Source organism: Apus apus, chromosome Z, assembly GCF_020740795.1.
Source record: "Apus apus isolate bApuApu2 chromosome Z, bApuApu2.pri.cur, whole genome shotgun sequence".
Lineage (NCBI taxonomy): Eukaryota > Metazoa > Chordata > Aves > Apodiformes > Apodidae > Apus > Apus apus.
The window spans coordinates 35,137,005-35,397,441 of NC_067312.1; the positions used below are offsets into that span (position 1 = coordinate 35,137,005).

General features: G+C 36.7%; 1 protein-coding gene and 1 long non-coding RNA gene across 7 annotated transcripts in view; one reads left to right on the forward strand and one right to left on the reverse strand.

Moving 5' to 3' along the window:
• The window catches only part of LOC127395691 (uncharacterized), an 8,447-nt gene extending 758 nt beyond the window's left edge, over positions 1-7,689 (reverse strand). The window contains exons 1-4 of one of the 2 annotated variants that reach the window (XR_007891840.1): positions 7,589-7,689; positions 6,754-6,876; positions 3,995-4,243; positions 3,245-3,297 (exon numbers count right to left, since the gene is read on the reverse strand). This is a non-coding gene — a long non-coding RNA (uncharacterized LOC127395691). Of the gene's footprint in view, positions 1-3,244; positions 3,298-3,994; positions 4,244-6,753; positions 6,877-7,588 lie in introns of those variants that run through there. The other variant, XR_007891841.1, reaches the window with a different exon arrangement.
• A 31,374-nt stretch (positions 7,690-39,063) lies between these two features.
• CNTLN (centlein) lies at positions 39,064-234,544 on the forward strand. 5 transcript variants are annotated; one of them, XM_051643115.1, is made up of 25 exons: positions 39,064-39,392; positions 63,770-63,858; positions 74,457-74,541; positions 88,732-88,881; positions 89,472-89,651; positions 95,896-96,029; positions 106,393-106,555; positions 115,197-115,391; positions 132,540-132,665; positions 139,287-139,408; positions 142,260-142,385; positions 160,589-160,686; positions 165,798-165,889; positions 168,741-169,261; positions 171,819-171,993; positions 175,059-175,152; positions 175,787-176,010; positions 199,524-199,688; positions 203,758-203,855; positions 205,572-205,698; positions 207,308-207,445; positions 207,778-207,963; positions 224,411-224,596; positions 225,913-225,990; positions 233,802-234,544. In XM_051643115.1, the coding sequence occupies exons 1-25, from the start codon at positions 39,300-39,302 to the stop codon at positions 233,901-233,903; spliced, it is 3,747 nt and encodes a 1,248-aa protein (XP_051499075.1). In that variant the 5' UTR covers positions 39,064-39,299; the 3' UTR covers positions 233,904-234,544. The 5 variants fall into 5 exon arrangements, with proteins under 5 accessions (XP_051499075.1, XP_051499076.1, XP_051499078.1 ...); XM_051643116.1 differs by having other exon boundaries at positions 160,589-160,638; XM_051643118.1 differs by lacking the exon at positions 142,260-142,385.
• Positions 234,545-260,437: the final 25,893 nt, after the last annotated feature.

A 260,437-nucleotide genomic window follows, 5' to 3' on the forward strand; every position in this document is an offset into this window, starting at 1 on the left:
AGTACCATAGTGATTGTGATTTGATGATATTGTGCACAAATGCAGCAAGGAAAATATAGATAGTAGGACTAGTGGTATGGAAGGAACTTGTAACTGTATATAAACTGTATGTTAAGAAATGAAGAGGAATTATTTCTCTACTAAAGAGCACCTTTAAATTTAAAATGGCCTTCCTTTCATTGCCAGACTTTGGAATGGACCTCCAAAGAACATCTAGCTCAACCCTCCTGAATTAAGCAGGGACATCTTCAATCAGATCAGGTTGGTCAGGCCCCAGACCAGGCTGAATTTTAATATTTCCAAGGATAGGGCATCCACAGCCTCGCTGGACAACCTCTTCCGGTGTTTCACCACCCATAGCGTAAATGTCTTCCTTATATCTGGTCTGAATCTACCCTCTTTTAGTTTAAAACATATCACAACAGGCTCTAATAAAAAGTCTGTCCCCATCTTTCTTAAAAGCCCCCTTTAAATATTAAAACTCTGCAATAAGGTCTCCCCAGAGCCTTCTCTTCTCCAGGCTGGACAACCCCAGCTATCTCAGCCTTTCTTAGTAGCAGAGGGGTTCTATATCTCTGATAATTTTTGTGGCTCTGGCTCTGAACTCACTCCAACAGCTTCATGTTTTTCCTGTGCTGGGGACTCCAGAGCTGTACCCAGTACTCCAGGAGCAGTCTCACCAGGGCTGAGTAGAGAGGCAGAATCACCTTCATCAACATGCTGGCCATGCTTCTTTTGATGAAGTCTAGGATATGAGTGGCTTTCTGAGTTGCAAGAGCACATTGCCAGTTCATGTCCATCTTTTCATTCACCAGTGTCCCCAGAATCTTCTCTGCAGGGGCACTCTCCAGCAGTCTGACTTGATATTTGGGGTTGCCCTGACCTTGCACTTGGCCTTGAAGAACCTCATGAGGTTCATATGAGCCCGCTTCTTGACCTTTTCCATGTACCTCTGAATGGCATCCCACCCCTTAGGTGTGTCAACCACACCACTCTTATTGATGTAGTGTACAAACTTGCTGAGGGTACACCAGCTTAGTTTGACCAGTAAGTCTTGTCTCAGCCATGCTAATTCTTGCCTTCCTTTCCTGATTTCTTATACCTGGGGATCGAGAGCTCTTGCACTCTAGGGAAGGTATCCTTAAAGGTTTGCCAGATCTGTTCTCTTGTCCCTGAGAGTGGTTTCCCAAGGAGTCCTATTGACAAGCTCCTTGAACAATTGAAGTTTGCTTTCCTAAAATTCAAGGCCCTAAGCTTACTCTTTGCCTGACCCATATCCTTCAGAACAGTGAACTCCACCAGTGCATGATCACTGCAGCCCAGGCTGCCTCCAGTCTTGACATCAGTTAGCTCACTTGGGTTGGTCCCCTCTGGTAGAGCTGTCTATTACTTTGCTTAAGACATTATCCTCAATGTACTCCAGGAGTCTCCTAGATGGCCTACATCTTGCCATCCTACTTTTCCAGCAGGTGTTGAGGTGGTTTAAGTCCTCCAGCAGGATGAGAGTCTGTGAATGTGATGCTTCTTGCAGCTGGAGTAAGAAGTCTTCATCAACAGGCTCCCCTTGATTGGAAAGTTTGTACTAAACACCAACCACAAGGTTCTCTTTGTTGCCTACATCTCGTAATTCTTACCTGTGAGCGTCCAACCTGCTCATGGTTATTCTTCAGAGACAGCTTTTCTCACTCTATCCCTTTCTCCCCCTCCTTCCTCACATGTCCCTTTTCCACAGCCTATAGCCATTGGTAGCTGCTCCTCAGTCATGGGATTTGTCCCACCACGTTCCAATAATGGCAACTAAGTCACAGCAGCACTGCAGCTTCCGAGTCCTGCTGTTAATTGCCCATGCTGTGTGCATTGGTGTAGAGGCAGTTCAGTTGGGCTGTTGGCTGTGTCACCTGAGAGGAGCACTCCTTAATGCCCTTGATGTATTTCACTGAGGTTTCACTTCTGGTGGCTACTATCTCAGGAGCCCCTGGCTTACCTCTGAGACTGAAAACTTCAGGTGCTCTCCAGTGTAGCCAACATGTCTCAGAGGAAAAGGGAGGACACCCTCGCTAGCACCCTGTCCCTCTAACCTCCCATAGGTTGTCATACACAAGCCTAATACTATCCTCCCCTGCTCCAAGTCTACTATAAAACTGTCACTAGGTCTTAATCAAAGACCCTCTTTCCCCTATAAGACAGGTGAATCCCATCTGACACCAGCAGGCCTAGTGCCTTGCAGAGCATCCCATTATCAAAAATCCCATGATTGTGGTGGGAACACCAGCCACGGAGCCAAATTCTTCTTTGATGAAGAATAACTAAGTGCCACATGCCATCTTCTGAGAAAGCAGCACTGGTCCCATAAATAAGTACGGGACTGTAAAGGCTCCTGTTGCCTCTGTACCACAAATAGGACAGTTTCTGAGCTAGAATGTTTGTATTGTACAGAAAATAAAGACTAATGAATTAACATGTACTTCTTTCTCATTTTTGCCTGAATAATTCTTACCAAACAGAGCAGCAAGCAATGCATATTTGTAAAATAAATTAATTAAAAGCTGGAGCAAATGAGACTATCAGCTTTTATCATATTTTGCTACATAGTATTGTTCTAGCATTAAAAATATTAAGACAAAAATTAAGGCTTATAATTAGACTCAGAGGCTTAGATTATTAAGCCATGTTTCCATGTCTAACATAATATTTTTCGTTTCAGCATAACATTTTTTTCTGAGTTTTCAGGGTGTAAAAACTGATTAAATTTGTAAAATAGAAAATCTGAGACTCAGCTTCATTGTAATAGTATAAAATTCTTTACTTCTACTTATAGCTTCTTTTTAATACTAATGATTATGCCTATGAGTCCTGAAAATTTAGTGTCACTTGATGGGGTGCAGAATATGGATCGTGACAGTATCCTCATACCAAGATGTTTCCAGCCAAAAAAACCCAACAAACCAAAACAAAAAAGAAGTAAAATATCTCCACTGTTGTCAGAACTGATACAGCTACATACAGCTAAGTGTGTCAGAAAATAGAACTTGACAGTATTTTTATTGTTCTTAACTTTTTTTTAGCAGAATGGTACTTCCTGTTATCTCAGAATGGATTTTTTTTTTTCTTTTTTTTAACAAAACTATCCTAGTTATGAGAATAAGACTGAGAAAAATCACACTGGATGCTAAAAAAAAAAAAACGCTGGTAAATTTGTCAACAAAATTGTGCATTGGTGACTTAGTATTCAACAGGAAACTGACCTTTGTTTTGCAGTCATGCCTTTATCATCTAAATGGCATCTTGAATTGGGTGCTGGAGAGTGCAGAAGTGGAAAGAGGAAAGAAAGAACAGGTCAGAAAATTACTGTAATGGGTTAACTGGAAAATAGAATGAGATGAGAAGTCCTCCATCCTGCTTTTTCGTCCCATTCACAATTTTGTGTTAACTGAAAGAAAGATTGCATTGGCAATATCCTGCTGAAGAGCACATTTCTTTTTAACACCCTGACTATTATCAGCCATTAACCTGGAATGCAGTTTGCATCGTGACATGGATATTGTAGCATAGTGAATTTGGACTGCAAAGGAAAAGTTATCCTGTTTTCATAATTTGGGAGACAATGCTATAATTTTGCAGACAATGCTATTTTAATAAGGGTTATTGAAACCACTTTCATGCAGCAGTTTTGAAAACCTACACCTGCCAAAACAAAAATCTGTCAGGCGGTAAGAGTTGTGCATTTTAAAGGGCTGCAATATTTTTCTTGCTATCAGAGTTCGTGCTATTTGCAAGGGATACAAAAATGCGAAGACAAACTGCATAGAAATACCAAGTTCCTTTTTTGCAGAGGCCCTTCTAATCTATAAGGTACTATGTCCTGTGCCCTTTTGCTTTTATCTATTCCTGCTCATTCCAGCTCCAAGATTTATTAAACCCCTTTTATGCATGTGTCTTAGACAGCTGTCTTTCTTTTAATCTGTAGACTTTCCCCTTCTCTGCTGTTGTCTACCTTCCATACAAACTCAGGAAACAGCTCCTTTGCATCTCTGAGTAATGTCTTCTTGCAAGATCTGCATACGTCTGTCCAATCCTCTTTCTCTTCAGCTTGTTTTCTGTCTGGCTTCTGTAATATTGTTTTCTTTTCATCTTCTTCATAGTGGGTTTCATTTTGACCACATATTTTTTTTTCTGGCTTATGTAGGGAGAAGCAGCTGACAGCATATGACAGATACCCAGCATTTAGCTTTGGTTCGTGGCTCTAGAAATACAAAAGAAGGAATGTTGCTTGTCCCAAGACTTGAATATACTCTTTATTGAGATACTTCTCAGTTCTGAAGAGTTAGCTAGTTAATTAGGCAAGTCTAGCTTCAGTCTTTAAGAAGTCTCCGCTGAGCATATGCTGATTGTGGCTGCTTCTGAAAGCAACTGCTTGCAAAAAAAATGACAGATTCCTTCTCTAAACCTACATGACTAGAGCTCCTCAGCAGACAGGTTATAAACTTTACTAGGGGAAAGGAAGGGCAGACAGACAGTACTTTCTATTGTTTTTCTCAGAAACTGCGTCTTCCCAAAAAATAATTTGGACCCTAATATAATCTTGAATGGTTAAATCAATTACAGAAGTCTTGTAGCAGGGATTATAGGACAAATTTATGTACCAGATAAAACTGTATTAAAAAGCAACCAAACTGAAAACAAAAGAAAACCAAAACCCAAGCAAACAAACCAGAACACCCCAAAACTAGTTTAACTGTAGTGAATGCAGTCTGCTATAAGCACAGTGAAAAGCCACTCCAAGCACAGAGCATCTGCGCCCTTTTGGAAGTACAAAGCCCTCGATACACTTCAAGAAAGGACAAGGAGCTGGAAGTAGTTAGCAAAGTGATCTAGAAAAGTTATTAACACAGAGTAGCATTTATTTCCATTAGAGTCCCAACAAAATGCCATGGATTTGCTTTCTAAGAATCCCTCTACAGCATTTAAATTACTCTGGCTTGAAATCTCTCTCTTTTACTTGGAAAATAGAATAAAGATTCATTCATATCAGCTAAATGATGGTAGACGTTTTGTATGTATTTAACAGGGGCAAACTACAAATCATATTTTAAATAAACGTGGAGAATAAATCAATGTGCAGGCAGGGACAGATGCTCCTTGGGCTTTGGGAGGCAGCAGGACAGGGACTAGCAGCCAGGGCCTGTCACACCAACCCCAGCCAGGAGCAGGGCAGACAAGGAGGGAGCAGGCAGAGGCAGCTACATTCCCAGGCATCAGACACCTGATGGGGACTGGTATCGCAGGGCCAGGTTGGGACAGTTAATTAAATTAAAAAAAAAAAAAAAATCTGGTAAGAAAATACTTAAGTATTTAAGATCAAGCACTTTGGCTAAGTGCATTGCTGAATTAGGGCATGGAGTAAGAAACATAGATCAAGTAATGTCCATCACCAGGTGCTGAGCCAGTGTAGTAAATGTAATGTCCTCAAATAGATACGTGCCTATGCCTTAAGTTCTGTTTTCAAAGTTCAGAATCCAATTTTTAACTGATGCATTACAATGACATTTATTCATTTTCTGTATCTGTGATGAAAATATCTGATTTACGTGTTACGGCAAAGAGCAAATATGCAATATATTTAAAGCCATGAGGAAGAAATAAACTATATGCCAGCTACATGACAAGAAAAGTAATACTGGGTTTTAGAACTGAGCTATATGCACATTAATGAAATACTGGCATCAGGACAGTAATATGATGTTGTATCAATGCTTGACATGGAATTAGAAATTTTACTTGTAGTACCTGATTGCCCTTTATGCCTTGGCATGCCCATCTAGAGTGTTACTACAGAGAGTCATCCATTGGTGAAGAAAAATTATTTAATAGAGTTTATTACGTAGTAAATAAAAACGTGGAGTTCTTGAAATGCTTTGTTCTGAGATAAATGCCAAATACAGATGTCAAAGGTGGGAGAACTTACTGCATTGGTAGCACTGTGCATAGAATAATTAGGAATTATATTTTAGAAATTGCCTAGATTAATACGTTTGATTTACTTCCTTTTCAGTGATACATGATACACAAGTAGAAAGCATGTCAGACAGATACATGAAAAATCATTCATAGAATCATAGAATCATTAAGGTTGGAAGGGACCTTAAAGATCATCAAGTTCCAACCGCCCTGCCGTGAGCAGGGAACCCTACCATTAGACCAGGTTGCACAAAACCTTGTCCAACCTTGCCTTAAAAACCTCCAGGGATGGGGCATCAACAGCCTTCCATCAACAAACTCCCATTTTGGGAGTTACATTGAGTATGGCATGCACAGATTTCCATGGAATGTTATCTTAGCCTTCAGTTGTGTTAATTTACTTGCAGGACAATACATTACCTTTAAAATTTCAACAATTTCTTCCTATTAAAGTATGGTGCTAGTGAGAGTTGTTAGTACTGAAGTCTACTACCTCCCTGCCATTTCATGGTCAAAATATGATGGAGAAAACAAAATTCTGTACAATAATTTCAAGCTCTGTAATATTTTGAACTGAGAGAGGAAGCAGTGAAATTTATAGCATCTAACTTCAGAGAAAAAAAGTGAAACCGTTCACCATCCTTCATGGTTAAATAAGAAAACTCCAAGATATCCTTGATACAGATTATATTATCTTTCAAAGACACTTCAAGTTAAGAAATAATAGTGTTCAAATCTCTGCTCCTACTACCTCTAGCAGCTCTGAATATTGCTTTTAGTCACAATTTAACCAACCTGTTTTCATTTCCTGGTCCAAGCAAACACAGCGCAGTGTTTACAGCTTACATTTTTTAAAGATTTTTTTGTATGCATCATTGTTCTTTCTTCTCAGGTTGTGGAAGTCCATGCTGAGTATTGCTGCAAGGAAAATACAATATATGAAATAAGTCAGCAAATATATAAACAGATCTTCACGCAAAAGTAAAAATACTTTCAGTGAAAAATACTGATTCTAGTTAAATACCTCCATGAATACTGTAAAATAGTAAACTTTTGCTTGAATCATCCAAGAAACTACATTCCTTTTATTTGCCTTATCATAGCACATTCTGATTAATTTATGCAATCTTCAGTCATCCCATATTTTCAGCTACTGACACCAGATTTTTTTACCTTCCATTTCCATTATCAAGGCATTCTCAGCATGGAATGTAGCCATGTTCCAATGAAAGGTGTCACCTAAGCAGAACTTGGCTTCAGTGATACCTTTTACGTGGACTGTATGTTTGTTAGCATGTAAAAGAACAAGTTTATTAAACTGTACTCATTGTTACTGCAAATCATTATAAAGTCACAGATTTACAGGGGGTGCGGGCAAGGGCAGGGGCAGGGGCAGGGGCAGGGGCAGGGGTAGGAATAGAATAGAATAGAGTAGAGTAGAGTAGAATAGAATAGAATAGAATAGAATAGAATAGAATAGAATAGAATAGAATAGAATAGAATAATAGCATGGTTCAGCTGGAAGGAACCTACCATGATCATCTAGTCCAACTACATGACCAAAAGTTAAAATATATTATTAAAGACATTGCCTTTAAGGTCTTCTAAATACTAAGAAAAATTTACCAACCTTTTCTAGGAAGTCTGTTCCAGTCTTTGACTACCATCTCGGTAAAGAATTTTTTTTCTAATTTCTAGTATGAGCCTCCCCTGACAAAGCTTTGAGCCATTCCCAAGCATCCTGTGACTGGAAACCATGGAGAAGAGATTAGCACTTCCTTCTCCAAAAGGGCAGGTGAATGTTATTGAACATCAATTACTCCTGTCTTACATTCAATAATGTCAGAAAAGCCAAGGGGTAATGATATTTGCAGAACTTTGTTCTGCTATGATTGTCCCTTGCAGTAGAAAAGAAGCACATTTTCACTAAAATTACCAGAAAGAACTGGATATTGAAGATGGCTGCAGCAGTATATGTTGAGGGCTGCCCAGCTGGAAACTTATTTTGCTGGGGAGGACCTGGAGGTCCTGGTGGACACCAGCTTGAGCATTAGCCAGCAGTATGTGCTTACAACAAAGAAGGCAAGTGGTCTCCTAGGTGGATCAGGAGTGTTGCCAGCAGGTTGAAGAAGTGCTTCTATTCAGCACTGGTCATACCTGGAGTGTCCAGCTCTGGGCTTCCTGTGCAAGAGAGACATAGATATATATCATACAGAGATGATAGGACTGGAGCACTTCTATGAAGAGAGGTTGAGAGAACTTGGTCTGCTCAATCTGCAAAAAATAAGGATCAGAGGTGATCTTGTCAATGTATTTAAATACCTGAAGAGAGGATGCAAAGAGGACAGAACCAGGCTCTTTCGTGTGGTGCCCAGCAACAAGGTAAGAGGCACAATGGACCCAAGCTGAAACACAGGACATCCCCTCTTAACATCAGGAAACAGTTTTCCACTGTAAGAGTGACTGAGCACTGGCACAGGTGGCCCAGGTGGGTTCTGGAGTTTCCACCCTTTAAGATACTCAGAAGCCATTTAGACATGGGCAACAAGCTCTAGGTGGTCCTGCTTAGGCAGGAGGGTTGGACGAGATCACCTCCAGAAGTCCGTTCCAACTCAGCCAGTCTGAGATTCTGTGACTGCTGTGGTATCAGCTGATTTACCTGCCATTTGGCCATGCTTTAGGTTGTCATCATGTGTTACACACTGATCGGATTTTACAGACAGGAGAGGACTAAATTCAGGTACTTCTTTGTATGTATACATTCTTGATAGCATAATTGATGCATATGAGATATAAAAGAATAAAAGTTTAAAATGTGACAGAGCACTGAAGCAATCATTAATTTAATCTAATAACTAAAATACTGGGCAATCCTTAAACAGTGCAAGAATTCCACTCTGGATTCCAATTATGATCAAAATTAGGAAGGAATATTTTTAATGGAGGGAGACAACAGTAGGAAACCAATATTATTTTATGCAATGAAATAGATTCCTCTTTTATAGTAAACATTAGAAATTTATGCAATTTGAGACATGTAATTTCCTCCCCTTAGAAGGCAGGAGGAAGTACTTTATATGAGGTTAATTTGGCTGGGCTGTGGCATCTAGCACATTCCCTTCTTGGAGCCCTCTCATTTATAAGAACACAAGATACGACGTCCAGCAACAGTGGCTGGTTCCTCAGATCCTATAATCTGTAACAACAGGTAGTGCTGAGCTGCAGAAACACTGAACAAATCCTGTCGTACACTAAACAGCTGATAGTCTACAACTCCCACTGGATGCCAATTCATTTGTGAAATACAGAACTTCTAAGGTGACTAGCCCAGATCCGCATAAAATTTAATTGCCCTAGGGTTAGAAGGCAACACTGTAAAGGTTTTTATTGGTCATAAATTTACTTAGATTTTAATAAAACTCAGCCACAGCATTTGGCTCTATGACCTCATGCAACGGTGAATTTTACCACTATCATGCCGTATGACCTGATGTTTTCCTCTTTCATTTGCTATAATTTTGCAGTTACTAATTTCAAAGCAGTTATTAAATTGTTCTTAAAGACAAACATAAAATTAGAACTGTCATACTGGAACTGATTCAATGTGCTGTATCCAGCACCTGGAAAAGACTATTTTCTTCATTAGTTTATTTCTTCATTAAAAAAGGGTGTTTTATTCAGTCCTTTTTATTAAATCACCTTTACCCATGAAAACCTTTGCATTGTCTTTATTTCTGTGAAACACCAGTCACTTTCAAGTCTTAGCCAAATTCCTAGTTTCACCAACTTTGTGCAGCAGTAAGTCCCACACTAATTATTTGCCATATAAATAAATCTTATTTTAATTTACTTTGAATTAGCCAGGTTTAACATTTTTTATTTCCCACCATTGTTTTCAGATACTTAATGGGAAAATGCAAATTTAGTTTTTCCACACCATTGTTTGTTTATATACTTTTATAAAAGTATCTGTGTATACCACAGTTCAAGGGGGACAGAGATACGCTGGAAAGAGTCCAACAGAGGGCTACAAAGATTATTACGGGACTGGAACATCTGTCATACAAAGAAAGGCTGAGAGTCATGGGGCTGTTTAATCTTGAGAAAAGAAGACTGAGAGGGGATCTTATCAATGTCTATAAATATCTGAAGGGTAGATGTCAAGAATGGGCCAGTCTCTTTTCAGTGGTGCCTTGTGATAGGACGAGGGGAAATGGCACCAAGTTACAACACAGGAAATTGCACCACAACATGAGGAACAACTTCTTAACTGTGATGGTGACAGAGCACTGGAACAGGCTCCCCAGAGAGGCTGTGGAGTCTCCTTCTCTGGAGACTTTCAAGACCTGTCTGGATGTGCTCCTGTGTGATCTGCCCTAGGTGTTCCGGCTGCAGCAGGGAGGTTGGACTTGATGATCTCCAGAGGTCCCTTCCAACTCCTGAGATTCTGTTATTCCTGTGGAGCTTTTTGGCTCTACCATGCTGCATTTTGTAAGCAGGACTTTGCATTTCTGACTGTGTTCTGTGAATACAAAGACTAGAAAAGTGGTATTGGGCACATCTGTAAATGAAGAAAAAGTAGGCCAGCAATGTACTGGTGTACAACCACTGATCTCGCTCAGTCACATCGTAATAAAAATTATGTAACAGTTCAATTTTTTTTCCATTACTCCTCCACGTCTGAAATTAATTACAATCAGAATTATAATTATTATACTTCAGATTTCATGAGAAGAAAAATAAAGATATATTTTGTAAAGATATATTTACAGGCTGGAAATTGATTTTTTAAATGCCTGTTTGGCTTATTTCTACCAGTATGTTGTTGAAACAAAAGGTAGGCCAGTCTTCTTCATTACCATGCCACAGGTTGAAAAGAAATACAATGTGAATTCCTGACATGAATGCAGGAGGTCTCCACACTTCACTGCTTTGAGTGGTGAGTTGAATTAAGTAAGAGCTCCTGCCTGAGTCACACCATGATCTTCTGACTTAATGACAATTGTACTGTCCCCCTTAGGCTCTGTTGAACTTTCTTCCTCCGTTTACAGTTCTTCAATTTCACTTGGTAATGTCACTGCATTTTTGTGGCAAGTTTTGGGATGTGGCCACTGGAAATTGAACTCTTATGAGCTCTGACTAAAGGAGCAGGAAAGGGAAGGTCCACTTAGGCTTTGGATGTGTTGCAGAATAAGCACTCCATTTCAAGATGGGAGGTGAAGTTGGCTGGAGAAACACCAATCTGTTCTGAGGAGTTCCTTTGCCTTGATACAGCAATTATGGCTGATTCAGTGCCTTAAGCAGCCAGCTGCTCTCAGGAAGCAGGAATCAGCTGATTAAAGTCTCCTTGTTCCTTTAACCCTGCCTGCAGCTGCTGCCTGAAGCCTCTGTTAGCAACTGTCTGTGCTGAATTGTACAGAGTAACTGACAGCACAATTTGCAGTTAGAAGCCTGGTTCAACTGCAAATTAAAGGGCACCACGTCCTGCAGATCTTGCAGTTTTCTGCGCCCAGCGCATCCTACAGTTATTTCTAGTGTGGTGGAGCTGTTGCACTGAATATATATATAAGGCAAAGAACGACTTACCTGGACACTCCTTAAGAATCTTGTGTGCACCTGACTGTGAGTGTGTCTGCACAAGCAGCAGGGTTTGGCAGTCAAGGAGAGTGAGACAGGGAATTGGGAACAGGCAGGCAGGACTTTCAGCAGAGTTGAACTTGAGTGCACTCCATTACTATATTTTGTTAAGCTTACAAATATCTCCTGAGAAGTGTGAAAGTTACTGTGCTCCCCAGCAACCCTGGCTTACTACTAAAATCTGCACTGCCTGGGGACAAAATGTGTACAGTGTATATCTAAGTGTGCAGAACTTCTGACTACAACAGTATGGGTTGTACACACAATGTGGGTTTGTGACACATATCCATCCACACAGTATGGCTTGGGCACTAGGTGCTCTACACCAGAATCACAGTCTTCAGCTGAGTCCCCAGCTACGACAGACACTCCCTCTGCTATCTACTCAACAAGTGTTTCCAGTTAATGTGCTAGAAAGTACTGTAAGTGGGGTTTTCTCATCACTGAATGGTATGTTTTATATTAATTGATACCATTTTATTACTTTTTTGTCCTGGAAGAATTCAGAGGGAAGTATGAACAACTACCTCTCCCAGGGTGTACCTACTCACTGTTCTGTTGCAGTTGGGACCTATTGAAGTGAGTGCGCAACACCTCTTGGTGCAAAACTCTCTTTGCCAACAGGTCACCCTTTGAGAGCATTCACTGCCTTTTCCAGTCCCCTTGAGCCAGCTTTGGAATCTTATCTTTCCTAGGTGTGCTGCACACTCACTTCTGTAAAGGTCTGCTACTAAAAAGGCATGTACTGTACACAGAAGAGGATGCACTTTCTTTTATTTGTTTCTTGGTAGCTTTGCAGGAATCTTGTTTTTATGCTCAGATTTTTATAAACATTTCCATTGGGTTTTAGTCCATTTTAAAGGCAGATTGTAAAATATGTACCTTCTTGGTTCATATATCCAGACAAACACATAAATAGATAACAATTTAAGTCTGACATACCATCCTGACTGAAAGGTTGGAACGGGAGGTAGTAATTAGATGTCTCAGCTGGGGAAGTTGCTTTTAAGAAATGGCTTCCTACGTAAAGGATATGGTACATGCAATGATTAGACAAATAAAGACCAACAGCAATCCTGTTATAAGTGGAAGATTCAGAAAGAGAATCTGATGGATACTCTTAAAAGCCATCAGATAAGGAAAACTATCTCAATGTGGTTTTGTATCTGCATTCCTTGCTGCCGAAAAATGAAGCAGCATTTATAAACTGGTATGTCAGAATATATATGGCATGCTGCAATAATTTTATTGTAAAATAAAGTGTGTACTACATTCTGAAAAAAAAACAAACAACCAACATAGGCTATATCTCTTCATGTCTGCATTTTAAAAAACTAGCAATTAATAAATATATTTGGCTAGCCATAGTTATGTTATAAATTAAAGGATCAGAGAAAAGAGAAAGGGAAAAAATTGGTGTTGAGCTGTTTTTTTCCATCTTATTAAAAAAATATAACAAAACCCAATATAGGTACTTTTATTTATTTATTTATTTGCAGATGGAGCTTTCATTTGTATTTCTCTGTAGAGCTCATTTTTTACTAAGTGCATTTAAAACAGGAAATAAGAAATGAATGTACATTTCTTTTATTATACTACTTACAGTTGAAGGCTATACTTTTTTAATTGCTCATCAATGCTTTCCTTCTTGTATAATTATTCTGATACAATCTGTGCCTATCTATGATTTTCCATGTTTAACAGCTGACTTGCTGATTACTGTAATTAAATATTTTGCCCAAAGTTTGACTCTGGTACCATTAAAGTAGGAGACATTTTGGTGCATACAGGATAAATGAAACCTTGCTGTCTTTGGAAACAGAGTTATCCTAATTAGGAGAATGGTACAAAAAGCATTTGCAGGAAAGCACAGAAGTGCTTTTCAAAGTCTGGAGGTCTTTTACTTGCTGATGGCAGCATAGCTCCAATGGTCTTACTACAACAGTCAGAGTGGTTAAAAGACACTGAAGACAGTGCAGTGATAGTACAGCAAACTGAATTTTAATATCCCTCACCTTCTTGCCAGCCTCAGGGGAGTAAGAAACTCAAAATTCCTCCTTCTGTTGCTGGCTAGCCAGGGTCTGGAGTCATGCTCCTTGTAAGGAGGAAATCATCTCTTCCAGGGATCCTTGAAGAGTTATGCTTTTATTCTAAAAAAAAAAAAAAAAAAAAAAAAAAAAAAAAAAAAAAAAAAAGAGAGAGAGAAAGAGAGAGAGAGACAGAATAAACCTAGCATTTTAAGATTTTAAGAGCCAGGAAAATCTCAAGCTTTCATTCACAATGACCACTCCATATCATTAAGATTCTGCAACTGTAAATAGTTCTGTTCTGCCAGGCATTTTCAGGTAAATCTAAAATGTTAATAGAACACATGTGAGATGTAAAACACCACAACTAGTAATGAGGTCATAGTTTGAAGTTCTTGTTCAGTATTTATTCAGTGAAAATTTGATCTTTGAAAAAAACTTCAGAATTTGCCTCATAGCATTTTTATATTTAGGTGATAAAGCAAGATACTCTATTTCGTATATGCTTATTTACAATATTGGTTACAACACATAAATGCAGTAGCTTACACTTAACAGTGTATTTTATGTGGAAAATCCTGCAATGAAACCTGTCCTTTTTTCTGATAAAATGAAGATAAGTGTTCACACTTAGATGAATATTAAGTCACCCTTCAGTGCTTATCTGTGTGCTGCATTTGTGAATAGGAATAGGTCACTGTCTTCAAAGTTACTGTTCATGCATGAAAAATTCAACATATGCATGTGTTTACATGGGATCTTGACATTAAATAAGCATCAAGAATGTATTGTGCTTTTATTTCTATGTCAATGTCTTATGGATAGAGCTCAAGCATGTTTCTGTTCCAGTATGAAGCATTCTCTACTTCCCTCTTATCCTGTAATAGTTCTGTGATTATGTCAAAGGCAGCTGGTAATAGAGTAAATCTTTTAGTTTTCATGAAAACTATAATCACTTACAAGGAAGTGGAATACACTACAATGTAAAAATGTTAAAAGTCAAAACAAGCTAAATATTTTATTTCAAAAATCCCCTACTGCACAATACAAGTGGCAGCTTCTGAATTTCTTCTTAGTTCAAAACTTCCATGACCTTCAACCAAATTGGTCATTTAGGAGGTCGGAAAGTATGTCCCACTGAATACAGGTGAATTTCACTAAAGAACTGTGTGACATGTCAAATTCATAACTCTGTATATAGCTAAAGTTTTCTAAGTGCTTGAGGTTATGCTTTTAGACTCTGTGCACCTGCAGCTTGAGATGGCAAAAACACAGGCATTGAAAACAAAAGGCTGAAAAATAATTTATTGGATTGGTCTACAGCCTGACTTTTTGCCTATAAGCATCATTATATGCTGCAACACCATGTAGCATCACCTGGCTGGAGAGTCTAGGCAGATGATTTTGTTAGTATAAGAAATAATTCCAGTATTATAAGAAACTTAGATAGGTACATCTTTTAAAATGTTAAGACTATAGATACAAATTAAACATCACCTTCTTCAGCCCTAACTTTACATGGTAGCTGATCGGCCTTAACTTTATTGTAATCCCTTATCCACCTGTGCTTTTTAATGCATTGGATCATTACTTAGCAGAGACCTAGTGCTGCTTTCCCTTCCAATACATCCAGCTTCCGTGGACTTCAGAGAGAAGTGAAGGGTGAGAGCTTTTCTAATAATGGAAGTTGTAAATATTACTCATAACAATCTTTTACTGTTCATTCATTTCTGTGGGACACATTAACACACACAAGGCTGTGGTTCAGAATGAAAGAAGAAAATAAAGTGTTTGAGGGCAAATACTGCTGGGCAAATACTGCCTGGTAAACACTGGGCCAAATTCTGCTTTTGGTGTAATCATAGAACTGCTTTTAATTTACATGGGAGTATTGGAGATGGGAATTTGTCCCACTGAGATTACTTGGAAGGCTGATGTAATAGTCCATCGAGATTAGTAAAGATAGCAGAATTTGGCCAACAGGGAAAAAATCCTCAGGATTTATAGTCCAACTCAGAAAAGTAAGAATACATAGAATGCGTAATTACACTAGAAAAAGGATGATAAACATCTTATAATTTCTGCTTTTCTGTACTTTATACATAAAAAGCAATAAAAATCCTATGTTAGATGCAAAGTAAAATAAATGTCACTAAAAGATTAGTTTGTCCTAAAACAACATCCCACTGCTCCAAATACTGTGGCATTTATGACTATGGTGAGGGTGTATCTAGTCCCTATTTAGATTTTCCCGCAGCTCTCAGAACTAAATGTGTTCCATGAAAAGCTGAACGATGGAATATTAGTTGCAACATAATTTTCCAGTTCTACATAAAAGCCATATCATGGTGTGTATTTCACAACTGCTGAAAAGCAGTAAAATTAACTGATGAATGGTCATATCCATCTGGGCCCAATCCTGGAAAGTGTTAAGCCTCCTGAATTTCTGCATTTGAGGCCAGTGGGAGTCTGGGGTTTGCTGAGCAGTTTTTGATCAAAATAAGAAGAGGAGAAGGTCTTTCACCACCTGTCAAACTAGGGCAAACAGCCAATAATATCAAACTGATCCTACCATTGTTAAGTCCGAGACACATCAGTATGAAACATGGTGCCAGTGGAAATTTGCTGTGCATTAGATTATTCGTGTCCATTTCTCTAACACTAGCTTTGAAGGTCTCTAGTATCAACAGCAAAACAGAGTTTGAAAAAGACTTGTTTTCTGCCTTCCAGTGAAAAGGAATAATCTATGTGAACTGCTGCTACAATGGTAAAAAAATGTCTGGAAGTCTTTTATTTGTGAAATATCTACGCTATCTTCTCAAAAGAAATGAGGATTTTCTTAATCTTTACATCAGTTCTTATTTTAGAGCCAAAAAAATTGTCTGCTTGGGGAAGATAACAAATCTGACACTTTTCATCTGTCTAAAAGACTGAAATTTTCCCTTTTCTTTTGGTGTGCTCAAGGAACAATGTCACAGCTGAACATGTTTTATGAGGACTATAACTTATTTACAGAGGACTGTGGGGCTGTAACTTCTTTACTTCAACTGGAATCTTCCACTGGACTGACACATTAGTCACATCTCAAAGCCAACTAGATTCCTAATCTGAGAGATTTTTCTCAAGTAATCTCCTGACTCAAACAGTGAATTGTACCATCTGAATGGCTTGATGCAAAAGTACCATTGGTCCTCTCATCCCATGTTAAGAACATTGTCTCGATTTGGTATAGAGTAAAAAGAAGTAAGTGTTTGATTGGCTTTCAGCCTGGCTTCTTCCTTGGAAACTTTACTTACTTGAGTGCCAAGCTACTTTTGAACATTATTTTTAATGGAAGATTAAGAAAGAAGTGGCTAAAATCTTATTTTATTGCTCTGATATTTCAGTATAAATTGCAGAAACTGCAGGGCATTCTAATTTTTTTTCCAAAGTATCATACAATTTAAAAATAAATCTATTTAATGCAGAAAATGTTCTCCTGAAGTCTTAGCCTACTTCCACAAAATTTAGTCTCCTGAATAATATTTGCTGTCTGTAAAGATACTAATCTAAAAAAGGATTACTGCTGTCTCTAAAGCTTGTGGAATCAGACCCTAAAGCTCCACTAAAAAATTTACCATTAGTATTCTTATAATTTGCTTACATCTGGGTCAGGGCAATCCCAAGCACAAATACAGGGTGGGTGGAGAATGGATCAAGAACAGCCTGAAGGAGAAAGACTTGGGGGTGATGGTGGATGAGGAGCTCAACATGGGCTGGCAATGTGTGCTTGCAGCCCAGAAAGCCAACCCTGTCCTGGGCTGAATCAAAAGAAGTGTGGCCAGTAGGTCAAGGGATGGGATTCTCCCCCTTTACTCAGCTCTCCTAAGACCCCATCTGGAGTACTGTGTCCAGTTCTGGAGCCCCCAACATAATAAGAACATGGAGCTCTTGGAGCGAGTCCAGAGGAAGGCCATGAAAATGATCAGAAGGACATGGAGCACCTCTCCTGCGAAGACAGGCTGAAAGAATTGGGGTTGTTCCGTCTGGAGAAGAGAAGACTCCGGGTGAGACCTCATAGTGGCCCTGCAGTGCCTGAAGGGGGCCTACAGGAAAGCTGGGGGGAGACTTTTTACAAGAGCTTGTAGTGAGAGGATGAGGAGTAATGGTGCTAAAGTGGAAGAGGGGGGATTGAGGTTAGACATCAGGAAGAAATTATTTAGTGTGAGGGTGATGAGGAACTGGAACAGGTTGCCCAGGGAAGTTGTGGAAGCCCCCTCCCTGGAAGTCATCAAGGTCAGGTTGGATGGAGCTCTGAGAAACCTCATCTAGTGGGAGGTGTCCCTGCCCATTCAGGGGGTTTGGATCTAGGTGATCTTTAATGTTGCTTCCAACCCAAACCATTCTATAATTCTATGAGGATTCTATGATGATTCTATGATGAAAACATTTTGTTACAGTGCCATCCAGGTTTATGCTGTATAGCAGGTCCTTCTGCTCCCTCTATCCATTCAGGGTTTGAGACTTCAATAACAAGAACAAAAATGCAAAACTAGACAGAAACTCAATTACTCTTCTGTGATCCACACTCTGTATCTCTGGAACGGCTGTACCATACAAACCATGAATTTAAGAAAGTCAACCGATGCATACTAGAATAATTGTAGGCAGCATAACCTGATTCTGCAGAGACGCAGTGAGAAACTAGTAAAATAAAAACTCATCAAAAGGGAACCTAGTATAAACGCAAAGGGAAACACTCAGTTAGCCAGGTAACTATAAGGCATTACATATCCAAACAGGAATACTCATGATGGTTTGCTCATTCAGTGACTCCCAAAGTGAACATTTCAATATTGGCTTGAAGCCTTCTTTATTTTGTAGCTTGTAACAACATTTTTAAAGAACTCATGGGAACTTTCTCCAAATATGTAATTTCTTTCTAGGAAAAAAGGGAAAAGGCATCTGCTACAAATACTACCACTATTTAAAATGTTACCTGTCTAGACCAACTATTATGTTCTTTTACTTATTTATACAGCTTAAATCTTTCTGTGACTATTCTTGAACTAGACCTATATGTACTGGGACCCTCTCACATGGAAAATAGCAAATTCATGGTAGAGGAAGAAAAGTAGAAATCTCAAGCTAAGATTACCTCTTATTCTTCTGTCTTTAAATTAGGTTTTCAGAAGTTGTTACTGTGCAGAAGCATTTCATACATATTTTAGAGTTACTAATGTAGCACATCTACCTTTACTATCAGTGCGCTTGAATTAGTACAACTGCAATGTAACTGCTCTGTTAGTTTTCATTGTCACTGTCATCTAAAATCTGAGTTGACACTTCAAATGTGAACATTAACAGCTGCATTATTCAAAACCTTTAAGAAAGTTGGGATAATCTTATCTCAGAAAGTACTTTAATAATATATTAGCTGTGGAGAGATCTCAGCAGCAGGATTCCACTTGTCTTGGTGATGATCCTGATATGCAGGAGGTTGAGAAAAACCTTTATTAAATGATCACTTTTCCAGTCTGGTGCAACTTAACTACCAAAGAAACAAACAAACAACAGCAATTGAAGCAAAAATACTATATAGTATTCACTTACTTGCTATATACCTCTTCATTCTTTAAAAAACAGGGGTTTTAACCACAACAAATATTGCTATATATTTAGCAACAGCCAACAACAGGAACAGAGTCAAACAAATTATTGCTGGCGATTAGCATTTCAATCCATTATGATGCAGACAAGAAAAACATTTGATGTCAGAATTCTTGTAAAACCACAATCTAGTTGTAGTCTGCTGCACCTTAAATGACAATGAACAGTTTATTCTGGAGGTCATCTCTAAGCACATGGAAGAGAAGAAGGTTATCAGGAGCAGCCAGCATGGATTCACCAAGGGAAAATCATGTCTGACTAATCTCATAGCCTTCTGTGATGATGTGACAGAATGGATAGATGCAGAGACAGCAGTGGATGTTGTTTTCCTTAACTTCAGTAAGACTTTTGACACAGTCTCCCATAATATCCTTGTGGATAAGCTCAGGAAGTATGAGTTAGAAGAGCAGACAGTGAGATGGATTGAGAGCTGGCCAAACAACAGAGCCCAGAGGGTTGTGATCAATGGTGCAGAGTCCATTTGGGGACCTGTGACTAGTTGTGTTCCCTAGGGGTCAGTAGTGGCCAATCTTATTCAATAACTTAATCAATTACTTGGATGAGTATCCTCAGCAAGTTTGATGATGATATGAAACTTGGAGGATTGGCTTAGACACCTGAAGGCTGTGCAGCCATTCAGTGAGAACTAGACTGGAGAGCTGGGCAAAGAGGAACCTAAAGATATTCAACAAGAATAAATGTAGAGTCCTGCACCTGGGGAGAAAAAAAACACCATGCACCAATATGGATTAGGGGTGGACCTGCTAGAAAGCAGCGCCATGAAGAAGGACCTTGGGGTCCTGGTGGACAATGAGTTATCTATGGGGCAGCAATGTGCCCTTGTGGCCTAGAGAGCCAATAGTATCTTGGGATGTATCAAGAACAGTGTGGCCATCAGGTCAAGGGAGGTTCTCCTGCCCCTCTACTCTGCCCTAGACCACATCGGGAGTCTTGTGTCCATTTCTTGGCTCCATAGTTCAAGAAGGATGGAGATATACTGGAAAGCGCCCAATGGAGAGCTACAAGGATGATTAAGGGACTGGAACAGCTCTGCGGCTGTTTAGTCTGGACAAGACTGAGAGGGGATCTTATCAATGTCTACAAATATCTGAAGGGTGGATGTCAAGAATGGGCCAGTCTCTTTTCATTGGTTCCCTGTGATAGGACGAGGGGAAATGGCACCAAGTTACAACACAGGAAATTGCACCACAACATGAGGAACAACTTCTTAACTGTGATGGTGACAGAGCACTGGAACAGGCTCCCCAGAGAGGCTGTGGAGTCTCCTTCTCTGGAGACTTTCAAGACCTGTCTGGATGTGCTCCTGTGTGATCCGCCCTAGGTGTTCCGGCTGCAGCAGGGGGGTTGGATTCAATCTTCAGACATCCCCTCCAACCTCTATGATTCTATGGTCTTCCTGTCTGCTCATCAAATAGATGATGTAATTTCAAATATTTCTACTGCGAACTATCAACTTGAGAGGGAGCAATGAGGACAGGAACAACATCCCTGCACGATAGGACCTCCCTTCTGACAGCAGAAGCTCATGGTCTCTAAAATAAGAGGTCATTCAACCTCCACAAGCTCATTGCCAGGCCTCTCTAGATCAGAGGCTGCTTGTCCTACTGACTGGTGCCAAATTATGTGTGATGTTTTTTCTGATATATTAAACTGTCTTCTAGGGACTGAGCTGAGACCACTAAACTGATTTCATGTAGGAGTTCAGGTTTAAGTAATTTTTAAGCAGCATTAATGTGTTTCATATATTTTCTGTCCTGGGGAAAAAAAAAAAAAAAAGCGCCCTTGAGAGACCAAAGCAGAATAGTTTCCATAACATAAGGTAATTGTATATATGATAGATGAAGTATCTGCCTATGACTAGCCATCAATTACAGAATTTATCCCATTCAGTTGGGATAAACCACTAATAAACCGCTTAAGTGTTATAAGGTATGCTTCCTACCAACATGAGTTATGTGTCTATCTGCAGCCAAATGTATGTGTACGATTGCTTTGAATATTAAATACAAAAACTATGTTTAAATAATGTGAAGGGTCTGATTTAAAGCAACAAAAGCCAATAAATTCGAAGTTTATGCTGGCACTCTATTCTTAACTCACACAAATTGTTTCAAACAGGTATAATGGCATGAATTATATCTCTTTTACATTTATGGTTCTACTTTCACGTTTGAATTTTCTGAGTTTTGTCTGCCTAAATCTCTCCATGAGTGTCTTTAAATAGACTTCTAAAATGTGATTTATTAGTTTTGTTTTTATTTTTTAAGGCAAATGTGTATCTTGCAGAAATTTAAGAAATTCAGTTTTTGTCTTGAGGACAGAATGTTTTCCTTGGAACTGTTTTATTTTCTCTGTTTAATACACAATGAGAATGTTTAATAATATTTAATTATGACTTATTAACTTTGTATTATTTACTCAAGAGACTGTATCAGGTCCCACAGACCTTTTCTCATCTCATGGGTTACCATAGATCTGGCCAGATATTTAGTATTCTCCTTAAAAAAACAATTGTTATAAGCCATTTATAGGGTCCTAGCAATATGGATAATAGCAAAAGGAAGGTCTACACTATTCATGTTTCAAATGTTGAGTTGACTTCTATGTGCTTTGCTGTTTCTATAATTTTATTTGGCATCACATAAATGTGATTACCACTTCAAGATCCCAAATAAATTCTACCCAAGCATGGTTTCACCAGAGGATTCCATGTAAGTATAATTGGAAAAAAAGCTGTCAGAAAACACAAAGGAAGTGTGTGATTTTTCTTTTGGTATCAATGCTGCTAATCAAGAAGTACCTGTAAGTCTTCAGTGAGAGGTGAGAATGAAGCAAGTTGGCATTCAACAGTGTGATGTCTCAATACAGCAAATAAATGCAAATATCAACATAAGGGCACATACAGCACAGTCTCAAAATGCTATCTTAGTTGTGAGTTTCTCCAGAGAGGAACAGGAGTAATAGCTAAGTTGGGAGCACAGAATGTATCTATTTATTAAATAAGAGAGTGTTCTGTAGTATAGGAATCTCAGACTTGGAAAATGAAAAATCCTAAATAGTAGGTTTCAAAATTAATATCAGTGTTTTGGGAAAGTCACTTATCACATCTGTTTCTAAATTTCCCAGTGCTCTTCTGCTAGCTTAACCTCTAATGAGTTTGCTCTGTGTGCATTTATTGAGTTCATTTAATTGTACTATTATTGAGCTAGAGCTGCAAAACTGTTATACAAAAGAAACTCCTTAAAATTGCTGTTTCACGTGAATGTTTAGAAAAAAATTAGTATTTGCCTTCAGTTTAGTATTACATCAAATATGACTTTAATTATGGACATTGTTCTTCACTTTAAGATGAGAAATTACAAAAATGCTAGTAAATGTGGAAATGGCCCAACACACTTTTTCATACTGGTATTCAAAACCTTTTTTTATGTTGTTCTGAAGTCTTCACTTCTGAGATATGTTTAACTATGTGATTTTACACTCTGAGTCATGTTTTACGTATTATGAATAATTATGAAGGTACATGTTTATCTACACCTGGCTCATTAATAACTCTCAAGATTCTTGTAATACTAGAATTCTTCATTAAGGGTCAGACTTAGTATGCATGATGTCAAAGAAGTTGCAGCCTAGTCAGAGATCACATTACACCTGCTTGTGCCTTTTCCACTCGGAAGTGTGGAAGTGTACCAAGGTATCTACATGGCTAATGCAATTTCATAATTATGTACTACAATATTTGTAGATATCAAGCATGAGCATATGCACATAGATAAGAAAAGCAATAGGTTCCATTTGTCAGCTTTGTTTAGTTGGTTATAAGCCTTTCATACACAGTCATACATAATTCTACACAGTTTAGAACAAGAAAGGTCTGATGTATGTGCGTATGACTACATGTGCATCCCTGCAGACAGAACCAGACAAGCACAGAAGAATACCTAATACAGAAGTGAACAGATACGGAATGCAAAAAGTATCTAAACAACAAACACTTCAGTTTCATATATCAGGCAGGTAAATGATGGTGGTAATTGTGATCTTAGGTAATTTCTGTCTCAAGGATTTATTAATTTCCTTATTAACCTTTAAATAAAACCAAAAAGAAAGGTGATCTGGTTTTGGTCTTTAATGCCACATTCTTCAGAATGGCATAAGGCAGGATAAACTATTTGCTTGCTGCAGCTGATTGTCAATGGAGATTTATGTGTGGTTTCAGAAAACACTGATCAGAAGAAGAGGAAAAATGGAAAAATGAGTCTTTTTCCTCTGTTTTTTGATACAGAAAACAGCATTTTAGTGCTTGCTTTTCTCTACTTTTAAAAGACATTTTAAATCTTGCGAGGGTCTTTGAAATCTATAGGTTTCAGTTGAACAGTCAAAGAAATTATTACATCATTAGAACAGCAAGTTGAGAAGTAACTGCCTTTTCAGTCTGTGAATAATCAAAAGTTAAAAAAAAAAAAGAACCAAGTTCTATATTCAGGTTTCGGAAGCAGAAACTGAGTCAGAGACTTCTAGGACTTGTTCTAGAAACTGAGTTCTTATATGGTGTAAAGCTGAGCAGATATGGTTGTGTGAGATTTTTGCTAGAGTGCAGATAGGATTGTGTGGCTGATCATGTAAACTGAAAGAAGGATTAAACACCACATTGTTGTGCAGTGAACTGCACAAGAAAAAATCTGTTTTCGTTTCTGAAGGTGATGGAACTGGATGCAGTTGGCACTGCACATTCATAAGACCAGATATGAAATTGACAAATGAACTGTTATTGATGTCTGGGAACACTGGCCTGTTACTCTTTCCATATGGAAACTGGTATTTTATCCTTTCCTAAGCTCTCCTTGGATACTTCAGTCTTGTTTTTAATCAAGTGCTCCTTTAGCTCTGCTATTATTAATGTGCGGCTTTTACTAAGCAATATTTGGCTCTTTCCGTCTCCTTTTACTCATTTGATACACAGCGATAGAAAGGAGTCATAGATTCAATTCCCATGACTAGGCCAATACACAGTAGGAACTTAAAATAGCATCCAATTAATTAAACAACAAAAAAAACCCAACAAACACTAAAGCAGAATTTACCTAAATAACAAAATTCCTGTATTAGAGTGAGATGCTGTCACAACCACCCCTGTGCTGTTTGCTTAAATACTAGAAAAGTAGCTTTAAAATTCTCCTGAGGAAAGCAGATTCTGCTAGTTAACTGTGAATAGAAAGGTAGCCAGAAGTAGTCCACTTAATTACATTCTTCTAATAATCTGGATTCTAAAGAAGGAAAACTGTTCTTTGCCATATACTGTTGTTAAACTAAAGCTGAACTGGAGCAACTGAAATGCCAGCAGTATCTTTCAGATGCCAGTGGGACCATGGAATCATAGAATCACAGAACATTTTGGGTTGGAAGGAACCTTAAAGATCAATATTCTTGTGTCCTACTTTTCTCTTGGAAGAAGGGGTAACCATTTAATCTATAGTTGTATAGATTGTAAAAGAAAACAGCAAAAGAAGATCCAATACAAAATCTAGTAAACAAAGGGAGGCTTTCCATTCCCTTCATGGGTTGTAGATAATGGCACAAGTGACTTGCTTACATTTTGTGATACAGGCATGGACTAGTACCACTTTTAGCAGCAAGAGAATCTGTAGAAAAAAACCAAAATCAATTCTACTGTGAGAAGAATCTCTGTACCATTCTAACACAAGTATCCAAGATATTAGATGAATAGGTATTGTGTTTGAATATTTATCTGCTTTATTAAATAGATTTTAAATTATTTGTAGTTATATCTAGAAGTTTCTTGCTGCACAGATGTAGTAGACACGAGTTATTTTCTCTCATATCGTAATAATATATAGTTGAAGAAATTAGAAGCTATAATTTATTTGTTTCCTTTCATTCTTTAGTGTATTAACCTATTTGGATAATTTATATAATTTTCTCAAAAAAAGTGTATTATTATAAATGCTGTCATCTTCATGACCAATAATAAAATATGGATGTACAAAAGCAGACATTAAAACTAGAGAAAAATAACAAGAAAAATTCCTTCCTGACCTCACTCTTTCACAGATTTCACCAGTGATATTATAATGGCTACAAAAACACTTGAGCTAGAAAGTAATTTGGACACAGAAGAAGGAATGGTAAGATCAGTGTTACTTTTCTTTCTGAGAATAATTAAATTGATTCTCTCAAGAAGTTTGGGACTTTTCAGGACTAGGACCTTTTATATCACAGATATTTAAAACTTTAGGAAAAAAATAGCACAACCCTCTATAATGTTGAGGGTTTAGCAGTTTATATAATTGTGCTCAAGTGTAAATACTTACATAAAATATAAGGCTGAGGAAAAATCCAACCTTTGATTGGAGCATCATTTGATTTTGAGAGTGCCTGTCATTTGAACATTACTCATACTCCCCATTATGTTATGACTCATTATATACTCTAGTCAAAAGAAAATAAACAATATTGAACAAGTTCCTGGAAAAAAAAATCAAACCAAAACAAACAACAAACCAGGAGCTGAAACAAAAAGCAAATAAAGTTTTTCTTGTCTTTAATAGTATACTGCAATCTTTGACTCTTGAATGTGTATGTGTTTGTTATTTACCATAACACATTTCTTCCCACCCATCAATTTTAAAGGAGGTTCTACTGCTACTACTACAGATACTGATACTACTACAGTAGTATTAATACTACTTCTATAGTTTACATAAATGCTCCTTCAAATTTGTAAGTTAAATTCTGCATTATATCCCAATTTATTTAGCCTTAAATTGCTGTTTCAGCCTTAAATTTCAGTATATGTGGTGTATTGCAGGGGAGAGCTACTCAACAAAACTGAATGCTTTGTCAGCTTACAGGTAAATATAGCTCTGTCCTGTTAGATTATTTTAATTATCTGTACTCAATTATTTATAGATGCTATCAGCTATTGCTAAATACAGCTTGTTTTAGGGACAGCATAATAATTAACAAAATGTAAAACAGTATAATTGCAAGAACTATAATGTTATTATTAGACCCTAGTGTTCTTTTAAGAGGCTTATTATTCTGGCTGCTGATCCTTTCTGGAAATCTGGATATTTATGTAATCCACTAATAATGAAAAAGAGTCTACTAATAGCTGAAAGCCCATTGTGATCTTTGAATATATTGGCAAAGAATGAGTCAGCTTTGGTGGTGACCGTTTTATAGATATTTATGAAACAGCAATCAAAGTTTTAATTAATCTTTAGTTGTTTAATAGTATGTTGTTTTCAGGTTTTCCACTTGGGATGTCCAGTACTCCTTTGTCTCTCTTGCTTTTTTGTAGTGCTTGAGAAATTGTAAATAATCATATTAAATAACAGGAGATCTTATATCTGCTAAGTTACTAGGTTTATCTTTATTCTCACTATTGGATGGCTGTCTTTCAGCAGTGTCACCGTTTGACTCAGGTTCAACAACAATGCTCTCGATCCCCTCCCCCTCCCACCCAGGTTCGGAAGAAGAGAGAGAAAAAGAGAGAGACTTTGCTGGATAGAAGACTAAACTACACAGCTTTAATTAAACCCTAATGATAAAATAAAATATATACAATTATATACAAATGTGTTCAGGTATGTGCAAAAGCCTCTCATTTCCCCCCACCCCCAGCAAGTCCCACAGCATCTCCTGAGCTGCAAACAGTCCCGAAAAGTCCCAGAGCTGCTGCTGGAGAAAGCAGAGAGTGATGAGGGTCAGGAGAGCTCGAGCCTGGGGGTCAATGGTGATGGATGGATGGAGTTCTCCCCAGAAGCTGGCCATGGAGGGAAGAGAAGGAAAGAAGCAGCAGGAAGGAAGTTGTCTTCTGTGATCTCTGACCTTCCTCTGAGCTTACATAGATATATGGAATGCAATATCTCTGGCCAGTTTTGCTGTCTGTCTAACTCAGCCTCCTATGGGGGGGTCATAGATCTCCCCGTAGTGTCTGAGCCAGCAGAGCAAAGGTGTGACCTTGTAGTCCTAGCAGTTAGAAAAACTTTCCAGAGTTATCATTCCACTAACTGGAACACTTTGCTGCTATTTAAAAGAGATCTTACTGAAGGGGAAAAAAAAATAATCAGTAAAAATGAAATTGGCTTCATCCTGGCTCAAACTGGGACAAGTTGTCATATATAAAGTCCATTTTCTTCAGAGAAAATATATGGTGGTGTTTCTGTGAAAATTTTAGATGTCTTGATGATTCAGTGGTAATTATATTGAGTGGAATTTATTAATTTTTGTATTTTTAGTTGAATAGGAAGAAAAATCCCATTACATTAGAGACTGCAAGACAACTTACCAGTTTGTACTATGCTGTGCTGCCTGTTAGTGCTGTATAGAGAGCTTGAAATACCAGTTTGAAGGAAGTCCTGAGATCCCCTCTGTGGCTTTGATGCTTGATATTTCATATTTACTGCAGAATTAATATTCAGGTCATACAAGCATGTTTAGACCAATTTTACAGTGCAGGTAATGTCTGCTGTACTTGTGGTGCAATGTAGCATGGATGGGTTTGTGTTTGACAAACCAGGTTTGCTGTGCACATACCATGCTTTAAGAACAGCTGCTATACTGAGGTCCCTTAATATGGTCTTGCTGTAATGCCTTAAAAACCTGGACAGCAGTAATATCACCTAAGCCCTAAAGACAGCACAAGACCTTTGTAGTACCAAAGAAACTCACAGTATACTAGGAGATATAAAGGAAAAAAAGTTGTAAATATAGTAACAGATTTATGTAATACAAAGCACTGGCATTGCCACATTGAACAGTACCATATATGATACAGATCCATGTTATTTCACAGACTTTTTTGTTGAAAGCAGTGACACTTTTTCTTACCAATAAATTAAAGGACCAAGCACACAAGTGACTTTTCTTCCCACACTCACAGAGGGGAGCCACTTTGGAGTATACTCTGAATATATAAGATTAGTCAAGATGGCAAGAAATAAAGCTTTCTCTAAAACAAACTTAACAAAAAACAACAACCAAAAAAAACAAAGGACAATTTGTAATTCACCTGTTTTGATCTTTCTCCTGTTATTTGTTCATCAGGCTGACTGACATCACACTGGCAGTTGCTGGATCCTTTTTGTAAATCTTTTATTTTGTGTGAGGAGTGCCCAAAAGGTTTAATTTTATTCTTAGTGAATAATGACAGCCAAAGTTACAGAATATGTGTATTATAATCTAGCATTTGTGTTGGGACTTTGCACAAGCCTTTAGCTTAGGCTCCTAACCAGTATGAATTGGCTTCAAAATGCATTCAGTTATGCTCTTCTGCCATCTGGATTTAAAGAAAATTCAATTCTTAAAACTGTATCAGCATCACAGTCATCTATTAGCCAGGTCATTATAATTGCAATATCATGGATAAAAGCCAATTAGAAAAGCTGGCCATGATGGTAACAGTAATGGTGACAGTTTCACTGTCTTTTTGGTAAAGTGTTCTACTGGGCATTTTGTTCAAAGTGGATGGTACTTCTCTTTGTTCCCCTTCTTCCTAAAAGACATCATCTACTTTCCTATTGCAGAGGGTGTTCACCTCTGTGTTTTCTGTCCAGGTGTCTGTCTGTGAAACCTAAGGAGAGATTCCTCGGAGGGAATGTGACATCATATCTCCTCCTTATGAGTGCTGAAGAAGAGGCACAGGGCAAGAAGCAGTAGGTATGGATGGTCCTATTGCCAGCAAACAGGTCATACTGGTGAGTATGGGTGGGAGGATGCTACTGCATGAGATGGCCTTGGCTCCTCTATACTAGTTATGTGCCATTTAGTGAAATAAAATGTATGAGAAATACAGTGTATGAAAGGCTTTACACAGATAGGATATGCTGTCTAAAGACTCAAAAAATTATATGTACAGTCTAGACTATGATTGTGTCAGATTATGACTAAAAGGATGTATGGAAATAACTGGCCTGAAAAAGAACAGTCAACATTTCGGTCCTTCTAGTTTTGACTTATATTTAAACTCCATTCAAGAGATCATCAGGGAACAAAAATTCTGAGGAAGACTATAGAGTTGCAGAGACATGTGATCACTCATCAAACTGAACAGAAGAAAACCATAGGTGTACTGTGGGTAGCAAAGTATTTTAGTTCATCCAAAGTAAGGACCAGGCAATAAATAGATGGTAGGATGGCAGGCAAGCCCACACAGTGACTGCCAAACAAAGCTGAATGTGTGCAGACATTGACAAACTTCATGGAAGACAGTATGAAGAATAAAGAAAATGGAGATTACAGTAATCTACAGTGTAGAAGAACTGGATAGATCACAGAAGACTGCCAGCATGTCCAAGAATTTGCCAATACTGCTGAATAAGAAGACATAGAAGGCCAACTCCTGGAAAAGGATAGCCTGTTAAGCAACATAAACACAGGGCTAAGTGAGAATAGGGACCTATTCAAGAAGAAGACACAGGGACATATTACCTGCACACCATCAAGATGGACAAATGATAAAAATGTAGTAATAAGGTAGAGTCAGGATTAGAAACAGCATGTTTCTAGTGTGTAGAACTGTATACATTCTTCAGGAAAGAAAAGTAAAAATCAAGGAGATGAGGATAGTAAAAGAATATGCTTGAACGTGCCATAATGAAGGAAATAAAGGTAGTACTTAAATGAATATAATTATTTAAAAATCTGCATCTGAATAAAGGATGCTATTTTACCTTCCATTATGCATTTCTAACTTTCTTCTTTTACCCTGAATGCTGACAAGGATGGGTAGGTCCAGAATTTCCATTTGTTAAGTGAGTCAAATGCTGCATATTTGCCTGCACCTTTGTGTGAAATTAACAGTAAAATACATTGTTTTTTATTACTTTGGTTAACAGACAATAACAGAAATAAGTAACAGTGCTTCTGTAAGCAGCATTCCATTGTATATAATCCTATATAAGTATATAATCTGTGCAAAGGGAATTTTTACCCGAATAGACTCTAAAACAGTATTTGTACAGAAGTATTACTCAGTAGGAAAAGAAATCCATTAAAGTGATGCAAAGAAAAAGCAAATAATATTGCCCCAGTAACTGGACCAGATAGGATGCCAGTTATTGATTTAGTCTGCGATACCAGAATACTAACTCTTCTGCTGTATCCAGGCACTGTTTATCTTTTGGAACTCTCTTGGTGATTTATTTTTTATGTTTAAAAAATAAGAATCCTGTTTAAGGGCAGAGACCTATCTTCACATAGCCATGTTTTGCTTACCTACTGAGAGAAATTACTGGCTTTTGCTGAAATTTCCTTGCATAAGTATTGTCTTTTTAATTTTTTTTATTTTTTTTTTTTCCACTGGTGTCTTCCAGGCATTGAAGCATTGGTATTTTGTGCCTCTCCAGTGTGACTTGATGACTTGCCCAATCATAAGCCTTCTAAGTTCTACTATTTCAGGCATTGTTTCTTATATGTATTTACTATCTTGTAAAATATTTCCAAATAGAAAGGTCAAGCCTGTCATTGCACAATGGTGGGAGAGGGAGAAAGGACAGTGACAGAATGTTTGCTTGCTGACGTCAGTCAGGGGAGTACAACTGTGACCTTGGTCCCATAAACAACATTTCATCTATAACATAAATCAATATAATAGTTATTTCCCCTACAGTGAATGTTGTAAGAATAATAAAATAGTATTTTTGTGAAGCATGAGTTCAGAACCACTCCTTAATAAATACTGAGCAATTGGGCAAGTACTTGTAGCAGTCTGAATTACCCTCATGTGTTAGGTTACATTTCCTCTGTCACTCTGATACCAGGAGGTTTCAGAATGAAGTGGGTCTTCTTGTCTTGGCAGACTTATGACTTGTTAGCACCAATGAAAATGTTCACAGTGGTGTCTGAGCAGAATATAGCTGAGGCATTAGCACCAAGCTTCCCACACTTGCCTTAAAAAATTAAGGTATTTCACAGGAATGCTGCAATGTACTGCAAAGTACAAGATGATAATTCTCTTAGCAGTATATGTGATAGATTCTTCAAATATGCCAGATGAGCATTCCCCATTTATAGCAGACAAGAACAGAATTATGCACATAGATGACAGGAATTCCTAGAGTCCAAATTATATTCTTGAGTATTCCTGGAGTATATAACACCTATTATCATCTAGCCCATAAAGTTACAACATTTTAAGAAGTTACTGTCTTCTGTTGATTGCTCTGCTCCTCATCTAAAAGCTTCTAGGAAAGATTTCTCCATCTGTAGGGTGTTAGAGATATCTAAGATTTTATTTTTAAGTGCTGCTGGATTATTCAGAAGTTGTTTGTCAAAGCACTAACACTTCAATTAACTTTGTTTATTGGTACTGTGGTTTCTCAGGAATGATAACTTAGTGAACGTGAAAGACTGAACACCATGAAGGATTTTCTAGATCATTAAATACCACCAGAAAGCACATGCAAAAGATCAGAGCAACACAGGGATCAGATAATTCTGAGCATACTTCTAAAACAGAATACATGATGAGGAGCCATGTGGTCAGAATGAAGACAGATAACAACCTGACACTCACTGAGAACACAAAGCCTTACCTGAGAACAATGAAAAAGCAGCGTTATCTTGCAAGATGAGACTACCCATATTCTTATTTTTTGTAGCTACACTGCATTCCCTGAGTAAAGTGAAGGCAAATCAACACATGATCTAATATTATTGTTGTCTCAGCAATATAGTTCCTTTATATTTTTCACAGCCTCAATACATCATGTTGTATGAGTAAGAGTTCAAACAACTAAAGCAGTGAAAATTATTAGTATCTAATTTTTACTATTGTTTCTAGTTTTCATTGGCATATTTCTACCATTGTTTGGTAGTGAAACTAAATTAGGGTTTTGTTTTGTTCTGGTTTTGTTTGTTGGTTTACTTTTTTGTTTGTTTGGTTTGGTTTTGGGTTTTTCATTGTTGTTGTTTGTCTGCTTTTCCTGTTGTTTTCAACAGCTATCTAGTGTTATCTATACTAAGTATTCAAAAACCACAGGTCAGAATGGAAGTAAAATAATTATTTCTAATAGCTATTTTATATTTTCATCTTTTGAGTTCTTAGATCACATTCAGTTCATATTTCTATACTGCTGTGAGGGACAGAAGTACTAAAAGCAGCAGAAGAAACAACCTAGAAATTCTCATGTAATCAAAATACTCCAGAAGGGATTTTAAGGACGATAACAATAATAGGGAGCTTGCAATAAAATTGTGAGAGCTTGCAATAATTAAATCCCATTTTCTGGAGGAATAAAAAAAAAAAAATAAAAAAGAGGAATGTAATTATTCCTAGCAAGACATTCTAATAGAATGTTATTTATTTCCTTTTGCACAAGAATTAAAAAGAAACTATAGAAGGAATTACCTTTCTGTGTTTTTTTTTGTCAATATGAAACTGAAGATGTCCTGACAACTGGCTGCCCACAAGTGAGTAAGTATGAAAAGTTCTGTTTTGACCCCTGACTGTCTGACTTCAGAACTTAGTTAACATTTATATGCTTAAATCAACTCTTATCTTGTGCACTTTACAAGGCTACAACTGCTGAGGAATTTTAACAGAAACAGTCAAACACATTTATTGAAATTCAGTATAAGAAAAATATTCATTTCTGTGAGAATATATTTTGTTTCTGAATTTATTCCGGATAATTTTACTTGCAGTCTGAATTATATTTATAGTACTTCTGTTTATTGGAAAATATAGATGCTTATGTAGTTTCATTCTTAAATATTTTCTGTCTCTAAAGGAAGGAATTCTGTTGAGTAAAAAGTGTGTCTAAAATTTTAAATCAACAGACACAGAGTATCACTTTGTTACTCTAAGCTCGACCACAGTAGGAAAGGAAAGTTCAAAGTTACAACTTTGCATCACTGCCAAAATACACAGCACTGTCTCATTGAACTGAGTCAGTTGAGTCCCACTGTGATTATGGAGTACAGGCTGCAAGAAGAGTTCATGTTGGGCTGACTCTGCAGTACCACCCTAGAATGCAATGTGCAGTATCTGTTTTGTATTCTCTTGGGCTGGGAATTTATAGCAAACACTGCTTTGGGGAACAGTGTTAGCAGCTGAAATACTGCAGCCCCAAGTGGCCTCCCAGTAACTCCTAGCTACTGCCACAGTGCACACAGATAACAAATACAGAATCTTGCTTGTTCATCTGGAGTAGCTTTGGAATTGTCAATATAAGTAATTGTAAATAATTGTAAGTTAAATCTGGTGGCCAACTTAGACAAGCACAAAGACATTTAGCTTAGAATTTCAAGTAAAAAAAAAAAATAATAAAAAAAATCAGCAAGATAATAGAGGCAAAATGGTTATTATACCAAAATGTCAAAAGGTCTTTATCTCAGATTGGGAACAAGGATTTTTCTTCTTAAAACCTAGTGCCTGTAAAATAATACATAACAGTAATATAAGCACATAGATAAAACTAGAAAGGATGGTTTAGTTGCTGCATTTTTTTTTTTTTTTACTGAACTACCAGTCCTTATATTTTGTTCCAATTTGCTTGCTTTCCTAAGGTTTGGTTTTCTGTTTGGTTGGTTGGTTTGGTTTTTGCTTTGGTTTTGTGTTTTTCTTGTTGTTTACATGTTTGGTTTTTTGTTTTGTTTTTGGTGTTTTTTCTTTTGTATTATTATTTTTCATAAGACAATATGAATTGTTAAACCAAGACCTCGAAATCATATGCCTTAGCTCTCTTCGGAGCAAAACCACTGCTGGATTCTGATTTATGTCCTACTTCATAATTATAGCTTTATCAAGGCTACTGCTGCGCAATCTGCTGTGACTGAACCTGACTACACCTTGACCCCTCCACCATGTAAAAAGATGTAAGCTATACTTAAATGAGTTTTGATGCTTGCCTGAGATGCTAACATAAAAACTTCTGTTCAAAATTATCTTATTATTCCTGAATGAGACAAGCTTAAAAGTTAACTTTTTTTTTAAATTAAACTCAATTTTTAAATTTAATTAATCCCAGTACTTATTATTTTAATCTGTTCACAGTCAGAAAATAATGTTACAGTGCATTACTCACCAGTGTGCAACACTAAAACAGACAAACTGCTGCGAAACTGATTTCTCATATTCAAAATGGGTATGTTGTGAAGGTGCTTCCATATGTTTGTGGCTCTTCTGCTGTACACATGTGCATGAATGCAGTAGGCTGGTAATAGTGAGGGTGTGTTGGTGTATGTTCTCAGCTGCCAACCCTAAGGCTAGGGGGAGTCTCATCTGTGTCCTCTGCATAATCTACAAAGTTTGGGTGGTCGTGGATAGTGTTGCTCCTCCCAGCAACCTCTCCTTGGGCTAAGAAGGGTATCATATCTTATTCATTGAGCCTGGGTGGCCACATAGTCTTCACACCCTCTTTTCAGAGTGATGGAACTCAGCTCTTCCTTTTCCATGCAACCTTTCCAGAACTAGGTGACTCTCCCAGTTAGTCTATGACAGGCTACACACCACATGCAAGGTCAATGGGTTTGATTTCACTAAGAAAAAAAATTAACAACAAAACAACCAAATCCCAAGGCTGAGCTAAATACATCTCCTCATCTCACTGCAACACAAACTCAATCTCCTTCTGCCAGGACAGACAAACTTTGGAATCTGCTTCCTCCTCTTAATTACCTCCAGCTGTTTGTTCCTCCCTCTAGGCTTCATGCTGCTGGCAGGTGCTACAGGGTGGAGCAATCTTCATCCCTGTGTCCAGGACACTGTAACTATCTCCTTCCTCAGTGCTTTCCTCTGCTTATGTGCCCTAATTTATATTAATGCTCTGTGTTTTTTCATTGCCTAGAAGGGTGCAGTGCCACCATCTGTGACCTTATTTAAAAGACTACAAAAAAACAAAGTCTTCCTGGTTGCAAAGGTCAGTGGAAGAGTGACTCCAAAGGCAATGCTAAGGAGTTCTCTGGCAATAGGATGTAGGCAGTCCTAGGGGATGTAACTGTTTTATCTCTTTGATATTTATATACCCAGCCTATACACAAGGCATAGAGTGTGGTACAGAAGTATGCAGTAAACCAAAGCAAACTTCCCCAGGAGGCCATATCCTGGTCATTTTGAATAGATGTTAGGAAGATATTTAGTTCTAGCTCTTGCCTAGCCTTTTCAGGTGCAGATCAGACCTCTGCTACTTTCTTTTGTGCTCATGAGGTGAAACTTACACTTTCTTTTCACGGAGTGAAAAGTGAGCCATTTCAGCAGCGGAACTCCAGGTCCCTGTGTCAGTGAATCTAGGTTCCCATGGTGACCTTTTCCAGCTCTGATTTTGTTACTGTGCAGATTCAGTTGAATACATTATAATGGTAGAAATTAGGTCCAAAGTAGTTTTTGTTATTAGATGCAGCTGGAAAAAAATTGTAGTTTTGGTACAATACTTTTTAAAATTAATTTCCTCCATCTAAATGGTCTGCCTGTTCTCTTAGTTATGACAGGTGGTCTAATACCAGATACTACTTCTCCTTTCAAACCTTGCCACTTTTATATCCCCAAACTATTCTTGCTATAATTATGTTATTATTTACAGCTGTCACAAAAGCCCTGAATGCATAGATAAGGTGGCTTATAGTCAGGAAAAAAACCAAAAAAACAAAAACCAAACCAAAGCAAAACAAAATCCCCATAATAAAACCTCCAGAAACTTTGGAAATGAGTATGGTTCTAATTCATTGTTTAACAAGACCTAACATATTTCTAGGGTTATAAGATGTTTTGAATAAAAATACAAATTACTAAAATATTGAGAATATTGCCAAAAAGTGCTAGAAGTAATGTCAGCAATTTTGTTGTAGCTGAAAAAAATCTTCCAGAAAGTATCTGTTTGATGATGCAGTTATCCTACCAAACTGCTAGTGATGAGTGAGAAGAGTAATAATAAAAATCCTAGGAGATATACAAATTCATTAGAAGAAAATGTTAACACTTCTAATTCAAATCAGAATAAAATATTATCTTGTTTAAAAGAAAATGGGAATGCTCGATTATGTACTTACATTTCTTGACTTTCAATAATGCAGTAGTGGTTGTTGCCACAATGGCTGGAATAGAGTTTTATTTCACATTTAGAAAAGAAGAGGAAATAAGAGAAATAGGGGGGAAAAAATGTGATCAGGAGCAACTGTAACATATTTCTAATATGGATATGTTTCAAAGAAAGACGTGGAATTTCCCAGCTGCAAAAAAAATCCCAAACAAGCAAACTTAGGGAGCATTTTTATCTGTGCAGCTTTCACAGACACTAGATTTCAATTGTGTAATATATTTCCCATAGACATCTTAGAAGTGGAAAAGCCACAAAAAATTTCCATGCTTAACCAATTCTTGTGCATTAGAAAAATTACTTGTGTTGACCCAATATAAACTCAATGGTATTTCATCTGAAAAAAGTTAAATCCAAAAGTAAGTATTTAGGCTTGGAAGAATTCTGCCTAACAGTCTTATATATTAGCTGTAAATGCAGGTGCTCCAAAATCAAAGATTTGGGAGAAAGATGATATACAAAATTCTCAAAGACAAGGCAAGGTCTCCCAGTGTATCAGTACTTTCCAACTGCATGTTTTAGATTTTCTAGAATACTCTAAGAATGATCACTAATGCTGTTTAGGTTAGTAACTAGAAGCTTTATATAGAGAACCAACTTATGAAATGGCAGGACAAAACTTGCAGATGATTAAACTGTATCCAAAGTATTGCATCCATAAAATAAATATCTAATTATAGGAAAGTGTTGTGTGTTTATTGTGGTAACATTTTGTGTCTACATTAATAGAAAGTGCACACATTTATTTTTAAAGTTGAAGAGTTATAGGGATTGTGGCCTTTTGTTTTGTGTTGTGTCAAGCTGTGAACCTAGCCCCTGCAATAACTGAATCTTTTCAGCTAAACTTTGAATGACCTTATACTTGGAAAATGTTTTTAAATCCTGGTTAGTCATTATAGTTGTTTAGCAGATAATCCAACTGTATTGATTTTTTTAAGTATAGTTAGCTTCTTGTTGCCCACACTGAATAAGAAACAAATGGTCAAGGGGGCAATGCTAAAAATACTAGAAAAAAGGTGAAAAGTGAAAAAGATGTTTATTAAAAGGCAGAAAATAATTCAAAAAACCCTCAAAACAGAGAAAAATGTAGAAATGTAAACGTTAGAATTATGTTAGGATGGTCATTATGTTTAAATGAACATGTAATAACACACAAATATAAAAAATTTAAAGTGTAAGATAACTAATATTGGATGATATTCTATAGAAGGGGAGATAAACAAGAATAAAAATTATAAAGGATGTTCTAAGGAGAGTCATGGTATTGATCAGGCAATTGTTGAATTTCCTTACATCTTCATGCAGTTGGACAGAGAATACTGGGATGTGGTCTCTCACTTTTAATTTTACATTTGTACAGATAATAATTGCAGTCATAATAAAAATACTTTTATATGAAGTTACATAAAAAAGGTTCTTTGGAGTTGAGTAGCATAGTCAACTCTTATCTTCTGTGAAGGGTCTGTACAACTCAACATGTTGCAGGAAGCAACTTTCACAGGCAAAGCCATCGCCAAGGAGGCTGGAATCTTTCTCTCAGGGCCAGAGGTGGAAGGACTGCACATTTTAATTGTACAATCATAGAATGTGGGGGAAGGGACCTTTAAAGGCCATTTAGTCTGGCTCCCTGCCCTGCAGTACGCAGGGACCTTTCAAACTCATCAAGGCTGACCTTGAATGTCTCCAGGGATGGGCCTCCACTACTTCACTGGGCAACTCCTTCCAGTGCTTCACCACCCTCATTGTAAACAACTTATTCCTAATGTCCAATCTAAATCTACCCTGCTCTAGTTTAAGACCATTGCCACTTGTCCTATTGCTACACACCCTTGTAACCAGTCCCTCCCCAGCTTTCCTGTAGCCCCTTCATGTACCGGTAGCCCCTTCATGTACTGGAAGGCCACTATAGGGTCTCCCTGCAGCCTTCTCCTCTGCAGGCTGAACAGCCCCAACTCTCTCAGCCTGTGTTCATAGCAGAGGTGATCCAGCCCTCTGATAATTTGTGTAGCCCTTCTCTGGACTCACGCCACTAGGTTCATGTCCCTCTTGTATTGAGGACTCCTGAGCTGGACACAGTACTCCAGGTAGGGTCTCACCAGGGCAGAGTAGAGGGGCAGAAACCACCTCTCTCGATCTGCTGGCCACGCTTCTTTTGATGCAGCCCAGGATGTGATTGGCCCTCTGGTTGGCAAGTGCCAATTGTTTGTTCATGTCCAACTTTTCACCCCCCAGTACCCCTAAGCTCCTTTCCACAGGGCTGGAGCCTCTGCAGCCCACGGAAGAGCCAGGAATACCTGCACTGTTCACACGCAAGTATCTAATATCACGACAGAGATATGATACAAGGCCAGGCGATCCTACAGCTAAGGCACTGCAGAAGAAATCTGCCGGATTTCCAGCCTTTTGCAAAATTCTGTGCTCAGCACCTTGGCTAGGCAGCAGCTGACCCTGTATCTCGAGGCTCAAAGCCCACGCCGGGCAGCCGCTCGACCAGCCTGTCCCGCCAAGCTGCTGCTCGCTGCCTTCGAGGCGCACCCCGGCCCGCCCGCCGCGCCACCAGCGCGGGCCCGCAGCGGCCGTTGGGGCTAACGGCCCCGCCGCGCGCGGCGCCCCGGGCACGGCGCATGCGCGGCCCCGCCGCCCGGGCGGGCAAATTCAAACCTGCTCCGCGTCCCTCCGCGCGGCCGGGCGGCAGTTGCGCTGACGTCATTGCACGGCGTCCTTCTTCCCTGCGGTTTCCGGCGCTCGCCTGCGCGGCAAGTGCCGCGGAGAAGGGAAGGGGGGAAAGTTTTCATCCGTGCGGTTCGCGGCTCCCTTTCTCTCCCCTTCCCCTCCGCGGCGGGGGGGCAGGGTCTGCGCGCACCCACCCTTCCCGCCGGGCGCTGACCCTCTGCTCTCCTCGTCGTCTCTGCAGAGCGGGCCCGAGGCTCCGGCCGCGGCGCCGGCGATGGCTGCGGGGCGTGCGGAGGCGGCGGCACCGCGGCTGGCAGAGCTGGAGGAGGAGCTGCGGAGTTTGGCGGAGGAGCTGAGCCGCTGCCAGGTACCCGACAGCAGGGCCGTCCCCTCCGGGAGCGGCGCCGAGGGGCAGCCCGGAACGGCGCGGCTGGGGTCGGGCGAGCCTCTCCTGCCGCGTCCCCGCTCTAGCGGACCCGGAGGGCAAGCGGCGGAGCAGGGCCCCGGGTGCCCGGCTCCTGTGGGGCAGGATGGCCGTGTAGACTCTGCGGCGGGTCCCCGAGCGGGGCGGATTCTGCTCAGCTCCGGCAGGCTTCCCGCGGCGCCGAGGGGCTTGCGGCCCCACCTGTTGGGCGACGGCGACGGGTCCCCGAGCCCGGCATGGCGGCCCCGCAGCCGCTCTGCGTGCGGGGCTCGGGAGTGCCGGCAGCAGGGTGCAGCTCCGCCAGGGAGTGAAACCGGCCCCGGGCTCTTTGTCTCGCAAGCAAGCATTTGGCCTGAGAGTTTTTTTCTTTCTGTGTTGGGTTTGTGTTGTTTTTCTTGTGTGTGTGTTTTATTATTGTTATTATTAACCTTTAAAATTTATTCTCCCCAAAAAAACCCCACTGTTTATTTGCTTGGTGTGTAATGGCAAGAGTACTGAGGTGCTGCGTTGTGCAACTCCTGGAAAAATGAACGAATGGAGGGGTTTTGGAGAAATCTGGGTCTTGAAGGAACCTTTAGAGATCATTTTATCTCGCAGCAGAATTAAGTACACTCAAGCCATCCTTGGAGGGAGTGCTTTGTCAATCAAATAGAGTTTTACTTTCAAAAGTTCTCCCAGACTATCTCCCTGTGACCTCCTTTCACAGGGAGACTTCCAATTGGTCATTCATCACTTATGTTTAGATACATTCCGTGCAAAGAGCAAAACATTGGTAATATGAGGTCTATAATGGAAATCTATGCCAACTCTGCCAAACAAGTGGATTATCCCTAAAAGGATATGGCAGAGAGGAAAGTGTCATCTAATGCTGTGGTTGCTTTCTCACTTGCTTCCTGGTAGCTAAAACAGTATTTTCTTGTGAGGCGCGGTCTGGTTAAGTCCATGGAAATGTGGGCTGATGCACAGACATCATATCTGTGAACAGAAAATACAGTCCCTGTTAGTTAATAGCAGTTTGTTGTTTCAAGCAGCAACTGGCATTGGATTTGTGGTTGTGGTTAGAATCTGAAGTTGCAAAAACTTGTTGCATAGGAGAAGTATAGGGAGAGGGAGCTGTCAATAAATACCCTGTTTAGAAATATTCCCAAAACATTCACTGTACAGTATCTTAAATGTCTTATGGGAGAAGTTCAGAGGACTCTTTATAATGATAATGTAGTTAGCTTTCTCTTCTTGGTACACAGATGTGCAGTATCAAGGAAAATTCGGTGGAGGTGGAAGGAAGGCCTTGTGCTCTGCTCATTTGCCAGGTTGAACATAAATTATATATTACTGAAACCTAGTAGCATAAAATATTTTTGAAGACAATTATAAATAATAGAAACTTTGAAGTAAACAGTACAAATCTGAATTTCTAATCACTTCGATAATGTAACTTGATGTACACAAATTGTAGTTAAGTATCTGATTTCCCTTTAGATTCATTCAATTACATGTGCATTTCTGTTTGTTCCTTGATGAACCCATTCGAATCAGTTTGAAATCAGCAACCAGAAAATATTTCTAAATGTATGCCTTTTAAATCCCATGTGTATTATCTTGACATTTTTGTTTCTCTGTATCAGATCAAATGGTTTTCTTGGAGAGAAGCAGGTGAAAAAGAACATGAAAGTAGTTTCTCTATTTGAAAACAGAACCCAGTCATTGTTCTGCAGTAATCTCTCCATCTCTAGGTAGAATTCAATACATACCATCCCTCTCAAAATGGGATTAATGTCTTCAGGTTTTATTTCATGTTATAAATAAAAAGGAAGGTAAAGGAGTAATCAATAAGTAGAGATTCTTCTTTGAAAGCACTGCAATATAGACATCTATATGCTTTACCATTTTACTAATCCATCAAAAGATGGAGAGAGAAATGTTTAAGCATGTCTGTTATATAGACAAAGGGGAAAACAGATTTTAATAAAGAGATTATAACCTAGTCCATGCAGCTTTTCCAAAATAGCTTTTTTTTTTTTCTAATTTCTTCACAGTTGAAATACAAAGTTTTACTGGCTAACTGATTCCTTTAGTAGAATTATACTTCATCTGCTGTGGTCTCCTTAGTTTAATTTGAATGCAAGATGTTCTTTGGTTCTTGTATTAAGTCATCACCTAACATTTGTAGGTCTTGTTAATCAGGATTGTGGAACTTAAGTTGGAACGGACTTCTTGAGAGCATCTATTCTACCCTACATGAGAACTGGTTGCCCTGGAAGATGTCCACTCAGGTGCTGAGTATTTCCATGGCTGGAGACTCTTCAGCCCCTCAGAGCAACATGTTCCAGTGCTTCAGCTTCTACTAAGATTTTCCTTGTGTTATGTTCTGTTGGATAGGGTTGTCTCTTTTGGTGACTACCTTAGCAGGTATTTTGGATAAAAATGTTATGTAAATGTCTTTAAAAAAGACATTAGTGAGAGAGTCTTAGCTTTTAATCTAGCAACTGGATAAAATTACTTAAGTTGTTTTTTTCTTTTTCTTCTGACTATTTCATTCACAGAAACAAAATATATTTCCAAAAGAGATTTCTCAACTGAAATCTAGTTTAATAGTTCAACAGTACCAGAACTAAAGGACTAGCTTTGAATATTTGTTTAGGTATTCATGTTTTGGATATTTTTTCCAAAGGAAAAAAAAGAAATCAAAGTATTAAGGCTGAAAGTTTTAATTTGTACTGAGGAACACTAAACACGGTTATAGAACAAGAGTTGCATACATCAAACAGTTATCTAGCACCGCAATAAAATATGACAAGTTTATTTTGTCCTTCTCCACACCTTCTTGGACTATTTTATTCACTGTCATATAAATTGCACTTCTAAAACAAAGTCTCTCCACTGGAAGCTGGAGACTAAATGTATGGAAACTGTATCTGGCTAATGAAGCTCCTGAATCTTAATGGAAGTATTGTTCATGTTAGCTTTGCTCTAACCACAGGTATTCCAGGCATCTACTTTTGGCTGATTTCTCTTTTCTGCAACATGATTCCGGAGTAGCTGACCCCTTTTCTTATCTGGGATGGTGGCCTTTATGTTCAAATTTAGGTTCTTTTTCTTCATGATTCTGTTGTCTTTTAAGTAACAATTCTCACCAAGTGCCTACAGAGCCAAATACGGTATCTTGAAGATTTCCTTTTTTTCTCCCTTTCCATTATTTTCTAAAGTCAAGATTCTGGTAATAAGTCTTGACCTTGTCAGCTCAGGTTTTCAGTATTTGGTATTTTCTTTAATACTCCTAAAAACATTGTGGGGACTTGTGTCATACTATGCAAGATCTGGGAGGAGGGCCTTGTTAAAAGCACAATGATTTTTTTGCAGTCACTCTGTGAAAACTCATGTGGTCATGGAACTCTGTGTTGGAATTTGAAAAAATAAAAAAGCCACATTAAGAAAATAGTCCAAAGCACCCAAATTGTCTGCCAAGGACTCTTGTATAAAGCTAAGAAAGTAAGAAATGAAACCATGTTTGCTTTTGCATTATGCTGTTTTGGGAAAATTATTGTTTTTTCTGCAGTAGAGCATTTTATAGTTATTTTGATAATCACTTAATAAATGACTCTCAGTCTTTTAGCTGCTGAACTACAGACACTTTCATACCCTTTATTTTTTAACTAAAAAGATAGGAAAATCTATTTAAAATACCCTGTGGTGGGAAACTGTAAAAAATAGTTGCTTTGAACAAGACAGGGTGATTTCAGACTGGATTTTCCACATCTGGTTGAGTGTCTTATGTTTCTGAAAATACAGAGTAGTTGGAAGAAGCAAAGACTTGGGTTATTTTTGCTGTTTACAAAAGAACTTTGGTTTGATTGAGCTCTGCCCAGGGGGGAGGAAGAACATGTTGAAAGCTTAAGGGTAAGAATTAAGGGACATGCAAACGTGGGAGAAACTTTTGTGGGTGTGTCCTGGTTTGAGCCAGGATGAAGCCAATTTTCCTTTTACTGATATTTTTTTTTTTTTTTTTTTTTCCCCTTCAGTAAGATTTATTTTAACTAGTCACAGAGCCTTCCAACTAAGGCTGATAATGATGGAATGTTTTTCTAACTGCTGGGTCTTCAAGGTCACATCTTTATTCTGCCGGCTCAGGCACTACAGGGAGATCTGTGACCCGCCCATAGGAGGCTGAGTTAGACAGACAGCAAAACTGGCCAGAAATACTCCATTCCATGTATCTATGTAAGCTCAGAGGAAGGTCAGAGATCACAGAAGACAATTTCCTTCCTGCTGCTTCTTTCCTTCTCTTCCCTCCATGGCCAGTGTCCGGGGAGGACTCTGTCCATCCATCACCATCGACCCCCAGACTCGAGCTCTCCTGACCCTCATCACTCTGCTCTCTCTCCAGCAGCAGCTCTGGGATTTTTTGGGACTGTTCCAGCTGAGGGGAGTGCTGTGGGAGTTGCTGGGGATAGGGGGAGGCAAGAGGCTTTTGCACATACCTGAACATATTCATATATAATTGTATATTTTTATCATCAGTGTTTAATTAAAGCTGTGTAGTTTAGTTTTCAATCCAGCAAAGTCTCTTTTTTCCCCTCTTCTGCCGTACCTGGGTGGGAGGGGGAGGGGATCGAGAGCATTGTTGTCAAACCTGAGTCAAATGGTGACAAGGTGTCTATTGTAGACCACCAAACCACGAAGATGTTGATGAAGCCTTCTGTGGACAGCTGGGAGTAGCCTCTATATCACTTGCCTTACTGACTTAGTAACTTCCTGATGTAGGTGGTGGAAGAGCCAAGAGCACTACTAGGCCTTGTATTAACAAATAATAAAGGTCTTGTGGACGACATTAAGGCTGGGGGCAGCCTTGGTGACACTGATCATGACATGGCAGAGTTTAGTTTTTTAAAAGGAAGAAGCAGGGCAATAAGTAGGATTACAGCCCTGGACTTCAGGAGGGCTAACTTTCTCCTCTTCAAAGATCTACTTGCTGTAATCCCATGGGCTAAGAATCTAGAAGGTAGAGGGGGCCAAGAGAACTGGTTAGTATTCAAATATCACTTTGTTCAAGCTCAAGATAGTAAAAAATTGAGTAGAGGAGTAAGGAGACCTGCATGGATGAGCAAGGAGCTGCTGAAAGTGTCATGTGGAAGAAGTAAGTTCACACTATGTGAAAAAAGGAACTTGTCACTTGGGAGAACTACAGGAATGTTGTCAGAGGCTATAGGAAGGCAACATGGAGGATTAGAGCTCTCTTAGAAGTAAAAGAGAACAAGAAAGGCTTCTTCAAATACAATAGTGGTAAAAGGAAGACTTGGGAAAATGTGGGCCTACTGCTGAATGATATGGGAGCCCTGGTAACAGGATGCAGAGAAGGCAGAGTTACTGAATTCTTTCTTTGCTTCAGTCTTCACTTGTCCTTCAGGAATCCCAGACCCTGGAAGTAAGAGAGAAAGCCTGGAGGAAAGATGACTCTTCACTGGTCAATGAGGATTAGGTTAGAGATTATTTGGGCAAACTGAACCTACACAAGTCCATGGGCTGGGTGGGATGCACCCACGAAAGCTGACAGAACTGGCTGATGCTGTTGCTCTACCACTCTCCATCATTTTAAAAAGATCATGGCAAACAGGAGAGGTTCCTGAGGACTAGAAGAAAGCCAGTGTCACTTCAGTCTTCAAAAAGGGCAGGAAGAAAGATCCAGGAAACTACAGACCAGTCAGTTTTACCTCCATCCCTAGAAAAATGACGGAGCAGCTCATTCTGGAGGTCATCTCTAAGCACATGGAAGAAGAGAAGGTTTTCAGAAGTAGCCAGCATGGATTCACCAAGGGGAAATCATGTTCGACTAATCTGATAGCCTTCTATGGTGGTGTGACTGAACAGATAGATGCAGGGAGACCAGTGGATGTAGTGTAACTTTTGACACAGTCTCCCATAACATCCTTGTAAGCAAGCTCAGAATAAGCTGGATAAAAGAATGGATAGTGATATGGACCAAGAACTGTCTGAACAGCAGAGCTCAGGGGGTTGTGATTGAAAGTTAAAGAGTCCAGCTGGAACTAGTGGAATTCCCCAGGGACCAGTGCTGGGTCCAGTCCTGTTCAACATTTTCATCAGGTACCTGTATGAGGGTACAGAGTATGTCCGCAGGAAGTTTGCTGATATGAAACTGGAAGGTTTGGCTGATAAACCTGATGTCTGTGCAGCTATTCAGTGAGACCTGGACAGACTGTAGAGCTGGGCAAAGAGAAACCTAATGAGGTTCAACAAGAATAAGTGTAGAGTCCTGCACCTGGGGGGGAATAGCACCATGCACCAGTATAGAAAGCAGCTCTGTGGAGAAGGACCTTGGGGTCCTTGTGAACAACAAGTTATCCATGGGACAGCAATGTGGCCAAGAAGGCCAGTGGTATCCTGGGGTGCATTAAGAAGAGTGTGTCCAGCAGGTCAAGGGAGGTCATCCTCCCCCTCTACTCTGCCCCAGTAAGACCACATCTGGAGTCTTGTTTCTGGTTTTGGGCTCCCCAGTTCAAGAAGGATGAGACAGTCCAATGGCAGGCTGTGAGAGTGATTAAGGGACTGGAACATCTGTCTTAAGAGGAAGGGCTGGGAGACCTGAGTCTGTATAGTCTGCAGAAGTCTGAGAGGGGATGTTACTAATGTCTATAAATACCTGAAGGGTGGATCACAGAACTATTCAGGTTGGAAAAGACCCTTGGGGTCATCCCTACTCTACAGAGTTCTCCCCTAAACCATATCCACCAACACCACATCCAAATGACCCTTAAATACATCCAGGGATGGTGACTCAACCGCCTCTCTGGGCAGCCTATTCCAGTGTCTAACCAATCTTTCTGTGATTTTTTTTTTTCCTAATGTCCAGTCTAAACCTCCCCTGTTGCAGCTTGAAGCTATTCCCTCTTGTTCTGTTGCTAATTACCTGTGAGAAGAGACCAGCACCAACCTCTCTACAATGTCCTTTCAGCTAATTGTAGAGAGTGATGAGGTCTCCCCTCAGCCTCCTCTTTCTCAAACTAAACATTCCCAGCTCCTTCAAGCATTCTTCATAAGATTTATTCTGTAGGCCCTTCACCAGCTTCATTGCCCTCCTCCGTACTTGCTCCAGCACCTCGATATCTCTCTTGAATTGAGGAGGCCCAAACTGGACACAATACTTCAGGTGTGGCCTCACCAGTGCTGAGTACAGGGGGACAATCACCTCTCCTCTTCTGCTGGTCACACTATTTCTAATACAAGCCAGAATGCTATTGGCTTTCTTGGCCAGAAAATTCTCTGTTGGTGAAAAAGTTAGGAACTGATCAGTAATCTGTCTGTAAGTGTTCTGCTGCAGCGCATTTGCTGGAATTCCCACAGTTTCTGTCAAAATATGATTAATAGAATAGGCAAAGAAAGATCTTCCTTTTGTTTCTGTTACTTGTTGCTTCTCTTCATTATCAGGGATTGGAGAAATTTCTGTAAGAATAGACTATGCTTACCTGTTAGTATTTTGGAGTAGAAGAGGAACAAGGAATGGGGGTTGTTACATTGTGGAAAGTGGAGTGGCAGGGGTTGCTACTGGCTTTGTTTCATGTCTTACATTTCCTGCTTACTGTGAAAAGCTGTGCATAGACCTGTTCTTTATGTCTTATTTTATCTTGTGTTTGCAGAAAAGAACATAACTTTGTGGATCGCTGGACTCTTGTTTTGATCACATCATGGATCAGAGGGGGATGTAATGTGTTCCATTTGGTACCATGAGCATTGATAACCAACAGCTTACTCTAAGAGACTCTTAATATGAAAATATTTCATTAACTAGAAAAACTTACTTTCTTCCATTCTGGAACAATTTGGTATCTAGGATGCACATTGAAAATCTAACGTAGCAATGATAAGAGTGATTTATAAGTAGTTTTAAACTCTCCTGTTTTATTTATAAGTGAATATGAAAAATATATTAAATAACAAAGCAAAATGCTCTACTGTTTTGTTACACAAGAATAGTTATTTGAGATGCATTTTGATTTTACATATTACAAATATTTAAAAATCAATAACTGAGAAATGAAATTAATGTTACATGTAGAAAGCCATAATTCTTCTTTAGCCATGTGTTTTTATGTTTACTTGGTTCTTTTTCTTCTGACTTTGTGACCAAAAATTTATGTTTGTGAGCTACCAGTATGTAAATTAGCATTTCTTTGGGATGGGTTGTTGATACCCGTACTGTTCTTTCAAAATGGAGCAATGTGTTTAATGCTCCCATTCATTAAATACTAATTTCTTTTATTAGTGATTAAGCCAAGACCACATACTTATTGGCATCAAGGGATGCCAGCTGTTTAGTGCTTTGGGTGTTTTTTTTATTTTATACTCTTATATTTTTCCATAAGGAGTCTAAATCACATGAGTCTGATTAGTACAGGTGTTGTTAATAAAGGCCTTACTCTTCATGTGTTACAGATAGAAGTAGTGCTGTTGAATAGCTAAGTTTGTTTATTTTCTTCTGATTTTTTTTACTTTTGACAAATTTTTAGCTAATCAGAATACATTTTTGCATCCCTTGTCTTTTCTTCTGAAAAGTAAATACTTGTTTGGAATATTTGAGTGAAACTGAACATGAACTGAAAGTGAGATATATATTTAAAAAAAAAAATTCTGCACTTAATAAATTAGTTAATTATATTACATTATGTCTTTGTGTAATTACTTCAAATTGCCCTTAGTATTTTAGTGGGAATCTAGAATTTGGTGTAGAGATCATGGAGTCACAGAACAGTTTCAACTGAAAGGGTTCTTTAAAGATCATCTAGTCAAAGCCAAACACTAAGGGCAGGGATGTCTTTCACTTGCTCAAAGCCCAGTCCAATCTGCCTTTGAACCCTTCCAGTGATGGGACATCTACAAACCTTTCAGTGCCACACCACTCTTGTAATAAAAATGTCTTCCCTATGTCCAATCTACATCTACCCTCTTTTTCAATTTAAACTTGCCCTTTCTCCTGTCATTATGGACCTTGTTAAAAAGTCTCTGCATTTATGTATTGAAAGGCTTCAGTCAGGTCCCTTCTCCAGGTTGAAAACCCCACCTCTCAGCCATTCTTCATAGGAGAGGTGATACATCCCCTCTGATCATTTTTGTGGCACTGCTATGGACCTGTGCTGGCAGGGTCTTGTCTTCCTTGGACTGGGGTCTCCAGACACAGATGCGGTATTTCAGGTAGGATCTCAGAAGAGAAAAGAGGGAGAATCATCTGTCTTTACTTGCTGGCCATGTTTCTTTCTATGCAGTCCAGGATATTATTAGCTTTCTGGGCTGCCAACTGCACACATGCTGCCAGCTCCTATCCACTTTTTTGTCAACCACTATATCCATGTCCCCTTCAGGACTCCTGTCAATCAATTAATCCCACAGTCTGTATTGATACTGGGGTTTACCCTGACCCAGGTGCAGGACCTTGCACTTGGCCTTGCTGAACTTTTACATGAGCCCACTCCTCAAGCCTGTTCATTTTTCTCTGAAAGGTATTCCTTCCCAATGGTGTGGAAACTGCACCACTCATCTTGGTGTCATCTGCAAACTTGCTGGGGGTGAATTCCCTCAATCCCACAGTCTATGTTGTTTATGAAAGCAATAAGCAGTATTGGTCCCACTGTGGACCCTGGAGGGACAGGCACCACTCCTTACTGGTTTTAGTTTGGATATTGAACCATTAACTAACTCTCTGAAGAGGACCATCCAGCCAGTTCCTTATCTATCCATCAAACCCGTATCACCAATGAAGTGGCAAGAATGTTGTGTATCAAGGCTTTACAGAATTCTGTGTAAATTACTGTAACTCTTCACTTGTCCACTGATGTGTGGACTTAATTGTGTATGTCCATTACATTAGTCAGTCATGATTTGCCCTTGGTGAAGCCATTATCTCTGTATCTAATTACCTTGTCTTCCATATGCCTTGGCATAGCTTTGAGAAGGATTTCCTCCATGATTTTACTGGGCACCATAATGTTGACGAGTGGTCAGTACTTCCCAGGGTTCTCCTTTTTACCTCTTTTTAAAAAAAATGATGTGGTACTCCCTTTTCTTCAGTCACTGGGTACTAACTGCTGCGAGAAGGTATAAGAGAAAAAGTGCCTTTTATGGGAGTGATGAAACATTTCTGTTTCTCAAGAATCATAGAATGGCTAGGGTAGGAAGTCACCTTAAAGACTATCTAGATCCAACTCCCTTGCATTGGCACATACGTCTCCTACTAGATCAGGTTGTTTGTAGAGCCCCATCTGACCTGCTCTTGAACGCTTCCAGGGATGGGGCTTCCACAGCTTCCCTGGGCAGCCTGTTCAAGTGTCTCGCCACCTTCATCATGAAGAATTTCCTCCTAATGTCTAAACTTAATCTACCCTCTCCCAGTTTTAATTCATTATCCCTTGTCGTCTCACTACAAGCCCTTGTAAAAAGTCCCTCTCCATCTCTCTTATGTGCCCACTTCAGGTACTGAAAGGCTGCTATAAGGATCCATCTCTTCTCTAGGCTGAACAATCCCAGCTGTCTCAGCCTGTCTTCATAAGAGATATGCTTCAGCCCTGTGATCATGCAGAGAAATAGGCTCTTGCTGCTAATTTCTTCAGTTGTACTGAGAATGCCTTTAGACTATCCTGTCTGTATTTACCACGTAGTTACAGATTGAGCCTGGAAGAAAATGGCTGTAGCAGGTCTGCTTTTCTTGTCAAACTATATTTTGGTTCAGGAGGAGACCTGCTATTCTTAGACAATTACTTCAGATAATCTTATTCTTTGTTGTTATTGTGTGCTGTTTCCACTACTTAAGGTACTGTTTAGGTCGTGATTTAGGAGATATGCAAACACTCTCCTATTTGTATGCAATTTTGCAGTATTTGAAAGGTTCTGCAAAGTTGTTTCTGGCAGAGGTGATGTGATGGACCCAAAGTCTACTTGATTAGTCATAGTAATTCAGAGTGATTATACCCAAATATATGTGTAATGTTATATTGTCTGTAAAACAGATCTACTTATGCATTCTGTATTTTCAAATGTATTGAAAATCACAGTTTTGTTATATTAGTTCAGACCATTATATTTTAATAAAAACTAACTCTGCGACCTATTGTGTTTTAGCTTATCCTGTGCTCTGAAGTACGTGATTGAAGTCTTAAAATTTCTCTCAGAATTGTAGCACTTCCAGAAAGCAGTTATGTGATTTGGAAAATTCACATCCTATTCATTCTGTGCGTCTTCCAGCCAAATTACTTCAATGACTATGGTTAATTTTAATTGAATTGGTGTAGATATTTATAGTGTGAAATAAAAACTCACAGGTGAGTTATCCTATCCTTGATCTGGAAAGGGATTAAAGCAAAGCCTTTCCTCTGGAATGGAGCCTTTTGCTGTCTCCTATCCACTCCTTTTTGAAAACAATTCTTAAATCAACCAAGTGTTAGGTTTTCAACGCTGACTACTCAAAAAAAGTAATTTTCAGTGTAAATGCTGCACCAGTGAATGAAGGCACGTAGAGCATCTTGACCATGTGTTCACTTTTTGTAAAAAAAAGCAAAGGAAGTTACTTACTCTTAGCTGTTTAGTGAGGATGACATTGTGTGTTATGTCCCACAAGGAGGGCATGGCTAGAGTTCCCCTGAGGCGGGGTTAACCCAGGGAGATTCAGACTGGACCCCCTTACTTTCTGAACTTCTCATAGAGGAGCCTAGGTGTGGCTGGATCCAATCCTTTCTTAATCTCTTAACAATCCATTCTGCGAGATTAACCTCTGGAATTCTCTGCGCAGTACTCTTAAGAGTAAGGCTATTACCCAGGAGGCTTATGCAAAACATAGTTTACCTAAAATTGAGTAAGATTATAAAGCTTGTCAAAAAAGACACAACCATATCACTCTCAAATCAACAGGTTACAAATAGCATAACTTAGCAAAATTGTACTCTCAAAGCAACAAGTTACAACTGGAAAAACTTACTAAAATTAGAAATTATGTTACCCTTATGTACTGAGAATGAGGTTAGAAACAGAGAGAGAGAAGAGGAAAGAAGGATAGGAAAGATACCGCCACTCTTTGATCCAGCGATGATCTTGACGTGACACTGTAGTCCTGGAATGACAGATCCGCCTCTTCTGGATAAGGCTTGACCTACTTTGTGCAGACTCAGTATTGGGTTTGAGAATGTTCTGGAAATTAGTTGGTGGGGCAGGGGGGTCCAGGTGTTCACTTCCCTCACATTCCCCCAAAGTCCAGGTTGACTGAGCAATGAATGATCTTTATTTTCACAGATGCACTCTGTTCTTAATAGGAGAGTGATCTTTTACAAGATGTCAGTCTGCCTCTGTGGGCCTCCTCTTGCCAACCACTCTTCCTTATCAGATCAGGACAGTGTCTCATCAGGTTGGCTACCAAAGGAGGGACTCCCCTTGCAAGGACAGTGTCCAGCTTATCAGGGTGGTTACTGAACTAGGGGCTCTTCTTGCAAGAATGGGATCCAGGTGGCTTATTGAATGAGAACCCCACCAGAGCACAATGTCCAGTTTGTCAAGGCAGCTGTTTTGAGATAATTACTCATTTCAGGACTCTACAATGTGTCATATGTCAATATCTTAAGAGTCCAGCGCAGAGCCACAAAGATGATTAAGGGAGTGGAACATCTCCCTTATGAGGAAAGGCTGAGGGAGCTGGGTCTCTTTAGTTTGGAGAAAAGGAGACTGAGGGGTGACCTCATCAATGTTTACAAATACGTAAAGGGTGAGTGTCAAGAAGGTGGAGTTAAGCTTTTTTCAGTGATGACCAGTGATAGGACAAGGAGTAATGGATACAAATTGGAGCATAGGAGGTTTAAGGTGAATATCAGAAAAATTTTTTTTACTATGAGAGTGACAGAGCACTGGAACAGGCTGCCCAGAGAGGTTGTGGAGTCTCCTTCTCTGGAGACATTCAAGACCCGCCTGGATGCCTTCCTGTGTGATGTACTCTAGGTGACCCTGCTCTCGCGGGGGGTTGGACTAGATGATCATTCGAGGTCCCTTCCAACCCCTATGATTCTATGATTCTATGATTCTATGATCTATCTGCTAACTTCTCTACCCTTTAATGCATATTTATTTCTGGCCTGTGATGCTACTGATCTTACTTTTGTGGTATTGATTTACTGACCATGTCATGACAGGCCAGGAAATACCTTGTATTTCGTGTCTATTGATGTCACAATGAGTCATTTATATTAATTAAGAATATGTAATAAAATTATTCAGTTAAGTGTATTGCTGTCTTTTGGTCACACTGATAGACTAATCTGAGAGTCTATTTATGAAATTGTGTAATGACACTGTCTTTTAGTATAAGTCATGTTTAGTACTTTTGCTTAGACCACTATTATTGCATCAACATTGTAATAAGGTAACATTATTTTTGTGATTTGCTTTCAACTGACTTCTGAGTAAGGATGCAGTCTTTTGGAGGAGTGTGTGTGTGTATTTCCATACACATTATTTTTTTATATTCAACATATATTTGCAAGCAGAGCAGTATAATATTTTTTTTTCCAGTTTGAGACTTAAAGGTATCTTTGTTTCCAAAACTACCAATAGAGACAGGATAACAGAAAATTCTTTAAATAGAAAATTATGGCTGGAAGATACATTAAATTTCTAGTAGCATAAAATTACATGATGGTTGTTTACCCCTTATAAAGTCACATGAAGAAACTGAGGAAGAAGGGAGGAAGATATACTTGTTTGCTGATGGTATCTATTTTACAGCTAGCAATCTGTTGGGGTCACATACAGCCTTCTTAAAAATCTCTACCTGGGAGTTTTATGTAATAGTGTGTACTGTATATGAGTGACTTGTGAACTTGAAAATCACCTCAGGTTATCTTCAGAGCCTGGTGTGTACAAGGTTCTAAGTTTTCTTGTGAAGAACTGATTGGTCTTATCTTCTAGTGACTTTTCAGGTTGTTGAAAAGTGCAGTTCCTCAAATACAGGTTCTGTAAAGTGTAAGCATATTCTGTATTGTGACCACTCAGCAGGGCCATGTGGGCTATACAGGGAATACCTTTTGTTTAAGAATATAATATGTGGCTGGAAATCACAAAGAACACTGGCACAGCAGGATCAAGAGAGTCTGCACTGGCAGCAGAAAACAGTGTGATTTTTAAAGTCTTGTGAGACATGAGGAAACAAGCCTATCCCTTACAAGTGAAGTGTAATATGGCAGCTGATTTTCTTGCAGGTGTTTCAGTGCTTTTTTCATGCTTTTATTTATTTTTCCTCCATTCCTTATAGTATTTTGCATTTCCATACTAGTTCTTCAAGCCTGCCAGTCAGGCGTATTTCACTTTTTATTGAAATATTCACTTCCTAATACAGAAAATTTTCAGTACCTGATTATTATAGAGTTCTTACTTAAAGAGTTACAGTAAACCAATAGCTCCCTCTGTCCTCCCAGCTGTTTCATTTTCCCTTCTGGGAGTATCTACTGATGAAAAAACAGAAATGAGAGATTGTCCTGTGCTTTTCTAGCAATTATTGGGTGGGGTAGGAGCAGGGAAAAGGTTAGTTGGCTTTTTTTGTTGGCTTTTTTTCTGTTCTGGGAGTATTCTCTTCCAGATTTCAGAAGTTGTTTTCTCCATAATTAGTAAATAATTTGTCATGCTTAAAAAATTCCAGGTGTTACACAGACACTACTAATGGTTAACATGCTTCGAAACACATACAGTGAAACATAAACTGTAAGTATCTGCGACTCTTGATATGTAAATTTACACTATGTAAATTGATATGTAAAAATACACTAAAGGAGGAGGTTTTTCAGTCTGTCCTTGTTCTCAACACAATGCATGAGACACATGTAAACAAAAATTAAACCTGCATGTAAATGTAATACCAGACCTGTAATGAATGTATAGTTCTTGTGAGCAATGAAAAAAAGAAGTTAAATACTGTTTATGCTTTTGGCACTCCTCATTGCTAATTTAAATGTTTTCCTGTAGCAATTCAGTATCAGTACTTTAAAAGAGTGCCAGCTAATTGTCCTTGATAAAACACTGTAAAAATACTCAAAACATTCTATGTTTAGGTAACTTCTAAGGTTCCATTAGACAAATAACTATGCAGAATTGAACACTTTTACATACTTCTGTTATCAAATGTCCAGAGCAGTATTTATGCTTGGATTTTTCTTCCTCTTCCAAAAGGAAAGTGAATTGTTCTAATTTAAATAACAATATTTGTCTTTTCTTAATCATAAGCCAGAGGGGTTCCTTGTTTTGTGACTTAGACTAATGTTTAATAAATTAATTACTTCACTCGCCATGCAAATTCTTTTGCTGTAGATAGTTCACATCATACAGTTTTTTTCAGTGGCTTATCTTAGGTTTCTTTCTGCTTCTGAGCTTGATGCTGTTAAAATTCAGTAAGAAAAATCCAGCTTTCTTTGCAAGGAGCACATTCAAGGCCTAAGGCACTCTTCATTTCTGAATGTCTTTCAGTAAGATGATGAACTACAATTACTTTCACTGTAGGCTGAGGGAAAAATCTCACTTTTCAGAGGATATGCAGCATGCTTTCTTAATTCTCTAGTTCTGGCATGCAGACGATTACAGGATGAGCGTCTGACAGTAGATGTGTTGTGAATAATCCTAGTTTTAATGAGTAATTTTCACTAACTTTCAAATTACATCAATATTCTGCCTTGTGTATATAAGTTCTCAGCTGTTAAAGGTACACTCTCTCTGGCCTCTTGAGCTGTTAATATACACTTGAGTAGACTGAGCGTTCGTTGGGTATGTTGAAGATTGATACATCCCAGGCCTTGACAGCTGTAGTGTTTTTTGTGCCAACTTCAGACAGTCTAAGCAGCCCTTTTTTGGAAGAAATGGTTTGGTTCCCAAGACCATTCAGTCCATTAATTGTGCCAAGAGCTTAAAAAGGCTGTTTAAACTTCATCCTAAAACTGTAATAATTTCTGGCTAATATTCATTCTGTTATGCAAAAAACTTAATTACTTATAGATTTAAATGAAACAGTTTTAGCAATTAAAATCTTTGGCATGCTAAAGAGAAGAAAGTCACATTTTATTGTAACTTACCATTCACTGACTAATGTTATATTAATGTTTTATTGTCATAATGAGAAAAGTAAAATCTTTCTTTCTATAATAAAGTTCACAGATTTTTAACTGCAGATTATGTGGGGTTTTTTTAAATAGTAACAAGTATTTGAAGATGGATTTCTGATTGTTTGTTGATTCGTTAATTTAGATTAGAATATCTGTTCATATAATTATAGCATTGCTTTATAATTCTATGTGTGCTCATTCATTGGCTGCAGTAATAACCAGTTAAATGCCAGTTCCTGCCATCATAAAAGACAAACAGCGTTTATCAAAATGGTATTATTTTTCAGTTCTGGGAATTTCAGTGACTTTTCACTTGTTTCCAGATTACTTGGGAAAGGTTTTATTTGTTTGTGGTTTTTTATTTATTTTCAAATTTTCTTTTTCAATGGACACTACTTAGCCCATTCTGTTTAGCTGTTTCTTTGAAGTTTATTTAGTTCTGTTCACATTCAATATTCCTTACCACACAAGTTTTTTTATTTGTAAGTTAGGATGGCTTTTTCATTCCTACTTGATCTTCTGTTCTTTCAGCACTGACAGAAATGTTGCAAAACTCAGTTGTGTATACTTACAACTTGGAGCTGATTTTATTCTTGAACAACTTTGAAAGTAGTGGTTGTGAAATAGCTAGAGGTGCTTTGCAGTTAATCTGAACTCCTTTTCAATTAAAAGATAATTTGTACCTTAGTGTCTGTGTTCTCATTAGGAAGACAACATTTATTGAAACTTCGTATTTTATATGCTATCAAAAGGTCAATTTCTGGGAGGTTTGGCAAAGTTTAGGTAGAAACTCGATTGTCAGAGACTCAATACATGCTGGATATTCAGCAAAAATCACAGAAGGGATGTGAACATTTCCTTCTTGTTACATTGTACATCCATAGATTTTGTACGTATTTGTTAATTATGAACAAGTCAGTATATGTTTATGTAGTTTTCCCTTTTTGTCATTTTGTGTAATGGAGGAGTGCTGTGCTTAGAAGTATGTGTCTGAAAGTTACGCACTGCTCTGTCTTCTTGTGCTGCCTTATGCTGTTCCCCAGCTGGAACCTGGAGGAACCTGCAGGGTAGGACAAAATGCAGCTGCTGCTGCTTGTAGTGAGTCAGGATTCTTGATGGTGCTTGAAGTCATTCAGAAGCCCAAGTGTCTCAGCTCTGTTAATAATAAATAAGCAGAAAGCCCAATATGTACTTTTGTAGTCTTGTGTACAGGACAGTAAAAGGGAAAGCTGAGGAAGTTCAATGGTAAACAAATAAAAATCTTTAAACACGCAAAAAACCCCGAACTAAACAAAACTCATGAGCTCATAAATCAGCATCAGAAACTTTGTTTCCTTGCCTCAAGATTTTTGAGTGTTTGCAGGTGGAATACTGTTGGCACTTTGTTATATCTGGACTTCTCTGTGCTGTAATGACTTCATGGCCCTTAGAGTAATTTATCAGTGATTTTAAGTAGTCTAGTGTAAAAAAACCACAGTGGATTGTGTACTGAAAATATAAAACAATGTTCAAGCACATTACCAGTTTAATTCTGCTTTCCATATTGCTGATTAGGTGAGAGATTTTAATTAAAATTATTTTAAAATTAGAGGTAAACATAGTTTATTATATATAGTGGTTTATTCTTCTGTTATGGTTTAAACTAGGGACTTCAACCATCCTGGTATCTGTTGGACAGACAACTCTGCAAAGCACGAACAATCCAGGAGGTTCCTAGAGTGTATGGATGACAACTTCCTTTTTCAAGTAATTGAGGAACCAAGAAGGAGAGGTGCGAGAGGTGCTGGACCTTGTTCTCACAACAAGGAAGAGCTGGTGAGGGATGCTAAGCTCAAAGGCAGCCTTGGTTGTAGTGTGCATGAAATTGTGGAGTTTAAGATACTTAGAGCAGCAAGGAGGATTCACAGTGGTGACTGGTGTTCCCAAGGGTCAGCACTGGGACTGGTGCTGTGTAACATCTTTTTTGGAGACAAGGACAATGGGATTGAGTGTATCCTCAGCAAGTTTGCTATCATACCTAGCTGTGTGGAGTAGTTGACACCTTCGAGGGAAGGGATGCCATCCAGAGGGACCTTGACGGGCTGGAGAGGGGGAACAATGCCAACCTCATGAAGTTCAACAAGGTCAGGAGCAAGATCCTGCACCTGGGTTGGCACAACCCCAGGCACAAATACAGGCTGGGAGGAGAACAGATTGTGAGCAGTGCCAAGGAAAAGGACTCGGGAGACGGTAGTGGATGAGAAGCTCAACATGAGCTGCCAGTGTGCGCCGGAGCCTAGAGGGCCAATTGTGACCTGGGCTGCATCAGAAGAAGTGTGGCCAGCAGAGGCAGGAAGGTGATTCTGCCCCTCTATTCTGCTCTGGTGAGACCCCACCTGGAGTACTGTGTCCATCTCTGGAGTCCTCAGCACAGGAAGGACATGAAGCTGTTGGAGAGGGTCCAGAGAAAGGCCATGAAGATGATCTGAGGGCTGGAGCACCTCTTCTCTGAAGACAGGCTGAGGGAGTTAGGGCTGTTCAGCCTGGAGAAGAGAAGGCTCCAGGGAGATCTTGTAGTGGCCTTCTAGTACCTGAAGGGAGCCTACAGAAAAGCTGAGGAGGGACTTTTCACCAGAGTGTAGTGACAGGACAAGGGGTAATGGTTTTAAGCTGGAAGAGGATGGGTTTAGTTTAGACATCAGGAAGAAAGTCTTCACCATGATGGTAGTTAGGCTCTGGAATAGGTTGCCCAGGGATGTTGTGGGTGCCCTCTCGCTGGAGGTGTTTAAGGCCAGGTTGGATGAGGCTTTGTGCAGCCTGGTCTAGTGGGAGGTGTCCCTGGAACTTGGTGATCTTTAAGGTCCCTTCCAACTTAACCATTCTGTGATTTTATAATTATTTTCATGTACTTAAAGGCATGTCGTTGAGTGTAAGGGCTACTGACTTACTGTCCTTCTAAATAATTGGGATCACACATTTCTATAATTTATTGAATTTTTGTTTGGCTTTGTGTTTTTTCTTTGCTGGTATACCAGAATAAATGCAAAATATTTTTAGATGTTAGAAATAGTTAGAATCTGTGTTCTGTATAGATCCTGATGCTTTTGGAAGCCTGAAGCAGTTTTTTCAAATCTGAAAAATATTTTCAATTCTGGTTTTTTTGCCTGAGAAGAAGAAGTAGATCCTGACTGGTTCCCAGTGAACACACATTGTTTCTTTTTAGGTGGCATGGTAAGGTATTTCCAGAAAATGGTGGCTTTTTTGAGGATGTGTGAAAAACAGTTGACACTTTTTATAATCTTTCAGACTAGGTACATAGAAATCCAAGATACTGAGCGGAATAAGGTGACAGCACAGAAGGAGAGGCTTGTTTGTTTTTTTTTTTATTTGTTCCTTTGCTTCCTTTGTATTTTAAAAATGAGGTGCGTAGCCATCTTTTTGGACTGACCTGAGTAACCTAATTAACGTGATGCTTGCTGTTTGTCTTTTAACTTAATTCCTAGCTGAAAGGGAACTTTATTTTCTCAGTTCTACTGAATAAAGACTTGGATACTGATGTGAAATAATTAGAGTTCTTTATATGATGTATGTCTTAGTTTTGGTGTTGCCTTTCTTCAAAAAATCAATGTTCACCCCAGGACACCATAATCAAGTTAGCCTACTATCTGTTTTCTTGCTCCCGATAGTTTTAAAGAGAGTCCATCAACTGCTAACCCAATTAGGTTAGAGGAAGATTATGTTCCTTTCGAGAGATTTTAAAGAACTGTTTGTGCCCCATTTCTTTCTACACAGAGTTAATTTTTGGTTTTGTTTGGAAATACCAGAAATCAAGTCTCCCTGTCAACCCTGTGCCAGTTGTATAGATCCCACAAAGGCAGTTACCTGAAATTTCTCTGGTTTTATGAAAGACAAACTCCTTCTGCCGTAGTCCAGTTTGCATAAGATGGTAATAGTCTGAAATTGTAAGGTGTTTGTAGCCAGAGCCTTTGTTTTATTTACTTTCTAAAATAATCTGAAAGCTAGTCAGATTTGTTAGTGGTGTGCACTCTTAAAGCAGGCGTGTGAGTTTTGCTGGGTTTACAGTAATACCTGAATAAGGCATCAAATCTCCATAAAGTTTTCTTCTTTGCTTGGTTGAAGAAGTTGATGGCTTTCAAAGATTTAAAGAAATGTAGACTAGAAATTACTGCAGTTGGAAGTGGAAGATATTTTTTAAACCAGCAACTGTAAAACCCCTGACTTCTCACTTGCTCAGCATTTTTCTGTTTTCTCCAAAGTTCAGCATTGTCTTAGTTTTCTATGCAATTTTAAAGTTCAAAATATGTGCATTTCTGAATGTGAAAAGTGCCATCAGAACTTAAGAAAAATAATTTTTAATTTTATCCTCTTAAATCATAGAGAAAATAAGTACAACTATCTCTCCTATTTCTTCTATAAATTTTGTTAAATCCATAATTCAATGTATTTGGCTGTTTTGGTATTAATCTTGGTAGTATAAATTAGACTCAGTTCAGTGATAAATCTTGATAAAAGTATCCTAGCTTTAGAGAAACACAGAATCATAGAATCCCCAAGGCTGGAAAAGACCTTTAATCTCATCAAGTCCAGCTTATGACCTAACATCACCACATCGGCCAGACCATGGCACTAAGTGCCACATCCAGCCTTTTCTTGAACACATCCAGGAACGGTGCCTCCACCACTTCCCTGGGAAGTCCATTCCCATGTCTAATCACCCTCTCCGTAAGGAACTACTTCCTAATATCCAACCTAAACCTCCCCTAGAGCAGCTTGAGGCCATGCCATCTTGTCTTGTTGCTAGTTGCCTGGAAAAAGAGCACAGCCCCCACCTGACTACAACCTCCCTTCAGGTAGTTGAAGAGAGTCATAAGGTCCCCCCTGAGTCTCTTCTTCTCCAGGCTAAATAACCCCAGCTCCCTGAGCCTAACCCTGTAAGACTTCCCCTCTAGTCCCTTCACCAGCCTCGTTGCTCTCCTCTGGGCCTGCTCCAGCACCTCAATATCCTTCTTGAAGTGAGGGGCCCAGAACTGCACACAGTATTGAGGTGAGGCCTCAGCAGTGCTGAGTACAGAGGGAGAATTACATCCCTACTCCTGCTGGCCACGCTATTCCTGATACAAGCCAGGACGCCATTGGCCTTCCGGGCCACCTGGGCACACTGCTGGCTCATGTTCAAGGGTTGTCAACCAGCACTCCCAGGTCCCTCTGCTGGGCTGCTCTCCAGCCACTCTTGCCCCAGCCTGTAGAGCTGCCTGGGGTTATTGTGGCCAAAGTGCTGGACCCTGCACTTGCTCTTGTTGAATTTCATGCCATTGGTCTTGGTCATTTGACCCAGCCTGTCCAGGTCCTCCTGCAGCTTCTTCCTACCCTCTGGCAGATCGACACTTCCCCCCACCTTGGTGTCATCTGTGAATTTACTAAGGGTGGACTCAATCCTCACTCACATCCAGGCCATCAATAAAATATTGAATAGGCCTGGGCCCAGTACTGATCTCTGGGGGACACTGCTGGTCACCAGATGCCAACTGGATGCAGCACCCTCCACCCTCTTTGGGCCTGGTCATCCAACCAGTTTTTAACCCAGCGAAGGGTGCACCTGTCCAAGCTGTGGATTGCTGGCTTCTCCAGGAGGATGCTGTGGGAGACTGTGTCAGAGGCCTTGCTGAAGTCAAGGTAGACCACATCCACAGCCTTCCCCTCATTTACTGGTTGGGTCACCCAGTCATAAAAGGAGATGACATTAGTCAGGCAGGACCTTCCTTTCCTAAACCCGTGTTGGCTGGACCTGATCTCCTGGTTGTCTTCTACTTGCTGCTTGATGGCACTCAGGATGGTCTGTTCCATAACCTTGCCAGGGACTGGGGTCAGGCTGACAGGCCTATAGTTCCCCAGGTTCTCCTTGTGGCCCTTCCTGTGAATGGGTGTCACACTGGCCAACCTCCAGTCGTCTGGGACCTCCCCAGGCAGCCAGGACTGGTCATAAATGATTGAGAGCAACATACCGAGTTCTTCTGCCAGCTCCCTCAGCACCCTAGGATGAATACCATCCAGACCCATGGACTTGTTGGGATCTAAGTGGCGCAGCAGGTCCATAACTACTTCTTGGATTTCAGGAGGGGGATTGTGCTCCCCATCCCTGTCTACCAACTCAGGAGCCCAGTTGTCCTGAGGTTAGCTACTCTGTTGTTAAAGACTGAGGCAAAGAAGGTGTTAAGTACCTCAGCCTTTTCCTTGTCCTCCGTTACTAAGTTCCCCCCCATCCAATAAGAAATGAAGATTTTCCCTGATCCTCCTTTTGTTATTAATGTATTTATTAAAGCATTTTTTATTATCCTTTACAGAGATGGCTATTTTAAGCTCTAGTTGAGCTTTTGCATCTCTAATTCTCTTTCTACATGACCTTTCAATATCCTTGAAAACTTCCTGATTCACCTGCCCCTTTTTCCAAAGTTGATACAGTCTTTTTTTTAATTTCTGAGCTCTTGTAATAGTTCCCTGCACAACCAGGCTAGTCTTCCCCACCAGCTCCTATTTTGGCCCATAGGGACAGCCTGTCCCTGCACCTTCATAATTTCATTCTTAAAGTAAGCCCAGCCTTCCTGGGCTCCTTTGGTTTTGAGGGCTGCTTCCCAAGGGATTCTCCAAACCAGTGTCCTGAAAAAACTAAAGTCAGCCCTCCAGAAGTTGAAGGTAGAGGTTTTGCTGATAACCCTTCTAACTTTACCACATATTGAAAATTCTATCATAAAATTTTATCTTTTTATTTCATATTGAAGATTGTTGTCTTGTTCCAAAGTAAGAGAAACATTAAGTTGGAGTGATTGTCATGTGCTGGAACTGATACTGCTTGTAAAGGTAAAGCCTGCTTTGTAGAAGGCAAAACTGACCAGGAGTAAATGAGAAGATAGCGAAAATAGAAAAAGCAATTTCTGCTCACGAGATTTACTCTAATCATACAGTCTTTATTGACTCTTGTGAGACCTGTAGAACTTGTATTTCTGTTCAAGTGTTTTGTGTTTTAGATGACCGTTGTCTTTAGCTTTTTTAAGTCATGGGCTCACATTACTCTGACCAAAGATGCAATCTGTTCTTATTCATGACAAGTGAGAAGACAGGAAAAAAAATTACATGGAAAACCTATGAAGAAATGAAACAGTGGAGGTGAAGACAGGAACTCGGGTCTTCTGTTTCTTTTAATAACGAGGACTAAGATGGAGTTGTGAGATTAAATACTGTGTTGTCTGTTTAACCTATTTTAGTGAGGTTCTGATTAACTAATGGTAACTGTCATAATATAGTAGCTTATGTTCCAGAAGCTTGGGATAAGAGGGAGCAGGGAAATTGATAGCTTTAATAATGTTAATTTTCCTTTTAGATCATGTGTTGTCCTCATGCAAATTCTCTTTAACATTCAAAAAACTAGTAAAAGCTACACTAAACTGTACTCCCTGTTGAATAGACTTAGCTTAGAATATTATTAATTTCTAATTTTATGTTAGGCTGTTTTTAGCAGCTTTGGTCTTAGTCCTGTTCATGGTTAATGTATATACCATACTCTACAATAAGCTTATTGTACCTTGTTTAATCTTTTGCTTATTTTTTCCCCTCTACTATTTTAATATAATTAATACATTTCAGTTTTAGTTTCTAGCATAACTATGTCAGTAATGGTGCTTCCAGTAATGAAATGATATTGGAATAAAAAATGCTTTTATATAATGCAGGATAGCTGGATTTATGTTAGAAGACTGATTTGCTGTCTATTTGGAAATACAATCTAAGGGCTGCAAGTGGTAAAACTTAATGTTGAATCATGTATTCCAGGCTCCCTGTTTATTAGTAGAAATTGTGTCCTGCTGCTAGAAGTATGAGTAATTGATATAGCAAAAGACAGCCTTGCTTAAATAATATTGATTTCTGCTTCTTTATGCCACATTGCATACTCTTTTATTGTTGATTTTAAGTCTTTGTCTTCCTTCAAAATTCTATATGGTTAAAATTGTTATTCAAGAGACCTGTTTGCTTTGGTTTTTTTGTTCACAAGACAGTGAAAACTTTTAGGGAATTCTCACTAGAGTAGAGGTTTTCTTATAATTGTCTTTTGAATATGCAGTGTAAGTTTTTGGTCTATAAAAGGCATAGCATGTGTTTAATGTATTTTTGTTTGTTTTGTTTTTTTTTTCCCATGTTTCTAAGGCTGATAAAGAATTTGTGTGGTCTCTGTGGAAACATCTCCAAGTGTCAAGTCCAGATCTTACTCAAGCTGTGAGCTTGGTTGTGGAAAGGTGAGTTTAAGGAATTCGGTGTGATAAGAAAACAAAAGACAAACAACCACCCCCTACTGATACCATATTCTTTATCTTTTTAATTGAGAACTATGTAGGAATTTAAAAATGTGTTATGAAAGTTCCAAAAATGTTGTCCCCGATGATGATGTCAAATAAGTTCTGTCTCTGACTGGTAGTTTTCTTGCAGAGACTAGTAGCTTTTTAGGACAGTGTACTACTTTCAGATTGCTTATGTGTTGTGATTTGGGAACTAATTTTAACATATGAGGAAGACTTAGGAACAGATTTACAGCATCCCTCATTTATGTCAAGATGCATGTTCTTACTGACTTGTTTTGTATAAGAATTTGTCATGAGAATGAAAGTGGTGTTATCGATCTTCCTTCTTCAAACATAAAAATGTAAGAACTGTTTAAAAAGTATAAATATAGTATTTCATGTATGTAAACTTACATTACATGTAAGCACAAGTATATTATAAGTGTTAAAACATTGTTTTGCCTTAACCACATTCCATAGATAACTGAACAACATAGAAAATTTTAGCTATTTTACATGAAGCTTAATAACGTAGAAACAGACGTCTTCATGCTAATTAACATTTTTTATTTGAGTTGTGTATGAAAAATAATCAGGATATTAGGACATTGAAGCATAGAGATGTTTGAAAGCATGCATTTAAATAATACAATTAATTATTTGGAGTTCCTGTATTGTATGCCTGTATAAGATACAGTCTGTTGTCTTTGTTTATCCACCTTTATTTCTAGGAGTATTTTTATGCTTGGTAGCTGTCTCTTCCATTATATTATTTTATACTTTACTGACAACAGAAATTGATAATTGTGTGTGCATTATCGTCATTGTTACAGTGAACATGAGGCTCTTAGATACCACCTTTATGTCCACAAGCATGATAATGAGCTGAATTATTTTACAATAGTAGGAAATGTTTGTATAACCCTTTTATTGTAGTATTCAGCCTATCAGAAGACTTGCTAGAGAAACCCCGTGTATAAAAATAGTCCATTATATATGATTTAAAAGTATATTCCATGTATGTGCTTTGTGGTTTCCGTAGAGGCTCATAATAGGTACTCTTATGTGAAAATGTGACGACATATTTCTATTAAGGTGCTTATCTAGGTTTTTTTATGTCCTCTCTTCTTTCAGAAGACCATTAAAGAACATCTCTCATGAACTCAAGGTTATACATCTGTAAGATACCTTTCCCATGCTTCTCAGATTATTGAATTAAGAAAGAAGAAATTGCTTCCACAGCATCTTTTTAGGTGTTATTACCCCAGAGGATACTGAAATAGGTTTGGATAAAACCCATTCAGTATATAGGAGTTTTGTTAATCACAACTTTGAACTTTGTGGTTGCCTTGATTTGACAGATGGAGCAATAGTGTGTATTTTTCTCTTTAATTGATGTAGTTTCATCTCTTTTGCTTGAGTATGGTTTAATTACTGCTTTGGAAATAATTTCTAGTCCAGCTTTACCTGTGAATCTTCTGTACAACCAAATTACAGCCCCATATATACTCTCCTAACTTTTCCAGCAATAACTTTCCATACTTTCCTAAGTGGCTTCTGTTTCATAACTATACCTCTTCACACTCTCATCATTTCAGAAAAGTTTTTGTCTTCTTCTCTGCCTTATAGCAGTATATATATATTTTTTTTTTATATTTTTTTTTTTTTTTAATATTGGTACTGTGCCAGTTTATATCAGTTCCAATAATCAATTAGATTTCCAGAGAATCTGCTACCTAGCACTGCTGTTGTCCAGCAAATTACAGCACAAGCGATTTTCTGGTGTTGGTAATCTAGGAAAAATACGTAAATTAAAAGGGTAAAAAGATGGTGTTACCAAGTAATGGTTATAAGCAAAATGACTCCTAAAGCATGTCACCCAGCAGATCTGTGGTGCTTCTAGCCTGTTTTTTGTGTATTTTACATGGATGTATCAAATAAGAGCTAGAAATTTGAAATTCCCACTGAAATCTAATAAAAAACAGCTGAGTCATCTTAAAAACTTTTTTCCCTTCTCTTGTTTTAGGAAGAACAATGACCCAGACATATCCAAGTTGGTAACATTTTCCATCTTGCTCTGGCTTACTAGAAAAGTTTGAGATACAAATATAATTAAATGGATTTAAGCCTTTTGTTGTTTCTGCTTGTGACATGGATACCAGCAGTGTTTCCATAGCTTAATTTTTCCATGAGTTCTTTGTATCAAAAATTCCATAACCGAAAAACTGCTGGTGCCCACCAACGGAAGCAGGCAAAATCTAAGGAAGCATGGTTATGTGTATCCTAGATCATACATATAATAACCCAAAAATATATTTTCCGGTGGATTTCAGTCTTTAAATAGATGAAAGCAATAGCCAGAGTTTCTGCAGGCAATTAAAATGACAGGAATAAAAGAGTCAAGTGTGAAAGGCCAAAATGTTCACTTACAACATTGTACGCCACAAATTGTGTGATAAAGAAAAAAGAAAAAAAAAAATACAGTAGGATAAATTTAATGAGCAGTACTAGCCACAGTCAGGTAATTGATATTTGTAGCATTAACTTAATTTTGTAGCACTGGACAATTCCTTTTAGTATCTTTTTCTCAAATATACCAGGAAAATAGAAAAGGACTAATTTGGGGGACTTAGGAGGGAGTTTATATTAGGCTTCCTTCATTTGTCTGCTATTTTGAAGTGCTTTCATCATCCCAAAATAGAAGTTATCCTGCCTTAAAATTGTAAAAATGTAATTGGTACCTTTTTATGGGTGTGCTATTGATTCCTGTAATACACCAATGATATTTTACTTTTCAGCAGTCTTTGCAGTTCTTGCTGGATAACTGTAACTATATTCCCATTTTAATATTCAGATATAAACAAAAAATTATCTTTACTGTGCAAATGAGAAATGCCTTTGGGATATGTAGAAGTCTCCAGGTATTTTCAAACAAGCCATTGTAAAAGTAGTACTCATGTTAGTATACTTTCCAGCTACTTTAAATACTATTGATCTCAATATTGTGTAAAGATGCTATTTCTAGTTCACTGCCTTTTAAAACAATCTTTTTTTTTTTTTGATGAGTTGAAAAAAAATGTGCTAGAAAGTACCTTTCACAGGTAAATGCATGTGTCAACTCAGATAGAATTGGATTTCAGATGTGAATATGAAAGGTTTAGAAACATTTTTGTAAACTTTGGGAGCTCTCCTGTAAGACTTTTATATTATATGAAAGCCTGACAGGTCAACTGACTGTACTTTTGCTCTAGGGCATCTAGCTGACTTCTTTCCTGTCTTCTGAAAGGGAGATGTATCAGGATCCATTAATGATCAAACTGTGACAGTGACACAAGACTTGGTAGATGTAAATGTGGACTGTATCTTGCTAGATAATAGCCTTGGAGATAGTTACATTTAGCAAACTTGCCTTACATAAATGTTTTTCTCCACCTAAATCGCAAAGTGTGCTGTGTCTTGCAGCTCTTAAAAAAGTGCAAGAATGGATGGTACTGTTCAGTATTTTCATCAACGACCTGGATGAGGGAACAGAGTGTGCCCTCAGCAAGTTTGCTGATGACACTGAACTGGGAGGAGTGGCTCACACACCAGAAGTCTGTGCTGCCATTCAGCAAGACCTGGACAGGCTGGAGAGTTGGGTGGAGAGAAACTTAATGAAATTCAACAAGGGCAAGTGTAAAGTCTTGCATCTGGGGAAGAACAACCCCGTGGACCAGTACAGGTTGGGGGCTGACCTGCTGGAGAGCAGTGTAGGAGAAAGGGACCTGGGGGTCCTGGTGGACAGGAGGATGACCGTGAGCCAGCAGTGTGCCCTTGTAGCCAAGAAGGCCAATGACATTCTGGGCTGTATTAGAAAGGGTGTGGCTAGTAGGTCAAGGGAGGTTCTCCTCCCCCTCTCTTCTGCCTTGGTGAGGCCACATCTGGAATATTGTGTCCAGTTCTGGGCCTCTCAGTTCCAGAAGGACAAGGAACTGCTTGAAAGAGTCCAGCTCAGAGCCACAAAGATGATTAAGGGAGTGGAACATCTCCCTTATGAGGAAAGGCTGAGGGAATTGGGTCTCTTTAGCTTGGAGGAGACTGAGGGGCAACCTCATTAATGTTTACAAATATGTTAAGGGTGAGGTCAGGAGGATGGAGCCAGGGTTTTTTTCAGTGATGTCCAGTGATAGGACAAGGGACAATGGGTGCAAACTGGAACATAGGAGGTTCCGTATAAACCTCAGAAAAAACTTTTTTACTGTGAGAGTGACAGAGCACTGGAACAGGCTGCCCAGAGAGGTTGTGGAGTCTCCTTCTCTGGAGACACTCAAAACCTGCCTGGATGCATTTCTGTATGATGTGCTCTGGGTGATGCTGCTCTGGCAGGGGGTTTGGGCTAGATGATCTTTTGAGGTCCCTTCCAACACCTAAGATTCTGTGAGTCTGTGATTTCAAGCCATTCTGAGAAACCACAGCAACCTGAATGTTAGTGATTAACAGAATTTTGTTATAGTTTTTCCTGGGGAGTTGCATCTTTGTAAATGTGTACAAATGGACAAAAACATGGGTGAAGAGCAAGTAAACAGATGTTACCAAAGCATTTAAAAAAAAATTATTACAGGAACTTAGACTGCTTTGCTGCATCTTATGAATATCAAATTATGGAAGAAACATAAACAGGTTCACAGATTCCTCACTGACCAATCATATGCAGATGTATTAAAAATGAAAAATTCTTTTAATGTAAAAGCATAAGTGAATGTGCTGTATGAATGAGCAATACAGATTCCCAATGTTAATTAAAAAATAATTTTCAAAAACTATCTGCCATCTTTTGAAGAGGATGATAAATAACTTGCAGAAGCTTTCTTAATTCACTTACCATCTTACTCATATGCAAATTAACAGGAAATAGAATGACATATGAACGAAGAAGTAAACAAGATATAACACATATTAAAGGCTATTACTGTTTTGTCACTGAGTTTAAAATAAAGTTGACTCGCTAGTTTTTATCACTCAATAAAGTGGATAGAATAATAGAATATGAGTACAACCTTTCTATCTAAGGTCAAAAAATTGTGATTTTCTGCAGTTGATGAAAGTTTAATATCCTGTTTCATTAAAAATTCTCAGAACATTGAACATAAGTCAACATTCCATGGAGAAGAAGGTATTATGCAGCTTGCATGTGTGCATATCTGCATATCGGAGCACAAAATATTGACATGATAATTGCAGTCAAGCCTGATTGAACAGTAGCCTCTGGGAATTCAGCTGGTGTTGTACCAACTGGATGGCTGCTCAGGACACAGTTTGAAATGCAAGGTGCAAGTTAGCACTTTATTCGGCACAGGCAGGCATCATTTAAAAATCCTTGGGGGAAACCCTGGTGATGTGCAGATGTTAAAGCAGTCTGTTCTAAGTCCTGATATTTTGAACACTGTAAAAGACGTGTGTATTTTAGATTAAAAATGTTTGTAAAATTATTAGAGAAAAATGTCATTATTCTTTACTATTCTAGTGTAAAAATATATTTAGTATTTAATGTACCTTACTTAAAATAAGAGGCCTTAATAAATCATCTAATGGATTAAATCAATCAAGTTAGAGCTGCAAGAATTTTTTATTTTTTTTTCTGTAATGATGCTTTTCCATTTTGATATGTATCATGGAACACAGAACTGACTCCATAAATAATTTACTATGGAAATAATTTAATTTGACCTTTTTTTTAAGACGAGCTTACATTATCTTATTAAGTAACAAAAACAGATGTATACAATTTCGCTATAGGAAATTGCTGGTTTAGAAAAATGCAAAATGTGTGATATTAATTTAATTTTTTTGCTGTCTAAATTTTTAAAATCTACTATTTGTAAATATTAAAAGAAAAAATACAATATGCACCAATTAGAGTTTGTGAATTATAATGATCTTTATAATCCAAGGTGAGAATAAACTATTAAATTAAAACTATTTAGCTTTTTTAAATCTCTTGATACATACACAGAAACACAGTAAGGTTTCTAGTTGGAAGGGCGAAGGCACAGGCTCTGTTTCTGCTAACCCAACTGTGCAAGTGCAGGGATGTAAATTACAGTATTGCTGCCATATTTACAGTAACATTGACAGTCTGTGCTCTACAACTTCACTTTTCACATGCGTGATTCATTATATATTTAATACCAACATTGAAAGTATGCACTTGTGTAAGTCTGTCTGTAAAAGAGTTGGAAGCTGGAAGACCAGAAGATATGATAGTCAAATTAAATACAGCATCACACAAATTGGTATTTTATAGCTTTTCTAGTTCTGTAGCCCTTAGGATTAGAAGAAAAATCTTAAAAATAACAGTATTTCTTGAAGCAATTTGGGTTTAGTTATATAGGTATGCTGTTAAAATATAGCCTTTGTTCGTTTATCACATAGCCCAAAGTTTGCAATGTAACCTTATTACCTTTCAAGGCCAAATTTGTTAGATGTATTTGGTGTTTTTAAAAATCCTGCTATTTGTAAAACTGAAGTGCTTTTCCATAAAACCCGTAAACAGCAAATTCAATTTGTTAGTTAAAATTATTTTCATTTAATCTATGTGAAAATGACATAAAAATATGCAACTTGGAATTACTTTTTTTTGACAAATGGTTGATTGCTTGACTGATTAAGTCCTATAGGATATAAGCTGCCTCTTTTTCCCAAGCTGCTTTTGCTGAATATTTTAGCAAGCATGATGTTTTATGTTTTATGCACTCAAAAACTTCTAGCTTTGAAAATTTTAAGGTTTTTCTAGTGCATTTTTTTTTCTGCACCTCACTTGATTTTTCTCATAGTCTAATATTTCTTTTTTGACAAGCCATTATAAATGTGCCGAACTTGAAAGTTACTATCCTATTCTGTTGTGTAAAGTATAGCATAACACAGGAAAATAATAAACCAGGAAAAATGTTAAGTACACTTTCTCAGTTTCTTTTTTTTTTTTTTTTAGGAAACTGTATCTTGATAATCTTTGTAGCTAAATACATCTGTGTTAAACATTTAAAATAGGTGGTACTCATGGGAAAACTGACTGGAGCTTAAAACTTGTACAAATAGACAGCCTCTCTTCACTCCATTTTTCATCCTAAAGAAGTCTGCAAATATTCTTAGCTTACATCATTATTGCTCATCAGTGGTTCTAATTAGCTAAACAGGATTTTGTCTCAGTCATTGATCATCATCAGCTTCTTGACAGTGCCTGTATTTTTTCTCCCCATATTCCAGTGGTTGTCTTTTAATATAGTGTAAATACATAATGGCTCAATTAATAAAGTAAAATATTTTTATTAATATTTACCCTTCTAATAAAGAGGAGCTGATTGCTGCAGTTCATATAAAAACTCATTTCAAAGCTCAACAACAGGTTCAAATATGAGACATAAGTTCCAGTCAGTCGTACAGCATTGAGTGTCTGTAGGAAACTATCCAATAATGTGCACTGGAAGCTGTCTTCTGCCATCAGGAGAAGCTGCTGATAAAGTTCCATACGAGGCCCCCGTTTAGGCTTCAGGCTTCAAACACCATCCATCGTGTGCTTAAATTCTGAGATTTTTGTACTTTTGCTATGGCTGGTAACCTCTGAAACTATTTTTACAGGCATTACTACAGCCTGTGCTATCTGTACATTCTGAAAGAAAATCTCAAAAAGCCAAAAATATTGAATTTACTTTAGACTTTTCCCACTTGTTATGGTGATGATAGATCGGTATTTATAAACTTCATTCATTGACAGCTCTCTGACCAAGTATCAGATATTCAGGGAAAAATGCTGCATTTAACTAGAAATGCACTTTGAACCCTCGCATGTGCTTGTGTTACAGGCACGTTTTTTGCTTTTAAAAAAGATCTGGTTTTTTATCCCTAATCCCAGATTTTACTCTTCAAACCTCTGTTGTGCAACCTTGATTTCAGGGCTGCGCAGGGTCAGAGGTCTCCATAAATTCTTGACAACAATAATACACCAGAATTAGCTGTGAATACTGTTTTCAGTTCTTCAGAGCATTTTATTCTAGTGCTTATTTCTTGGCTGATTTATTTGCTTTCTTTCCATTCTCTGTTTAAAAAAATAAAACAAAACACCAACCCCTATCTGTACAGTTCTTTTGAGGCTTGCTTTGGGAAATCTACCTGACCTATCAGGTTTTTGGATTTATTAATCCATTAGAAAACAAGTTTAATAAATTTTCTGATGATGATTGCATAGCTGAGTTAAAAGGCTAGTTAATTATCCAGTATTTCTGCTTAACTAGGCCTCATTTTAAAAACAGCTGAGTTTGTGAGAGGAGTTAATGATTAGAGAATCTGGGAAAACAATGGCATGCATGTGGATGTGTACTTGTAGATACAGATGAGTGGTGAAAGTAGTGGTTTAATTTCAGTAGAAATAGAAGCAGCTGAATTAAACTTGAAAGGAAAATAAGTCACTGCAAACAAGGAATAGATGGGACATGTAAGTCATGGGTTAAAGTCAGGACACTTCTGAGAGACAGAAGCAATGCTATTCAGTGGTTCGTGGGACTTGTAGTATATGATTCTTTCTATGTCTATGTGTTACTACTCTAAGTACTTTGTATTAAAGAGGTGCTTTGCTTTTTGTCTTTTGAAGCTCATAAAATTTTGAATGAAGCAGTTACACAACTGTCTAATCTTAATTTTTTTAGTTGTCTAGCATAATGAAGACCTGAGGAAACTTGGAGTGCCATAATACTTACAGTTTAGACATAGATTTATATAGGTCCATTGGTTTCTCAAATAGATTATGGAGTAAGGAGCATATGGGGAACATATACCTTTTTCCCAAAATATTTGGAATTGCACGTATTGTCTTTGAAGATGAGTAATCATTGATTGTCATTTAGTACTCTACAGCAAAGTAATTAAGTATGAAGAAGCATTGGTATTCTTATACTGGAGCAATTTTTGGTTCATTTAAGTTGTGGAATAATGTACAATACCAATCATGAACAGTATGCCTGTTTCAGGAACACTCACAAACTTCTGTCATAAATATTATCCAAATAATCTATCACAGACATTTTTTCCTTACTAACTCCTAGTTTTTAAAGTTGCCTAATATATTTTAGTACAAAGTTTTATAAACTTATCAAAAAGTCTTTTACCATTTTTAAAAACATGACTGACAATTTGATTTATATAAACTAGGTATACTTTATAAGCAAGGTGGGTTGGTTTCGTTACCTGTTATTAACCTTGCTTTACATTCCATACCAGATTTACTTAATTATTAATTTATCAAGATCATACTGGATGACTGTGACTAACAGTCACACAGCTTTGTTTTAAAAACCCAGTATAGGATGACCTGTGGGGCCTGTAGTTTAGCCTTCAAAATCACTAATAACAGTAGAACACACAGTACTATATAATAGCAGAGAAAAATAATTGTCCATAAATCACTGTCTGCTTTGATCACTGTTACAGAGTGCTTCAGCAGATTAATCCTTTTGTGCACAGGTAGATATTCTCATCCACTTTTGATCAGATTTAGATACTTACAGATACCAGTCTTCCAGTCCCTTTCATCTCTTAAACATTCCCATTTTGGAAGTGCATTAGTTGCGCAAGTAGAATTCTCTAGTTTCTGGGTGTGACTTATACCTAGCCATGATGGAAGCTTAACTGTATTGTGAGAGCAGGCGTAATCTGAAGGAGTTTCTGGTCCTCTGTTACCTGTGTTGCTGGTGATGCTTGAAGTATTTGGCTGTTTGTAGGGAATATATGTTTCTCAGACCTTTTGTCACAGATAAGTGATAGGAACTCTGTCTTGTGCTAAGGAATCTGTGTCTCTCCTTACTATAACAAATAACATTTTCTTTCTTCCTAAAGCAGAAGCCAGGAAGATCATCAACACTTAAAGCTCAGTCAAGATATAGGATAGCAATGGGCTGAGGTGGTTTGCTGAACAAAGCATTAATGATTCATTAACTGCCTTTCTGTTAATTGTTGCAGAGATTATTGCAGCCCTGCACTTATTAACCACCTAGAGATGTTCTGCTCATCCGCATTACCCAAGCTTCTGAGCTGTCTTTAAGGTTTTTTTTTCCTGGCAAAAGTTCTAGGTTCTATCCATGTGAAAGACAGGGAAATAGTTATCCATGATGTTCAAAAGTGTTTCAGACACAGAAATGCACTGTAGTTAAGAGAAAGACTCCACAAACCCAAGTGGCTTAGTGGCTCTACATTGCCAAGAAGAGTAAAAAGGGTTTTGCTCAATCTATGGACAAGTACACTTTCTATATTTGGGAAAGAATGAAACAGATAATTTCAACTGCTTAAAAATGTATTTTAAGACCTCTTGGTTCGGTTTCCTTTTGAACAAAGTTGTGTTAGCTGTTTACAGATGTAATTTGCTGTCACTTACCATATGCTCCCTGATTAATTCTGCAAGGCCTGTCAGCTTCATATAATTTAATTTTCTGTGCTTTAAAATGACATTCATTATTAGGACATGAAAAATTCAAATGATTAACTGCAATTTATTACTAATAAAGTGTCTATTTTTTTTTGTTTGTTCCCAGAGAAAAGCAGAAAGCTGAAGTCAAGGACAGAAGGGTTTTAGAGATTTTGCAAGCCAAAGACAGCAAAATAGAAACTCTAGAACAGGTTTGTATTATGTTTAAAGAGAGCAGTTTAGAAAACTTCCATCATAGACATCAAATTTGTATTTTCTAAGGTGTGAAAATTCTTTGCTGTTGTGTCTTAAGGTGAAAGTTTCAGGAGATGATAACCTTTCCGATAAAGCAGCATTTAAGCTCTAAGTTGTTCAAACAGTTAGCCTTTCACCTGAAAAGTTCATATGATTTTGGTGAAACTTTTTCAGAAAACTTTTGTCAAGTCAATGCCTCATTTTGCCTAATGTACTAACCTAAACTTTGATTTTGAACTAGAAGAGTTTTGACTATATTTATGTTTGTAATGTACCCATGGTTTGGAAAGATGTGCAATCCTGATGAGTGTGAAAATGAAACATCTTTAGAGTAATGAGAGCTAAGCATGTATCCTAAAAGCAATACAGCTATGTGTTCTAGTGTTACTAACCTATGACATATTTATTAACTCTTAGCATAAGCTCTAAAACAATACAGACAAATCCAAAATGTCATACATGAGCCTTATATCATGTGTGTTTTCTATTGGACTGTTCACTCAAAGCTACTGTTTATCAGTAAAAAAAAAAATTAAACTAAAACGATGGATTGAACCAAGCCAAGGAACTATGAGTGCATTTTCTCAGAATCAAAATAATTATTTGAAAAGTAATCAAAGCTTTTGAACCCTTCATAATAATTGAAATACAATACTTATTAAATCCAACATTAAAAATTACTAAGTAAACACAAGAGAACAATCGTAGAATCATAGAATGGTGTGGATTGGAAGGGACCTTAAAGATCATCTGGGTCCAATCCCCCTCCATGGGCAGGGACATCTCTCACTGGACCAGGTTGCTCCAAGCCCCATCCAAGCTGACATTGAAAACTTCCAGGGAGGGGGCACCCACAACTTCCCTGGGCAACCTGTACCCCTGTCTCACCATCCTCACAGTCCAGAATTTCTTCCAAATAACCAATCTAAATCTACCCTCTTTCAGCCTGCAAGTGTTTCATCCTATTGCTACATGCCGTTGTAAAAAGTTCCTCCCTAGCTTTCCTGTAGGCCCCCTTCAGGTATTAGAAGGTGCTCTAAGGTCTCTTGGGAGCCTTCTCTTCTTCAGGCTGAACAACCCCATCTTTCTAAGCCTCTCTCCATAGGAGATGTGCTCCAGCCCTCTTGTCACCTTTGTGGCCCTCCTCTGGACTCACTTCAACAGCTCCATGTCCTTTGTATGTTGAAGGCCCCAGAGCAGAACAATAAACATTGCATTTTCCTTTTCTGTGTAAATCTCAAATTAACACCTTCTCAAGACTATGAGGAGAACAGAATGTGCTTTTCCATATTATTAAGAATGTTAATAAGAAAAAAGTAATAAGCAGATGAAGTGTGGAGGGAGAGAAAAAGAATTAGAATGATGTCACAGATAATAAAGGTGATAGTAAAATCACAAACAAAGGGTGAAGTGAGCTTTCAGATGTCTGAATCCTGCAGTTCCTGGGAAGAAAAGGCTGACTGATACATAGTTTTTCACAGAATCACAGAATGGTTGAGGAATTTATATACCTTTATGAGATTCCACAAGCCTTTTCTTGTCCTGAAGTCCTTGAAGAATTCCAGCTCTCTCAGCCTCTCCTCATAGTAGAGATTGCTCCATCATCTAAAAAGATGTTCATGCCCTTTCACTAGACTCCTTCCAGTAGCTCCATTTCTTTCTTGGAGCCCAGAACTTGACACAGGACTCCAGGTATGGTCTCTAGTGCTGACTAGAGAAGAAGAATCAGTTCTGGTGATCTGCTGGCAATACTTCACCTATTGCAGCCCAGGATGCCATTTACCATCTTTGTCTCAGTGGTACAGTTTTTCCTTCCTGAGTGCAGGACTTTTCATTTCTTGTCATTGAATTTAATGGGGTTACTTTCAGCCGATTTCTGCAGTGTGTCCAGCTGCTGTATAGCAGCATGGCCCTCTGGTGTATCAGCCACTCCTTCCATTTTTCTGCCAACAGTAGCCTACCTGAGGTTGCATTCTGCCCCATCATGCAGATCATAAGCAAATTTTCTCACACTCCTGATGGCCTTTATTGGTCTTGCCTGAATTGATGTAAGTTGTGTAGGCAGTGGTGTCAACTCAGGTTTAAAGAATGTACCAGCTTCTGATTTGTTCAAAATAAACTTAGTACTCCTGCTGCCTGACAAGAAACACCACTGAAATGAGGTTACCAATCCTTTTATTTTGTGTTACAGCAGTGGCTGCTGTTTCTCTGTGTTGTCATGTCCTCATGTAGGTGTGATTTGTAATGTGTTTAGTGCATGCATGCACATAACTTTATAAACTACCGCTGCATGATTGTTCCTGCATTTCTACCCTATCTTTAGCTGAAAGAGATATATGAGGAGGACAGAAGCTGCTTTTTTGGTGATCGTTATAACTTCAATACATGTTGTAATACAACCTTTTCAAAAAGCTTCCCATAAGAATATTGTTGACTTGAGATGCTCGTTGGTGGGTGTGTGAAGGGCATCAGATGGTGCCAACATCCAGTACTGTATGTAAAAGCTGTATGCAAAGGTGTTGTCATTCTGACCTTCTTCCCTCATCAGTTGGCTGGGATGCTGCAGGACCGAAGCAAGAGGAGGGATAATTTTATGCATTTTTTGAGTGGTTTTGGTGATTTGGTAATCAAAGACTGAAGCTGGCATACAAAACAATGTAATAAGAAGCATTTGCATTCATTTTGTTTTTTTCTGGATTTGTTCTTTCTTTGTTAATCTAAGAAGAAAAATATATTATTTGTGTAATGATCATGCAAATAAGTTGCTTATGAAGCTGTGAGTTTTGACAGTAAAAGCAATGAATGTTCTTTTCTGTAAAGTGTGGACAGCAAGACTTCAAGGCTTTCTATATTGCAGTCTAACCATCTGTTACATCTAAGGACAGATGATTATCCATTCCTCTCTTCTATTTTTCCCTTTTCCTTCATGCATCATACAGATATATCAGTTGCAAAAATATAATTTGTCATAAGGTACTTATTTTCTAGGAATTTCTGAGTGGTCACCAAACAGCCAATTGCATGAATCCATGCTGACTATGTGAAAAAGGCAAATAAATTATGTCTGTTATCATTTGACATGTACGTAAGCTGATATTGCTGCCAGTAACAATGACAAAACCCCAGGAGAACACAGGATAATATTTTATTTCGTCTCTTGTGTTCTGTTGAGACTTTGTCTTGACATGCTTAAAATCACTTTTAAAATTACTGTCAATAAGAAAGCATATCTTCCACACCCTATGTGAGATGCAGGTACTTATTTACTCCTGAGAGCTAAATTAGCTTTATTTGCTATGAGATATCTTAACTGTTTGAAGGGTTTCTATTTTATTAGATATTACTGAAAATTAGCTAAATAAGTAATTTAGAAACTTATGACTGAGAAATGATGTGGACTCTAATCTCTTTTGTATAACCTGAATGGGGGGGGAGGGAAAGTGCTTACATTTTCTTGAGAGTGGGATCTGTGGCTTTAAGGGTAAAAATCAATGTAAATCACAGGTTTTCAAAAGTTCTGATATCTTTGAAACAGAGTACATACTTTGAACTTCTGTGTACTTTGGTATAACTTCAGCCTGTTGTGCACCTTTCCTAAATTACAATGGTGTAATCTTCAGTTTTAGACAAATGTATAACACTTTTTTTCCTTCTTCCCATGAGTACAAAGATATTGTATTGGCGTTTTCCATTGTCTTTTTTTTTCCTTTTTATTAATACTTTTAATTGTTGGTTTTGGGTTTTTTTTAATTGGTTGATTTGTGGCTTTTGATTCTATGATTCTATGATTTTGGTCCTGATAGTCACAGCTCTGCCTCATCTAGCATACATGTAGTTATTCTAAATACTGTTTGGTAAAAATCTTGCTCCTTTGAGGATGATGGCTAGATTGCTATACTGGTCTTATTGCTGTCATTTTTGATCTACACATTGGTTTTAAACTCTATTTTTAACTAGTGTTGTATCTTTGCTATATATACATAATTTCACTGTGTGTTTCAAGGAAAATAATTTCTAACTGCTGCCTTTAAGTGGATAACCCACTATCCTGGAATTCTAAATATTCTTATTCTGAAGACCAATTGCTGCAGATATCTTTTTATCTTCCTCCCTTTTCTTTGGTAACATTTCTCACTTGGTGTATTTAATTTATAATATTTATGTATGACTGAAATGTATAACTGGTGTTTGGGGTTTTTTTATTATAAAATAAGGTGAGTTGTTTTGAAGAATGCTTTTTTTTTTTTTAATTTAAACAACTAGTTTAAAGGATCATATGGAAAGAGGAAACTCAGTGTTCTACCATTCATGCAACAGATAAATTAAAATATCATCACCTGTTGTCCTTAGAAGATGAATTTTAAAAACATGTAAAAGCAGCAGAAAACCTTTTCTGTCTTCTGTAACATTGTTAATTAATTGGGTTTCAATTTTGATCGGGAGGAACTAAAGCTAATCTTTTTGTCCTAGACCTTGTAACGTTTCAAAACCTTACCAACTGATTATACTCCAGAGGGGTTAAAATAGTACTAGCTTCCCTAATTATCTGGACTTGAAAGTCTTCAGCTTGCTGTTCAAATCTATATTAAAGCTCCTTTAATGGGTTCAATTGAAAGAATCATAATTCTACCTTCAAGCATTAATTAACACTAATAATTTTTTGGTAATTTTTGTACCTTCTCCTGATTGTATTATTCTTTCCAATAAAATGCTCTTATTAAATTAAGACAAATGTATACACACATTATTGCCATCTAACCACTTTATTTCCAGTAGTGTATTACCTTGATTATTCGTGTGTAATGAGGGACATGAGGATAATTTCGGTAATAGGGAGTTTGGATGAAAGTGTCAGTAGTGATGAGATTATGCGAAGTTTAGAAATTCTTTGCAAAAAAATTTATCCAGTGAATGAGATTTATAGATACTGTAAATGAAGAATATCTGAGGACACTTGACACTTTCTTTTCTTTAAAAGTTCATTTTACTCAAGTTGTATGTTGGAAAAGGAATCAGTCTTCAGTGCTGAAACTTGTCTGTTTTATGTAGTCCCTTTGAACTGCATCAATTGAATTATTGTATGTCTTTGTGTCTTTCACTTTGCCATCTTCTAGTTAGTTTTCTCTGTTAAGGAGCTGGTCTGAGTGAGAAAAATGGGGAGAAAAAGATACTTATTAAAGTAGTTGAAAGTTTCTAATTCTGGCTTATTGATAGAAAGCTATCTGAAGTAGGTGGTATGATGACTATGGTTAATACCTGGGGGATTGTTCATCTGAAGAAATTGATAAGCTGTAAATTACAGTGTACATTTACAGCTCATTAGTACTTTTTTGTGAATTCCCAGTAGGAATGCTTTCTCTACAAGTTCAAAACGTATTTCTGTGAGGTAGCTTATTCCATTTGGAGGAAGGAGTTTTCCTACTTAATCTGCAAAAAAGTGTGTTTGTACAGGTGTTCTGTAAATCGATGCTTCATCTTTTCATTAATTTGCATGTGTAGCCAAGCCTAAAGTTGGCTAAAACTTCTGGATCTTTGTTACTCAGCCATTGTCTTCTCAACAGTGTTTCTACTAAGATAGCCTGAAACGATAGCTGGACTTTGGTTAGACATGAAAAAGTACAGTGAGTAATATATGATGTTTATTGTCATCTGCCCATTCCACTAGTTTGAAATACTCTGTTCTTTTGTTACCAGAGCTCAATATTCAAGCTGAAAGAAGAAGGAGGTAATTTTTATGATCTCGTTCATTTTCTGGAGAGATGAGATTTAGTTTGGGAAATTTCTTGTTAAATCCAGTTAAAAATAGTTATTATGTAGCCAGTCAGAGCTACAATAAGATGACCTTTTTTTGTGGAATGGTTTCTAAATCCATTGGAAACTTTATATTGTAGAAGAGATCAATTTAACTGTGTTCAGTATATTACCTGGTTGCTGTAGTAACACAATTTTTTAAAAATTGTGAGTTTATAGTTTTCAGAGGGTGATGCTGTATTTTTTTTCCCCCTTCAAGGGCATTGTTGATGAGGACCCTCTATATATCATGTTTTCTTGCTTGAATGCAGGCAGATTTCCTCAAGTTCAAGAAAATGTTTTTTCCTTGAGGACCAGGTAGCAGGAAGAAGCATGTAGTGTCCTTTGAGATTAGATTCTGCCCTTAAGAATCTGCTGCCCACCTTTAGGAAGGAGCTTGTCGTAAAAGTTGATTGTAGCAACAGCTGTTCTTTATTTACTACACCTGATCTAGCAGCACTGATGTATGTGAGTGTAATGAAATATTGGTGTGTCAGGAGTAGATGCTAGTAGGTGTCATGTCCTGCAGATCTCACATAGTCATGCACACTTCCAGAGACAGAGCCTAACTCACTCTGACAACCTTGTATAGGCTTTACTGAGGAGTAAAGTATGGAAAAAAAACAACTGGTTCCATCAAGATCATGCTCTTCAAAGCTCATTTTAGCAGGTTGTTGGTTTTGGTTTGGAACTAGTAGAGAATAGAGGGCATGAAGATACTTTGGATTTTCTGCTGCCTGACCTAGAGGTCTGGGCTGCTTCTTTCCAGAGTTTCAAAACATAGCTCTTAAGAAGAGAGGAATGAGTAGTGAAATTATCAATGTATTGGACAGTGCAGCTTTACAGTGCTGTGTTTCAGGTCCTACAGAAAATCCAGTCTGTCCTGGTGCAGAGAATCATTAGATGAAAGAGGAAGGGTCATTTATTTATAGCAGCTAATGGTGATGTTAGAGCTGCAGCATGATTGTCAAATTATATTGTCAGTGTTCACTGTAGTTTTCCTGAGAGTTGTCATATTCACATTAGTGGAAAATGAGCAGTCAGTCTTTAAATCTAGCCAATGCATTAGTGCAATACGTGCTGTACTGGGAGAGTTGCTTAGTTTATTATGAAACTACAGCTTTTCTTTTTTTGGCAAAGTTGTCTACTTTCCAAATTAGAAGTGCTTTTTTTGTGCAAATCTGACTCTGTTGCCACCTTGCAGGGTAAGAAGCTCCTATATTCCTTGTTTCAGAGAGGGCAAAACTATTGCATATGTGCCTGAAGCGGTATTTGGCTCCCTTGTCAATGCAAAAGTGCAGCGACTGGCAACACTTGCTTACTCTGCACCTGTGCAGCAGAAGTGATTAGCAGAAGCGATACAAAGGACTGTAGAATTGAAAAGAATAGTAGAGCTTCCTTTTTAGTGGATTAGAAAAGACATGTGCAGAAGTGTAGTTGTAAGGAGCAGCTTGACTGGAATGAAATGGTGTATGCACATCAGAAAAAAAGCTTTGTCAGGGCTGTGACCTATGTAACAGATTGCTGGCTGGAGATGGTTCCTTGATGCTAGTGAAAGTGAGATGCTCAAATTGCAAGACTAGCTGATACACAGCATCAAGTCACAGTTTATTTCCACCACGTGTTTGAATACTAAGAAATTCCATCAAGTGGTTTGATTAAGATAGCAAACTTTGTTGAAGACAGCAAGTTAATCACATCAGACCAGTCTAAAAAGGGTAATAAGGAACATGGTATTTAAAACAGATTTCATTGTTTGACCTTTCCTTAGTCTATGGGTTGGGTGAGAATGCAAGGAACAACACAATGTTTTAAAGAGTATTTTTCCTTGTATACATCTCTAAGTTATTATGTTTTATTTCCTAATCTATTATTGGTAGAGATAGGGGTTCAAAATTTTTCACTCATTTTGGGAATGGATTTGCAGATGGCAGCTTGCATCTTCATATTTCTTTTTCTCAGAAACAATTCTTTAAACAATTTAATCTCAGACAGTCCTGGAAAGTGTGAGATGGGAAAAGGAAAAACAAACAAACTTGTGGTAGTATGAAAATCTAGTGAGCTTCCCCACTTCAACTCCCCCGTCTTTGTGGTTGTTTTGGTGGGTTTTTTTCTTATTTATTTTATATAAAATTGTTCTAGTGTAATGGCAGGTATGAAAAATAGGAACTAATAACCTGATGAGCACTCATAACACTAATGCGTGAGCTACATTTTAATCCATTATATGTCAGTTGCTATTTTTCCTTGTTTTTTCAGCCTTCGTTAGGAATCAAGATTGAAATTGAATAGCTGAAATGTAAAATCAGGGACCCTTTGGAAGGATGCTGTAGAATTAGATAGCATGGCTGGCATTTTACTTTTGGACCAGTATGGATTTAAAAATAACTTGTGTTTTATATTGTATCTAGCTAGTGTTATTTACTATGAAAGGACACCTACAGACTGCAAAATGTAGCAGATGACTTGTATAACGTATGGTTACCTTTTCATGAATTATTGACTTAGAACTTCTGTTCATCCTACATCTGAAAATAATTAAAGAATCTAATGAGATGAAAAAGAACAGACTTCTTTATTGTTTTGGTTTGGTTTTGTGTCTGGTTTTGTGTTTTTCTTTATTTGGGAGGACTATATGGGAATATGACTGGGATGAGTGCTAAAGTTTAGAACCACTGGGATTAATAAAGCTGAAAAGACTTACAGTGAAGTTTAAGAAAGCTGAATCAAAGAAACCTATGAAATGTTACTGACACATTTTTTTGTGGTGTGTAATTATTGTTCAATTCCTGTTAGAAAAAAATTAAAGTTGGGAGGGAGGACGGGAAGTTAGGCATGTGGTAAGTTACCCTCAACTACTTGGTGGAGAAAAAGAGATTATGAAAGGGAGAGAAGTATGTAAATGTTGAAGTAGAAATGTTAAGGAAAAGTAGTATAAAAGAAAGAATAGTATTTCCACATATAATTGGTAATAAAATTTCATTATTAAATTAATTTTCTTTCTGCTTAAGATGTCAGGATTTCATTAAAAGTCACTGCTTGGTGGAAAAAAACCTCAGTGTTTCATCAATTCCAGTTATTTTGTTTTTTGGTCAATTTTTATTATTTTATGTGGTATATTGCAATCATACTACTGCACGGTGAAAGCTTTTGATAAATAATGTAATAAGGAAAGCACAGAATGTAATGTCCACTTGTTATCCTGATCCTTTTGGTAGTGGAAATCAAACGCATGTCCTTTTGTTGCAGTCCTACATGGGCACCTTTAATATTGCTGTGCAGAGACTTCACTTTTTTTGTGAAGTGCTTCAGGAGCCAATGTTAGAAACAAGGTATGTTGCTGTATTTCAGTATCGTCAGCAGCAGCAATGAAGGATATACGTGTCAGCTTTGCATTTCTGCTCAAATTATTTTTAGGGATATTTTGATAAACTATCAGTACATATTTGAGTTAACTTTTTACATGAAATAAAACCCACTCGTACCTGTGTTTTCTGAACTTGTATATAGGCAGATGTGTAATACTGATTCAGTAATGCAGTCTGATCAAATTTCAAATGGCAGAACTATAAGTGGTTGGTTGGTTTTTTTTTTTACCATCCCCTCCCTAAAAATGTGAAAATCCGGGGAGCACTTTATGGAGTAATAGCATTTACAGCTGTTGTTTCAGACTCCTTTCTGCATGTTTTTAATGTAGTGGATAAAAGAAAAGAAGTCACTGAAGACTGGAAGTTTAGTGATGATATCTGCAACATCAGACAGTCCATAACTTCTTGTACTTGTATCCTAACGTTCTTTTAGGAAACAGACTCCCAATATCAAAGAGTTAGGATTTTGTTGTCACTTTCATGTCTCCATATACTGGTATGCTATCTAAATTCACGTTGGATAAAAATGAAATTTAATTTAAAAACTTTTTACATATCTATTCACATGAAATATTGACAGTTAATTATAATATCCAGTTGCCATGAAAGGACTCTGAGGTGTTCAGAGCTAAGACCAAAAAAAGACTGTATTCTCCCTTTAAGTTCAGTTCTGTAGTTTGCGTAGCTCATTTTCTTGGTTTGACTTAGCGTATGATTTTTTGTTCTCTGCAGATTGATATGAAGGTGTTTAAAAATGGTGTAGTTTTTGCCTGCTTGTATTCTCTGCTGTAAGATTTCAGCCTTTACTCTCTTCCTCCTATTATACAAGGTAATTCATAGGCTGAGGAAGCAAAGTGCAAAAATGTCTGGACAGGCAAAGGCAGATGATAATTTACTGAATTGTCTGTATCTCAGGAATTCTTCTTTATGACCCTTGTTCTGGCCCAGTCATGGCTCCCAAGTAATGCTCTTAGGCTGTTTCCCTTCCTTATAAGTATGTGGTATGAGCAGATGTGAGAGTAAAAGTTCAACTTATTTAGAGGAGGAGATAAGAACATACAAAGTGGTACCCAAGAAGAGTGCTTTGAAACATAACAGGATTTTTTCCATTCAGGTATAACTTACCTAAATAATGTTTCATTATGAATGCAGTAGACAACCTTCTGACTACTCAGGTCAGTTTGCTGCTTAGTGATTGACATGGTGTGTTTTATTTTGATTGATTTAAAGTAGTAAGTGGGTCAGTTATGGGGATAAGTCGTTAGTGTGCAAGTCTGATTCAGGATCATCTCCCTGATTATCCTGCAAAGTATGAAAAGTAAGTAGCTTATTTGAGTTTAAAATTTTATCTCAGCAATATGGAACAAACATTTGAAACAGATACTTCCATTTTTGTGCCTTCATGTCTCCATTCATCCTACCAATTGCTGGAGAACACCTCATTCTAAACCAGACCCACAGATCTTTAATTTCACTTCACAAATGCACATATGCTTACAAATTCGTGCACAGTATATAGTGAAACTAAGTAGTAACATGATGTAGCTTGTGTACTCAAAAATTAGATGCCTTAAGGAGCTGGAGCTGCATTTTGAGATTTTCTGCAAGCTTGTATTTGTGAATTTTTTAACTCTTGTTAGAGCCAGTAGACTCTTCCAGATAGGTAGATTTTCGAAGAGTGTTCTTCAACTATAAGCCTTGTCTTAATAAATGTTACACAAGCAGCAATGAGCTGAAAGGAAGACTCAAGGGAGCTGCTTACTCGCATTCTATGAGGACATGCGGAATGGGAGGCAGACAAAAAAAAAATAACCAATGCTGTCCATGGTAATGTGGATTCATACCTTTTTAAACATGCAATTAAATAATTTCTGCTAGCAACAATTCATTTCTGTAGAATCATAGAATCATAGAATCCTAGGGGTTGGAAGGGACCTCGAAAGATCATCTAGTCCAAATCTCCTGCCAGAGCAGGGTCACCTAGAGCACATCACACAGGAATGCGTCCAGGCGGGGTAACTGTAATAATATTTCTGAAAAGCAAATATTTTGCTTTTTGAATAACGAAAATTTAGCCTGGCCTTTGGTAGGTTCAAAACGTGAAAGAATGGAGTCCTTAGTTAAGAGGTTTCTTAGTTTCATTATCCCTTCCTTAACGTCTTCTGATAACAAACTAGGCTGAGGTGTTTTATGAACTGGCTTATGTCTCTGACAAAAAAATCATATAAATTTCTGAATCAGAAGTTTATTTTAGTTTTTCTTTGGAGTAAATGGAAGAATGATTATGACTGTATGGTGTCTGTGCTGCAAAATGAGTCTCTGTAGGGAAGTTAGTTATATTATAAAAAACAAACAAATACTCTGTAGGTTGAGGATTAAATTACCATTTAAACACTGTCTTAAATGCAAGCTAGTTCTTCATTTTCTGTCTGCTTTGTTGGTTGGAATTAATGACATCTGAGGCAAAAATCCAAGATATAATAATATGAGGTCTTTGTATTTTCTTTGACTTTTCTCTCTATTTTAGTTCTCATTTGTCCATTCTCTTCAGTTCACTCTGACTTTCTATTCCATGATTTTAAAGATCACTGCTAGAAAGTACAGAATTTCATGTAGTCTTTGAATTCTACTGTTGTTGCTATTGAGTATGATATACAACACCAATAATTTTTTTTTTTGTGGATAAAGGGAAATTTTTCTATGGGAAAAAAATATCCTTCATGCCTCTTTACACTATTTACTAAATATCACCTGTTTATGGTTGTTTATTTTCAATATTTGCTATGCAGGTTACCTGGATTGCATTACCTTTCTTATATTCTGAACTGATTGCAGGGTTTGTTCTTGCCTGGATGTATTTTCTGCTATGTAGAATGGTTTGGTTTTGGGGTTTGTTTTCTTTTTTTCCGGTAAGAAATGTTACCATTTGTAACAGTGTCTGGATAGAAGTAGTGGTCAGAAGAAGCTGTTCACAAAGTTTATAAACTGAATTCTGTTCACAAAATGCAAAAACTGTTCATAAATTTACCAAATATGGAGGAGCAATGTATAAAAAGGATTTGAAGATGGTGGTAGGAGAAGAAATAGAACAATAAAAATATTTGTAAGGAAGGTGGGAATGCAATGTGTAGAAAAAGCAAAGATGTCAATAGAAAAGAGGCAGACAGAGTAATTTGGAAAATGTTATAGCAAAGGACTCTGTTAAAAAGTAAGAAATAAAATGAACAAGGAATGAAAGATAAAATCCACACAAAGAAATGAAATAATGCATTTTTTTAATGACTAGTACATTTGCTAAATACATAGATTAATTTCAGGGCGCATCTTAAAATACATTTTTCACATACTTTACTGTCATACTCACTTGCTGGTGGTTTAAATAATAATTAATAAACTGTCAATAATAATAAATATTATCAATAAATTCTATATTATGCATAATGAAAATATTAATAGATTATTACAAATTAGTAAATTATACCTGCCAATCTTTGTCCTAATAATAAAATTTGTGAAATTAATGGGTTTTTTTGTGATTTATTTCTAGTAATTCTGAAACAAATAGTTTAATGGCTATTAGAGTAGTTGTCAAATGTTACAACACAGTGCAGCAGAAAGGACAGAGGTTTACTTTGTGCTCAGTAACTGCAGAGTAGGGAGAAGAGCATGCATATCTTGATGAGAAGCTGGTACTCAAACTGCTACTCAGACCCTCAAAATTGCCCCATCATTGTGTGGTTATTGCTTTGTGAACAGTTTCCTTGAGCAATGTGGGTGCTCAGGATGCTGGCAAAGTGACACTGTTCAGCACGCAAAGGAAACCCGCTTACCATGCACAGCTGGCTCTGTGTGTGGGACTGCTACCTATAATTCCTGTGGTGGTTCTTGTGAGAGAGTTAATTTGAGTTCAGTGGTGACATAGTTACGTACTTTTGCCCTAGATTTAAAGGGAGGTTTAGGTTTAGGTTTAAAATCAATGGTTGTTGAATATTACTTCAAATGTCTTCTTTTACATGTTTTTTCTCAACACATTTTCACTGTTTCATCTGTCTTGCGTGTGAAACAAATTTAGCAATCTGGTGGTTGAAAACCCTTATGTATGTTATCAGGAGTATTGTAGAATAATCTGAAGTTATATTCTTTTGTTAATAATTTTTTTTGTTCCTGAACATCTTTCATTTAGCATGTATAGTAAAGGCAAAGCAGTTGCTTTTTTGTCTGAAGATAAAAATATCATGTATTTCATAATGCAGGTACAGCATTACTGCTAGAAAGTTTTAGACGCATGATTTAGGAAAGGACAAAACTACATGGAACTAAAGCAGATTCCTGAAGAAAAATGCAGGATATGCATTTAAGAGTGAGAATGTTTTAAAACCAACATTATAAGAATAAAACACAAGTTACTAGTACATAATTTTTTTTTTTCTTTGAGATAGTGATATTTTGCCATATGTGTGTACATTAAACCGTTTTAAGTTGAAAAGTGTTGTAGTCTTTTCCTTGAGCTACAAGTTCAGCTAACTAATTTTTTTTACTACTATTTTGTATCATAATCTTTTCAGTTTCATAATTTAATAGTTCTTTAATAGTTCATTAATATCTTAATGAATTCTGGAGAATTTTGAACATTACCATATTGCTTGATTTTTGGTATGCTAATTGTGAAAGTTGGACAGTATTCTAATGTATTAATCCTTAAACACAAATATAACTTGTGTCTTTGTCTAAGCTTGACCGAATAATTTCCATTCAGTTCTGCATTTATGGGCTCTTTTGTTTAGTAGCAGCAAGGTGTTCAATTCCTTGTTTACTTTGTCATGTATTCATGCAGTTTTGAATTAAAATACTAATGAAATTGAAATAATGCTATAAAATTGTGTACATATTAATAGGTCTAGAATGCACTAGTCTCATATCCAGTACAGGCATGTTCTTTTACAATTGCTATTTTTCTGTAACAGATTTTTTTTTTTTTAATTTAAATAGAGGCTCACAGGACAGCAGCAGGAACTAAACAAGTTAACACAGAGAAAAAATGCTGTGGATGAGGAAAATGCCTGTTTGAAGAATGTGAATTCTTTCTTACTGAATTGTAACTTGAACCAGAAATTTAAAGATAAAAGGCAAGAACTTAAGGTATATTGACTTGTACATAGTTTCATAAGACTGCAGCTTTGAAGTAGTTCTTTAAGCAGTGTCAGCCTTTGTGGCATAGAAAGTGACAAGCTTGGAGAAAAAAATTGCCTTAGGCCTTGCTGTACCTTACTGTTTTCTCACATACCAACCCTGAATAAGATGCTTTAAAGCCAAGAATCCAAGCTTTATAACTTTCAGATAAATAGTTAATGATGGAAATAAGAGCAAAGAAAGTAGGAGTGTGAAGATGTGGCTTCTTGTAATTAGATTCTGATGGGACTGACATTATTAATTGATAAAGCTGAGGTCTGGGAGGATATGTCTGTGTGGGTCTCAAAAATAGCTGGGGACAGCATCAAAGGCAGCTTGATCAATTAATGGGCTCTTTGCAAATGTGTACTCATCAAAGCTGTCATCCAGCTAAAAAATATGACCCTTCCACCTGCATGAAAGAGGCCAATAAAAGTACACAGGTGACCTTGGCCATCAAATATAGAAGAAGCTGCTGTGAGGGTAAAACTGCACAGTTTATATTTGCTGATTAGTTCTCACTTTTTTTGTTTATCGGCCCTTGTGGTACTGTTCTACAGGACACTGAGGAGTGTGCACAAAAGAAGGAAGAGGAAAACAGACTGGTTATAAAAAGCCTGGAGGAGGAAAATAAGAGATTAAGTACATGCTGTGCTGACCTGCTAAATGACCTGGAGAAACTGAGGAAGCAGGAGGCACAATGGAAAACAGAAAAATCTGGCTATGATACCAGAATAAAGGTATGGGGTGGAATGGACTCCAGAATCTTATTTCAGAATTAACCTCTCTAGATATTTGCACTACAAGTTATTTTCTTTAAATAATAAGTTATATATTCAAATCTACCAGTGGGGACTTGAATTCATTTACATTCCTTCACTTAAGACCCACAGCTTTTTAAAAATTGATGTTGCAAAGCAGGAATCTGACTTCAAATAGTAATCTTTGAATATAATAATTAAAAATAAGATATACTGTATTTTAAGACAGAAAATATACATGTGAAATAATGAAAGCTTAAAATATTATCATGCACAATTTTCATCTCAATGTGTAATTTATTTGCCTGTAATTTGGCTGCAGTAGATGTGAAATTTCTTGTTTTGGAGAAACACTTTAAAACTTTAAAATTAACTGCAGTTTCAAATAAATTATGTCCTAGCCTCTAGAGGGCTCCACTCGGTAAGAGGCCTTATTATTGCATGCAATATATTAAGAAATTGTTTTAACTGTTTATTATGAAATGAAAAAGGAAATAATTGAATACATGGTAAAGAATATTGTAACTTTTATTTAAATACTATTTTGTCTTGTTTTCTGGTGAAAACTGGCAAGTAATTTTTAAACTCTTATAAGAAATCAGCCACAAACACTATCAAAGTGTTTCATGGCTACTTATGTATGTGTCTAGTTAGTGGGTTCTTTTTATTTACATGGCTAATGAACATTTGGAACACTGTGCTCTTTTATACTAATAAAGTGCATAACCTTCTCCTATATTCAATGTAGCAACTATCTAATCAACATCTTGCCTAGAAACATCATTTTTCCTCCACTAGCAATTCAAGGGTTTTCATGACACTTCTGATTGTTGTACTGAAGGAAACTCTTTGTAAAGAGTTCCATTCAGATCTGTTAACACCGTAAGTAAAGTTCTTGCAAATTGAGCCCTTTGAAGTGGTTATGATTAAAGGATTATAGGATTCTTAGGACATGAAATGGTTTGTTGATATATGGGGGAGAAAATCTAGTGTGTACTAAATCAATAAAAAAATTTTCAGGTTTTCAAATGTAGTGCTTATAACATCGAATAAATTTATGAAGGTCATTGTTACCCACACCCCCAGTGGTCCTCCCTGATACTCAAGAAAGCAAGTAGATGTATCCTAAGACCAACTTGGCTAACAGAATTAATCACCAAACTCCAGTGTAGGGTGGCCTGGGTGGAAGGCAGTATTCAGAAAGTGGAAAAAGTTTAAGTTACCAAGGAGCTCAGAAACATTGTGTGGGCACTCAAAGGTGGTGGTAACCAACCTGCAGTTGAGATTTGCAAGTGATGACAGGTATAAGAAGAATTTCTTGCACTACTTACAGTAGTAAATGGCTGAACAAGGAAAAGAGAGGCCTGGTGGTCAAACGGAAGGCTGAATTAGTGACAGCAGTTAGTAGATACAGCCGAGGCTCTGAATGTTGTCTTTGCCTAAATTTTCTCCAACAAGGTTGCCTGAAGTATTTGTGCCTGGAGACAGTTAAAGGAGAAGTGCCAAGAGTGGTTGACTTTGGGGATACTTGAAAGAACTTGACTAGTACACATTCATTGGAGCAGTTGAATTGCATCCAAGGGTGCTGAGAGAGTTACCTGATGTCACTGTTAGCCTGTTGCCTGTCATCTTTCAAAAGCAGCAGAGATCAAGGGAGATCTCTGATGAAAAGGATTATATAAGAAAAAAGGTTGGTTGGTCGCACTTCAGTCCCTGGGAATAACATAAAGAAAGTTTGGAGGTAATTTTCATAATTGGGAAAGTGACTAGAAACAAGATTGTTCTTGAGCAATCTAGTGGTCTTTTGTGACAGAATGACTGTGTCTTGCAGACAAGAAGATAACTTAGATGCAATTGACCGTAACTTTAGCAATATTTTTTATACTGTCTTGCTGTATTATTGTACCCAAGTTAGGATGTTACAGCTGGACAGCAAAATGTTCAAAAGAACTATTTAGATGTTCGGGTTCAGAGAGCTGTGATTAATGATTTGTACTCTTGACTGTAGGCTGGTATTAAATGATGTGCTGCAGTATCTATCCTGGACCTCTCTTCTTTAAAAGCTTGTGAGCTGGAAGAGGGGACAGTGGGCATGCTTGTCAGGTTTGCAGCTGACATCAGACTGGGGGGAAGTGGATTTGCATGAGGACTCTGCTGCCATCCAGCCTTGACAAAAATGGACCAGCAGGAGCCTTAACCAGGACAAGTTATGAGTCTTGTACTGGCAGACACCTGTGACCATACAGGGGCTCAGGATCAGTGCTGCGGGACAGCCTTGGGCACTGGTGGGCAGCAAGCTGCACTGAGGCCAGCCCTGTGCACCTAGAAAGCAATGAGGGCCAGCAGCACCTAGAGAGGTCTCGGCCCCAATAACCAGGGGAGAAATTTACCTCCTCTGCTCAGTAGTCTAGATACTGCACCATTTTTGCGTGCAATACTAGACAGACATCAGTAAACTGGCTGAAGGTGAGGCAGTGGGGCTGATGACCTCTCCTTGCAAAGAAAAGCTGTGGGACAGGCTGATCAAGCCAGTATAAAAGATGTCTCTGGGGCTGGGGCCATTCAACAGCATCTCCAACACCAACAGATGGGAATGGAAATGACACAGCCAGGCTCTTCACAGCTTTGTGTGGCAGAAGAGTGAGAGGCAGCAGCACAAGCTGAAATGGGAAAAACTGAGGCTGGAAAGAAGGGTAAGTGTTTTTCTCAGGAGGACAGCTCAGGAGTGGAGCTGGGACCCATACGGATTCATTGGACCCTCTCTATCCTTTGAAGATTTCAGTCCCTGACTTCATAAAACCATGAAGAGTCTTTTCAGACTCCATGGCCAAACCTACTTTAGACAGGAGTTGTGATAGGAGACCACCCCAGAGGACCCTGCCAGCCTGCGTGTGTCCATGGGTCTGATACTCCAGCTTCTTGCCTTTTTTGTTTTATTTTTATTTCTTTTTTTCTTTTCTTTTCCCTCCTGTGATATTAGACAAGTGCCTATTCATCTTTGCTAACAGACAGCATTGTTTATCTTACAAAAAACTATTGCAAATATTGAGAAACATGTTTAAAATGCTGTCTGCAAGAGTGAAATCTTGTGTTTGATCTCTAGGAAGTAGTACTATGCTGTCTTATAATTTCTAATCAATATTTTGTGAAATAATAATTTGTAAAACCACACAAAGTTATTTTTGTAGTTCATCAATGTTTTTACATATAGTTTTCCTGTAAATATTTTCTTGAAAGTTTGTGTCAGTTTGAATTAGTTCCTTGCTCTGTTCCTGACATTCCGTTTCTATCACTTGATATTTGAGCATCTCTTGGATGCCAGATTGGCTCGTAACAGGCTGCTTGTAAAAAATAGAGAAAATAATTTCCTTAGTCACAGAGGCAAAATACATTTTCATACTACACAATATTGAGCTGCAGATGATGTTCTGTTATATACATCCCAATATAACATGTCCCTGAAATGCTTTTAATGTATGAGAAAATTAAATAATAATGATATTTGTAAAAATGTTTATAGATAAAAATAATCTGAGTTCAGAAGTGATATCCCCTTCTGAAAGTCAGTCCTACCTCTCAGACTTGAGTTTTGGAGTCAAACCAGCATCTCTTTTTGTGCATGTTTTTCAGTAATAAACACTATATATAACAATATTGGAAGTGATGCTGTATGCAGACAATATTCAAGTTATTCTGCATTTATGGAAGGATGAAATGAACCCTTATCAATGTGAGCAACCTAAAAAATTGCTTTTAAAATGTGTATTAGATGATACAAATGCTAGATCTAAATAACAGATTATTTTGGAAAAGTGGCCCTCTGTTCAGAGACTGAGCTAAGTGTTCCTAGCCCATTTTTTTCCCAGTCTTTAAACCAGTCTGTGGTTTCAGTCTGTGCTGAAAAGCATCACTCATCATTTTCAAAGACTGGTTATTTCCAGACCTGCTATAAGCTGAATTGGGCTATAAAATTAAACCTGTTCAATTTGAGAGAAAAAGAATCTATGGCTAGTTTGTCCATTTAAATAATATTTCTTTAAAGATTTGTCATGTTAGCCAAAATCTGAGCGAGAAAGATGAACAGGAGGAGACATGATAACATGGCTAAAGGGGTGGCAATTGTGTTTTTTTGTCTTTCCTGTATATACATTCATATAAATAGTGTACAGTGTACAAAAAACTAACATAGGGTTTTGCTGTCTTCTTCAAAGTACTTCTTGAGGATTTCTCTTCTGTGCTTCCCAGAGCTTATATCAGCTCCCTGTAACTGCACAAGTGGAAAAGCTGTCAATCAGCCAACTTACGCATGAATGTGTCTCCATAAGACATTAAATAAGAATTAATTAGGCATTTGAGTTATTTTGTTGTTCTTTCCGTAGACATTACTTAAGTTATTGTTTAATAATGGTAAGAATGTATATTTTCCCAAACTCAGACAGTCGCAAAAGGCTTTGCATCTCAATAATGGCATGTATGTCAAATTGGCAGATTTTAATTGTAGATGAAATCAAGTAGATGCATTTGTTAAAATAAAAATCTGAAGGCATGAATGTCACAAATGGGGTAAAGTACTGAAAGAAAGTTTCCCTATTTTTAGTTTTGTTGTAAAACTTCTAAAGTTGTATTTATGACAACATAATTTGTTAACTATTTTTTTAAACCTCTACCGTGAAGAACCTCTGCAAGTCTATAGTGCAGTGTAAAATACAGGCAAGTAGAATTTATTCACAGAAAATGTGAGCTATTATATCTATTTTTTTTACATACATGATAACTTTTAGCATCTGCGGAAAAAACCCCTCAAAACATTAAGGAAAAACCCTAAGATTATTTGTCTTCCTGTCCTATCATGCTGAAATATTTTGTTATCTGAGAAAAAATAAGTTTTGCTGCCTAGCTTTTGAGATAGAATGATGACTTACTAGTCAGGTACACCAGGCAAGGAGTCTGAGATTTATAATGAAACAAGTAGTTTTCCTTCGTCATTCACTCATGAATTTTGCTATTTCCTCACATTAATGTTACTGTTACTAACAGGACATGATAGCTCTTGTCCAAATTAAAAGAGTTTTATTGTAGTACACGATAGGTCCAAATACATATATGATATTTTAATGCTGTTTTAAAGAGAAACACTTACTTGTTTTTCAGTTGTAAAATGTCTTGATAACCTTCAGTATTTGAGGAAATAATTTCTCTTTGCTGAAAGAGAAAAATGTGTATTTCTTTATTTCTTTAGCCAAATCTGTATGTAAATGGAAGATAATGTAATTAACTGTTAGCAGGAGACTAGAGATGCTATTGTACTAGAAGATATTTATTTTAAATTATTGATAAATACTGGAGTATTTTCTTTACTAAGAACAAGTGGTGGCATCCCCAAGTAGTATAATACCAAAGCAGATCTAAGGCTTCTGAAATTCTGCTCTAGGTATTGGTCCAATATTTCTCTTTCAATTTTTGCTTCAAAACACTCTGGAAGAATAGTTGTGTAATGCTTCCTAAGGACTGAAACACTCTCTTCCAAACTGCTAGACCTGCAGAGAACACTAGTAAGGTCACTATATAGATATTAAATCTTGCTTAAATAACTTGTCTTGCTGCTATATTGCCCAGTTAGACTTTCACACTTTGCTGACTAATGTCTACAGTAAGGGTTAGTGTAATAGACAAACTGTTTCTTCTTTACATTGTTGTCAACAAGCATTTTCCACAAGTTTGCCTGCACTCTATTTCTTTGTCTGAGCAAATTATTCTTGCACTGAATTAGAAGCACAAAATTTATGAAGCAGTATCAAAGATTCATCTGTGTTCATGGTTCTTAGTTTATGCTTGCAAAATCATTCAATTTTTTAGAGAACTTAATTAGGAGGAGATTTTTTTCCAGTGCGATCTCTACATAGCAAACAAGGTTTAATCAATTTGGTAGTGCACTATGTCATTACAAAGATTTGATTTAAGATTCTCCTTCACATGCAGTAAATGACTGAAGGAAAACTTCCTTCTGGAAAGAATGAGTGGCCATCTAAAAATGTGAATATACTTTTTTTTCCCCCGGTGTTTCACGTTTTTTGTACACATACCTGTATATATTTATTTAGACCAGTGTAAATACACACGTGTGTATGTGCATATCCATGTGTGTATATACATAGCACACATAGTAGACTTTAACTCTTTTTTATGCATTATCTTTAATACTTTTCAAATGCTTTCTTTGCAGCATTTGCAAACTGATTTGGCAGAGGCAAGAGAACAAATGAAGGAGTTGAGCTGTGTATGCAATAACTTGTCATCACAGGTAGCTGTAAAACAGGAAGAACTCTCCCAAAGGGATTGTGTTGTGATCAGAGCTAAGTAAGTAATTAATTATTTAATTACTTTTAAGTCTGAAACTTCTCAAAAAAATTGTTGTTCTACTTACAAAGCAGTATCTTTCATTAGTTATTTTTTTTTCCAACAGAATATTTTCATACCATTCGGTTCCACAAGATGTTAAGCTTTTCGAATTTATGTAAATGCTCTGTATTTTGACTCCTAGGGTATTATTACCAGTTTTTGTATAGGAGAGAACTTTAAAATTTACACTTCTGTAGTTAGCATGGGTCAGAGAACTACCAGTCTCCACTGAAGTAACAAAATGCCAATATTATTAGTCACATAAACATTTAGTTGGAGAGGCTAAATTGCCTAAACATGGAAGAGTTCTAAGCCTAACTTGAATTTTTTAATTAGAATGAAATCTAATGGGTCAGCAGAAGTCTACATAGGCTTTTGCTAAAGGTTTAATGTGGAGTAATTTAAGCTTTGTCTTTGTCACACACCATTTCTTTATACTGACTCTGTGAGATGAATGCTGCATTTTTTCACTCATGGAAAATAAATGAAGGATGGAATAAATATGATTTTTCGTGCCTGTGACCTAAATTGTCATCCTAGCATTTGTTGTTATCTTTACAGGAAAAATGACGTTTTTGTTGTTATCTTTACAGGAAAAATGACGTTTTTGTTGTTTTCATATTTAACAGTTGAACAGTTTTCAAAAGTCAATAAAAATAGGTATGTTTAATGGGAAATTGTATTGAAAGAAGCAAACAAAAGAATTTTTTTAATTAATCAATGGTAATAGGCTTTAATATATCCTGTATTTATACTTGGAAATATATTTCTGAGCAAAGAAGGCATTTTTAAATCAATTAATCAAGGTTTGCAAGGTTACAGCTTGTTAGCTGCATGTTAGGGTATTGCAGATGCAGTTAGCCAAGTCATGGAATTTAATATTTCTGAAAATGTATTCTTTGCTACTTGCTGCAAAACAGCGTCCTGGAATTTCTCACTGAAATATTACTTAAATATATAATTAAAATAAGTACCTTTTTGAACATAAGGTCTGAACTTGAGGTAAGTAAGTCTGGCAACATCTTTTCCTGTTTCTTTTTATGTACAGTCAGCTTCAGAATTTTTTTGAAAAGAGTTTGGCAAACTGATTATAAATGGGTTTTTTGTGCCTAAATGTTTTCCTTCCTAGAGACTTGACTGGAATTGCGATCAGTGATGGTGTTTTCTGTGTCAGTAGTATGTGAGTTATACTTGATATGCTGTATATGGATATATATGTGATCCCTGGAATTTTAATTCAATGTTTGCTAGTCTTTCTTAGTGAACTGCCTTTGCTACAATTTTCTGGTTGACTGTTATGAAAAAAGAGGCTTATATTAAATGGCTTAAATTATGCAAAATTCACAATTTCAAGCACCAGGTTTGGTAGTTAGCAGTACAAACAAGCACTTCAAATATTCTGTATTTTTTTTCCTAATACACACTACTGAAGTTTCTACTTATCTTCCCAAGATGTCGGTACATAGGCAAAACCATTTTGCTGTTGGCTGTTAATGAAAAATTCAAAATAATAAAAGTCTGTGTAGACAAAAGCCAAAATCTAACTTAAGTCAAAGAAAGCAACAACTCCTGAGTTAAAGGAAAAAAATCTGAGGAGAAAATATTATTTTCCTGTTCTCAGGCCAAGATCTTAGAACTATCTTGGCTTAATGATTGATCCATTTGTTTTTTCCTTTTTTTTAACTGATTATTTTATTTTATTTTTAGGTATAGTTGTTTTGACTTAGCCTTATGAGCTTTTATTCAGTGCTGGCAGAAAATTCTTCTACAAGCCATGTGGAAAATGCCCTATCTCCCTTACTATTTCCAGTTTCCCATCATCAATTTCAGACTTTTGGAGCTGGAAAAGACAGTCTGATTTGCAAACCTCTGTTCTCCCCACTGCTCTGTCTCTCTCTCCATGTCTCCTCCTGCCTACCTTCCTCACACTCCCCTTTTTTGAAAACACACCAGGAGTACAGTTGTAATTATTACAAGCAAGTCCTGGAGGAAGACAGAAGAAAACTGGCTTCCTTCATTTTGAGTCCTCTTTCATATGCAGCATAGAGAGATCCAGAAAAATACTCTTTCAGTTGAAGCGTTGATAATATAGTTTGAAATTCTTACAGTAGATGCTAAAATTGATTGGAAAAGAAAGTCTCCAAGGGTCTGTGTGCAAACTGGCCTGGCACTCTGTTTCCTGTGCAATCACAACATCTAGCTCTGTGCTACTCATCTGTTGGTTTGTTAGCAAGGGGTTTTTTCAGCTTAAAAGTAAGTATGTCTGTAGAGACTAAGATAAGAGCTTTTTTTTAAGGGGCAGCCTTTTTCAGCAAATTACCAGGGATCAAAATCCTGAAGTACTCCAGTCCTACCCTGGTCCTACGGAATAGCAGGTTTTTTGAAAATCCCACCTTCTCTCAGCAGAAGTCTATCACATACTTCTGAGGTGTGGAAGAAAACTTTGCTAAGACCAGTGAACAGACAGTCTTTACAGGATCCATCCTGCACAGTGGATGTCTTCAAGAAGCCAACACCTTTCTTTGCTGGCTTTGCTTTTGCAAAGCAGTCTTGATATCACTGGGTTTAATTTCAAATTCCTGAACTAGCTGTGAAATGCATTTCTCTGTTATTTCTCTGTGTGCCCTTTCTGCCAAGAAGGAATCCTAGGTTGCATAAAGAAGAGTGTGGCCAGTAGGTTGAGGGAGGCGATTCTCCCCCTCTTCTCTGTCCTAGTGAGGCCACAGCTGGAATACTGCATCCAGTTCTTTGCTCCACAGCTCAAGAGAGACAGGAAACTACTGGAGAGAGTCCAGAGGAGGGTGACAAAGATGACAGGGGGATTGGAGAAGCTTTCTTAGGAGGAAGGGCTGAAGGGGCTGAGACTCCTTAGCCTGGAGATGAGAAGGCTGAGGGGATACCTTTTCAATGTATATAAGTATGTAAAGGGTGGGTGCAAGGAAGATGGAGACAGGCTCTTCTCAGTAGTTCACGGTGTCAGAACGAGGGGCAATGAGCACAAGTTGGAACATAGAAAGTTCCATTTAAATATGAGGGAAAACTTCTTTACAGTGAGGGTGACAGAGCACTGGAACAGGCTGCCCAGAGAGGCTGTGGAGTCTCCATCTCTGGAGGTATTCAAAACCCACCTGGATGCAGTCCCATGTAAAGTGCTTTAGGTTATCCTACTTCAGTGGGAGAGTTGGAGTAGATGATCTCTAGAGGTCCCTTCCAACTCCAGCAATTCTGTGATTCTGTTATATTTTCCATCTTTGTATTCAGTACAGATTTTCTGGATCTATTTAGAGTCCCTGGTAGCCTTTCAGTTTTTGTTGTCAGGAAGAATGTTTGTTAGATCTTGCCCAACACTATTCACAGGGACAGGAAAACTAATGAGATGGCATTGGCGCAGTTAAACTTCCCACCAAGATGCCTATGCTTGTCTTATTTGGAACTCCAGTGAGAGCAAGTTTCTGCCTGGGTAACGCCAAGCCTGTATTTAGAAAGAAGTTCTTTCTTTCTTGAGGGTGGTGGTGCATGTTGCCCAGAGAAGTTGTGGATGTCCCCTCCCTGGATGTGTTCAAGGCCAGATAAGATGGGGCTGGGAGCAACTTGGTCTAGTGGGAGCTGTCCATGCCCATGTAGAAGGGTTGGAACTACATGATCTTTAAGGTCCATTTCAACCCAGACCATTCTATGATTCTGTGATCTTGCTCTTTGTTTCTGAAGATCAACTCCAATGCATTTGTGCTTTTTTTGTTTTAAAATTATGCTAAATACCAGGATTTAGAATTTTGTGTTTACTGATGAGCAGTCTGTGTCTTACTCTGAACATGAAACTGAGACTTGAGCTTTGCTGTCACAGGTATCCAGGAAATTCTAAGCTGTTTGCTGATACAGTAAGCTCTATCCTAATATGAATTAGAATGACTCATCTCTTTGTTCTTACTGGGTGTGTGCTGGGACTTTATTCCTTTTATTAGTCTCTAGTCCAAATCTATCCGTGATCAGTATATAACTACTTCTTTTGTAACAATACTCTTTTCATTGTTGTTGTTGCCCATGCTGGTTTTTTACCTCTGTGCTGTAAATTATGAGGCAGTTGGTTTTCTACTCAGCCCGGATTTGGCTGCTCTGGGATTTTCAGGTTACTCTTTGCTGTGTGATGTAAACCATTTAATAGTAACTATGCCATTCCCCTGAGAAACCCTAATTCATAGTGCCTGTCAATGTGTTGTATTTCTAAACTACAGGTAATGGAATCTACAGATTTCCTGATTTACCCCAAACCCTCTAATATTCCCTTGGTAGCAAGGGTAGCTGAGGTATGCTGGAATTCCAGCATATTCACCAGAACTGTGGTAGTGAAACACAGCCAACAACATCATCTGAAGTTGTGGGTGTGATGAACATTAATTCTGTTTGCAGCACAGGTAGCTTCTGTATAGCTTCTGGAGTGACACTAGTTACTTACTTCACTTAGATCTCTGGGAATCCAGAGTTTACTCTTAAACTGTTGGTATATGCAGCATGTAAAGGTTTTATTTCATGTTAACCTCTAAGGACAGGAGGGAGCTTTAGTTCATGCTCTTATCAGATGTGAGCACCACATGAATCCTAAATATTGTTTTGGCAAGACAAGGTAGCAAATGTTGGAGCTTGCTGCAGTCTAGTTTGTAGTAGTGTCTTCATGTACTGTCAACCTTGCAATGTTTAAAGGAAAATTTGCTAAGGTTATTTTAATCTTACTTAATAAGATTCCTTTTTAGTAAGAAAAACCTGACTGTTTTTCATAGCAGGCTCTTCCTTGTGACTTGATGAGGGTAGCTCACTTTCTGTACATTTCTTGGTTTCCCATTGTATTGGTCTTGATGTCTTAGATTAGAGACAGAGATGTGGGGTTTTTTTGCTCTCAGTAGTGTTTAGTGACTCCTATGTTAACTGGACTTAAATACTCTCAGTGTGTCCTGGTGTGTTTGTTTGTGGGGAGGGTTGAGGTAGTGGGGAAAAAAAAGAACCTAGTAGATGTTTCATTTTTGGTGCTTATCCAAGAGAACGTTGTATTTTTAGTCAGAGTTGATGATGGTGACTTTCTTCTTCAATTTGTGTTAGTGTTTGTTTAGAGTGTACTATATCAAAACATTTTATCAAAATGTCCTTATATTTGTATGCAGATATCCTACTTGTATGCATATATTTACACATCTAGATATAATTTATATATTTTACATGTAGATGCGTATTTTCTACATGCCTGTGTACCTATAGACAGGGATATACATGTGTATATGCAGGTGTATAGATACACACATTTATTTAAAATGCCTCTCATTACGTTTGTTACATCCAATTTGCAATTTTTAAAATCTTACCTCTGTTACATGCTTGCTTGCGATTATCATTTTACTTAGGACTTGACATCCTTATCTTGCTACAGTGATACGAAGTTGTTTCTTTTGTAGAGTGCTTAGTAATTTGCTGATTGAGTAAGCATTAATAAGTAAGCATTTGAGTAAGCATATTAATAGATATTTTGATCAGAAATTAATTTTTATCTTGTAACTGTTTTTCTGATTATCGTGGGAATGATTTTGTATACTCTCTTTGAGCACAGTGCAGGCAAATTAGTAACAGGATCACACAGAGTCGCAGAGTGATAGAGACTGACAGACACCTCTTGAGATTGTCTACTCCTGCTGCTTTAGTGGGTCCAACTCTCTGCTCTACCAGGCTACCCAGGATGGTGTGTACTCGAGTTTGAGTATGTACAAGAATGAAGACTGCAACCCATCTGAGTTGCTAATGCCAGTGTTTGCCCACTTTTACAGGGTAAAAAACATTTTTCTTGTATTTAACTATAATTTCACCTGGTTTTATTAATGCCTATTGCCACTTTTCTTGTGACTGGGCACCACTGAGAAGAGTCTGGCTACACCCTCTTTATAGACTCAAGTCAAGTATTTATACATGTTGATGATATCTCCCTGAGCGTTCCCTTTTCCAGGCTTACCCAGCCTCTCTGTGCATGGCAGATGCTCCAGTCCTTTCATCATCTTTGTGGTCTTTCACTGGACTTACTCTAGTATGTCCGTGTCTCTCTTGTACTGAGGAGGCCAAATGGGGGGCACAGCACTGAGATGTGTCTTACCATTCTGAAGAGGGGAATGATCACCTCCTTGCCTCTGCTAGCAGTGCTTTTCTTAGTGCAGCTCAGCTTGTCATTGGCCTTTGCCACAAGGGCACGTTACTAGCTCATGGTAAATCTAGTGTCCACCAGGATTCCCATGGTGTTTTCTGACAAGCTGCTTTCCCAGCTAGTCAGCACCCATCCTGTGCTAGTATATCGGATTATTGCTCCCCAGGGGCAGTAATTTGCACTTCCAATTGTTTAACTTCATGAGGTTCCTGCCCGCTCATTTGTCCAGCCTGTCAAGGTCCCTCTGAATAGCAGCACAAATATCTGGCAAAACAAATATTGCTCCTAGTTTTGTGTCGTTAACAAACTTACTATGATTTACTCTGTCCCATTGTCCAGGTAATTAATAAAGATGTTAAAAATGATTGGCCCCAGTGTTAGCCCTTAGGATGCTCTTCTGGTGCCTGGTCTTCAAGTATATTTTGTGCAGCTGATCACAACTCTTTAGGCCCAGTAGTTCAGCCAGGTTCAAGTCCACCACTTACTGCTTACCTAGTCTACAACTCATCAATGCATATATTAGCATTTTATGGGAGGCACTGTCAAAAGCCTTACTACAGTCAAGATAAAAAAAATCCCTCATCCACTGAGATAGTTATTTCATCAGAGAAGGCTGTCAGGTTAATTAAGCATAATTTACCCTTTGTAAATTCATGATGGCTATTTCCAATGATCATCATGTCCTTTATGTGGTCCATCACCTTCTGACAGATTGAGCTGAGGCTGACTGCTCTTGTTTCCCAGATCCTTCTTCTTGAACATAGGAGTGACATGTTTTCTTCCAGTTCTTAGGAACCTCCCTTGATAACCATAACCTTTCAAGGATTGTTAGCCTTTCTCAGCACTCATAGGTGCATCACATCAAGTCCCAGGCATGTGTGTATGCCCGGTTTGTTTAACGGCTCCCTGATCTGATGCTCCTCCACTGAGACTATGAGTCACAGGGACCTGTGATTTCTGGAGGCAAGTGTGGCTTTTAAAGACAAAGCTGAAGAAAGCATTGAGTACTTTGGCCTTTTTTATGTCCTTCACTCCTAGTGGCCCTGCACTTTCCAGCAGTGAGCCCACTTTATCCCTTGTCTTGATTTTGCTGCTGATGTACTTACAGATGCCTCTTTTTGCCCTTTATGTCTCTCACCAAATTCAACTCTACACAGATTTTGGCTTTCATAATCCTATCCCTATTTGCTTGGATAATGTCTCTAAATTTCTTGTGGTCTCCTACACTTGCTTCTACATCTTGTATCCTTACTTTTACACTTGAGTTTAGTCAGTAAATGTCCATTTTCATCCATGCAAGCCTCCTGCTACCTTTGTTTGACTTCTTGCTCATTGTAATGGACCATTGTTCATCTTGGGAGGTTGATCCTTGAAAATTAACCAGCTCTCAATGACCCTTCTCTCCAGGCTGGTATTATACTGGTTTCTTCCAAGTAGTTCACTGAAAATGCCCAGGTTTGCTGTCCTGAAATCCAGGATTGTGATCCTGCTTTTTGTCTTTCTTCTTCCTCTTAGGATCCTGAATTTCCATCATATCAAGGTTGCTGCAGACAAGGCTGCAACTGACCTTTACATCCCTGGCTGGTTCTTGCTTGTTTGTAAGTATGAGGTTCAACAATGTGTCTCCCCTCATCAGCCTGTCAATTGCCTGTGGCAAGAAGTTCCTCAAAGCACTCCGTAAACCTCCTGGATTGCTTGTGCCCTGCGATGTTCTCCCTCCAGCATATGCTGGAGTGATTAAAGTCCTCCATGAGGACAAGGGCCTGCAAACATGAAAGTTCTTCCAATTTTCTGAAGAGGCCTTCATTCTTATTACTGGTCAGAAAGGACCAGCAGGCAGCCACCAGGTATTCCACATTGATCTGCCCACAGGAGACCCACACACTCTCAGCTGGCTCATTGCCCATCCCAAAGCAAAGCTCCATCCATTTACACTACTCTCTTGCATGAAGAGCAGCTTCTTGAAATCCCAGCCTGTCCTTCCTAAAGAGCCTGTGTCCATGCATGGCAGGACTCCAGTCTTGTGAGTGATCCCATCTTGTCTCTGATCCCAATGAGCCCTGCAATATCAAAAAGATCTCTGATTCCTCCTGTCATCCTGCATGGGGACATCCTGTGTGCATCTGATCAGCAGCTGCAGATGGGCACCTGGTTTTCCCTATTTCCCAGGAAGATTCTTAAGGGCCTCCTACACACTGATGTCCTGTCAGTACTCCATTTTTCATTTGCCTGTGCATGAGTTGGTCCTCCCTGAGCCTTGTATTGTTCAGTGTAAGGTCTCTCCTGTCCACACCAACCAGTGCCGTTTGCTTACCGGTCCAGGCCACATCTCCCTCATTTTTACTTGCTCAACATCTCTGTCCCCTACCATTCCTAGTTTAAAGCTTCCCTCACCAAGATGGCCTGTCTGATATCAAAGGTGCTTTATTCTGGGAATTTATTTGTATTGACCTATTGGTGCTGAATAATTCCTGGTAAGACTGAGCATCATTTTGTCCTTCCTGTGTAAAATTAAATAAAATAAGGTTCCCCTTGTGGATTTGCAACATAAAAATAGTACCTCATTCACTGAAATGGATAAAAGTAGCTGCAATGTACAACTTAAAAATAAAGGGTTTCAGAAAGTGCTAATATATCCCTGTGTCCTCATCTCTACTGCTGTGCTTGTAAGCAGAATTAAATTATTATATATGAAGTACATACTGCAGTTTTACTCTGATTTTGTCACAGAAAGAGTCCTTAATGCATCTCTACAGTTGTTAATTTTGAGGAGCTACTTTACATTTCATTGAGAACAGCAGGACTTAAATACTCTTAAGTGAGCATGTCCTTAAGTGTTCTGTGTTGCCCTGTTAATAGGCTTTTTTAAAACTGTACTTTCTTAACAACATTAACTTGTCTGACTTTGCTATTGTGGCACATGTAATTTCATTTTTATATAATGATTAAAATATTTTACCTTTAGTGAATAATTCACATATATAATAGTGGCACAAGTCTTAAGGAATGTTTTTTGGATAGTTCTCTTAACATGTTTTCTTTGTCATTCTGTGGTTTCTCAGGAAAAAAAAAAAAAGAAATCTGGTATTGCTGCTTACTTTTTGTATCCTCATCCTTGAACATCTCTAGCAGTATTACAAAAATTAAATAATAGCTCTTGCTGTTAATCCAAATTGTAAGCACTGAGAAGTTATGTACGTGTTGAAGGTCACAAAGAAAATTCTTTGTGAAAGTAAGGGAGTAAATTAGTTGGAGTAATAAACTTGTATCTCAGTATCCAGATGAAACGCTAGTGTGAAATGTGCATGTGAACTAAACAGGGAATAAATGCGAAAATATATAAAAAGGGATTAATGGAGTCATCTGAACTTTTAACAAGTGTTACAGCAAATATTCCAAGTTTTTAATAAATGTTGGTAAGAGTTACTGATCTTAGTTTCCACCCTGATTTATAAGCTCTACCAGCAATACAGTAAAATTCTCAAGCAGACTGATTATACTAGGGCTATGCTATGATTGCATCACAACACAATTCCTATTACTGTGTTTGTATTTTTATTGTTAAATTATATAATACACACTAAAGTGTGTGTGCTTGGCTTATGGTTGTTGCAGTATGCTGTACCTGCAGTCAAAAAGTAATTTATCAGCAGAAATACTTTTTATGTGTAGGGAGCAGATGCACTTCAGAGAAGAGACTTGTATTAAACATACTTTGCAAATTAAGAAAAAAGGTTTGTTTTGTTTTGTTTTTTTCTGATGGTTGTAGTTAAAGAAAAGTGAACTTATTTTATGGGCCGCATGTTTTAAATACTTAATGTTTCAACACTTTCTATTAAAGAGTTAACTGAATATTGATTACAAAGTGTTGATACAGTAGTGAAAATCTATTTATTTTAAAGCAGTTAGAGCATCAGAGGGAAACTGATAGGCATTCCATTTTGAAATTAACTGTTTTGTAGATATATCACAAAGTATGTGATAAATATTTTATGTGTAACTTCTAATGTTTATAATGCAATTGACAGAAAAATAAATGAAAATAAAAAGCTCGTTATCTACAATAAAACTATTTTAATGCAATTCTTTAATGGAGGTCAGTGTTGTTATTTTTCCTAATTTCTCTTTATTGCTTGTTTTGCACAGGAAGGAGTTACAGGAACTGCAGAATCTTTACAAGCAAAACATTGAACATACAGCAGGGCAGGCTGAGCTGATAAAGCAGCTTCAGGCTCTCAATAGTGATACACAAAAAGTACTGGAAGACCAAGAAGATACTCACACAGCTGAAACATCCTCATACCAAAAAGTATGTAATTCTGCTTTATGATCATAGAGCTCATATTAATATCCATCTTTACAGCATCAGTGAACAAATTATCAAAGCACTATGTACTGTTGCATCCTTTAGATCTCTGGATCTTTATTGTTAGCAAAATATGGCTGGCAGAGTAACACGGTTTATTGAACTAATTACATGCTAGCATATATAGCCTCTAGCTTACAATGAATGGATGAGCCTTAAAAATTAAGGTTTAGTTACATCTGAGGAAAAACAGGAGTGAATTGCCAAGCAAAAAAATTTCGTTATGTAATTTTGTGTTACTTACATCTTTCTTCTTCTTCCTTACCTAGAGCTTTCAATTATTAAATTCTCCAATTTGTTTTTGCTAATGTAGAAGTTCCTTTAACTTGTAAATAATGTATTTATGTGAATTTCAAACAATTTTACTGGTTTAAGAAGCAAAAACCTGCTCTAGCAAAATCAACTGGAAAAATTGTTGCCATAATAACTTTTTAAATGGATAATTCAGAACAATTTAACTATCTTTACAGTTACAGAACAAATTTTTTGTTTTTATGAATACCAGAAAGAATGCTAACTCTGAAGAGTTATGTGGACTACCCAGAGCTTCTCATTTTGAGTGTAAAAAATTATATGGATGTATTTTTCAGTCTGTAAGAAATAGAGAAGATACATTTCCTTCATTTTTAGAAACACTGAAACTTTCACGTACCTTCTGCCAATCTTAGAACTCAAATTATGTACTGTGCTTTTAAAAAAGAGTTGTTTGCCCTATCCTTGTACTCGGGGTACACATTTTGTGATGAAATTGTGAAGCTGGGCCTAAGTCAAGCCAGAATCAGTACTGGGTTTCTAAAGATGTGTTTGATTAACATTTTATAGCACACAGTGCCCAACAAAATTTTATGTACTTAACTCTGCTCAAGTTTATAATTGTCTGCGGTGATAATAGTCGTTAAGTCTTTTATTCGCGACAATAGTAGCCCAGCCAAGCTAGAGGTGGACTTCCATCAAATTTTTTCAGAACATGTACATGACAGAGAGAGTTCACTTATCTAAGGCAAGACAGAGTAAATTATAGATTTTAAAAAAATGCAGAATTTAAGTATGAGGAGCCGCCATTTCGTTCACATTTCATTCTACAGTCAATGCTTCTGCAAATGTTAAATGGATCCTTTCAGTTAGTCAACAGTAAATGACACAAGTGAAAATAATATGAGCTCTCTTTAGCAGTGTTTAAAAAACCATATTCCTCCAGACTAGTTCTACAACGTATGAAAGAAAATAGAACCAAGTTTTCTTGAGACTGTTTTAAAGCATGACGAAACTTATAAAGATTGCTTTACCTTGCATAATAGTGATTTTTTCCAGTATTCAGTTTTGGAGTTTAACCTGTTCTATGAAAAATAACTTTGCTATTATAAGCTATTTACATATTTTGGAAAATTGATGGGTATACTTATAGCGGAAATCCACTTATAAACTGGTCCAGGGTTAAAAATTCAGAATTGCTTCAGAAAGCTGGTTTGCAGTTCTTGGTCTGTCTCAGCAGGACCTAAGACTTCTGCTTAGCTGATCATAAGACAAGAAGAATAGTGTGGTTTTGAAGAGAAGCCCATTTTCTGGTACGTGCTGAATACATCAACTCTCAGATGACCCTAAAATTTGCTGGTTTGGAGGTCTTCAATTAAATATTTTTCCAACATGGAGAAGTGAGATTTGCCACTTAAACCAGCAAAAGCCAACTCAAGTATTCTGACAAATTAATCTGTGGAACCGATAAGCTGTCTTTTTTTGTAACATATAAAAATATCAAATACATGGAAAAAACCCAGTTTTTTGTTTTTATAAAAATACTTTTTAAAAAGTCTATATATCAAAAAACAGTTTAAAAAAAAGTAAAAAGGTGTGTTTTGGTTTTTTTTAAATTAAGTTCCCAAAGTCAGAGTGGAAAACATTTAATAATGTTTGTGGCAAACTGAGTTGAGAGACCTTCAGAGGTGAAAAGGAATTCCTTTATCATTACAATTCTCGTCTGTAGTTCTGGTTAGAAGAACTGTTTTAAATACCCAAGTGTAATTGCTTGAAAGTAACATGCGTTTTCCAAATCACAAAATACACAATCCTTCTGAAGTATTGGGAGGCCTTTAGAAAACACAGAATCTGTAAAAATAATACAAATGCCTTTTTTTCCCTTGAATGAGAAGGGCAAACTGTTGCAGACAAATATGTGTTCTGTTTGTCTTCCATGTATTATTAATATCCAGGCTGCAACATCTAGATAAGAATGTGTCAGGTATTCCATAGATGTATTCAAAAAGGAATATTGTCCTAGTGCTCCAAATGGCATTTTGCCTATCAGCATGTACATCCTATGATATATTGTCCCTTACAGTAAGATCAGTGACCTCTCTGTTAGTGGTCAGATAGGCAGTATATGCTATATGCCTGAGTATAGCTCAAGCAATATGATTGGCTCACATATTCAAAGTTCATCTTAACAGCCTCCTATTTAGGAATAACAGCTCTTTGTGCTGATGTTAATTTGTAGTATGAAACAGCAGACTAAATAAAAACCACCACCGACAAAACACATTTCTGATAAACCAGAGCAAAGTGATGAACTTGCAATATATTATATTTAAATCCATTGAGGACCACAAATTCTCTTCCAAGCATAGCTGTAATGGACGGAATACACACATGGAGATCTGTAATCTCTTTTATCAAGGTGCATTGGCTTGACATAGTAATACCTTTTTCCTTTTTTTTTTTTTTTGGTCCAAGTACTGTGTTCTACAATAGCTTCTTTACATTACAGCATTTATGTAAGCAAATTGATATATTTCATATTGCAGCTGTAGTTCTCTTTCCCAAGGATAGGGAATATTTTTCTAAAATGTATAGCAGCTGTATTAGTGGTCACAAATGCTCTGGGGACTTCATCCTGTGCTGGATTTAATGAGACTCAATAGATTTGTCATTACCAACAATTTTAAGGTGGAAAGACTTCAATCAGTACTAGGCATAATAAGACAAGAAGAGATTCTGAACTCCTTAGCCCACCTTATTGCAGTTTTCTGAAATTTACAATTTAGGACCTTTGTTTTTATAATGTAGTACTTTCCCTTGATCTGATGTGGTCTTTAGTTTCCTTGTTAATTGTACTGATTAAAAATCTCTTGGTGGAAAGCCCTTTTAGTGAAGGAGAAATGCAGTTATTTGTCATTAAATAGGAAACTGCAGTTCATGTCCTGGAACTTAGCTCTCAAATGCAGAATACAGTGGATAGTGGTACAGTCCATGCATGTGCTGAAGAAAGGCATTGTTCAGTAGTTGGATTTTTGGCATAACTGAAGAACACAGTTTGATTTTTCAATTATGAGGCTTTCCAGAAGTCTGCATCAAGTGCATCAGACAGTAGAAAAAAAATAGGATAGTGTCAGATAATTTTTTGGTTCATTTTGTGCCTGCAGTTGCCTTTGGTAGTGCTTTACATGGTGTCCATGTGTGGAGATAGTTTGCTTTCCTTCCAGCCTGAGAAATAGTAATTAGAATGTAAAGTTATTAGTTTTGTCATGCTAAGCTTAAATTTTGCCACTTACAGACTGCAGCAACTTGGAAGTTTAATTAAAAATCATGTAAATGTGTTTATTTTTATGTAAGCAGCATTAAATTCACAAAATAAAAATTATAATATTATATATATATTATATATATATAAAATAATAGAATAAATATAACGTATAGATACGTCAATGCAGGTTCTCCCTCAAACTGGCATGAGAAACTAATTTCTTTCACATGTGATAAGAGCTGAGATAAAGTAACTGTCCAGTGAAATGCTGAAGCCCACGTCAGTAATAAGTGAATCATCATTTTTGCCCGTGAAAAACTCAGATCTTTAACAATGTCTCACACTTTACGTCAGGGTTTGATGCCTATTTCTGTTGTTGGTAAGTGTGTCAGTTAGGTTACGCTATTTATTTCTTATATGCTAAACACCATTCATCACATACTAGCTAGTAGACTTTAGCATCAGATGTGTCCATGGGTTAAAGCTGAAAAATGAGGAATCAGTCAGGAAACGGGTAATACCAGATTCATTGAAGACTCATCATATTGGATTTTTGCAGTAACAGCACCAGTCAACAAGACTGGAATGTCCTTTGTTTTTATGCTCTCTTCTGTTATTTTTGAGAAGGCGTATTGCTGAAGTTAGCCATTTTACATCGTTTCTAAACAACCATGGTATTTGCAATTATATAGTACCATAAAGGTGAGGAAAGCACATTGTCTCTTTTAGCTTATATTAATGACACCTCCCCACATGTTGTCTGATGTTCCTTACATCCATTCTGTATTTTATTTTTTTTCTTATCCTCTCACTTGTGTGTGGCATTTTTCTCCTGCATCATAGGCAAGCTTCATGGTCTCTCGTCTTAGAAAATCACTCTACCTCTACTTTTCTGCTTTAAATGTAAAAACCATGAATGTACTGTATGTGTCTAGAATGCCTCTTCAGTTTCACCCTAGAGCTTCTCAAACTGAATTCTGCCCTTGTTCTTTTCAAATTCTTGTAAAACAGGATGGTCTTGTAACATGGATTTCTGTGATAGTGCTGTAAGAGTTTCCATTTTAGATTTATTGTGTCTTAATTTAGACTAAATTTTTTTTTTCCATTTGTGTCATTACTATGTATTCTATGTTATTATAAGTTCAGGTTAATTTGCTCAGGTGTCTGTCATACACTGATTTTTAGGGTGTGAACATTCAGATAAAGCATTTAATGCAGCAGAATGTTTCTTTTACATCTAGTTTATATAGTTGGCCACTGTTAAATTTTAAGGGATGGCTCTGAGTGTTAGTTCCTCACAAGGACATACTTCTGAAATAAAACGCTTGGATGTCCCCACTTTTCTGTGCTTTAGATGATATCATAGAACAGTGTGTGGGAGCATTTTGAATTATGCCTTTTGGACTATGGAACTGGAAATTATTTTGGAACTGGAAAATATGTCCCACATGTTGACATTCAGTACACAGGAGAAGTTTAAACCTAGTTTAAAATAGATGCTACACACTTGTATAGTGTTAGTGTTTGTTATTTATGTAATCTGTTTCACTCTGCAGTTTTTTTCTGTTTGCGCTATCACTCTTGTTAACATACAATACAATAGAAATCATGGGGTAATTATTTAGTTTACTAGGTTTTTGTTGGAATTCTTCAGCTTTCCTAGGTCTGACATAGCTTGTTTTTGCCATCACTTATATTTAATGTATGTCAGTACTTCATGCGACCATTATCTGTCTGTTTAGTATTTTTTTATCTTTTGAGCAGTTACAGAGTCCTATCTTTTGGTTCTCCCAGACTTCTTAGCTTTGGCCTGGCATTTTTTGGATGACTTTAAGCACATGTATTTTTCTGATGAAGTTTACTGTTTTAAGTAACTCTTGAAAGATCTAGCAAAAGTTATTTTCTGGTAAAATCAGTTAAAGCAATACAGGAAATTGTTCGGGTAGCTGAGAAATATGGCATACTTTCTTTTTTTGTAATTCAGCTAAGTTACTCTTCCTTCCTGACTGATAAATAATGCTCTTGTGTCATATAGAATAAATTTATTACAGTGTACTGATTTCAGATACCTTTAATCTTTTTTTATTTGTTTTTAAGTACCTTCACTTGTAACAGTGTTTGTTGCCTTTCAGAGAAAGGACAGCTCTAGGGCATTAGAAAGAGTTTCTCAAGATACAATCAGTGCAGCAGTTTGTGCCGAGCAAAGTCTTGTGTCTCTGGAAGTTGCCTTTTTTTATAATAATAACATTTCATAAATATATATAAAGAATTATTTTAGATCTTTTCCTTTTTATTTCTCTCTTTTATGCATTTTTATACATCTTTTCCTGGGGATCAAACAATCTTCTGGGTAAATCTCATGTCTTACTGACATTTATGTAAGATACAAGATACAACCACTCACTTATGTACAGTCAAGATTTCACTCATTCCTCTGAAGCTTGCTACTTCTGAGATAAATAATTTACAATAGTTTTGTCTTTCTGTTGGGTTTCCTACACAATGTTCCATCTTCAGTCCTCTGATCTCCATTTTCTTTCTTATTTCTTTACACCTGACTTTATGTATCTTTATTAATGGTAGACTTTTTTCACTGTGTTGTGCAATTCTGTATGTGCTGAAATGTGCTTACTGCAGTGTGATTAAATGTGGTGACTCTTCTAAAACAGGATCAGAAATTAGCAGAAAACCCCCAAATAACCCAATACAAACATTAAACATGTATTTAATCCGCAGAACAGTGCCTGGCTGTAAAAGAAAACACAGGGACCCAAATGGAAATTTGGAAGCTGTTCTATTATCTGTGGACAGTAGATAAAATTGTTTCTTTTCATACAGATAATTTTCTTGAAATTTCCTGATGTTAAATACCTTAAAAAAAGAATCTTGAGTCCTATAAACTAGTACCTTGGTGATGTTCAGAAATCTACATAAACCTCAGTGTAAAAAGTTGAATGTTGTGTGTTTTTTTTGCACATAAGCTTTTAGCTAGTTTTATGCTTGAAATATATGGGTTTAGTTATTGATGTTTTCAAAGCAGGAAAGGTTGGAAATGTTTATGCAAGAAAAAGGCATGCTATTTGTCTTGTCCTGACAAATGCTGACTACCAAAAATACCTATTAGCTACATTAGGGAATGTGTCTGCCAGCTAGAAAAAAACCATCATATTTTTGATGTTCTCCATTCATCTTACTAGAATGTTGCCTTTCAGATACTGTAATTATGACCACTTAAGTGCTGCTAGTCATAATGTCATACCAGTATGATCTAGCTAATGAGCTTATAGAGTTATAGCTGGAAGTGTGTCTTGATGTTCTATTCATTTGGAACAATATCTAAAATGCTGGTTTTGATAAATGAACTTTTTTTTCACTTTTTTTTTTTTTCTGTCAGATACTTACTGATTTCCATAAGAATTTGACTAATCTTGAACTTGCATTTCTAGAGATGATGTAAGCTTTCTTATATATTTAAGAAAGATTCAGAAAGACACAGAAATTTCAATGTGAAAGTTATTTTTTACGGGTTAGAGTAATTGGAAATATTAATCTGTCTGGATTTTGAATTAATTTTCCCTGAAAGACATGATCTCTGATCTGCTTTGGAAATAGTAGAGAAGTAATTTACTTTGTCCTAAGTGAATTCTAAGAGCCCATTGGAGTAGAAAATTATACGGGAAAAAAAAAAAAAAAGAGGAAGATACTTTTTTTCCAAATTTCTCACAAGGTGTTAGGTAGACCCTTTCCAAACCTAATAGTTGTGATTATTTTTCAAAAGCTTTAACTTCTAAGTGATGTAAGCAGATGAAAGGGAGAAAGAAATATATGCTTTAAGTGAAGTTGAGCGAAGAGTAAAATGAAGAGCAAAACAAAGTTTTAAAAATAAAGTGACTTGTGTGAGTTCCTTGTGCTTATATTAATAGATCTGGATATTCTGATTTTAGTTTTAAATTAGTTTATTTGGATTTTCCAAAGAAAACTATTAGCTGCAGAAGTGCATGCCTTCTAGAGAGTCTTTTATGGTAGAATAAATAGAAGTTTGCCATATTGTTTATTTTGAGAAAAAAAAGATAATGAAATGAATGAAGTGCTGAGTACTGCACATTTAGGTAGTAGAGCTGTAAAGTCCTGTATTCCCTTCAGAATCTATAATGTTGTTTATTCAGCTAGAAGTTTAATTTTCATACTGGTTTCTATATTTCTTTTAATAAAATCCTGATCTTGTTTAAAACACTTTTCAGGTGTTTGTATAGTAAAAGAAGGGTAAAAGTGGAGGGATGGGGTGGCTGTTTGTTTCTCATATTGCAAAACAAGTTATTTTTGTCAGATGGATTTTGCTGTAGTTATTACTTAGGTGTATTTCTCAAAAATCTTTGTGTGTATGGAATCTCTTCTAAAGTGATTGCGGAATATATACAATATTCTGGTTTCAGCAAGAACAGTTGCACAACAGACATGCATAAGAACTTACAGTATAATCTCTGGGTTTTATGGTTCATGTAAAAAAAAAATTCCACTAAATAATTATTTAAACAACCATTTTAAACTTTGTACCAATTGCAGTAGACATTAGTGGATTCACTGTATTGCTAGCCAAAGTATATTAAAAATGTTAGTTTTAAAAGACAAAAATACTCTTATAAAAGACAAGGATGGTATTTGGTATTCTTGCTTCTTCAGTTTTATTCCCAGGACAGATGTTTTAGTTTTTTGCCTATCCTTAATAAGGGAAAATTTCTTCTATTGTATTTTCTGTATTTGATATAAACTGTTCAAGAAGTAAAATTAATCCTTATTTTTAGGTGTCCATTTCTATTATTAAATACCACAAAGAAGCAACTGAAACTGATTATATTCTAATGTAATTTTTATTTTTCTAGAAAATCTTCTTTCCAACTTAAAGTTTCAGTGATTGTTGCAATCTCTGTTTTCGAAAGTATAGAGTGAGACAGGAGGCAGGAGGACAAGAGGTGTGAAAAAAATGTCAAATTGTAAAAAAAAGAGGGTGATGATAATCTGCATTGAAGTTATTTTTAATCCTGTTATGTCTCTGCTTCCTTCTCATAGCTTTATAATGAATTGACTTTGTGTTTTGAAACTCTCAAAACAAGTGAAATTCAGCTGCAGAAGACCTGTTCCTCTCTTCAGGATCAGTTACTTGAAAAAGATCAAAAGATTTCTCAGTTAGAAAAGCAACTTCAGGAGGCTCATGGTGCTCTATATGGAGTACATGATGTTTCTTCTCCAAAATGTGAAGTACAGGTGAGAATAATAGAAGCTTTTTCTTCTTTTAAATTAAGCTTTTGTACTGGACAGTTTTAAATGAAGTTGCAGGAGTTAGATGAAGAAAAAATGTGTAGTAGTATATTCTGCTGCAGTAGTATAACTATTTCTGCTATAGCTAATAGAAGTAACGATTAATGGTGTCAGTACTCAGCAAGACTTTTATTTATAATCCACAGCAAAAACATGAAAAATAAAAATAAAGCCAAAGGAATTAATTTATTGAAACAAATTCCTAGAAAAAAAAGTGAAATTTCTTCATTTACTCTGTGAAAATGAAATGTATCAGTGCTGATTTGTTTCATTGTTCCTTATTTTGAACTTCTCTTGCTGTTGAAATTAAATTATAGTCAGGTAAAAATGAGTTTTATATTACTAGCTTTATTAGCAAGAACATCCCAAGTTTTTTTCATTAAGGGTAAAATATTCTTGAAAAATTCTATTTTAGAAGCTAGTGACAATCTACAGTTGGAGATTCAAATTTATAATTTATTTCCTTTGAATGTTTTAAATGTATAGCATCCAGTGTGCATGAATTGTTACTCTCTCTTCTGTTCATTTATTCTGTCTCCTTCTAGTGGTGTCTAAATCTGAAGTATATTAACCAGTATGCTCCGTGTAAATTAGGGTCCAAATGTGAAGCAGTCCTAAACTACTCAATTGTGAATAGGGATTCAAGTAATTATTTTCCTGCGGCATTCTATTGGCTCTCCGCTATACTGTCTCGGCCTTGTAGGCTCTGTGGTGCTCTTCCTGTTCCCAGTGTATTTGAAGGAGTGTATTTGTCATGATTATTCAGAGAATTTACTGGTTTAGTAGTGAATGTAGGTTCAGCCTGACCTTTTGCAGAAATATGTCAGTTCAACCATTTGTATGATCTATCACGAGCTCAGTCAGATATTTACCAATGCTAGTGGAGAAGACATAGTAGGAAACAAAACCAGAGAATTTATTTTAATAAATGCGTTACAGTAAGCTAAATGCAGTGCATGAACCTTTATTTTTTAGTACATTAATCTTAAATCAGGCTGTGATAGGACAGATGATTAGTGTTACTGAAGCAGTCTCATACGGAAGGAAATTATTATAGGTAGCATCCATAGTTGCTAGTTTGGTAGGAGAACTGAGATATTCAACAGTATGTGCTTATGTGCTTAACATGCTTAATATTTTCTCTTCACTAAAATTCTTCCATTCTTCTCTAGCAAATATTTTTTGTTGACATGCAGCCTTGCTCTGGTTGAAAGGTCAAAAGTATGCCTTTTGGGAATGTATCATAATACTTATTGTTGGCTTCCTTTTAATGACAGCCAAACTTTCCATTACCAATCTTGCATAAATGTTACAAAGGTAATGATTATTCTGTGATTACACAGATGAGGTTTCTGCAAGGGAAGAAACTGATTACCTGTCATTATTTCTGTGACCTGTGAAGTAGCCAAAGTTCTGGTCATTTGTGAAGTTCTGAAGTTTAACACAGTTAAGAGAACCTCCTAACTCACTTTACAATCTCTTGACTGCAACATAAGTAGAACAGGATGAATTTGAAATAAAAGCTTAAGTAACAGGACACCAAAGCAAAGTAGACATAGGAAAGTAGACATCTGCTAGTTTTCCTGTTACAGTTTTTAAAAATTATCCTGCTTAAAAGAATTGGTTTAAATCACAGTTGTGTTTCTGCTGTAAAGTCCTGGTTTCTTGAGCATGTTTAGATTCGTGCCTTGATGAAAGTTCATCCTGTGGTATGTGCTATAACAGTCTGTTAAAGGCACTAATATATCTTCTTCACACTTTCACTATCCAGGAAGATTATGCATCTGTGTTGTGTATGTTAGCACATATTGTTTCCAGAATTTGAACTTTTCTTGCTGTTGAAATTAAATTATAGTCAGGTAAAAATGAGTTTTATATTATTGGCTTTAGTAGCAAGAACATCCCAAGTTTTTTTCATTAAGGGTAAAATATTCTTTTTTTTCTTTTCTTTTTTTTTTTTTTAAGGTGGTAACCTTACCTAGTTAGTGTGGCACTTTTTGGGGCAAACTTTTGGTTGATTTTATTTTGATGATTCTGATAATGTATGTGATGAATTTGAACTTGTTTTACAGTAAATTGCTCTTTACATCTTAGTATGTGTTCATTTAGCAGTTCTTACATAGCTTTTCTCTGACAGAGAGATTAGGCATCTTTGAATTTTTAAGTCTTTTTGGTTAGATCTGTACTCATGCTACACAGTAAAAGAGAACAGAAAAATAGAATTTTGAATAGTTTTCAAAACAGAAGCCTGTGGGCTTTGATTAATTTAATCTCATGTAACTTCTGTTTTGATTCTGTTTCATTATTGGTATTAATTTTTAGCTCTGAAATGTATGCCATACATCTAATAATACGGTTAATATGGCATAACTATTATTCAAGTGAATATAAGTATTTAAATTTTTACTGAACTGAAGCAGTCATTTCTGTCTTGACTCCTACTTTACACACATGTGCAGACATCAAGAATGGCACTCGATAAAGGACAGTAATTAACAGATATTTAAATGTTATTATTTGTAACTAGCTTCTAGCTAATGAAAGGTACATGCATTCTACCTAATAGAAGATTCACTTAAATTTTTATAGTACTATCTATTTCTCATATTGATGCTTTTAAAAGCAGTGAGAATAGAAAATACCATTAAAAAAATGAAAGTAGAATGGTATGCAGGTATGATTTAAGCTTATTGGGAAAAAAAAAACCTGTTTCATAACTAAAAATTTGACTTTAAAAAGATGTACATGATAAATACATAAATAAAATATTTGAAGAGGAACTGCATCATTTTTTGCCATGCAAAAATTCTTCCAGTCTCATTATGTGAGTCTGACTTACTGGTTGGGTTGTCTAACATCAATACTTCACTGATTTCAATTTAGTAGGCTTATACAGTACAGTCTTTAAAATACTGATTTTGATTGAAATATGAAACATAAAAAATAGCTTGAAGAGGGTAACTCTCTTTTATTTTAGTGATTCTAGATTTTATCCAGTATACTTAGTATTGCAATTTGAATATTTAATGTCTACTTTTGAAGCTTAATTTTCTATTTCTTGTAAATGATGGCAGCATAAGCGGCAGAGATCCTGTTCAAATCGTGGTGTTGTAAATTTTACTTTATAGACTAGATCTTTTCAGTTACTGAAATTGATTCCTAACAAAATGGATTTTATATTACATTTATTTAGGCTTTACTGTCAGAAAACTTATCTGATTAATTTATCTGCATTAAAAAAATTTTGGTCTTACACCCTTTGTGGTGTGGGTCAAAGCTTGCCACAAATATCTTGCTGGTTTTCGAAATATTCAGTTTATTAACAAAACATTGACATTTACCACAAAGATCTTGAAATACATTTTTTAAACAGCAATTAACAAGTACTATAATAAACAGTATTTCTATAGAAGAATTTAACATGGAATCATAGTGAACATAGAGAACTATGTAATACTGCAGCCCATCGTTTGAGGAAAACAACGAACTTTTTTTCACTGTTTGCTTGAAGACTTGGCCTTTGAAGAAAGTAAAGTGGAACTGAAATGGACCAATTTAGGCAACAGAACTTACTGAGTAAATAATTAGTCTTCAATAGTGGAAAGATATCAGCAACATTTTTCAAGTGGTTGTATTCCCTTAAGCTGCAAAATGTCTGTTACTCGAAGATTATTACGCTTATAATACACACAGCCAGGACAGATTGTAGCTTGTAAAGTGAAATTTGCTCCATATTTAAGTAAGTTTGTAATAGAAAATAACTGATATTTTCTGGTGTTTGCGATACCTAGATAATTATAATTTAAACACAAGAGTCAGATACGATCTTCAGTATTACTAATGCCATTGCTGCTATTGGGATCAAAGTGTTCTAGCATTTGATCACCCTAAAATGCAGTTTCAATTACAGTTGGGTGTGTTTTAGTATGGCAGTTTGAGACTCCACTTGCAATGTTGCAACTGAACAAGGATGCAGGCATTTTTTGTCTTTAAAAAAAGGAATAGTGTTTTTTTGCAGCTTTTGAAATTCTCTTTAAAAGAAGAAAAGAAATGCAGTGTACTTTAGGAAGGCAGTTCAGAACTTCTGAAAACTAATTATGTCCTGTTCTCGAGTGTTAAAGGACAGAAAGGAAAATCTGGATCCAGTTTTGACAAATAGTTTAATTTTCATTTAGTTTAGTTTGGCATTCCGCTTATCTATTCTTAGTGTACAGCAATCTGAAAGGACCAAGATACTGAAAATGTGGGGTTTATAATGGGAAGAGCAACTCAACTTTAACTACTCTATAGCGGCAGTATTCATGCTGCTGTAATAAAACTTAAGAACGTTTAGTGATTTTTTTTTTTTCCCCTACAATTATTCAAAATTACATTACCCTTACTGAAAACTGAATGGCTTTTAGTGGATTAATTAAACTGTAGCTGGTTTGCCATCTGGGTGCTGCTTTTTTAGCTGCTTTCTCACAGAAAGATTTTTCACCAAATAAAGAATATTTTTTTGTTAGAAGACAGCAGCCAGACAGTAATTTCTAAAGTAGAAATGATATATGTGCTATTAATTGTTATTGGGTTAAATTTTGGGTTATGCAGAGGAAACCACTTGGAAATTTGTCTTCAATTTTCGATGTATTTTCATTCATCTCTGCCCCCCTATTCCACATTACAAAATGCACAGGCTCTTAAAAATAAAATCTGTTTATAAATGTACGAGAAAATAATTATATTTTACAGCAAGATCACCCATGACATTATGTTGGAGTCCAGGGTATAGGCTAGATGCAGAAAAGAAAAAAAAATGGGAAAGGGGGAATTAACTAAATCTGATTTTTATGGCTCAAGTGGTTTCATTAAATTAGAGTGCTGTGTGCTACTGTTCATTAATGAACTTGTGCCATATGCTTTAACTGTTCTGGTCAATAGCTGATAAAAAAAGGCTTGTGTTTAAAAAAAAATGGATAAAAATATCTTTGTGATGGGCTTTTATCAAAGGACTTACTTTGAATTCAGTAACTACTACTGAGGCAATATGGCTCGCAATTTGCGACCCAAAGGTAGTCATACATTATTGGAATACAGCCTACTGCGCTTCACATTACACAGATGTGAAGGCCTGATTATAGCTGCTTCATAATTAACAGTGATCCGATTTGTTTTGTGGCATAAATGGTGCATGTGTAGAACATTAGCCATGGCACTCTCATTCAAATTCAACTCAAGGGCTCAGCGGCAGGCGGGTCACGAGCTTCAGGGAGTAGAAGCACAAGCTCCTCCATATGTTCTTGCTGCATCTTACTATGGCTATGAGTGCAAGATAAGTTCCCCAAAGAACCTAATCGTGTTCTGTAATTACAGCACAGCTTTCTGCTGGCTAGAAATGAGGGAGAAGCTAAAACACTCCCTCATCAGATAATTTGTAAATTACTTTACATGGCGGATGCCTAACTCAGTTGGTTTTCAACTGCTGAAATTATAAATAATTGTAACAGATGTGGCAATATGGCTGGCCTCCAATAAATGAGGCCCTTGATAATTTGGCCGACCCTTTGACAGGCCAATTTAATAAAATGTGAACAAAATCTTCGTGCTAATAATTTATCATCCCTTTTCCCAATAGAATAAATTTAATTACCCTAGCAGTTAACAAGGTCACACCCAGATGCCAAACTCGGCTACAGTTTTGATAATGCAATCAGGAATTGAGAGGTGATGACAGCGTTGTTGTTTTTTTCATTACCTGGCTTCACATAAACACAGGTGGCATAGCTTTCTTGTCAGTTTTTAATAATTACAGGCTATTATGAAATGCATAGTTAGCAGATTGAAAACCACACTTTAGTGAATTTGTTTGAGTATGATTGAGGTTCTAATGTACAGAGATGATAATGCATAACAAGCACAGTCCCTTGTTTACACTATTAGTGCACAGGCTTGATTTTCACTTATGATAATAGTGTAATAGTTCAGCAGACAACAAAGTTGCTTTTTTTGGTGCAGTCTCAGACACAGGTTTATGTTTTTTGCTTTCTACTACTAAGTCTGTAACTCAAAAATGTGCTTTTTAAAACTTACCTAGTAGCTTCCAGTATGTCAAGATATAACTTTAAATCCTGGAAGAAATAACTGTCTACATTTTGACGTAGTTAATCAAGTAAAACCTTTCAGTAGCTAATTAGTAACCTTTTTAAAAACTAAAATGAAGACAATGTCATAAGAATTCCTAAATAGAAAAAGAAAAATCCATTATATTTAACAGAAACTTCTAAGCCACAGTTGTAAAGTATTGCTGCCAGGAGTGTAAAGATATAAAATATTTAACCAGCAATTACTCAGGCTTCAGTAAGGTTCTATTCTTTTTCTAATGTCTGTTAATGGTAATGCATTAGAGCAAATACTACTGATGTTTTCAACTTGCATGGATCTTTGCTTGCTGCTGCTCTGAACCAGAATTAAGAAAAAAACACCCAGGTTTATTGTATACTTGTAAAAAATTTCAACTCCCAACAGATGCATGGAGAGATGAGTGGTTGGTTTGGAAAAAAAAAAAAAAAGGCTTAATGAAAGCTAGTCTTGACGTGAGACTTTGTAATGATTCTTCTAAACATTTTTCCAGACTACCAGTTTTTTTCTTATAATATAATTACATTTTTTATGTATTACATACTTTGAGCATTATTTCATAGCGGGAGGTCTAATTCCCCAGATGAATAAAATACATTTTATTTATTAATTCATACCTGGTTTTGGGAATCCTTCTAATGTGGTGACTGTGTGGCCTTGATAAAGGGATTGCATCCTTTATTCCTCTCCCTGTTTTCTCTATTGGATGATCAGGGTACTTTTTGTCATATGATCCAAGTCATTTGGATTTTGGAGTATGCCAAGCATAAATGCTGTTAGGGTGAGTGGTGGAAACCTTTTCATTGGCTTTTAGCCATTTTCAGAAACTCATGGGCATTTGAGATCAAGGTCCAGGCTGGGTAAGTGGTTCTTCAACAGTTTGTTATTGGTGCCTAGAAGTATGTGCAGTATGTGCAATAGTTATCTGGCTTTGATGACAGGGAATCAAAGCGGTAAAAAAAAGGAGCTTGCAAAGGATGTTCAGGTGAGCATTGCCTCTGACCTAACTACACAACTAGCTGACTGAGTAGCAGAATAAGAGGAGACTTGGGAAGTTATTCTTATTTCTGACATATAAACTCCTTCTGGATGTCTCCTGCATCATGGTTTGTGTGGCATATGACACCATATTCCTGGAGTTGGACTGGAGAATTTTGGGTCATAGACCAATTGGTTGCTGTAGGTAAAAAATGCTGTTTCTGAACTTAAAGTACTCTGGCAAAGGTGTGCACACCTCCTCTAGTCTGAGCTGGAAGTGTAAACTCTGATGAGTTGCTGAGAGAAAAGATATTTTAGCCTTTACTAAGCCGCTGGGTATCTGTTGGCCAGTTTGTGGTTTGAGCAAGAGTGAGCTTACATCTGGTTGCAGAAAGACTGCAGGCTTTTTTTATATCCTCCTAGTCGATGGTTTTGGTACTCTGTTAGCACAGCTTTGTGCTGAGCAAGTTGAGGGTGAGCAGGAGTACAAATAATGCTGAGTTAATAGCTCTGAAGCTCTCAGGTATCCATCCCCTTGACACTTGCTCTCTTTTGCTGGTTCAGAAAAGTCATGCAGAATAGAATTATGGTGTAGCATAGCTTTATTTTCTCCATACTGTTTAGTACTGTTTGTGATTTCTGACAATATCGGCCTCGAAGAGGTGGCATTGGATTCCCCTCCCTAAATAGACTGTGGGTGGCTCCCCTAGTCGTACAGCTTTGTGTTGAATACTTATGCTTAATCTTGATTAATGCTTCAAGAAAATAGGAACTATGTTTGACTTTGAACAGACATATAAACCTAGGAGTGAGAGAAGTGCTTGGTAAAAATAAATACTTTCTTGATTGTATTTGTTGTTAAAACATCAGTAACGCTGTGACATATATTTGGAATATATGTTTTGCACATTAAATTGAGTTTCAGTCTGAAAAAACTGTATCTGTTATGATAAAATAGCATATTATATAAACAGATTTTGCTAAGTGAAAGAAGAAACAATTATTCTGCTATGATAGACTTTGTAGGTATGTTGCATCTAATCTAAGATGCTTAAATCTGAGGCAAACTGTTCATTTGCTGCACTCAACATGTAGAAGGTAGACTGTGAAGAGGCTCAATGTTTTGTGTACACTGAAACAATAATCTTGTGGGAATTTTAGGTTTAGGATTCAGAACTGATTTAGGAGGTGAGCCTCTATGGAACTCTTGGTTGAAGTGAGCCTGCTATTTCCATTTGTAAGATCAAAGATCTACAATGATAATTATGGAACAGAGGCTGTGGAAGAATCTGGTGCTGCCTCTTACTATGTAACTTGTTTTTATTTTTCTAGATTGCACATTTCTGATCTTTGCTATGAAACTGGACTACATTCTTCATAGAAGGCTTGAATGTTGAATGTTTTCTGCAGTCATGAAACAAAATATTGTGCTGTTTATCTAATAATAATAGGATTTTTTAAGTTAGAACTCCATTACAGTCCAAATTATTTTCCACTTTGGCCTTACTATTGTAATATTTCACTTAGTTCTTAGATACAAGGAAGAGTTCAGATACAAAGTTAGACAGTGAAAAGCCAGGAAAGAGACATTTCTTTCCGAGGATCTGATGAAATTGCCCTTTTTTTTTCATTAATAAATCTTAGAACTCTGAGTTGTTCATAGCATGATGTTTTATACAGAAGGAATTGAGGTTCCCATAGCAGCCTTTTCACTAAATAATTTAGGTTTTGGTGATTTTTTTCCTCTTAACCAAGGACACCTGGAACATAAAAGTGTGGTAATATGAAGTTAAATAGACAGGAATATGAAAAGAAAGACCAGAGACATTTCATGCAGCTTTCTGTCTTTCAAAAACCTCTTTCCATGTCTTAAAAATTATTGTTCAAAAATTCTCTTCATATTTTAGTAAACAATGTCTTCTAGGCTAGAAAAGGTAGAATAATAGTTATCAAATAAGGAAAGAGATTTAAAATTTAACAGCTCACTAGGGTGTTTACTTGCTTAATTTTTATCAACTTTGGACCATCTCATTTCTTGATTGGTGTGAAGTTGGACAGGTGTTGTTTTGCAGGTTTATTTTTTCCACTGCCTTTCCTGATTTTTCTCAGTGTACCTGATTTGTTTTACTTGGGGCAGACCAGTAACTGAGCTAGGAGGAACAAGTTATAATTGTACCAAATTCTTTTTTTCTCTGTTGAAATAAGTGTTTGTCTTAAGAATACGTTCAACAGCTGCCAGCAAGTCAGTTTGTCAGAAGTTTACTAATTAGGGAAAGTATGTGTAAAATTAAACTTCTAATCAGTCTTGAGGAAGTTGTCTTCTGCATCAAGCTTTGTTGATTGAAAACTTCACTGTTTTGTAACTGCTTGTCATTGCTGTCAGAGCACCACTGGCAACAGGGGTTTTATCAGTTTGCCCTAATCAGGGCAATACAGGGTCAGCTGGGTCAGCTTAAGCCACTTGCATTGACTTTTTAAACTAACCTGCCCTTTTATTTATGCAGTTGATTAGGGAGGGGGTTTGCACCATCCCTTTTTTCAATGATAGTGTTGGGATGCTAACCTTCAGCTGCCTGGACATGTTTGCCATCTGGGAATTATCTTTGCTGGCACAGCTGTTGCAAGGCGAATGTCTGTCTCCAGCATTAAAGCACTGTGGAGGAGGTTTGAGCTAAAGCATTTCACCTTGTGATTAACATAGGCTGCCACAATAGGTGTATTGCTTTTACTTATGCTAAGCTAACGCATTTTGTCTTGTGGTTCTAATGCAGTGAAGTGTGATCACAGAAGGCTAATGAAAACTCAGCTGACAAGCAGTAATTTATCAAGCCATGGTAACTTGACCATTCTTGATCATGTATACACACGAGTCTGCTATTTGACATCAGGCATATGACTTAAAGGTAGCTGGTACCAATGAAGATGTGTCTTGGTCTGAACAGGTTTTGTAACAGGGCCAAGGTGAGCGGTTTGCGGCAGTATTTTATTGTGCCAAGGAATTGCTGTGAAGGAATTGATAACTGGGAAGGGCCCTGGAGTTCAGTGGCTTCATGAAATAGCTTAACTGCCTTGTGTAACACTGTGATCTAGAATTACTGTCTATTTTTTTGGTAAGCTTTCAATTTGACTACAACATTTCTACATCAGAGTTTGTGGATATAGTGGGTACATGTTGTAGAAGTATATTATAGAGGTATTTTTCAGGGGCAGTTTTTAACTAAGAGTATTTTCAATGGCAGAATATGTAGTAAAGTTTTGTGGTTTGTTTTGGTTTTTTTCTCACGTTTGATAGGCGAGTGATACTTATCAACTTGAAATTTCACCACGAACAAGTCAGGTGATAAAATATTTTGTTAAGTCATTTTTACAGTGTCTGAGATAAAAAGTACCATAGTAGAATAGGTTGCTGCAGAAAAAAAATGTCTGTATAAAAGCACCACTGTTAAAACTGCAAACTTGGATTTGGAAATTGTGGTGGTATGAAAATATTTAGTTAACACCTTGAGGTCTGTTTTTGAGTATGGATTCATGAGTCATTTACAAAAGCAGAATTACTTACTGCTCCCACATTGCTGTAATATTTGGAATGTATTTTTCTAGACAGCTTTATCTAAATTATTTGTTATGCTTATAATTTTTGTTATTAATGTAATATAACTGTACTGTCATTCTCTAGGTATTTCAACAGCCTTCTGTAAGTGAGTTAGAGTGTCTTATTGCAATGCAAAAATCAGAAATCGAGCTTTTACAGGAAAAATTGAAAAACACAAGTCTTAACTTAGCACAGCATAATTTGTATGCTACAAATACTCTGGAAAGCAACAAGAAAAGGACCGAAGGAAAGCATGAGGTAGGATAGTGTTACTGTCTCATGCATTTGTGTCTAAGTCAGGATGGTAAAGACAAACATTTTTGCTAAACATTTTTTCCACATAATAATTTTAATATCTGTTGATGCTGCTTATAATTCTGGAAGCTTGTTTGGATGGTTCTTGTGTTATCTGCCAAAGACTTGTTTAAATAGCTGTTGGGAGTAGAAGATTTTACCTTATTAAATATAAAAAATATTTATTAAATAATAAATATATATTAAATTCATTAAATGAAATATTTGAAGGATAAATTCTTTGTAGGTTTTTTGAAATTAATATTTATTACGTATTCTGTGGTATGAACCAGAATGACTATCTTTCCCTGGAAGGAAAATGAGAAAACTAGAAATGGTTATTATTATAATTTTATAAGTGAAAAATATTTTTTTCAAATTCTTTATTTTTAAAGTATGATATTATATTTATTTATATGAAGATTGACAGAAATGTCCTTTAGAAGTTTATGCTTTCAACTTTTTATTACTTTCTGTAGTGCTGCACTGCCTTTTTCATTATGACTTGCTGTTAAATTTGGGCACTAGGTAACCAACAGCTACAAACTGTAGCTAATGAAATAGATCCATATATAAACCTACTACTTGAACTGATTTATTAAATAAGTGGAAGTGATGGTATTTTTCCCTGTGTTCAGACTTTTCCTCATCTGTTTTGGTTTTTTTTCCTTGTGATTGTACGGAGTGTGGAAAACTTGGTAGAGATTTCTGTATCAAGGAAGCATTCCTTGTGGGTAAGTCCACTCCACAGGTATTCCTTCTCAGAAACCAGAGTGTATGGAGAGGAGTCCATGCTGAAATAGTTTCTTCTGATAGGAATTGTGACCTATGAAGAACCCATGGAGTAGTTCTCAAGGAGAGAGCAAGGGCAAAGTGTGAGGAGGAGAGAAAGGGAGAGAGGAGCTGTTTCTGGCTGACTGTAACCCCCCCATTCCCTATCCCAGTGCACTGCTCAGTAGGAGGTAGAAGAGTCAAGAGTGAAGGAGTGGAGTTGAGCCTGGGAAGTAGGGTGAGGGAAAAGGTGTTGGTTTAATATTTTCTTGATTTTTTTACTAGCCAAATCTATTTTAATTGACAATAATTTCAATTAACTTTCACTGGGTGAAGTCTGCCCATGACAGTGAATGGTAAGCAATCTTCATTTCTTTGTCTCAACCCATGAGCTTTTTCATCCTATTTTCTCCCCCTGTCCTGCTGAGGAAGGACAGTAAGTGAGCAGCTGGAGGAGTGTTCAACCCTTTGCCAAGGTTAACCCACCACAATGTAATTTCTTGTTTCCTCCAAATAATGTAAAAGAGAGTACTGTGTTTGTGATGAACTGATCACTGTGTCAGGAATAAAGTAATTACACTACCTTGAGTAAAATAATACATCAAAACAAATAAATACAAACTTTTAAAACCCATTTTAAACAGTCTTTTACTGTTTTGGTACGTAGATCCTGGTCATGCTCATTTAATACTCAGAGTTGTTTGATATGTGCATTTTTTCACATGTGAATGCAGTATCTGTTCAAACTTTTGGGAACTGAACTGACAGGCTACAAATCCTTTGTATTTAGGTAAGACAGTAAGGCAAATTATAGAACCATTCTGGCTTTAGGATCACAAAACATATGGCTAGAGTAGAAAAGGTAGTGCTACTCTCTTTACTGATTTCCTGTTGCAATGAAGTATCTTCCATTACCTCATTGTTCAGTCTTTTATGACAAAAGTATTAATGACAGAAATTATTAGCATTAGGAATAATATGTTGGATATACAGTTCTTGTTTTTTACACTGGTGGTCCTTTTGGCATTACAAAGACTCTCTTGTGTTAACCCTTCATACTCTCCTCCTCTTCCTCCCTCCCCCCCCCACCTTACATGCATTCCCAGGATACAAAGAACAAATAAGCATTGAATAGGAGGTTCAGGGAGGACCTTGTCACTCTCTACAACTACCTGAAGGGAAGTTGTAGTCAGATGGGGGTCACACTCTTCTCCCAGGCAACTAGTGACAGGACAAGAGGGCATGGCCTGAAGCTTTTCCAGGGCAGGTTTAGGTTGGATATTGGGAAGCACTTCCTTGTGGAGAGGATGATTAGACATTGGAATGGACTTCCCAGGGATGTCACCATCCCTAGAGGTGTCTAAGGAAAGGCTGGAAGTGGCACTATTAGTGCCATGGTCTAGCTAAAATGGTGTTAGGTCATAGGCTGGACTTGATGATCTTAGGGGTCTTTTCCAACCTCAATAATTCTGTGACTCTGTGAATGACACCACTTTAAATTCTTTCTGCTCTCAAAAGCCAAAGATTTTGAAATAAGAAATAATTGTAAAGATGTTAAAAAGAGGGGCCTGGGACAAAACCGGCCACAAACAGAAATTTGCCACTAGTATGATAAGATGGGATGTGTGGCCACATGACAGTATGCTTGACCTGTTTGGTTCTGCAGAATGCAAAGATCTAAGTACTTCTATAGGCTAGTGTTTTTTGTGAATTGCTGAAATTCAAATCCCTTGCCTCCAGCCATGCAGAAATAGAAAAAACTTTACTGTGATACACAGTATATGGTGGTTTAAAACTTTATTAAATGTGCACTTGTGTAATTTTTTCTTGATTTTAAGTGTGTTCTTAAGAGGCAACTGTAACCCTCATAGTCCAGTCTTTGTGCAAAGTGAGTATGGATAGAAACAGCTGAGTCCTATTTTTTTTATGAAGACTTAGGAATCAGTTGCTTGATCTTCCTAGAGCTCTTTTTAGAGCTTAAACTTTGTAGCTTTGTGAACTGTGTGTGATTTCTCTTACATAATTAAACTGCCGTTTGTTGTCTGCTGGCTGGTTCAGTAAAACAGCCTCAGCTTTCCCACTGTATGATGCATGGGAGTTATAATTGCTTCTTATTTATATACATCCTATAGCATTCTTCATCCTATAGTTTATATTGTCAAGATAGTAAAAGGCATGAGTAAACTTGCAGTACTGGTGAAGTTCATGTTGGAACATAGTGAATCAAGAATTTGCCATTTTTCATCTTCAAAAAATCCTACCTGTATCTGGTTCAGCTTCAGAAAAGTTTGTTTCTTCAGCTGATAAAAAACATGAAGATTTCTACCCACTGTCTTCGCTGCTGAATCCTGGCAGACATTGATTTGATCTCTGTGTGCAGGAAAGTTCTCCAAGCCATTTCAGTATGAGTTCTGGCTTCCCTTGTTTATGTTTTTATTGATTTGTTTTGGGATTCCAGCCAACACAAAATCTGTTGTATTCAAGAACTGTTGAATTCAAAACATACTTAATTCCAGCTTCACCCCTTAGAGCCTTTTATGGTGTGTATGGATAACAGAGGGTTGTTTAGAAGGAAGCATCTTTTCTGCTCGCTGTACCTCTGTTAAAAGTTAATGTGTGTCACATATAGATGTTTCTTTACAATAAATCTTTCAAAAAGTTTAATATCTATTAATATTACAAAATCTGATTATTTCTGTCTTTTTGCTATTTTGCTTAGTCTTTTATGTTTTAGGATCATTTGATAAAATATCTACTATTGTTACCCTTTACTGATTGGATTAACATTCTTTGTTCATAAAACTGGACTTCTCTTACTCCTAAATATTTAGGAAATGCTTAAAACACTGCAATTTTTTTATACATATAATACATTTAATAAATTTTAATACATTTCATACATCTATGTCTAAATTTACTGTACAAATCAAGGATTGGATTAAGAATTAAATGCTTAAACCTGGTAGCTGCAGCAGCAGCAAAGTTTGCAGTTTTGAGAAGGTTATTACAGATGTCATCTTCCAAACTGAGTTTTGAAGCAGACCTAGACAATGAAAACTACAGTATATTTTTGTATTGGTAGGAAAATTAAAGTACTTGCCTTCTTAGCAAAGACTGCCATTGAACTACTTATGTGCTGCTGTAAAGCCTACAACCAGCTCTAGTCTCATCACTAAACAGGTGAAAACATACTCTAACAATAGAATTCCTCTTAATCCAACATCACAAACTATTTTATAATTATTCCTCTTACAGGGAATTATTTCCATGAATAGTTAGTTTTTCTTTATTTTTTCCATACATTAGTCCTTTGTTAAAGATTCACTGTGCTATCCCAGATAGCTACATATAAAGTCTGTGTGCTCATTGTATCTGATCGCCTTTGATTAAAACAGCAAGACTATGATTTTTATTTTTTTTTAATTTTTATTTTTTCTCTGTTCCTCTGTAGAGTCTCTTTACCTAGTTATTTTTAGTAGTCTGGTGCTGTTTGGTCCTCTGCTCTTCCTTTGGTGTCCTTCTTTTAGACCATTAATGCAGTGCTTTGACCTTTTATTTGTGATTTCAGATAAATTATTTTTTTTCCCAGTCTGCTGTAAACAGTGGTTAACTATGAAACATTTCTTGAAATATAATGCATTCTGGATTTTTAGGAAAATTTAGTATGGGTGTGCAACAATTAGGAAGTCTGGAAGATAAGAATTTTATATAAGATCTTGGTTTCATTCAAGAAATCTGGACCTTTGAAACTTTGAAATCTGGACCTTTGAAAGTTTTTGCTATGTTATCTTGGGACGTTCTGCTTCAGACACCTGAAAGGGATCAGTTTGGTTTTGTGCAATGTTAAAATATTTTCTTATTGATATCAGCAACTATTAACCGCAGTAAACTTTTTTGATACCTCTACTAAAGTTACTAGGAAAAAAAAAAGAAAATCAGTAACCTGACTATTTAAGAGAGATTTCCTCTTAGTAAAATGTTACACTGGCAATATAAAATCTTAAATAGGAAATATTGCTTTAAATGTTCCTTGAAACTGTCTCCTAATTTCTTCTGCTATATAAAGGAACTGACGTGAATATACAAAAGATGTCCATTTGACATTCAGATTTTAAATGTACAATAATTCTTTCTAGACATCAGCTTTGATTTATGGTTGGGGGTTTTTTCCAACCTCATTCAAGCACATTTCAGAAGCAAAACAAACCCAAAACCAAATGACAAAAGCACCTTGGCAATATTTTAATTCTTGATTATATATAGTACTATTATTTTCTGGTATTTAATGGTATTTTTTTCTCCTTTTTGGAAACCCGTATGACTTAAGGTGGAACTGTGGTATACAGTGTCTTGTAAACATTTAATGCTGAAAGCTAATGGTCAAAGAAAAAGAATAGCAGTTGCTAATTAAGATTTCTTTTAATATTAAATCAATGTAATGGAATAGTAAAAGTGTTGAAATATATAGTATGCAGGAAGACTTTAACCTGAATTCCTTTTTTTTGTAGATCGGTTATTTTATAGTAAAAATGGCAGCATGTGTCCAGAATAATGATAATCTTAAGACTTTGTTTGACTTTATGTGTTTAAGTAATAGCATTTTACTTTATCAGTGTTAAGAGTGTGTTAGTATAACCCTGTCCTTAACCAAAGTTATTCAGAAAATCAGAAGTTCTAATGTGATGAGGTCTGTCTTGCTTTGCGATAAGGACATATGACTTAGAATGAACAAGAAAGCCGCCCAGTTTAAGTGTTACTTTTGCATATTCTTTCTCCAGATTGCTATATGAAGCTGTACATAATATAAACACATATTCTTGTCTCTAGTTAGTCACATTATAGTTAATGACCATATGGTCATTATGGTATAAGATCTACTGTCTGTTGTATTTATATTCCTCAAGCATATTGTTCCTTCAACTTCACAGTGTGTTAAACTATTTCAAAGGGAAAAAAATCCTTTCCCTCTTGTTTCTGGTTGTCCTATCAAGTGTAACCTTGGACCCTTATAGAGCAATTAGACCAGCCTCTATCCCCTCCTTTGTAATGAGGTTTCTTGCATTTCTGAGTCTATAACCCTTTAGTCTTCCCTAATGGGACATCATTATTCTGAAAGAAACAATGTAAATGTAAATGAATATTCTCATTAACGAGTCACAGAGAAACCTTTAGTGGTAGCGCTGTGGTAATTCTGCTTGTTATTTCTCTGGTATTCCATGCAGATTTTTTTTTTTTTTTATAATTCATTATTAGTATTCAAAATTACTTCTTCTTTAATTCTGCATGTCTTTCATAATCCGGTGTTCCAACTAGTTCAACCATGTCCTTGTTTTATTCTCCAGGAACCACCTGTGAAACGTTCAAGGTCTCTGTCCCCGAAGAGCTCTTTTAGAGAGTCAGAGGAGCTAAAGAGGCTTAAAATAGCTGAAAGGAAGATTGAAAACTTAGAGAAGACACTACAGCTAAAGGTGAATATTAAAAAACAAAACAAAACAAACCCCAACAAAACACAAAAAAACCCCACCCCTCTAGCTATAAGCTTGCATAGATGAAGATATACCAAAATAAACAGACATTTTAAAAATGCAAAATGCGCATATCTTTATGGACTGTAAGTGTGTTAGCATAAGAGAGCACTCTCCATTAGTTTGCTTTTTTCCTTTACTACAAGGAATCTTGTCTTGGTACTCCTGCAGTGCTGTAGAAGGCTAATTGGAACTGTCGTCAATAATACGTGCTTGTTAAATAAATTCTCAAAATTCGTGTCTGAGTGTATTCTGAGAAATTCATGTACTGTTACAGGAATAAAGTGAAGGTGAAAATACAAAGAATCTCTTTTTTTAATTTATTTTTTTTGCATGGTGAAGCCTGTATCTTAAAATGCTGAAGTCAGTTACTTGAATCAGAATTACCTCTTGTACTCTTAGAATTATTAATCAGAAGCTGTTGGTCTAACAAATTCTGTAAAAAAAAAACAACACAACAACAAAAACCAACCACAGCCAAATAACACCCCCTCCCCACCCTCAGTAGAAAAGCTTAATAGAGTATGCATTACAATTTCCTATTTTCCCCCATTTTATAGATTTTTGTTGGTTTGGTTTTTTACTTCAAAAATAGTACCTTTTGAATGGCCTGTTGGTTTAAAATTGCCCCTAAGAATGCAAATCCCCAGATACTAAGTAATGTTTTCTTAATTTTTTAATAATTTATACTCTTCACCTTTCCCCCTTTCTTCATTGTGTAAGTTTGTTCAGTTACAGTGTTTGAAAGATACTTCAAGTATATGTGGTATACAGCAGATCTGGCTATGTTGAACATGGTGTGATAAAAGTGAAAAAAATTGGGGAGTCCTATAAACCATAGTCTGGAGCTCCTACCTCCTGCTAAAAAGCACTCATATGTGATAAGTCAATTTTAGAAAAAATGCGAGTGGGAATTATATTTTAACAAAAATGGAAAAAGTTCATCACCCTGTATACTTTAGAGAGTTTAATGTAGTGTCTTAACATATGTAGATGTACAGGAAAGATGATTTAGACTTCAAATTCAGTTTTACAAGCCATCTTAGTCCTTGTTGCTGAAACTCAAAAGTTTGATTTTTTTGTTTGTTTTTTTTTGTCAGTATTCAGAAATCTAAGGTATGTCCTACCATCTCTACCCAAGGACTGGTCCTTTGGCAGGCCTTCATTTTGTTACTCTTAGTTGGCCTGCCAAGCACTGATGCTACAGATTATTCTGGCACTGTGGACTACAGCTGCACTGCTCTTACCAGCAAAGCTCACACATGAGTGTGTATGGTTACTGTCTTAAATGATAGTGTCCCCCATGTTTCTTTGTTTTCTTCTGGCAAGAGCAGTGAAAAGAAAAATTCTCTTTGTAATTTCTTCGGTTTAATATTAAGCATAATTTAGGAATCTGTGCAGCTTTATTATGTTGGAAGTGTGGGATCTCTATGACAGCTCTTAATCCGTGAGGTCTTTAAGGACTAAGTCTTATACCTCTCCCTGAAACTGAATATATGAGCTTCTTGCATTTTCTCTTGAAAATATACTTGGCTTCTTTTGCAAATGCTTTAATTGTTTTAAAAGAAGCTGTAGAGGCACAGGTCAACATATTAAAAGCTGTTGTGGCACTACGTTCAGGATTCAGTGAGGCTATTGCCAGTGTGATGGTGAACCCAGCTGTCATTAATATCAGAATAATTCTACTGCTATTGTATGATTTCTTGTTATATGCATCCTCTCAGGCATTGCTTCCAACAAAGAATAAGGTGTGTGATCAACATTTTCAAACTGGCACTTGCACCATTGCCTCCTCAAGCTAGCTGTTGACTAAATGATTACTTGAAATGTGCTTGCTCTATCAGTGAACATACTGATGTTGTCTATCCTGAAGATGAAATTGTGACTTCGTCCATCAGTCCTTCTGAAAAATTAGTAACAACTTGAAAAAAAAAAAAAAAAAAAAAGATGAACAGCTGTATTTATGTTTTTTCCAGGAACAAGAATACTTGATGCCCCAGTCAATATTACAAAGAACCAGAAAAGTGCAAGGTCCCCTTCATAGGATTTTCCAGTTCTTCTCAGCTGACTAATTTCTGACCAACGAAAGCTGGCTCTTACTGTCTTTATTGTTAATAGAGTAATAGTGTACATTCACAGTGTCCATTATTTTGGCTCAGAACCAGCTCAGTTTCTGCACTAACACAGCATGCTTGATTGCACTCTTGTTTAGAGAAGGGAATAGCAAAGTAAATAAGAAAATGTAATGGATTTTGAACAATGACTTAGAAAGGTCTGAAGTATAAATACACCCATCTACTATTGGAAATGAGTAGTTTTGTTGCTGAGTTAGATAAATGATATATAATAAGAATATGTTCTCTTCTCTCTTATTAAGTTGCTAGTACTGCGATTCCTGGCGTAGCCTAGAGGAGATATTCCTGGCTTTAGCTGGGCAGTGGATTCAAGCTTGAGCACAGGAAGTTCCACCTCAACATGAGGAAGAACTTCTTTACTGTGAGGGTTATGAAGAGCTGGAACAGGCTCCCCAGTGAGGTTGTGGAGTCTCCTTCTCTGGAGACTTTCAAGACCTGTCTGGATGCCTTTTTGAGTGATCTGCCCTAGTTGGTTTTTTGTGTGTGTTGTGGCTTTTTTGTTTGTTTGTTTGTTGTGTTGGGTTTTTTTAATTATTCTTTTGGTCCTGCTTTGGCACAGGGGGGTTGGACTCAATGATGATCAGAGGTCCTTTCCAACCCTTAATATTACATCTATCTATCTATCTATCTCTCTATCTATCTATCTATCTATCTATCTATCTATCTATCTATCTATTTATTTATTTTAGTTCTAGTATTTGGAAAGAATAAGAGCTACGTCAATCAGTCTTTAGGGTCACCTTAACACTTGTTTATGTGAAAGAGGGCACACTAATATTTACTTTAGATTTCATATATAGTCCTGTTCCAAGTATGGTGTTCAGATGCCAAAAATATATTAATATTGTGGCTTTTCAACATAACTACTTGTAGAAAAAAGTATTTTTGTAATGTCAGGTTCCTCACTTCTTGTCAGTATAAGACTAATCAAAAAATTGAATCAGTATGTTTTTAAATTCCATTTTAGTTAAATATTTGCTGTATCAGAACTTGTTACAGGTCAATTTTAAGAAAATTTTGAAGTACTGATTAGAATATTCTGGCTTGCCTGAACTGCCTGCAAATAACAGCATGCCTTTTTTCCTAGGAGGCTGGGTTCTTCCTCCTGCAGATTGGACTTTATCTTTTGGTCTTTAATTATTGCATGGGAAGTACTATAGCATCTCAGTGGAGAGCTGGAGGATATCCTGGAAATCCAGCACTGCTAGAGGGAGCTCAGTATAGGGGCCATTCTTCTTCAATGTCTTTATCAATTGTCTGGATGGAGGGGATCGAGTGCACCCTCAGTAAGTTTACAGACAACACCAAATTGGGTGGGAGTGTTGATCTGCTTGAGGGTAGGAAGGCTCTGCAGAAGGTCCATAGATCCTTACTCAATACAGATTTCTAAAATATTTTTGTTCACGGTATTAAGTAGCAACTAGACGGAACAGAATCAAATGCCTTAGAGAAGATATTAAAGCTGCTGAATTTTGTTTGTTTGTTTGTTTTTTCTAAATGACAAAATAAATAATTTCTATAAAGTTTAAATATGAGATTTACTTCTGTGTTTACAGTGAATTCTAGGAATATGCTCAGTTACTTCCTAGGAATATAAATTACTTCAATAGTAAATCAAAAGTTGATTACATGAGGTTTTATTACAATAACTGAGTGTTTCAAATTTTACTCAAGTCTTTATAAATCAAATTTATAAATTGGTTATAGTCGGACTTGGTGATCTTAGAGATCTTTTCCAACTGTGACAATTCTGTGATCCTGTGAAACCTGGAGAGGCTGGATCAATGGGCCGAGGTTAATTGTCTGACATTCAACAAGGCCAAATGTCAGGTCTCAACAACCCCATTCAATGGTACAGGCTTGGGGAAGAGTGGCTGGAAAGCTGCCCAGATGAAAAGGACCCTTGGGTATTGGTTGACAGCTGGCTGAATGTCAAGCAGCAGTGTGCTCAGGTGACCAAGAAGGCCAACAGTATCCTGGCTTGTATCAGCAATAGTGTGGCCAGCGATTGTTCCTCTGTACTCTGCACTGGTGAGACTTCACCTCGAGTACTCTGTTCAGTTCTGGGCCCCTCACTACAAGAAGGACATAGAGGTGCTGGAGCAGGTCCGTAGAAGGACAGCAAAGATGGTAAAGGGTCTGGAGAACATGTCTTATGAGGAGCATCTGATGGAACTGGTGATGTTTAGCCTGGAGAAAAGGAAGCTGAGGGGAGAACTTATCCTCTATAGCCACCTGAAAGCTGATTGTAATGAGGTGGGTGTCAGTCTCTTCTCCCAAGAAGCAAGTGATAGGATGAGAGAAAAGTTGTGCCATGGGAGGTTTACATTAAATATTAGGAAAAATTTCGTCATTGAAAAGGGCTGTCAGGCACTGGAACAGGCTGTCCAGGGAAGTGGTACAGTCACCATGCCTTGAGGTATTTAAAAGATTTGTAGATGTGGTGCTCAGGGACATGGTTTAGTGGTGGACTTGGCAGTGCTGGGTTAAAGGCTGGACTTGATACTGAAAATCTTTTCTAACCTTAAAGATTCTGTGATACTATGGTTGTTCTGTGCTATTTCTGTCAATATATAGAAAACTGTAAAAGACAGTATATTTATAAAAAATTATAATGTAATTCAATCGGAAAGAGATGAAACTAACTGAGATTATGAAATTTACATTGTAAATTTGAGGTTCTGAAGTGTTTAATCATTGAATTGAAATGAATTATTAGTACATTTAATTGTGTAATTTCTGTTTCTGTGAGAGCAGAGCAACCGGTAAGGGAAGGGAATAATTGGAATTTAATGGGTAATGGGTCAGGTAACCAATAATAGAAGTGTAGATTCATAAATAGGAAAGGCCAAATTCTACACTTGATTGCATCTCTGAGAGGGCATTTAGTAAACTTCTGAGGATTTATGCTGAATATACTATTTTCCAGTACCTTATCAGACTTGATAATTTTTCACTAGCATTATCAAACAATCTAAGAACAAGGATTTCATTAACATCTCTTAAAAGCCCAGCATCTAATTGGATAGTGTATTGGTATTGTAGTGTCAAGTAAAGCTTGGCAATAATCTCTGTGTCCCTTGTCATAGAACTGTCCTGCTACTTGTGTTTAAATGAGCCACTTAAAACCAGTCAAATGTATTCTAAGTAATTCCAAATTTATAAATGTATCTAGTTTAGAGTTTGTTTCAGAAAAAAAAAAATCACTACTTTGAGAAAGGATTCAACAGTAAAATCACTTCAGTACCTGCTTCTATACCTAAATCTGCTTTTTCTTTTACATGAGTCACTTCAAGAAAACTTTTGGAATTCTATGTCTAGTGGCATTGAAAATGTTAGCTGCTATTTTTTCAGCTTTGTGTATGCATCACAAAAGTTGAACTATGTTTTAGAAGCCAGGCTCAGCCCGTGTACTTAATAGTTAGCACTACTGTAGAAACCCTTCCCATGTTTTTATTGCTTGCAGCTTTGGCTATTGGTATATCTTATTTATTGACTGATGCTGAAAAGCCCTCCTTACATATGAGGAATAAATGCTTGGAAATAAAGTATTGTGATTTCCTTAGATATTAAGGAACATGTTCTGTAGTTACCCTACAAGCAGAGCTCCCATTGAACTGGAAATGAAGCACTGAGAGCAAATTTGACTGCAGGATAATGTCTGGTGAATTCTTTATTGCTGTGTGCTGAAATTTGACTTGCTTTATACTGTGGAATGTCCTCTTAATGCTAATTTTTCAGAGAAGTGTTTTTTTGTGTGGTTTTTTTTCTTCTTTTTTTTTTTTTAACTTTCATGATGTTATCCCGTGGTATAAATCTTACTTTTCATTCTCTAAGAAGTACATTTTTTCATATGATTTTGTTATATAAAAAGCTATTGCAGATTTTTTTTTTATTTCTTGTTTGTTACCTAGGTAGAGGACACAGTCTTGGTATTGCAGGCTTATATAAATTCACATAAATAAATGAGTACATGAGGAAATCCTGCAGCCATTTCAATTTAGGTGTTTTGATGTGGACTTCAGTGGGGCCAGTGTTTTCCTTGAAAACACATAGATTAGATTTCTATGGGAAAAAAAGAAAGAGAAAAGGAGTTCAGAGGTAAAGGCAGTGCCAGTAATCCTTTTCAGTGTGTATATTTCTAGGTGTATTAGGTCAATGCATTCACAGGTTGAAAACAGACGTTTTAGTAGTGAATTCTGAAAAACTTCTGAGAAGCATGAAATAATATTTACGTAAATTTTGCCAAATTAGCAGTATTTGCCAGAGTAGCCCTAAGGAAAAATTTTCCCTCAGGGATTGTGTTCTTTCTATTTAGTTTTCTGAGGCTTTTAATAGTTACTTACAAAGAACATTTGTTTCACGTGATCTGTGTGAAAGTCTCTTACATTTTGCCCAACTCTCATTTTATTTTTCTGGTGGTATACAGACTCGAGAAACTGATGAACTAAGAGCAGCCCATGAAAAACGCAAAGAGAGGCTGCAGATGTTACAGACCAACTACAGAGCACTAAAAGAGCAATTAAAGCAGTGGGAAGAGTGTGATAGCAGGTAAGTTACATAGCTCATTAAAAACATTTCCGTTAAACAAGAAGTCTGCGAAGAAGTATTATATAGGTATTCAAAAGAGAATTTGATTTGGAGGAAGGAGCTACTATGTGGTGATCAAGACTATCCTTTGTTAAAGCAGCATTCATGGCATACCCCTTATGTAAGAAAAATTACATTTGCAAGCCAGAATAAAAGGTATTGAGCTAAGACCTGGACTTACTTTATTTAGGATCTCATTGTGACTGAGTCTGTCCAGTACTAGGGGGGCTGCTTATTTTTGCTTGCCTAATTCCCCAGTCAATTAATGTGTTGGCTGTGTATGTTGTTAATTTTCTATAATAGAACAATTGTTCCTTGTATTTCCAATAGTTTTAAAAAATTATTGTATTCCTTATACAAAGCAGAAATAACAACCTGTTTAACATATAGCAGTTGAAGCATTAACTGAAGCTAATACCTTTCTTAACAGGGGAGCAAAAAATACGTGCGTGAAAGGCAGGGTGCTTTCATCTGCTAAATAATTATAAAGTCAATTATTTCTGATCATTCTACAAAAATATTGCAGTAATACATCTTTATTAATGGAAAGAAGACTCAAAATTTGCACCAAATTTAAAATGCTGATATTGACTGCATAATATATTTTTCTTCCTATAATATTCTATGTGTAATTTTCCCTTAAATTGTATACAGAACAGTGAACATTTTCTGCAGATTTTTTTTTTTTTTTTAATTCCGTAGCAGAGAGTTAGGATTTTTGGTAAAGAGACATATTTGGAGGTATGAAGACATGTCTTATTACTTCAATTGTGAGATGCCGCTGAGGTAGTTTTTCAAGCTTTGCTTCAATAAAGTAGTTTGAGTAGGTTCTTAAGTCCTGGTGGCTTTAGCAGGACGTAAGTGTGCACCTACCATTTAGTAAATACGTACGTGTTTTAATAAAAATAGTTCTTTTTTTTTAATTAGAGCAATGCTACCAAATCTTGATATAAACTTTGTATCTCTCTCTAACTGAAAACTGAGTCACAGAAATTGCTGAAAAACTGATAGCCGTTCAGAGTGTCCAGGGTGAAATAAAGGGTTCTACTGTGAATGATAAACTGTCCCTCATATATAAACAATGCCTTGGTCTATCTGAGTAGATTTGCATTGCTTTGTAATACTATGGCATTTCCTTAATAGTTGTTTGTCTTAAACAAAAAACGCATGGGTGAAAATAGTGTTAAAGAACATATTTACTACAGGCATTGTTAGTACAGAAAGATTTTTTTAAAATATCAAAGTGTAAATAATGAATCTATTTATTTAAATTATAATGAAAATGTTTTCTGTATTTAGGAATAGCATGGATGATTTTATCTTGTAGGTTACTGTTTTAAATTTGGTGCAAGCTGGAAATTACTGAAACATACTGAATGATAGTTACTTTATGCAATGATATAATTTAATTCTGTGTCTAAAGCAAAGTCGGCATTCATAGTCTACTGAGACACCAGGCTGAAAAGATAAATACAAAAAGTCAGTGTAGATAAAGACAGTAAAATCTAACTTGATATGCAGTGAAACACTCAAGTGTTCTAGTTCTGATAGTCAAAAAAAAAAAAAAAAAAAAAAAGGAAGAAAAGGGGAAAAGAGACAAAAGCAACTTCTGTTTCTGTTTAAAATAAATGAAACTTCCTTGTGTCCTGTCAGGAATGGATTTGGGAAAAGTAGATCTTGGGTAAGGTGTAATACTAAAGCTTTCTTTGTTCATATCTTGGTTTTTTTTCCTGTAATTAAGATGAGCTGAAAATGGCAGGTTTTTGATAATTTTTGTCATCAGAACAGAATTATAAGAAACCATCACACTAGAAGGGAGTTTTTTTTTTTCCTTTTTCATAGGCTTAAACAAAGGAGAGAAGCCAAGACACAAATAACAGTCTGTAAATTGTTATGTATTACACTGTTATTTTGTTATCTCAAAAAGCTTTATATCATGGGTGCAATGTAAATTATGCCGTAAGAACTCAGTATCAGGTACTTAGGTGGCACTTCTAATCCTCTGTAGGTGATGAAGGGCCCCATTCTTTCTGATTGTTCATAGATTAGAATCTGTGATGACTTGATGAGACCTAATTCCTCTGTCAGTGTACATACAACTTCCACTGACATACATGACTGCAAAGACGATGGGGGCCTTATCAGGTTAGCACATTCTTTGAGAGTTTATTTCTATGCCCAGCAGGAATTTAAATTGCAGAGATATTTTAATTAATTTTAAATGTATTTCTAAAAACAATGTTCATATCTTATATCACTAAAATACATAAAATATTTTAATTACAGAAAAACTGTGGAATATTTTAATTTTCTGTGCTTCTAAATTCAGTATGCTTTTTCCTCATGCATCATCTTAGCATTCAATAGCTTTTTCTCTCATGAAACAGTATATCAACACTTTAATTTAGGATGGACATTAGTGCAACTTCCAGATCGGTTTTCAGGGGCATTAGGGCAGCTGTTGGCTCTCCCTTTTTTTTTTTTTAAGAGATTGTGTGACCATTTCACAGGCTGTTTTCTCATACAAGTATTGTAAGGAATTTTGAAAGAATGAATGCATGTTACAATGCCACGTGTCACTTGAGAGCCATGGTGCCATACTAGCACAATTTCTGTCTAAAACTACATCACTGAACTTATCTGTAATAGCACATGTAAGATTTTATGCCTCACAAAATGTATACATCATACAAGATTTACATTCAGTAGCTACCCCAGTTTAAACTTTTTCTGAAAGCAAAGGTGCTTTTATTCTTTTGGTCCTAAAATGTAAATATTTGACAGCAAACAACCTCTTTTTACTCATGAACAGGATTGAAAGTGGTAAAAACAGATACCAGCATGCTGACCCCTGTCAGCTTTGTGAGGATGATTGTGGTGCTGGGTGGAATGAACTGGCTTTTTTCAAAAGGGAGCACAAAAAGCTGTTGATCGAAAAGTAAGTTTGTTTTTTAAATCGTGTTTATATAAAGACACATTCTTCTATTTTTTTAATATTTTTTTTTCTGCAGGTAGTGCTTTGTAGGCCACATAAGGCGAATTCTTTGCATAATTCCAAGATAAAACCATCCTTCACCAAAAGCAGAAAAGGAAAACATCAGCTCTTTTTTTCCCCTTTTTTTCCCCCTCTCTTAAATCAGTGACAAGTTACAAGTTTGCTAGCACTAACAGAAACTGTATTCCATGATCTAGGGATTGTGTTAATTAATGTGGCTCTCATCTGTTGGAGGTGTCGCTCTTCATTAGCCTGTATTTTACACACTGCCGTGCTTCATTTTTGGAATGAGGTGGTGAGGGGATAACCTAGCCAGCCATCCTTGTTTGATCTCAGTGATACATACACAATGCAGAATGCCTCAGCTCTCTTGGTTCCCTGCCCTGTCCTGCTAATCCCAGCTGAGCTCATTATGGTGTAGCCTTGCTGCTACTCCTGGAGCCAGAGCTGTCCAAGCTAATTACTGGTAGCAGCAGAGCTGCCTGTTAAGGGTCTGGTGTGGATCTGCTAACATGGTCCTTGGTAGTGACCTGCAAAAAGCACGAGGGATTTGTTCTCTTTCTTGCTGTGCACAGCCTGTCCTTTGGGTTTAGTGCTGATCCCTTCACACAGCTCTTTTAGCTGTAGTAAGTGTAAAACTTGGTGAAGGAAACTCTTACTTTAGAAAACACACAGTTTGCTACTTTGATCTCATAATTCATAGGCTATTATACTCAGCCAGGAAAAGTAAGAAAATGTCCTTTTATACTAGACAGAAGGAAGTTAGTATAATTAGCCCTTTGCTGGTATTTAACACTTGCTGTTATTCAAGTTGATTTTTTTTTTTTATTTAAGAATCAAGACATCATAGAAACTTTTATTCAGACTTCGTTTTTGTCAGCATTAAAGAAAATGTTTTCCCCGTGGGTCACAACATAAACTGATTTTGTGGAGATACCATGAAGGCTGCTATCACAGGATTTCAACAGCTGCAAATTGTTTTGTAGTATGTAAATCCCTGTGTTACCTATAAGCTGCTTTAGCATATTACATACAGTATTGCCAGTAGCTGTGTTGCATGGGATATTCTTATATCCACCAGTTAAAATTGTGTGCCTGTGCTTGTCACTTCATTGTCACATCTTTATTTGCTGTTTTGAAACTATCATAACAAATTACCACATCTACTTCGTTGTTTTGGTTTGGTTTGGTTTTTATGTAGTAAGGAGCACTTTCTTGCCATACATGTAATTGCAGTTGTAATTCTCCTTCCATCACTAATCCACCCATGCACCACAGGCAACAGTAACTCAGGAGTAGTTATGTATGCCTCTGCTTTTCACCCAAAGCCGTGAAAAAGATTGCGTATGTATTGTGCACCTCCTGAATGCTGTTGGACTTGGACTGTTTCTCTAGGTCTCCTGTGCAGTCACATTTATGGGGAACACTTCTATGCATAGTAAATTGCAAATCAGTGACCCTGACTAGCTTGTGATAAAGTGACATGAGCAAAGAGTTGAGCATTTCAAAATAGATAATTTTTAAGTCAAAATGGGTTCTTAAAATTCTTCATAGTACTTAGTAAGAAGCTAATGCAATGTTGTGATCATTAAGGTGAAGGGTTTAGGTGCTTTTAACTCCTTATGGGAAACATAGCTTATTAGCTGAATTAAGGAAAGACTGAATACATAACGCCTGTCCTTTTTATCTGTTTTCAGCATCTGCCTGTAATAACGATTGTCTTTCATTTGTTGAAGCAAGTCAGTATTTCAAGATCTGAGCTAAGTTTCTGAAGAAAGTCAATATTAGTACACTTTTTATGTCTGTTGATAGGAATTCTTTATATTGCATGCTTACTTTCTTAAGGTCTGTGGATAAAGACATGGCCTACAGAGTTGTATCAGTTACTCATATGTGTGATTTTACAAGCACTGTAAGTAAATCAGGTTAGCCCTGAGGTCACGTTTAATGTGATAGACTGGATCGGTTGTTTGCTTAATTTAGCTTGATTTAGAACTTGTATAAGTCAAATCCAGTGCAGCATTGCTTAAAGAAGAGTGTCTGTGTAAGGATTTTATATTGGTTTAAGTCTATTTTAACTTTAAATATTTATAATTTCTTTTAGTAACGAGGCCAGAGAGGAAACATTAGGAAAACAGAAGTATTTGTTGTTTGTTTATTTGTTTTACCTACAAGGAAGATTTTTCCTTCCCTCCTCCCTTCCTTTCCTCTCTTCCTCTCTTCTTTCCAGTGGTAGAACAGTGACATAGTCTTTAATATTGCTCTGAAAATATATAGGTAATAAATAGAGTATGGCATAAAACCAAGGAAAGATAAATTATTTTTAAACTTGGCTATTAAGTGCTAAGTGTTGTCTTACTTTATATAGAATTGTATTAATAGACAGATCCTTCCACATTATGCAGATTCATCTTTGTACCTGTATTGTTTGGATTTTGCTGAAATTCTGGGTAAATTAGTATGCAGCATGTCCAATTGAACTGCTACTGAATTGCAATCTAGCTAATTTAAACTACTTTGTCAATTTAATATTAAATTCGTGTTTGCCAAAGTATAGGGTTAACTCGTCCCTTTGGCCATTATGTGCAGGCTTTGTAAAGGTATAGTTTAGAGGGATTGTACATAAACTATTGTGGAAGCTTTACAGTTTTACTTCTTTAATTCTGGATTACTTTGTAGGAGAACTTTGATACCAGCAATTGATACCAGCAGCACCGAGTTATTTGAAGTAGTACATTCTTAAACATAATGACTTACATCATAATATCTTTTCTCACAGCTAACTGGAAATCGGTTGTCCTTATGATGTGTTTATATGCAGCTAGTGACAAGAAAGAAAACTTTATAAAGTGAAAGAGATAGCCACCTCATTCATAGAACCTCTGGTAGTCATTCTTCCCTTTGAGTGCTTGAGTAGCTGTGCATGTCCTCCATGTAGGAAATATGCTCAGGATATTTGAAACATGTAGAATCACTGCCAGCTTGGTAGCAAACTAGGTGTTTAATAGAGGTTTCTTATTAGCTTTATCATTTTTAGAAAAACAGGGCCTCATGATTTCTGCTTTCCTTATTCTTCATAGAATCAAAGCAACAGTTCTGTGCCCCATGTAGTGGTATCTCTCCAGCCAGTTCCCAGGAATCTAACTTGGGACCAGACACAGCATGTCGTGCTTCTTTCCTTTTCTAGCTATCTGAATGCGTATGGTAGAGGAAAGCTAAATTTACTCATCTGGAATAATGGCAGTAAGAAACACAAACCTAGGCTTTATTACTTTTATTAGTTGTTCTGCTTCTTATGTCTGTTTTTTTTGTTTGATTTTGTTTTTTTATTTGGTTTTCATAGAGAACCTGCTGAAAAAATTTGGTTTTGATCACCTTGGCAATCTCTTCGGCTAAACAGGAAATATGTGGTCATCAGAGACTTTTAGTTTGTAAACCTCCATTGTTGTGTGCAACATCCAGATACCACAGCAGTTTCTGTCTTTGTTACACTAAAAAATCTATGTCATGTACCAAATTAGTTTGGAAAAAAAGTGCATTCACGCTACATCAGTGTTAAGAAGTGTCACCTACAGAGCATAGCCCTTCTCACATAGGCTCTGTCTCTGTAAAGTAATAATTTTGTTCTTCAGTTTTAGGAGTGCTGGGAAATAGCAGTCTTCTTACTGCAAAATACTTAAGGGCTCAGCACTCTTGTTTACTTTGTACTAAAATTAGTAATTTTATACTACAAAGCCAAATATAGTTAAACTAATGATATATATGTATTTCTCTAGATTTGAGGTGGATGAAAAGATTGCTAAATCTAAATTACCACCTTTCATTCTACTGAAAACTATTAGAAGCTAGATTCTGCAGATGGTCACAGGGGGTTCTGACAACAGCGTATGATCACTGCCTGGACTCATCATTGCTCAGTGGAAATGACACTTAGGCTCCAGTGTGAGAACTTGAAACTGCATTTTTTGGCTGAAAGTACTACAAAGAATTTAAAATGTAAGAAAACAGCATCATTATTGATACTACAGGATGCCATTTTTAAAAGATGCTTTTAAAGGACCGAATTCAGAACTATAAAGGCCACATGAAGTCATTTAGGGGCTTTTGCATAATTAACTTACATGGCTTGTTTTGTGAAGAGAATGATTTCCTCTTTTTTAGCAAGCTGCCAGTTACATTTTCACAAGGCACCGTGTCAGCTACTTGAAACAAATATGTTATTGTTTTCAAATGAGTGTAATCTGTCAGGGCTGATGAGACTAATTATCTTTAATTGTTAAGCTTGTCTCTTGAACTTTTCTTACCTGTGTGCACCAGATCTTGTAATTTCCTGCATCGTAGCTAACAGAGAAATCTGGTTGCTTACTGTGTTTATGGAAATCAGATGTGTTGATGTTTTTGCTTTTTCTTCCTTATTATGGAAATAAGCAGAAACAGAGGGATAATATTTGCTCATTATTAAACAGGAGAGGTGAACAAGTCACCAGCAATGCTGAAAGGTCAGAGGTCCTCAAGACCTTCTTCACTGCTGTCTTTACCAGTGCTGTTGGGTCCCAGGTCACAGAAACAGAAGTCCAGGTTGACGCAGACACCAACCTGCTGTCAGTGAAGGAAGAGCTGGTGTGTCAACTATTACAGGAGCTTGACCCATACAAATCGATGGGCCCAGATGCCATCCACCCTAGACTGTTGAGAAAGCTTCTGATGTCGTTTCAAAGCCACACTCCATAATCTTTGAGAAGTCATGGAGATTGGGAGATGTCCTTGAAGAGTGGAGGACGGCTAATGTCACCCCCATCTATAAGAAGGGTTCAAAGGAGGACCCAGGTAATTACAGATCCATTAGCCCAGTCCCTGGGAAAGTCATGGAGCAAATCCTCCTGGGGACAGTCACAAGTCAATTGAAGCACGTGATTGGGAAAAGCCAACATGGATTTATCAGGGGCAAATTGTGCTTGACAAACCTGATCACCTTCTACAACAGTGACCTGCTTGGTTGATGCAGGGCGAGCGGTGGACATCATCTACCTGGACTTCTTTAAGGCTTTTGATATGGTCCTCCACAGCCTCCTCCTGGAAAAACTGACTTGTTATGGCCTTGAGAAGTGGTCTGTGTGGTGGGTGGGGAACTGGCTGACAGGCTGTACTCAGAGGGTGATAGTAAGTAGTTTCTCCTCAAACTGGCAACCAGTCACAAGTGGGGTCCCCCAGGGATGATATTGGGCCCAATGCTGTTTAGCATCTTCATAAGTGACCTGGATGTTGGGATCAAGAGAACCCTGATGAAGTTTGCTGATGACACCAAGATGAGTAGAAAGGTTGACGCTCCAGAAGAGAGAGCTGCCCTCCAGGATGACCTGGACAGACTGGAGGAGTGGGCTAACAGAAACCTTACGAAGTTCAGTGGAGAGAAGTGTTAAGGTCTTGCACCTGGGAACACACAACCCAGGCGTGCAGTTCACACTGGGATCCACATGGCTGGAGATCAGCCCTGTGGAAAGGGACTTGGGGGTCTTGGTGGATAACAGGCTGAACATGAGTGAGCAGTGTGCTGCAGGGGCAAAGAAGACCAGCAGGATGCTGGACTGCATCAACAAGGGCATCACCAGCAGAGATAAAGAAGTCATCATCCCGCTCTACTCAGTGCTTGTCAGTCCACACCTGGAGTATTGCATGCAGTTCTGGTCCCAGCTCTACAAAAAGGATGCAGACATGCTGGAGAAGGTCCAGAGAAGGGCCACAAGGATGATCAGAGGACTGGAGGGCCTGCCATATGAGGAGAGGCTGAAAAAACTGGGTTTGTTCAGCTTTGAGAAGAGAAGGCTTCGGGGACAATTCATTACCGTGTTCCAGTACTTAAAGGGTGGCTATCAAGCAGGTGGAGGATCCATTTTTACATGGAGTCACCTGAAAAAGACAAGGGGTAATGGGCACAAGTTGCTTCTGGGGATGATTCTGATTGGACACAAGAGGTAAATTTTTCGCCATGAGGACAGTAAACATTGGAATAGTCTCCCAAGGGTAGTGCTAGATTCCCCCACATTGGACAGTTTTCAGTCTCAGCTTGACATGGTGCTGAGCCATCTCACATGAGCTACAGTAGCACCTGGAAGGGTTGGACCAGATGATCCCTGAGGTCCTTTCCAACCTGCATTCTATGATTCTGTGATATTTAATCAGGCTTTTGTTGTCTGCAAGTATTTGTACAAAATCCAAGCAGTATTATCCAATCTCTATAAGCAGCCTGTAGTATTTTAGTGCTTTCTCACAGGATGAGACTGTCATAATGAAAACAGGCAGTTGTACCATTAAACATTCTTCCATAATATATAAGCAGGCAAAGGAAGAAGGAAAAAGTTGTGTTAATGATAACATTTTGGAATTGACATGCACAAAAGTAGCAGAGGGGTGTTGGAGAAAGGTAGAGACTTTAAGTTAGCTTCTGATTGTATCACTTGCTTGAAGGTGTTGCCTGCCTTGCTGTTGAGTCACAGTGATTTCTGTAGGTTATCTGAGTGTTACAGAAATGAAATATTTTAGTGTTGATAAGCACCTGTCTGCAAGTGCCATCTTTTTCTTATGTCTATTGCCTAGACAAAAATTTTTCAGCATTTAGATGGGAATGTCTGATTTATCAGCCCAGAGACATATATGTATATATAAAAAATATAAATATAAATATCATAAATATAATATAAATATAAAGACTGTGCCTTGTAAAACTGTGCTGACTGTTCATACGAAGAAGCCCGTGAACCTACAATCTGTGACACCAGGGCACACCAAAGCTAGTAACATAAGCTGTCAGGGTGCTGTATTAAGACAGTAATGAGTGAGTAATGAATATAGGTTTCTCTCCCAACAGCTTCTGTGAAGTTCCTGGGAATTAGCAAAGGGAAGCACTGCTTAGTGCTTTCTGGCAAGAGTGGAATTTAGCATGCAATGCTAATTTCCCATTTTCCTTACATGTACTGATTTTGGAAGGGAAAATAACACATTTTCAAATTTAGGTATATCTCCTCTTTGCTAATACCATATGGAACTTCAGAAACTGAATTTTGAAAATCAGACACATTAGGTTTATTCAAAGACTGCAAATAATATTTTACAATTTAAGTATTAAGCAATGTTTCTGTATTCTTGTGCTGTCTCTTAAACTCTTCCCTAAAATGTACAGTTCTGCAATTCCAAAGACTCCGGTGTGGATCTACGTGAACCTTGTCTGTGATCCAAGATTATCTTTGTGATGAACTACTTGTTTCTCTTTAGCTGCATAAGGCAGAATATGCATATACATACACAAGTTGAATCTGTCTTGATGGCTTTAGGTACTTTTTCTAATTTATAAAGAATTCAGAATGCTTTGGTGTAAGAGGTATTGTTCTATTTACTTTTTTCAAGCACAATCACATGAGAATAGACATGGAATCTTCAAATTTTTCCTAAAACTCAAGTATTTTTGTGTAAGAAATTGATTTGCATCTTTACTTTGCATTACTGGAAACCAGCTCTATACTAAAACCAATAAACAGTAATAGAGACTTTGGTGTTTGGGGCATCTGAAGTTTTTATTAAGGTTAAAAGCAGTGATGTGACAATGAAACTCTCTTGATATTCAAGGAGTACTTACCGTATGTGCTTCTCTGATTTATGTTGATTACGCTGGTACCCTAGTCATGGCCCTTCAGGTTGAATCCTTTCTGAACTAAATACAGGTAAACACTGTTTATGAGGTGTTCTGACAGTCTTGTTATAAAGGAATTAAAAAATTACAATTAAATAATAACTGAATTAAAACAATATAATATTAATATTTTAAATACATATTTTGGTCAATCAACTAGGTTTTATGGTAATTCTTCAGTAATGGTAAATTATTCAGATGGTAAATCTTCAGTAATTACTGAAAATTACTAAATGGTGTATGAAATTTTTAGTAAGGATTTCTTCCATCCTTTTGCAAGCTAAAAGTTATGGTGTATGTTGAAACTATTTTAGTCACTAGTCACTAGAGAATCTTTGGGTTTTGAGTGAGTATTAATTTAAAATATATCTCAAAAGTCATTCTTGACAACTATGACACTTCACTTTTTTGTTATGTGAAACAGACATTGGATTTGTGGGGGGAGAGTTGCTTTTATCCTTTTTTACTGCTGAATGTGGGTTGTAAATCAGAGAGACTTTACTTAGCACCAACAGATATCGCTTCCTTCAATTTTCATCCATCCTATAAGTGACTGAATTGGGAAACAAGAAAGGTAAAGACATATTTCTAGGCAGTGAATGGACAAAGTGAGATAGATAACTCAGTGAGTCTGTGTAGTCAAATATTCCATTTCCTAGGTTAATTAAGACTACAGTTTTCTTTGTGTGAACCGTAAGTTTACAATTTTCTTCCTGTAAAGGATTTCCCATAAATCATACTGAATACTTTGAATGTTTACAAAATGTAAGTAATGCTAGTACTTTTTGTTTTACTCTTCTTTTCGCAGCATTATCCCCAGACATATGTAATGGTTTTTGCTCTCTCATACAGTCTAGATCAAACAACTGCTCCCAGGTTTGCTCTCACCTCCCAGGGCTGTCAGTTGACACATAAATATACAGACCCATTAAAAGAGCATGTTTTGCCCTTACTCCAGGCAAAGGTTCTTGTAATGCTGTAGGAAAAAAGCGAAGAAATCCTATCAGGGTAGTATTTCATACATAAAAGTTGGAAAAAAATTCTGCTTAACTTGGTTCTCATGACTTCTAAACAATTTTTGAGTTGTAGAAAATTAAACTCAGAATTTGCATTGTGACATATCAGAGTCCTCATCCTCATTTTCGGCAGCCTCTTAATATTTTTTCTGTATGAACTTTTTACAAGAGTATCTGTAGTATGCATGTACATTCTACTTTGGTTTTACAGAGTAGTTTTTACCCTTTTGAGGAGTCATGAACAGAAAGTAGAATTCAGTTTTGCTTACCTAGAAGAACTTCCTATGTTGATCTGCTGCCTTTCTTCTTAAGCTCCTTTCTTTTCTGTGGGGAAGAAAACAGCTGCTTTTGCTGTCCTATTTTTCTTGCTAAGATTATTAGGCTGTTTGGCTCAGGCTTCGGATAAGAAGAAGCTCCCTGGCATTACTTTGACCCACTGTCTTTAAAACTTATTTTTTTTTATTACTGTAATAAGCAACACTAGTGTTTCTTTTTGAGGACCCTGATAAAAAGCATGGAAGCCTCGCTTAGCAGTCTTTTTCTGATTTTCTTCTTAATTTGACTTTCCAGTCTTTAACAGTCTTCCATGACTTTGGAGGAAAACATTTGAAAAGGCAATAGGTAACCTCTTGGACTCAGAGGAAGGTTTCCCTGACTGCAGCAGCGCCTGAACTAGCCCTCTGATATCTGTCCACACCAGCAACAGTATGCATTAAGAGATTGTGGTTGCTTCTGCTGATTTCTCCAAAGAGTCATCCTGCTGCAGTCTTACAACATGTAATCCTTGGGAAGGAGTCAGTTTCCTCAGTGGGTTATTCCTTCTTATGTATTCAGCTCTATTAGAAATGAGCTTCTCTGCTTGGTTTTATTTTGCAGATAAAATTCCCTGGGACAAGTGGAAAAAAAAGTCTTATTGTTTGTTTGGATGTTTATTTTAGAGTGCCATGAGTCTGCTCTCTTAATTCGTTTTATCTGTATGCAGAGGAGTGTAGGAGTCTCCTGCTAGCCCCTACCTGTGAATGCTGAAAGCTGCTGATGAGCAATGACTGACTTACGGGATGTGTATTACTCAGGAGACAGCTGTTCGCTACAGGACTAACTAGAGTCTTCTGACAGTGGGTTAACATAGGATTGGCAACTCTTGAGAGAAAGAAAGGAACCCTTTAAACTGATAAGTGCAGAGAGAAAGTTTGTGCTATAGTTCAGGCTATCTTGCTAATTTACCTTTTCTTTAAGGCATTGAGACTCAAGTGCGCATGTGTATATTTACCATAGACTTGAAGCTGTGTGAGAGGTCCTGATGGTATCTTTAGAACTGCTGACAGTTAAAAATGATGAGTACTAGGAAATTTTGTTCTAACAAAAGGTATATTTTGCAGAAGCCCTGCTTATATGCAGATGGTACAAGCATTTCACTTATTCTAGTAGCTTGATAAGTAAGCAACTGTTACAGAGAATTTCTTGCTGATGTCTCGCTATAATCTAAAAGAAATGAGAATTCCTTTGGCAAAACTGATTCTACAGCACTGTTTTTATTATACTCTTATTCCTATATTCTAAATGGGTGAGTATTACAGAAATAACAAAAAATGGAGGAGTTATCAAAAGTATTATAATGCCATAAAAAAGAATATACAGAATATTCTAGGATACTGGAAAGAGCAGATACTATACTTGTGGGTCAGCGTCAGTATCTTTAAAAATGTATGCAATACCAGCATAAATTATTAGCTTAATAGATTTGATCTCTCTGGATTTCTTACCATTCACGTTTTAATATTACCCAGTGAGACTGTGGCAATCATGGCTTGAGTACAGAAATGAAGCATTGGTACATAAAACAGGGTGCTGCATGTTTTTCTGCCCCACTTGGTGCCATTTGTACAACCAAGATTTACTGTCACAAAGTTATTGCTAGTTATTGAGGTTGTTCTCAGGATGTGAAAACAAAGATTTTATTCCTGCTAACTTAGGATGCTGATTTCTGTTAACAAGAGGGCTTGATGGCTTCTCTTTGCCCAGGAAGGTGTTAGAGATTGTTCTTTGACAATGTAATCTAGAACATTGAAGACTGCTACTGGCCTGGACTGTTTCTTTACAACAGAGTAAACTTAAAAAGGATTTTGGAGTAGGTTATCTTTTCAAATGTTTTTTTGCCTTTTCAACTTCTTTTGAAACCAGATAACAAAATGCTTCTTGTTGAGAAAAAGTTACTGAAGAAACAGAGTAAAATTCTACCAGAGGTTCTTAAAAGCAGCATAACCTTGCTATGCAGAAGGCTGAAAGCCATGAGGCAGTTTCAGATCTGCCTAAAGGTAAAAGCAGTACACCAATTTGTAGGCTTTGTATGGCTTTAATGCACTTTTCCTCCCTCTGATGGGCTATCACTTGAATGTAAATGTTGTATTTGAAAATAAAACATTTGAATGTAAATAAGAGCCAGGTGCATTTTCTACAAAAAGTCATAAATTCTAAATTTTCTCAGTCCACTACTTTTATTACTCTTTCACACCCATTGCAAAACTAGTCTTTTTTCCTTCCCTCTTCAATAAATGTTCCTGAGCAGAAAAGTGTGTGTGGGAGCTGAATACATATTTTAAGTAAGCTTTTCAGTTCATCTAATAATTATAGAGTTAGATTATTTCTTCTTTAAATTAAAAAGAACAGTTACATAGTCACTCATAGTTATGTACCCTTTATTATCAGCAAATTTGGTAGGGCTGTTGCTGTAAATTTTCAGGGTACCTTTCTGAGTTATGCAGTCTTTTTTTGGACTCTGGAAACCTTGACTATAAACTAACTGAAAAGACTTTCACAGTGCCATCAGAAAAGAATTGTTTGCCATGTTTTGAAAACATCTGATACCTTTTCAGCTTAAAAACCACAAACCAAAGTCATTGAAATGAACATGTGTGAAGAATGCATCTAGATACAGGCCTAGTGACAACTGCAATTTCAACATTGCAAGCTTTTGGAAGTGCCTTACAATGTTAGCATTACCATTGCCGATATGAGTTTAGACTTTGAGTTTAATGAAACTTAATAAAGTTTAACTAAGTGGTTACTTATTCTCTTTCCATCTGGATTGCTGGTAGGTATTCTGAGTAATGAATCTCTTTTGCCCAATGTTATTCATGTTTATAGTTGTAAGATGGTTTATGCAATTTTTCAGAGACAATTATGAGCAGGTTTTTTGTTACTTTTAAAACACCTTGAAATATAGTTAGGTTTTATTTTTTAGATCAATTTATTAATGGTTAAGAGCTGATATATAGAATTCTGAAGTTTCAGCATCCTGCAAGGTTTCACCTGCTTCACATATCAATATAAAAGATTGTGTAAGCTGTCAGAATACTTCAAAGTATTTCAGAAACATTTGCACAAAGGTCATGTCTAGTATCTCTCTATTGTTTTAAATGATATCCTAGGAACTTTTAAAAAGTTTGAATAGTAGTAGAATAAATACACAGTATGAACATGACAGACTGTAAAATGCAGTAGTAGCCTTTGACTTTGTCAAGAGAAAGGTGTGAAGATGTGAATTTATCATGAGCTGGAAGTGATCAATTTATACTCACACTCCTCATTCCTCTTGACCTCCATATTTCTATTGCATTCAAATCCCATCATTATTCATTCTTGAATTATGGTTCAAAGGTCTATCTTTTCTCTGAGTCTATAGAGCAGACTCTTTTTTCCAAATAAAAGGTTTTGTTTTCCTGAATTTATCAGAAAGTTTATTTTAGATCAGATACAAACAATTTAAAATATGCTGTTATTTCTTCTTTTGGTTTAAGTCAAGCTTATAGTTGTAGGTGATTGTAAAATGTGAAATTTGTGGAGCAGTTCTAAAAAAAATTGCTGGAAGCACAGTTAAATGGCGATTAATGTAAGACGTCTACAATATACATCTTACTCGAAATTGACTAGTTTTGCAACGTGTTCAACTCCCAGTGTTTCTAGTATCAAAAGATGGATGAGGCAAGTACTAATGTTCAAAGATTGCTTTTCAGTATCCATGCCTCAAGACTACAGTCAACTAGAAGCACTTCACACTGAAACTACCTCTCCACTGTAGAAATATCTTCAAAGATTCCATCTCTCAGCTTCACTTTGTGTCTTGGATCTTTTCAGATGACATAAGGACGTTACCATTTGCTCAGCATTTGCTAAATCAAGCACAAGTTTTTAAGTGCACAAAGAAACCCCCTTTCAGTTAAGATCAAAACCTGGTGCATTTTTTCTTTCCATTATTTGATGTGTTAATTGAAACTGAACAATGCAAAAACCCATGCAGTAAATCCAGTGAGCATATGCTTAATATAATTGCAGCAGATATTTGCTTAATCTGCTAAAACAGTGTTGGAAGGTTCTATTCAGTGTCTGAACTTTGACACTGCTATTCTGACTCTGTAGTTCCAGTAGGTTAGTATTCTGTATTACTACACACAGAGCTTATTTTTGATTCTTTGCATTGAAGGAATGCAGATGCAATCCTTCTTTCACCCTCAGTAAGTGAGGGAAGCATTTTCTGTCACTAGAATTCGTGCAAATGGGTCACAGATCTCTCCAAGTGCCTAACCTGCTTTGTAAAAAAAGTTAACATGGATTATTTAAAAGATTGGTGGGGCAGGTGTAGTCTGTTAAAGCAGTTCCCCTTTTGGGTTTCAGAGATTAGAAAAAAAGAAAGAAAACAAGAAACTCATGAGGAGTTTCTCATGAGGAGAGGCGAGGTGAGGTGAGAGGAGTTGGTTGAGGAGGCTACACCTAAATACATATATATTTATACACTCAGGAAGCAAGTAGCATTCTCCCCAGTGGAAGCTCTCTTGCTCAACCTGCTGTTGAAAGCAGTTGCAGTTCAGCAAGCTTGCTTAGGATCTTGTTTCTCCTTTTCAATCCAGATCTCAACTATTTGGCAATAAGGAGGTGAGAAACCATCTCAACTGCTGTCACAATCTGGTATTCGGATACGTGGCAATTTTTTACGGTCTTGCCAGGACAAAACAAAGATAACACAACATCAGGTGCACAAAGAGGCAGCGGGGCTGGCGTGCGGTCTTCCGAGAGATGGGGCAGAACCCCCTTGCTTTCCAACACTCCTCACCACAGTCGGAGGCTGGTGCGGCTGGATTCTGCCTCCCCTCTCCTGGGATAAGCTGCACGGCAGCTGCACCCTTTGTTGTCCTGCAGGACCTGAGAAGAAGTTTAAAGGTGATCCCAAATAGTGAAACTAAGACGCAAACGAGGTCAGATGTCACGCACACAACAAACTTTTATTAGAGTAACACAGCAAAGTCCCTAGAGCAGATAGGACAGGGAGGAAAACAGAGACCGAAAAGAAAGGAGAAAGCAGAGATACAGAGGACAGCAAGAGAGAGCATAGTTACCATCACAGTCCAGCGATGTCGTCGGTGGGGAAGTGGTTCCTGGTGGTGAAGTGCTTCAAATGCCCCACAGAGTCTCAGATTTTTATACAGTTCTTGCTCACTGCACCCCCACTTTTCTCCCTGAATAAGGGAGAAAATCCTTCTATCTTCTCCATGCTCGTCAGAGATAGCAGGGGGCAGGTATGATGCCAGGGGCTATGTAGGCTTTGTTTGGCTAATTGATGAGATCAGCCGTTACAAAAGAGGAGGTTGAGACAACTGGCACCACAGCATTAGTGGAGTTTTGGTCCTAGGAAGTGGCTTGAGATGGGCACTCTTTGTCTTGTCCTGCTAAGTCGGTGGTTTTCATATCAAGGCCTGGTTATCACTGGATATTCTGCTCCCAGCGCCAGCTGTAGAACTCCTTTGTCTCTGATCTCAGCATGTCCCACACTAAACTCCCCAGTTCTCAGGTACTTGTCACAGGAGGGGAAGCAAAACGGTTGGATGGGTTGCTGAGACATCTCTTTAGTCCATCAGCAAATGTTGTTTAACTCTCAGATGCCACAAGACAGACAACAGATATCCTGAGTGCCAAAGTCCATCACTTATCTCTTGGATTGTTCAAGACAAGCACTATACATCCTGAATGCCACAACTACCTTGCCAAATTCAAGGTAGGCACCATTGCCTGCTCTCCCTTTATTCTTACATCTTGTCATATCCTTAGAGGCAGTCAGGTTGGGAAAGCAAAATTTTTTATTGGTAAATCCATTCTAGCTGTTTGCAGTCACATTCATTAGGTGGCTGGACAGTATTTCCAGGATGATTTGCTCTCTAACTTTACTAGGAAAAGAGGCAAGGCCTATATTTCGTCATGTTTTATCCTTTGTAAAGATGCGTTAATGTGATGTTTGCCTCTAGTTTTGTTTTTGGGGTTTTTCGGGTGTTTTTTTTTGGTGTTTGTTTTTCTTCTTACATTTAAATAGTAGCAGAAAAGAATGGACCAAATACCTTGGCCTGGGGATATTCACTTTTCAGAAAGGGCACCACACAAAAATGAAGCAACTAGTCAAAAAACTGAGTGCTAGAATAAGCAGTACAAAAAGCCTGTGAACAATTGGAGACTGTTAAGAAAGGTGCTGTAGCTAAAACACAGATGAAATATGTGCTACAATTTAACTGAAAAAAAATCCAGAACCAACCCCCACCCCAAAATAGTCTTAAAACGTAACCTGTAAAGACTCAGTGGGAAAGTTTTTGTTGGACCTTGCCAAGAAAAGATAAGCATTTAAAACTTAAGCTTGTATTGGTGAGAACGTGTAGGCCAATGGCAGGATGAATGCAAGTGGAAAGTTGAGAAGGATAAAAAAGGCTCTTGAAGAGTGGTTTCCAAAGATGCTTAAGCTGCAGTAGGAAAACTTTGCTTAAATAAAGTGAAAAAGAAGCCAGTTAGAAAATTTTAGGTTTGCGTGATAGTAACAGTGTAAAAGGACACAGTGAGTTTGCAGAGCCATAAAAGAATAGCTCAGTGAATCATTACCTTGGTCTTCCCTGCTGAAGATGCTAAGAAGATGCCAAAAACCCATGTATTCTTTGTAGCAGATCGATCAAAGGTGTTAGATCTGTTTGAAGTAATTATGAGGTCAAGTAGATGAGTTATTTTTTAATATCTTGATGCTAACTAGTATTTTCACACCCTAAGGAGTGTGAAGAAACCAAAGTATGAAATTACAGAACTGTTACCTAAAATTGTAAGTAGCCACTGTGCTGGTTGACTGGCAGGATGCCACTGTAACTTCTGTCTACAAAATAGGCACAAGACAAAGCAGCAGACTAGTGGACCTGACTGCTTTCATACTCAGAAACATGGCAGTCTGTCTTTAGAAAAAAGAGGTGAAAAAAACCCCAACAAACCCAAAATGGAGAGAGAGGGGGATCACTGCCACAGATCAACCAGGTGGGGAAGCACCAGTGTGTAAATTCCTTGTAAAAGGGAAGTGCTGCTTCATTAACCTACTGCAATTGCAACTGGTGTGAATAAAATCTGATTTGTATTTTCCAGCTGCCTTTGACAAGACTTCACATGAAAAGTTATAAAGAGCTTCTATTCCTGCAGGATTGGAGGAGAAGTCCTTTTAGCAGCAGAGAAGCAGTTAAAGTAGAGGAAACACAAGATAGTGCTTACATGCCACTTTCGGGATGGAAAATTGGAATCAGGCTGCAGAAACTGTTAAGGTTGTGCTCTTTCCTGAGTAGCATCTGCTTTTACCTGTTCTGGAGACAGAGCACTGGTGATGGATGGACCCAGTGCTGGTCTAACCCAGTTGGGCATTTCTAGCATTTATGCAAGCCAGTCATTGACTTTTATGGGTTGGATTTTGTATTACACATGGTAATTTTATGTCTAGGCTTACCTGAAATATTTCTGGTTCAGGTAGATCTTATCTTTAGTTGGGGAGTGTTTCACAGACAAATTAATTTATTTGGAAGTGCTTCAAATATTCAGACTACAAACTTAGCCCTTCGCTTATTTAGTATCAGTTACTTACTTCTGCATGTCTTTCATTACCTGAAAAAAATCGTTATGTAAAAGTTATCTCTTTTAAAAAATCATGTGCAATTATGTTTAGAAGATAGATGTTCAAGCAGGAAGGATTCTAAAATATCCTTAATTCCCTCTCTTGTGTTCACATAACATTGAATACAGTCTTCAGTTATGTAAATGTAGAACATTGTTTCAAGGAAGTGATTTGTCATTCAGTGCAAAAAGTGAACATGCTATGAGGAGTTAAGACACTGTGGAGGCCACTATGCTGTGTTGTATAGAAATTTATGATGACTGAGGCATGGAGAATGAAACAAGAGAAACGAAAGCGAACCTGTGAAGGCAGCTGAATGATCCTGAAAATAGCTAGAATCTTGGATGTCATACAAAGCAAGTTACTTTAACTTCTCATGTTTCTCATTTGCTTTGTACTTCATGTGAGACTGCAGGATGTAATCGCAATATTTAGAGTTACAGCTGAGTCAGACACCCCTTAAACATATACTGTTTAAAATACTCTGTATTCTGAAAGAACATTTTTTTTTTAATCCTTGCCTTAAGTCAGCACATATTTTAGCTCAATTTTCCTTGTTCCTTATCTCAGATTTTGTAAAGCATAAATTTCATGTAAAACGGTTAGATGCTGCAGTAGATCAGAAAAGGCTGTGAGGTAATCAGCAATTTAACCCTCAGGAAAGACCTAGCATCATGTGTATTTGTATTAGGATATGAGGTTATATGTTAAATATAATCTGCAAATTAAATGACTGCCATATGTTCCATGTGCTGTAGGATCCCAGGCTAAAATAGGTGGGGATCTTATTGCTGAAATAGTTTACAACTATATAATTATTTTTTTTTTTCAGAAAACATTGGTACAGATGAACCATTTGAATTAATTTCTTTCATTCTAGCATTCCTCAGTTTGTTTTTGAAACTTTAGCATTAGTATCCTGACAACTTTTTTGATATGTAATTTTAATACAATGAAGAACAGTAATTCAGGTCTTTTGTTGTACAGACCTTTGCTGGTTGTTACTAAGAATAAACTATAGTAGTAATATACTACTAGATCAGGGATGGAAAAGGGGGGAGAGATTTTGTGAATAAGTTTCTCAAATAGTTGGTGGAAAAAGAGGAATGGTGAGATATATCTGCACAAGGTTAGCTGGCGGTTTCCTGTGATACTTATTCCCCTCCTAACACGATTCCACCTCCTAATGGTCTCCTTTACATCTCAGACATTTTCTTGCCTAAAAAGGACTGGCTAAAACTTCTTAGTGTGTTACAAATGTCATTATACCTGAATTTTGTAAATTGCAACTTATAAATTTTAGTCAGCTGTTGTACAAGTGGCTTTTTATGTTTGAAGTATGCTAGGTGTCATCAAATGAGGACTTATTTCTGGGTGGTGACAGCTTTTTCCCCAGTAATATATTTATACCATTTTGGTTTAATTTTTTAAGTCGTTTTAGTGGTGTCTGTATGATTGTTCTGTGGTTCTTACTTTTAAATTTCCTCTTTTATAGGCTGAATCTTGAAGAAGAGTTGGATCAGATGAAAGTACACCAATCTGTGGGTACGTTCACAATACAGGAGTTTAACTGTTTACAAAATAAAGGGGAAGGTATAGTATTTTATATGTATATATGTAGTCTGCTATAAATATAATTTTTAAGGTTATTTTCTCTCCAGAGTTTATTTTTTCTTCAATGTGTATTTTTTAAGCATAACGCCATAGATATTTTTATTGCAAAGGGTTTAGATAGAGTCAAAAGATTATAAAATTATTTGGGTTGGAAGGGATCTCAAAGATGATCTAGCTGCAACCCCTCTTCCATGGGCAGAGACACCTCCCACTGTACTCAAAGTCCTCTCCAACCTGGCCTTGAAACATTCCCAGGGAACTGGCATCCACAGCTTCCCTTGGCAACCTGTTCCAGTGTCTCATCACCCTCATAGTGAAGAATTTCTTCTTAATGTGTAACCAAAATCTACCCTCTTCTGGTTTAAAGCCATTAAAGTTCTCCACATGCCTATCAATGAAAATTTTTGTATATAGATATACACTAAAATATGTTTGGAACTTATGTACATATACTACATATAAAATTAGTTAATTATTTTTATGTTTAGTATGTGGAAAATCTAAAACATGTATATATGTTTGTGAAGCTTTCTCCAGGGTATAAATAGTTTTTGCAGAATTGAAAACTGTGGTGCAGAAATTACACGTGCATTCAGACTTCTTTTCCAATACTAGACACATCAAGCATGTAATTTTGAAAGGAAATAAAAACAATAGAGCTCTTGTAAGAATTGATCATGAATAAATTCTCATAAATCTTTGCAATCTTTACAGTATTTGATGGTTCTGTGAAGATGGGTCTTTGTGATTTGGATAGATAATATATTACCATTGTTTCTCTGTCACTGCTCTGATTCTTTGTATTATTTGCTGTTCCTGAATGGCCTGGTACAAGTATTTGAGAGCAGATAGTTACAATTCAGCTGGGTTTCATATTTGTGGTGAATTCTTTATGCATAGTATTGTGCAAGGAAGGAAGTAGAAAACTTGGACTCTGCATGTTCTTAGCAATAAATGCACAACATTCTTTATCTCAGTTCTCTGCTGTTGTCTCTTTTCTTTTTTTGAGATAATGGTGGCCACTTGAATGAAAAAATAAAGGTTTTTTCCCTTTATTTTAAATTTTAATACCTATAAAACTGAGTAGAAATATTCAGATGCTGAGTTAGTGTTTTGTTTTGGTCCATGTGTTCTTACGTTTTACTTTCACAGGCCCCGACAGAGCTGAAGGGAGCTAGTGAAAGTTTCAAATACTGACTATAAAGATCACTTTTTTGCTTTTGCCGGTTTTGTCAACCTTTACACAGAGAGAAGTGGAAAGGCAACCAGCAGGGAGAAGGAGTTGAGGACCTGCTGAGCAATAACCATGTGTTTCCAAAAAACAGTCAGATCCTTGAAACTACAGTTCTTGACATGTTTAGTGCTTTAACAATAAGTCTTTTATTCCTTCTTTTTTTAAAAATTATATTTTCAGATTAAAACATACCCTCTTTTGAAATTGTGTGGCTGGATACACACTTCTTGTTTGGTTATTGGTATGATGATTAATTATTTTTGTCTTGGGACTAAGAGAAAGGTATCAGTGAAGTACATTAGGCAAATTTTATTTTCCTTTTCCAGCATTATTTATAGATATCATTTCAATTAATAGGCAATTTTTGTAAAATCAAGTCCAAAGAACAGCACTTGTTAGCACGTAAGACTGAAATTACTCCAACCATTTCCAAACTTCTACCAATTGAAGTATAAAAAAATAGCTGCAAACCTAGTAATAAAAAGTAATTTCCATGTTATTCCTCTTGAAAATCCTAGGTATTGCAGTGAGGTGGACACTTTATAAATCAATTGACATTTTCTAGAAGACTACACCATAATGACAGAAACTGGATGTCCATCTTTGAGCATAAATGAGTGTATCTGAGCAGTTCTAGCTCATGCACTAAGAAAATGCATACACCCTCTGTCCTAAAATAGGGATTAAATTCCTTCATTTTCCCCAATTAAAGTACAACCTCAGGTGTACTATCTGTAATTTGCTGAGAGTCCAGACTTGATATAGTTTAAATACATTTTGTTCACTTTTAGTAAGTATGCTTACTTTACTAAAGGAAACCTGATTTGAATTTACTCAGCTTATTAATGATGTTGGAATTCACTTTCACCTTAGCAGGTACCTGTTTAAATCAGGCATTCTAATATCAAGGGATAAATTCAGAAAAAAGTGGTTGAGCTTCCCTGTATTAAAAAAGATAGCCGCTATCCTCTTGCTTGAATAGGCATCAATTGTGTTTGTTGCTCTTCTGTATTGTTTTTCAAACCCTGCTGGTCAAAGATGAAGGAGGTTGGGGAAAAGGAAACTCTGCTCCTGCCATGCCCAATTTCTTTCTATTCTGACTCAGTTTTCCAAGTGCTTCTTTCATCATTGCCAGTTATTTTCCAGCAGTTATTAAATCCAAATTCAATATTAATGCCATTTCTGTCATTATTTGTGTGTCAGTGTTAAGAATGTGTTGGCAGGTACTCATGCCTTTTCCTCCAAATGCAGGAAAGTGGATCTATCTGATACTATTCAGAAAAACAGCAAGTGCCTTGTTAAAAGAATGTAAATTGATGGCTCTCTGTTTATTCAAGGAGGCAGTTTGAAGGCTTCTTTTGTTATGAGACTTCTGAATTACTGTGTTCCCAGCGCATGTGTGACAATGACATTCCCTTCTGGTCTTCAAAATGTTTTTTCTCACCAGCTATTTCAGACTTAGCACATCTTTGGGAGCACTGCTTTCAGGAACACAGTGGCTTTCTGCACCACGGCATCCCCTGTCTGTTAAGAGGATTTCTTCACCTGGTGCATACTAGAGGCAAAAATCTCATTTTTTGATGGTTCATGTAGGAACTCTGTGAGTGACTAATACACAGCTCTGATCTTTTTGAAACTGGTAGCTTTTTCTCTGTTTCAGAAGGCTTTCTGCAAATACTATCAGTGAGCTGTAGTATCATAGTTCAAGTACCATTATGGCAGCAGTGTTGAAGTAACTTATTATCAGGTTTGGTGACTATTAATTAGGAATTAAGTGTTACATTCTAAAGCTGGCAGTTAACTGTGTTTTCTCAGTGGGACATAAGTATACTTCTGTAACACCACAGTAATTTGATGACTGAAGATAGTGGGGTTTATGACTTGTGGGTCTATTCCTTGAGGGACAGTTTGGAAGTTTTTAAGTAGAGTATGATGGGTAGAGTGTATGTCTTGCGGTATCGGCTGATATGATGAATCTTTCTGCTATCATAGACAGTCAGACATTTATAGGCAATGCTGTTTCATTGCCTCCCTAACCAGTTCCTGTGAACAATTGCATAGCAATTAGAAGGGAGGATGGGAGAAAGGGGCTGAATAGGCCATTTGTTTTCTGCTCAATAGAAAGTGTTATGCATCAATGACCTCTGGCTTTTCTTTATTTTTTTTTTGCGTGTGACTTCTGTTATAATACTGAACATGTGTGTTTTCTGTCTATCTTGCAGAAGTATTCTTTATTCTCAGCATATAGTATGTTTATTTATAGATAGAGTTTTAAATTGTATTTTAATACATCCGCATAATAAGTGTAATACCTTGTGTGCTTTGATCACTTTCTTTGACTATGAGAAATAATTTTTCTTTTCAGTGGAGTACAGTAAATGCTGATATAAAAGCTACAGCAGACATTCAAATGAGTGAATATTTAGAAAAAGATGAAAAGCATGTTCATATTATCTTTGTGTGTTACTTAAACAATGTTGTAAATGTATGCAGTATCACTGTGCTGGGGGACTGTAGTCTGAAATAACATGGGAACTAACATATTAATATCAAGGTAAAGGTACATATTCCCCAGACGCATAGTTTTACCTTTTTCAGCTTTTATTATCTTTAGAATAGTGTTCCATTTATTTCATGAATACAGAAGTATTAATTGGCCATGACATGTTCCAAAGACAAAAGAAAGGTCTAATTCACTCTAACAAACTTGTTAGTCACTGTTTACATCAAGAGGATTGTGAATCTACAGAGAGTAACACTGTTTTCTTCTACACTTGCTTTGTTTATAAATCAAAAGTTTTTAAGTGACCTGCAATGTCTGCTAGTAGTTTGAAATGATACTTCTAAAGCAGACCTCCACCATGTAGCACAGATAATACATAATCCCTTAAGATTAAGTCTTTAAATTAATTTGTGGGGAAGAAGAGCAAGAAAAGAAATGTTAATATTGTGTTTCAACAGTGTTGGAGTTTTTTGTTCTTTAACGTAATATTTCGTGTTCTAAGAAAAAATCATTCTGAAATGTGTAATTGTTCATTTGTGTCAGCAGTGGGCAATCTGTGAATGTTAAGCTTTAGGTTCAGATCTAAACACAATATATTTTACCTCTGATTTGCCATATGTATTAGTACTTCAAAACTTTTTCTTAGCATTCTTCTCTATGAATAGATCTAATTTTTACTTATTTGTTTTGGCGAGATTTATACTACCTAAAGTGCAGAGCTGTTTCTGAGAGTGACGTTTAGTCATGTTCACTCTCGTTAGTGGCATCAATTTCTAATTGTTATGAATTCACAGGATTACAATGGAAAAATTTGTCTGATTTATCTGGTGAAGTACATGATCTTTCACTTAACAAAAAAAAAGGGGTTTAAAGTTTTCATCTGTCCTAACTCTGTTACTGTCTGCTTTGTTCATCAATCACTCTGATCCTCCTAGCAGGGGACAAGACCTAGAGAACAAAACTGGTAGTGACTGTGTAGATAAAAAGGCAATGAATTCTGCTTTTAAGGCATAGAGGGAATAGTCTATAAAAGAATAAAAATCGGAATGAAAGTACAGTGTCTTTAACCTGCAGATCTATTGTACCTTTGAAAAGCTTGTACTCTGAAAAAAAATACTGTGATGGTACTAAGATTCATAATTCTGTGACAGAACACTTTGAAAGAGGTCACTCTTTAGAAACTGACCAAAAGACTTGTCAAAAAAATACACCACATTATAAATAATTGCAGTAGTAAAGAATGCATTTCCTTAAATTGTCTAGGTATTGTTTTAGTGAAGTACTAGGTGTCTCAATGTATTTATAAATATTTATTTATTTTGTGATAGAGATGTATTATTTATTTTCTGATAGAGCCACCTTTTAAGCTTAGTGAAGATGATGGGCTGAAGAACAGTACTCCAAAGAAGAATACAAAAGAGATTTCCCATCAGAGATTACGGAAGGTATGATACCAACCCCAGAAAACAGATTTAAATTTTAGTGTACGATTAGTATATATATAAGTCAGTACTCATGAACTTAGGCCATTATTTCCCTTTTCTAATTTAAAATTCAGGATTTTCAAAATTGTGTGAGAAATGAATTTTAGTGAAGTAGCTGTGAATGTGTCGTGAGATAAACATGGTTAATGTCAGAGAAAATTAAAAATATGTTTGGAGGTAGCATGCTGAAAAGTAATGAATTATCTGGAGGTAACATGTGCTTAGTGTTTTACCACTTTTAAGTTCAGAAACCTTTAATTTGCTGAGTATTTAACTTTACATGATGTCAGGTGTTAATCTCCATAGAGCTCTTGCTACAGAATAAAATTGATACGTAATAGTGATAAATCCACATTTTGTTGTATTTGAATTATAGCACAACATTGCATATGCAAATATTTTTTTTTATATATGTGAGTTTATCACTCTTTTCACAAGATAGTACCATATACATTTAGTGTTCTTTGGTTTATCAAATATAAGGAGTATTTAATATTTACTGCTCAACATTGTACATCTTACCTCATACAATAACAAGATGTTCTTAACTAGTTGCTATTTGTATTGATATTTGTAATATACACAAGTAGTTTAGTATGTTAACAGGTGTTCACTTAAGAGAGCTCACTTGTATTTTACCATATGTTTTGTTTGCTGCAAAGAAAAGACATCCTTCAAACAGTATAATGCCTTTTTGTCATTTTGCAAAACAATATTTGTTTAATTACTTCTGAATGTTTAAAAGCATGCTTAAATTAAATAAACACAAATCTATACGTTTAAATGTCAGTTTGAGTATGTCTATTTTTTATCTGTGAATTAACTTGTAGGAAGTATGGTAATTTACAGCAGATGATGTGATTGCATATACTTGTAACACTTGCCATATGGTCAGGCAATGAAGGCTGTCATCTCGTTATTACTGAATGACAAACATCATGTTAAAATAATAACACACAGAATAGGAAGTGCTCACATTCATTTATCTTAAGGTAGAGTGAGTAATTGAAATAATATGGATGCTACCATCTGAAATGTCATACAGTTTATGCTAGTTTATCATCTCTATTTCAGAACTGTAATTTTGTTTGCCAGGTACTACGTAATTTTTATCCCTATGGATGTACAGAGTTATGATGGTACCTTAGGGATAGGTGTAGAAGCTATTCATTGTTTCTTTCCTTCTGGCTGTAATACATTACCTTTAAGTCCATTGAGTGCAATAGGCTGCTTTGAAGAACTAAGAAAATAATAACACAATCTCAGTTTAGGAAGGTAGTTGAAGAAAGATACAGGTCTGACTCCTTACCATTGGGGAGGAAAGTACAAATTATTATTTAATTATAAATCTTGGTTTCAATAAAGCATTTGGAAAAATCCCGTTTATATGTAGTTTCACCCAGTAATGGTATGTAGCCATAAGGCAAGCTCTCTTCATTGTGGGAGTGGTGTGAATTTCTCTAAGGGAAGGTATCAATAGATAGGCAGGAGTATTGGATGTTTGCTGCTAAACTCACACATTACATACCAAATTCACAAATATATGTTGGGTTTGAACAGCTCTTGCCCTAATTCACTCTGTACATTAAGTACTCTTGTTTATCTGAATCAAATCTGTAGTACACACTCTGTAAACAATTCCATAGATGTTAAAAGAATTTAAATGCATTGGCAAAATTTCCTTGCAAAAACATACAGCATTTCTTGAAGAGTATTATAGTTCCAGTATTGTCAATGTCAAAGCAAGTTTTGGCATTTCATATTGCTACAAAGTGATGGAATTAGCCACTATTTTGTAAGGTGAATAGCTGAAGCTGGCCAAGTGCATTCTACCACAGTTCCTTGAAAAAACATTCTTTTCTACCCATGTCCAGAAAAATGTAGATCACCTAGCCCTTCCCCTAGTGAATCATGGAGATGGAGCTTATACAAAATGAATTGAAAATATTTCTTCAAAATGACTAAGTGGTTACTGAGCACAAAACTCACTCTGATGCTCTTTGCAAACTTCTGGGCAATTGTCACAGACTAGATGTTCATTTTAGTATTTGATAAAATTAAAATTGTCCCTAATTTCTGGAAATTGTGGGGCTTGTTTGGAACTTTAGGCAAATATTCCAGTAAAACACTGGGAATTAGTTTATTGTTAATGGCCTTGAATATGTGTAAACCTCAAAAGACCTTACAGACAAAGCGTGTGCATCCTGTATGGTTAGAATATGGTCCTTCAAACTATATATAAGAAGCTTATAAAGTGGCTTCATGGGAATAGGGTAGATTTTCCCTTTCTGTGAATAGAAAATACATTTTAGCTTTCATATTCTTTAGGTGCTGACCTTCTGATATCTCTTGCTGTTATTTTTTTAGGGGTTTTTTTGACCATTACATTAATAATGTGAGTATTTACTATAGTTGACAGAACTTGTTGATTTAAATAGCTAGTGCAAAATTGTGTGTATTTCAAAATAGTTTTTCTCCTGAAAATGTTGTTTTAAATTCAATTAGTATGAATAACCAAATCAGTAATGAGCTCAAGATGTATCAGGAAGGTTCATTAGCATACTTAAACTTCTGTGTCACTTTGCCTGGAATTTTAACTTCTTTTACCATCTGCCCTTGGTTCAACAGCTGTATTATTGCAGCTAAAATGTTTTCAGCTGCATTTCATTAGAATTATTTTTAAATTAGGGCTATAGATTGCTTTTGTCCTTGTACTTAATGTAATATTTCTGTCATATAATAAATACATCTGAAAGCAAGGTTTTTTCTACTGGACAGGCTGAAATATGAATGTTAAAATTTACTTTCTTAGGTACAACAAATAGAAAGAAGATTCAAAGCTATTGAAGGGGAATTAAAGAAAGAGAAAGAAGTAAATCAAGACTTACTGAAGGAGAAAAATTATTTGGAAGCATCTTTAAAAGTGAAAAAGGAAGATGCAGACACAAGAGAAAGAGAGCTGGAAATGCTACATAAGAGGATTTGTGAAATAAAAAAAGACAAAGTGCAACTTCAGTTAGTGATTGATGAGCAGAGAAAAGAAGCTGCCTCTTTGAAGAGGCAAGTGGTGGAAGCTAACTGGTTGAGAAATGAAAATGAAGATTTGCTGAGTCAAGTGCAGGAGCTGAAGTGTTTGTTGGATGAAGCCAAAGCAGTGGCAACCTCTGGGCAATGTAATTGCAAGATAACAGACACCAAGGTTAAATTAAAAACAGCCAAGAAAAAGAGCTCTTTGGGACATCATGGAGCTTTTCTCAAACAGTCCATCAAGGTTATGAGTAATGTATGTGAGAACTTCAGTAAGGACGGCTGGGAGGATGTGAGTGAAAGCAGGTACTGCTCTCATTAACTTAGCTCTGTAGAGGGGACAATGTGCATATGTAAAGCACTATGAAATGGAGATTGAATTTCAACTACTGTTGATTTGGTATTCAAAAAAAATACTGTCAGATCCTTTGAAATATCTTGGGAGGTCTTGTTCTGAGCTTATTGACTGAAATTTGCATGCAAAATTAGCCACAACTGCATGAGTATTTGAATAGGTGCCAGGAAACCCAAAAGAAGGCAATGCTTGATTTCTTCCAGTGATGCTATTTTCATGCAGTCATGAGGCTTGAAATTGACAGTTTGGCAGGTTGATTTAATTTGCTGGCCCTTTGCATATTCACCACTGACAGCTAAGGATTCCCAGGCAAGCCTACTAAGTCAGTTTAGTTATCTTGTGACATGCCGACCCGGGAGGAGAAACATTTTTTCCCCTTAATTTAGTTAGATAAATTTTGAATGACCCATTTCAGCTTGCTAGCAGATGTCTACAAGCTGTTTAACATCCTTTAAATTAAGAACCATCCACACTAATTATTTCATGTACGTTTTATGCACAGTCATTGTACTAACTTTAATTGAATGATGGTTAAAATCAGTTTTTTAAAGGTAATAGTTACTGTGTAGAGTCCCTGTCATGAGTAACAAGGCTTTCAGAAAATTGCACTGGCAAGCTTCATAAAAGTTTAGAATTTTTGCTTCTGTTTCTTTTTGTCCACACATACTTGAGGAGGCAGCAGTTAGCCACTGGGTATATGAGTATCACACCTTGTCTTTCAACACTTTGTCTTAAGAGACATGCAAAGTAATTTCTCAAGCCTGTGCTTACCCAAGATATAAAGAAAGTCCCAAAAGAGTAAAGAAAATGGAATTGTCTCTGTAGTCTTCATGTTGGCTTAATATGTCATACAGAGCAAATCAACAGTGGCAGAGGGATCCCTTTTACTTCTCCCCATGCAAAATACGATGCTCCTAAACATTGTCTTGAGGGAGAAAATTAAGAACCATGTAATTTGTTAGGTGTTATCAATAATATAAAACTTGTCTTGTTTTCTGTTTGATTTAATATTGCAGGCCTGATTTTACAGAAAACATACATGTTTTTCTGTTGTGATTAGTGAGCTTTTTATTTACTATGTTTTGCTTTTTATGAACAAAAATGAGGAAATTATTGCAATTTGAGCTTGAAATTAAGTGGGAAGTAATAGTATGGCTTTAGTTGTCATGGCTATCTATAAATACTACTTTTGATAATAGTTCAAGTTAGGGATTTTTGCCATAGAATAGTGAACATTTTTAAAGTTGACATTTCAAGGTGTCATTCTCATCAAATTAGGAAAGTGTCTTAAATTAGTTCTCTCTTCTGCTTATTAGTAAGTAGTGTTCTTTATCACTACTAGCTGTATCTGAGTTTCTAGCTTCAAGCTTTCCATTTTCTAAGTTCTGTTTTCATTTCCTTGAAAGCATTCAGGTGAGGGAAATGTGTACATAGTTAGAAATATCTCTGTGCTACTGCAACACCTTCAAACTGTTACATTGATTTCTGTTCTTATCAGCCAATAAGATGTACAAGTGTATCAGGACAGGTTTTGGAAAGTATAAACATGTTTCTGTATGAAATTTTCTCTTCAATTTGAGGCCTTTTCTCTGGTTAAGTAACCTCAATCACCAAACCATTGATTTTTATGATTGTGCAACTTAATTTGAACTCAGTTGTATCTTTTAAAGTGTCTTGGTTTAAAAAGTAACAAATAAAATTTAACTGGTGTCAAGGGATTCCTTCACAAATCCGTTTGCACAAATGATGGTGAATAGTCTCTGATGGCATAGAAAATTATATATCCAAGACTTCATGTTTTAAGATAGACTTCACTGAATATCAGAACACAAATTATAACCTGGGGCAAGACAGTGAAACACTGGAAATTAAGAGCACATTGAATGCAAGTTTAAGGAAAACTTTGAAGTAGAATAAAAGTTTCAGATCTAGTTTCTCTTCATGGCAGGCAATTTCAGTAAAAGGACTACCAAGCTTACAGAATTTAAAAGTACTCTGAGGGGGTAGTAGGCAGAGATTTTACTGAAGTGTGATTTCTGAATTTTTCTCAGTCAACACTACAAATAAAGTACAATTGAAACAAAATGTTATTGTATGAAGTATTTTGCAGTTGTTTTGTTATGAGATGTGAAAAAGAAGGAAAGTAGAAATGGAGTGTATCTTTTCGAGCCATTCACAGACTATGAGTACTATAAGCAGTTTTTTACATATATAACTTTTGTAGACTGTAACAAAAGCTGTCCTTTAAGAAGCAGTTAAAGTCTCAGACTTGCGTGCATTCTAGAGTAAGAGTCCACGTGAAAGAGTAGAATTTGATAAGACAATTGCAGAAATTTCTTCTAGATCATATTTTTAAATATCTGTTGAGTAAGTCAACTTAGTGCTGTTTGGATTTTATAAAAAATTGTCTTCTTTTTTCCATGTGTTACTTTCTATGTGCTCAAGCATAGGCAGTTTAGAACTTTAAATGTTTAGCTTTGTTTTGTTTTCCTGAATGTTCTGTTTTAGTGACTCTGAAATACCAGCTTCTGAAAGTCTGGAAACCCTGATTATGAAGACAGGGCAAAACACTGGTCCAGTGCAAGAGAGGAGTAAACAACAGAGAAAAAAGCAAATACAAGATAGTCAAAAGCCCTGCAATGTTGTTTGTTTAGAAGACAAAAAACCTCAGTACAATAAGAAGGTAAATAATAGAACTTATTTTGGTCTACTTTACAGGGTGTTGAAATTTAATACTTAGTATTATCACTGCTCTTCCTCTCTTAATTAATTTTCCTTTTGTTGTAAACTGAAAAGAAATTTGCTTCCAGATTCAGTGGATAGTTTCCTTATCATTAAGAATATTTTCAGAACAATTATTCTTGAAAAATATTTGGAGGGGGTGTAAGGAGTGAAAAAGCTGATAAAAAAATGTAAAGCTTCTGTGAGTTAGTCCTGCTGTCTCACAGTCCTGACAAAGAATGCTGCAAACATCCCATTAAACTCCTCAATCAGAAAAGCCATACAGAACTCAAGTGACCTAACCCATACCAAGAAAACAGGAACATCTGCTCTTCCCTTCTCTTAAAATGGTGTGCTGACTAATCAAGCATGAACATTTCTCAGGTTTGTGTGCACAGAGTTATTTCCATCTTGGAAAGAAGCTTTTGGCTCTACCTCTGTCCAGGAGATTCTATCTAGAGAAAAGTGTGCAGTTAGCTTCATCTTAGCCCATTTACATTCATTGTCTGAGATCTGAACCTCTTGTCTCCTTCCTAACATCTATATGCTATTTTCTCACATAAGAGGGCCAGCCAGTCTCTCAAGACTCCATATAGTCTATAACAGATTACTCATTTTTGGACTTTTGAACAATGTCTAGTACTTTTTCCCTCCTGTGTTTGCCCAAATAAATCACTTCACTTCATGGAATTTAAAGCACAAGCAGTTATTGTTCTTTCTTAGTTCAAGAAACAGAATTCTAAAACAGTGAACTTGCTGCTGTTAGAAATTCTGTTATATATGGTGCTATAATAACGAGTTTGAAAACAGATTATATTTGCTTAGTCTCCAAAATTTTAAATACTAACTCTTTGGTCCTGTTGTATAATCTTGATTTTGTGTTTCCATCAAAAAAATCTATTTTCCTGGCAGAAAAGCTGAAAAAAAAAGGAAATTCTTCTACAACCACCTGTTGTTATAGAATACACAGTTCTAGCAGGTGCATATGATACATGTGAAAATCTGACAGGGTGTGCTACTCCTGCTATCTCCTGCTGCTCCTAAGTGAGGATACACGAGGCAGGGAATCCAGGGCTCTGGTCTCTCTTGCTTGATTGTGTAGACACAGCCAGTTTTACCTCGTGTTTTCCTATGTTGCATTTGGTCTCTGTTCCTACTGGAAAAGACAAAACATGGGTATATTCTGATACATGTTTGTAACAGATTAGTGGACTTGGAGCATACAGAGGAAGCATCCCAAGAGCCCTGAACAAGTAAATATGCTTCAGCAGAAGTCCACTGTTGCAGGAAAAGCACCTGAAAACATGGTTTGCGAGTACGGAGGAGAGCATTACAAAAACGTTTAGTATTGGCAATTGGGAACACTAATTCTAACTAAAACTTAAATTCCTCCTGGGGATTTAAAGGCACTCCAGCTGGGTCCTGGTATTCTCGTGCAAAGGGAGGCTAGAGAATGCTTGCAAGTCCTGAGCTATGCCTGGCCTTGGAGATGAAATAATCGAGGACACAAGGACTTTCCATTTTGCCCCATGTGGTATAAATATACCCTGTGCAGTGTCAAGAGAATTACTGGCACTCTCATATAATTAGAGTGGGGATCTCCCTCTTTTCACTGCAGGCATAGATTGTTTGCTCACCACCAGCTGAGAGCTCAGTTCTCTGTAAAATACAATCACCATTTCATGCTAGCATCAGATTACATTTCTTAAGTGTTTGTGGGATTCTCTGATCATACTGATACAGACTGAGTATTGGTTTCCATTGCTGCCCTTGAGACATAAAATAATTAAAAGACTGCCATTTACTTTTCCTTTCCTTTCCTTTCCTTTCCTTTCCTTTCCTTTCCTTTCCTTTCCTTTCCTTTCCTTTCCTTTCCTTTCCTTTCCTTTCCTTTCCTTTCCTTTCCTTTCCTTTCCTTTCCTTTCCTTTCCTTTCCTTTCCTTTCCTTTCCTTTCCTTTCCTTTCCTTTCCTTTCCTTTCCTTTCCTTTCCTTTCCTTTCCTTTCCTTTCCTTTCCTTTCCTTTCCTTTCCTTTCCTTTTCTTTATTGGTGTGTTGTGTTGTTTTGTTTTTTTCCAGGATGGGCAGTTTCCCTGTCCTTCAGATTGTGTGACGGTTGTACAAATCTAGAATTCATGGCTAAGCTATCCTACAATGTCAATATTTTTTTCCGTGCAGTTAATAGATAATCCCTTGCTCTTTATACTCTTCTAAATTTGATGAACAGCTATTTTCATTATAAATATTTAAAAAAATATATTGCATGAAATTACAAACTCAAGACTTTAAAAATTGGATAAATGTTGCAGAATTCCAGAGCAAATGTTTCAAAATACGTTGAGCCATTTAAGAGCCAGGGAAAGAGTATTTTGATTTTGGAACAAGCCACGTTCTGACCATTTTCTCTTTACACATTGCAAGCATTCTTCTTCAGCCTCTGCTTCTGTCATTGAGTGTTTGATAGATTCTGGAAACAGCTGATTTTTCAGATCAGATATTTAAAAGACATGCAGCTGACTTTTGTTAAACTCTGTACAAACAACGAGATTGTGTTTGCATATCCATATATATTCGTGCCTCTTCCAGTTACAGCATGGAGTCTAATCTGATCTTCCTCCTTTTGAATTAATAAGACCGCTATTTCTTTTTTTTTTTTTTCACTTAGATCTCTTGAAAAATTTGATATTTTAAGCTTTCAAGTAATGCACACCATCTTTTTTCCCAAGTAAATTAATATCTTATTTTAAAAAGTGTAGGCATTAAATTTTTCCCATGCATTCTTAGGAAAGGGTTACAATTGAGCTATAAAAATTCTTTATTTCTTCTACATTTGACAGGAAAGGCAGAAATCTGTATTCTTCACTGGCTGATATTCTAAGACTGATTTTCAAATTTAAATTCATTAGAAATTTGTGTATTATTTGAAGTAATTTTTGTTGTTTCAATTAAAACTGGAAAACTTCAAAGTATTGTGGTTGGTGTGCCCTAATGAAGAGTGGCTAGCTTTGTGCTTCTTTTTTTTCATTTAGGGCCATTCACAGAATAAGGACCTGGCTAAGTTACATTCAAAGAGGAAGAAGATTTGCTGTCTCATAAAATCTTACCCATCTTTTCTAAGCCAAGGTAGGAACATTATATATTTTTTGCAACTTCATACGTAAGATTGACAGAGCTTTCCTGCCTGATATTCCAAAACTTCTATATTGAACAAACCCACTTATTTCCTACTGCAGGATTTACTTGTTTAAATTTGTGTGAGTGTATTTTCGAAGGTTTAGCTCTTTATTTTAAAGTGAAAAATTAATACAAAAAAGACTGTAAAAGAGCATCTTTTCATGCTCTTATTTTTACTAAGTCCCATTCACTGAACCTTCTGAGTAAAATAAGGCTTTTACTACATTTTCTTATTGTTTGCCCCTTGTAGCCAGCACAGCCAGTGAAACAAAATCAGCCGTATTTTGGCTTAGACCTTAAAAAAAATAATGATCTGTCAACACAATACTGAAACCTTCCTTTCTGGTGGTATCAATCAAAAGCTTCAGCAACATTTAACCTCAAAGTCCATGTTAAGTTCACAGTGTTGACACTTAAAAAAAGAAAAACAGAGCACTTAAAGGTTAACAGAATTAATTGAACAGTTTGCTTACTGAATAGTATTTTAGAGGCTAGAACAGTGTTTTGAGGGGCCAAAGAAGAATCAGAAATCATCTTATTTGTGATGAACTGTCAGTTTAGTAACATGCCATTTTATGTTTAGTGAACAGAACAAAAAGGAGAAATACTGTTGTCCAGAAACCGGGCTGCTCTGTTACTCTACTGCAAGAAAGAATTAAGTCATTGCAGCAGCAGATAACTGTTTTACAGAATGAAAAAAAGACAGCAGTCTCTTCTTTGAAAGGATTTAAAGAAATCAATGAAACACTAACAACTCAGCTACATTTGGCTGATCAGAGACTTCAGACTAGTAAACGGACCATAGAGGTAAAGTACATTTCATTATAGTGTCTTACAGTGTCCAGCTTAATTCCATTGTAATTGTGCAAAATTTTGATAATGTTTATTTTTGTCTTTCAATTTGGTATGATTAAAATGATGAAATGTTACATATTAGTGTGCTTTAAATGAGATAATGAGTCAGTTGTTCTGTACAAATGATACCAAGACCTGATTTACTATTATATAAATGAAATCAATCCATCTAAAAAATAAGTGGTGTTTATGCTGACATTTTTCCTGCATTCAAATTAATGGAGTAAGTTTCTCGTTTAGCCTGTGGTTTGAGAACTTTCCTGAGAATCTGGTCAATTCACATGAGCTAGCATTTATTCCTTTTATGAAGAGCAGACACTTTGGAGAAAGCAACTGTCTCTAATATGCCCCAAGAGTGGAGTGCTCAATGCAATCAGTTTTCTTTCAAAGGGAGCTTAGACCAGTTCCATATCTAATTAATCCCATCTTTCTCTGTCAAGGTAGAAGCTAGAGAACTAGATTTATCAAAACAGAGACTAGTTAACTGTTTGGTTAACAACCCCCAAAGATGCTAACTTTCTTCTCACTTCAGTCTTCATTCCTACTTAATCCTTTCACATACTATTACTCCTTTCTGGTTTTCCCCATTCTCATTTATGTATATGTATTTTGTGTTAATCTGTATGCAGCTCCTCAGCTGGAATTCGTTTCTATTCATACTGTAGTGATTGGCCTGCCTTTTATAGAGCTGAATCAACAAACACTTTTGCAGTAATTGCCTCCTGTTGGTCACACACACATCCTGCTTCCAGAATTATAGTGTTACAACAGATGGACTTGCTGGAAGGAGGCAGACATTAAAAAAGAAATCAAATCCCCTCCCCCTCAAACTTCTCTGCATTTCTGTCTTTGCACAGAAGGCAGAAGCAGTATCAGGAGCAGCACTTTTCACTTTCTTAGGGCTGGGGAACTGCTAATTTCTAGAGGAGGGAAAACCTAATTTCTGTTACTCATTTTGCATAACTATATATATGTGTAATAAATTTTTCAGAAAGAGTTTCCAAGGTCATTGGAACCAATGGAGATCTGCCTATCTAGCAAACAGTATCATTATGTAAAGTTTCATGGACAGTATAAACATCACCGAGAGCTGCATGTGTAATTTAGGTAAAATAGTCTGTTTGCTCAGACATCTTCACGTTTTGCTTTCCTAGAAGACTACACGTTAGGTGTCCATAGGAGTACAATGTGAGAAATATATAAAAAAAAGGCCATTAACAGGAAACGGGTTAAAAAAATAAAAAAATAGAAAAAAAATGTGTCAAGATAAGTGCTGCTATGTAGAAGACTGACTAAAAGTGAAAAAGCATGATCTTAAAACTAAACCAGTTTTCTTTCACTCTTCTTTTTCTGGAAAGTGTTTTTTAAAAAATTGTCACTGTTCTATTTAAAGGGTCATGCATTCTAAGCAAAAATAAATAAATGGTGTTGCAGGTATTCAAGGAAAAATCTTTATTAGGCATGCACATTTTTTTTCCTCCTCAGCAACCAATTCAAATTCCCTTTCTTACAACTAATTACTCTTCAGGTGCCATAGTAGTGCTACCATGTGGGAAATTTAAAGTAGAGACTTGGGCTACTTGCCAAGTGAAAATTAAGGAGGTAAAGAACCTACACAGTCACTGCAGGGTACACATATGTTTTAGAGAACCATGATTCAGACAGATCAAATGGTTGTAAAGCACACATTTGTGTGCGTTTTTTGTGGGGTTTTTGTAAGAAATACTATCTAGAAGCAAAGTTTTAAGATATTGCAAGGGAAATAATATTTTTTTAGTCTGTTTTTCAATGGCAAAAATACAGTCATGTTTTCTTAATGCTTCTGTTGCTTTAGATTTTAGAATTTTTTTTTCACAGGTAGAAGGCAAAAAACAAGCAAACAAATCATAAAAAGCTAAAAGACTGAGACAATCTCTGTTTTTTGGGGAGACTTTTAAACACTTCAAGAATGTAAAAAATTACTGATACTCAAGACTAAGCTTCCATATGTAATCATGAAGTTCTGAGTAATCTTATATTACCAGTGAACTTGTGATGCTGGGCTAAACTAAGCATAGCATTCAAGCAACTGTAAACATTCACGTTATGGCTTGGACAGCATGTCCTGTTGCCTGAATTAAGAGAAGAAATTCATTAGCAGACAAGGGCAGAGGTTTGTGCAGTCAGTCTTTCATTATAATCCCCAAGGAATCTAGTGCTAGAAGATCAACTCTAGGTTTAAGATTTAAATGTTCCAGATGTTCACTTTGAGACAGATTTTACAGTTCATACAACCTGAAGAATGACATCTGTTGATCTTCAGAATGTACATATGTGTATGCTGTTGTGTATTTTTCTTAATGATCGACCCAGACATCTATGTATGTTTCTGTCCCTCTGTAGGAGTTCAGAATGCTACATTCAAGTTCTTTTGTTTGTTGATTTGGTTTTTGGTGGTTTGGGGTTTTTTTTTTTGTTTGGGTGGGGGTTTTTTTGTTTGTTTGTTTTGTTGGTTGGTTGGGTTTTGTGTGTTTGTTTTGTTTTGTTTGTGGGGGTTTTTTTGTTTGTCTTTTTCTTTTTTTTTTCTTTGGCTTTATCAAGTCTTCATCATAATGTAGATCTCTTTCTTTATTTTGTTTCTGCAAAAGCAATTCTTTGCATATTTATGCAAAAAATTACTGTAAAGTGCACATGTGAGAATCAAAGCTTGTGTTCTCCAGGGATTCTCATCAACACTGAGTCAAGACTGTACAGAAGTACAGTTGTTATGTTTTGCTATCAGTGTATAGAAATCACACCTGAAGCTGATACTTATTTTAGAAGTGAAAGGATTTAGCATTTTTTAGTTTCTTAGAAAAATGTCTGTAAGGAGTTGTTGGAAAAATCACGTGAAGGTTTATTTCCCCTTTCTACTTATCTCTATCACTAAGTGACTGCTTACTAGAAGAGTGTATTTATTTCACTAATAGGCACAGCAGGTGTTACTCTTGTGTCAAAAGTTCAGACAAAGTATATCTAATAAGATATTAAAATCATAGGCAGGTTTAGGATCTTTTGCATTCCTTCTCCAGTGTTTCTCAGGTGCTGTTACAGGAAAAGCTGCATTAATTAATGGAAAGCCATAGGCATTTGCAAAGTGCCTGTGAAAGTCCACTTCAGATGGAAACCTGAATCTCAGAGTATAGGAACAAGTTAACCAGTCAAATCCTGACAGATCCTCTGGGGAGGGTAACATGAAGGTTTAAGTAAAGTTTTTTTTCGGAAGAATTCCTGCAGGTGTGTAACTACATTTTTGCTGAATTGGGAAGAAAAGCATTAGCTGTAACTTATTCTATGATTATTTTTTTTTCTGATAGCATTCTGAAGAGCTCTCCAAACTTTATTTCAGCCATTTGATTTTCAATTTTTATTGAATTTTAGAGGAACTTTTTCCCCCTAAGGTCATACTGAGCTTTTAGAATGCAATATGCATGCCAAAAGTTTGTTTAGCTAGTGGATTACCTCAAGCATAGAATGGTATGAGCATGAAAAGTGGAAGAGTAAAGGGCTAGAAAAAGCTCTTAATTCTTTAAAGTTCGTTTGTGGCTTTCTCTACATATTCTTTTGACTTTTTTGCTGCCCGATCTATGAGAGAACAGCTCAGAATTCAGAACTACATCTGCAGATTCAGAACCACAGCTTCTCTCTTCTTATGGTACCTAAATATGAGTAAGCCAGCCAATTTTGTATTACTCTATTTCACTGAAACAAAGAAGAAACTGATAATTTAGATGCATTGTAAGTCATTGACTTAACCATTATTTAGAAAAATATATCGATTTGATTCTGGTTTTCATTAAGGGATTTTGCACACTTTAAAGATTTATTGTTATTTACATTACAAATTTTTTGTGTCTGTGCCTTCCTTATAGTAAATTTTAGGCATAAGCTTGAAATTACAGACTGAATGCTCTTTGTAATTACTCAGAAGTAAGCTAAAACTGCTTTTGGAACTTCCTTTTATTCATTACAGCAAATGTGTAATTGTTTTTGGGAACTTTCTGCATAAATATTGTCCAGTTAGAAATTTTCACAAACACATCCAATTGCTTTCTTCCAATACACTTTTATATGTGTCCTGGATTTATCTTTTTGACACCTCTTTCATGGCAATGCTCCACAGCATTTGTGATTTTTTTAAAATCAAGTTCATAAGAAAACTTCTGCGTTGTGTCATCTTCTCTAAATTAAATGTAGTTTTTTCCTGTGGTTGCGTGAAAAGTTATTTTTGCTTACGTACTTCAGATAATATGCATCATAGCTACAGAATATCTATATGAAAAAAATTTATAAAAGGTTAAGAATAATTAAAATTTTGAAGACTTTAAGTTAATTATAAATGGTAATTTTTATAGGTAAACTATGTAAGAGATTACTACTATATCAGCAGTATATGCGAGAATTCTGACTTTCTTACATAAAGTAGTAGTAAAAAAAAAAAAAAGAAAATAAAAGCAGAGTTGCTGTAATGACCTCATAATATAATAGATAACAATCTCATAAGGATTTGTTTCCTCTTGTTCAACAATATCCCTTTCCATTCTTACAGGGCACACTTAAGTCTGGAACATCTTACTTGTGTCCATCTTAAAAAAAAAAAAAAAAAAAAAAAAAGCTAAAAATATCCTATTTGCCACCTTCGCCAAACTCTGAAAAATCATTTCTGGATACATTACCCTTTGGTGCAGAGTGTAATGGAACAACCAGAGGATTCTGTGAGGCTATTTAGGATACATCTTTTCCCAAAAGTGCCAGGATAAATGTGATTTCTGTTCTTATTGGTCAATAAGACATACCAATGTGTCAGGACAGGGGATTTTTCCTCCCCCTTCTTCTGAAGCGTACAGATTATCATTTCCTAATTGCTTGGAATAGGAATATCTTGGTCAGTTGGCAGGAACTGTAATCTTTGGGGACAAAATTAAAAAAAAATAATTAATGACAGTTTCTCAAAAATCTTTAAAAATCAAAGCAGCAAATTTTCTATTCTACTTTTTCTTCAAATGCCTCAGTAATGAAAAAGTAAGTAGGGATAAAAGTATGATAAAGCAGGATATACTTCCTGACCTTTGCATAGTTTGCAAATACAATCTAGAACAGCAGAGTTTTACCTAATAATTGAACTAATCCACATTCCCAGGTAAGACTGAAGTCTTCTCAGAATTTGGTTAGGTGTAAATTCTATGGATTATTTTTTTTCTTCTGAGGTCACAATGCTATCATTTTGTGTGTGTGTCTTGAAGAGCCCTTTTTGTAGGCACAGTAGATAATTAAAAATTCAAAACCCAGCCCCAATCAATGTATTCTTGAGAGATAACCCATCTTCCTGTATTCACCACAGTGTTCCAGACCTGAACAATGACATTATCTGTAGGTGATGAAAAATTGTCTACGATGTATTTAAAACATAAATTTTATGGAGTCAAGTTCAATTTCCAGGCCCTACCTGAAATTTTTGAAGGTTTTGAATTGACAATATTGAGAAGAAAGAATTCTGATATATTGTAATTTTATAAAAGTTTTGCCAAGCTTAATAAATTGAAAATCAGGCTGTGATGTCACACAGTGACTGGAAACAAGCAGGCAATGCTCTGTGACTGTGAGACTAGCATTCGCCTCTTTCCAGTCCTAGTCCAAAATTCTGCCTGTGATGAAACATGATCAGATGGCTAAATATATTTGTTCAAATTTTTTATTACTAAATGGGGAAATCTCTATCTAATTTTTCCTCTGGTAAACTATTGATTCAGCATTGCTGCTGATAGAAAACTACTCAAATTTTTATTTTCTACTCTGTCAGAGAAGTTGGCTTGGGAATAAAATGAAAAATTGACAAGTGGTAAATGAGAAGTAGCTTCCTTTTTAAAATGTTTCTACTCCAACTTTTTTTTTCTTGATTATTTAATTTATTTTTTTTAGTTTGCTGAATCGAAAATTTAGGGCACCCTGAAGTCAGTTCCATTAACAGAACTACACTGTAAAATATATTTACTGTAAAACTGTGCTGTCATTACAAAACAAAAATAAAGCAAAATACTATTTATGTTTATCTCTGAAGAACAATTGCAATAGACCTGTTAAATTATTGATGAACAAGAGCTGAAGTTCATTGCATGTAGGAAATGAATCTCATTCATAAATTAAAGAGGGTAGTTGGCATGAAGTGGAACTATGAGAGTTGTATTACATTGCTGTCAAAATGAAATAACTCATTAGGTAAGTTATAGAAAAATATTTCTGGAGACCCAAAGTTCATAGAATATACTTGCAATCAGTACAATTTATATTGCTGCAAAAATCATAAAAATTACACTTTTCTATTCAAAGAAGAAACCTGTGTCAAGAAGGCTTAGCATGTTCCTGTAATGTTACAAACAGAGATAGTACTCATACCTATAAGCATATATAATATATTTGTATCTATAGTAGAATACAGCAATAGAATATACTTGTATGTATATTATAGTAAGCACTGGAAGATATCATTCTGTAATTTCTACTTTATGGATTTCATGTGATATGTAGCTAGTTTTTCTTCACCTCCCCAGTGAGTTGATAAATTTTCCTTGTGCATTGAATCTTGTCTTATTATTCGACCAAAAATATAACTCAATTTACGGGGCTATTCCCCACAATTTCCTAAATAAGATACTGTTTGAGACCTGAAAAAGCTCAACAAATACTATTGTAATAGGATTTCCTTCTGTGCTTATAGGAATGTCTTGACTTTATTCGGTGTGATCTGCTCATTTAATTAAAGCTAAGCATATAGCTAGACTGGATTCTTGAGCCTTCTCAATTATGTACAGTTCTGTTAATAATATAGGATTTTGTCAGATAATATTTATTGACAATCAAATCCCACCCAAAATAATTGAGAATGATTAGTCATATGTAGATGAGAGATTACATTTCTGCTCTGAGAGTCTGATTTTCTTATAGATTGTCTTTGAAAACCAGTTTAGGTGGCAACTGGATCAGTATGCTTATGCTTTTTTGCTGGAGTGGTCTATCCATCAGTTATTCATTATTAGTAAATACCTGTATTAACCATGAAAGTGATTTACTGACCTCTTTATGCATGTGCTTATTTCCACTGAATTCAATGAAAGTGCAAGACCTCCTGGATATGGTGGTAAAAAGAAGTTTTATATCTCTAGTCTTGAATACAGACCTCTCTACAGTGAGGGGTTCTGTGTTTTGAACTTTCAAGAGAAGGAATTACAATAGGGCATGTAGTTGCTTTTTTTTTTTTTTGCTTTTTTTTTTTTTTTTCAATATTGTATGATTTAGGATTCTAATGGACTGTGCAATAACACTCTGGTGTACCATTCCATGTAGGTACTACTAAAATGTAAAGAACAGATGCCTTGGATTTCTATCAGCCATATATCCTACCTTGGAAATTTGAATTCTCCCCGTGTTTGCAATTGTCTGTTTCACAATTATTTTTTTACCTAAGAGTCTCTCTTTACTCTCTCTCCTGGCCTAAGTAAAGATTTTCCTGAATATGTTCTTGTGAAGAGTTTTCAAGAGTCATGGTAAATGGGGGAAATACTTTTTAGTTCTTTTTTATCGTGAACGTTAAGTCGGTTGATTCTTCTGCACTCTACTAATGCATCCTTTTACCTTACCTCCCTTTCCTTTGTTCTTATCCCAATCTGCTAAATAAATTTCCTTCGTTATGGAGTTAGGGAACATAAGATTGGTGAAGCAGTGTGATTAATATGGTTAGCAAAGCAGATGCATTTAATAGGTGGAGAGGTAAGTGATAGCTTAGTTCCTTATTTGAGGAGTTTAATTTCCTAAGAAGTTGAAGTAACATGTTCATGGAAGTGCAAAAATGGTTCAGTGAACTGAAAGAATCTAGAAGTCTTATAAGTACATCCACTTATTTTTGTTATGCTTCCCTATGCAACACAGATTACTCATATTAAAATATACATAGGAGATTAAATTCCAAAAGTTGTCTTCACCATTATTTGTTTTACATAGTATTTGGATTGGATCTGAATACTGATACATGGAACATGGTGTGGACTCAATGTCTCATTTCATGTCTTAAGGTTAAATTTGTGCATGCAAGTATCACTTAATCATTTTCACTACCTCAGAGTCTCACGTACCATGAAATTAATTTTTCAGTTGATCCCTCACATGAATGATAACATTATTTTTTTTTCCCCGAGATAATGGTTTACACTTTAGACTTCTATTCTATTTGGATATACTATGAAATATATGACAGTCTTTTTGCTGTTTGTTTTAGAAGTAAAATATTTCAATCATTTTTTAAAAATTAGTGGCAATGTAAAAAATCCAAGGCTCTGCAAGAGGGTATCTTCAGTCATTGACAGGTATTCTAAGCTTTCAATCATTCACTGGAGGCTGATTGAAAAGTATAGATCATTATGACTTCACAGTGTTTGTAATGAGGAAATCATTACATCATAATGAAAACCAATACATTACTCAGGTTCATGTTGAGAGAGGCTGAATGCCTGTCTCCTGGGAACCAGAGACTCTGAAGAAAAATGAGAGTCCTAGTAGGCAATGAGCTGAGTGTGAACTCCCATTGCTGTTGTGGAAAGCAGCAATGAATGTATAAACAGCAGGCTATATAATAGGAGGAGAATGTTTCCTTCACTTGGCCTGATTCCACTGCTCCTAGAATACTCTGTATAGCTCTAATACCCAGAATCCAAGAAAGAGACCAGTGGAAGTAAAAAGCATTTGAAAAAGAATTACGAGAAGGATTTCAAAAGACACTATTCCAGAGAACAACTTGAGGTTTTCAGAGAGAATGTGAAAAGGTAACTGAAGTTTAAATACCTAAGAAAATTAAATTGGCTTGTAGAGTCTTCAGTCTAGCAAAGAAAGATTGAAAAAAAATTCAAGGACATAGAACTGAAGCAAGATAGAATCATACCAGATATGAGGTCTGTAATTCCCATGTGTCTAAACTGAACGGTTGCCTATTGGAGTCAGAGAACTGCAATGATATTGGATAATTAATCTAAAAAAGAAGAATTGGAGAGAAATCAACTGCTTTTGTTTAGCAGCAGACAGAGTCTTTCCAAAGGGTATTAAAAAAATTCTGAAAAAGATGGGATGTGTTTAGGGATGTGAGCTGAATTAATGAAAAATATATACAGGAAGACATGAACTGATGGAGGAAATGCATGCACTTTGTAGAGCACAACTGAGCAACAGAATTTCTGTGATGAAACCCAGAATGCATTTGGGAGCGCTGTGGAGAAGAGTTGTGAACTTGGTTGTTAAATTTAAGTCAGACCAATATTTTATAAGGATCTAACTGAAGCTGAGGAGGATTGTTATAATGATGTTCAAACATCAGGTTATAAACATAAGTTCTGAGTCAGAAGAAGAAGCCATCACTGCTCAAGAAATACAAATATAGAAGAGTCATGACTTAGGGAAAATGGGTAATGAAACATGAACATTCCACACTGTGCAACAGAAACACTAACAGAGAATTAGTATTTTGCAGAAGGAATGCAAAGAGAAAAAAAAAAGCTTTTGTGGTGTGATTTACAGCAAATTTAGGAGTACATTAGTGTGGCTCAGCCCTTTAGAGTTGTGGATTGGAGAGCTGAGAGAAGACCAAAGCTCTTCAGTGTAGGTAGTGCATAGCTTGGTAAGGAAAATTCAGAAAATAAAAAGATAAAAACTTAAAAATATTTATTTACTGTTCTTCGTCTGCCTCTAGGGTTGAGTGTAAAGAAAAAGGGGTTTTAATGAGGTAATAGTGAAATATTTAAAGGAAAAAGCTTTTCATTTTAATTGGAGGCATAGAGCCAGATAACTTTTTTTTTATAGTCAAAATCTTGATAAAGGACTCGAGTTGAGATGTTTTATTAAAGGCTTGCCTTCCAAAGAATAAAAATACTTGTGTTTCAAAGAACAATTGCAATAGAAACTTTAACAGAAAAAAAATCCAAATAATTGACCATGAGAAACAAATCAGAGGAAGGCATTCTGATAGATAGTGATTTCAACTGAAAGTCTACAGGTGCTGCATGTACTGAAATATACACATTTTACAAGCTCTGTCACTAATAAATAAGTATAATAATGAGGAAAAGTAAGCAGGAGGAGACAAATTTCCCGTTTCCTTATGAAAAGACTATACTGAGGCCTGAAAATACAGGCTTAAATATAAAGGTAGTAGATGGTGATTTGCAGTCTCAAGACCTCTACTTTGAGTAGTTACTGACACTGAAGAAATTGTTCTGATGTATGTTTTTAATGAACATAATTTTGGTAAGAAGGCATTATCTGTGACATTTTATTGCAGCCCACTGCCAAACATATTATTGTGTACAGTTCAAAAGATACTTGCATTTTATAGTAAATTCCTCAAAAGATTATGAGTATTGGAGTATCCTGACTGTCTTTATTTTTCTGAAAACAGTAATAAAATTTATTCTTACTTTCCATAAAAAGGAGTTTCAAAGTTCTTTATATACACAAATACATACCTTCTAATTTATGTGTACTCCCTGTGTATCTCTAGACTTTTCTTTACACTGGCAGCTTTTGTAGCAGACATCTTGTGTAGAGTATTCAGTTTATATAAGTCAGATCCTCAAGGGCCATGCCTTTTGCCAGATGAAGCACTTTTGATTTTGAGACTGATGAAACACAGTGCTATTATTGATCTGTGCATGACACAGCCTGTCTCTCTGCTGGCAGTGTGTAGCAACATTTATCCAGGAATTTGTGAAATGTCACTCGGATCATGTTCATAAGGTAAACTGTGCAAAAATCAGGATCCAAGCTGAGAATCCATGAGGAATTGGATGTAAGTCTCTTACTCCTTCATCCTATCTTCTAGGTCAGCCAAGTGGTTTTTGTTAAAAAAATGTCTCTGTTTTGTATTAGGATTTGGAGAAAGTAAGATTTTCACTAGAAACACCCTGTACAATATAGTCATCATGTTTTACTCAGGTTTTAGGTCACTTGGGAGAAAAAATAACTCAGTAAAAGCGTTCTAAACATTGCTTAAATTTTCTAAAGAATTTAGGCTTTCTTACATCACTTTGCTTTTAGAGATGTGTGGGAACACATTATTATCATTAAGATCTCAGTAAGAAGAAGTTGTCAGCAAGGGTGTGTGACTGTTTCTAGACACCAAACTGCCAAAATACCAGCATTTACATGTTTGTTTCTTCATAAATTATACTTGAAAAAGGCTGCATGTTTTTGTTAGTATCAAAAACATGTCATGTGAAAAAAAACAGAACAAAACAAAAAGAAACCAAGTTAACAATAAAAAAGCAAACTTACATATACTACATACCTCTTTGTAAGAGTGAAATGTGGCTTTTCCAGACCTTTTTCATAAATCAGTGTTTCAGCAAAAGTCTCACTGTTATCTGCAAGTGGGTGTTGCACTTTCTCATTATAAACCTATGTATTAAAGTGTAAAAAAGATGCAAAGAGCCACAATTTTAAATTCTCTGTTTCTAATACAGTTATACAAGTAACAATTTAACAGTTAGCCATGAAGAAAAAAAAACTGTGATATTTGCCAACATTTTTCAATTTAAAACATTAAATTCTTTAGAAAAGTGTCTAGATAATTTTATTTAAAAATCAGTTACTAGTTAAGGCAAGAAGAAACCGGTATTATTGAAGTTAAAGCTTTGAGTTTAGCCAGCTTGTTGTTTTTTGGTTTGGATTGGTTTGGTTTGGTTTTGCTTTTGTTTTTGTTTTCTTGTTTTGTTTTGTTTTGGTTTTGTTTTGTTTTGTTTTTGTTTTTCCCAAATACAACAAGGATTTTATTTTATTTCTGTAAGGTAGTTTCTGCAGTTTGAATTCCACAAGATAAAATACCGATTGAAAGGAAATATTATAGAATCGTAGAACCATAAGCTTGGCTTGGAAGGGACCTTAAAAATCATCCAGTTCCAACCTCCCTGCCATGAGCAGCATCACTTCTGAGTAGACCAAGTTGCTCCCAGCCCCATCTTATCTGGCCTTGAACACATCCAGGGAGGGGACATCCACAACTTCTCTGGGCAACATGCACCACCACCCTCAAGAAAGAAAGAACTTCTTTCTAAATACAGGCTTGGCGTTACCCAGGCAGAAACTTGCTCTCACTGGAGTTCCAAATAAGACAAACATAGGCATCTTGGTGGGAAGTTTAACTGCGCCAATACCATCTCATTAGTTTTCCTGTCCCTGTGAATAGTGTTGGGCAAGATCTAACAAACATTCTTCCTGACAACAAAAACTGAAAGGCTACCAGGGACTCTAAATAGATCCAGAAAATCTGTACTGAATACAAAGATGGAAAATATAACAGAATCACAGAATTGCTGGAGTTGGAAGGGACCTCTAGAGATCATCTACTCCAACTCTCCCACTGAAGTAGGATAACCTAAAGCACTTTACATGGGACTGCATCCAGGTGGGTTTTGAATATCTCCAGAGATGGAGACTCCACAGCCTCTCTGGGCAGCCTGTTCCAGTGCTCTGTCACCCTCACTGTAAAGAAGTTTTCCCTCATATTTAAATGGAACTTTCTATGTTCCAACTTGTGCTCATTGCCCCTCGTTCTGACACCGTGAACTACTGAGAAGAGCCTGTCTCCATCTTCCTTGCACCCACCCTTTACATACTTATATACATTGAAAAGGTATCCCCTCAGCCTTCTCATCTCCAGGCTAAGGAGTCTCAGCCCCTTCAGCCCTTCCTCCTAAGAAAGCTTCTCCAATCCCCCTGTCATCTTTGTCGCCCTCCTCTGGACTCTCTCCAGTAGTTTCCTGTCTCTCTTGAGCTGTGGAGCAAAGAACTGGATGCAGTATTCCAGCTGTGGCCTCACTAGGACAGAGAAGAGGGGGAGAATCGCCTCCCTCAACCTACTGGCCACACTCTTCTTTATGCAACCTAGGATTCCTTCTTGGCAGAAAGGGCACACAGAGAAATAACAGAGAAATGCATTTCACAGCTAGTTCAGGAATTTGAAATTAAACCCAGTGATATCAAGACTGCTTTGCAAAAGCAAAGCCAGCAAAGAAAGGTGTTGGCTTCTTGAAGACATCCACTGTGCAGGATGGATCCTGTAAAGACTGTCTGTTCACTGGTCTTAGCAAAGTTTTCTTCCACACCTCAGAAGTATGTGATAGACTTCTGCTGAGAGAAGGTGGGATTTTCAAAAAACCTGCTATTCTGTAGGACCAGGGTAGGACTGGAGTACTTCAGGATTTTGATCCCTGGTAATTTGCTGAAAAAGGCTGCCCCTTAAAAAAAAGCTCTTATCTTAGTCTCTACAGACATACTTACTTTTAAGCTGAAAAAACCCCTTGCTAACAAACCAACAGATGAGTAGCACAGAGCTAGATGTTGTGATTGCACAGGAAACAGAGTGCCAGGCCAGTTTGCACACAGACCCTTGGAGACTTTCTTTTCCAATCAATTTTAGCATCTACTGTAAGAATTTCAAACTATATTATCAACGCTTCAACTGAAAGAGTATTTTTCTGGATCTCTCTATGCTGCATATGAAAGAGGACTCAAAATGAAGGAAGCCAGTTTTCTTCTGTCTTCCTCCAGGACTTGCTTGTAATAATTACAACTGTACTCCTGGTGTGTTTTCAAAAAAGGGGAGTGTGAGGAAGGTAGGCAGGAGGAGACATGGAGAGAGAGACAGAGCAGTGGGGAGAACAGAGGTTTGCAAATCAGACTGTCTTTTCCAGCTCCAAAAGTCTGAAATTGATGATGGGAAACTGGAAATAGTAAGGGAGATAGGGCATTTTCCACATGGCTTGTAGAAGAATTTTCTGCCAGCATTGAACAAAAACTGAGTATTCAGTGTGATACTTTTGTAAGGCTAAGTTAAAACAAGTGTATCTAAAAATAAAATAAAATAATCAGTTAAGAAAAAAGGAAAAACAAAATGCTTCAATCATTAAGCCAAGACAGTTCTAACATCTTGGCTAGGAAGATGAGAACATGTCAATGTGAATGATGACTGAGATGTACCTAGTCACAACTTTAAAAATGTTTTTCCCACTTTTACATTAAAAAATAGTAAGCCAAGAGGTGAAAATTTGTTATTGGTTGTGAAAATGCATCTGTATACATGATTCATGTATTTTATGTGTTATCCCTTCCTTTATAAGATTTACATATATGAGATGGAAACTCATGAGTTGTGGAAAAAGCCAAAATTGCAGTTGGTTTTGGGTTGGTTTTTTTGTGGGTTTTTTTGGCTTGTGGGTATGTGTGTTTATTTTGTGCAGGTCCACAGTCTGGACAAATAATCAGTATCTATTTCTCAGGAACATGAATGTATTTCATAGCATGAAGGCCACCTGCTTCTCAAATCTATGCTCTTCATAGTAGAACTGTTGCCAGCTTGTCAGACATTATTTCTTACAGAGAATTTCACAAAGGACATTTATTTTGCTACTTAGCAGTGTCAAGGCACTCCATGAAATATTGCATCATGTGTACCACCACACATAAAATAAACATACTGAAAGAAAGGAACAAAAATTCTAGGAAGTTTTGAACATGTTAACAAGGAGAAAAGATTGAAGGAGTGCAATTAATGAAATCTATAAAATAACAGATCAATAGTAAAGACTTTAATAGTAAGAGTGTAATAGCCACATTCCAATGTGAAAAAGATTATTTTAAAGGGCTAGTGGTCAGTTTTTACTTCCATCTCCTTTAAGGAGGTTAGTACTAATTTTTCAAGAAAGATGATTTAGATATAAGCCAGATTTTTTCTCTGCAGGCATTGAAGAACTGCAGAAGGCTGTCAGGAGAATATTTTCTGCACTTAAACCAGGATTTTCAGGACTAATCTACTTATACTCTTTTGCACACATGCTAAATTTAATGTATTATTGACATCATCACCAGTCTTTCTCTTATAGCAATTATTTTGTCCTCATTCGCTAAGAAGCATATTTGGTCCTATAGTTCTTTTGAAGTCCTCCAGATTTCAGAAGGGGGATCTTATGCTTCACCAGTTCAGCACTGTTAGGTCTTCTGCAAAGCACCTCTTTCCTGTTTTTGACCATATTTTTTTACCTATCCCACACTGAGATTTCTTTGTCTAGTTTATTGCACAAAGGGAATTGGCAGGGGGTTTTTTGTTACAGATTCAAAGGTGGTCCTGTGGTCTTTAGGCTATTATGTACACCAAACAGAAATGTGTGACTTGGTTTTATACTATTATCTCCATGAAGCAAGCAGAAGAAAATGAGGTAGATACTAAGATGCAGCAGCTACAGATCTGCTTCAGGTGGGGATGTCGAATTGCAGGGATTAGGAACAACTACAATGTTGTCCTCAATGTGTTCCTGTATGTGAAAATAATTAATTGCCCAAATGAGTCATAATATTTATGATAATAATAATGATAAAGGGAAAGTGTATTTCATTTTATGCTTTAGGCTGGAAACATGACTTTTCTTGTGATAGTCTCTTCAGCTATTTAGTACGTAATATAAGGAGTACTTTACCCTAAACTGTTCATTTATGCCTGTAATTTTAGCAAGGGTTCCAATGATAACATAAATTACAAATTAAAAATAAGACTGTGGGGGTTCATTTACAAGAATCCAGGGATGAATTACCAGTTTAATTGATATGCAATACATTGTAGTGGTAATTTTTAAATGTAATTGATGATTTTGAAAAATATCCCTGTCTTTGCATCCTCTGCACAATATCTGTCATCAGCTTCCTCATACCTTTCAGAAGAGGCTAGTAATATGCCCTTATTTTATTATATAGAAATATTAATAATGCATTAATATTTATACAGTATCACCTTTATGTGACTAGAAAAAATCCAGGGTTTTTGTCTTTTTTTTTCTACTTGGATGTGACAACATTGAACTTTTCCAGTAATTAAATATGTTAATACAGTTTACCTTTAAACTTCTTCACAGCTGTCTAAATGAAAAGAAAAAATTAAAATGGCCTTCTAAAGACATTTTTTTTGCTTTCATTGATATCTGAAGTAGTTACAAATTGGAAGTTTAAACAATTGTATAAAATTAAATACAGAGCTGTCTTTGTAAATTTTGTTCCTTCAATATTGCAACCCACTTCTGAAAACACCTCTGATGTACCTTTTTTTTTTTTTGTATTTTTAATTTATAAGTACTTATATTACTTCCACAAACCTTTATATCTTTTAGACATGCATTCTGTACATTGACAGAACATGTTCTTTAAGAGTTCAAAAGTTGAGATTTAAGCAAACAAAAACAATATATAAAGAGGAGGCCAGAATGTGGGAGGCGGAACATTTTTCCTTACAACCACAGAATGCCTACCCATTTATATTTGAGATGCAGAAGTATTTCAATAGAAAACAGTTCTCTTTAAAACAGATGGAACTGAGGAGATATTCGATTAGTATTTCACTATTCTTTCAGCTGTTGTTTTTTTTTTTCTTGTTTGCTTATGTATTAATTTAAAAATAAGTTTAATTTTTAAATATCTGAAGCTGTATGTGTTGGAAATAAGCTAGAAAATCAAAAGAAGGTTTAAAAACAGTCTTTAAAATAGCATTTTCATTTTGGTTTCTCTCTATTTTATGTGTGCTATACGGAAAACAGATGGAAGCATTATTAATGTTTTCCCCCAATGAGTTTTAGTGCAGCGTATTTGTATGTGTTATCTGAAACATATGAATACTTAGTACTGCTGCTGTTAAATTTGTAATGAGTTGTAGGGATTGTGAAATTCCCTGACTGGCTCTCATGCAAGTAGTTCATTTGCAGTGCTTAGATGTGTTAAGATTAAGCAGGGGGAATATGGCAAGCACTATCCCTGACCCTAGATGAAAAATTCAAATTTCTAGCTTTATGAGTTTGCCCCAACCCTCATGTTTGGTGAAAATCAGATAAATACTGTGTAACCCTGCAAAAAATATTGTAGTAAAACCTTTAAAAGATTGCATGGATTCCATGTCTTATATTGAAAATTCTCTGGTAAGTGCAAAGACCTGGAAATCTTGGGGCAAATTTTATGTATCAGATGGAAATCTTTGCTTGTATATAGCAATACTTAATGTACACAGGCATGTTAGGTGTTATAATACCCAAGTCAATTTATATTTTTTAAATAGCAATGATGGATACATGGAAGGATTTGGTTTGGACTTCAGCAACATCTTCACAACTTGGTTGATATAACATTCAGATATTTTCAGTCTGTACAATGTGCTATGAAGTGTCTCTAGTTATAATTTTCAATTTAACAGTAGTAAAATGTATTTTAATGTACTGTGTCTTGTCTGTGTATATATTAATATTAAAATAGTTAAACTAATTATGTAAGATATAGTGCGATATATTCTAAGCATATTTTTATTTTTAAGAAATATAAAGTTTTTAAGTTCTGTAATTTTTATCCCAAAATGTTAAGGATTTATAGGCATCTATATATTGTGGCAGTTTGCATCTCCACATTGGAAATTCAGTTCCTACAAAAAAAAAAAAAAATTAAGCAAATAGCTATTGACAAATAATTTATGATAATTAAACTACTTACATGTTATATACTTAGTAAATAGTCCTTATATTGCTTTGAGATTTGCAAGGACAGATGAAGTGGTGCATCTGCTTTAGCACAAAAGCAAAACAATGTTCTTAGTAAGTACAGCAGTTAGGCATGGGACGCAGCAATCTCTTCTCATACAGAGACATGAAAGTGATAGAAAATGCAAGCTAAAATAGAATCATTACAGGTCAAACGCTTATCTTTGAACTGATGTTAACATTATGCAGATGGCATGTTTCAGAAGCATTTTCATAATACAAAAAAAGTTGTTACCTGTATTATTACAACATTTTTTCTCAGTTTCCAGAATTTCTTTGAAAATATTTTATTTCACAATGTCCAATTCTGTACTAGGACTTGTCTGTTGTTTATAACAGCAGATGATTTCTTAGAGAATTGGGCCCAGAACATATTGCTCCCATTCATTTATACATGAGCGTTTGTGTGTTTCTCTAGAACACATATTTGCCTTCTGGTCTTAATCTATGTGGTATTGTCATTCTTTACAAAAAGAAAAAGACAAAACAGAACAAAATGTAAAGTGGATGTATTTGCTCTAGTTTTATTGATTTTTATTTTTTTATTATTATTATTGCAGAAGATGCTGTAGCCTGATTAAATGTTATGATACTAGACTTGTAAGTTCTAGAATGAATTTGGCTCTAAATTATCTATAAAATAATTGAAATAAAATTTAAAATAGAATGTTTGTTTATGAAGTCATATACAGTAAATAGCCCTTTATAAGCTATAATTACTTGCGTCAGTACTAGTGCATGATTAAGAGGACATTCACGGACTTTGATGAGTCTTTATTTGTTAGTGATTACAACTGTTTTCCCAGTAATAGCTAAACAATTTGTGTGAAAGGGCGATTCTATAGATAACAGTATAAATATTGCTTTTATAAAGCTGATGAACTTCAACTATGTTACAGTGACATTATCAATAGGGTGACTATATTTTATCTTTAATAAAATACTTGAATTGAGAAATATACCTCTTATCTGCATGCTGAGATCTGTATTTCTCTGCTGGGAGCTAATTTAAACACTTCACGAGAGACTGACATTTTCAGTGCTTTAAACATCCTTAAAAGCTGCTTTGTTCATTGCAAACCATATTTAGTATGACCTCATAATAATGTAGCACACCTCAAGTGTCATGCCTGTCTTTACTATGCACATTGGAGCTATGTTCATCTATACTAGACAACTGCACTTCAAGGAAAGATTTATTTTTTTTCTTGGGAGGCAATTAGCAGTAATTAGGAAGATTCACTTAAGCAAGATGTCAACATGAGATTGTTTTTAAAAAGTTGAATGTCAGTGTCTTTAGAAGAAGTGTTGTGGTGGTGTTTTTTTTTTTCCTGACACACAGGAATGGCATGTGAAACATGAAATATTAATTTAACTTTTCTGTTTATCATTCATGCACAATATTATTTTGTCATTCAGATACTACACTGACAGAGTGCAAAGGGTGTTAAAATAGTGCTGCTAGAATAAAAAGAGGATTAATCTACCATTGGCCAATTAGCCAAAGGGTACTTAATGGTCTCTAAAGGCTACTGAAGTCTAACAACTAGCTAAAGCACTGGCAAAAAAAGTCCTCTATATTACCTTCATTTACTTGACATTTTGTGAAACAGTGAGCTGCTGATAGCTGCATTTGACTGAAAAAAATATATAACTCAGTGATACGGTAGATTTTACTAAAATTTCAGAAGAATATATGTCAAATAACTTCTACATTTTAGAACTTGTTCTTTCTTTTGGGAGTCTTTGTTTCAATTTAGGGACAGAATAGTAAGTCACCAAAGACTTCTGTTTCATGTTTTATCTTCATGTCTGGAATATTAAGTAATCAACCACTTACAAGACTAGCATTAAAGAACTTTCACTGAGGATTTGGAATTACTTGCTTTTCTCTATATGATTGCATGAAGTGTGTAGTACAGGTGGCTTCTTAGTCTGGTTTATCTTTTTGAATTTTCAGATAGCTGCATAGCATCTGTATTAATTTTGGCTTTTTTTCTGTAACCATGAGGCAGAAGTAGGCTTTGATTCAATAGAACAAAAGAGGGTCAAGATTAGTGGGTTTGACTCAATAAATTTTGCCTTGAATGTTGTAAATAGGTTTATCATTATGTTACAATAACATTTGATAGTTTGCAAAACCAGAAATACCTAACTCTGTGCCTACAAATATGTTTTGAAAAGTTCTTCCATGGTTTATATGTCCAACAAGTACTGCTTATCTTATATTTCTCTTGATCAAATGAGAAAATAATATTCTATTTAAAGCTTTCTGACAAGCACTGTTAGATTTTAAAATAGAACTTGGTATAGGAGCTATGCATATAGAAAATTTATTTTATTACCTACTCTTAGAGAAAAGAAAAAGGAATATGTTGATTTCAGGTTTCTTTCAGATACCTGCAATTTGAAACATTTTTCTCTGCTAGGATTTTAGGAAGTGAATCTTCCTGGCAAATATGACTTTTACACCTCCAAGGATATTTACATTAGCTGTAGTATTATTGCAAAATAAGTAGTAAAATAAGATTATTTCATTGCTTAAAAAGGGTTTCAAAATATATAATTTACATCCTGTTTTATGCTTTTGCCTGGAAATAGATTTTTTTATAGTATGTTATGCAAATATATATGTATGAAAACATGTACCACAGTGGCAATGCAATATTAGCCACCACCAAAAGAAATGCCATTTTCATTCATGCCAGTTGTAGTAGGAGGGTGACTCTGCTGTAAACTGAGCTAGAAGCTCATCATACGGTGGTTGCGGTGCCAAGGAGTATTAGGTCATTCTGGGATCTTCCTGCATTAATCCATCAGGCCTTCATCATAGATATGGTGTTGTGCAGAGGGCTTACGGTAAAAAGACTTACTGAGTCACTGTAAGTTTTATATTGACTACACTGAAACTGAGATTTCATCACTTATCCATTTGTGTACAGCGGAACAGAGTGTCACGAGTACACCAGAAGCAAGGAGATTAAGATAGATGGATGTTAAAATATTGAATCTATAAACATCTGTTAAGCCAAAACACTCTGGAGGAGGTGCAGCAGACAAAGACCGCTACATTGTGGAGGAACAGCGGTAGCCTGCCTTTACCAACATCTGGTCTAGCTGGTGTTTAAGATTCTACCTTTCATCCTGGTGACCTCTTTCCCTGAAGGAAATCCTTTTTACTCTGTCACTCAGGATTTGCGTGCATGGTAGCACACACACACAAAAAACCTGTGCCTAAAAAAGAGAAAAGAACAAAAGACTTGACCTAAAACAGCAAATGCTCAGGGACAACAGGGTAATGAACTTGCTTCTTAAATAAGTAAATGCAAAGAGTATTTTTTCTGCATTAGTATTTTGCTGGGGCATGGGGGCTGTTTTTCCTACATAGAATTATATAGAATTTCTAACACCTTTTCAGTGTATTGCAAACAGAAGAGTAATGCAATAGAATTATCAACCCTCTAACACAATTTACATTGTCTCCAGAGCTGTTAAGAAACAACCCCATCAATATCTTTGATTGGAATTGCATGGCTGTCTTTGTTTGCTTTTGCAACTTGCAAGGGTGTCTGTCTTATGCATCATATACTACTTTCACTTCACCCCTGTAGTTCTGGTGCTGTTTCCAAATTTATGTAAATTCATATTTTAAGTAATTTTTTTCTACTTCCTCACTTAAGTAAATTCTGTAACCAACATGGCACTGTCTTTTTTGATACCTGTCCTATAAGAGCCCTTTCATTTTCAATATATTTGCGTTCATTGTGAGGAGTGTGGCTACTGCAATCATGGCATTTTAGACTAGATGCATTTTGGCAGCAGCTATAGCCTAAGATGCTTCTGAGAGTCATGAGCTATCTTGGGCAGATATTGGGGCATTTCTAATTTTAAGAGATATTGATCTAGATATGATTATTTTTTTGCTTTTCTTTTTATGAATAATTTATTATGGAGACACTGAATCATGAAATTCTGCATGTGGAAATACAGGCTGTACTGGACAAATTAACCTAATCCTTCTATCTTTCTATACTATATCTTTCTGTACTACTACTGTTTTTGCTTATTAAAGTGATTTTGTCTTTTACTCAGACTGTATTAATAGTGAGAATAATATATCAGATTAAGGAATGGCCAATTAGAAAAGACATTAACACTATTTCTTGTTCAATTATGACAGCAGTCACAGAAGAGAATGGAAAGACTAACCCGTTTACTAAGAACAGGACTTACCTCACATATATATGTAAACTGCCTGTTGGCTTTAATAAATGCACCTAAGTGTGAAATTCAATTTTGAGTTTTAACTCTAAATACAGGATGCATTTACTTGTACCCATATTTTTTAAGTTAATGCAAAATCTACAAGCAGTCTTGTGTTATTCCTAATGGGAATAACCATGACCCTAATTAGTTTTATTTGGATATAAATGCCATATTCCGATGGTTAGTATGGAAATGTATGTGTATCTAAACACACGTATATAAAAAGTTTTTTCTAATAATATGAAATAGTATGAAATATATTTTTTCTAGTTAAATAATAAAATGCTTAGAAATAGAACACTAGCTTTCTCACACCTATTTTTTTTTTGTGTGTGTGTACTAGCACATAATAGGGCACACATTTAGCCATTCCAAGCTGTAGTTTCTTACCAGGATTCTTCACAAAAGGAGGGGTTTTTGCCCTTTGAGATATTTCAATACCGTTTTTTTATAATTTTTCCTTATATAAAACTACTGTATTACAATCTTCTTTGCAATAGATAGTGCTGTAGTTACTCTCTTAAGGTGGCTTTTGGCTGACTACAGATTTGCAAAAGTTAACAACTATCATGAAGTTCCCCTTTTCATAGAACAACATTTAATATTACTTGAATTTTAAAAAATAATAATTTAAAAGATTACCTCTATAAGGGCTACTGTTAAATATATTGCTACAAATAATAAGTCTTGTCAGTTGTCAGTCAAGTGCAACGAGACTAAGAGTTTGTTTGCATGTTATTTATTTGAACTAAATCTCTAACAAGCCTTGTCTGCTAATTGGACTTAGCATTTATGTTGCTAAATGAGAAGCGTTTTGGCTGCAGTATAGGGTGGTAAGACCTACCCAGTGGAATAAACAACTAACATCTGTTATCCTGTCCTGCTCCAGCTTGGCTTTTACCACTGAAGTATCTCAGCCCTAGAGTCAAGGTTATGGAATATGTGGTTCTCTGGCTATGGTGTATATGTGTGAAAGGGAAGAAATAATGCAACACAAGAAGAGACCAGCCAACCAGAAGATATTTAATGCAGCTGGTCCACTTTGCTTTAACCTCTACAAGCCCTGCAAATATCAAAACAAAAGCCAAGAGAAGGATGTGTGTTTTATAGCAGTTGTCAACACAATAATTCAAGAGAGCTTACAGTGGTCACCATTAAAATTTTACATTTAACCATCTTTAATACGCATTGTTGTCCGAGACACCTTGGTATTTCTTCATGCTTTTTGTAGAAATCATTGCTGAATCCCAGAGAGGCTCTAAATAAACAGTTTTCAACAGTAACTACTGTTACAGTTTTCTAGCATATTTTTTGCCTGACATGGTAAAAATAGCAGTTTGTACAAACAAAATTAGATTAGCCATTTAAAAACTGGCTTGTTTTTAATGTTACTTGACTTGTCTTTTCTTCTGTATTTGATCTTTGCATGGACTAGAGAATTCAACCAACAACTATGCAATATAATTGCAGATACTATATACTGTTTAGTTCCTCTTGGATTCTGCACCGGAGAACCCTCTCATATGATTAAGCAGACATATTTTTAGGATGCAGTTGTGACTGTTTCTTCTGTTTATAAAACAGGTGTTGACCTCCAACCTGGCCAAGTGGCAACAGGAGAAGGAAGATTTGCAAGAAAAATTGAAGTTGAGAGAACATATGTCTAAAACTGCTAGCAAGAATGAAGCCACACCACCTCCTTCAAAGAACATTGATTTAGAGATGAAACAGATGCAGTGCAAACTAAAGGTGACAGAACAGATTATGTAGTGCTGAGAATAATTTGTATGAACAGTATTTCATAACTAGGTCAAACAGATACATGTGTACTAAAATATACATATCATTTGTATATCTTAGCCAATGATTACCAGCTTAGGTGTTAGATAACATTTGATGTTAAATAGAAATGTAGTCTAAAGCAGGAGAATTAAAATTTACAATTAAAGCATTTTTTTGCAGATCAAATAGGCTAGACAGGGAGGCTTGCTGGGTTTTCACACAAGGATCAAATGCATGTTTTTTGGGAATAGCTATGGAATTACTTCAATGAGAATTGTGTTGATTCCTTCCTTCCTTTAAGAAGGAGGTAAGCCGTAGTTCTCTGTGAAAGGGGAATAAAGAATTTGAGCTGATGGGGCACCTAATATAGTGCAATAGTGTTATGTTATCTGTGTGTCACTACTACTCTTGTCTTCAAAGAGACATTATTCTTTTTGCATTTGTATTTTTGTACAATAGCTGGAAGAAAAATACAAATGCACTGATTATTTCATTTTTCTGTTTCCAGTGATTCTGTTTTATGTGGATGATGTAGATGCTGCACTGTGCTGATCTGAGAGCTTAATCAGCAGGTGACCTCAATGGAACATATTAATTCTTCCTCTCTTCTCACTGGAGGAAATATATGTTCAATAGAATGTCTTGAAGTTGGGGTTTTTTTCCATAATTTTGTATTTAATATTTAAGAAGAGGTCAAAATGGTACAGCTTCTTGCTGCAAAAAAAAGCAGCACACTAGCAAGCCAGCTGCCAAAGGATCAACTAGAAGAAAAGGCCATATTACGTGAGCAAATAGCTGGCTCTGGCTCTGAGTATTGCGTTAGCTGTGCTAGTGCATGAGATGTGAGTAGTGCTCAAAACTCTTAGTTCTTGAGGGTAATCATGGTATTACAGATCTTGGCTATAGCACACTGGATGCGTAACATCTACCTTCAGGGATTGGTAAAGGTAGGTCCTATTGATAAAGAGATGAGGACAGCAGGGAGTAGCCAGCCATGAAAAGAAACATAGTTTGATCTACTGTAATTATGAGAAAGAGATCTTGAAACCATATGCTACAACTTCTTGAGTGCTGATTTTAGATTTGGGTTTGACTAATCTTGCCTGGTCCTGCATTTCGGCCACAACAACCCTAGGCAACACTACAGGCTTGGGGAAGTGTGGCTGGAAAGCTGTCTGACAGAGAAGGACCCCGGGGTTCTCATTGATAGGCAGCTGAATATGAGCCAGCAGTGTGCCCAGGTGGCCAAGAAAGCCAATGGCATCCTGGCTTGTATTAGAAATAGTGTGACCAGCAGAAGCAGAGAGGTGATTGTCCCCCTGTACTCAGCACTGGTGAGACCACACCTGGAGTATTGTGTCCAGTTTTGGGCACCTCAATTCAAGAGAGATATCGAGGTGCTGGAGCAAGTACGGAGGAGGGCAACGAAGCTGGTGAAGGGCCTAGAAAATAGATCTTATGAAGAATGCTTGAAGGAGCTGGGAATATTTAGTTTGAGAAAGAGGAGGCTGAAGGGAGACCTCATCAGTCTCTGCAACTACCTGAAAGGTCATTGTAGAGAGGTTGGTGCTGGTCTCTTCTCACAGGTAATTAGTGACAGAACAAGAGGGAATGGCTTTGAGCTGCAACAGGAGAGGTTTAGACTGGACATTAGGAAAACTTTTTTCACAGAAAGAGTGGTCAGACACTGGAATAGGCTGCCCAGGGAGGTGGTTGAGTCACCATCCCTGGATGTGTTTAAGGGTCATTTGGATGTGGTGTTGGTGGATATGGTTTAGGGGAGAACTCTGTAGAGTAGGGATGATGGTTGGACTCGGTGATCCCAAGGGTCTTTTCCAACCTGAATGGTTCTATGATTCTATGATTCTGTTCCTGGTGAGTGGTAATTTCTGTTGATTATGGTTGTTTCTTTTTTATTATTGTCCTAATTATCCAGAAACCTAGTAGTCAGTTGCTATATGAAAGTAAGAAAAAAAACATACTGGTTTTTTGTGGGTTTGTTGGGGTTTTTTTAAGCATAAGATATTATAATATTAAAACTCATGGTAGAAGCCTGCTTTATTTGTCTGCGATGTGTGAACTGCAAAATATATTGCTGAAAATTCAAAGTTTTTTTGTTTCTGCAGCAGAGGAAACATTTAATAAGCCTATATAAATCTGATGTAAAAAATTCTAACTTTCCTTTCAATTCCTTTTTAAAGTTATCTTACAATTTTAATGTAAAAATAAACCATGTATGCAAAACTACATTTAGAATAAACATAGTCTGAGATCCCAAATCTAGATTAGTTGCATAAATTAACTGGATGCTGAATTGGATTAGAGTTTTCAGTAAAAGGGCCTCAAAAGCTACTTAAATCAGGTTACTAAAATTCTTAGCCTTATTTTGACCTAAAAAATTATAAAAAAATGGAATCCTGCAAGTAATTTTTAGCAGAAGACATTGGCAAAAAATGACAATTATTGTTCCAAGCTATTGAGCATACTTGAAAAGGAGTTACAAAGTTATTCTCCTAAATGTCTGAGTGCAGAAGCAGCAAAAACTTCCCTAATAGTTTAAAATCTCAAAGTACCTGTTTTTGTTGGTTAGTTTTTTCTCAGAGCTATCTTTTCAGTATTTGTTTATGTTGTATGTAATGACTGCTTGTATATTGCCAATAGGAGAAAATGTGTTATGTGTGGGTGGTGAGTTTGGAAGAAAAATGCCATAAACATGTGTCTGTGCCTCTGAGCATGTGCAGAGGCCCGTGTAAGTATTCAAGTTTGTATCTTGTGTGCAAACCACGTAACTGGGTGCTGTGCTTTACCCTAATGAATCTGAAGCTGAACAGGTCTCAAGAAGCTCAGGAATATTCTGCTAGCATACATCATTTTAACAATTTTGTGGTTATACCTCACATTATAATAATAGTAAATAGACTAGACAAGTTATTAAGAACAATATTTTACATCTAACTATGCACACAAGAATATATACTCCCCTTGAGGTGCACAGAGATACGTACAATACTCCCATTAATGTTAATAGGTGTTACAAGTCTGCACAGAGCAGAGAAATTCTCCTGAAGTATCTTTGTTTACAGCGTCTCTTATCTGTTTGCTTATTGTTTATACATAATGAGTAAAAGGCTTTAGTACAGTGGCTGAACCTGCATGCATATATGTACTTATATATATTGTGCATAGGCTTAACATGTAGGTATCTTGTAGCAAAGGCTTCTGGAGTTCTGAAATCTCTGTGTGCATTATATTTGAGCTGCCATTTTTAGAAACAGTATTGACTTCAGGTTGCAAAGACAGCTACTTAATTAATATTTTTTTTTTTTCTATGGAGTGATTAATTTGCACTGTATTTAAATCCTAGATCAATTATCTGTGTTTGCATGGAGGAACTGAGGCTTTTTTAAACTTCCTACTATATACAATGAGGAAAGGCCAACACCTGTCTAATTCTTTACTGAAATTACACATGCCTGAAAGTTAGGATAATACCCTTTTGTTACTGAGACGTAGGATTTGTGTTGGTATGACCAAATGGAAATGTCTTTGAGTTTCAAGGGACACAAGAACAACTGCTCTCAGATTGTCTTATACTTCTAAATGCACAAGATGAAAAGGATTATTGGAAATTGTTGCTCTATAGATGTGGACCCCTTCTGCTATAGAACTATATAATTCAAGGAGGTAGTTCAAAGAAAGATCCCGTTTTATTTCTCCTCTTCTCTGTTACCTTTTGAGCTGACCATGCTATGCAAGAGAAAATGTGGTCCTGCTAGGTACACTGGGCTTGCAGCTGTCCTGGGGAACATCTGTTAATATAATATTAGAACAGTGGAAAAGTACTGATTTTCACTGTGTTGTCCAAAGAATGAACTTTTTTTTAACTGTTGCTAAAAAGTAAGAATGCTTCTTTTGTACCAATTAATTTCTATGGACTTTCATACAATACATGGAAGTTTACACAGCTCATTATTTCTAGGAGATTTATTACTGACTGTGATAGTCTGCTTTATTCTTTCAATATTTTTCAAAATAGAATTCGAGTAATGAAATCACTAAACAGTCGACCACCATTAAGTCACTAAAAAACGAAGTCCAGGAAAAAGAAGAACGGATTCGGCAACTACAAGCGAAGTATGTTCTCTCTTCTATCCGTTGTGTTTGGTGCCACCCAGTGGCAGCTGTGTCATTGTTACAACATTAACCGTTCTTGAACAGATTTTTAAGTTAACGTTTTCTTTTTGTTGCAATCTTGCAGACTGTTACAGGGGTTTTTTTTAGAAACCGGAGCAATACATGGTAAAATTGCTTGTTCAAGTTAATGAGTGATTAGCTAGCTACAGTGTCTGTATCTCAATAAGAATACCTTAAGACAAAACTCAAGCTCTAGGGTAGACTATTTTATCCTTGATGTAAGTCTAAGTCAATTCCTCAGCACTGCTAAACACAGTCTTTCAAATACAGTAATTCTTTGCCTAGGGGCTAAGACACATGTCAAGGTTCAGATGCTTAAACAAGATTAAATATCCAGTCTTACATTCATAAAAAGTTCAAAAGGACAGTTGTATTTGTTTCTCTTCGAATTCATTAAAGTTTACTGCTCATTTTGAAATTCACATCTATTATCGTAAGGTATGTAGTGAGATTTTTATTCTACCTGCTTGATCTGACATAAAACTGTTCTTCAATTATATTACTATCTGAACATGAGTTAATAGTGTACCTGTGAATTTCCTGCCTGTTCTAGAGTTTAGCTCCTCTAACATTTCAGGTTTTTTTATTTGTAGAAAAAAATGCATTTTCCTTACCTGAAATGAGTTAATTTCAAAATTCAGAAAAATTAACATTGTTAAATTGTATACATTGTGTGTTTTCTGTTTCAAACTGAAACTTAATTCTTCTTCCATAAGACTTAAATTTAAAATAGTTACTGCTTGTCATTCTGCCTTTATAAATTCGGTGTTGTATTTTCATAAATTATAAGATATAATCACCAAAATATCATTATTAATAAATGTGCAATAGATGGAAAAAATGCACCGATAAGATGTACTGTTTTCCTGTTTTATAAATATGATGTTGATATGGCATCAATGTTTTATCCCTGAACATATTACCATAATTATTTTTGTTTTCTTTAATAAAACAATCCTAAAGTCTGAATATATTCAGCTATTGCTTATGTTTCTGTATGAAAAATTAATTTGTATCATAATGGTGGAGGCATTGTATAAGGCAAAAATTGAATAGTGATTACATTGTAGTACATGAGTTTCTTTTTTTTTTTTGAGGTTTCTAAACAGTGTTGATGTTATTTCTAGGATTTGCCATTTTTAAGAATTATTATCTTATCTGACATACTAGAGGGATAGAGATTTTTCATGTATTTCTATGTATTTCTCAGTTGGATGAAAGGAGACTTGCCCCTTTCACTTTCTTTTGAAAATAACTTTGTACAAAATAGTGTTTCATTGATATGATGTCTTCAGACATCAAAGAAATATAATTAATTAAATTTTCTGTGCTCAACAGATTTTTTGCCTTTTTTTGACAATAGTTTAAGAAGATTCAGATTTAAGATCAGACAAGTTAGAGCATAAACTGCAGCAAAAAGCAAATCACAAATAAATTGCGTATTTAGAAATAGGTATTTTTAATAAGAGAATTGAAACTGGTTTTTATGGTTGAGAACAGGGTAAATTGCAATAGTTGCATTTTATTTAAAAAATATTCTAAAGCTATAGGAACAATATTTTGCCTGCTGCATTTATGATTTTTAGTTGTTTAAAGTAGTTGCATAGTAACAGTATCTTCTAACAGTGACATGCAGTGTGACTTCTTCCCTTCCAGAATTTCTCAGTTGGAGAGGGACCTTAATATGAAAAGACATTTAATAGAAGACTTAAGGACTCGTCTAAAAGCAAATCAAGAAAATGAGAAAACCTCTAATGAAACATTAGAAAGTCTTGAGAGAAAGGTACTTCCTTCTTGCTATTGCTAATTTTAGGAAAAAACTGGTGGATTTACTGAAGCTATTTCAACACGCTATACGTACTAAATCAATATATTGCTTTAAGCAAATAATATACAGTTAATTTAAGGGTGCAGTTTCCTTCACTGTAATTTGTTTGAGATCAGTATGTGGTGATAGCTTGGATGGATTCAGCATAATTTGAAGTATGTTCATAAGAGGCATAATTAAATTATTCAGAACACTAGGTTGCAGTTTCCCACACAAGGATATGCTGTAAGTAGTGAGATTTAGTTTTATGCACTCTGATTTCATAAAATACAGTAGACCTGAAACAGGAGCGATTTTACATGACATATGCTAATGAAGTCCATGCACCTCTCCTGGCTATAGTAATTAAATGCTTTAATATGTTAATCTGTTTTCTACTGCAATGTTATGAGTCATTCAGTTCTTAGCTTAATGTAATTCTGTCTGTGTAGGTAGAGCTTAATTTCTACTGCAAATCATTTTCTCCTGCAACATTCTAGGATGGTTTCACTGAAGCTAGGACAACTTGCATATTTTCTGACATCTTTCTATATTGTCCAATCAATGTATTGATTTTGCTTTGGCCTTTAGTACCAGAAAAAGGTTATGACATCTGATTGTTTCTGAGCTTATGCAGTGTATGACCTCAAAATAGAAATAAAAAATTTTTGGTTTTGTTTTCTAGAGTATAAGTGCATGCTGAATAACGCAAGCACTATCTCTGCTTTAGTCATATAGCAGTTTCAGCTCAAGAGAAAGCTACTGTCTTACCCTTCATGTCAAAAATAGGTGTTAGTAAGAAGCAGCAGACAGAGAGTGAGACCATAAGTGAGGGACCTGAAGTATGAATTGAGAGAAATACCTGGTTTTGCTTTTAGACAAAAGATTGAGAACTGAATGATACATGTTGATGCTGTTTGACTATTTTAAGGGCTGTGTTTGTCAGATTCTGAGTAATCAAATTCCATACATTAAGATGATTATTCCATGTGGAAAATCAACTTGATAAATTTTACATTATCTTCAGTAGAAGATCAAAGAAATTCTCTGTTACTTGATATTGTCAGGGAAACTTTGTGGTTAATACTGTCAAGAGAGCTGAATGATTTTCTAGGAGCATAGGTCTTTCATTTTACTCAAAATCAGTGTTTGCATTGTATGGCAAAATTATAGTAATTATCAAAAAGTCTTTACAGACTATTAACTAGTAGACAGTAATTTTCTTAGCTGAGTTTGAACTGATGTTTTTACCTCTGATAGAAGAAATGAGTGGAAGTTGTAGTTTGCTGCTTCTTGCGTGCACTTTAAAGTAAAATATATTTGTAAGCAAACAGCTATGCAAATTAGGAGCTTTTTTTTATATTAACACAGGTCAAAACTTTCAGTAACAAGATTGTATGCAAACTCCTCTGGATCAGCAGTAGAAATTTAATAAAGTTTGGTATCAGAAAAAGGTACTTCAATCAAATTATTTATATAATGGTGGTATGTTTATGCAATATATGTAAGCTTAGTTTTTATTTTATTATTATTTTGAAGTTTCGTATCTTAATAGTCAGTTGCTCTTGGTCTTTCATTATTCCAGGTAAAGGCACTGGCTGAAGACTGTTTGAACAAAAAAACTTCCATTTACTCACTGAAACAAAGACTTGATGTAGTTACAAGAGAGAAGTCTCAGTATGAGGAGATGTATCACAAGGCTAAAGATGAGCTGGAGAAAAAGGTATATTAGAATTGTGATGGCTCCACTGTGGAACTTTATTATACTGACTTTCAATTTAAAAGTTGCAACCTCATCAGCTTACGGGTTTTTTTAACACAGAAAGAGAAAAAAAGAAAAAAAGTAGTAATGTGTTTCTCTCATTTAATTCAGTCACATAACTGTAATTTAGATGCTGAGACATGGACGCCATGACTTGTTTTTTGTGTGTTGCAAATAGAATGTTATGTGATGATGACCATTGTGTGGGATGTTGGTTTGTTTGTTTGTGTTTTACCATACCTGCCTATCAGCTTTTATCATATCACTGCTCTTTCTCTGTACATGAATTTCAGGATCTCAAGCTTACCAATCTAGAGAGCAAAATGATTGAGACTGAATGTGCCATGACTGAACTTGAGACTACTGCTTCTCAACAACTACATGGCTTGGCTAAACAGAGTGGACAGGCTTTGGAAACTGTGCAGAAGAAGCTGCTGCTCACCAATGACAAAGTAGAAGAGTTCATGACATTTGTCAAGGTTTGAGTTTTGATTATTTTTATTTTATTTTTTTAAGCATTCAGCTAAATAAAGGTATTCTTAAGTGAAAGGAAAATGTAAAAGATTAAATGAGGGTAATCCTTGCTGCACTGCCAGTTCTGGAGCAACTCCCTACACTGGCCTAGTCTCAGCTCTGAACTGGTCTAAACAGGGAGAAAGAGGCAATGGCTTTAGATCTCTTTCCTAGCCTTCCGAAGACATCCCTAATTTTTATTGGCCATCTTTTTATATACAGGCGACAGTGTACTTGTTCCCTAGAAAAAGTGCTTAGTTATATAGCAAATTACTCTGCAGATAAATAATTCCCAAAACATTTAAGAAGGTAACTCATACCAGTTGATCAGTGTGGACGTCCTCATTTTCCACATGCATGTGCTCTTCATTGCAGAAATATCAAATAGAGAAGCCTCTATAATGCAAAATTGAAAGCTGTTTCAAAAACAGTATGTAGAATATTCTCTTCTTATTTTGTTTAAATACTTAGCAATCTGTTAGAGTGCATCATGCAAGAAGACTATGCCTGTGGTCTTACACAGATCTCTTCCTCATACCTATTCAGTATGAAGATCGACAGCACAGACTATGTTTTGTAACTTAATATTTGAAATACTGTTTGTTTTTCTGAATTATCTACTATGTATCTAAGAATTATAATGCCTATTAAGTATATATGTGTCTTGAGTTTAGCATATATCTGCTATGCACCTACAAGGTTGTATCTTGTTTACCTGTGAAACAGATGCACTTCTCTACCCTTGGATTTCTTTTTGAGCAAGTATGATAGCATCTGAATTAAAGAACAGTGGTATTTTGATGCACTGTTGAATGAAGGCATATATAGTTATCTCATCATTAATAACATTCCACTGTAGATTGACATTTAGTAACTCAAATACTTGCACATCTTACCTTCTTTGTGTCATCATCTGTTAACCAGTCACTCTACTTGGCAGCTTTTGGACCTCTGGCATTGGCCTGATTCCATCCCATGTTCAGTTCAGTTGCAAAATTCACATCAACTTCATTATGAAAAAACACTGAACAATGTTGAATGTGCTTAAAAATCCTAAGTTCAAAGAACTTATAAGCTGAAGTATGTATGGTGAAAATTATTATTGACTTCAATGAAAAAAAATATGTCTGATCTTTAAAAAATGAGTTATTTTCTGTTAGACTTGTTTTGTTTATCTTGGAAAAGTAGTATAAAACTGGTCACTGTGCCCTGTGATTCAGAACTATCTTGTCTACTTGTCTATTTCTGAATAAACTGTTGTTTTTCTTGGGGAGGAAATGTGCTTTCTTCTAATACAGAATGTTTCTTCTAAGAGGAAGAAATGAGTGTTCTTTCTACAGCTGCATGCTTATTTTTGGCTAAGTAAGGGAAAATCTGAATTAATCTAGTGTATTACCTATTTTATTTTTTTTCTTAAATACTCCTACATCACTGATGGCAGAGTAACTGAATTCAGTCTCCATTCAGGCTGCTATGAGTTTCGGAATTACTTTGTTGAATAAGCTGCACTGACAATTATAGACAAGGGAGATAAACGAACCTTTGTCTTATCAATACTTTACATAGTTCCATAATGAAAAGTTTGTTCTGAAAAGCAGCTGTAACAAGGAAAGTCACCTATTAGCAGCTATTATGATACCTTCTTCTTTGTTGAATAAGATAACTGCTTCTCTGTTAGATTCCATGAATATACATTAGCATATACATGGTCATACTGTTATGTGAAAAGAAGATTAATATGTAGTTTCTCTATTATTATTATTATTATTAATAATTAATAATTAATAATTATTATTAATAGTAATAATAATGAGCTAATAGAGCTAAATGCGTAGTTTCTCCCCTGGATAAAACAATATGCATGCATATTTCAATTAACATTTTTGCTGACTACTATTCCTCTGCAAAAAAGATTTTTGGAAAATAAACATGCTGTCTTTAAGTCAAATATTAATGAACAGGGAATTACTCACTAGACTGCTTTAGTTAGGTGCTAAATATTTATGGAAAAAAATTCTTTGGAATCAGATTTTATTCACAGTATATCACTGTAAAAATATAGTTAAAAATCCTTGGCATTTCAATGGAATTTTGTAGTACATCAAGTAAATCCTGTTAAAATACCTCTTTTGTAGCTGATGCTGTAACCAGCATGGGAGGAGGGGGCACAATAAGAGGGGGCACAAATAAGCACACTCCTCCTTGCACCACCTCTTTCTTTGAAGTCTGGTCTGTCTCATCTCCACTCTCCGCATACAGGAAGCTATCAGTTTTCCCCTGACCTTGGTTCTCATTCAAGTTTTAGTAAAGCAAATAAGTTTTTCTGTATAGAGATCAAGTTTAATCAAGTTTAAACTGTCTCTTGCTTAACCCGTTCAACATATTCTTATCTTTTTCTGCTATTCTGATCCCTTCACAAACCTTAAGTTTTTCCTGAGTGCAAGTGTAATGCTGCCCACATTAATCAACTGAATTCAGTTACTTTTCTTAGCTGTTGCATGTCTCTCATGACATTATGTGGTTATTTTTTTAACATACAACAATTAAATCATTTTAATATTGCTAAATAATAGCTACAGCTAATAATAGGACAACAGAGAAATTTCAGAGAAGAGAGTGGCTCTTTCTGTTTATAGCAGACACTGTTAGTTGCCTTTAGATTCATTGATAACTCAGAACCACAGGATCTTCAATTTCGGACCAACACACTAAGTTACAAAACCCGGGCAAGAGGTTTCTGGTAGAAGTCTGATATACACCACTGGGTCAAATTAGAGGGTATGATGAGTTACTAGTGAAGCACATTTTTGTAATATACAATAAAGCATTGCATTGCTAGTGGAAGCCCAGTTTGGGACAGTTACACAAGTAACTAAAATTGCTAGATACTAAAATCTAGTAATAGTTTCTAAAAATAGTGGAAGAAATAATCACAAGCAAAAGTTGCTCGATCCAACATGTCATAAGTCATTAATGGACTTATTTTTGCTGGAATGTGGTATAGGGATCAGGTGTTATGTCCTAAATTACATTTGGTGGGAACCAACAGGGCATGGGCAACCAAAATAGGTTGATTCAAAGCAACTCATGTCTCCAAAGCTGTTATGAGGAAGATATAGGCTACTATAAAATATTAATAGAAATTGTGCACTTTAGCAGTTTATTAAGTAACCCAAAAAAATGTAGTTCCATAATTTGGGGGTATCTTCTTATAAATATCTATTGAAATTCGATAGGAAAGAGAATACAATATTTTGAAGTAAAAGGCAATATAAAGAAAATGGAAAATGGATTACAGAAAATAACCTGAAAATATGAGCAGCAATAGAGTATGGAAAAGAGGATAAAGATACCAAGATGAAATCTGTGGGTCACAAGGCCAAGAACAGCAGTAAAGGAACAAGATTTAGAAATTTACTAGTAATAAGATACCTATTATGGAGCAGATACAACATATTATTAGATAAAACAACTCTGTAACTCTATAAAAAGAGAAGTGTCATATGAATATCTCTGTTTTGTATCTCAAAGTAAGCAGGCTGATGTTACATGAAGATTATGAAACATCCCTACTCTATGAGAAACTAATGGAGGATTTTAAACAAAGGTTGGTTAAGGAATTTTTATCTTGCTGGTCCTCATTTTAAATAAGTATTCAAAGCAAGTGTATATATACTATAACACTGCCATGAGTCTAAAAAAATTGAGTTGATATTCAGAAAAGACAATCAGGTCAGGTATTTTTAGGTCAGTGATTCTGAACTCATTTCTGGCTAAAATAATAAAAATCTGATACAAAATTAAATTATTAAAATAATAAAGCATAGGAGTGTATTTAAACTTTCTAGAATGGCTTTATGGAAAATAAGTTGCATTGAGCAAATCTGATACATTTTCTGGAATGCAGTACAAGTCAGTTGATAAAGGTTACTATTAATTTTCATTTACTGTTTTTTAAGATGTTTGAACAGTTTTATGTTCAGCTTAAAAAATGTAGGCTGTGCAGTATCATTAATATGTTCCATGGATTAAAGATGCGCTATGCAGTTGATCTGAAAAGCCGTTCATGAAATTTAGGTGCTTCTAGATTTCTGTAAAGATCAGAGCTAAACTTATTTTTAAACATTTTCACAGAATTAGATATTAAATCCTGATAAAATTAGTCAATGGCATTTATGAAGACTAACAAATGGTAGTGAAAGTACGGTTGTAACTATAAGCTAAGCTGTGTCAAACAAAACATTTTTGTTACAGAAGAGCAAAAACTATCTGTAAGAGAGACTGTGGCTCTGAGAGTGTTTTAGATGCATTCTATAAAGCTACATGTTTTCATTGCATTCAGCTTCCATCAGCACCATAAACTGAGCCATGCATCCAATTTCTACAGTGTTCCATTGTTCAGTATTTTCTATGACAGCTATTGCACTATCATGTCCTCAGGTGGATCTTGCCAGTATGTGCAGCATAACAACTAGAGCAAAATGGCTTTTGTTGTGTTTATGGTAACTGTGATAACACACACAGAAAACACCCATTGGATAAGGTTTAAAAACGCTATATATAAAAACTGCTTGACTGGTTGTCTGTTGAAGATAGGATACAGCATACTAGTTTGCTGTCAAACTGTCCAAAGGCCTGCCTAATTTTGCAGGAATTCTGTGTTCCTGCATAACTGTATTTTATTTCTTTTTTCAGCTTACCTAGACTTTGACTCTATGTTGCTGTTATGGAGCCTTGGAAGCTCAAAACTCAGTAGTTTTGTCTGTCCCTTTCAACTTGCAGATCACCAAAACTCATTTTTATAAATTAATCTGTAGTAACAACATATGAGAACTTTTCTGACCTTGAGGAAGACGTTTTTAAGTTTTGATAAGGCACCTATATTCAACTGTGGCTTCAATAAGTAAGTGATGGCAGCTGAATTCTTCAAAGTCATCTCAGTGCATTTCTCACTTCCATAATGCCTCTGTGATTTGGGACTTGTGTACCCTCCACAGAGAATGCCCACTGAAGTGTAGTTCACATCTGGTGTGTTCTGGCATTTTTCTTGATAGGTCTCCAGTATAACCATCTGATAGAACTGACTGCCAAAATCAAGACCCGTGGCAGTTTACTTGGCAAGCTTAGTGGATTTACCTGGGGATCTAACATTGACTCTCTTAAGACATCTGCCTTCTTTCTGCTTCTCAGAGCAGGGCTTAAGATAGGTGCATTTTATTCTTCCTCAGTTGTTTGATATACAGCTACGTGCAGCCACACATGTCAGAGGCTTTATTCTTCCTCTGCTTGTCTGAGTGATGTTCTGCCAGTCATTTGACATTCAGTCAACTTACCTTATACCCAAGCCTGTCTTACCTCTTTGCAATTCACCTGGAATCCTCACATCACATGGCATATTTTCTTACTGCTATCTTGGACTGTAGTTTAATATGCAATTTAAGATAACTTAACACTTCTGTTAAAAATTCCACTTCTGAGTGACCCTCACTTCTGCCCCTATGAAAGTTCCTCCTTCCTCCACTTGTGAAATGTCATAATAAACAGTATATGGGTCAGGCGTGAGCTAGCTCATGAAAATGCAGTTAACCTTTTGAAAACCCAGAGCATCAGCTTTTGTGTACCACAGAGGGTAGAGCAGGGACAGGTTTACTTGTTTGCAGGCTAGAGATACTGGGACTGCCTTCTAATGGCAGTGCTAATTGAAAATGTCACATGAAACTTCTTCCTTTAAAAAAAAAAAAATCTAATTAACTAACTAATTTAAATAACTTTGTGTTAAAAATTCCTGTAATTTGGCTAGTTCTTGTTGTTTACCATAATTGTCTTTTTCTCTGGAACTGTTCTGTGTTGGGTAAGATAGAGCATTGCCAGAAAACATATTCTGCTCAGAATGGCCATATGCAGATCATGTCCTGTTTGCTTTTTATCTAAAAAAAAAATCATTTGTAGTTGAGTTGAAAGGCTCACATATTTGGGAAATATTCTGTTGATTTTTATCAGCTCCTTTCCAACAGGTGAGCAACACAAGTACGCTGCTACTTGCCTGTACCTCCAGCTACAAAGTTACTTCTTTGGATAGAAGTAAATCCTCGCATGGGGCTCTCAGAACTCCCCAGTTATGGTGACAGAATAAGAAATGTTCACCATAGGTGAATGTATTCTCAAATCGTGTTGATTCAGTTTTCTTGGCAGTACTACTGCTCCAGCTTCTTCCAGAGCCAGGGTGTGCAGAACATGTTTTTTATATGGGTAACCAGATCAGATGCAAGATGCCATTTGAATGATTACTTGTTTCTTCATCTAAAAATGCTAAACATAATAGGTAATTGTAAAATTTTATAGCTGAAAAAAATGGACTAACTTTTTATTGAAATAGAACTGTAGTTTGCTGCACAGGTGAAAATTGTTTTTTCTTGAAAAGTTTGCACAATTTTTTATCAACCATGCCAATTTGGAACTGTTTTATCAAACAGTTTCCTTCAGGGGGTCATTGGCACATTTTGCAAATGACAGCATATAGTATCATTTACATAAATCAGTACTCTCAGTTTTGATTTGAAGGTGGACACCTTAACATGACTTCAGGTTGCTAGCAAATGATCTCCATAGGGAACACTTAGAAGTCAAAAGATAAGTGTATTTCATTTGTTACAGTCCAAACTGTCAACACTTTACCTAGAAAAGTATACCCAGAGTGATTATTTTCTATAGTGTGGAGTAGATGATGAGTATGCCAATCTGTGTTCAGTCAGAATCAGTGTAATGTTTGGTTACAGGGTTGTATTCCAGTCTGATGAGAATCAGTATGCTGCAGAATACACCTCTTTAAGAGAAGGTGTTCTATAAGCAAAGCAAAAGTTATGTAACTGAAAAAAAAATCTTACTATTAAAAATATCAGGACTTTATTACTTCTTTTTCACTATGTGTCCTGCTTTAGGAAAAAATGAGAAACACAGCTTTTATTATGAAATACCAACCTTTCTTGGTTCTGAGAAGAAAATGATGATAAATTAAGCTGATCTCCATCAGGATTACTCTGCATCTGGGATTTAGGCAAATTGAATCAGAGGCCTGAATAGTGACAGTGAATATCTATTAGACTGTAAACATAATAATAGTCCCTCTGAATTTTAATGAATGAAGTGAATGGCTGAACTCTTAGATTTTACAGAAGGCATATGGTTAGTGATGCATATAGTGTGTCAGCACCAGCATATAATGTAGATGTCTTAATGGATAAAATCTTGATTACTAAAAACAAAGAATAAATAGAGAAATTCTGAAAAGCTTTTGCGTACTTTTTCTTTGTTTTTTAGGCTTAGAAGGATAGCACTTCACTTTAGTGTTTTACTATGGTAGGTACAGATTATAAGAGATGCAAAATATGTTGGGGTGGTTTTTTTTATATCCCTCTCTATATTAATGTCTGTCAGGTTTCTGTAGCTGCACATACATGTTTCATACGAAGTTTAGATGTGTGTCTGATTTACACAGGTGACTTTGCTGATATTAGCTCTGCTTTAATTTTTCTTAAAAGTGCCTGGGAACCATTCTAATAAACTGTGACTCTCTAACAGTAGCTACTATGTGAAACGAGCTGAAGAGGTAACTTTTTTCACCAACGCAGAAATAACTTCCTTGTCTTCCTAAGGAAAAAAAAAAAATCTTAAGTTTTTCAGAGAATGAAACTGCAGCAGGCTCAGCTGGGAGCTGCTTGTAGTCTCTGCAGTCCAGTCACTGAAAGGTCACAGATACACCTGTGATTCCTTTAAATGGGTCGGAGAAACTGCTTTCTAAAACTGACACTCAACCCTGTGCGTAATCTGGAAATAGTTAGAAAGATGCCTAGTTTAAAGATAATGGCCAGTTTGGTCTAAAAGACAGAAACTATGCTGACTGGCGAAAGAGGTAACTGGAAGACTTGAGGGAAGATCTCATGAGTACAAAATACATGGTAAAAGCTCTAGGTTTTAAATTATTGGAAAACTTTTATGCAAAATGATGGGAAATGTAGCAAAACTTGGAAAGGAGAAGAAGAGTCTCCAGCAATGATTTATTTAAGAGTTTGTATAGAATTAATTGTTCAATGTATGTTGATCTGATTACTAACAAGGCAAGCTGAAGCGGAGAGAACAGAAAGCACCTATGTACAGAGCCTTGTGAAGTCTATGCAGTAATAAACAAGATGAGAGTTGAGAGAATTCTGCAACAGACATGCCAAAAAAGCTAGAGAGGGATGGAAGATCCTTAAGAGGGTGAAAACATATATAAAAAAAATAAGTGACAGTATTTTTATAAAACACAGTTGATAAGATCTATGGATTTATTTTTTTTAAGAGTGTAAGGAATGTCAGAGCTGACCTCTTAAATTAGTTTTAAAACATGTTTGTTTCAGCAGTGCAGTGGTCTTACACAGAGCATCTGGTGCAGAGTTTTTATGCTTTTTGTGTGTTTCTGCAGAAAGATAGCATAAGCTCAGATACAGAACTGTGCATCAGGAAATCTTGGTGCTCTTCACATTGTGGTCACTGACCTGCTATGTGACCTTTGGAGTGTTGCTTCACCTCAGTATTCCTTGGTCTGCCCTGAATATTCTTTGTTTGCCATGTCCAGTAGAACTGAACTGACTTTGTCTGCCCTAACTATTCACATAATAAACTCTCTAAGATCCCAGGCATCTCTTGCTACACATGTATAAAGCTGTATAATCTTTATCAGTGTCTTTTTTTTTTTCTCTGTGTAAATAACTGTAATATATATGATGTCTTAAAGGAATTATGCTACTTTTGCTAGCACCTGTGTAAATCAGAGGTAATTCTGTTGAAACCAAAGAATTTACAGCAGAGAAAAAATTAATGTAAATGAGGTAGGACTTAAATGCTGAAGTAAATAGGACTTTAAATTATTATTATTGCCCATTTCACATAAATATAATTTTAGAAACCAATATAGTTTGACAGAAATATTCTGCCTGTCATCCCACGCTGATTATACATATTTCAACTCACTCTCTGCTAAAAAGAAAACTATTTTTCTTCCATTATATGTCACAAAACATGGTACTTGTGTTGAAAATTTAGCAATAGTGCAATGAAAACTAGGCAGTGTTTGCTGACACTTTAAAAAAAAGCATCACTCTGAAAACATTTGGGTCTACAATTTCTTTACAGTTAAAGCTTAATGTGCAGGAGAGATTAGAGAACTGTAAAGCTGTAATATCATATATGACCAAATGTCCCTCACAGCAGTAAGTATCTGCGCTATATTCTTAGTTAGGTGCCCAGCTGATGCCCTAGGAGGGGCTTCATTCTGCCTAAAGTCATGTTACAATGACTGTTATGAAAAGAAACAGATTTTTAAGACAAGATTTCAGGGAAAGTATGTTAGATATACAGTTATTGAGAGAGGATTAGAAAAGCAAAAGAGAAAAAGCTAACCAGTAATACAAAATCCCCTGATTTTGAATCACACAGGGAATTTTAAAACATGTAAGTATAATCTTAAGTATATATTGTCTACTTCTCTACAGAAATATAAGCTACATTGTAATTGGTCAGAATAAGTCTGCTGCTGTATCTTTGTTTAAATATGGTTTGTTTTGAAAACAATCTAAAATTAAAAACTGGTCATTACTTAAGTCACTTTTTTATTAGCTTGTAATAAATTGAAAAATCTTTTAGGACACAGTACAGTGTATTCAATATCCTTTTCTTATAAATGTCAAATATAGGTTGAATTATTTTTAATATTCTTCCCTATGGTTTTCTGCACCTGGAGCTGGTTAAGAAAATGCAGTCAAAAGAGCATTCTCAATTTTGTACTTGAAAATAAATTGTTATAAAGAAATAATTTGTTTGCAATGGCTTTGAATCAAGGAATAGTATTTTGGTAGACGGTGTGGGGTGAGATAGGTAGCAAAGGTTCTTTGGAGAAATACAGTATATAAACAGTTGCTAGCCAAGTGAGGCTTTGTCCCCTCTGTTCTCCTATGGCAAGCAGAAATAACACAATTCAAGCTGTCATTTTAGTACAAGTTAAAGTCTTGCCTGTGATAGGAAACTGATTATCAAATTTTATGCAACATAGTTGCTTATTTCTGTCACTGTACCTTAATATTCTTCTTCCCTGTTGCTTTTTAACTGATTTTTGGATCTGCTTTTCTAAATGCCAGGAAGCTGACTTTCCTGTTCAAACACTGAAATCCTGAGGCCCTTTTATACTGTGTGACTCAAGGGAAAGCAGCAGAGGGTTTTGCTTTAGTAGTTGTAAAACAGTACTGTGCAAATCTGTCTACACTTTCCCAGAAGTTCCTACTATAGTTTAGGTTTGGGATATTACTGAACTCACCTTTTCTAGTTCACAGTCTGTCACCCATAGCTCAGAGCAATGAACAAGGCAGGGTTGGGCTAGGATGATGGACTACAAACTGAAGATAGCTTTTGCCACAGAGGTAGAAGAGGCTGGTTTTTAAATCACTTTGAGGTATTTAAAATTACTTCAAGTAATTTTTCAGGTCTTGTCTGTTGTATCCTTATTTATGCTCATGTGTTTTCAGATTTGCTTGTATTAATGGATGTGAAAAATAAAGTTGTAGATGCAACTGCAGTATTGCATTATTTTGTATATACTCCAATTTTTCAATCTTTATGCAAAATGGAATTCATCAAAGGTCTTCAAGTGAGGCATTTCTTCCAGGTACTGCGTGCTTTCATCTTCCAGTCATCTCTGTGAAGTTGTGAGCACTTCTCAGTGCCAGTCAACATAAGATTTGGTTTTTTCATTTATATATGTATATATATATATATATCAATCTGATACCTAGAAAGGTAGATACTGGGTATATTTCTCCCTTTCAGTTCTTTATTGCATTAGCTTTTGAAACTTCAGAGCTCTGGTAGCTTTTATGTAGTATTGTCACTCTGATATTCCCTTGAGTGTATCTTTTTGGGGTGTTTTTTTTTGAGTTTTAATGCATTCTATAGCTTGTTTGTTTACTTAATTCTTGATTTAAAAGATAATAACCACCAAATTAATATAATTTTAAATTAATTTAATTTTCTTACTTCCAAATATGTAGAAATAAAGAGCTGAGCCACCTAGCTTGTACACCTATGTTCCTAAATTGTAGGATTAGCACAGAAACATTGGCTGAAGACAGGTAAATAAAACCAAGACACCACATTATAAATGTGTGACACTGGTGAAAGGTAAGTTGCTACCACTTTAATATCTGGTACTTTCAGGGCATCTGCTGGAGTCTGAAATCACATGTGATCTCTGGGGATCATAAGGATTAAGTTAACCTCCTGAGTCTGACTTACTCCCATGGGTCAGAATGCTGCATGTTCTAGCCCTTGGCCAGACAAATCTTACGCAGTGGTCCATCTTGTCTTTTTTTCTTGTCTGCACTCTTGTCCCTTTTCCAGCTGAAAAAAAGTTATGCCTAGAAGGTGTATTTTTTCAAGTGAAGGGGCTGGTTGAGGTAATTTAAATTATGTAAATGTATATGTATAAAAAATGAAATTACTCTAAAAGACTTTTTACTTTCTCTGAAATGCATCAATCATGCTGTGACATTATTATTGAAAGTAATTTGTAAGTTGTTTTTAGAGAGGCAATAAGGACTAAGTAACTACTTGACTTGAAGAAATGTGAACGCTTGTTTCAGTTGCTGAAACAGTGCTTGATGTCATTTCTTTGTGTCACTTTGTCCATTCTGGTTTTGGGTTGTTGATTGTGAGCTATTTGGTGTGGTAATCCTTTCTCAACACTGGTTTTGTTACAAATCTAAAACATTGCATCATAGGAACTACTGGTAGACAGTTAACTCCATCGCAGCCGGACCCAGCACAACATTATTACTATTGTACAAAGCACAGGAAAGCTTAACATTTTCCATAATTAGCATGAGCCATGGCTTCTGTCATGAGATCTGCAACAGACTTTGGTATTTTGGGGGACCATTGAGTTTTATTATACTAAAAACAATAGCAAAAAAATATGTAAGTTAATATGATAATTCCAATAATAATTGTAGGCATTGAGGTGGTCATATTACTTGGGGCCATTGATCAATTTGTGTCAATTTCAGAATCAACTAGTGTCAGAGATTTTAGGGATGTAAAAATCTTATTAAGTGTGTTCTCAGGTTCTGTGTATCACCACAGCTTTGAGCATTTAAATAAATGTGCCCTTTTAAATGAAAGAAGACCATAATCTTTATACATCTCAAAACTGGGAAAAGAAAAAGTGCTAAGAAGTGTTGAGAGTAAAATCAAAACCTGTTATCTTAGGAATTAATATTTTAGGTTGTGAAAAAAAAGTAAAAAGGCTTGTGAGGGAGATTATCTTAGAAATATATGTAACTCAGTAGATATATACTATATAAACTTATGGAGTTGGTAGATAATGAAACAATTACTGCTGATTTTTAAAAGCTGGGTACTTTAATCTCATATTGTTAAAATTTTAAGCTTCGTTTTTTTGTTGTTTTTTTTTTTTTCCTAGTCAGGCCAATAGCGATCGCAGTGGTCCAACAAGATGTGTTGTAGATTTATTTTCACAAATTAGTCAGTGATTCCTATTCTAGTTGATTGGTAACATTTAAGTATGTCCCATAGGAATAACTCTGATGGTAACATCTAAGTTGGGAAAATGGCTTTACTTACAAAATACCCCCTAGATTTGACACCAAAGGAAAAAACAAAAACAGAGAACAGATCAAATCCTAGTATTACGAGTGCTAATAAAGACATTTTTACCTTCCATCAATATAGTACAGAAGTCGTATTCTGCATTGATGCTGTTAGAGACGGTTTGTGTCACCTATGTATGCTTATAGATTTTTTTCAAAAGCAATTCTGTAATACACAGTGGGAAATGTTTTAGTTTAAAATCCTATGCTTAGCTCCAGAATGTGTTGGATCAGTTTCTTAATCAAAGAATGGTATTACACTGGCTTCAGTAGATTCACTGATAAACCCAATGTTAGTCAACTCAAAGGGTTTCGTAATTTTCATTTTGGAAACAGTTCTTCCCAGCTCAGTTAAAGACCTGTATGGCTTTGACTTTGAACATTTCAGTAGTAAAGCAGAAACTGACATGTAAATGAAATTGCTAATAAGTAAACAATTTAGCATGTGAATGCATCTGTATATGACATATGAGAATATATTAACTGAAAAAACAGCCTAAAATCATATGGAAGCTATATCCTTAAGGCATTTACCAAGTGAAAAATGCATGTCAAAACTTTATCATTGCAACTTCATAATGTGAAGAAGGCAGGTTCAAAAATAGCTGGTCTCTGAGTATCTGGTTTGAAAGTCCATAAAGTACCTTTATTTCTCTTATATGAGGACTATTTAACATATGCTTTAGCCTATTAGAACTGATCAGAAAAAAAAAAGAATTGAAGTTCAAGTCCTCTGTGAGTACAATCTACTAAGATTATATGTAATGTGTATGCTTGCATATCAAAATCTATTAATTGTAATGTCCTCTTACCTTGATTTTTGTTTTAATTGCTGCTGTGATTCTTCAGGGTCTTTCTGGTGCCTTCCTTTCTGGAATACTTAAAATACAAGGCAAGCACAGTGGACTTGTAGTTTCTGGGTTCTACTGTTGCTATTGCTGTCAGCGTGCTCATTCATCATGAACCTCTTTTGGAGTTTGGATACAGCAATAACATTTATGTAATAATATAATGAGACCTGTCTGGCAATGTCTGAGATGTTCAAGTGAATGTTGTTTATTAGCATATATTAGTGCTTTGCTTTTTATAATTATTTATAGTCTTTCCATGTGGCTTTGCAGTTACTTTTCTTGGTATTTTAGTCCTTTAATTTCCCTTTCTTCTGTACACCAGTATACAAATGTGTATCTTCTAGCTTGATCTCCTTACTTGTAAATTTGGGAAGCTGATTCAATCTGACTGAAGAAATACAGTTGACCTTATTTGTCCGTTGTCAAATACATCTCCTATATGTTGACATAGCCATTTTACTGCAGGACCAGTTAAAATGCTACAGAAACCTGTTGTGATTTATCTGTAATTTGTCTGTGATTTTCTACTTGAGGCTCTCTGCTGTCTTATTCTGTTTCCTTCTAAGAACTTGGTCAAAGTTGCTGTAGCTCCCTGCCTATGACATTTTGAGTTTGTTCAGTCCTCACAGCTCTGTACTTGCAGACAGGTCAATGTACAAGGTATTTTGTTGGAAATACTGTGGATGGAAGGGCCTACACTTGAATCAGAAAATGAAACAAATTTGATTGTACTTCCTGTCCCAAAATTTGTAATAGGATGATTTTGATTTTAATAATTAAACTTTAGGTAATAAATAAAAATGTTGAGAAGTGGTAGAAGAAGAACCAAATCTTGGAATCAGATTAAGCTGCTGCAATCTCTTTGAAATATATCAGCAAATGCTCTCTAACAACTGTATTTTGAATACACTAGAGGATTTAAAGTACTTTACCCCAAATGCCAATAAACAGGCTTAATAATTCTGCAGTTGGTTTCTATGAGCTGAAGACATTCTGCAGGAGAATTTTCACGAGTTAATCAGCTACTAGTGAGAGATAGCTTAATAAGATGAGTCCAACATGTGAGGATCGAAATAAAACTTTATTCTCTCATTTTAAACTCAGCCCAGGTGTCTCTTGACAATCACAGTTCTGTTTGAGTCATGGAAGTTAAATATGCTAGGAGGATCTTCTGACAATGAGTTACTGCTCTTGTCTCTCACCCAACAATTTTTAAATAAAATGGTCTTGCTCTGCTTTGACAATTTTTTTTTTGTCATGTTGTATAAATATTGAAACAAAATAACTTCAGTTATACAACTCTTGTTTCTTACTAATGTTTATCATTATTTCATGGAACCAGGAAACTTTAGGATTCGGAGAGGTAGGAACTTGAACCATCAATTCTTTGTAGTGCAGTTTGGTTCATGTTCAGCTGTGGAAGGTGCTAGTCAAGTTGGGTGCTTGTGTGGTGTTGGGGAACAAAAACCAAAATAGGTTTATATTCCACTCAGCTTTCATTCAGGTCAACAAAGTCTTTTCCGCAGGAGGTTTCATACCATTCCTTTTATTCTAGTGTTAAATAAATGAAGGAGAGTGGCCTCACACTGGCTGGGCTTCCTCTTTCCCAATAACCAGAAGTACAATTTTTTGTCTAGTCATCTCACTAATTTTTAACTTTTTCTAGATTTTTATATCAGCTTTACTAAATCCTGTTAATCCCATTTTTCCACTGCAGGTAATAGTTCTCCTTTCCCATCATTTAAACCCTTTGAACTTTTTTTTTTAATAACGTTCTTCTGTTTTTCTTCTTTTAGCTACAAGCACCTTTCTGGTTTAGCAGCATATAGCATGTTTCATAAATTATGACAGAAAAATTTGTCCCCTATTATTGTCTTCATTAGTCACTTGTAATAATTGCAATTATAATAAAGGCAGTTTAATTCTGCAGCATTAGCAGAATCAGACATCCTATCAAGCTCTAGTTCTTGCTTAAAGCCAACTAACAGTTTTCAGCAGCAGAAATGGGATCTAAATTTGAGGCTTCTTTTGTCATCCCTGCTTCAGACCTCATCAAAGCCAGAGTTAAAGAATCATAGAATCACAGAAGAATGCCAGCAATGGTTCTGGTCTGGCACCTGATCTTCTTCCCACTGACTGAGCTGGTATCTGTTTAAAACACCCATAGCCTGTGAAGAGCATCCTTGCAGAGACAGCCTGGCTGCCTGTACAGACCAGCTGCATAGAGAGTACAGCCCTTCAATATGCCAGCCTTCAATAATTTTACACTGGGCTTGTGTGCTCCAAGGCTGTACTGCTTATCAACAATGGATAACCAGTACTGAGATTATTTCAATTGTAGAAAATTTGTCAGGAAGAATTTGTCAGGGCAGTTTTTGAATTACTTTGTCTTGGTGGGAAACAGAATTTACAATTTTGAATTAGAGGTATACTGGTGTTTCTTCATGCAGTGAGGTATGACTGAGCTTTAAAAAGATCTCAGACTACAGTAAAGCCTGACACTTCTGTTGTTATTTCAAGAACATTTCTGGTAGATTGAATCAGGGAAGGATTTTTAATTGATTTTGCAGAAGCTGCTTTGTCTACCATTGATGGCATTATAAATGTATATTTATTTTGCTAAAGATGTTTTTAAAAAAATGTATCTTATGTTGAAGAATATCTTCTGATTTAATGTACTAATTCTTTTTTTTTTTTTCCTAAATACCATGTTATTTAACATTACAGCATCTATCCTATTGAGGCAAAGTCACAGAACGAAGATAATTCCCATCTAAAGGACCTTAGTCAAAATTACACTGTTTTTTCCATAGTATTTTCACTGTAAGAAAAATTGCAATGGAGCATTTCCTGCTTGAATCTTCCAGGCTCTAACCAGAGAGTTGCAGCAGAGCGTACAAGAGCTGAGAACAAAAATCAAACAGGCAAAAAAGATGGGAAAAGCAAGAGCATGCAAAAAGAGTCTTTCCCAAGAGTCTGTTCAGTTGGCAGCATCTATCCTTAACGTTTCAACAGCTGATGTTGAGGAGATATTAGAAGCAGAAGATGATGAGGTAAGTTATTTTAAGGACTCCTCAGTAAAAAGCGGCTAGATCAGAAGATGCTGTGTATTTCCATTCTTGAGGTTTTTAGATAAAGGCTGGAATTTCATCGCTCAACTTTACACACATAGAGAACAGAACAATTGGATTTAACTAAAAAGGTCAGGTTAGAGACTCATAGCGTGGCAAGACTTCGAGCATGGATAAATAAAATATAAATGTACTGTTTTGAGCAAGCAGGTAAAGAGACATAATTGTAAAATCCTTAGTAGTTTCCTTTTTCATAAGAGTATTTGGCAGTGTTACACATTTTAAATAGACTTCTGCATTAATGAAATAAAAATCAGAATGTGTCTTGCTGTGCCAGATTGATTCCACTGATGCTTCCTTTCTTGAATTGTAATACCTGTTCAAGGTATTTCTAGTAGATCGATGGTTTCTAGGGGTATCCATTGTCTTTTTTTGGTTGATTCTATTATACATTTTGCTAGGAAGTATTTTATAGTGTTTCATCAAATCAGCCTCTATTAAATAGATAAAGTAATAAGATTTCTTACCCAGATTTATTCAGGCCTGATCAGTAATACCTGTACACTTATTTTAACAAGAATGTCTAGGAGTTGACGACTACTGAGCTGTAACAGTACTCTGGTGATAACTTAGGTTTAGCCTCATTGGAGCTTTATATGACAGAAACCACAAAAGAGAGTTTTCACATTGGTTACATAAAGGTGCATGCTACGTGTATGTTCTGACATGGATTACATTCATGAGTATGAATAAAATCCTGTCTACTAACATTTATACACCCCTGTAAAGTGATTAACTTTTGACAAAATTGTTCCCTACCTCATTCTCAAAGTAATTTCTACATCCTATCTTTTGTCATCATCCCTGTTGTGAATGTATGTGTAAAGCACACAAGCATACTTAACTATAAATAGAAAACAAATTTAAAATATGGGTGATGAGTTTACACCACACAGATTTTAGATACATAATCTGTTTATCACTCTGGAGACTCCAGAACCTTTACATTGAACTTATAAAATTTGCACATAGATTACTCATACACTCATATATTTATGTAAAAATAACAATCTGTGCACTTTTCTAGGGACATGCACAAGAATAGGTTCATAAATTTAACAGAGCCTTCATACTTGGTGGATATGCTTCAGATAACTAGTTTTCCAAGCATTGTTTCCACTTCCACATGCTGATTATTTAATGCATATCCAGTTACTAATTGCCTTTTTTTTTTTTTCATTGTATTCAGTTCAGGTGGTGTCAAAATACTGTGTCTCTGTTATGTTTTCTGTTTTTAGGAAACAACAAAGACAAAAATGGAATTTGAAAAAGATAAAGAATGGCTGCAGTATATACAGAAACTTCTTGAAGCACAGGTGCTAAATTTGTGTCTTCCTTTAATGAATTATAACTTTCTATTCTGAGTAGCTAAGTGTTTTTAGGTTGCAATTGATCTGTTGCATTTGTAATTACGTTGCCATTGATGGCCCAACACTCTGTGGTGATGAGGCAATGTAAAATCCTTGTTTTGTAGCATTTCCTTTTTATTTCTTTAAAAATAAAAGTCTCTGTATAAAAATGAAGAGATATAAGCCAAGGATTTGTGATAGCTCACTTAACAGCTGAAACTGATACCAGTGAAAGAATGCTAGAGAAAACCAGCACAGATCTTGGCAAATGTGTTAATTAAATTACTGAAGCAGTGTGTAACGCTTGCTAGAGTGAAAAGCATCCATTCTCTCATGCCTCTTAGGAAAAAGAGATTTTTTTATTATGTGCCTTTAAAGTTAGTAGTTGATATGGACACCTGAGGAGTTCATGGGTTTCAGTGACCTTTTACTGTGGACCTGTTTCCAGTCAATTCATGTTTTCCTCATAGCCAGACAGCTGTTTATTATCGTGTCTTCTCGCATTCTCTACAATATTTTCTACTGAGACCTCGAGCAGCTTGTTAGTGGGAAGTAAATATTGATTTGGCATCCTGTCAATGCAGAAAGAATGAAAAAATTTCCACCAGAGGCCCCTCAAACATTTTCCTATCGACATTTTCTGGGCAGAGAGGAAAGCTGCATAGACGATGACAAGGCTGAGACTAGCAGAAATCCCTGAGGGGTCCATTGAGACTGCCGCTGTGACCTGTGTGATACTTTTTCTTCTCTTTCAAGTCTTTTTTTTAATACACACAGAGTCTGCTGGGATGCTCCCCTTTTGTAAGTGATCAAGGGCAGTTTATTGGCAGGTGAGAGCCCTGGTTTTCCAGCCATAGTCAGCTTTTGTTTGGACATCACTGACAGCACACACTGACTCTTGAAACTTTTCCATTATATTTTGGTTATCTCCTTTATTCATATGAAGGGTAGCTAATGTCTGAAAAGAAATAAAATTTGATTTATAAATCCAGTGTTCCTAATGCATATTCACTAGCATGGATCCATTAGTGGAGTAGTTAATTTCAGTTAAGAATGTGAAGGATGGAAAATATTTTGAAGCCACTTGAAGAGAACACTCACATTCAGATTTATATATTTTATCATTAATAGCTTTTGTGTCTAGATTATGTCCTATGACCAGATTTTTAAGAAATTACAGATTTTCCTTCTTTCAGTATCAAAACTTACTACCATTAGAACTGCTTAATTGCTGTGGTAGAAGAGATGGAAATACTAGTTTGCTTTTACTGGCTTTGTAAGAAATACTGAAATTTTAATTTACCTTGTAGTGTTACATGGAACTCAGCAGTAAAAGCACAAACATTTCTATTTCACTAAGTTGCCTTCATTTCAATAATTTTTTTTTTTTTAATTATAAATGTCGAGGTTCTCTCCATATTGTGGACTGCAAAATAGGAATCAGATTCATGGACTATGCAAAAAATTCTTCTATTTTTGTTATCATTTTTTGGTAAATCGTTAAAAAATCCAAAGCAGCATTTTATCTCTTACCTTCATCTGGTATAGACAGACAGCAATAACCAGAGCTTGGAGAGTGAGGATGTCATTGACTATGTAACGAACTGTGTAAGGATTGCAAATGTTGGCTAAGCATAGAGAAGCTGATTGCTCTTAGCTGAATAAGTTTGTGCACAAGTTAAAAGTGGTTTTCAGTGATTTTTGCTCCATCTTGTGGAGTTCCTCAGCAGGAGCTTTGAGGGCAAAAGTAATTCTTGGCAAGCTGACCATCTTTAGGATTGCGACACTATTACTGTTTTTTGGGAACAGCCAGCTCTGCTTTTCATTTCTGTCCATGGTAAGTCATATGGGTGGAACTTGCTGAGATTTCTTGGTTTCTTTTTGGGAGAAGCTCATGGAAGAGCTCTGTGCCCTTTAAAATGCTTAGCTCGGTTGTGGTTTCCTTTAGTAGGCATTGGTAATACTTCTGCTGAGAGAACTAAAGCTCATGGTGGAATTCAAGCTTTCTGCCAGGACTTTGCTCATAACAGACTTAGTGCTACAGGTTGGCAAACTGTGCACCCGTTTGCATCTTGAACAAAGATGCAGGCTTGCCCTTTTCTGCTATCCTAAGAAAACGTTAAGTTGAAAATTGCATCAGATCACTTAATATTGCAGTTTGATATAGTGTCTTTTGGTGCCATTAAGCCAGGACTTTGGAACATAATTGCCCAGCAGTATTGATTTAATTGCCTAGGTTTATTTGTGGACTCCTAATTATTGACTGGAGGTAAATTTAATGGAGAAACCTTTATGAACACTGGGAAACTGCTGCTGTTGCTGTTATACATAATGAACTGCATCATATCCCTCTAGATCATTCTTCAAGCTAATTTTATTCCTCTGTGACAATACAATAACATTTAAAATGTCATAGACATTTTATTTTATTACTGACATACGCCATTTTACTGCTGCATTAGAATTTGGGGAGGGGGTCCTGAGCGAAGCACTAGTTGCTTTTTACTGTCATTTTATAGATTTCCCTAAAGTATAAGGATAAAGGATACCACACCTCTGTTTTACACTACATCTGTACCTCTATTTTCTGTACTCTTATGACTTGACTTTCTGACTCTTATGACTTCTGTCAGCTTTACAAGAACGCTAATATTTCAGTGATACATATTTTTACATTCTTGAGGCTCACAGAACACAGAGTTTATGTCCTTATTTTATCAATTACTAGAGGAACACATGCAGAAACTACGCCACTGCTAGGAAGCTTGCAATTTGATAGGCATCTACCTCTGCACCAGGATGTTATTATTTAAATAAGAATCATATAATGAAAAAGTACAAACATGTTCTGAATTCTGAAGTGCTGGAGAAAATCACTTATTGTCTGAACTTACACCTTGAATGGCTAATAAGTGTTTTTTTCTGTTGCTTTTTTTGTATTTGTACGTTAACATCCAATTACTAGAGTGTTGTCACTAAAGTATGAAAATAAAACAACTTAGTAATGGACATTAGAATAAAAGGTGAAAGGTTCTCTTCCCTGTGAAGAACCTGTATGTGAAGAGGCTGCACAGGAACACATACAGATACCTGGTACCTGCACAGAGGTATCTGAGCCATGCACAGAGACATCAGGCTGATTATTCATTAATGATTGGGCATGGGAGAGAGAAGCTAGGTGAGGTATTACATTATAGATCACTGAGTTTTTAGCAGTTAATGGTATTTGGGACAGGAGGGAACAAACATTGTTATCTCAATGTATGTGTCTTTACAGCTTCCATGGCAAGGTGAGGCTTCTACCTACTTTCTCCCTCACATCTGGGTTTTTTTTATTTTAACTTGGTACAGTGTAGGACCACTCCTTTTATAATCATACAAACAACCAATCTTCTCTAGCTTTTTCCCATCATAGGAAACTTATATAGCTTAATCAAGAGGATTACTTCTTTTCACATAGTGTAGGTAAGATTTCCTGTAGCACCCAAGTCTTTCATTAATTGTGACGGATTGTAAGGCACAGCATCTCAGAACAGCCTGTTAATAATTTTGTATTTGAGTACAGCATGTTAGCCCAATCCAGTTTACTGCCTGAAGTCTCCAAGAACTATTCTTTAATAAAAGACAAATCATCTGCCTAATTCTTCGAAGCATTAAACCAAGTGACAGCATTGATTTAGCAGGTCTCTTACGAGATAATAGAGCAGCACTTGCCTTCTGTCCCTCCTTATGTAACTCCTTGGACTATTACATCTCATGTTAACAAAGCTGTCTAATAAAATCTTTCCTCTCATAACATTAAGAATCTACAAATCATATTCCAGTGGTGAAAACTTTCAGAAAAACTCCCCCCCCAATCTGTTCTGTGTGCACTCTCTAGGTATGTCTGTAATCCAACTCCAAAACAGGGTTTGGAACAGTATAATCACTCTTCATTTGTAGGGATTTTCCCCAATCCCTTCTTAGGATTTGCACTGGCTTCTAAATATAGATTTCCTCTGGTATCACCTGGGAATGTACACTAACAGCTGTGGTTATTTCCTTGCAAATTTCTTGGGTTGGAACTCGTCTGCCTTGCTTTCATTAGTCTCTCTCCAGCCTGTATCTGTCTTCTCTTTGAACACATCTCTGCTCATTGTCCTTTGCTCACATGCACACATATGTGTTAATGCATGCACAAAAACACCTGCACAAACTCACTACTGTCACAATCACCAGATGTTTCAAGTACCTGCACCTTAAAAAGCAGCACCTGTGCAGTCTGAACCATACCCTTAACCATTAACACTGATATCAGACCAGCAGAAAGTAACCATGATTTTCTCGTAATTTTGAGAATAAGAGCTAAATCCTGTGCATTGGCAGTACTTTATGGTATAAATCTGTGGTTTATGTCATGCACACAAACAAAAAACACATTCTGTCACCTGTCCTGGACTTCAAACAAGAGAGACTTGCTTGATTACTCAGGATAGGAATACAGACAGGCACATGTGTATTTATAAAATAATGTATACAGCGTTCATAAAGCAGAATGAAGAAAGAATAGTGAGGTGAAGCAATTTTCTAATAATTTTAAAAAAACTTTTATTTTATACTGAAGTTAGGAGGGTTTGCTCATTATAATCTGAGCATCTAGTTTTATTTCAGGTTATTCTCTGTGGTTCACTCAATTCAATTTGAGGCAGCTCTGCAGTGTGTTTGCATAGTGTTGTTGGTTAAATGCATTATATCTTTTAAACAGAGATTTAAAATAGATGTAACCACTAATTTATGTATTCCAGAAACTAAATACTTTTACGTTAACACATTTTAGACTTCATGAAGCAGAGGCCACTGTAATCTGTCACACTGTTCTCTGTGAATGGAGACATTATGTCTCATTAGAATAATAACATTGCCTTCCATTTAATAAGAGTCTTTTCACTGGCAGTTTGGTATATTTCTGTGCACTGTGAGACTCAGTTGTGTCATGTGAGGTTGATAACTAGTTACTAGGTTTTTTTTTTACAGAAGGGATGTCCAGAAGAGGTATACCTAGGGTCAGAATAAATAGGTGAGAGAAAGAAATAATTGTCATAATCTTTAGGATTGCATTTCCTTACAGTTATCTGTGCAACAAGATATCTCTCTCCTAAGTTGTGTAAGAAATATGCTATTTCATTCATACAGCTTTCTGTTATCAAAGAATAAATCCTGCTAAAGATAACTAACTAAATAAAAATCTTTAAATCCACATGTAATACGCACTCTCTGATTTTCTGAGTTTACACAAATCAATTAAATAGTATTTCTCTTAAAGCCTCGCTATCATTGTTAATGCTTAGTGTTTAGATAAATTGGTTGTGGCACACATAACTGTAAAACATTTGAAGGCAATATCATTCTGTATTAAAATATGTAATTATCAGTGGTATAAACAAGCTTTCACTCCTTAGGTGTGCGCTTAGCACTCACTAAAGTCCCAAAGCCTTCCCCAAGCATATGGCAGGTTTGAAAGCTGGGATTAATACTTTGGAGTAGAGACATCTTCAACAGTTGTGAAGTTCTGGGGAGAAATGTAGAGGGAAGCCTCCCAGGATAGTTACAGAGCCATCATTAAAAGTAAATCTGACAGGCTTCTATTAAAGATGAAGACTGCAGAGATCAACCAGTGCTGGATGTCTGTAAGGAAAGAAAACCAGATAAAAACACACAGCACTTTCTCTGAAATCAACAAATGTTGAAAGAATGGCATAACATTCAACTTTCAAATGATCTTGATTTAAATGAATGATTTAAATGGAAAGAGTCCTTGAAAGATCACTTTGCTATGACAGGAAAGCTACAGAGAGTAGTGAGCAGCAAGTAAAATGTAGCTAGAATGATACGAGCCAGAGACATCAATAAGAAACCATTTGTCTCAGGCACAACATTAAGGAGGTGAAATGTATCAGGAATGAATGTAGTCAAGCTAGGCAAGAAGAATTAGATTATTTGAGGTAATGGTATAGAGTTCTCATAAAAAAAAATGTATTTAGAAAAGGAGAGGATTAGAGTGAAAAGGTTGCTGGGGTCAGTTTTTATAAAGCTCAGTTGCAAGTGTCACAGAGCTTCAGATAAGATTATGTCTTATAATACTCTTAAAAGATTTGTGGCCAGTGACTTGTATCCCTCTATTCCCCAAAAAGTCATCATAATAGTGTACAGCAGAAATTGACAGGTGCAAATGACTACTGGAAAATTCTTACCATAAGCAGAAGTTATTTACGGCAGATGGAGACACGTCTGGCCAGCAAGTACCAGCTCTTTAATACCCCCTTTCCTGTAGAAAAGGGAAATAATGCATATTATTGTCCTTTTTCTGTAACTGCAAAGTATCTGTAGACCAATATGTAGGATTGCCATTATAGTCACTTCATGACAGGTGCTTTCTATTAACAAGATTTTTCTTGCACTGTTTTAGAATAATAGGTTTTTTACTTGTTAGTAATGATAGGTGTTAGTATATAGATTAATATCTTTTTATCAGTTCAGACATTACACCAGTGTTTGTATTTTATGTTCTTGTATATTTGGGCTTGTTTACTTTATAGTTTTTGTTTCATATATCTAGGAAACAGACAATATTATCAGGTATTAGTACCATACAATTTTCTCTTGAAGTTGGAATAGAGAAGTAGAAAAATGTAATCAGACTGGTGATACTTGTTTGTGGAACTAGAGAGTGGTTCCAGATACAAAAGTATTGCCTTGAACTACAGTTGTGAAAAGCAGAGGAAGCTGGTGATTGGCCTGCTGAACCAACTGCTACATTTTACATAATTTATTTCTGGTGACATTAATAAGGTAAAATTATATCTTTCTGATAGCAATACCAACTGTTACTGTTGGTCTGGGACTGACCCCTTTGTAACCTCTGGCCTCACCAGGAGTTCCAGAAAGCTCATAGAGCTCTGTGAAGCTGACAGAGACTTTCCAAGGGTTACCAAAACCTGTTCTGCTCCCCTCTGGAGTCGCACCCACCACTCTCTGGGTGGAGCTGCAATAACTGGTGTTTTGTACCACCTCCAAAAGTACTTTCCAGCATACAGTACACTGATGCACTAAGACTGCAAAATGCTTTAAGCTTTAAAGCAATGACACTGAAAAATACACCAAATCACTTTCTTTGAAGCCATTTATTGTGCAAATACATCTTTTATATTGGAGGAAGTTTTAACTATTTTCTGTAAATATGTAAACACAATTTTTTGGTATTGTGTTTTAGAGGAGCAGATATTACTCAATGTGACTGGAGCTTTTGGCGTTTGGGGTTTTGTTTTGCTTTGGGTTTTTTTTATTTGCAAGTTTTCATGTGTGATTCTAAGGCAGTTGCCACAGCAATGAGAGCTGTACTGTTAGTTCTGTCTCACCCTCCAGAGAATAGTGAACATACACCACCATTTCTGCATGCCCTAGAGATTACTGTAACCTTTTATTGATCAGCTGATTGAAGATAAATAACAGAGATGCTGGTACTGCACTTTACATCATTAACATGGTCAGTAAAGCATGAATTGTTCAATAAAGTGTTTATATTTTTTTTCATTTTAGTCTGTTCTTTTATCATTTTTATGATAGAGAGCAAATTTTCAGACACTAACCAGGCAGGTGAACTTTAAAGATTGGATTTGTGCATGCATGATAGTTCTGACAACTAAATGAAATATGTAATAGCTTAGAGATATTAATAAATGCTCTTCACATGAAGAAAATGAAGTTTAGTGATAATTTTTCTTACTGTGTTTCTTTTTCAGTTTCCTTTTGCAGCCTACTTAATGGATGCCATACAGGAAAAATTCAATGAGAATAAGAAACTGGTAGAAGAGTACAGTTCTCTCACAAAACACACTGCATGATATTGCTAAGACATATCTTCACAAAGTATTGCTAAAATGATGTGTATTGTTTCCTCATGTCTTTCCTCTTCACATGAAGAACTGTCAGTGTGCATGTTCAATACATAAGTAGAAACTGTGAACTAATTAGTTGTTGAAAAAAAAGAAATTAATTACATTCCTATTTAGAAAGCAGTGTGGAGTTTGATTTCTGAAGACAAAAATCACTGCAAACTAATGCAAAGTTAAAACTTATTTTCCTTTAAATGCATTAGCAATGAACACCAGTGCAGGCTTTGTAGGAGAGAAAGTTTTTGATATGACCAGTATGCATCTGTACAATTTGGAAAGTACAAAAAGCAGCTAACTAACTCCTGGTTATACTGGTCAGAATAGGATTTTAAAAAAGAACTGGGAATACCATGGGGATTTTCAAGACCTAATTTATTTTAGCTTCTTACGATATATGCTACATAATGTTATGTGCTTTCTTTATGTTGGAAAAAATGAGTGATTGTAGGGAAAAAGTATTAAATGTAGAGTAATATGTGTAAGAAAAGCTGTACTTTCTTTTGAGTTGGAATGTATTGTATACAATATATCTAATTGTATTTCAAAAGCTCAATACAATAAAGGTATTTCCAGTGTGGGGTTATTTTTCACTAGTAGTCCCAGTTCTTTCTCAGCTAACACCAAGTTGCAAGCCCTCGTTTTCCTTGGGAAAATGGTTTAGAGTTTTAATCTGCTCTTTCCACCAAGATTTCTCTGGCAGTTCTAACAAATAATTGCTGCTTCTTTACATCTTTGATCTTAAAAGTTTGTATTCCTTTGGACCAACCCAGCTGAAAAAACGAAAGACCCAGGTTTCTATATTCATGTAATGAATGTAAATGGTAATAACATTTAGCTCTTCATATGGCTTTTCATCTTTAGATACCAAGTTCTTTTGCAACAGATAGAATTATCATTATTCATATTGGTTGGGGGAATCAGAAGCGAGATCTATTTGGCCTAAGATCACCAAACAGAAATACAGAAACAGAAAAGTTTTCTGCGTAGCAATCCAGTGCATTTCCTAGAATGTCACCATGCTTCTAATTTATGGAGTTCACTCTTTGATGTCTCTAAGAAAAGGATGAGGAAGGGAAGACATGACTAAACTTCTGCACAGTTACACCTGATGACAACAGGAGTTCAAAGGAATTTTTAATGTAATTGCTGAAAATCATGGAAACCTATTCCACCTGGACCTGTAAATTAAGATGTAGAACTAGTCCCACATAAAAAAAAAAAAAAGTAATGCATCTTTACGAATGTTTGACAATTACCTTCTTCCAAAACAGGAAAGAAGGGGTATCACAGGAAATTAGCAGGTGACATATTCAAAGCAAGGAGAAGGAAGCCACTCCCTGGCGAAGGGAGCCATGAAACTATTTGCCTCAGGGTCTTACTGAAGGTAAAAGTTTACATGGGCTCCAATGCCAATAAAAATTATCAAAGATAAATCCATCAAAATACGTGCAGATCATGTTTGCATTTTTCTCAGTAATTTCAGCAAAATGTATTTGAAAATCATTTCAATGTAATGTCTTTTGCTGGGCAATGGGAAGAACTTAATGAGGCCAAAGCTCCATGAAGATTAGGCCCTTTGTCTCATTTCCATGCTCTGCAAGACCTCCTGATGCAAGTCTGATCTTAGTGCTGATCTTAGCTTCTACTGATGTTTTGTCTTAGTGAAAGAGCAAGTGACATCAGCTAATTCACATGGAGACCAAAGAACTTTCTGAGACCACTTCCCAAAATAGTACCTTTTTCTCATTGTCACAGTTTAACTCAGGATCAGCAATTAAGCCAATGACAACAATGCTCTCAATCCAGGACTGTTGAAGGGTGAGTGAGTCCTGCTGATCACTCCTTGGATCTCCAATTGCTGGATCAGCTTATGAATGGGGATCACAGAGTCTCTGTTGGTGCGATACTGTCGTCTATGCTGAAGTGGCAATTGGCACCTGTTGGTCTTCAACCTTCAACAACCCCACTAGAGAAGGGTCATCTGAAAGGCCAGGCAAGGTATGTAGCTGTTGAGTGTCCTCAGTCTCTACAGCTGCTATACCAAAGGCCCAGCAGTACCCTTTCGGGTCACGGAAGTATCCATTCCTGAGACAGTCTATGCCAAGGATGCACGGAGCATCTGGGCCAGTCACTACAGGGTGCATTTGCCACTCCTTACCAGTCAGGCTCACAGCAGCCTCCACAATAGCCAATTGTTGAGAACCTCCTGTCACTCCAGAGATGGTGATGAATTCTGTCCCTTTATTTGATGGCATCAGTGTCCACCAAGGCTTTGTACTTTTCTGGTTCTAATGTGACAGGACACCAAATCCACACAGCCCAATAAAATCAGTTGTCCCTCTCCTCCTCCTGGCTGCAGGGAAGACACCCCTAGAGTTGAGCATCTGAGCTTGATGCACCAGGATCTAGGGTTCATCCATTCTTGTTTGAGGACTGGTTGCTGGAGGTTTCTCAGGTTGTCATGTTCTCTATAATAATCACACAAGAGACCCCACACGTAGCATCAAAATGGGTCCGGTCTCTCTCACTGCTGTCTCATAGCAGGACATCTCCTCCTAATTGTTGCAATGCGAGCCCCATTGTCTACAGGGAAAGGCTGGACTTTACCTTCCCAGCATCTTATTCATTCTGTCACTCACTTTTTCAATGGCTGAGGTGTGGATTTGATGATAATCAGAGAACGTCTCCATACATTCATGCTTTGAAAGCCAACTCATGTGCAATTGGTCTCTCATATTCATCCCAGCATCTCATGAAGGAGAATATATGGCCATGTGCTGCTGGTACAGCCTGTGCAAACGTCTGGAACATTTGTGTTACACAGAACATCATTAGGATTTCTAAGTCTATGTTTATCATAGATCACTTCTCGCTCAGCTATTTCTTTCAAGTATGTGATGGCTCTCTCAAGAGTGGGTGTTCTGCTCTGGCGCCATTTGATGTCACCCTTGTGGGGGTATCTCTCTCACAGCTGAAAGAAGTCGGTCCCGCAGGGGGTAGTTCCTGTCTTACTATCAAGTGCTCTATCAATACCAGCATCTCTGGCCAGGGATCTCGAATACTTGGCTTCTCTCTTTTCCACATCATAGGTTTCAGCCCCACTATCAAAGCACTGGAGCAACCAACAAAGAAGTGGCTCACCTTCACTGCAGGTAAAGTCCTTTCTCATGAGGCACAGTTCCTATAGAGAGAAAGGTTGGACAAGGTCAACATCATGTGCTTGAGGGGGGGCCTGCTCTTCTGTCTTCTTGAGAAGAGCGTGCTTTGCTATCTGCTTGGGAAGTATCATCTCCTTCATTCTCTTCCTGGTCTTGTGAAAACTTTGGAGATTTCAGATGAGGATTAAGGGCTGGGACCTTTCACCTTTGCTCTACTCTTGGTCACAGGATAAACTTTTGCTCATTTGGATTGAGTGGGAGTGGCCATAGTCTTTGCAGCAGCAGCAGTGGTGGCAGCAACTTTGCCTGTGGGGGAATGGCAGTGAGTGGAAGAACATCTTGCTCTACGTTTTCACAATACATTATAAACATTCAGCAGAAGCATCCCTGAAACAATGCTGTTTAGATTGAAAGCTGGGAGGCTCAGCCTGAGAGAAAATGGGGAAGTAAAACTGAACCTGCTACTGCCATCACCAACATAGACCTTTCTGTTCATGTAAGTATTTACACTATATACATACAGTGCCACCACACAGATCAGTATCAAAACCCCCTAGATAGGTTGTTACGTGGTTGATTATGGCTACAGTTCTGTCAATAAACCATAAAACAATCACAAGAGCAGCTACACAGAGCAGTATGCCTGGCTGCATAACGCATGTACGACTACATGTTGGGAAAATTGACCAGCAGAAACAGTACAGAAGGTTTCTATTCAATTTTCAACCTGTCAACATATCCAGCAGAAGTGTTGCCCATTGCTATCTGAGGGATTCCTCCCATCAGAGATGGAGTCTAAACATTCAACAAGTAGTCAGAATTTATAGCCTGGGCTTAAGATACAGCCTCATATTTGGCTGCCAGTAAATTATTGTCATGCTTTGACTCAGGATTGGCAATTAAACCAATTACAAAGCTTTCAGTCCCCTCCCCTTCTCACCCCGGTAGGCAAAAGAGAGAGAGAATAAAGAGAGAGGCTTCCAGATTGAAAACTAAACTAGACAGCTTTAATTAAACACTAATAATAAAAGAAAATGGTACAAATATGTACAAATACATGCAGGAGCGTGCAAAATCCCTACCACCTCCCTCCACCCCCAGCAGCTCCCGTGGCAACTCCTGAGCTGTGAGCAGTTCTGAAATGTCCTGGAGCTGCCCGAGAGAGAGGCAGAGCAGACAGGAGCTGAGGGGAGAGTGATGAGGGTCAGGAATGCACAAGCCTAGGAATCAACAGTGATGGATAGATGGAGTCCTCCTCAGACACTGGCCATGGGTGGAAGAGGAGGAAGAAGAAGAAGAGCAAGAGCTTGACTTCTGTGATCCCTAATTTTATACTGAGAGGGGCATATATATGGGATGGAATAATGTCTTTGGTCAGTTTTGCCATCTGTCTAGTTCCTCCTCTACGGGAAGGTTGTAGATAAAACTATTCTGCTCCTTTAGTGTCCAAAGCACTGAGAAGCTTACTTGGCCAAAACATGGTATTTGGACTCTACCAAAACAAGTTCTGTAGGAGGTACCTCAGTACAGATACAATTAATTCCCTTCTTCTGAATCTTCTACAATTTTCTGCCCCTTCTCTGATGAGTCTTTGTCTCCTTCAAACATCCACTTGCTAACAAATGAGCCTGCAGAGCTGCCATCAGTGCTTGTGCTCCTCAGAAGTGGCAGATGACAATTCACTCTAGGAAAGTAAGTCACTGATAAAAGCAGCTCAGCATCTTGATCAAGCAAGCAACAAGCCAGCTACATGGAGACTGTATGTTCCCTTCCAATGAAGGAAAAGTCTTCCTCACTTGGTCCAGCAAAAAGCATTTAGAAAAGATCACTTAAAAGACTTCTGTCCTGTCATCTTGACACCGTGGGCCGCAAAACAGCTTCATATAGGGGATTTTCCATTAAATTTATTAGCAATTAACAAGCTTTTCATTACTGATTCTGGTATTGAGAAAACAAACAAAACAACAAGTGCTCAGGGCAGTCTCAGACCTGGTCCCACACAGCTGCCACCAACACCTGCCCTGTGCACTCATAAATGGATTCTCTGACCTTCCTGCCTGTGTTCTGACATAGAAGCCTTACCACTAGACAAACTTTAAGGAAAGATCTCAAGTTTATACTGAGGAAGCATGTTATTAAGTACTTGATATAAAGGTTGGAAACAAAATTAGAAAATTTTGCCGTTTCTGCATTATTTTAGCTAACTTACATCTGAATGGCATTGGATCCCTGACTGCTGCTTTGGGATTTTGAGTGGGGTGGCAATCTTCAGCCTGCTCCAGCAAGCAATCCTCAGAGAGCTGCTGTGAAGACCTGGCTGTTTTCTTTGGTCATAGGTCTTGATGATTGCTAATCCAGTAGCAGAGTGGAATGAGTTCTGAAAATCAATTATGGCTTATATTGGTGGTTTTTTTCAGTTTCTAATTTTACAATTACAAAATACAGTCCCTTTCTGCCATTCCTGGTGTTATGCTCAAAGAAGCTGGTGCACACAAGCCTTGTGAGCCATCAAAATTAGTGGTTGCCAGGTCTGTTTCCTCAAGTCCCTCAAGGAGTCTGTTTCTGGCTGCTGCTCTCCCTTTAATGCAAACACGGAGAGGCAGAATTCTCTCATTCTGTTGCATTTGCTACACCAACTTGCTCTTTTTGGTGCAGAAAGGATTAACTTAAATCATGTGGTTTAAGAAACTATTTTTAAAACCCTTCCCTCATCACTAATACCTTTTTACTCTGGCCGCGCTGGAATACAAAGCATTTTGAAAAATTGAGTGTTCAGGCTAAGAGATAGCTCCCCTTGATTTCTGGTGTGTGTGGTGTTTCTTCCATGGCATTTATAATTTTCTTGGGTCATTGGTGTGTTCTTTATCTTACAAATCACAGAACTGTCATGTTGTAAAGGACTTCTGAGATCACTGAAAAAACCTGCCAAAAAACACAAACCACACACACTCCACCAAAAAACTCCGACAAAAAAAAGCCCTCAGAATCAGCTTCCAGCTTCCAAGAGCATCTAGCTGGGGGAGCAAGGCTCAGATTATAGTTTAATATCTCAGTTGTGCAGTGAAAATTCTGGATCTAGACTAATCCTACAGCCTGGGAGCTTGCTGTCTCCTAAACTGTGCTTCAGTGGCACCTTCCCTATGGGAAAGACTGGGCCTGGGCAACAGCGCCAGTGGAATGGCTCTGGCTCTTGGCTTAAACCTCCAACACCTGCCTACAGACCATGCCACAGCACCCACTGCAGCAAGAGGTAGGTTGCTCCTGGAATTATGGCACTGCTAGTTGTTTGCAGACTTCGCTGGAAAGGTTGCCAAATGTTTTTGAAGATTTTTCTTAATCTTTGAAAAGTATTTTAAAGGTATTTCCAGTCAACTTCTCAGATTTTATGAAAATGAAAGTATCAGTAAGCATTTTCCAGTGAAAAAATTCTCATCTAGTTTGAGATTTTTTTGTAAGGGAAAAAGGCTGATATTCCAAAGAAAACAAATTTTTACCTTTCTCTGTCACAAATGCTGAATTCTCTCTCTGCAAGGAACATATTTGGGTTTACTGCTTTATTAATCTTTGCTCCAGCAGTGGATGATGAGAGGCCTTCTGAAATCTTTCTTACTATAAAAGGATTTAAAGCACCTAATTTTCATTGTGTTTTACGAATATTTAAAAGATCCCTTTTCACTGGAACCAGGCTCAGGTTACTGGTGTACGTTACTAATTTAGTTAAGAACTTACTCTGTTCTGGGATGAAGCATCCTCCCGACACTTCCAGGATGATATTGCCAACAAAGATAAACATAAAAGATATTAAAGGTAGTGATGTTTTGAACTACCTATACCTAAGAACATCCAGAAAATACGCTTGATCCGTTTTTCGTTTATGATGGAAGTCATTTTATATTCTGGAGCTTCCAGATGTGGCCTCTAGATGGCAAACTTTGACAAAAAAATGGGTTCAGGGCGACTTTCTGAGGGCAGCCGGTGCAGAATTCCCCCGCGCAGCACAGCTGGGACCTGCTGGTTCCTGCAAGCTCTGAGACACTGTGTCAGACAGCCCTGCCGCTCACAGAATCACACAGAATCACAGAATCTTAGGGGTTGGAAGGGACCTCGAAAGATCATCTAGTCCAACCCCCCTGCCAGAGCAGGATCACCTAGAGCACATCACACAGGAACATGTCCAGGTGGGTTTTGAATGTCTCCAGTGAAGGAGACTCCACAACCTCTCTCGACAGCCTGTTCCTATGCTCTATCACTCTCACAGGAAAGAAGTTTTTTTCTGATGTTTATGTGGAACATCCTATGTTCCAGTTTGCACCCATTGCCCCTTGTCCTATCACTGGACATCACTGAAAAGCCTGGCTCCATCCTCCTGACACTTGCCCTAACGTATTTGTAAACATTGATGAGGTTGCCCCTCAGTCTCCTCTTTTCCAAGCTAAAGAGACCCAGCTCTCTTAAACATCTTTGTGGCTCTTTGCTGGGCTCTTTTAAGCAGTTCCCTGTCCTTCTTGAACTGAGGGGCCCAGAACTGGACCCAATATTCCAGATGTGGCCTCACCAAGGCAGAGTAGAGGGGAAGGAGAACCTCCCTTACCTGAACCTTAGTCTAAACAGGCAGAAATAGGTGGTATCTCAAGATACTATGTACGGAGTCGCACGTGTGAATCCCTAAATTATAACAACATATATATACACACGTGTGCATATGTGCATATGCATTTATGAAATATGAAAGCTTCAGGGTTTTGCAGTGCTCTGAAGTTGTTTAAATGTTCTAACCCTTTAAAAAATCTTCATTATGTACATGAAAATGTCAAAATTCAATTTGGAGCATATGGTAATAATGACTTCTCACTCTGTGCTTCTGTAGTGTCCTCTGGTTTAACCCACACAAATCCTAATTTACCTTGTTAGGAATCAAAGACGAGTCTTCCAAAATGTAGATCTCTTGTTACACAAGTTTCACCTGCTTCTGTTCTAAGCATCCTTCATTAGAGAAGGCACTGTGTCTGCCTCCCCATGTGCCTCAGCACTTCCACTTTGTCTGAATAATTCAGTTATCTTCTGGGGTGCAATTTTTGAGGCTAGGTGTTCTTTAGATGAAGGAGACTCCGTATGGTAGTGTAATTACATGATATGACCTAATTGTCACAATAAACAGGCATCAGGGAGAAAAATATTTTGAAGTGTTCATGTAGTCATCAGGCAGTGTCTAATGCTTTGTACTCTTGGAAAAGAAGAAGTTTGTTTATACCATTATTTTTTCTCTGTAGCACATCACAGTATGATACATTACATTCAATAGAGTAAAATACTGTTCTAGATCTACAAGTCCTTGAAGCCACTTCATTTACTTTCATATTTCGCTTTGTTTCATTATTCACTGTTCTCATATATAAAATATGGGCCTATTTTTGAGATTTCCTGATTTGAGATTTGAGAATTCCCAGGATATGATTATTTGAAATGTCTTGGTATAATGAATGATTGTGAGAGCCGAGAACAATCCCTGACTTCTGCTGTAATCGCATATTCTAAATATTTCTAAATAATCAATTCAGTTGTATTGCTAGCTGTGTTAAGGTTTTCCTGTTATGTTCAGGACAGCATAGAGCCTATGAAGTAAGGGGTCCTATATTTTAATTATGGCTTCATTCCTTCAGCTGGTTAATTGCCTTTTATGTTTCACCTTTACAAATGAATTAATATTTAGCTAAACTAACAGCTATGAACTGTGATCAGAATGAGAAAAAAGGGAGCTAATTGCAGTAGTTGTGTGACATTGTAGAAAGATTATGCATTACCATTTGATTGCCTCATATGATTAAAGCTGGTTATGAAACTAGTATGTGAAAGGAATATGTCTCCAACTATATACAGGGCCAGGCAGTAAGCAAAGGGTTCAGCTTGTTGAGGATACTGGCTCAATATCTTGATTTTTTAGGTCAAGATAACAACCTTTCTGAGGTAAGTACATTAGTACTTACATCCTGCTCAGCTATATAAAAATCCAGCTTTCTGTGAGAGCTACTTTTAACAGGCTGGGGAAATTTTTGGGAAGGAGTGGACAAACCAGAATAATAGCCTATTGTGATATCTATATCAGATGCTATAGAGAAAAGGTTCAAGTGAGTTTGACCTATTGACCCCATTGCAGAGCATAGATGGGGTCATCTTCAGCACTTGCTGAAACAGAGTGAAGGCATCTCACATTATTATCTGTAATTCAACCACTCCTAGATTTTGAAGGATGACAATCAGATTTCCTTCCTGGTTGGTTGTGGTTAAACAAAACAGAACTTGCTGCATAAAACATTACAGCTTGTATTAAAAAGAGCTACTCAGTCTGGGCCGAAGAATTGATGTGATAGAGAATCCAGTACAGTAAGTAGCCCTATGACAAATAATTCTCAAAACTCAACATTTCTCATTGAAATTGTCTAGATTCAGCTTCAAAGCCTGGCATTGATGACCCTCATGCATGTGTGAGCTAGAGAAAACTTCTTTAATTGTAAGTCATGGTATGCATGTGGGGAGGAGGAGAGTGAGTGTCGTACAAGCATGGTAATGCATCTTTGCTACATCTTTACACATTGTCCATTCTGCAGAAGCACTATTTAAAATATGTGCCAAGTAACCATCTTGCTACATGATTATTATTGGAAAGATAGTGCTATTTTCCTATTCTATTTGGTTTCCTCTAGTTATACATGCACATTTACCCTCTTAGCTACAACTTTGCATTAGGAACTCATGTTGAACTGGTTATTTCAAGGGATTAACCCTGATTCTGTAAGTATGGCCAAGGTCTTTTTCTTCTGTTTATGACCACACCTCAAAAATAACTGCAGTCAACAGAAACTCTACCTACAGCTTATCAATGTGAAAATCAGGGTTTACAGGTATCAATTTAAAATGCAATGTTTTTACTCTAAAGGTACTGATTTTCTCTATGGTGTTCCTTTAACAAATGTAAATGAGAGAATAATATTGATCTTGCAGAAAAGCTAGGCTGAATGGTTAGTTAAATGCTTATATAAATAACTTACTATCACTTGAATTGAAGTTGTTCATCTAGTGAAGCTGCTGATTCTGCATTTGGTTTTCAAAATTAAGACTTCTCTTCCAAAGAAAAACAATACTTTAAAAATTAAAACTAGTTGTAGTAGCAGAGTATTGTATATGTAAGAAATTCACTATTTTGGGAGTGCATTGCTGTGTTTTCCGTACAGCCTACCTTTGAGGATCTGGCTCAAGACAGAAATTTCTTTTGTTAGTTTCTCTTTTACTGTCATGCATGTTCTCCCAGCACTAAGAAGCAAGCGAGGCTACATGAGCTAGCCTCAGGGCGCTGTTCTGTTTCGGGCAGAACAAACCAGCTTAATGCTCTGAAAAGCCAAAGATATTGTGAACTAGGGCTCCACCCCATTGACTTCCCTGCACCATGCCATGTGTGTACTCCAGAAGCAGAGACCCTTCAGCATCTGGTCCAGGATGTGGCAAGTTGGCTCCAAAAGTGCATGCCAGAAAGCTGTGAGAGCAGGGTGCTAACAGTGCTGGTTAAGTGACAGGCCTGAAATTGTCAGGCAAAGTGAAGTGGTGATTTGTGTCAGCCCAGGAAAGTCAAACAACAATTCAGCAGCAGCAGGAGACAGAACTGGAGCTCCAGCACTCCTGCAGCATAGCTCTGCCCAGGACCTGTAGCCAAGCCTGAGCTCCAGTGGGATCCTGAACTGAGGGGCTGGGGGCCCTAGGTGAAAGTTCCCAGAACAGCACCATGGCTCTGACAGAGCTTTTCCTTGCTTTTCCTGCAGAGCAGAGTCCATTTTCCTGCTTCAGCACATCAGAGTCCCTGGAGTTGCTCCTCAATCAAAATAAAAGTCAATAAAAATCAATGCCTGCTTTGATTCCTTGCACTTTCTTGGCTCCTGCTCAGGTCCTGATCTGGTTTTCCAAGCCTTCACAGGCAGGCAATCCTGCCTGTGAAGTTAATGAATCTTCATATGTCATTGATCTAGTTACTCTTTTCTTCATACATTATTTTAGAAGTAGGGCATACTAGATAAGAAAGCCTCTGAAGTGTGAGTCTGAACTACTAGAGCTCTTGTTGGTCAGTACAACAATGACTGAAGATCATAATTTTTAAAGACCGCAAAATAAAATGCCACATCTTCTGCCTAACAGTTCAAATGGAAAAATAAGCAGTGATAATTTTAAAAAATATTTTGTCAAAAAAATACATTCCCTCAGAAGCCTTTAGTGAGGCTTCCTATGGAAGGAAGTTGCTATAGTGTAAGTTCTGTCTTTTAGGATTGAAACAGCCATGTCCTGAAGATAATACAGAACTCTTCTCTAATCAATTAATTAAAAGGTAGTACACTGTTTTCAAGTTATCTCAGCTGCCACTAAGATAAATAGGATCCACATGATCTTTTATGTTTTCAGGACACAGAATTTCTCAGATAACTGTAATCCTTTTCCTTTTCTTTACTTAGCTTTCTAAAAAAAATGAATGTTTATAAAAGATTTTAAAACACTAAGTGGGTAGAGTTTGGACATAAGTGCTGTAAGCCTGGAGAGGTAAATTAGGAACTGAATAATAAAAGCAACAGAGATTACTTTTTTGGGGGGTAAATGGTCTTGTGTCTAACACTGGGTGGCACTGAAGTACACACCATTAAGCCAGGTGGGATATAGGAAGTGGCTCACTTCCATTAGAGGGCTTCTTTTTGCACAGAATTAACTGGATAAATGGTTTTCCTGGTATTAACCTACCCCAAAATATAATCTTTATTTAAGATGCTATGCAAAGAGGATTTATAACTGATCTGTGAGGTCTGATTCAGAATTAATCCTGACATTGTGACAGAAACGCAACAGACACTTGTCGTGGTGATGAGATGTAATAATTCAGACTGAGACCTTTAGGCAGAGTACAGACTTTCCTGATACAATGAAGACCCACGTTCTGTTTGGTTTCATATGATCCTGGCTTACCTACTGTCTGACATATGCAGTTTGTTGAGAGTTGAATATATGTTCTCTGTTTAAGAGAAGATTTCAGTGTTCATCAACACAAAGGGTTTGTTGTGGTGCAACCCAGATGAGGAAGGGAACTGAGCATGTGTTGAATGTTAAGCACGCTAGAAGTCCCCTGGGTATTAAACAGCTTCTTGAATCACTGCTGACTCTGTTACAAAAATAATGAGGAACAAAGATACAATGCAAGCACCAGATCAGTGGCAATGCCTTCTTCCTGCCTTCTCACATCTGCATCTGCTGTGTATTCTACAGAAAGAAAATCTCAAAGCACTCCATTCTGGGATAATTTTGAAGGAGTTGTCTTGCCAATACTTTAAGTTTTGTATTTTTGTTACTGTTAGAGTTCTCTCGATTTTGGCATGTTTGTGTTTAGCAGAGCAATCAATGGGCAGGATCCCTCCTATTATCAGTCAAACATGAGAAATTTTCTAACAGTAGTGTTAAACAAATGCATTTATAAAATATCAACATTTTTTTTCAAAGAGTGATGTTAAACAAATGCAATTAAAAACCAGTCAAAACACAGTTTTTAAAGGTGATGCTCAGACGGTGACCTGAAATGAGCTATTTGTAATATGTTTGATTGAGTTGCCTTTATCTCATAATTATTTTTTTGTTTCTCACTTCTGATTGTATTGCCTTTATTTCATTTTGAGATAACCAAAAACAGTTGCAGAGCAAAGTGGACACCTGTCATGGCTGAGCACAAACAAGGGATGAAATTAATCAGCCAGCACATGTCACCAATGGTGTCATTCACCTGGACTCCCTTTTACGTGAACAGTTTCCTTGCAGATATCAGAGCACAGTGAGCAGGGCCACCAGCTCCCTGAGGTTCTGTTGTCAATTCTGAACAAGCACCTTCTGCCAATCAGTGTACAATTGTCTTGGCAGACAGTCAGTGAAGTAGAAGTGTCCAGCAAACAGTTGTACAGCTGAGAGCTGGTTGCCTTAGACAGTTGTGCCAGGCCAGATATGAGATATCTATTTATGTCTTATATCCAAGGATCATATTACACCCAAGAAACTGAAATCTGGTGACAACCTACTGCATCCATCCAGAGATAAGGAATGAATAATTTATAGTCCAAGTCAGGCATAAAGAACCAAGACTATGTTTTCCACTGTTGCAACATTCTGATCACAGATCATTATCAGATATGACTGGAGTTCCTGTTTCTTTTGGCTGAGATGGGCACCCTCACTGCTTTTGCTATGTTCTGCTTCTCCTGTCATGCTGCTTTGGTAGAATGCATGTGTTGTTCTTCAGATACCTAAATGACCAGTGGTTCTGTTTTGACTCTGAAGTGAGGAAATAACCTGAGAAGAACTTTTTAGTAGTTAAATTATGTCTCTTATGAAAAATTCCAAGAAGAAAACCATGTGAATATAGAATGTGGCTTAAAAAAATATTTTAATAATTCATTAACTGAGATGAAAACCTATCATAATTCCAAAATAACACCTGCCATCAGTGACTCACTCCTTCACTCTCTACTCCCTCCAAACTTTGAAGATTTTGTGACAGGGACAAATACTGGCTATTCATGTTCATATTTATTCCTCTGAAACCTGCTGACTGAAAAGGAGTAGTGACATTTTGTGTGTGTGTGGTTCTTTACTGCTTAGTATTCGTTGATAACCTGTGAAATGCTACATTTATAAATGAAAAAGAACATGCCTCTTGTTAAAGTCTGCAGGTTGGAGTTATAAATCCTAAAACACTACTAAAAATATAGTGACTTTCCAACAAGTGAATGAAAAGTGTATCACTTTTTAATCAGTTGCTGATGCTTCCAAGTAATCAATGACCTAGTTTAAAAGGAAGTGTGGATGGAGAGAAAAACAAGCCTCCCTTCTTGTGAAATACCCAATGGCACTTACTTTACAGGGGTTACACAGCAGTCTATCAAAACAGAAAGAGGAAAATAAATCAATTGTACCATGTCTATAGAAGGACCCACAAAATAATCCTGATCGATGCTCATGAAATTTTCAGTAGAGTTCAACTCTGAGTAGCAGTAAATTGCTTCTGACACTGCAATGGTTTATATATCATTCTTATTGGCTTAATGAAATATACATGTGTATGTTCTCCCTTGACTGCCCTTGACTCTTCCTAATGAGCTCATCTTTTTGTAGCCTTCATTTTCCACATGAATCATCTTAAAGCAAAAGGAAAAACATAAACCATTTGGTAACTGCTGTGAGTTAAACTTGATATTAGATGTATTCTATTACTAGATATGTTCTAGACTTCATACAGTTGCCATTCAAGCTATCTGTCCTATTCCTCCTTATGACAAAATATCAGGTGTCATTAAAAAAAAACATCAACACAACAATTTTCTTAGAAAAAGTTATTTGGCCATACTTGTTTTGATCAGTTTATTTATTACTAATATTTATGTTAAAAATTTATAATCCACAATAAAGGTGGCAATCAGGAAGAACTGATAGTTTTTCATGAAGAGGAGGACTATGCTTTACATGATGAATCCTAGTTGAACTCAAGTTCACTCTGGGAATGGGATAACACTGAGATTTTTTACTTTAGGCAACCATTTATGACAAATACCAGAAGTCTAAAATACCTTGCTGTTTTGTTAACCCATGAATAAGGTTGATTTAGACAATGGGTTTTATACTAGCCGCAGCTGAAGGGGAAAGTGCAGATAGTATAATCAATTAATTTAAATTCTGATGGTATTGCTAGATCAGGATAAGCTCATCACTCTGAATCTGAACCACCTCTTGTACTGTACTTTCCTGCATTGCTGTTATACTGTTTTTGCTTACGGTATTGGATGTGTAAGTGCCAAAATTGCCCAGCCTTATCTCTTTGCCAGAAGAACTCATGTGAGCACACAGCTGATGTCATCTTTGTACAGTGAACATACTTTTCTGATGTTTGTAAATTTCTGAATTTTATTTCTTTGTTGTTTTTCTTGTATGCTAAGAATTGACTTGACTATATATATGTCTCTGTTTTTCTAAATGTATGTAACTTCTACCCATCTAATATTTTGTACTTGTTTTGGCTGGAATAATTTTACTTCACAAAAGCTCCTATGGTGCTCCGGTTTATATTTGTGACTAAAACAGTGTACATAATACACCAATGTTTTAGCTCCTGCTGGGCAGTGCTTATAAACTGTCCCCCCAGAAAATTGTCTGGGGATGTGCAGAGGCTTGGAGGGTGCACAGCCAGGACAGCCAGTCCCAAAGGGATATCCTGCACCATATGACACCATGCTTAGCAATAAAAGCTGGGGGGAAGAAGGAGGAGGAGATGTTTGGAGTGCTGGTGCTCATCATCTCAAGTAACCATGGCATATAATGGAGCCCAGCTTTCCTGCAGATGGCAGAACACCTTCCTGCCCATGGGAAGTGGTGAATGAATTTGCTTTTCTTTGCTTACAGGTGCAGATTTTGCTTTGCCCATTAAACTGGCTTCACTTCAACCCATGAGTTTTTGCACTTTTACTCTTCTGATTCCCTCCCCCATCCCACTGCAGGGGAGTGAGTGAGCAGCTCTGTTGGGACTCAGGTGCACACCAGGGATAAACCATAACACCTGTGTTTTTCTCAGATATGTTTCTTGAAGTATTGGAAGCTCATTCATAGAGCTCTGTGAACTCTTGCATAGCTTCATTACTACCTCTGACTTCCTGTCCTTGACAAAGTCTCATTCTTCTGTCAGGTATTCATTGCGTTCACCCCTCCCCATCCAACCCCAGTAACATCTTTGAGCTTCTCATCCCACAATCTGCCACTGATCTGCTCTCTTGATAGGTGTTCATCCCTCAAAAACATAAGATTTTTTTGTCACTTTGTTTAAAATAGAACCATTTTCTTAAATTTCACTTTTGAATGATATGCCATTCTCCCTGGTTTCACAGAATGCAGTTGCCATTGCCCAACTTATCTAAAAGGCATTTAGTTTATCATGTACTTCAAAACCAATTACTGTCTTCTCTTCCGCTTGCAAAGTCATCTTCTGTTCAGAACTTTTTCCCACACCGAGGTCTACAGACCCAAAGTCTGCACAGATTTAAAGCTATAGTGGGGCTTTGAGCTGCTCCACCTTCCCCATTAGGTTGTGATTTTACAGCCACCCAAAATCAAGAGAAATTCTGGCTGCTGTTAAAAATGACAATTTCTCTATCACTCCCTGCTTTGCCTGCATGTCCTGCTGCTCCCTTTGGGCTAGTGTTAGCTGCTGTGCAGGTAAATGCAAACTCAATATTTTTTCTTTCCTTTGGTTACTTTTCAGCTGGGTCAGTTTTCTGACCACACTTGCTGTAGAGATGCAGAAATCCAGGCAGTCACTGTGTGGTGGTGAGGGGAAGTATGGTAGAAAAAAACACAAGCGTGAGGAAGAGGAATAAGTGTCAGGAACTTTGTCCTCATGTCTTAATCTTTCTGTGAGAGATCCACTTACTTCCTGTTCACCTGGAACAGCCTTTGTATAACAAGGTGCCCTGTCTAGACTCAGATGTAATACTGAGCTTCTAAATTCAGGTTCTCTGATGCAGTAAGAGGGAAGATATGGGTCAGATTATTTTGGCATCAGATGTAAGATCCCCATTTGATGCAAAGAGAATAAAGATTTCACAGAATAAAGTAATCCTTGTGTCACAGACTGACTCAGGATTGGCAATTAAACCAATTACAACGCTTTCGATCCCTTCCCCTTCTCACCCCGGTAGGCAAAGGAGAGAGAGAATAAGGAGAGAGGCTTCCAGATTGAAAACTAAACTAGACAGCTTTTTAATTAAACACTAATGATAAAAGAAAATGGTACAAATATATACAACTATGTGCAGAAATGTGCAAAACCCTATTGCCTTCCCCCACCCCCAGCAGCTCCCGTGGCATCTCCTGAGCTGTGAGCAGTTCTGAAATGTCCCGGAGCTGCCCGAGAGAGAGGCAGAGCAGACAAGAGCTGAGGGGAGAGTGATGAGGGTCAGGAATGCACAAGCCTAGGAATCAACAGTGATGGATAGATGGAGTCCTCCTCAGACACTGGCCATGGGTGGAAGAGGAGGAAGAAGAAGAAGAGAAAGAGCTTGACTTCTGTGATCCCTAATTTTATACTGAGAGGGGCATATATATGGGATGGAATAATGTCTTTGGTCAGTTTTGCCATCTGTCTAGTTCCTCCTCTACGGGAAGGTTGTAGATAAAACTCTTCTGCTCCTTTAGTGTCCAAAGCAGCAGATTCAACAAGCTAAGCCAAGTGTCCTTGGTCTCTAGGCAGTAACTATCAACATTCAGGCATTACCAGTCCACTGGCTGGTAAACTTGGTACTAGTTTCAGCTGGTGTGATGCTTAAAAGAGACCTTACTGGAAAAAAAAAGCAAACACCACAAAAAAAACCCAAACCAAACAAACAAACAAACAAAAAACAGTAAAAAGAGAATTGACTTTATTCTGGCTCAAACCAGGACAACTTGTTTGTTGCTGTGTGCTAAACATATCTTTCAATCTGCTTAAGCATGCTTGGAGTGCTGAGGCTGGATAAGATCCCAAAAGCAGAATTGACTGGGACCTATAGAACAGTACATAGTTTTTATATATGGACAATACAGTGTTGTCAAATATGGGCAAACAGGATAGTCACACTGTTAAAATACTGAGCTTTATGAACACAGCCCTCATTTTGGGTCTACAGACAGTTTAAACTCTGATTCTGATCTTGTAGATATGTCTACACTGCAGTTTTGGGAGGTTACCTCGCAGCAGTGTAAGAGAAACTGTTCAGCAAGTGCACCATGGAACCTTTCAGGTGCCTCTTGCATATTTAACCTCCTGTAGAAATGTCATTTGAGGTCCTAAATACTGAAAGTATACTCATAAAGGAACAAATTAATCTTAAATTCAATTGAAAAAAAATTTTATCCAGGAAGCTTTGGATTAAGTAACAACTAAAGCCCAGTTTCATTAAGTGTCAGTGGCATTGAAGGCATTAAAACAGTGAGTGACCAGTTTCATAAAAAAACCCCACCTAAACAAAATACTGTTATTGCAGCAATGTTAAAAACTACTTAGTGATATAGAACTTCAAAATGCTTTAAATGAAAATTAAAAACTTTTCTTCCTTTCAGACCAGTTCTCAAAATACCCAAATAACAGCCCATCAGTTTGGTTTGGGTTAATTTTGTGTTCTTTTTCTTTTTCTTTTTTTCCTTGGAGAAAGACACTAGAGTATCAGGGTCTGTATGAACAGTCACAGCCTCCATTATAAAGATCATGGCACTAAGAAGGAGAATGCCTTGAGGCTAGCTAGTATAATGCAATTGCTCTTAACATTGATAATATGCAAAATAATTTTGTGGAATCATATTGCAGTAATAAAAAATCTGTCACTAATATTTGTCTGCTAAGGAAGGCAATGTGTAAATTTCCATCTGAAAGCTTTCCATACATTATATTTAAAATAAGAAAGTATATTGGTAATTATCTGATAGAAGCATAAGCGTGAAAACCTTACCTGTGAGTTGAGTGAGACCAGACACAATAGTAATTAATTTCCTTAAGATTATAATGTATTTGTAGTTACCAATCCCCCAGCTTGATCCTGGAAGGAACCCATAAGCACAGGCCATTATTTTAAAGCGAGTTAGTTTGAAGATTTAGACTTTAATTTTTTCTAGTTTCCTTTCATTCCACCTTGAAACAGAACAGTATACTTCCTACCAGATACAGGTAACTTCCTACCACATCCTCGTGATTGAAGGGAAAGAAATGGAAAGATCAAGGGTTAAAGATGGCATACAGATGTAGCCAAATCTAATGTGAATTGGAGAGCAAAAAGGCTGTCAAGAGCTATCAAGAGGACTCAATATATAACACCCAAAAATATGGGACTCAAAAGATAAAATTAACTGAGAAATAATGTTCACGAAAGAACAAAAAGAAAAAGACAGTAGGAAAAGAGTTTATTTAGTGAATGAGGGTCAGGAGTAAATACATCAGGAAAGACAGCTTTCAGGCCAGTGAGTTTGTCAATGACTGCTTTGAAAAGTTATGTGAAAGACTGATCTTTAGATGACTAAAACAAGTTGAGTCACGTATCTGATACGCTACACTTCGGTAGCCTCTTTCTATAGTGGCATGACTGGAATGATCTAAACACATGATAAAACTAGTGTTAAAAGCAACCTAAGAGAAAGATTACAGTGAATATGAACTGGGAAGATTCGGATTTGGGGCTTTTTGTAAGTACTCCTTCAAACAACAATTGTGCTTGGCCCTTTCCTACATGTTATGAATAATTTCAGAAAGCACAATGCTGGGATTTTGGATGCGATCTAAAATAAGAACCTATTAAGAGCTGTAAGAACAAAGCTGCTACAAATTTATACTATTATTCTTTGAGCACAGAATCACAATATACCGTTGAAGGTTTTACTTTATCATTGGCAGTTATTCTATACTTTTTTGCTTTCTAAGCGGGTGGACTAATTGTGGTGATGTGACAGTCAAATGCACTAATGATTGTTCACTGTTAATGCTAATCCACTGACCTTAAGCAGCTTGAGCTGAAGGTATTTATAGCTTGGCACTGTCTGAAGTCTTGGAAGTTGAATGGGACAGCATTAAGTGCTTCCTTCAGTAGTGTGTTTCTGACTACCAGCTGGGACTCTTGGCATGCCGTCAACATCTGGGAGCAGCTGGCCTATTTTGTCTTGTATGCACTGATGTTGATAGACTATTTAAAATGACATTTCTAAGAATAGTCTGATGACAGTACTGTGCTACAACCCATGATCCAAGGTGAGTTTCCCATTTTAAAGCATAATGCCAGAGGTGAGTGAAGGGCAGTACCATTTTGAGCAGTTCCAGAGATACTAATAAGCTCTGAAAGACCTAACAACAGATAGAAAAGAGTGTCTAAGCACTTCTTTCCAGAGCAGGCCTAAGGCAAGTCAATGCTCTTCAGAAGAAGAAACTAAAGAAGTAGGTTTTAATGTTTGGATTAGTTCATTGAAGAACTTGCCTCTTTTTTTTTTTTCTTTTTCTTTTTTTTTTTCTTTTTTTTTTCTTTTTTTTTTTCTTTTTTTTTAAAAATTAAGCTTAAAGAACCCAAATGTAACCTTGGGGGATATTTCACTGCTTCCATCTTCTTTGCAGCAGGCCTGACTTTCTTGCTAGGCTTAAAATTCAGTTTGCAAGGAAAAAATGTGCACAAACCCAGGTGTTCTTAAAGTCATTTTACCTTTTAATAGAGACATTTAATTTAAGAACACAGAACAAGAAGTAATAGAAGCAAACTTCAGGGCAGAATGTTGATACAATGTTTTACTTAATGTGCTGAGCTAGAACTGCACCTCTGAGAGTTTAAAACCATATGTTAGAAAGTCCTTTAAGTATGCAGAGAGAGGTGCTCCCTTTTATTAGATACCCAGAGTGGCATAATTGGGAAGGAAGTCTTCTGCACAAACTTGTTGAGGCTTCTAGATGTACCCAAAACATGAGTGATTTTCCCAGCTGTATCTTTTGTCCTAACAACCTATCTATAAAATACTCTTCGTGTGTTTTCAACAAAGAATGATGGATACTCAGTTAAATAAAGTTAACTTCTGCTGTTTACATCTGTATTGTTTATCTTTTATGGAAGTCTTACTGGGACTTCAGCAAAGCATAGCTACATTTGTTTAATTGGGAAAGGAGACACCACCCCTTTCCTAACATGTTTCTCTTTTTGCTTTTATTCATTCACCTTCTCTCCCCAAGAACCATCCTCACTTTTACCTGATACTTATTTGAGAAAGTGAAACTCCAGCAAAAATACCATTTTAAAATGTTGAATATTTTATGTTCAAAATGTTGAATGTTTTTATTGATTTTGAGGTTTTGCTTTGGCAGTGTAATATAACTTCAGTGTAAATTGGTTATATATCTATTTATATATGTATAAATATATATATAATATATATATATATATTTAGAACAATTACTGATCAGAAGGGAATGTGACATCACTGGCAAGGAGTAAAGAAGTACACTGCACCGAGTACAAACCCACAAGTGATGTTTTCTTTCAAGTCATGAGGAAAAGGCATGATTAGAAAGATATTTTTACTTCCAAAGGTATTGTATATTCTTAAGTTATTGATTTCTTTTATATAAAGATTTTTTTCTTTCAGATATGAAAGTCTTCAGTTCAGATATGAAAGTCTTCAGTTCAAGACTTGCCTCTTTAAATTTGCTATTTGACAGGAAATATAGATCACCTATAAGTTAAAAAAAAAAAAAAATCAGTCGCGTTTTTCTCCAAATAGTTGCAGTCTTCAAATGGTACAATAGACTGAGGAGAACTTGAAATAGCTGCAAACTAAAAAAAAATAGTATTAATTAAAAAAAGAGCAGGAACTTTCCAATTGCAAGGATGACCCTAATATAAAATAAGCAACATATATTTAAATCTTTCTGGCTCTAATTATTTCTTTAATTAACTCTTCAGTCTCTCCTTTCCTTCTCCATTATTATGCCTTTTAGTGTTATTTTTTGTAATGGAATACACAATATATTCACAGTAGTTTTCAGAGTCTCTCTAGGGAAGGAATTGCATCCTGTAGGTTTTTTAGGTAACTCGTGAAAACCTGTCTGAATTCTCTGTCTTGAAATCCTAACACTGTCTGGTATGTGTGCAAGTGACTGGCTTAATCGCAATTTGTCTTCTGCATATTTTTTGTACTTTTAATACAATAAACTAAGGTACTTCTGCCAGCCACCTGCACAGTCTTCTCTTTTCCTCTGTCCCCATCAATATTCTTGCCACAACACTTTAGGCATCTGCTTAGTAAAAAATCTAGATCTAAGCTGCATGTCTAGTCACCTTTATAGAGGCAACTGAGAGAATAAGTGTAACTGGAAGGCAATTCCTGTCATCTGAAAAAATGACAAATAAATCAGGTACCTTCTGCTCTAGAAGTAATTATCTCAGCTAAAAAAAAGAGTTGTACAGATAGCCTAGATTTATCCTCAGCAAGTTTGCTGATGATACCAAGCTGTGTGGTGTGGTCAACCACACAGGGAGGAAAGGGAGGCCACCCAGATGAACCTTGATGGGCTTGAGAGGTGGGCCTTGTGCACACTGCATGAAGTTCAGTGAGGTAAACTGCAATACCCTGCACCTGGGTTGGGGCAATCCCAAGCACAAATACAGGCTGGGTGGAGAATGGATTGAGAGCAGCCCTGAGGAGAAGGACCTGGGGCTGTTGGTTGATGAGAAGCTCAGCATGAGCCAGTAACGTGCACTTGCAGCCTGGAAAGCCCTGTGTCCTGGGCTGTATCAAAAGAGGTGTGGCCAGCAGGTCAAAAGAGGTGATTCTGCCCCTCTACTCTGCTCTCCTGAGACCCCATCTGGAGTACTGTGTCCGGTTCTGGGGCCTCGAGTGCAGAAAGGACATGGAGCTGTTGAAATGAATCCAGAAGAGGACCATGAAGAGGATTAGAGGGCTAGAGCACCTCTCCTGTGGAACCAGGCTGAGAGAGTTAGAGTTGTTCAGGCTGGAGAAAGCTGTGTGGAGACTTTAGAGCAGCCTTCCAGTACCTGAAGGGGTCTTCAGCAAAGGTGGGGAGGGACATTTTACAAGGGCTTGTAAGGAGAGGAGAAGAGGTAAAGGATCAAAACTGGAAGAGGGGAGATTTAGGTTAGACATTAGGAAGAAATTCTTTACGGTGAGGGTGGAGAGGCACTGGAACAGGCTGTCTAGGGAAGCTGTGGAAGTCCCATCCTTGGAAGAGTTTGAGGTCAAGTTGTATGGGGCTTTGAACAATCTGGTCTAGCAGAAGTTGTTGTGAGTCCCTGCAGTAGCTGGATATTAAACCTCTGGCTTGAAGCAGCAAAATTTATCTTATTTTCTTTTTCTATTTTAAGCCTTAAGGTTAGCCCAAACTTGGATTTCTGATCAATTCTGTAAATTAGTTTCATTCATAGTATGACTTTGTTCTAGCCACTGGTCATGTATGGGCAGTCAATTCTTTATTTTCTGTACAAACTCTGGTATAACTTGAGTCCAATCAGAGAAAAGGAACAGAACCCCCTGACCTGGAATTCTGAAAGCCCCTCTTATCCAGGGAAAAGATGGGCATTAGTCATTATTAGTCATCTTGATAGCTGAGAGAAGCATACTGGTTACTTCATTAACAGAAATTCATCTATAAAGTGAAAGAAAGCTGTGTGAGTGATGCCAGGCTCTGGTTTGGACACTCTCCCTGTTTAATCTTCTCTCATCCAGCAACCTAAGCAAGCTCCTTCACTAAGGGGAGAGTAACAGAGGATGGAGAACCTGGGTCGTCCTAGGTTCATATTAACACAGGTGCTTTTGCAGTACCAAATAAAGTGAATGTAGGACCAGTCACTGATTCTTGAGACTTCTAGTCTCAAAAGCCAGAAGATTATTTAGAAGGTCTACATTAGTTTGTATTAGCTGTACATGCATCACAATGAGACAAAGGCTAGAGGTTTCTAAATATTAAAATACTTGAAAACATCTCCAATTGACTAAAATTAAAGCAAATACAAACCAGTCACTTAGGTACAACTGGAGTAATAGCACAGAAATGAAAAACTGAGTAAGAATTTTGCAACATGTATATATATATATTAGTCTATCCAAGCAATTGTGATGACTTCTCACTCTGCACAATCTCTATCTGAACAGGTCATTATTTATCTATATGTAAGATAAGCTGTAATGAACGAAACAGATTAAATCTATCACTATGCATACATTCGTTTAAGTAGCTGAAATAAGGCTATGCTTGCTGCAGTGCTTTATTTATGACAGTCTTGCTAATACAGTATTACAGCTCTTTGGTAATAAAAATGCAATTCTTTCTGTGGGAGGTGGGTTATTTCCTATGTATTATCCCTCATTGTACTTGCATGACAGGTTTAAGTTAGCTAAGATTTTTGCTTTCAAAATCATCGGGTAATACAAAGAAGCATTGCTGGAAATAGCGTGCAGTTCTAGATTTGCAGAATAATCTATGTGTCATGTAATAATGATAGTGACTGATAACTTAAAATTGTAATAGTGTGCACAAAAGACAGGGTAAGAGTTGCTCCTACAAAAGTACTTCCTGTGTTTAGTTATTGCTTGGATTTGCAAAAATGCATTTTCTTCATTTATTTTCCTATTGTTAAATTTTTGTTTTGCCATATGGAAAATGAAGAAGCACTTAGCTTCTATTTATCCATGTTAAAAGTGGGATTTGAAGTTGGAATTTAAACAGATACACGTAGATCTGTAGAGCTCACAAATAACTATATGTATTTTAAAATGAGATATAACGCATTCAAGGCACATATAATTAGTTATTGTTCACTACAGCTTGTTAAAAACAGGAGTCATCTCACAGAAGATGACTTCAAAGCATTACTCACATAGATTGCTCCAGGAGAAGTCAGAAAAGACATGATATACTGAAGAGCAGACACTAACTTAAACTCTTTTTTGTTGAGAAGTGTCACCATTTGATAGAGTGGTTTATAAGTCCGTTTACACTGACACACATGAACTGTGCTTTAATACAAATACTACTTTCCACTCACTGGAATACAGTTCTAAAAAAAAAAAAAGCAAAAGAAGTGTGAGCACAAGTTAAAGTGCCAGATTTAGCTGTGAGAATACAAATATGCACAGCCAGTAATAGCAGGTGAGTCAGGGCATTCAGCTGCTATTTGGGCTGATTTTTAGCCAGGGAGCATACCATTGCATTCAATCAACATGCAGTGGGAGCTGCAGGGGCATCAATACCCTTGAAAGCAAGGCCTTGTTTCTCTACCTTATCACACTGAAAATCAATTTGATGGACCATTCTATGCCTACATTGTCTCCTATTTAGTCTTTATTCACATAATTTTTATGTAAAATTTGTAGTAGACTGGAGTGTACTCTTTGGAACAGCCAGCAAATGCTAGATCCTGAAATTTAGCTGCTCAATTCCAGTTAGTAACACAGAAATATATTCTTAATTTTTATACAGATAATTAAAATCATTACATGTATATTTTCCCTAGGTCTACTTTCTGTGGTTGTGGACTATAGAGCCATTTTCCAGGTATTAGGTAACATGGGAGTTTTCTGTCAAATGCGCAATAGCTAGCACAAGGAACTCCTACGCCTTGGCTGGAAGCTCTATATGACTTCACTTTTCTTCCTTTAAAATAATATTCATATCAAAGTGGACAGAAGTGTTTCTATGCAGACTTAGGACTAGTCCAGCAAGTGGTGCCTTCTACTGTGCCCTGGGCAAGGCTGTTAGGATTTCCCACTCTGCCATGAGCAGAGGGCTATTCTTGGTTTTCCATTCTTCACAATTAACAACTTTGGTAATACTTCCAACAGCAATGAAGTGTCCTGCATTCAAGATTCTTTCCCTCATTGCAAGTGGCTTCCAAGAACTGCATTAAGTCAGTACAACTCAGTGATCTGGAGGCACTGCACTGCCTCTGGGTTCCCAAGTACGCACACTAACCATCACAAGTTCACAGAGTTTAGAAACAGCTTTAGGTACTTCTGAAAAAGATGTCATCCCATCCAACTACCTTCTGTTGAGTGGTGTTGTGATGGAATTACAAAGCCAACATAGCATGGATGGTTTCAACCAGCTGGTAAATGCTTCGTGCGAGCGGGCACTCCGGTTGTGCAAATTTGCGGCACGCATTCCCAGGGATTGGCCCAGCCTGCAAAGAAAGATCATCATGCTTGGATCACATTGCTTGCGTTGTTTAGTATTCTGCTGGCAGAGTCTAATAGTTGTCAATTACTGTTCTGCTACTGTTTGTAAAACTGAACTGGTAAAGTACATGACTTTCATCTGGCTTCCAGGCTTTTACTCTCAAGCCAACAGCCACACGAGCAGCTGAAAACGGGCAGGCATTAGATTTTCTTCTCTACACGTTGCTGACATTGTGATGGGCGAAGATGAAAACACCTGTTGAGGGACCTCCACTAGCCAGGGTTTAACTGTCGTCTGTGGTCTGAGGCAAATCAGGCCCAAGGAAGCCAGTATGGTTGCAAACGTTTCTTCCAAGTATCTGGACCACACTGACCTTCCCCCCGCTGCCGCTCTCCTTCCCTCATCACTATTCTGCCACCTTCTTCCCTCTCGGCTCATTTCCGCGGAAGAAGTCCTGGCGCACAAGCCACCCCACCTGGCCATGGATGCTGCGGGGGGGAGGCCGAGGCACCCCACGCCCGTGGTCCTGCCGCGGAGCAGCAGGACCCTGCCGCACCCTGGTGCGGGAGCGAAACTCCAGGGTG

Excerpts from the sequence above, each read along its gene's own strand:
- CNTLN (XM_051643115.1), top strand. The coding sequence starts at position 39,300 with ATGGCTGCGGGGCGTGCGGAGGCGGCGGCACCGCGGCTGGCAGAGCTG. Across the intron at positions 139,409-142,259 it reads TGGGAAGAGTGTGATAGCAG|GATTGAAAGTGGTAAAAACA; the intron begins GTAAGTTACATA and ends ACTCATGAACAG. Across the intron at positions 175,153-175,786 it reads CCCATCTTTTCTAAGCCAAG|TGAACAGAACAAAAAGGAGA; the intron begins GTAGGAACATTA and ends TTTTATGTTTAG.